This window comes from Erinaceus europaeus, chromosome 1, assembly GCF_950295315.1.
Source record: "Erinaceus europaeus chromosome 1, mEriEur2.1, whole genome shotgun sequence".
Classification (NCBI taxonomy): domain Eukaryota; kingdom Metazoa; phylum Chordata; class Mammalia; order Eulipotyphla; family Erinaceidae; genus Erinaceus; species Erinaceus europaeus.
In genome coordinates this window covers 97,748,257-97,992,049 of record NC_080162.1, presented here as the reverse complement: position 1 = coordinate 97,992,049, position 243,793 = coordinate 97,748,257, and the positions used below count along the sequence as shown (strand labels likewise).

At 39.3% G+C, this 243,793-nt stretch overlaps 3 protein-coding genes across 16 annotated transcripts; 1 reads left to right on the top strand and 2 right to left on the bottom strand.

Annotated features, from left to right (window-relative positions):
* Positions 1-2,263: 2,263 nt before the first annotated feature.
* Positions 2,264-59,987, bottom strand: ZFAND4 (zinc finger AN1-type containing 4). Of its 12 annotated transcripts, none has more exons than XM_060191630.1 (11): positions 59,875-59,982; positions 59,548-59,759; positions 54,690-54,991; positions 37,658-37,733; positions 35,643-35,710; positions 31,286-31,472; positions 26,177-26,324; positions 13,193-14,356; positions 11,933-11,987; positions 4,822-4,939; positions 2,264-3,225 (listed from the first exon to the last, which is right to left on the bottom strand). In XM_060191630.1, exons 3-11 carry the CDS (start codon positions 54,949-54,951, stop codon positions 3,090-3,092), a joined length of 2,214 nt encoding a protein of 737 aa, XP_060047613.1. In that variant the 5' UTR covers positions 54,952-54,991; positions 59,548-59,759; positions 59,875-59,982; the 3' UTR covers positions 2,264-3,089. The 12 variants fall into 12 exon arrangements, 10 of the variants coding, with proteins under 10 accessions (XP_060047613.1, XP_060047625.1, XP_060047603.1 ...); XM_060191642.1 differs by lacking the exon at positions 59,548-59,759 and adding an exon at positions 56,392-56,491 and having other exon boundaries at positions 59,875-59,972; XM_060191620.1 differs by lacking the exon at positions 59,875-59,982 and adding an exon at positions 56,392-56,491 and having other exon boundaries at positions 59,548-59,845.
* Positions 59,988-76,607: 16,620 nt separating this feature from the next.
* LOC103116592 (WASH complex subunit 2-like) lies at positions 76,608-137,831 on the bottom strand. 3 transcript variants are annotated; one of them, XM_060191592.1, is made up of 31 exons: positions 137,707-137,830; positions 137,501-137,623; positions 136,286-136,450; positions 131,191-131,253; positions 128,035-128,208; positions 125,269-125,362; positions 124,426-124,487; positions 122,432-122,479; positions 119,145-119,252; positions 117,474-117,561; positions 116,618-116,689; positions 115,442-115,560; positions 114,660-114,717; positions 113,487-113,546; positions 111,289-111,456; positions 110,799-110,926; positions 109,304-109,390; positions 105,532-105,636; positions 102,589-102,720; positions 99,117-99,283; positions 96,962-97,061; positions 93,922-94,074; positions 90,777-90,956; positions 86,824-86,952; positions 86,281-86,361; positions 85,225-85,347; positions 84,219-84,281; positions 83,640-83,852; positions 81,055-81,666; positions 79,381-79,558; positions 76,608-76,879 (listed from the first exon to the last, which is right to left on the bottom strand). In XM_060191592.1, exons 1-31 carry the CDS (start codon positions 137,707-137,709, stop codon positions 76,740-76,742), a joined length of 3,996 nt encoding a protein of 1,331 aa, XP_060047575.1. In that variant the 5' UTR covers positions 137,710-137,830; the 3' UTR covers positions 76,608-76,739. The 3 variants fall into 3 exon arrangements, with proteins under 3 accessions (XP_060047575.1, XP_060047589.1, XP_060047580.1); XM_060191606.1 differs by lacking the exon at positions 93,922-94,074 and having other exon boundaries at positions 137,707-137,831; XM_060191597.1 differs by lacking the exon at positions 84,219-84,281.
* Positions 137,832-175,348: 37,517 nt separating this feature from the next.
* MSMB (microseminoprotein beta) lies at positions 175,349-182,292 on the top strand. The gene is made up of 4 exons (XM_016189716.2): positions 175,349-175,400; positions 178,906-179,005; positions 180,410-180,515; positions 181,985-182,292. Exons 1-4 carry the CDS (start codon positions 175,389-175,391, stop codon positions 182,112-182,114), a joined length of 348 nt encoding a protein of 115 aa, XP_016045202.1. The 5' UTR covers positions 175,349-175,388; the 3' UTR covers positions 182,115-182,292.
* Positions 182,293-243,793: the final 61,501 nt, after the last annotated feature.

Here is a 243,793-nt window from a genome sequence, read left to right as displayed (position 1 = left end):
GTTTCTCTCTTATGTATTTTAATTCCATATTAACACGTTCTTTTAATTATTGCTTAAATTCTTGGAGAGTCCTCATAATGATCTCTGTCCAGTCTGTCTCTGAGTCTCTCTAATCTGTAATTCCTTGGATTTCCTGTTTCATTTCTGTCTGGCTGACACAGCATGGTTAGTTCTGTTTCTCTGCTTGCACATTTTTTGTGCTTGTTATTGATGACCAGCAGGTGGTGCTATTGTGATCTCTAGGTTTCCCATTTGTATGATCTGCTGGCAGGTGGGATGGGGTGGGGTTGGTTGCTTTGGGCCGTCTTGTGGTCACAAATGCCTTTATGTTGCGTTCTTGCCTTAAATTAAGTTAAAACCCCTGAGTTAAACACAGTTTTTTAAAAAATATTTATTCCCTTTTGTTGCCCTTGTTTTATTGTTGTAGTTATTATTGATGTCAGTTGTTGGATAGGACAGAGAGAAATGGAGAGAGGAGGGGAAGACAGGGGGAGAGAAAGAAAAGACACCTGCAGACCTGCTTCACCATGTATGAAGCAACCCTCCTGCAGATGGGCAGCCAGGGGTTCAAACTTGTATCCTTACGCTGGTCCTTGTGCTTTGTGCCACCTGCGTTAAACCCGCTGCACTACTGCCCACTCCCCACACTGAGAGGTTTTAAGCCCGTCTCTTTTCTTCTGGCACTAGGAACAATGTTACTTGCTTGCTGTGCTGACAGTGAAATCACCAAAATGGTGCAGGCTCAGCGCCCATGCCGCCCAGAGCTGATTTGACTTTGCTGTTCTTCAACCTGCATCTATGACCCTTTGCACTCAAACTGTACACAAGCACCCACCTGAGGCTGCAGAACATTCAGCTGTAGATTATGACTTCAATTGGGTCTCTTGTACTTATCTGTTGTTTTGGGAAGAGAGGTGATCTGGTCCCAGCTATTCCATGGCCACGCCTCCCGAAGTCACGTAGTTTCTTTTTTTAAAGCCCATTAAACCAATTATCAAGAAGGTTATAAACATTCATTTTTATTGATAACAGATAAACTTTAGCCTATTTTCACCAGTATATATATATATATGTATATATATATATATATATATATATATATATATAATAGAGTTCTTATATTTTAAATGTCTAAAGAATCTGTTGCCTTTATAGGGAAGGAAAACTGAACTATTTCAACATAGATGGGAATGCTGTTTGTATTTCATATAGTTAACCCCCTCCTTTAAAGTATCCTTTATCTCTAATTGTGTCATCTCACTAGTTTCTCACTTTCTGCTTTGTAGGAGGTACAGATCCCCCACCCTGGATAGAGGCCTATCACTTCTACATTGAGTCTTGAGGAGGTAGACCCCAAGGCCGACCTGGCCTAAAGGTGTGTCCCTCCACGACTCTGTAGGCTGAGATGGCACTGAGCTCAGGGGCAAGGGAGCTGCCTCCTTACACAATATACCCTAAAGGTTCCTGTTTCTTGTGTGTGAGTGATACGTGACCTCCCTTTATAAGGCCATAACTTGAGTCCTTATAGGCTGGTAACTTGCCTTTGAGCCCGAGCTGGATATGAGAAGCAGGTGTAACCTAAGAGCATGAATGAGGGCACCTGGGGGTAATAAACATGGTGTGAGTGTCACGCACTTTCCTCATTGGGTCCCATGTTCCTATCGGATGGTGATCAATATACCTAACCTTGTGTATGAACAATAAATGAGCTGTCTCTCTGAAGCACTCCCGGAGGTTCGTCCTTTCCTCCATGGCTCAGCTCATCCTCACCTCCAGTTCTTGGTTCCCCGTGTTGCTGCCACCTCTCTGCTGGCCAGAGGATGCCCAGCAACACTGCTCTTGTAAATGTATCTCACTCTTGAAGGTATCATTCATCCTTCAACTTTCTATAGTTACTTATAGGAATTAAGAGGTAGGGTATCAACTAACCCAGTTCATTCAAACTTGAGTAGAGAAAAATGAGCCTTTTGGTCATCCAACAGCTTCCATATGGGTTAGATGAAAGTCAAAGTCTACTTGGGTTGCTTGCCAGCTGGTTATTTACCAAGGTTTAGCAGCAACCTTAATTAAGTTTCCATGAAGCAACTGGCCTTCTTAAGGTTTGAGTGGTATATATCTTAGATAAGAACCTTTATCTCTAAAAAAGAATAAATTTGTACTGATGGTCATTTTTCCAATTAGAACACACTATGGATATATTTAAGTGGCATTATTTTTAGACACTTAGAAAAATATTGTAAATAATAAAAAAGCAAACTCATAATAAAATTAAATATTTATTTGAATTTCTCCTGGAAATAGCATTCAACACATAAGAAGAATAAACCAGGTGGTGAGATTTAAAAATACAGCTATTTTTCAAAAGGTAAATTAAAAAAAAAAAAGAGGATTCTGTATTTAATGGCAACAAGTGGGGCGGGTATTTTTCACTTTAAGACTACCATTTAAAAGTAGTACTCTGAGAAATAGACACTATGATTAACATGATGTGTTTTTGTAGAATGGATACATATCTGAATGCCAATCTCAATATAGAAGAAATATTTGCATTAAACCCACAGTGGGAAACCAAATGTTCTTTTAAATATATAATTGGTTTGAGATAAAAAGGAAATCGCTAATAAGATCAATAAACTTTCACACATGGGATTTTAAAAAAAATCTATACCCATCTCACCTTTACACATAGAAAAAAAAATTGGTAGATTACAGGCATTACACGATGAATGATTTCTGTACAATGTGGAAGCTAGTTACATAGTATATGTTAACTTCCTAAAGTGCATCTTTTGAAGCCTTATTTAGTAAACTAGAATGTTAAATATAAAATACTTAACACAAGACATGAAATAACAAAGTTAAATCATTATAGTGTAAAAGTTTTAAAACTATTTTAAAAACTTTTGGTTCACCAAAAGAATAAAGATGTCGAATACAGCAGCATTCTCATTCTCCAACAGTATGCATTATTTGCGTTTCTTATTTGGCAAAACTTTTGGAGTTGAACAAAAATAATGCAGTCTAAACAATATTTCTTCTGTCACTGCAGTGAGATTCCTTGAGGAGAACAGTTCCATGCAGAGCATGAGCTAGATTTTTGGAAGCTTTGGTGCATTAACCACAGGATTTGCCTCCTGTAAGTATCTTCTCCCTGCACTCTTATAGTCATAGGTGCAGCCGTGAGTTTCTGCATAGCGATGAGATGCACAGAAGTTATTTCCACATCTAATGCATAAAAAGAAACCCAAGTGATTAGTCACATTTCTATTAACAGGTTATCTCTTTGAAAGTTTAGAACTTGATTTCAGATAGTTCAACAGGAACCCTTTGATTCTCTTTAGCAGTTTCAGTATTAACACTCCCCCACACACACATATAATAGAAGCACAAAGCAGCCTCAAAAACAAGTGAACTGGCCGTGAAGAGGAGTTAATATTTAACAGAAGCACAAGGCAGCCTCAAAAACAAGTGAACTGCCTGTGAAGAGGAGTTTATAATACAGAATCCATTATGAAATGAAACAGGGTATACACCTATATTATTATAATTATAAAAGTAGGTCTGTTTCTTTGTTTCTCTCATGTATGTCTTATATGCCTCCCTTTCTCTTATATCTACTAAACCTGGGATAGTTGAATTTATGGGAAACTTACTCTAATGAAAATGAAAACTTACCTAAAATCTAACTATGCCATGTGAGAAAATTTTAAAGAAAATTCTAGTGTGGAGGGTAACACATCAACTAGTACAAAATCAGATTTGCATACCAGAGGTCACTGGTTTGCCCCCACCTCCAACACCACAATGGACCAGAGTAGTGCTATGGCTTATCACTCTCACTCTTTCTGGCTGGTATGAAATTCTCTCTCTCTCATATATAACCAAGAAATAAATCCTTTATTTCTAGCAGTTCTAAAAGACCACAGTTTTTTTCTATATCTGCTTAACCTACATAGAGAGAAACATATACATATACAGAGAGAGAAATACAGCATATTAATCAGTGATAATGAAAGGATTATGGGTTGAAACCATTTTATGACTATATTTATACATCTGCTTTAGAATAAAAATGTATCATGTAACAGCAAAAGTGTGTAGCACATTAATGTAAATGTGTTCCTTTAAAAAATGTTATTGAGTAAATGTTTTAAATTGCTTTAAAACACTGTTGTCTCAGGGATACAATTTCACATCACTACAAAATATGTGTTAGTTCACTCTATCACCAAAATACCAAGCTCCCTCTACTATAGGTTACTCAGTCCCCTCCTCCACCCTTTATAGCCCCTTCACCTCTCCCTTACAGCCACAGATACAGATAAGCCAAAGGTTGCTGTCCAAATAAAAATAGAATATTGGAGAAGGAATTCTTTCAAGCTAATTAAAACAAGTACACATTCATTACAAGGTAAAGACAGTGCACTCATGGTTCAAATCTAATTGAAAGGAGGCAGTCCAGAAGATTGTGGAGAAGGTCAAGTGTTGGACTCTGAAGCATGACATCCCAAGTGTGATCCCTAGCATTACATGTGCCAGAGTGATGATGCTCTGGTTTATGTTCTCCCCTCCTCTGCCCTCCCTCTCTAATGCTAATAAAGGGCAGACAAGGAGCTCAAGAGTTTGGAGATTCATGAGTTATCTGTTTGGTTTTTTTTTTTTACACCAGCCCATTAAAATTTCAACTGAAGGCTGATATTTGGTCATCATCTTGATGGTGTTATGAACAGTCAATTAAAAAAAAAAACACTTATAGTGTATAGTGCTCAAGCTATATCACTAGAAAGAAAGTATCTCAGCTTTTTCAGCTGGTCAACGTGCCTGCATTCATAGCTAGTAGCCAGTCCAGTTTTCTTTCCGCAAAGGAAACAATGCTTTGTTGTTTTCTTCTTTGTTTGAATTGGGGCTTTCACAGGTGGAAGGTGATGAGTACATTCCCCTATTTATAAAAAGGGCATCTGATTAGTGCATACATTATTTTTAATGAAACTGCTGGTTTAACACTGGTCAACACTATATAAATTTTGGGAAGTCATAGTCATACAGATACATGCATATCCCTCACCCCACTTACTACACCAAAGTTATAGTGTCATTCACAATAGCAGATTTCACCCTATCCTTCCTTCCTGGTAACTACCACATTTTCACCAAAAAAAGAAAAAAGAAAAGAAACTCAGTGTGGCACCAAATCAAAGTACTCTGAGGAAAGAGTGCAGGGAGAGGGAAAGGGAGGAAGGGGGGTGGGTCCTGTTGCATGATAGTGGGAAAGGACTTAAGTTGGGAGTGAGCATGTTCTGCAGACACCTACCATGGCAAGATGAAACAAATTTACCTATGTGTCAATAACTGTACTTTAAATCATTAACCTCCCCCAAAAAAATGTAAAAAAAAAAAAAAAAGGTAAACAAATGGAAATTATCTATAATCCAGCTACACCACTCTTAGGCATTTATTCAAATGATATGAAAATACTAATTTGAAAAGATATACACACCTCCATGTTGAATATAACAGTACAAAGAATTGAAGGGCATGATCTTGCAAAAGATAGAACCAACCCATTCCTTAGACCCTGAGAGAAATATAGTGGTTATTTTTGGGGCTGGAGGTAGGAAAGCACAGAACTTTGCTGGCAAGAATGGTGTAGAACTATACTCCTGTTCTCTTATAATCTAAATCACTAATAATCACCAATAAAAATAGTGAATTAAAAAAGCAGAAATATAAGATGACACTAAGAAATATAAAAATACCACTCACAGACTAGAAGAAAAAACACTGTCAAAAATGACCAGGAACTCAAAGCAGTTTATAAATCAACACAATCCCTATCAAAACCCTAATGGAACTATTCAAGGCAATAGAACAAATAATTCTAAAATTTGCACGAAGGGGCTTCAAAAAACAGTTCACCGAGTAGGGTGTCTGTCTTATCATGCGCATGTCCTAGATTGAGACCTTCGCATACCACAAAGAGCAGTCATGCCCCAGGGAAAGCTCTAGTACCGTGGTGTCTCTTCTCTGTCTTGCTATCATAAAAAAAAAAAAGAGGCCTGGAGCAATAAGATCGTACATGTGCAATAAATAAAAATGTTTATGGAACCACAAAAGGTCCCAAGTAACCAGAGAAATCTTGAAAAGAAAAACAACAGAGATAATCTGACTTCAAGCTATACTACAAAGCAACAGTAGGTAAGACACTATATTAACCCCAGCTATTTATTACTTACTTTTAAAGTCTGTATTAGTGATTTAATAATGATTAACAAGATTGTAAGATAACAGGTGTATAATTACATACAGTTCCCACCACCAGAGTTACATGCCCCATCCCTTCCAATGGAAACTTCCCTATTCTTTATCCCTTTGGGAGTATGGACCAAAACACCTGATCTCATCTCTTCTCAGAAGTTATTATTATTATTATTATTATTATTATTATTATTTTTATTTTTTTGTTGGGATAAAAAGTGTTTTATTCCTCTGTCAGTAAGACCCAGGTTAAAAAAACAAAAAGGAAAAAAAAAAAAAAACCACACCTTTTGTACCCCTTTAAACAAGATGTGCTTGTTTAAAGAATTGTCAGACTTTATAGAGGACAGTTCATGAATGTAGTGCTATTGAGAGAGCAGGGGACAAGGGCCTGAGCAAATTCTAAGTACCACTGATCATATAGTCAGCATAATAAGATCAATCACTTTCCTGGGTGCTAATGGAAACAAAAATAATAATGAATTCCTATAAATGTAGGGGATTCAGGTTTCGAAGAACTTTTAGAGTCTCTTCTTCCTACTTTCTTAACTTTCCTTCCTTTTCATTAAGTGCTTAATATGCTCCAGGAAATTGCTGGGTACAAAGTAAATTCTTCTTCTAGCGTTTGCCAGAAGTTATTATTTTTAACCAGAACACTACTCAGCTCTGGTTTATGATGGTGCCAACTACTAAACCGTGGGCCTTCAGCTCTTCAGACGTGACAGTCTTGTATAGAAACTTTAAAGCCACATACTATTAGAACAAAAATAGGACCACATCGACTAAAAAAAAAAAAAATTGTATAACAAAAACACCTATTCCACAAAAAGTAAATTTCTATGCCACAACAAATAATTTGTACCCTCCCACGCCTAAAATTATTTGTTGAATCTGTAAGTGAAGTTGCTGTACAACTGCTCTCTCTACCTGTTAAAGGTATATTAGGAAGTCAGAAGACAGCTCACACAGTGAGGATTTGCCTTGCCATCAAGAGAGCCTATATTTGAGCTTTGACTCCATATGAAAGCACCATGGTAAAGGGAAATGTTCTGGTATTAGTATTGGGGTATCTCCCCCTTAGTACTGTAAATTCAAAAGAATGAAAACAGGGCAGGAAATGGTGAAATCACCCATATACCAGGCCCCAATGACATGCACACAAACACATACACATAAAGAATGTGATGGGTAGTTTCTTTAATTACTAAATAAATATCTTGAGATCCAACAAATTCCACTCATAGGCATAATTTCAGAGACACAACAGAAGTAAAGTCCAGTGTTTGCTGGCACTCAAGCTCTAAGAAGCAAGAGTTAAAAAAGGTGAAGGAATAAGAAGAAAAATGGCAGAGTGTCAATGATACCGTTACCTACCCTCTGCTACCAAAAACAGTTATAGAGGCTGGGGTTTCATATTTATCTAGCAACTAACAGTCTTTGTAAATTCTTCAAGGGCTCTAAAAATTGGTGTTAGAATTAATTGGTGCTATGTTTTTTAGCACCACCTACATTGGGTATTAGGTATACAAGTCTCCTTTTATTGCCAAACTAAAATGCATTTCCAGATTTTGGCTTTTTTTTTTTTTTTTTTTTTTTTTTTTTTGCATTTCCAGTCTAGGGGTCTATTTAAGAGACATGAGGCATGATACTACTACATCTGTAAAAGCCATCCCCTCCCTCTGAAATTCATGTGCAAAGTGGAATTCAGCGCCATCTGCTGACCAACAACAGAAACCAAAAGAGGTAAAATCAGGAAAACACCAGTAATGGGAAATCAAGATGACAGCCAGGCAAAAGATGATGCAGATCCAGAATAGAACAAATTTAGGAAATACATTGTCAGGAAATGTAAAGAAGTACAAATCTCTCAATTTAATATAGAGAGATTAAAAACGAAATATATGACATCAAAGATTGGCTCAGTAGGAACATGGAAACGATGAAAGCAAAGCTATAGGGTGGGTGTGAAGGGTTTTAGTGTTAATGTGTAAATTTAAGGAAGTAGGTTTACCATGCAGAAGAGAGAAAATCAAGAATAGAAGACAAAATGATCACACTCTTTCACTTCAAAGTAGAATAAAAGGTTTAAGAAAATTGAATCTCTTCAGGAGGTTGAAGATTCCATTAGAAAAATAAATCTCAGGTGGTCAGGAAGGTGGCACAGTAGCTAAGGCACTAGACTCTCAAGCATGAGGTCCTGAGTTCAATCCCTGGCAGCACATGTACCAGAGTGATGTCTGGTTCTTTCTCTCTATCTCTCTCCCATCTTTCTCAATAATAAATAAATAAAATCTTTAAAAAAATCTCAGAATTTTAGGGATCTGAGAAGGATAGGAAAGAAAGAAGAGAGCAGAAACCATATTCAAAGAAATAATAGCAGAAATGTTCCCAATCTGGGATAGGATCAGGATATAGATGTTCAGGAAGCAGAACTCCTAAATTCCTAAACCCAAATAAACCTACACCAAGATGCATCGTTGTGAAACTATCAAAAATCAAGAACAAAGAAATAATTTTGCAAATTGCCAGCAAAAAGAAAAAAGTGACGTTTAAAGGTTGCATGGACAGACCTGCACCAAACTTTTCAGCAAGACCTGCAGAGGCAAGGAGAAAGTGGGATAGAATACTCAAGGTGTTAAAAGACAACTGCCAGCCATGCATACTTTATCCTGCAAGACTATTATTCAAGTATGAAGAAGCAATAAAAACAGCACCAGATATACAAAACCTAGAGGAGCTTGCCATTACCAGACCTGTCTTGCAAGAATTACTGAAAGGATTTATATATAAATTTAACTACTTTTATATATAACATTTACATGCATACAGTCCTCTATGCCTTCGTGTGTGTGTGTGTGTGTGTGTGTGTGTATATATATATTCTTTACAATAGCTTCTATGGAGAAAAACGAAAAGATAGTGGGCTTAAATGCTGTTGCTATAATTTCTCTTTAATCAATTACTTATTCATTTAAATTTATTATCTCTACTTATTTATTAGACATAGCCAGAAATCACGGGGTTAAGGGGAGACAGAGAGGGAGAGAAACAGCTGCAACACTGCTTCACCATTCTCAAAGATATCCACCTGCAGGTGGGGACTGGGGGCTTGAACTTGGGTCCTTGTGCATTGTAATATGTGCGTTCAACCAGGTGCGCCACCACCCGGCCTCTAATTTTTTATTTTTAATTAATAATGGGTTACAAAATTATAATATTAAAGGGCACAGTTCTATACTACACCCACCATGAGTTCTGTATCCCCACACTATAACCACTACAGTTCTTACACACGGCTTTCTTTAAATGATGACATTTTCTAATGACTTTTAATCTTTCCTACATATTTTTCTGTTTTTTCTTTTTCTTTTTATTATATAATACACCTTAAGTTTTTTTTTCTTTCTATTTTGTTTTAAAAGGACACAGAGAAATTGAGAGAGGAGGGGGAAATACAAAGGGAGAAAGACATAGGCACCTACAGGTGGGGAGCTGGGGCTCAAACCCAGGCCCTTGCACATGGTGATGTATGTACTTGGCCACATGTTAATGTGTACACTTGCTTGGGTGTGCCACTGCCTGGCCCCTTTTAGTTTCTTTAATTTGATGTTTTGTCATGAAATTATTTTATCCTCATTTTGTATTCCTTTACAGGATTCTATCAGTACCATTTCTTTTTTTTTTAGTGTATTTTTATTTATGTATTCCCTTTTATTGTCCTTGTTGTTTTATTATTGTAGTTATTATTGTTGTTATTGATGCCATTGTTGGATAGGACAGAGAGAAATGGAGAGAGGAGGGGAAGACAGAGAGGGAGAAAGACAGACGCCTGCAGACCTGCTTCACCACCTGTGAAGTGACTCCCCTGCAGGTGGGGAACTGGGGGCTCGAACCAGGATCCTTATGCCGTCCTTGGCTTTGCACCACCTGCACTTTTTTTTTTTCTGCGCCACCTGCACTTAACCTGCTGCACTATCAGTACTGTTTCTTATTTGTCCCCCCTTCCTTTGAACTCTGGCACTACAAGGGATCACTATTAAGAATACGTTTTTTTTTTTTAAAAAAAGAACATTTCCACAAAAGTGAGGGGAGCACTTTCTATCTACTAGAAGTAGCATTACTTGATGCCAGAACTGAGCAGTGCTCTGATCATATCTTTTTCATGGTAAATAAATTATTTTAATAAGCAAAATTCCCACTATTCAGCAATTCCACTTCTCAGATATTGGGTTGTTGGCAAAGACATGATGTATTTTTTTCTATCCAAAAAAGCATCATGACTTTTCTGACAACCAAATATAGTCAAAAGATCTGAAAGCAGAGTCTCAAGGAGTATCTGCACACTCACATTCCTAGGATCATAATCTACAACAGCTAAAATGTGGAAGTAACAAAAGACGTGAATAAGTAAAAGCTACACATAACTAATAGAATGCTATTCAGCCTTTAAAAATAGAGGAATCTGAAAATAGGAATATAGCTCAGTGGTAGAACAGAGTCTGTGCAGCCTGACTTAGTTTTCAATGCCAAGAAAGAAAGTATAGAACTTTTTATTACACATGCTACAGTATAGATGAGCCTTATGCTAAAAGAATTAAGTCAGTTACAAAAGGATAGGGTATGATCCCATTTATGTAAAGCATTTAAGAAAGTTTTATAGAGACAGAAAGTAGAACTAGAAAGTAATTGTCAGAAACTAGAAGGGGGAAATGAGTTGGTTTTTAAAAAGAAAACTACTTCAGTTTTTATTTATTTGTATTATTATTATTATTACTTACCAGAGCACTGCTCAGCTCTGGCTTACGATGGTGTGGAGGACTGAACCAGGACTTTGAAGCCTCAGGCATGAGTCTCTTTGCATAACCATTATGCTCTTTCCCCAGCCTGTTTCAGCTTTTTAAAATAATGAATTCTAGAGAGGACGGTGGTTGATTATTCCCCAACAAAGTGAATCTACTTAATCCTACGGAATTGTATGCCTGAAAACTATTAATAAACATATTTTATATTAGGTGTATTTTAACCTTAGTAGAAATATTGAAATAAGGTGAGTACTCTGGGATTTATAATGTTAGGTCTTAACATGGCAGAGGAAAATAAAGCTCAAGTATCACTTTATAAAGACACAGAACCCACAAGACATCTATAATCTCTACAAACATCTCTTAAAACCTTGGGGCTGAAAAGGAGGCACATTTTTGCTAATGACTTTCCCATCACTACTACGGGTACTAAAAAATAAAGATGGTGTCAGTCGTGGTTTCTTTGGAAATAAATACAGGAAGTGCAGGTGTTACTAGTATGTAAAGTGCTTTGTTATAGTCATTTATGGTACAGTGCCTTGTAAAAAATTAAGAATGTTTGGCTGAAGAAACACCTTTCTAGATTACTAACTCAAAATCCACCAAGCAATCAGGCATGACTCCAGAGTAAATTTTTCATTAATCTAGCTTTTTCATAGACTGTATCTCTTCCCAGACAACAGAGTCCTCAATTTATTTTTCAAATGTCTGGCAGTCAGTATGTTCTCATAATTATTTCTTAAATGGAACAACGTTAAGGTAGAATTTCTTCTGTATATATTACAGAGAAATGTTCTCACTTCTCTTTTAAAGTTCATCAGTATGCATAATAATATAATTAGTTTTAACTGTTTTCAAAATTATCTGTAGCTTACCTACTCTTTTCACTGCTGCTGTGCTATTTCCATTCATTGCAATACCATGAGCAGCCTACAATTTAAACACAAAACATATTATAGGGGTAAGTTATTGGAGAATAAAAGAAAGTATCACCAGAGATGATGATTTGCCTTTTATTATGAAAATATGCTACTAGGTTTTTACTTTGAGTTATTCAATCTCATTTTAATTAACTGGGAACATGATTCCCATATCCAGAAATAGCATATTTACTATTTATTTTTTTAAAAGTGTTTTATTTGTTGGATAGAGAAAGAGAAATTGAGAGGGAAGAGGAGATAGAGAGGGAGAGAGAAAGAGAGACACTTGAAGACCTGCTTTGCTCCTTGTGAAACATTCCCGCTGCAGGAAGGACTGAGGGTTTGAACCAGGTCTTTGTGTATTTTAACATGTATGCTCTACTGGGCATGCCACTACACAGCCCCCCCCCATTATATATCTATAAGAAATCTCAAATAAAGCTTCTATTTGGAAAAAAATCAGCATTTAAAAATAAAGATAATAGAGATAAACTGCTCACAGCAAATTATTTTCAAGTTATAATTTTCTTTTAAAATATTTTTATTTATTATTGTATAGAAACAGAAATTGAGAGGAGAGTGGGAGATAGGGAAAGAGACAGGAAGACACCTGCAATCCTGCTTCACCAATAATTAAGCATTCCCCCTGCAGGTGGGGACCAAGGGCTTGAACCCGGTCCTTGCACAGGTAATATGTGCACTTAACCAGGTGCATCACTACTTGGCCTCAAGTAAATTCTCAATTTAAGACTAAAATATTTTAAAGTTAACTATCAAGAATAAGTTATGCAAAGTAGATGAAGATTTTACAGTAAACTTATATTGAACCTTCAGTTTCATTATTTAAATAAATACCAACAAAAACCTTTAAATGTACTAAATTGGGAGTCGGGCTGTAGCGCAGCAGGTTAAGTGCAGGTGGCGCAAAGCACAAGGACCGGCATAAGAATCCCGGTTCGAACCCCGGCTCCCCACCTGCAGGGGAGACGCTTCACAGGCAGTGAAGCAGGTCTGCAGGTGTCTATCTTTCTCTCCTCCTGTCTTCCCCTCCTCTCTCCATTTCTCTCTGTCCTATCCAACAACGATGACATCAATAATAACTACAACAATAAAACAACAAGGGCAACAAAAGGGAATAAATAAATAAAAATTTTTTTAAAAGTACTAAATTACTAGAAGGATAACTGGTAAGCATACTGGAAGAAAGATACTTACTAGAAAAATATCTGTGGATTCTAATGGGGGAGAACTATTCCTAAGGCTTTCTTCCTGATAATGCTGCAGGTTTACAGATAGACCAATTCCAGAGGTCCGATGCCTGCTTGTCCCACGTGTGCTCTGCGAACTGTCTCTGCTTGCACTCCGGGCCAGTGACGCAAGAAAACCTATATTATTTACACAACCAACAGGCTCTTTGGAAGCCTTATTAGCCATTTCTGTAATATCCCGAGCCTCAACTTTAGAAATAATATCAGACTTTTTCCCGGGTGAATCAACTTTAACAGCTCTAAAGCGAGTAGTCCTAGAAAAAGAAGAATCTGTTATATTTCTAACATCCATTGACCTAAGAACATTTTGTGAAGCAGAAGACTGGCGGATCCCAGACTCTAAACATTTCGATTGTCTCTGCTGTCTCACTAAAGAATTGTGTAGTGACATTGGTGCAGAACAACGAAGAGGTGACAAGCGTCTATTCTTCTGAGGACTTTGTTCACGATGGTTTAAAGCTGCAGTCTCTACCGATTCACCACTCAGTACTTTGGCAACATGTTTGAAATGTTGTTCGGAAGTTCTCAACCCGTTATCACCATTATTAAGTAAGAACTCAGGATTAACATTCGGTGCACTTTCTAAATCACTGTTCTGTTCATCGGTGTTTTCTTCTGTAAATGAAGCAAATGAACCCACTTCAGGTAGAAGTGATTCTTCAGTTGCATACTCATTGGAACTTGGAAGTAAAAGAGTGTCATTCTTGATACTAGATGATAAATTCTCTGAACAGTGTTTTGTCTGCCTAGACAGAGATGATCCAAGCTCAGCAAGCACCTCATCATTTTCCAAATCCAAATAGGGTATCTGATATGGTAGTCTGATAACACTATTGGAATGAGACAGTGTATTACTCTTCCAGTTCTCATCTTCTTTAAGAAAATCACTAGTGATAGATGAAATGGGCTTATCACCCATGGGGAGGGTTGCTAAACTTGAAATTGCACTCCTGGATGTTTCCGATAAATACGTGCTCCCAGAAGAAGATAAATAAGACTGCCCAATATGGGGGAGAACCCTTAACAACCTGTGTCGTGCAGCTACTGTGGAGCTACTAGGTGGTCGAGGAGTGATAGGCGGACGAGGTTTGACCTTGACAGTTTTCTTAGGCTAAAAGAAAAAAAAAAGATAATTACTTTGTAGTCATTTGCTCTCAAAATTAACAAAATTATAGAAGAAAATGTTAGTGTAACATACTGGTGTTCTGACACCTAAATTCAAAATGTTTAAAAAGATTAAAATTCTCCCATTCTGTGAGGGGTCTCTTTGTTTAATAGTTTCTTTGGATGTGCAGAAGCTTTTCAATTTGATGTAGTCCCATTGGTTTGTTTCTGCTTTAGTCTTCCTTGCAATTTGGTTTGATTCATCAAAGATGTCCTTGAGGTGTAGGTGGGAAACTGTATTACCAATGTTCTCCTCTAAGTATTTGATTGTTTCTGGTCTGACAACTAGGTCTTTGATCCATTTGGAGATGATTTTTGTTTCTGGTGAGATAAAGTGGTTCAATTTCATTCTTGGGCATGTTACAAACAGAGACACCCGTCACAGAATGGGAGAAGATCTTCACATGCCATACATCAGACAAGAAACTAATCACCAAAATATATAAAAAGCTCAGCAAACTTAGCACCAAAAAAGAAAATGACCCCATCCAAAAATGGGCAGAGGATATGAACAAAACATTCATTACGAGGAGATCCAAAAGGCTAACAAACATATGAAAAACTGCTCTGGGTCACTGATTGTCAGAGAAATGCAAATTAAGACAACACTAAGATACCACCTCACTCCTGTAAGAATGGCATACATCAAAAAGGACAGCAGCAACAAATGCTGGAGAGGTTGTGGGGACAGAGGAACCCTTTTACATTGCTGGTGGGAATGTAAATTGGTACAGCCTCTGTGGAGAGCAGTCTGGAAAACTCTCACAAGGCTAGACATAGACCTTCCATATGATCCAGTAATTCCTCTCCTGGGCTTATACCCCAAGGACTCCGTAACACTCAGCCAAAAAGAGGTGTGTACTCCTATGTTCATAGCAGCACAATTCATAATAGCTAAAACCTGGAAGCAACCCAGGTGCCCAACAACAGATGAGTGGCTGAGAAAGCTGTGGTATATATACACAATGGAATACTATGCAGCTATCAAGAACAATGAACCCACCTTCTCTGACCCATCTTGGACAGAGCTAGAAGGAATTATGTTAAGTGAGCTAAGTCAGAAAGATAAAGATGAGTATGGGATGATCCCACTCATCAACAGAAGTTGAGTAAGAAGATCTGAAAGGGAAACAAAAACAGGACCTGACCAAATTGTAAGTAGGGCACCAAAGTAAAAACCCTGTGGTGAGGGGTAGACATGCAGCTTCCTAGGCCAATGGTGGGTGGGAGTGGGTGGGAGGGATGGGTCACAGTTTTTTGGTGGTGACAATGGTGTTTATGTACACTCCTAGTAAAATGTAGTCATATTAGTTAATTAATATGAGAGGGGGAAAATTAATTGTATGTCTCAAAGTTTTTCAAAACACAAACTGAATCTTTTTAATATATAGGCCATGTAATTGATATGCAGACTCTCAAAAGCCTAGACCAAGTAGATCAGAAGCAACCAATAGCACAGCTATATACAAGATACTGGGTACTGTACAGCAAACCCTAACAAAAGGACTTCTCAAAGTTAACCCAATTACCAATTAATGTGATGATAACATTAACTATCGATTGTCTTTTGGAACCCTAAGACAGCAGGAACCTCACATCTCCACGATAGAGCCTCTACTTCCCCCAGTCCTAGAACCCTTGGATAGGGCCCACTTTCCCATATGCCTCTCCCAATGCATATCAAATAATATTGCATCTGCCAATCACAACCTAACCAACGCAACGATTGCCACCTCAACATGCTTCAGCTCAAACTGTGTTCAGAGACTTCAGGTGTGGAATGACAACTCTTCAGCTTCATTACTCAGGTGAGACCTTTCCTTTCATAGTATATTCTAATTCCATCTCAGGTGGTTCACTTTCTAACAAAGTCCCAAAACCTAGATATACACCAGTTTCTGTGAGAGAGAGAGCATATGTTCACATGTATCCGTAAAGTACTGCAAAATATATACCTGAAAGCAGAAGTACACTAGAGTTTGCACATGAGTACCCCCCTAACACTTCCTCTTCACTATTCCAACCTCTGGGTCCATGATTGCTCAACAATTTGTTTGGCTTCGTATGTTAACTCTCTTTGCAATCACCAGGTTCCAGATGTCATCAGGATGCCGGCCAAGCTTCCCTGGACTGAAGACCCCACCAATGTGTCCTGGAGCTCTGCTTCCCCAGAGACCCATCCTACTAGGGAAAGAGAGAGGCAGACTGGGAGTATGGACTGACCAGTCAACGCCCATGTTCAGCGGGGAAGCAATTATAGAAGCCAGACCTTCTACCTTCTGCAACCCACAATGACCCTGGGTCCATGCTCCCAGAGGGATAGAGAATGGGAAAGCTATCAGGAGAGGGGGTGGGATATAGAGACTGGGTGGTGGGAACTGTGTGGAGTTGTACCCCTCCTACTCTATGGCTTTGTTAATTAATCCTTTCTTAAATAAAAAAAAATTTAAAAAAAGAAAGTAGAAAGAAAAAAAAAGATTAAAATTGTACACTTCAGACTGAAAAGAGTTTGCTATATCATTGAGTATACTTTCTGAGAGTTATAATAAAATATACTTTCCTCATTGGTTGACTAAGTTTGTCAATTTTGCTAAGAAAAAACTTAATATATTCTATATTCCTTATGTGGCTTGGTTTTGACTGCCAATTGTTTCTAGTGAAATGAAAAGTATGATTAGACTATTAGATAGAAGAGTTACCAAGGGAGTCAGGCTGTAGCGCAGCGGGTTAAGCACAGGTGGCGCAAAGCACAAGGACCGGCATAAGGATCCTGGTTCGAACCCCAGTTCCCCACCTGCAGGGGAGTCGCTTCACAGGCGGTGAAGCAGGTCTGCAGGTGTCTGTCTTCCCCTCCTTTCTCCATTTCTCTCTGTCCTATCCAACAACGACAACAACAATAACTACAACAATAAAACAAGGGCAACAAAGAAATAAATAAAATAAGTATTTAAATAAATAAATAAAACTTAAAAAAAAAAGAAAGAAGAAGAGTTACCAGACCTAATCAACTATTGTGTTAAGTGTCTGCTTAGAAGGGTGGCTTACTGCTAGCTTTTAGGAACTTGCATTTTGGGAGGGTCCCATTATACTGCTTAACAAGAGTAGCTAACTGTGCTTAAACTGTGCAAACGATACGGTTTATGTGAAACACTGGTTTTCCTTTCAGGAGTCTGAAAGTTTGTCATATGCATATCTGTAGATGTTTATTTAAATATCCCTCAGTAAGAACCACAAACACCAGGTCTACAATATTAGAGTTTCCCTGGAAGACAGTATTAAAAAGATGCTTACACAAGTAAATAGTATTAAGTACAGCTGGGAGAGAACTCTAAGAAGCTTGTGGCTCATTTCTTCTGAATTTCTCATATAGTTCCCTTTGTTAATTTCTATCTTTTGCTATAATGAAGTTAGCAAAAATACACTGTGTGTTAAGCTTGTGAGTCTTCCTAGCAAAACATCTAAACTAAGGGTAGTCTTATTAGTTCCTGATACAGGTTTTACTAAAATATCACAAAAGGTAGATTATTTCTAGAATATAGTTTAAAAAACAAAATAAGAAATCTGAGTTCTTTAAGATACAAGCATCAAAATGAGATGACATAACAAAAACTTCCAACTTAAAAATAGAAGAAGGGCTAGACAATTCAGTGGAAAGCAAATGAAGCAAGAATTAGAGGAGCTAAGAATCCACAAAAATATCCCTGGATTCTGGTCAAGGTGTTGGCAGACTAGCAGTTCCTGTTTTCTTTCACTGCTAACAGCAGTATAAAACCTACACTATACATGTAAAAATGAGCACAGACACAAGCATGGAGCTAAGATAAACCAACAAGAACAAAATGTTTCAGAATCCAGGTAGGAAAGACAGAGAGAAAAAAGGTAAAGATCATAAAATGATAAAGATCCATTCCCCACTTGGTTCCACACCAGCCAGCCAGACTCCCCTGACTGTAGCCATCTGCCCCACTGAGTAGCAGCATTGACACCCAGCTGGCTCAGCTAGTTGCTTCTACTTCTGCTGCTGCTGTTCACCATAGCTTGGCTTCTGCCATTGTTACTCAGTTTATCCCATGAGCCTCCACAGTAGCTGCCCAACTGGTCTGATTAAACCCCTGTGACTGCAGATAGAATTCCCACTGATACACTCCTATTAATTTGTAGTCATATAAATCACTATTTAATTAATATGAGAGGGGAAAATTGATTCTATGTCTCAAACTTTTTAAAGCACAGACTGAGTCATTTTAATACATAGGCTGAGTCTTTAAAAGCCTAGACTAGGGAGAACAGAAGCAACTGGTGACACAGCTATATACAAATAATGTCAAAAGGACATAAATTATGGTGATGTTGGGTATTATACAACAAATCCTAACAAAGGGATTTTTCAAAGTTAATCCAATTACCAAATAATGTGATTATAACAATAGCTATCTATTGTCTTCTTGAACCCTAAATCAGCAGGAACCTCACATTTCCACTACAGAGCCTATATTTTCCCAAGTCCTGGAACCTTAGGGTAGGGCACACTTTCCTGCATGCTTCTCTCAATTCATACCAAATAATATTGCATCTGCCAATCCCAACCAAATGAACATGCGTACCACCTCAGCATGCTTCACTTCAGACTGTGTCCAGAGACTTCAGGTGTGGAATGACAACCCTTCAGCTTCATTACTCGGGTGAGACCTTTCCTTTCATAGTATTCTATAATTCCATTCCAGGTGGTTCACTTCCTAACAAAGTCCCAAAACCTAGATATAGACCAGGTCCCCTGAGATAGAGCATATGTTTACACGTATTCATAAATTCATATATACCTGAAAGCAAAAGTACACAAGAGTTTGCATTGAGTACCCCCCAACACTTCATCTGCACTATTCCAGCCTTTAGATCCATAACTGCTCAACAATTTGTTTGGCTTTATATGTTAACTCTCTTTTCAGCCACCAGGTTCCAGATGCCAGCATGATGCTGAGCAGACTTCCCTGGACAGACAACCCTACCAATGTGTCCTGGAGCTCTGTTTCCCCAGAGCCCCACCCTACTAGGGAAAGAGAGAGACAGGCTGGGAGTAAGGATAGACCTGTCAATGCCCATGTTCAGTGGGGAAGCAATTACAGAAGCCAGACCTTTCACCTTCTGCATCCCACAATGACCTTGGGTCCATACTTCCAGAAGGGTTAAAGAATAGGAAAGCTATCAGGGGAGGGGATGGGATATAGAGATCTAGCGGTGGGAATTGTGTGGTTGTACCCCTCTTATCCTATGGTTTTGTTAATGTCTCCTTTTTAAAATAAATAAATAAATAATAAATAAATAAAAGAATTCCCACTGCTGCAGTCGACCCCTGAAAATTTCATGACCCAATTGCCCACCCAGGTCATCCTGCTTCTATGATAACTTTTTTTCCCCCTTTGCCTCCAGGGTTATCACTGGAACTTCATGCCTGCACTACAAATCCACTGCTCCTCACAGCCATCCCCCCCCCCCCCATTTTATTGGATAGAACAGAGAGAAATTGAGAGGGGAGGGGTAGATAGACAAGGGACAGAAAGACACCTGCAGACCTGCTTCTCCACTTGTGAAGCATGACTCCCTACTGCAGGAGGGGAGCAGAGGCTTCAACTGAGATCCCTGAATGGGCCCTTGCCCTTCAAACTATGTGCGCTTAACCTCATGTGCCACTGACTGGCAACTTCTATGATAACTTTCTGCTCACAGCTTTACAATAGCTGGGGAGAAAAGAAAAAGAGGAAACAAAAGCTTTAAAACGTGGTAACTGTAGGCAGCTGAATATGTTTTGTGGAAATCAGTTCCACCAGCATTGTAGCACTGGGTATAGCCAGAGAAAAACACCCTATAGATAAAAGACTATAGATACCTCCTGAGTCTTCCAACCAGTTTGTGAAATGTCTGTAACCTCAAATGTCTGCTTTGGAAGAGCCTTAACAATACATCCTCACCATGTACATTTGGTTGCAAATCCCTGGTCACTGCATAGATCTGCTCAAATGGACTACTTCAACCCAAGACTTCTTCATAGAGAAGCAAACGTAACAGGAAGGGAAAGGAAAACATTTACAACAATGGAACAAAACAGCAGCTTGTGAAAAACTCCAAATTTAACACAGCTTATATAGGCCTCCTGCTGAACACATTAAATGCTACAATCCTAAGGGTGCTCAATGAATTAAGACTATCTATGGAGGAGGGCTGCAACACATAATTTTCTATTGCTGCCATAAACTATAAAACTGAAAGGAACCTTCCCCATTCTCTTTAAAATCTGTATCTCTCCCAGTCCTAGAAACTCTTTGATACTGATTCTGCTGACCTCAACTAAGTCAATGCAACCAGTGTCACCAAGCCATTTGCCACTGCCTTTTGGCTTGAGACTATCCAGAGACACCAAATCTGAGATAGCAACCTTCCAACTCCAATAATCTAATGAGACTTTTCCTAACACACGAGACTACCTAGTTCTACTTCAAATGGTGCACTCTCTAAAAAGCTACAGACTCTTGACATAGGCTAGGGCCTATATACACATATGTGTAAGTTAGGGCAACTATATATCTCAAAGTAAAAGTACTTACTAGTCCCCTGTGATTAGACTTAGATATGAGCTTGATAAGAACTAGAATGGCCTAAAGAAGGTACCACAGATTGTCTAATCAAATATTTACTGCTTAGGCCTAGACATTTTCCTCTCCTACCCTTTACTTCACTCAGTCATTCTTTCAACTCAACTAACTACACGAAAGAAAGCAAAATATATCTTCTAATCTCTTCTGACAACATCAGCATGAATGTCACCTCCTGATGATCTCTAGAAGAAACAGTGACACTAGAAACTACAAGAGACTAGACAGACACAGATCTGGAAAAATAATTGATTAAAACAATACTTAATGCAAGTCTAAGACCTAGGATATTAAAACAGAGGCAAGCAGAAAATCAAAAGTAAGTGACCTCAAATAGTTCAGATGCAGACAAAATAACTTTAAATAAGATCAGGCATTTTCTTGGGCCACAGAGCTTAGGATATCTTAAGAAGGAAACACTTCTGGGATAAAAAGACCTAAGTGAAGGAAGAGGCACCAATAGAAAAACTGATAGTGCCATAATGACTCTGGGTCCATACTCCCAGAAGGTTAAAGAATAGGAAAGCTATCAACGGAGGTGAGGGGATATGGAGTTCTGGTGGTGGAAAATGGATAGAATTGTACCCCTCTTATCCTATGGTTTTGTCAGTGTTTCCATGTCATAAATAAAAATTTAAAAAATTTAAAATAAACCTTTTATTTATTAAAAAAAAACACGAAAACTTGATAGTGATGGTAAGCCATCAAGAAAGAGAAAATAAGAATCCAACTATCACAAAGATATTATCAGGATACACGCCAAATGTGCCCTTCCAATAAAATGCCATTGGCTACAATAACAGCTTCAGAAGTATAGAGGTAGCTCACTGGGTAGGGTGTCTACTTTGTCCTATTCACAGACCAGGTTCAAATACTGATAACTCATGTGAGAAAGTGACTGGGAAAAGCTTGGGTTCTATGCTATTTTTCCCCTTAGCTTCTAGCTGCATTAAAAACGCAACCCACAAAAGTGAAATATATTTCTACGAAGCCTGAGATTCACACAAAATAACAATAGTAATAATTGTATTTCATTACTAGGAAAGATGGCATATATAATAAAATTTGCCAAAGTTCACTTTTGTCTACAAGTACTTAAGTAAATTAAAATGACTAAAAAGGAACAGTACATGGTTGATCAAATTGATACAAAGGTAATATAAAAATGAGAGCCACAACATTTAAGCTCATGAAAATCCCTCATCAAAAATGAAACAAAAAAACTCCATAGCATTTCAACCTGAATTACTAATCTTAAATTAAGATGTGCAAGGTTAATTTTAAAAGCCATGTAATGTCACAACAAAAATCAAGATATAGGAGTATGAGGAAGATATGAAGCTAGCATTGACTAAACAAAATACTTGAAGAGCATATTATCTCAAATGACAACTTGCAAAACTTTCTATGGAGATGAGACTGTACTCAACATTAAAAGAAGTGAGAAAGGTGTGAAAATGAAATGAATAAAGAGGATTAAGTAGTGACAATCAACATCCTTCCCAGAGTAAGAATTGAAAAAAAAAAAAAGAAAACCAGAGTTCCATGGAAAAGTATCAAAGGGATAACCATTGTATGATAATTAATCCAGAGAAGAAGGTAGAAAAGGTCAGAATTTTTTTTTAGTGGAATAGTTTGATTCTTATTTATTTACCTATTCCCTTTTGTTGCCCTGTTGTTTTATTGTTGTAGTTATTATTGATGTCATTGTTGTTGGATAGGACAGAGAGAAATGGAGAAAGGAGGGGAAGACAGAGAGGAGGAGAGAAGTGAGATACCTGCAGACCTGCTTCACCACTTGTGAAGCAATTCCCCTGCAGGTGGGGAGCCAGGGGCTCGAACTGGGACATTTATTCTGGTTCTTGCGCTTTGCGCCACCTGCACTTAACCTGCTGTGCTACTGCCTGACTCCCAAAGGTCAGAAATTTTATCTGAAGAAAAGTAGCTGTGAACGCTACCAAACTGAAAAGAGGCAAATAAATACCCAGGTCCATGAAGCTCAGCTCAACTAATTCTAGAGAAAATACATCTAGATATATAAGGAAAAAAATCACTGCTAAAATAGTGGAAATCAAAGAAAAAGAATTCTGAAAACAGGAGGAAAGCTATAAAGTTACATACTAGGGAATGCCTCGTCTCGAAAGAAGGGGAAAACTTAACTGAAAATTGAGTCACTAATCAAGAAATATAAAAAAGATAAGTGTTGGGAGTCGGGCTGTAGCGCAGCGGGTTAAGCGCAGGTGGTGCAAAGCACAAGGACCTGCATAAGGATCCCGGTTCGAACCCTGGCTCCCCACCTGCAGGGGAGTCGCTTCACAGGCAGTGAAGCAGGTCTGCAGGTGTCTTTCTCTCCTCCTCTCTGTCTTCCCCTCCTTTCTCCATTTCTCTCTGTCCTATCCAACAACGACAACAACAATAATAACTACAACAATAAAACAACAAGGGCAACAAAAGGGAATAAATAAAATATTTAAAAAAAAAAAAGGTAAGTGTTTACAAAACTCTCCTACCTCTAAATTAAGTCCACCACAGTGTGCCAGGCCCTGAAAGCCTCTCCATTTCCATTACTCTTTATGGCTTCCTTTCTCAGAATGCTTTGCTTTGGCATTATACACTAAACCACTCCAAGTTTTACTATGTGCTTCTCCTTTCTTTCTTTCTTTTTTTTTTTAAATTCATGAGAAAGATAAGGGAAAGAGAGAGAAAGAACCAGACATCACTCTGGCACATGTGCTGCCGGGGACTGAACTAAGGACCTCATGGTTGAGAATCTAATGCTTTATCTACTGCATCGCCTCCTTTCTGTTCTTGTTCCTTAGGTTCTGCTCGTGAGTCAGATCACAGATCATCCCACATTCATTTTACTCTTTCTGGCTTATCTTATGTAACATGATTCCCCCCCCCTTTTTTGGTTTGCTTCAGACGCTTTACATTTGATTTTTTTTTTTTGTGGTACATTTTATTTTTGACATCACAGACCAATCTGACTATATGCACTGAATGCATTGCATTGACACCACATGTAACAATAATTAAAGACTGCACTTAACGTGTGCTCTTACATTTTTTAAAAGGAAACTATATCCTTATCATCTCATAAATTATTAATATATCACTAATAAAATCATTTTAAAAATGGACAGAGCTCTCATTCATTACTGGACAGAAGATGATTCTAAAATCACCTTGGAAAACTGACTGCTGAGTCAGGCTGAACAGAAGCAAACTATCAACACCAAGATAGAGATGTAGTCATAACAAAAGTTTTTATCCAACTCCATGTTCTCAAACTCAAACAAAAACTACCATAGTCGTGGGTCCCTAGAAACATGCCTTAAATGGACTTCCTAGCTTTCTTCCACCCTATGATCCTTAATCTTATCTGCTCTGTTCCTACTTTTTGGTTTCTGTTCATTAACTTTTTTGTCTCACTTTATATCCTGCCACCTCCCAGACACCAAGTTGCAGATGCTACCATGATTTCATCTGGACTTCTCTGTACAAATGATCTCACCAATGTGCCCTGGAACCTCACCTCTTCAGAGCTCTACTCCACTAGGGAAAGAACAGAAACAGGTGGGGGTAGGGATTAACCTTCCAATGTCCATGTCTAGCAGAGAAGCAGTTACAGAAGCCAGAATTCCTACCTTCTGGACCCCAAAAACAATTTTGATTCATATTCCCAGTGGGGGAGAAGTGATAGGAGGAAGAGGATATAAGAGGGCTCCGAACACCAGCTCCATTGGGACCTGGAGAGAGAGAGAGAGGAGGAAATAGGAAGGGACATTTAGATGCAATATGTGTGGCTTGGAGAGGAAGAGAGGACTAGACCCAGAAGAAAAAGGGAGCAATTATATACAAATGTAGACAGATAATTGTAGAGACAATAGTTAACCCATATTTGCAAACTTGGGAGAACTGTGGTGGCTTACAATGGAAGGATAGATTTAGAACTCTGATGGTGGGAATGGTGTAGAATTATACCCCTGTTGACATGTAATCTGAAAATCAATATTAAATCACTAATAAAAATGGATATAGGCATAATAAGTAAATATTTATAAAACATTATTTTTAGATAGAGGCAGAGAAAAAAAAAAAAGCAAGACCATAACACTGAAGCTTCTTTCAATGTGGTGGCAGCTGAGCCTGAGTCTGTGTAGTGTACATGGCAAAGCAGGGTACTAGCCAATGAACTATTTACCAGTTACAGAACATTTTCAAAAGTAATTAATGCATAACTAAGATGAGCTTATCTTTATTATCCTCTGAAGGTCTAGAACTGTTTTCTTTTAAATCCTGACTTATTTTTATTGACTTAATAATGACTGACAAGATTGTATGGTTCCATACAATTCCCAACACCAGAGTTCTATATCTCAAACCCTCTACTGGAAGCTTTCCTATTCTTTATCACTCTGGGGTTATGAACCCAGGATCATTATGAGGTGCAGAAGGTAGAAGGTCTGGCTTCTATAATTGCTTCTCCACTAGACATGGGTGTTATCAGGTCAATTCTTACTCCCAGCCTATTTCTATCTTTTCCTAGTGGGGTAGGGCTCTTGAGAGGTGAAGTTCTAGGACACACTGGTGAGGTCATCTGCCCAGGGATGTCAGGTTGGCATCATGATAGCAACTGCAACGTGCTGTCTGAAAAGCATTAATATATAAAGCAGAATAAATTTTTTAATAATCAGGAACCTAAAGGTAAGAACCGAGCAGATGGAACTAAGGGTCTTCATGTGGAAAGAAGCTAGGAAGTCCATTTTAGGTAGGATCCAGCTTTTTAGTCCTATTTCCAACCCTGACACCATCTCCCGAGACCTTTAGCTCACCTGGATGTTAGCTGTTGGGCTCAGGCAAAAATTAATAAAGTCATGGACCCTTTGGAATATATCTGAAATCCTGATTTATTATAATACAATGAAAGTACAATCACCTTAGATGTGTGCTGGCCTAAAACATCAATTCAACACTTAATATATCAGTAAATAACATGTCAGAAACATGAAATAAATAATACATTACAAATAACTTCTTTCACAATTACCAACAGATTTCAATGTTAGCCCTGCAGTAGTAAGTCAGAAAAAGGCCTGATCAAGTGCTGACAGTTTCACCTTTTTGCTGAGATTCATATTCTCCATCTTTGCCTTCAGAAGCTTCATCTTATTCATAGTTATTGAATTTTCAATTATCTGGTGCCCAGAAGGAGAAGGCTCAACTTCTTCATCCTCATCAGTGTATAAATTATACACAGAACCACCACTGCAAAAAAAAAAAAATCCTATTGAATTGTTTGAAACCTGCACACACTGAAACTACAGATGCTGCTAGAAATAGAATAAACTCCCCACCTGCAGGGGGAAAGCTTCACGTGTGGTAAAGCAGGGCTGCAGATGTCTCTCTTTTTCTCTCCCTCTCAATCTCCTCCTCCCTTCTAAATTTCTGTATCTATCTAATAAACAAATAAAATATATAAAAAAGAAATAGAACAATAAACTCATTTGCCAATTTATTTTAGAGATAAAATATTAGAATAAATATGATCTCATATTGAAAACCTAGTACATTTTGAGTGAAGGTTTTTTGATATCTGCTACATTATTTCCATATGGGATGCATTGGATCGACCTTCCCGTGGTGCATCCCGTGAGTACCCATTCATTGGGGAAACTGACGATCCTTCCTAGCCGACTGAATCCACATGGATCCCAGTCACTTTCAAAGCCATTAACTGGCTACGGAAGAAGGGCAAACGCTAGAAGAAGAAGATTTCCATATAAGCAAAATCCAGTTTCATTGAAGGTTCTTATGTGTTTTTATCAGCTACCTAAACCATAAGCTGATTAAATTTCTATGAACCAGGATAAAAATAGACAGAAAAGTCCATACGTTTATTCATTCTGTGAGACTTCTCACATAAAACAGGAATCCATATACAATATCTTAATATCTGAACAACAGCAAATAAAAAAAGGAGAGATAACTAAAGATGTTTATCTCAGTTGATTTGGAAATGTACCCATCTGAGTAGCATAGATTTTAACATGGAAGATACTATCATCAAGTAACAACACAAATTATTAAATGTGAAATAGCAACAGTTGAGCATAAACACTAAAATTTCATTCATCTTTGTCAATATTAAAAAAATAGAATGATAAAGATTTCAGGAAGCACATAGTTAGAATATCTGAAGAATGACTAAACTTAAACATAGAATAAGAAATGTTGACTGGTACAAAGCCTGATTTGCTTATGGAAAACTAAAGTATATCTTTATGCTAAGGAAGTATGAGATTTAATAAGATTTCCTATTCTCATATTGGTAAGAAGTAGCAAAATTAGTATAGCTTTAATAGGGTATGTTCAAAAACACTTTTCAAACATATACCACCACTAACAAGGGCAAAGTAGAGTGTGTAGGTCTATTCTTAAACTGTATGCTAAAACTGATGATATTTAAACTCATTTATTAATTATACAAACAGCAAGAAAAATTATTGGAAGGAAGGATAGCAAGAATTGGTTTCCATAATAAATTTCAATCCCCAGTGCTTGTCTTTTTTTTTTTTTTTTGGCCTACCAGAGTTAACTCTGGGACATTGTGACTTTTTAAATTACTTGCAGATACTCAGCATGTCAGATAACAAAATATAAAACACTGAGTACCACAATTTGAAAGTATAGTTGAGAAATATTTTTTTAAATCAACTAGATGGCAAATAATGTGATACTATGCAATGGGAACATTGCTATTCTAAAGAAAACATTATTTTTGGAGATATTAGAATAAGGACATATAATATTCTCAACCTGAGGAAAACAGTTGTAAGGAAATCTTCAAATGTTTTAAATGAAATAGCTCATATCACAGCAGGTTTTAACAAAATTTTAAAGTAAAAAAGAATATCGCAATTTGTATAAGTCCTATGTAATTTATGGACCAGTCAAGTAAGGAAATTTGTTTGCCAATAGAGAATTAAACCAAATTTGATCACAGCAGTTAAAGAGATGCATGTAGATAAAATAAAATGATTTTATTTTAAATTTTATTATCTCTATTTATTGGGTAGAGATAGCCATAAGTTGAGAGGGGAGGGGGTGATACAAAGGGAGAAAGAGAGACACTTGCAATATTGCTTCACCACTCATAAAGCTTTCCCCCTGCAGGTGAGGACTTGAATTCGGGTCCTTGCACACTGTAACATATGTGCTCAACCAGATGAACCACCACCCAGCCCCGATAAAATAAACTCAAAGACTTATTTTCTTTTTGGCTAAAACAATTTCTTGAAAAACTGTCAACTTTGGGAGCAACATTAATAGTTAAGAAACAGAAATAAAGCAAGTGAAAATCTAGTCAATCTTTTTGGTGCTTTTGGTTATTCAGAACATTAACAAAGTAGCCCCTCTTATGTACAGGGATACATTCCAAGATCTCTGTTGGATGCCTGAAAATGTGAACAGCACCAAAATTTACATAGTGAGGTTTATTTTTCTATGCATAGATACTTATGATAAAGTTTAATTGTGTACTGTTAAGACATTAACAATAACTAATAATAGAATGAACACAAAATACACTGTAGTGAAAGTGGCTTTTCAATTTCAATACTTTTATTTTTTTGATTGTTGGGATGTAGGGACCATAATCAGAGCATTGTATATTAAGCATGTAGTTCTAGTACGGAGCTACATGCCCAGTCATGTTTCAAAACAACTGGCTTACATAGAATTAGTTTAATATCACTCCACAGTTGTCCTAGGGTAACCAAAATTATGAAAGGAGAAACTGTGGGGGTGGGGGAGTATTATTACAGTATCAAGTTTGAGGTGACTGGACAACTAGACTAACTGAACAGTCTCTCTCTCTTTTTTTTTTTTTTGTTCCTCCAGGGTTATTGCTGGGCTCGGTGCCTGCACCATGAATCCACCGCTCCTGGAGGCCACTTTTCCCCCTTTTTGTTGCCCTAGTTGTTGCAGCCTTGTTGCGGTTATTATTGCCATTGTTGACGTTGCTTTGTTGTTGGATAGGACAGAAAGAAATGGAGAGAGGAGAGGAAGACAGAGAGAGAGGGGGAAAGACAGACACCTGCAGACCTGCTTCACCGCCTGTGAAGCGATTCCCCTGCAGGTGGGGAGCCGGGGGCTCGAACCGGGATCCTTACTGGTCCCTGCACTTTGCGCCACGTGCGCTTAACCCACTGCGCCACCGCCCGACCCCCACAGTCTCTCTTTTTAAAATTTATTTATTTTTTCTTTTTACCAGAGCACTGCTCAGCTCTGGCTTATGGTGGTGTGGGGGATTGAACCTGGGACTTAGGTTGAAACATGTAGTATCGACTTCTGAAAGTTAAAAACAAAGTAAGAACTCCATTCTCAGTCAGATTTGCAGCAAACATATTTTCTGTAACTCAAAAGTATATTTCCAGCAACATTTGCATTACTTGTTGCAGCTGTCAAATCCTACCCCCCCCTTACCCAGAGTCCTTTGCTTTGGTGCAATATACTAAACCAGTCCAAGTTTTACTTTCTGTTTCTTAAACTCTGCCCATGAATGAGACCATCCCATATTCATATTTCTCTTTCTGGCTTAGCTCACTTAACATGATTCCTTTGAAAAATGGTAACCATACTGATTTTTCAAGAACTATGGTGGTTGGGGTGGGGGTGGGTGGGCATGAGAGTCTCTCTGAATTTTGATGGAGGCTGTTATGACTAACACTATGTATGGGTATGGAACTATACTCCTGAAATCTTATAATTTTGTAAAGCACCTTAATCATTAACAAAAAGGGAAGAATTAATATTCAGCATCAAGAGAGAATGAGAGTGAGCAAGAGACCAAGAGTGCTGCTCAGCTCTGGCATATGATGGCATTGGGACTGAGCCTGAGACATCTAGATCCTTATGCATATAAGTCTGGTAGACTATCTCCTATGCATACAAGTCTGGTATACTATCTCCTTATGCATACAAGTCTGGTATACTATCACTAGTGAGTGTGTGCGTGTGTGTGCACATACGTACGCACATGCACCTAAGCCTTGAACATGGATGATTTCACTACTACAGGTTAACTTTTTCCAATAGAAGTACAGATATAGGCAGAGAGAGAGAGAGAGAGAGAGGTAGAGAGAGAGAGAGAGAGCGAGACCCGTTGTACTAAAGCTTCCTCTAGCACTGCAGTAGTCCCATATAGTTGTACCAGAGACTTGAACCTAGGCTGTGCACATGGCAAAGCAGGTGTCCTACCAGATGAGCTATGCCACTCATCCTGCACCAGTAACTTTTTTTCTTTAATGTGGGATTCAAGTTGGATACATGTAATACTTTTACTCCCCCCCCCCCCCCGCACACACCCCTAACAAACCGCTATTCCTCTTTAAAGTTACTTAACAGTTTGCCCCTAACGTTCCAACTCCTTTCAGGTAAAATAAAGGGTCATCCATCTTCGATTGTCTATAGAGACATAGTTATCTTTACATAATTGATATTACTAGATCCTATTTATGGAAGACTGAATACTCCATGAAGAACAATAATCTTTGTAACTCAGTGTATAGTGGAGAGACTGGTTATAAAAGAAATTGTTCAGTGATTTAAAGTGAAAGGAGATATAGCATCATAGCAAAAGTGCACAGAAATTAACAAGTTGTCTTGTTCAATTCCCCTATTGTTCTATTTTTTAGCATCTTTAGGTGACTGACCTCTGAATTTATAACTAACATAATAGTCTTTCCCCCTTGTACAGAGTAGGACAAGACCAAAGAAACTATTTACCTTTATGCAACAGAGTTAAAAATTTTATAGAAATAGTGGCTTTAGCTTCAATACTTTGTATTACATCAAGATGGTATAGTGACATACTATTGTGACCACAGTTTGGCAAGCATCTTAGAGCATTATACAGTTATAAAAATAAGTATTTGTATGGAAATAATCTTACACCACAAAGAAATTTAAGTCTTAGAAATTATTAAGTACTATTCATATGAAGGAAAATCTTGAATTACATACCTAGGATTGGGTGGTGTGTGTGTGTGTGTGTGTGTGTGTGTGTGTTTGGTGGGGGGGGTTGGGGATGCAGGGAGCATGAAATTTAGCCAGTATTGTGAATAAGATTATTTTGACCACACAAGGAAAACAGAGAGGTCCATGGAGTGTATTATACAAAAGAAGTGTTTTTCTCTTAAGTGGCATGCAAATGAAAACCTGTTTACCTTAACGATTCAGATAGTGGTGTTAAAGTGCCATCACCCCTATCTACTACACGAAAGAAATTCAATTGATCTCCTTCTCGGTATACCAAAAATGTAACTTGTTTGTTGCAGGAGGTTTTCTCCCAGACCTCATCTCGACTCGAGTCCATGTACTCAGCCATCTCCCTAAATGGATCTTCCACAGGAACTACAAATGGAAAAAACTGATTAAAAAAAAGCTCTCAATTTATACTGTTTTATGCATTTTGGTACAGTGACAGGATAGAAAGTGCAGAATTTGAAAACTGCACAAATAACATGATAGTCTTCAAATAAGTCTCTGGTCTCTTATAGGTAGAATAGTATTTCTGGCATTGCATTAATACAAAATAAATGAGATGCATTATTATGCTGTTATATACAGAGGGTTTAACCTGTGCCACAATCTCCCATGTATTTTTTTTAAATTATTATCTTTAAAGGTAGTTTCTCCTTACACCTTCTGCTTCCTGTACTTTTAGCATTGGTTCCAACAATCAATAATCAAAAATGCAATCCTATTTTAGATTAAAAAATAAGCGCAATTAGGGGACTGGATGGTAACATGGTTGAGTACACATGTTACAGTGCACAAGGATGTGGGTTCGAGTCCCTGATGCCCACCTGTAGGGGGAAAGCTTTGCAAATGGTGAAGCAGTGCTGCAAGTGTCTCTCTGTCTCTTTCCCTTTCTATCTCCCCCTACCCTCTCAATTTTTGGCTATCTCTATCCAGTAAATAAAGATAATAAAAAAATTAAAAGAAAAAATAAACATAATTGGGAGACTTATGTAAGAAAAAAAGCAATCTTTGGAATTCTTGAATCAATTCTCTTTGAATGCCTTTTCTTCTTTCTGATATTATATAGAGGTAAATTCTTCCTAGAGCTTTTTTTTTTTTTTTAACATTAAACTAGGTAATGGAAGGGGCAGGGGGAAGGGAGGGAGCTATGCACCTAGTTAAGCACACATGCTACCATGTACATAGACCCAAGTTCAAGCTCCTGGTCTCCACCTGCAGGGGAAAGCTTCATAAGTGGTGAAGCAGTGCTGCAGGTGCCTTCTTCAAAATCTATTGTCCGTTAAGATCTTACAGTACTTTCCTTTCATTCTGTTAATTTTCACTAAACTTGAATGCTTTTATAACTGTGGTCCACAGCAAGGGATTTGCATTTGAAGTCCATACTAAATATTTCCACAAAAGTCTTTAATTTAACAAAGATAATTCAATAAAGGCAAAATTAACAAAATCTGAATTTCAAATATAAAAAGATAAGTTCTAGGTGACAATTTCTCAACTTACAGATAAAGCCACAAACAACTGTGGGTGAAATAAACATGCACATGTTTGCAAGTATATCACTTGATTTACCAAAAGACAGTAGAAGATAAAAGCCATTTATTTTCATTTAAAATATTAAAAATATGTGCATATATATAGATATTACACACACACGCATGCACATTCAGCAATTAAACTTCTTTCCATAAATAAAAACTAATTATAGTCCTAGTAGGAAAGTAGACTGTTTGATTAAACAGCCTAATTTAAAGACAACATAATATATAAATAACCAACCAACTTTCAAAAAATGTAACATATGACCAAGGAATAGCTCACTGGGTAGGGTGTATGCCTTGCCATGCTTATAGCCCAGATTCAAACCCTGATGCCACATGGAAATACCATAGAACTAGGTGAAGCTCCAGGGCTACAGTGTTTCTCTCTCTTTTTTTTTTCCTGCCTGTTTCTTTGTTTCTATCTCAATGAAAAAGTCTGCAAGGAACATGAAACAGATCTCTCATCTGAGAGAAGATAGATCTAGAGAGAAAAAGGAGGAAGGGGGAAGGGAAAACAGGGGAAGAGGAGGAGGGAAGAGGGAAGACTAGGATTAGGGAAAGGAAGGAAGAAAGAAATGAAGGAAAAACTGCATGTCATTAAACACTGTTACTACTATAAAGGCTCAGTAAGCAGGGTTCTTACATTAGCCTCAGAATTGGTACTATAAATGTCATGTAGTATGTTTTTAAGTTCAGTTAATAGTCCCTGGTATTACAAGGGTTAGTTTATCAGTTCTAACTTTATTGTCCATTACTTTGGCAATCTTTCCAAAAGAGTTCAATAGGCAAAGTAACTTCTCACACAATTTTCTTAAGGTAGCTAGGACAAAAGATTAGATACTAGGCCTAAAAAAAAATCATCTCATGAAACAGGTAATTTGACTTTTGGAAGAATAAGCCACCAGTGGAATCCATACTTAACCTTTAGTTTTCCAACTAGTGAAGGATGGATTAAACACATATGAAGGTCTTCCCTAAAATGAGACATGGAGCAAGACAGCCCTGAGCAATCTAATGACACCACTAGTGGTTGGGGACTCTTGTGACCTGCCTGAGTTGCAATCGAATGTGATACTCCCAGTTTTTTCCATGCTTGGACTTCACTTACTTTTTTTCCTCATAACTTTCTTGTTAATGAAGTCTCTGTTCACCTCTTCTGAGGGCCAGTACACAGTCATTCCTTATACCCACAAACAATTTTATATTACCCTGTTATCTACACAGCATTAATTAAATTTTGACTGTCAAAGATGTCAAAACTACACATTTTGTTTTTACACGTTTCATCAGTGAAACATGGACTTTTTCTCTCATTTTCTATTTATGAAATTTAACTTCCCATTGGTTTACCATAAGATTTCAGGAGTACTGATTCACGCCTCTAAACACGTATAAATTTCATCACACTCATCATCAAAGTTTCAGTGCAACCACATTATCAAAACAACCCCACTACCTTTACCTATCCCCTTCCTCATTCCCTCTGCTAACCATTGACTATTCAACAGTGTGAGTTATATTTTGGTGTGTTCTACAAGTTAATTTGTTTTGATGATTCATTTTCCCTATGTGAATGAAAACATCCAATAATTATGTTTTACTTCCCGACTTAGCTCTTGTTCTATCAAAAGGCATACCTTCATCTTTTAATAGCTATGAAGTATTTATTTCACTGAATAGATATACCACAACTTCATCAAGGATAGTGGTTTCTGTGTTTTTCTCTGTGTTAATGGATTTAACCTTGGCTTTATACACTACACTATATAGCCTTTCAGTATGAATTTTTCTAAGAGTTATTTATTACATATGAGACGTAATTCACATGGGATGAGTAAAGCCACAGAGTCAGCAAGAAAGAGAGAAAGTCAGAGCCTCACTCTGCTGTATGCAGTGTTGGGAATCAAAATGGAAGCCTTCCTTAGTCGTGCAAAGCTAACATTCTACCAGTTGAGCTACTTCCCCTGTTCCAAATGTGCTTGTTTAATGATCTTGTTTAATGATACGAGGTTTTTACATGTACAATATAGATACATTCTAGTCATTTTAAATCTATACAAACTACTACTTCAGACTGCTGAGCATTCACATTTACTGTAATCATTGGTATGTGGAAAGATACTGCTAGGCTATCTTCTGTTTTCTGGTAATTCTGTATTTTGGGTGTTAATTTTTCCTTAAGTCTCTCTTCCTGCCTGGTACATTGGATTTATTTCCCTAGATATCCATGGTCTCATGAATGCCTAACTCCACTACTCAGGGACAAAAGTTCCATTCATATATATAGAGAAAGACAGAAACACCATAGCACTGGAGCCTGCTCCAGAGACATAGCACTCCTATCTGTTGTCAGGGCCTAAAACTGGGCCATGGACATTGCAAGGCAAATACTCTAGCTGGTTAGTTACCTCTCTAGTCTCTGGTGGAATGTTTTTTTGTGTTTTTTTTTTAATTTATTTTTATTGGGCAAGGACTTTTCCCATGTTGTGATATACTTGAAAAACTACAACATTTACTAGGTTGCTGGAAAAGTCATGACATAGTTTTCTATGTAAACAAGTGTCATGACTTTTCCAACATCCAATAGTAGACACTCAACATGTTTGTCAAATGAATAAATGGACTTACAAAGACCACTCACATTCTGGAATTTTCTATAATACTCTATAATTATCCTCAAAGATTAAGATTCAGTGAATGAAACATGCAACATCAATATAATAATAACAAAATATTTATAATTTGCCATCCCATTTCTCTTCTCTATCCTGGTGCCATTTCTCCTCCAATCTCCCTAGATTGAAAGAGGAATCCTAAGAGTTTCTAGAATATTAGTTCCTGCCCCTCTGCACTTAAGGTTTTTTGCAGGCAGTGCCTTGGGGAACAAAGCTGTTTTTCTAAGATAACAGCAGAAAAGGACCCTGACTATAACCTGAGAATATAAAGACCGGCTTGAAAACTATCAGCAAATTTCTTTAGTGTAATTTTAACATAGGCCTACCTCTTCTAGTATTTATCGGTCCTCCACGCATAGCCAATACCAGCTTCAAGGTACAACCCTCTGAAATGCTGTAGGTAATTAACACAAAAGTAGCCATAATTATCAAAATGTATTCAGCATTATATATACATGTACATATAATTAGGTGTTAGCTTAGCAGGCACAGTACCTGAACTCTAAAATATTAAAAAGATACAGTAATGCTCATAAATATATAACTTTATTAGAACACCTAATTAAACATGAAGCTCTCCTAAGTCCTTAATAACACATGAAATTCCAGAATTAAAATACTGAAAAGGACCTCTTAGGATCATGTGATTCACACTCTTCCATTCACAAATAAGTTTACTCCTAGATATTTTATTGTTTTTGTTGCTATAGTAAAAAGAATTGATTTCTGGATTTCAATTTCTTCTTAGTGTTTGCATAGAGGAATGCCACTGACTATTGAACGTTAGTTTTATAGCCTGACACCTTACTGTATTGCCTGATGATTTCCAAAAGCTTCTTGCTGTTTTAGGTTTTTCTGTGTATACTATCATGTCATCTGCGAATAAGGAGAGTTTGACTTCTTCTCTTCCAATCTGTATGCCTTTAATTCCTTGCTCCTGCCTGATTGCTATGGCAAGAACTTCCAACACTATGTTGAATAGTAATGGTGATAGTGGACAGCCCTGTCTAGTACCTGATCTGAGTGGAAATACTTCCAGTTTTTCACCACTGAGTATGATGCTGGCTGTAGGTCTGCTATATATAGACTCCACTATCTTCAGGAATTTTCCATATTCCCATTTTTTGTAGTGTTTTGATCACAAATAGGGAAAAAGAGGCCCTTAGATGAAAGAATGAAACGGCATGTCCAAGATGCGATTTGCTAGAAAGTAGTATTTATACAAAAATCTACAAGGTAACGTTCATGCCCAGTGCTCTTGTAACTATTCTTCATTGCCTCTACCACTTTGCTCTCAAGAGTGATAAACTGTGTGAAATGAGGGAGGATCAAAATTGGAAGTATCATATACTGTAGAAATGAGAGGAAAAAGTAAAAAACCAAGACTTGGTAACAGGCAGTACTCACTTCCCCAATACGCTGGTGAAAATGGAAAGAAAAAGAATGAATGTAGCCAAATGGAAATGGGTCTACATTCAAATAAATGATCAAGGCAAGACCTAAAAACAGGAAGGGACATATAGCTTGGCATGAACAATGAAAGGTAAAACAAAGAACCAGAAGACAAAGACAAAGTAGCATAGGGTACAGAGTAAATACTGTAACAATTCAAAGTTTACACTGAATCGCACGAATCAGAGAGATGGTTCATGGTTCAGCAGGTAAAGCACATGCCTTATAATCATACATAAGGTTCTGTATTTGATCCTAATGCTACATGGGAAGGTCACAGAGAACCTGAAGAAACTACATGGATGGTGGAGAAGCACTCTAGTGTCTCTTCCTTCATTTCACCTTCTTTCTCTACTTCTCCTCCCCTCTCTATTCCCTACTTTCCAGCCTCACTAAAATATAAAGATTGGGCCATAGAGGCAGCTCAGTGGAATCACACATATACAAAGACCTGAGTGCATTCCTCAGGACTGTATTGAAAAACTTGAGGGGGTAGGGAGTGAAGGTGACTGACCCAGTAGAGGACATACATCACCATGCATAAGGACCCAGGTTTCAGCCCATGGCCACCACATGGAAGCATCATGGGGAAGTTTCACAAGTGACGAGTAGAGTTGCTATGTCCCTCCTCTCCCTTTCTCTCTTTTTCTCTCTCCCTCTCTACCTGTCTCTCATCTTCTATCTAAAAGAAAAACAGCTGCTAAGAGCAGTGAGTGAGTACACTTATGCAGGACTGTGGAGCCCCAGTAATATCCCTGCTGGAAAATACATAATATTTTAAAAGAAAAATATGGAAGAAGAGATATGATCCACAAATTAAGAAAAGCACTAGTATATATAGTTGCAGTATTGAGCATCTATGAAAGAGCTAATACACAATTGCACTCACTTGTAATCATTCAAGCAATAATCATCTTCAAGTTCCATGTTATTCCAGATTAAGTGCTGCTGACAGATGGGAATACCTTGGGGAAAGGTTATTTTAAAAAGGGTTAAAATTTTAAGTCTTTAAAATAGTATAATGTAAAACTATTTTACTAAAGAACTAAAATTATTAAACACACTTCTAAACCAAATGTTAACTGCTTAGTTACAAATTACATAGTCATACATAAAACATAACTAAAAGAAATGGATCCAACCCAATCACTTAAAAGAGGAGGAGGAGGAGGAGGAAGAGGAGGCAAAGGAGGAAGAAGAGGAGGAGGAAGAAGGGCAGGAGGAAGAAGGGCAGGAGGAAAAGGAGGAGGTGGTAGTGGTGGTAGTGGTTTCAATAACTCTCTGCCTTTAAATAGATACAGTAATAGAAAATCCTCAGTTAACGATGGCCTTCTTGGTCACTGCCAGGTCACTTAGGAAATCCTTGGATTACCTCATAGATTCAATGGGCCTAGACCTCTAGTAGATCCCTCTCTCCACCATCACTGGTCATTTCCATTATAAGCCCTCTGTGGGCCTCTCCATGACTTTGCTCTCACTATACAAGTAGCAATGGTGGGAGTTAGCAGTAGTGCACCAGGTTAAACACAGGTGGTGCAAAGTGCAAGGACCGGCTTAAGGACCTGGGTTCGAGCCCCCCAGCTCCCCACATGTAGGGGAGTCACTTCACAGGAGGTGAAGCAGATCTGTGTCTTTCTCTCCCCCTCTCTGTCTTCCCCTCCTCTCTCCATTTCTCTCTGTCCTATCCAACAACAACAATAACTACAACAATAAAACAAGGGCAACAAAAGGAAATAAATATTTACCAAAAAAAAAAAAAAAGTAGCAATGGTAAGGACTGCCCCACTCTCCCAAGGGAGGCTGGGTCATCCTATTCTGCCACTGGAGGAAAACTGGTCTTGAAATGAAGGCAGCCTCGAATGTCCCCAGCTGTGACCATGGACTTCAAACTCAAACTGACAGGGACAGAGAGGTTACACAGGCTCCTGAGTTAAATATAAATAGACATAGGCCCTGTGTCAAAATAATGTGGTAAATAGTTAATTATATTTATGTATTTTCTTGAAGTTTGGGAATTACTCTCTGTTCTGATTGAGCTTCCCAGTCCTATTCTTAACTCTGACACCATCTTCCCAGACAATATTTTTAGTCCACTTGTAGGTTAGCTATCAAGCTCCAGCAAATGTTACCACAGTCAAGGGTCCCAAGTAACATACCTAAAATAGACTCCCTACCTTCTATCCACTCTAAAATCTCTATTCCTACCTTATGGTTCCTGTTCATTAAACATTCCGTCCTGATTTATATCTTACTGCATTTCAGCCACTGAGTTGCAAATGCTACTATGATTTCATCTTGAACACCTCACCAATGTGTCCTGGAACCTCGCCTCTCCAGAACTCTACACCACTAGGGAAAGAAAGGGACAGGCTGGGAGTATGGATTGACTTGCTAATGCCCATGTTCAGCAGAGAAGTAATTACAGAAGCCGGACTTTCCACCTTCTGCATCCCATAATGATTCTGGGCCCATACTCCCAGAGGGATAAAGAATTCCAGGAAAGCCTCCAGTGGAGGGGATGGGATACAGAACTCTGGTGGGGGAATGATATGGAATTGTACCCCTCTTATTTTACAATCTGGATAGTCATTATTAAATCACTAGTAAAAAAAAATCCACCAGGACCAATTAGATTCATCCTTGAGGAGCAGGGATGGTTTGACATTTGCAACACAATCAGTGTAATACATCACCACCACAACAACAAAAATCCTATGGCCTTATCAATTAACACTGGAAAAGGATGTGATAAGATCCAATACTAATTTATGATTTAACAAAACCTTTAAAAATTGGTAATCAGGGGGTTGGGTGGTGGTGCAACTGGTTAAGTGCCACCATGCACAAGGACCTGGGTTCAAGTCCCAATGCCCAACTTCAAGGAGAGAAGCATAAGCAGTTGAACAGTACTCTGTCTCTATTTCCCTATATTCTTTTTTCTTTCTTTCTTTTTTTTGCTTTAACCTTTCTTTCTTTATTGGGGGGGGATTAATGGTTTATAGTCAACAGTAAAATAAAGTAGTTTGTACATGTGTAATATTTCTTAGTTTTCCACATAACAATTCAACCCCCTCTAGGTCCTCCTCTCCTATCATGGTCTAGGACCTGAATCACACCCCCCCACCCCAGAGTCTTTTACTTTGGTGAATATCTTCTGTCTCTGTCAGAAAGAAAGAAAAAAGGTAAAAAAAAATGGCTGTCAGGAATAATGGGGTCATATTAGTACCAAGCCCCAGCAATAAGCCCGGTAGAATAAATGAATAGTGCTCTGATGCCTCATTCTCATTCTCTCTTAAAAATTAATTAATTAATCAATTAATTAAATGTATTGGCAGGAAAGACTAAAAAATAATTTCACTATAAACCAGAAACCCAGTGTGACAACAACTAGGAAGAAACTCACAAATCTCAGCTTTTTGATGAAAGAATTTGGATCACACATAGGACATCCCAACTTTTTTAAACTTTCACCTTAAAAAAATGCTCCCTCCTAAGGGTATGAATTGACTTGTCAATGTCTATGTCCAGCAGAGAAGCAATTACAGAAGCCAGACCTCCCATTTTCTGCACCCCATAGAGATCTTTGGTCCATACTCCCAGAGGGATAAAGAATAGGGAAGCTTTCAATGAAGGAAATGGGATATGGAACTCTGATGGTGGGAATTGGATGGAATTGTACCCCTCTTCTCCCACAATCTTGTTGATGATTAATAAATCACTAATAATAATTTAAAAAGTTGAAAACACAAAACAGACCTTGGACTGGGTTTGGTGTATTGCACCAAAGTAAAAGACTGGGGTAGGGAAAGGGTTCTGAAGGTTCATGTTCCTGAAGGTTCTGGAACATGGTGGCAGAGGAAGACCCAGAGGGGGCTTAATTATTATGCGGAAAACTGAGAAATGTTACACATGTACAAACTACTGTATTTTACTGTTGACTATAAACCATTAATCCTCCCCCCAATAATGAAAAAAGAAAAGAAAAATGCCTCCTCAAACCATGTAGCTGTGAAAGCCAACTGGACTTTGAAAACAAGACCTACAAGGCTATGTGGAAATAAGAGACAAAGTTCAAGCAGATTCACTGTGGCTAATCCTTGGAGCCTAGCAAAGAGGAAACAGAAATGTAAATGGGCATTTTTTTTTTTTTTGGTCAGTGTGGTGCTGGAACCACATACATGCAAGATACCACTTCTGGAAACCCAGGCTATATTTTTATGCTTTCTATTTGAAACAGAAAAATGAGAGAAAGAAACCACAGCACTGTTTCATCACCCATGGAGCTTCCCCTTGTAATGTGGTGCTCTTAGGTGGTTCCAGGACTCAAACCCAGGCCTAAAACATAGGTTAAGTTGAGTACCATATTGGATGAGCCTATCTCCCAGCACCTGTTTATCTTAGTCATTAAGGCATGACGGATTTGTTGAAACAGACCAAATTTGAGTCCCAGCATCCCATGTGAGATGCTGTGGTATTTCTGCCTTTCTACTCTGTGTCCTTGTGTCTGAATGATTAAAAAAATAAAAGTGGCCTGGAGTGGTAATTTTTTTACTTACTAAGGCCATAGGATAAGAGGGGTACAACTCCACACAATTCCCACCAACAGAGTTCCACATCCCATCCCCTCCATTGGAAGCCCTTCCACTCTCTCTCTGGGAGCATGGATGCAGGATAGGGTGCAGTAGGTGGAAGGTCTGGCCCCTACAATTGCTTCTCCACTGGACATGGGTGTTGGCAGGTTGATTCATACTCCCAGCCTGTCCCTCTGGAGAGGTGGGGTTCCAGGATACACTGGCAATATCATCTACCCAGGGATGTCAGGTTGGCATCATGGTAGTATCTGCACCTTGGTTTTACATTGATATCTTCCACCCAAGCCACATCCTTTGACTGTGTGATGCTTGTGGCACTGATGGGTTTATGTTGATGAGTATCACACAACTGAGGTAAAGTGCAAGACAGTCCCTAACCAACTACATCCCCAGTCAGCATTCTGGCATATGTGGTACCAGGGATCAAACTTCATGCTTGAAAGTCTTACACTCTTCTGCTGTGTCACCTCCAGGACCACTTAAGGCATTTCATTTGCCACTTCCTTTAGTAGGAGACTGTTGTTAGGATATTCAAGAATTATTGTTTCCTGTTGGTGTTAGATACAACTTTATTGTTGTCTTTTTATTTTTATTTTATTTTATTTATTTATTCCCTTTTGTTGCCCTTTATTGTTGTCTTTTAAAAATAAAATTCAGTCACAGCTAGAAATACATCTTGCTATACAGTATTTGACTGTTTTATAGTTTCTATTATTGTGGGTGAAAGTCAATAACCACACTTAGTTCTTAGTTTCCAGTAATCATACTCCAACAACAGAAATCAGGACTCCTTGAGAAATGGTTGGTTCTAACATAGGGCAGGACATGAGTATACTGTAGGTCAAAAAATAGGTGGGAGTGGAGACAGTAAAACAAAACATGGTAATTATAGTGCCTGAGGGACAAATATTTCTCTTATCATCATGTTTAGGAACATTTTTCCCCCTTTTCCTTCTGTCTTAGGGGTAAAGCTTAGAATCTCATACTTGACTAGTCCTACTAGATAATGAGAACAAACAACTGCTTTAATGCTGAAAGATTTGCATTTTGCTACCTCAGACTTCTTATAACTTCAATTATATTAGTACAGATTTAAACAAACATTGGAAAATATTTTAAAATGTTTACTCTGGATTTCTGTTCTGTGTGAAAGGGCTTCTATCATATTGCGAGAAAAGTTTGATTCTTCTTTTGAATAAATTATTTGATCTTGTCTCATCATTTATTTATCTCATCATTTTTTCTTTTTCCTTTATACGACACATGAATTTTTAAAGATCTCTAGGTAAACCTTACATTCAAAAGCTACTGTGTAGATGAATACAATGTTTCCATAAATATTCTACTTACATGCAATTAAATAGTAAAATGATTTTTTAATCCTTCTTAGAATGGAAGTAAAAGTATACTTCTAAATAATTCAGTTATTAAAGAAGACATTAGAAAATGAAACTAGACTCCACCAATGTGTCCTGGAGCCTCACCTCCTCAGGCCCCTGCACTACTAGGAAATAAAGAGACAGGCTTGGAGTATGGATCAATCTGCCAATGCCCATGTTCAGCGGAGAAGCAATTACAGAAGCCAGACCTTCTACCTTCTGCACCCCGTAATGACCCTGGGTCCGTACTCCCAGAGGGATAAAGTATAGGAAAGCTATGGGGGATGGGGGTAGGGGTAGGGGTAGGGGTAACGGGATACGAAGTTCTGGTGATGGGAACTGTGTGGAAAGGTACCCCTCTTATCCTATGGTCTTGTCAGTATTTCCATTTCATAAATAAAAATTATATAAAGACAAAAAGAAAATATGTGGCCAGGTGGTAGCACAGCAGTTTAAGAGCACGTGGCACAAAGTGCAAGGACCAGTGTAAGGATCTCAGTTCGAGCCCCCAGCTCCACCTGCAGGGGGAGGGGTTGCTTCACAAGTGGTGAAGCAGGTCAGCAGGTGTCTATCTTTCCCCGTCTCAGTCTTCCCCTCCTATCGATTTCTCTCTGTCCAATCCAACAACAATGATAGCAATAACAACAACAACAACAATAAACAACAAGGGCAACAAAAGGAAAAAAATAGCCTCCAGGAACAGTGGAGGCAAAGGAAATGAAATTAGAAGGCTGGAGGGACCGATCCATATGTGTGCCCAAGGTTCAAGTCTCTGAACAAATGCCACACAGAAGATGTTATGGCACCTGGGGAAGCTGTGGCATTGTGATGTCTGTCTACTTTCTCTCTATTCAAATGAAAAAGTAGCCAGGAGTCATGAAATTGTACATATATAAGGCTCTGGCTCCATACACCCTAAATATAACCCTTAAAAAAACAAAACAAAACAAAACAAAAAAAACCAACAAAAAACTACGGAAGTTCAAAAGAAAAGTAGTAAGCAGAAGGCAAGACTTAATAAAATAAAGTAACATGGAGAGACTGAATGACACTTCACCAAAGAAGATGCAAAAATATCCCATATAAATCAAAACTGCAATGAACTACCAATCAACATATATTGGGGCAGAAAAACCATGACAGATTATACTACTTACTGATGAACTGCAGATTTACTGATGCAAATGCAGACTAACTTGAACATCTGGACATTACTCACTGGAATGCAAAATGATATAGCCACTGTGAAAAAGACTAGCAGTTTCTAGGGCCAGCAAGATAGCTCACCTGGGAAAGAGACCACTTTTTCACAAGCACTATCCAGGTTCAATCTCAGCCACCACCATACTAGGGGAAATTTTGGTTCTGTGATGTGTGTGTGTGTGTGTGTGTGTGTGTGTGTGTGTGTGTGTGTGTGTGTGTGTGTCCTTCTCCTTCTACCTAAAAACTAAGCCCAGAATAGTGAAGTCCTACAACAACACTGGCGTATCCATATTAAGCTAAATCCACATTTTCCTTTTTCTTTTCTTTTCTTTTCTTTTTTTTTTTTTTATTGTATAAGACAGAGAGAAATTGAGAGAGGTGGGGGAGATAAAGAAGGAAAGAGACAGATACCCGAAGCCCTACTTCACCACTTGTGAAGCTTTCCCCCTTCAGGTGGAGACCAGGGGCTTGAACCCAGGTCCTTGCATACTGTAATGAATGTGCTTAAGCAGGTGCACCACTGCCTAGTCCCCAAAACACACATTTTCTACACAACTCACAAATCCACTAAATTGAAATGTACATTGTACATGGAAAATTATAATGGTTTTATTAATATCCACTGAAAACAACTGGAATTCCTTCAAACTAGGACTAAATGAGATAAGCATACAGTGGAGTACTGCTTGGCCATAAACAGAACGAATTATTGACATAATGAACAATTTACATTACTTTCAGATGTTGTTTTCAACACTACCAGGAAAACTTTTTCCACTGAAAATCCCATTTCATACTATGTATAAGTTTTAAATGGCATAGAATAACATTACTGGAAGATGACCAGAGGGCTTTGAACTCCATTTCCATCAAGACCTGGAGAGAAAGAAGAGGAAGCAAGGACATTGGGAAGTAGCAATAGGTGTAGCTCTGACTTACAAAGGAAGAGAAGGCAGGACCATAGAGAAAATGAGCAAACATACATAAATATAGGTATTTATAGAAATAATAGTCAACCTACATCTGTTAGCTTGGGAGAATGGTTAGATTCCAGTGGAGGGAATGGGGCACAGAACCCTGGTGGTGGGAATAGTCTGAAGTTAGACCTGTTATAATTTTGTAATATTAAATCACCAGTAAAAATAAATAATAGGGAAAAAAGAAAATAGTGTTTGTAAGAACTTGGAAGGAGTCAGGTGGTAGTGCAGTGGGCTAAGCGCATGTGGCGCAAAGCACAAGGGCCAGCTTAAGGTCCCGGTTCAAACCTCCAGCTCCCCAACTGTAGGGGAGTCGCTTCACAGGCAGTGAAGCAGGTCTGCAGGTGTCTGTCTTTCTCTCCCCCTCTCTGTATTCCCCTCCTCTCTCCATTTCTCTCTGTCCTATCCAACAACAACGACATCAATAACAATGAAAAACAACAAAAGGGCAACAAAAGGGAAAATAAATATTAAAAAAAAAATCTTAAAAAAAAAAAAAGATCTTGGGAGTCGGGCTGTAGCACAGCGGGTTAAGCGCAGGTGGCGCAAAGCACAAGGACCGGCATAAGGATCCCGGTTCGAACCCCGGCTCCCCACCTGCAGGGGAGTTGCTTCACAGGCAGTGAAGCAGGTCTGCAGGTGTCTATCTTTCTCTCCCCCTCTCTGTCTTCCCCTCCTCTCTCCATTTCTCTCTGTCCTATCCAACGACAACAACAATAATAACTACAACAATAAAAAAAAACAAGGGCAGCAAAAGGGAATAAATAAATAAAATAAAATAAAATAAAAGATCTTGGAGATAATTGAAAACATGTTCAATAATATTACTAAGAAAAGTGGGAGTATGTATAAACTACTAAAAAAAAAAAAAACTGGTTATCAAATCTGTGGCCTGGGGAAAAAAAGTGGGTTGAAAGATGTAGAAGAATGAAAATGAGCTACTATATTTCACCAAACACAAAAGTAAACTTTAACTGGATCAAGAACTTGCATGTTAGACCAGAACTGATCAAGTATTTAGAGGAAAATACTGTCATGCCTATTTTTAAATCTAAGTTTTAAAGGTGTCTTCAATGACTCAAGTCCACTCACAAGGGAAACAAAAACAAAAATAAATCAATAGGGCTAAATCAAACTGAAAGGCTTCTTTCTGTACAACAAAAGGATCCACCGCCAAAACAGACTCCTTATGAAATGCCATAAATCAGACAAAGCTTAATAACCAAAACAGATAAAAGAGCTCACCAACTCAGCAACAAAAAAACAAAACCCATGTAAAAATGGGGAGAGGAAATGGACAAAATATTCACCAATGGGCCAACAAACGTGAAAAAAAAAATGCTCAAAGTAATTTATTATCAGAGAAATGCAAATGAAGATAATGAGGTGCCACTTCATTCCTATGAGAATGCAATACCTAAGAAAGGACATAACAACAAAGTTTGGAGAGGTTGCAGGAGTAAAGGAACACTTCTACATGGCTGGTGGGAATGTGAAATGGTCCAACCCTTATGAAGAGCAGTATGAAAATTCTCAGAATTCTAGAAATGAATCTACCCCAATGATATGGCAATTCCTCTCCTGGGGATAAACCCTAAGGAAACAAACACATCAATCACAAAAGATCTAAGTACACCTATGCTCATAGCAACACAATTTGTAATAGCCAAAACTTGGAAGCAACCCAGAAACAAAGTAACCCAGGAGACCAAAAACAGATGAGAGGCTAAGAAAGCTGTGGTGCATAGGACTACCTAGTTTTCATTTCAAATGGCACACTTTCTAACAAAGTTACAGACCCTAGATATAGGCTAGAGCCTAGCGGAATGGGTTCATAATACACATATCCATAAATTAGAGACAACTATATATTTCCAAATAAAAGTGCTAACAGTCCTCTGTGATTAAACTCAGACATAATAATAAGCACAGCAAGCAAGTAGAAAGGTCTATAGAAGGCTCCATAAATTATCTGATCAAATATTTACTATTTAGCCTAGTTACTCTCATCACTTATCCCCTACTTTGTTTCCCTCAAACAAGTTTTTTAATTTTAAAATTATTTATTTTTATTTATAAAAAAGAAACTGACAAAACCATAGGATAAGAGGGGTACAACTCCACACAATTCCCACCACTAGAACTCCGTATCCTATCCTCTCCCTTGATAGCTTTCCTATTCTTTAACCCTCTGGGAGTACGGACCCAGGTCATTGTGGGATGCAGAAGGTGGAAGGTCTGGCTTCTGTAAGTGCTTCCCTGCTGAACATGGATGTTGACAGGTCCATACTCCCAGCCTGTTTCTTTCTTTTCCTAGTGGGGAAGGGCTCTGAGGAATCTTTCAAGGCACATTGGTGGGGTTGTCTGTCCAGGGAAGTCTGGTCGCATCCTGCTAGCATTTGGAAACCTGGTGGCTGAAAAGAGAGATAACATACAAAGCCAAACAAACTGTTGAACAATCATGGACCTAAAGGCTGGAATAGTGCAGATGAAGAGTTGGGGTCCCTCCATTTTGTAGATAGCTAGTAGGCATATTTTAGTTATATTTCAAAGGGTCTGTAGCTATATTAGTGTTTTTTTTTTTTTTGCCTGAGCCTGAAATCTGATATGCAGGTGGATCCTAATTATTGTCTGGGGAGATGCTGTCATGGCTGGAAAAAGGACCAGAAAGCTGGATCAGGGAAGAGAGTTGCTCCCAAACATGGGAAAGGTGTACAAATTCTGTTGACTATAACCCCCATCGAATTGATGTGATCTGGGACCCATATTTAGCTTAGGAGCCTATGTGACCCTGTATATCTGAACTCACATTCTGTGGTCATGAGTAGGAACATTCCAAGCTGCCCCACTATCAGGAACTATCTTCCTCAGGTGTACCACAGAGTACATTATCCAGCCTCCCTTCAGAGGATGGAACATTCTCTACCTTTGTTGATACAAGTTGAGGGCAAGGTCCTATGGGGGTCAAGAGGGGTCTATTGTGTTGTTCCTAGTAGAGATGACAGGTAACAATGGAGAAAGAGATCTGTTCGAGGTCTAGGCCCATCATGTCTGTTTGGGAATCTCAGGACTCCCCAAATAGGGCCCCAGCTGATGGGGTGGCCTGATAGTGACTAGAGTCATTGTTAAGGTATGCTAGTCTCTTGCCCTTATTCAGCTTTTGCAGTCCTTGCTTTGATAAGGTTAGCTTTAGATTGAGTGAGGGAAGTGTAAAAGGAAGTAGGTGAGGAGGGTATCTAAGTAGACACTATTTCATTATAAACTTTATACTGACTAACTGCAGTCTATTGTGTACTTTTGCTTTCAGGTATATATTTTGCCCTAATTTATGGATACATGTGAACATATGCTCTATCTCATGGGAGCTGGTCTATATCTAGATTTTGGGACTTTGTTAGGAAGTGAACCACCCAAAATGGAATTAGAAAATCCTATGAAAGGAAAGGTCTCACCCATGTAATGAGGCTGAAGGGTTGAAATTCCATGCCTGACGTCTCTGGACACAGTCTGAAGTGAAGCAAGCTGAAGTGGTACTTGTTGCATTGATTAGGTTGGGATCAGTACCTCAAACACTCTCAGGTACTCAACTAACTACACTAAAGAAAGATAACTCTATCTCCTAATCTCTCTGACAGCATTAGCATTATTATCAGAGAAATGCAAATGAAGACAATGAAGTACCACTTCATTCTCATAACCCCCTTCATAATCTCTAGAAGAAACACTGTATAGAACTGGCCAAGAGATACACTGGTAAAAATATATATATGTCAACTAAACGACAATTATTGTCTCTATGACAACTTTTATTAGAATCATCAAACAAGTAAATGCAGTAAAATTTAAGATTAACTTAGACCACACTAAAACCCTAAGTTTATTTCCTCCCTAACTTGAGGCCAGACCCCATAAACCTAGTACAACAAATGATAACACTTGAATAACTGAGAGAAAATCCAAGCTTGTCAGATAAAGGACTACAAAAGCTGGATAAAGGCAAGAGACTAGCTCACTTAATGATGACCTTTGTGGTCAATACTAGGCCACTCTATCATCTGGGGCCCTAGTCAGGGAATCCTTGGATTTCCCCATAGATCATATGGGCAAGACCTCTAACAGATCTCTCTCTCACTAGTCACTTCCAACAGGAACATCTTCATAAGGCTTCTTGTTGGGCCTCTCCAGGCCCATACACTCACTATAAGGTAGCAATGGTAAGGACTGCCCCACTTTCTGAAAGGACTCGGGTCATTCTACTCTGCCACTAAAGAAGACTGGATCTGAAATGATTGCAGCCTAAAATGTTCCCAGCTATAATATGGACTTCAAACTCGAACTGACAGGGACTCAGAGGTTACACAGGCTCCTGTGCTAAATGTGAATATATATATATGCCTGAGTCAGACTGATGAGGTTAATTTACATAACAAAGGGAACTAGAACATTAAATAGAGAAGTCTTTTCTATAAATGGTGTTGGGAAAAATTCAGTGGCAGCATGCAAAAGAATAAAACAGGCCACATCGCACTGTGCACAAAAGTTAACTCCAAATGAATCAAAGTCTTAGAAGTTAGTCTGTAAATAATAAGAGCCATAAGTGAATATAAGAACACTGGATGATGTTGGTTCTAAAAATGTATTTAGAGACTTAATTATAATAGCATAGAAAAAAGGGGAAAATAAACCAGTGGGATTATATCAAATTGAAAAGTTTTGACATGGCAAAAGGAAATATCACCAAAATAAAGATATCATGTTGAACAGAAAAAGTTGTACGTGCCACACATCAAAGTGCTAGTAACTAAAATCTATATAAAAAAACAACTCATGAATGAAATAATCTCAACAAACCATTAGTAAATGGGAAATAGATATGAACATTTTCTTCACCAAAGAAAATATTTAGACAACCAACAGGCACATAAAAAATGGTCAAACTTACTACCAGAGAAAAACAAAGTATAACAATAAGGAGAAGATGTCCTACACTAAAAACAACATAAGCACTAAGTGCTGGCAAGGATGCAGTGAAAAAGAAACCTTTTTCCAAAAAGGATGACAGAGGACCTAGTGGGGGTTGTATTGTTATATGGAAAACTAGGAAGTGTTATGCATGTACAAACTATTGTATTTACTGTAGAATGTAAAACATTAATTCCCCAATAAAGAAATTTTAAAAAAAGAACCCTTTTATAATGCTGGAGGGTTTAAATTGGTCTAGCTCCTGTGGAAAACAGTCTAATGAGTCCCTAAAATATTAAAAATGGAACTACCAAAAATCCAGCAATTCCTCTCCTAGGATTCTATCCAAAAAACAAAAGAACACATAACTGAAGAGATTCATGCACAGCTATGTTCATTGTGGTACTATCTGAAACAGAAAAGAAATTGGAAACAACTCAAATGTCCACTGACAGGTAAGTGGTTAGGAAGTTGTGATGTATATACACAAGAGAATACTATTCAGCTATAAGAAATGATGAAATATTCTCTTGTGCAACATCTTGGATGAAGGTGAGGTGGGATATTAAGTGAGATAAGCCAGAAGGAAAGGGATGAATACCAGACCTCAGTCACAGAGAAAGGATTAAAAAAAAAAGGGGGGATAGTTATAAAATTTTTTGATCAGTGATAGGCACTGTGGTATCCACCTCACTATCCTAAATGTGTATCTTGAATCCTTAACCCCTAATGTGATGATATTCAAATATACAGTTTTAGGAACATAATTAAGTTTAAATGAGGTATGATAGTGGGGCCTCTTCATGGTAGTATTAATTTCCTTATAACAAAAAGACACCATAGAATCCTTTACCTCCATGTTTTTTGTAGAACACAAGAAAATGGCACTATTCAAGTCAGAAGAACCTCATCAGAAATTGAACATGCAAATAACCTGTCCCTAGACTTCTAGTTCCAAAATCACAAGGAAATAAATTCCTGTTAACACACCCAGTTTATGAGGTTTTCATAAGACATTGAAAATAGATTAAGACAACAGACACCTCACACATTACCTTGCTTAATTTCACAATGAGTATATTTGTATTTTAATATGTAAGCTATAATTGAATTGCCTAATAACTACATGTCACAGCATTTATGCTTCCTACAACAAATGACAAGAAGTTTGTAGTTTGGCTATGGTAACAGCTTTGTCAGTAGCAAAATATTTCTCGTCTAAATATCTAATCACCTCTATGTCCAAATTTACTCTCCTGACATTAAGACCCCAGTAGGCTGTTCTCTAAAGTGTGTTTCCTGCACAGAGCTGATACAAAATACATTAAAGAGAGATCACTTAGAACTAAACAGTTTTGTCTTCATGCTCCTAGAAAAAGATAATCATCATATACATTTTTAAGAAGCACAGACATGATGGGGCTAGACCTCTAACAGTTCCCTCTCCACTATTTCTGATCATCTCCATCAGGTACAACATAACAGACCCCTTTGTGGGTCCCTATAGGATTTTGTCCTCAACGTGGATCAAAAAATCATAGGGGATAAGTGCAGCCTGGAAGGTTCCTAACCGTGATCACAGAATGCGAGCCCAGACCTACAGGGATGCAGAGGTTACATAGGTTTCTGTGCTGAATATGGGCCCCAGATCAAACCAATAGGGTTTACAGTTAGCAATATTTATATACTTTCTCCGTATTTGGAAGTTACTCTCTTTCCTGATTCAGCTTTCTAGTCCTTTTTCCAACTATGACACCATCTCCCCAGACAATAACCTGGGTCCAACTGAGTATTAGATGTCAGGCTCAGGCAAAAACTAGTAAAGTCATGGGCCCCTTGGAATATACCTAAAATAGAACACATTACAGTCCACAAGGACTCAGGCTCAAGCACATAGTCCCCACTTGCAGGGCAACAGGTATCTCTCTGTATCTTTATCTCCTGCTCCCCTCTTAATTACACTCAGTCTCTATCCAATAATAAATATACTGCCAGGCCTGGGACATCAACCCTCCAGCTCCAACACTCTGGTGAGATCTTTCTAGTCCGTAGGACTTCATAGTTCCATTTCCGATGGTGTACTTCCAAAAAGTTACAGAACCTAGATAACAGACCAGGGTCCATGAAACAGGGTACATATGCACATGAATCCATAAGTTGGGGGAAAATACATACCTTAAAGTAAAAATGTGCACTAAGCACAACTCGGACTGGAGTTGGTATATTGCACCAAAGTAAAAGTCTCTGGGGTAGGAGTGGTAGTGGGGGGAAAGAGTTCAGGTCCTGGAACAGGATGGCAGAAGACCTAGTGTTGTGTGGAAAACTGAGAAATGTTATGCATGTACTAACTATTGTATTTATTGTCGACTGCAAAACATTAATCCCCCAATAAAAAAAAATTAAAAGTGTGAAATAGTCTACAATGATTCAATAAGTGAAGCAAAGAGAAAGACCTAAAAAAGATACCATAAAATAATTTGTACTCAAGACCTATATACCCTCCTCACCTACTTCCTATTTCACTTCCATCAATCACTCTAAGTCTAACCCTGTCAGATAAAGTAAGGACTACAAAAGCTGAATAAGGGCTAGAGATAGGCACATATTAATCATGGCGTTTTTGGTGACTACCAGGCCACCCCATCACCTGGCGCTCCAGTCAGGGAATCCTTGGATGGGCTTAGGCCTCTAACAGATCCCTTTCTCCACCATCACTGGCCATCTCCATCAGGAACAACATCATAAACTCTCTGTGGGCCTCTACAGTGGTAGAAATTGCCCCACCTTCCGAAGAGAGGCTGGGTCAACATACTCTGTCACTCAAGGAAGACTGTTCCTGAAATGAGTGCAGCCTAAAATGACAATGTAAGTGAGCTCAGACTGTCAGGGATATAGAAGACTCCTGTGCTAAATATGAATAGACATGGGCCCTAGGTCAGGTCTATAGGGTTTACAGTTAATGATACTCATAAAACTTTCCCTATATTGATGAGCCTGTCTCTGCCCTGATCTAATTTTCTAGTCCTATCCTCAACTCTGATACCAACTTCCCAGACAATACTCCTAGTCCACCTGCATGTTAGCTGTCAGGATCAGGGAAAAATTAATGAAGACATAGGCCCATTGGAATATACCTAAAATAGACTTCCTAGCTTTTTCCAAAATGGGAGACTTCAAGTTATCATCTGTTATGCTCTTACCTTTAGGTTCTTGATTATTAAAAATTCTGTTATGCTTTAAATCTTAATGCTTTTCAGCCACCAAGTTGCAGATACTACTACCATGACAACAACCTGACATCCCTGGGCAGATGACTTCACCAAATGAGTCCTGGAACCCCACCTCCCCAAAGCCTGGGAGTATGAATCAACCATTCAACACCATGTCCAATGAAGAAGCAATTATAGAAGCCAAATCTCCCACCTTTTCTACTCCATAAATATCTTGGGCCCATACTCCCAGAGGGATAAAGGATAGGGAAACTTCCAATGGAGGGGAGGGAATATGGAACTCTGGTAATGGGAATTGTATGTACTCCTCTTATCTCATAGTCTGTCAATCATTATTAAATCATTATAAAAATAATAAAATAAAATGAAACAACGTAACTTCAGGTATCTCACAAAGAAAAAAAAAACAAGAGATATTGCACAGTATTCTATATCCATGCTATATGGATTAATCCTCAGTTATTTGTAAATATGTGCCAGAAACTCCTTTCAGAAGATTTCTACATTAAAAAAATTTTAACAAAGCAGTATATAAAAATAAGCAAAGGGGGCCAGGCAGTGGTGCACTGGATTAAGCACACATAGTATGAAGCACAAGGACCCATGCAAGTCCTCGCTTTTCCACCTGTGTGTGTGTGGGGGGGAGTTGCTTCACAAGCAATGTACCAGGTCTGCAGATGTCTATCTTTCTCCCTCTATGTTATCCTCCTCTCTAAATTTCTCTCTTATCCAATAAAATCAGAAAAAAAAAATGGCCACAGGAGTAGTGGATTAGTAGTGTTGGCCCTGAGCCCTTAGAGGAAAATAATAATAATAACAACTTAAAATTTCAAAAAAATAAGGTAAGCAAGAATGGTGGGAACTCAATTACTATGCCCCACTATCTTCTTCTTCTTCTTCTTCTAGCGTTTGCCCTTCTTCCGTAGCCAGTCAACAGCGTCAGGTGCAGCTATAACGCAGTTATAATAGGATCTGCATGTTTTGACTACCTGCTGAGAAATTATTTTAAAAAAGACTTATTTCATACTATTAACATGAATATAAAGAATTTGTTTCAAAAGAATATGATAGAAAAATAGTAGGACTAACAAGAATGAAGAATTAGAACAAGATAGTTCATGAGTTAACTACTCAAGTTGAGAAAGGGTCTTGGGAGTCAGGCGGTGGCGCAGTGGGTTAAGCGCACATGGTGCAAAGTGCAAAGACCGGCCTAAAGATCCCGTTTCGAGCTCCCAGCCCCCCACCTGCAGGGGAGTCGCTTCACAGGTGGTGAAGCAGGTCTGCAGGTGTCTATCTTTCTCTCCCCATCTCTGTCTTCCCCTCCTCTCTCCATTTCTCTCTGTCCTATCCAAAAACAACAACATCAATAACCACAACGTTAAACAACAAGGGCAACAAAAGAAAAAGTATTTAAAAAAAAAAAAAAAGGAGAAAGGGTCTAGCTTGAGACTAAGCCCTCTAATCAAATTCCAGGTATATTTCACATTTTCTCCATTAAGTAAGTTAAATATATATCCTTAAACAATTTTAATGCTTTAACCCTAAAAAGTTGGGGGTGGGCAGGGGAGAAATAAGTACCTTCCAATCTCTGAATTTTTGCTTTCACAGAAATAACAGCTTCAAAAGGTGAAACTCTCAGTTCAAAACATGTTCCAGTCAATGTTTCGATGAAGAGCTCCATGGTGTCACAGAGAGGAAATTTGTAGTACAATGGTCCCACGTTATCTTCATTGAAGAATGGAGGCTCTTTTCTGTTATCCATTACTTTGACTTTAACGATTCCTCTGGAATACGCTGTAGGCAACTGTATTTCAGTTCTAGCCAAATAAGTTTTGAACATTGGAAATATATATTGCTGTTCATTTTTTAAAATTTTATACCTAAAAAAAATAAAATAACTTTGTAAACAAGCTAGTCAATAAGTCTCATTCCTCCACACAGATTTTCTGAATAGCTCTGGTCCATAACAATATTATAGACAGTTCCAGGATTTATTGTTGTGCTTAATTATGTCTCATTCTTAACTTTCCACGTGTCTCTAAAATCAGCGTCTCAACTAAACTGTAACATGGTTACAGACAATCATATTCTGTTTTAAAAAATTAAAACTTTAATTAAAAATTAAAAAGTTTTAAAAAAATTTAATGTTTCTTTTTTATTATTGCACAGAGACAGAGAAACTGACAGGAGAGGGGGAGATAGAGAGGAAGAAAGACACCTGCAGCTTTACTTCACCAATTGTGAAGATTTCCCTCCTGCAGGTGGAGACCAGGAGCTTGAACCTGGGTCCTTCTGCACTGTACTGTATGAACCTAACCAGGTGTACTACCAACTGCTGGACCCCCTTATTCTGAATAATTTTTATGTATCTTACAGGAGTCAGGTATTTACATATAGTATTTGTAGCTAATGATATTTAAACCAACACACTCCACACGTTGGTATATATTTCCAAAATTTTAAAAAGACACTTCTCTAAAGCATATAAATTATGTATTCTATAACATACAAAAAATGACTTTACAGCCACAGTACATTTGACTCTCACTGAACAAAATAACTGCCATCCTAATAGTTTCCTTAAGAACAGGGCTCACCAGAACGTGGGACTGGAGTTGGTGTATTGCACCAAAGTAAAAGACTCTGGGGTGGGGTGGGGGATGGTATTCAGGTCCTGAAACATGATGGCATAGGACCACCTAGTGACGGTTGTATTATTATGTGGAAAACTGGGAAATGTTATACATGTACAAACTATGTATTTTACTGTCGACTGTAAACTATTAATCCCCCAATAAAGAAATAATAATAATAAAAAGGAATAGGATTCACTAATAGACATTTGGTTTCCTAGAGGTCATTTTTAACCACTTAGATGAAGCTAAAATTTGGTAATAGACATTAGACACATAACTAGACATAAAAATTTCAATAAATACATAACTTCTTATAAAAGTGAGACTTAATGTAGCCTACTGTTAATATCAAAATTAACTATAAGTATATAAATAGAAGAATAAGAAAATCTAATTCACAAATTATCATTAATCAGTGAAAACTTTGCAAACTTAATTTGGAACTTGATGAACAGATAATATCCACACCTCCCTGGAGAAGCAGCTAAATCTTTTTTATTCTTAATGTCATATCTGTTCACACACACACACGTTTCAAGAAGATAATTTATTTGAACAGTTCTATTTCTAAATAGCTAATATACCTGCACTTTAGGTGGATTATGACAGAAAAATCTTAGTTGAGGGTTACTAAGAGAGCTCACCTGTGAAAGTGCCTACTTTGCCAAACACATGACCCAGATTCAAGCTCTCAGCCACCAGTGCACAGAAGCTTTGGTATTGTGGTGTCTCTCCCCTCTGTCTCTAATTATATGAAAAAGTTAGCATAGAGCAGTGAAGCCCTAGTGCCAACAATAAAAACATTAATTGCAACTAAAGACAGTCAATGAAAATCTCATTTTCTAGAAGTCCAAAAAGGATGACAGAGGACCTAGTGGGGGTTGTACTGTTATGTGGAAAACTGAGAAATGTTATGTACAAACTATTGTGTTTACTGTTGAATGTAAAACAATCCCCCAATAAAAAAAAAAAAGAATCTCATTTTCTCTAATGTTCCTATTTACTTGAGAGGAGAGTCAAATCAACAGTCTGGGATACGTGTTGTCTGGGATCAAATCTAAAACCTAACACAGGGGGCCGGGTGGTTGAGCACCTGGTTGAACCCACATGTTACAATGCACAAGGACCCGGGTTTGAGCCTCCAGTCCCCATCTGCAGGGGGAAAGCTTTGCAAGTGGTAAAGCAGTGCTGTGTCTCTCTTTCTCTCTCCCCCTGTATCTCTCCCTTCCCTCTAGATTTCTTGCTGTCTCTATCCAATAAATAATAATTTAAAAAGAAAGAGAGAAAGAAAGAAAATAAAAACCTTAGGACCTGGAAGACAGCATAATGGTTATACAAAAAACTTTCATGCCTGAGCCTCTGAAGTCCTAGGATCAATCCCCTTGTAACCATTAATGCCAGAGTTGAGCAGCACTCTGGTATGATAAAATAATAATAATAATAATGGTAAGTAATGCCTTAGTGGCATGTTATAGGAAGTACAGTTATCTTTTCAAAATGTAGAACTGTGTTCTTTTCTTTGGGTATATGTTGTTTTTTAAGACAGTTGTTGTCTCAGGTGATACGATTTCATATCTCCCCAATACTAGGAACTTTTTATATAGTGTGAATTTTCATTAACAATAATGGCAAGTGTAACTAATTTTAAGGTCTGAATTACACTGTTCACCCAGTTAACGACCCTAAATAGATGGTATCACAAGAAGAAAAGTTGTACTGGCTTTGAGAGCTATTATATCATCATTGTCAATAACAACTAAAATAATACCTGGTAATGGTCAAACAGCTGTATTACTCAAGTTTTGTTTCTTATACTTTAGGTACATGGAAATGATTTCTTTGGGTGAGGCTTACTCCTAATACACCATTTTTTCCTTCACCGAAAGAGCTATTTTTTAATGGTTTTGTATAAAATATGAATTCTTAAAAACATACTTATCATGCCAGATCAGAAAAGAATTCACTACAGAATTATCAGTGTCTGTTCTCCAATGCTAGCTACACTTACACTATGTATACAGTAGCAGTTCTTGCAAAAGAAATTAAGAATGCTGGGAGGAAGAACCAGCTGAGGGGCAGCACGCTTGCCTACCAAAAGAAATTAAGAATGCTGAAAACAACTTCACAAAAACAAAGATAAGAGGGATGAGTGCTTGCACAAGAAGTAGGATATAAACATCATTTCCTCTGCCACAATACTCTTCCATAGCAATATCCTTGGGAAAAAAAAATAAAGATAGCTTCAGGTTAAGGAAGAAGGCCTTGCTCTATAATTAGAAAGGATAAATAATTATGGGTTAAAAGAAAAATGACCTGTATGGCACTACTTGTGCTGGAACAGCCACTGAGTCTGCCCACTAATCAAGGAATAATTTCCAGTATCCAAAAAGAAGATAACCAGATTCAAAATTGAAAATATATGCCTTTATACAATAGCTATACTTCTTGGTGGTAGAAGTCAGAGACAAGAGGATGAATCAAACCATGATTCAGTGCTCCAGGAAGTGGTGCAGTGGATAAAGCACTGGACTCTCAACCATGAGGTCCCTAGTTCAATCCTTGGCAGCATATGTATCACAGTGATGTCTGGTTCTTTCTCTCTCCTCCTCTCTCTCATGAATAAATAATTAAAAAAAATAAAATAAAATCATGATATATAATTAAGGCTGACAGGAGATCTTAAATGATGGCAGAGAAGTAAAGCGAAGTCCTAGCAGTCCCCAAACTAAGAGGTGGCTTTCTCTACCTGCAGGGCCTACAAGCAAGAAATCCTATGTTCTATCCCTTTCACTTATATATGCTAGAATAGCGCTGTCATATGAAATAAAGAAATCTTAAAAATAGATAAAATCGGGGTCCAGACAGAGCTTCTAAAAATCACCATGTCTGGTTATATGGCATATCACCAAGCCCTGTTATGTATGAAAACAAGGGGTAATGAACAAAGTCAACATGGGAAATGAGCCAAGAAGTTAAACAAAAACAAACAAACAAACAAACAAAAAAACACAGATGTATGAAAAGATAGTAGAGGTAGAGCTTTTACAAATAATTTTTAAAATATTTATTTATTTATTTTTGTTGCCCTTGTTGTTTTATTGTTGTTATTGATGTCGTCGTCGTTGGATAGGACAGAAAGAAATGGAGAGAGGAGGGGAAGACAGAGAGGGGGAGAGAAAGACACCTGCAGACCTGCTTCACCACTTATAAAGTGACTCCCCTGCAGGTGGGAAGCCAGGAACTCGAACCGGGATCCTTACGCTGGTCCTTGTGCTTTGCATACGAATAATTTTTAAAACCATAGCTATTAGCAGTGACGGCGAAAAAAAAATTCCTAAATCAATTCTTTAGATACTTCTTTCCTCTCTTCTGAAACAGTAGAAAACACACACACACACACACACACACACACACACACACACACACACACACACACGTTGGAAGGAAAGGTAAAGCAGTAACAGCAAAGTAATTTCAGCTGTTTGCAATTAACTGCAGGAAAGAGGCCTTATCCTCATTTAAAAAAAATTATTTTTTTCAACTTTTCCTCCAACACAAAATGCTCCCACGGTCTTTTGCAATCACGAAGAAAAAAAAAAAACGCTCATTTTGAAATCAGCTACTTTTACGAATCTGTGGGGGAAAAAATGCCCTGTGTTTGAAATCCAAGCTACAGACTTTACATCCACCTGCACAACCTAACCTGAAATCAGTTTTCTCTGGGGACTGGGAAATCAATTCTTAGAAACTATGGTTAGGTCTGAGTCAAGTGCCAAGAACACTAGAAAAACCAGAATCACCTGCGAAGCAGGAGCTCTTGCACAGACTCCAGCTGCGCGGATGCAGCAGCCAGATGTGGAGGGCGGAGGTCGGGGCCGGGAGGAGGAAGGGCCCCGTCGGGCGGGGCCGGGCGCCCACGTCGCGCTCGCGGAACAAGTTTCCGGCAAAGGATGCCCACCGCGCCGGTCTCCGGGCAGCGGCTAGGGACGGGTCCGCACAGCCAGCAGCAGCGCTGGAGGAGGGAACGCGAGCTGGTCTGGCTCAGCGCCCAAAGGTCCCGAGCGCCCACCCCGCCGCCCGCCCGCCCGCCCGCTCGCCCGCCCGCTCGCTCGCTAGCCCTCCCTCACCGGTTTCTCGTCCGCTCGCTCACCCGCCCACAGGCCTAGAAGGAGGCAGGACTCCGCGAGAGACGCCGCGACGGCCACGGACGAGCAACGCACCGCGGCCGCCACACCCCGCCCCCGCCGCTTTGTGACACCGCGTACCAATCGCTTGCTGGCGCTCACCTCGTCCTCCAATCAGCGAGGTCGAGGGGCGGGGCCTGACCGGAGGACTCGGGCGGTTGCTCGGGAGCCCGCGTTCCCTTGGCGTTTGGTGGTGTGTGTCGGTTAGGGAAGGCCCGTATGTTGACCTTTTATTACTAACAGTGGACAGCCAACCAAGACCCTAGTAGGCACTCTAGAGACCAACCTCCCACGTCTGCTGGGGACCTGAGGCACATTGCCAGAGGTCAATTTATGACCTTCTCAGAAATGTGCTGGGGTGAGGAGAGCCCTGGCCACACCTTGCCCAGGGCCTGGCGAGGCCTTTCCCATGTGGCTGCCAGGTGCATTCTGGGTCAGCCTGCCCTGAGTAGCCCTGCCGCCCAGTGTTTCACCATCTGCTAAGGTTTCCGGCCTAGGTTGGCTCATCTGCAATGTGGAGACATTGCTATAGTTGGTGAATACGAGAATGGAAGCAAACAACCACTTACTCCTTGGCTTTTATTTTTATTAGTGATTTAATGATTATCAAAATTGTAAGCTAACACAGGCAGTAACATATAGAGGAAGAAAGCGTGAAAGAGACCACAGCACCAAAGCTTCCTTCAGTATGGAGGAGGTGGGGTCTAACTTGGGTCAGCCTTACTAGTGAAATATGCCAGTGAGTTCTTCCACCAGCCCTTCCTTCTTCTATGTACAGAGAGCTGTTAGGCCAGGAGGCATCAGAGTGGACACCTTAGGTTGTCAGATCACAGCACTGACTAGACTTCGCTCCCTCTTTTCCCCATTTTCTTGCCCAAATCGCCAAGCTCCAGAATGCATCCAAACTTGTTTACAATATCACAGTCTTACAAACTGAGATGAGTCCTCACTGCTTCTCTTTCGGTCCCTTCCCCACATAAATCCAATTCGTTACAGATTTTGAAACCAAATTGGATTATTCTACTAAGTGGCTCATTCAACTCAATGGTCAATCTTCCTCCAACTGCAGTTTCATGCATTCTCATCTTGGGATGCAAAAAGAATCAGACCTAGAATAAATCCCCGTGGTTAATCTGCATCTCATCTTGAGAGCTCAGCCACTTATTTATTTTAAGGATTCAACAAAGTATTGAGCATTGGGTTTGTGATGAGGCACTGGATTCTTAAGTCATCTTCAGGCTCTTTGGTTCCTTAAGCTCTACACATTTAATACTAAACGGGTTGGAGCCCCTTGTGGATAGAGATAAATGGTCATTATTACCTTTGTCTACACGACCCTAAGAACAGTGTCTATGATGAAGTGAATCTTAACTACATCAAAAAATTTAGTTTTTCAACATGCCTTCCACTTGTCACAGTGCTGGACCTTGTGCTCAGGTGAGCTTAAAAAAGCTTAGGGTATCAGCACTGAAAACTCTTTCTTTGGCCAAGTCATTTTTACCATCTATAATTTTTGAAGTATCAAGCTTTTTCTATTTTCTCTCATTACAACCTTGCGAAGTTGGTACTTAAATCCCTACTTAGCAAGAACAAATAGAAAATAAGAAATCATAAACAATTTGCTTACAGTTGAACCATTCAGGATTGATAAACACATCCTGCTTTGCCTACAAGATATACCATAATCACAGATGGAATACTTGGCACCAAAATGGCATAGGAACCCATGGACTAGAATAGGAATAAATCATCTATGTGACTACTAGCTACAATGGATCACACAATTGTAGAATATTTCCAAGAATGCAACGTTCTGCAGAAGAGTAGTGCTGGGTCTAGTAGCTAATATTTCCATCCTCAGAACTTTTCTCTACTGTTCCCTGGCTCACTCTTGACTCTTTCATAAAAATAACTTCAAGGAAAGGAAGTGAATTCCTTAGAACAGTTAGCAAATTTCGCCATATGGTGGTGTACCTGGTTGAGTGCACACATTACAGTGTGCAAGGACTGGGGTTCAAACTTCTGGTCCCCACCTGCAAAGGAGAATCTTACCAGTGGTGAAACAGTTCTGTAGGCTCTTTTCTCCCTCTCTCTCTCTCTCTCTCTCCTTCAGCCCTGTCTCCTGTTTCTGTCTCAATTTTCTTCTTTAATAAATAAATCAGTAAGTAGAAGTTCTGTTATTTAGGCAAGAAAAACTCTTTGAAAAAAATGAAAATAAATAATAGCAAATGTTCTATAAAGGGGCAGATACAAAGTATCTTAAATGTGAGCTATTCTACCCAAACTACTCAATTCTGGCATAGTAGATTTGAAAAATAGCTAAATAGCTATAGAATAGATGAAAATGAACATGCTAATGACCTGAAAAAAAGTTATGCCTTAGTGAAAGTGTACAGGCAACTTGAGATTTATGTGGAATAATGGAAATTTCTCCTGTTGCTCTGTCACCTGCTCTGATTCTGACTAAGCTAGGACTTTTGTATACGAAAGATAGATTTCTACTCATGTGCCTAATATTTGCTACCTCTGGAATTCTCTAGCTACCCATGTAAGTCACAAAAGGATTTCTGTTCTAACATAACCTAAGTCATACCACAGTTCTTCCAAAACCAATTAAATGAAAAATATTAAAACAGAAGATTCCAGAAGATCACGGAATGAGAAGCTGCTAGTGGCTTGAGCTCCAACATCTACTGGAAATGGTAGGATGTTTTGCATGTAGCAGGACAATCAATAAGGGGTCCTAGTGGTGACACCAAGGAGGTGACTATAACTCAATTTGGGTTAGAAAATAGAGTAAAAAGAAAGGAAAAAAAAATTTTTAATTATTATTCCCAAAGTGCACCCCCTCCCCCCCATAACCAGTCCCTGGGGGCCAGAGATCTGCTCCTAGCAGGCGCCCCTGCTGAGCTTCTTTACCAAGATTCCTGTCCCACCATGGGGTGTCATTCTATTCCTTTCTGGAACCTTTGGCCTTTTTTCTTTCTAAATAGCCAATTCCAGATACAAATATTCCACCAAGCAGAGTCTTACTCAAACAGGGAAAGACCATCAGAGGGTTTTTTTGCTTTATTTTTTTCAACAATCAGCTGCCTCTAGTCAGGGGGCCTAAGGCAATCTGGAGGCATCCAAGCTGAAGACAGGACAGGTTTTTTTTACTCTGTTCTATTTTATTATCAATACAAGATAAACATGTATACTCATTTGTGAATTATTTTGGGGAAGAAATCTGACTCAGAGTGGACTCTCTATGTATGTATCTCTGCTCTACTTCCCTTTCTCCTCTTGCTACCCCTAGAATATATAGTGGATAGTAGAATTGCATAATTGTCTATTCTTGCTATCCCTTTTTTCCTTTCTTCTTCACTTGGACTTGGTTGCTATTTTTTCACAGACTGGAGACATTGTTTGGCTAAATGGTAGTGATTAAACTGCTACAAACTTTGCTCCAGTTGCTATTGTAATTTCTGAGGTTGGTGATAGCATTTGTCATAAAGGTATTTAGTACAGTGTTGCTTGTACTCAAAACACAACTGAGGAACAACAGAACAAAAAAATAAGAAACACATTAATCAAAAAAATGGGTAGATCAAGAACAAATAAAACTGCTACTACAATGAATGAAGACAAGAGCCCAGAAGAAATTATAAAGCAACCAGAAGTAACTATAGATAAGAAAAGTATGCAAGCAATAGTAAACTTATTAATCACAGAAATGAAAACAAGATTGGAGGAAAGGAATGGCAGTACTAGGGAAACAACATTTGAGACCCCCAAGGAAAATACTGATTAATTTGAGGCAATTAGAGAACTGAAAACCGAAATAGCTGAACTGAGGAAAGAAGCTGAGGGAAGGGAAATCAGACTAACAGAAGCAGAAAAAAGAATTACTCAGAGGATGAGTTAGAGAAAACTAAGAAAGAGGTGAAAGAGCTCAAAAAGAGACACTGAAAACAACAACAAAGATATATGGATGATCTCAAAAGCAGTAACATTCGTATAATTGGCCTGCCAGAGGAAGAGAGGAAGGGGAAGGAAACATTCTAGAGGAAATTATAGAAGAAAACTTCCCAGACCTGAATAACAGAAAGGACATTAAGATTCAAGAGGCCCAGAGAATTCCAAACAGAATCAACCAAGACCTGAAGATACCAAGACACATCACAGACACAATGAAAAGAAGTAAGGATAAAGAAAGGATCCTAAAGGCTGCAAGAAAAACAAAAAGTCACATACACGGGAAAACCCATAAGACTATCAGCAGACTTGTCCATTCAAACTCTAAAAGCCAGAAGAAAATGCCAAGATATCTATTGAGCCCTGAATGAAAAAGGGTTTCAACCAAGGATAATATATCCTGCTAGAATTTCACTCAAACTAGATGGAGGGATCAAAACCTTCTTAGACAACAGTTAAAGGAGGCAACCATCACCAAACCGGCCCTGAAAGAGGTTCTAAAAGACCTCTTATAAACAAGAACATCACTATAATACTTGCATTATATCAGAGCAAACAAAAATTTGTTGAACAATGGCACTACAATACATTAAATCCATAATATCAATAAATGTCAATGGCTTAAACTCACCCATCAAAAGGCACAGGGTGGGGGGATGGATCAGAAAAAATAACCCAACCATATGCAGCTTGCAAGAATCCCATCTAACACAACAAGATAAACACAGACTTAAAGTGAAAGGATGGAAAACTATCATACAGTCTAACAAAACACAAAAAAAGGGCAGGAACAGCCATTCTCATTTCAGACACAATAGATTTTAAATTAAAAAAAGTAATGAAAGATAGGTAAGGCCATTACATAATGATAAGAGGATCAATTAGCCAAGAAGACTTAACGATTATTAACATCTATGAACCCAATGAGGGACCATCTAAATACATCAAGTACCTACCAAAAGAACTTCAAAAATACATCAATAGTAATACAATAATAGTGGGAGACTTCAATACCCCACTCTCACACTTAGATCAACAAAGCAGAGAATCAAAAAGATACAAGAGAATTAAATGAAGAGATGGACAAACTAGACCTCTTGGATATTTTCAGAGACCTTCACCCCAAAAAACTGTAATACACATTCTTCTCAAATCGACATAACACATACTCAAGGATAGCCATGTTAGGCCACAAAGACAGCATCAATAAATTCAAGAGCATTGAAATCATCCCAAGTATCGTCTCAAACCACAGTGGAGTAAAACTAACATTTAACAACACACAGAAAATTATTAAAAGTCACAGAATTTGGAAACTAAACAGCATACTCTTTAACAACCACTGGGTCAGAGATTCACTCACGAAGGAAATTCAAATGTTCCTGGAAACAAATGAAAATGAAGACACAACCTATCAAAATATTTGGGACACAGCTAAAGCAGTATTGAGAGGGAAACTTATAGCCATACAATCACATATTAAACAACAAGAAAAAGCTCAAACAAACGACCTTAGTGCACACCTCAAGGACTTAGAGGAAGAGGATCAAAGGAACCCTAAAGCAACCAGAAGGACAGAAATCACTAAAATTAGAGCAGAAATACACAACATCAAAAATAAGAGAACGATACAAAAGATCAATGAAGCCAAATGTTGGTTCTTTGAAAGATTAAACAAAATTGACAAACCCCTAGCCAGACTCACCAAACAAAAAAGACAGAAGACTCAAATTAATAGAATTGTAAACGATGGAGGAGATATCACAACTGACACCACAGAAATCCAGAGAATCCTGTGAAACTTCTATGAAGTACTATATGCCACCAAGCTAGAGAATCTGGAAGAAATGGAACAATTCCTAGAAACATATGCCCTTCCAAAACTGAATCAAGAACTACAAAACCTAAATGTACCAATCACAGACAAAGAAATTGAAACCATTATTAAGAATCTCCCCAACAACAAAAGTCCTGGACCATATGGCTTCACAAATGAATTCTACAAAACTTTCAGGAAACAGTTAGTACCCATACTTCTTAAGCTTTTCCATAAGATTGAAGAAACAGGAATACTCCCTTCCACCTTTTATGAAGCCAACATCACCCTGATACCAAAAGAAGATAGGGACACAACAAAAAAGGAAAACTACAGACCAATATCTCTGATGAACATAGATGCCAAAATATTAAACAAGATCTTGGCCAACCGGATACAACAGCACATCAAAAAGATTGTTCATCACGACCAAGTGGGATTCATCCCAGAAATGCAAGGTTGGCTCAACATCCGTAAGTCAATCAATGTCATTCACCACATCAATAAAAGCAAAGCCAAAAACCACATGATTATCTCAACAGATGCAGAGAAAGCCTTTGACAAAATCCAACACCCATTCATGCACAAAACCCTACAAAAAATGGGAATAGATGGGAAATTTCTCAAGACAGTGGAATTCATATATATCAAACCTACAGCCAACATCATACTCAATGGACAAAAGCTGAAAGCATTCCCCCTCAGATCGGGGACTAGACAGGGCTGTCCACTGTCACCATTACTCTTCAACATAGTATTGGAAGTTCTTACCATAGCAATCAGGCAAGAGAAAGAAATCAAAGGAGTACATATTGGAAGGGAAGAAGTCAAGCTCTCACTATTTGTAGATGATATGATAGTATAAATGCAAAAACCTAAAAAATCCAGCAGAAAAGTACTGGAAGTTATTAGGCAATAGAGCAAGGTGTCAGGCTACAAAATCAATGTACAAAAATCAGTGGCATTTCTTTATGCAAACACTAAATCTGAAGAAGACAACCAGAAATCACTCCCATTTGCTGTTTCAGCAAAATCAATAAAATACCTAGGAATAGAGTTGACCAAAGAAGTGAAAGACTTGTATACTGAAAACTATGAGTCGCTACTCAAGGAAATAGAAACTGATACCAAGAAATGGAAAGACATCCCATGCCCATGGATTGAAGAATAAATATCATCAAAATGAATATTCTCCCCAGAGACATAAACAAATTTAATGCAATAGCCATCAAAGTTCCACCAAGCTTCTTTAAGAGATAGAACAAACACTACCATCATTTATCTGGAACCAGAAAACACCTCGAATTGCCAAAACCATCTTGAGGAAAAGAAACAGAAAGGGAGGCATCACAGTCCCAGGTCTCAAACTATATTATAAAGCCATCATCATCAAAATAACATGGTACTGGAACAAAAATAGCCACACAGACCAGTGGAACAGAATTGAAAGCCCAGAAATAAATCCACACACCTATGGACATCTAATCTTTGATAAAGGGGCCCAAAGCAGTAAATGGAAGAAGGAGGCTCTCTTCAATAAATGGTGCTGGGAAAACTGGGTTGTAACATGCAGAAGAATGAAGTTGATAGTATGTTGGATAGTATGCCAGCTCCCCCTGGCTTCTGCTTAACACTATTCTATTTACATAACCACTGCATTCTATTTACATAACCACTGTTAACAAGCACCACCCTCCTCCAGGGCATTGGTGGTTCAGTGATAGGATTCTCGCCTGCTCCGCCCCCTCCTTGTCACACTCTGATTTTCACCAGTCACTTTTCTCTCCACCCTCTCTATATCACATCCTGTTTCCACCCTACTTGGAGAGTATAAAAACAGCTGCTCTTCTGATTAAAGACACTTGGAAATTGCTTTCCGGCTCCGAGAGTTCCAGAGTGTTTCTCCTGTGATGTTAGTGTGGCACGAGTTCGGATCCCTCTCCCACACAGCAGCCTAGATCGGCTCCAGTTGAGTTCTCTCCAACCCAGAGAGCACTAGCTCGGGAAGAAGTACCCTCAGGCTATCCCGGCATCTGGCGCCCAGAACAGGGACATGTAAGCAGCAGATTTACAAGAAGACATCCTAGATAAGTACACACCTTTTGGGTATCTGCAATATTGTGTTAAGGCGCTGTGATTTTTTTTCTTTCTTATTGTTTTCCTGAGATGTCTCCACCATGGAAAATCTTTTCCAAATTCTGCATTTTTTTTTCCAGTATACAATTTTTATATATCTGGGGCATTTTTCTCGGGGCTACACCTTATATCCTGTTGATCATCATAGCAGCTTTTAAGGGATATATAGGGCAACCTCTCAAAAGGCTTAAGGACCTGGAGGCTGAGGTCCAAGAGATAAAGGAAGTGGTCATAGAACTTAACCAGCACCTTAAAAACAAGAAGAAGCAAAGGCCTGTCATGATCCTGACCCACCCTAATTCCTCTGCATCTTGCCCTGAGGCCCCTATTTTGGCATCTTGCCCTGAGGCCCCTATTTTGGCAGACACGTGTCCGAATTCCCCTTTGGACTCCACAGCCACTTCTTCGGCCACCCCTATTGTGGCAGACACATGTCCGGAACCTCCTGCCTCCACGGCTGCTTCTTCGCCCACCCCCCGTTTTGACAGACACATGTCCAAATTCTCCTGTAGGCTCCAAAACCACTTCTTCGGCCGCTTGTCCAGAAGCTTCAACTTCGGTGACTCCTCCTACCGCTACACACTTATCAGAGCAAGTCCACACATTTCCGGTCAATGTTGCCACCCAATAGACAAAAACCTCAGGCCTGGTATCCATATTCTGCCACAGACCTGAAGGAACTACGCCAGGCTATCAAGGATGACGGTATTCATGCCCCATGGACCAGGTCCATTTTATAAGGCCTGCTTCAGAACCTTAATACCCCCAAGATTGGAGGGATGTAACTCGTGCTATGCTCCCAGGCCCCCTCTTCCTGCAATGGGAGGCATTCTTTCGCGATGAATGTTTACGATTGTGGAAAAATATTCAAAATCAGCCAGAGGGGAATTTTGATGCATTGTTTGGAACAGGCCAATTAGAAACAGGGATTTAACAGGCGGAAGCCAAGTTTCCACTGGGGTATTTTGATCAGGTACGCCTGTGTGCATTAAAAGCATGGGAGTGATTAACACCACCCATGGGAGCAGCCTCAGCCCCCATTCTCTCCCTTCAACAAGAATCTGATGAATCCCTCGCTAAATTCATTGCCAGGGTCGAGTTTGGAAAGGAAGATTTATAATCCTGATGCTCATTTTCTCCTCCTGTGATCCATACTCTGGGATGGAATGCTTCCACATTTTCGACAGGCCTGTATCACTCTTAAAAACGAACACCCAGATACTTGGATTATAGCTACACAGGATCTCAGATCAAGCTCTTTTCAAGGACATATGTTACAGGCCTATGCAGCTACCTTACATAAGCAAAAAGGGGCTTGCTTTCAGTGCGGTCGCCAAGGGCATTGGCATAACCAATGTCCAGAAAATAGACTGACTCCAGTCAGGGCAACCCCGCCTCCAGACAGGGAATCAGAGACCACGAATGCCTTGTCCCAGATGAAAGGATTTCACTGGAGGAGAGATTGTTGGTCAAGGTTCCATAGGAACGGCATGCCTCTGCCAAATATAAACAGGGATTTAAACTAGGTGTGGGGCTTCCCTTAGCCCCGCCCCCAAGAGGGAAGGAAGCAAGTCACCCACTTGGTGCTGTGCCCTTCTTCCACAAACAGAAGCCCAGCTTGGGACCCAATCCGTCGCTACACCCACCACGCCAAATAACAATAACAGAGGGTGAGCAGAAGGAGGAACCCGCGGTATGTGGGAACTTCCAGCATAGAAATAACCGGCTGGAGCAAGAGAACAGCTCGAATTCGGAGCCTGAGATTTTATGGACCACCCGTTTTAGAAAGGGGTCACCCAACTATGACAGTAAAGATTGGTAATATTCCTTTTAAGTGTTTGATTGACACGGGAGCAGATAAGACAATATTAAGACTAGCAGAGGTTCCCCAGAGTTGGGAACTCCTCCCAGGCCCACGCTTACGTGGTGTCAGAGGATTGACTCAGGCATTCCGCACATGAGATTCCCTTGTGTGGGAAGATCCAGAAAGGACTACCGGACGCTTTCAGCCTTTAATAGCTGATATAAGCACCAATTTATTGGGAAGAGACTTGCTGGAATCTTTAGATGTAGTGATATCCTCAGACACCTCTGGAGGACACCACACTCACTCCTGTGAGACTGCTAGACCCAACCAGCACCCCCAATAGTAACTGCCACTGTTCGTAACAGAACTCCCCGCTTAGATTGGCTTTCTAATGAGCCTGTCTGGGTGGAACAGTGGCCTTTGCCTAGGGAGAAGCTAGAAATTTTAAAAGAACTCGTCCAAGAGCAGTTATCTTTGGGACACATTCGTCATTCTCGGAGCCCATGGAATACTCCAGTCTTTGTGATTAAAAAGCGCTCAGGAAAATGGTGGCTCCTCCAAGATCTTCGTGCAGTTAATAAAACCATGCAGGTTTGGGGCTCCCCCCAAAGGGGTTTGCCTCTTGCTTCCGCAATTCCCACAGGAATTCCAATCATAGCTACTGATATACAGGATTGTTTTTTCTCTATTCCCTTACACCCACAAGATTGTAAACGTTTTGCTTTCTCTGTTCCTTCTATTAATAATGCCAGCCCTGCCGATAGATTTGAATAGGTGGTACTGCCCCAGGGCATGGCTAATAGTCCTACTATTTGTCAAGAGGCTGTTAAATCTGCCCTTTTCCCATATATTCATAAGGGCCTTAAGGTTTTTCATTATATGGATGACGTGTTAATATGGGGAGAATTAGATACAGATCTCTCCGCCCTACGTGATTTTCTAATCCCTGCCTTAAAGAGAAGTGGACTTAATGTAGCTCCTGAGAAAATACAGCTAATTCCTCCAATATCTTTCTTAGGCTCAGAGATTTCCCTAACGCAGATTCATCCTTTAAAACCTTGTGTTACTTTTCCTTCTAATCTCACTCTTGCTTCTTTACAAAGTTTTCTTGGAAATTTGAATTGGCTTAGGCAGTATCTTTATCTGCCTACGAGCTGTCTGCAACCACTGTTCGATCTGTTAAAAGGAAACAGACAGCCCACCTCAAAGCAGATGTTAACCCCTGAAGCCTCCTTGGCACTGGAAAAAGTTAACCAGGCTCTCCAGGACATGCACCTCGTTTGGTTCTCCCCCTCCTCTCCAGTAAATCTTCTAATCTTTAACTCCACCCCCATGGTAGTGGGGGCATTGTGGCAGAAACATGGAGTTCTCGAATGGCTTCATACGCCAGTAGGCGGAGCTCCAAGACTCCTTACCGAGATTGATGCCTTAGCATTTATGGTTCGCCAAGGAAGAAACAGATCAGTTCAGGTCTTAGGAAGGGAACCAGATTCAATCATTCTTCCCTTTTCTCTCACAGATACAGAATGGCTCATACGCCACCATTCTCGTTTTGCCATAAGTTTAATGGGTTTTCCAGGACAATTAGATAACCATTTTCCCTCTAATAATTTGATAGCTTCTTTACCTCTGTTGCCTCTACTAGTACCTAAACTTTTCTCTCAAGATCCCATCCCCTCTGCTCCTACAGTGTTCACTGATGGTGGAAAAAAGGGAGCTGCTGCCCTTATAAAAGGGGAAATGTACCCCCCCAATATCCAGCTGGCAAAAGCCTTAACTACATTAAATCTCTTTAATATTTACAAAAACTCAGACCAACCTCCTATTATTCTTCATTGGCAAACACCACCCACCCTCCCAGCTATTAAAGTCAAATGGAAAGACCCACTTGATAAAATTTGGAAAGGACCTGACCCCCTGTTGACTATGGGGAGGGGTTTCGCATGCATTTTTCCACAAAATTACTCCAAGCCTGTTTGGGTTCCTGCCCGCCATGTCCAGCAATACCCATATGATGGCGCTGATATCCCTGAAGAACAAGAAACACTGCAAGAAGACTGGCTGCAAGAAAACTGGCTGCAGGATGCACCCCAGGATCCATAATACAGCATGCAAGAATAAAAAAAAAAAAAAGATTCAGAGAACTCTTCCCCCCCTCCCCCGAATGTCTTATGCTATGACTGGCCAGTTGTGTTTTGTGAATGAGTGAGTGAAAAAAAAAATTGAGTGAGTTGAGTGACCAAAATTTTTGTACGACCCATTTTGCTCAGAGTACTCTGAAAGTTAACTGACTTTATATAAAACGGCTGGACGCAACCATGGTTTCTGGAGACGTCCAGAAACAGTCCAAAAATTGTTCATTCCTCTTTTTGATTTCTTTTTTAAGTCCTGATATAAATATGAAATGTTTAGTCTTAAACTGTGTGAGTAAAGATGGTTCAACTATGACAGTAGATCTAAATTCGCATTTGAAATGATATGTCTTATTTACAAGTTTTTCTCCTGTGTGTTATAAACTATATGTTTAATATGCGTGTTTCAAGTTTGGTAAACATTAACTTAACGGTTAAATTGTAACTTCAAAGCTACATTCTTAAGAGAAGAGGTAAAATCAATTCATTAAAGTAACTGAGTGTTTAAGGTAAAACTCTAAATATTCAAGGTGACAATTCATCATCTCCTAAGTTAAAATACAAATCCTCTATACAGGACATTTTTGGAGGGCCCCCCAAAATGTACTGTAAGCTATCTTGTGGAAATTAATCCACAAAAAATTTGGCATCAATCTGATATTGTAAATGTACCAAAAAAAAAATTATCACTAAAATGTGTTAACTCTAGTAACCTGAGTTTGCTTAAAAACCCAATGTAAAAATAGTTAAGAATCAATATATGTGACTTAAATTCGGTATGAAAATTTTGCTATATAGAGACTGCTACATGAGGTCACATAAGATGACCTTTACACGAAATTATAAAGATACCTAAACCAATTATAATCATTGAGTTATCAATTGTAGTAAACTTCTAATTTGTTACAAAGTTTTTTCATAAGTAATTGACTACAGCTATGACAAGCCTTCGCATAAAGAAGCATCTGCTCATATAGAATCCCCAGAAATCCATCTTGGACCCCTGACCTCTGACATCACCCACAATTACAGCCATCCCCCGAAACCCATGATGTGACCTGACACAATCTGGAGAACCTGATTCACAGACTCCAAAGGACAAGACTTTCCTACTGCCTTTCTCTCAATCATCGGTGTCTGCTCTTCCTGCTTCTGTTTCGCCCATCATGTTTTGGTGGTTCCAGGTCACTCTCTACAGAGAAGAAAAGTTCCAGTGGCTGTCCTCATCCATAAAGATAGACATGTGGCATTTATTTCCTGGCCGTTGACATTGGACATCGGTTCCAGGTCACTCTCTACAGAGAAGAAAAGTTCCAGTGGCTGTCCTCCTCCATCAAGATAGACATGTGGCATTTATTTCCTGGCCGTTGACATTGGACTGATGCTTCTATAGAACTTACTGGACACTCCCTTTATACTGCTGGACTTCTTGAAGAATGACTGTAGCAGTTCATAGAACTTTCCGCCAGCTGACTCGGGATTTTGCAATGCCAGATCACCCCTCTAGCCCCTTGGCTTATCAGGCCCCCACTCCTCCACCCATCAGGTTCACTCTGTCTCTTGCTACTCTTACTTATCCCTCCCTGTCTTGTGCTAGTTCTTTTTGAAGACACTTACACTTTATCATTCTGCTTTCTTCCCAACAGGTTTCTGTTCACCCCTACACTGCTATTCCCCTGACAGAGATGAAGCCTTTTACAGACATTGACCCAGTTATATATGGCCATTAAGTAAGAGGGAGATGTTGGGGAATTGTGAGGATATGGTTGAGCTTGGAAGGGCTTGAGTCTGAGGGGTGTGTCAATCCTGTTAGTCTCTCTACGGAGAGGTTGGGCAAGGAGGGACAGTAGAACCCCAAAAAGTGTGCCTCTTATCAGTCTCCATGCCTCACAAAGTGCCCCACTCTCCTGATACTAAGGCAAATAGTTAAAAAGAAAGGGGGAGATGTTGGATAGTATGCCAGCTCCCCCTGGCTTCTGCTTAACACTATTCTATTTACATAACCACTGCATTCTATTTACATAACCACTGTTAACAAGCACCACCCTCCCTCCAGGGCATTGGTGGTTCAGTGATAGGATTCTCACCTGCTCCACCCCCTCCTTGTCACACTCTGATTTTCACCAGTCACTTTTCTCTCCACCCTCTCTATATCACATCCTGTTTCCACCCTACTTGGAGAGTATAAAAACAGCTGCTCTTCTGATTAAAGACACTTGGAAATTGCTTTCCGGCTCCGAGAGTTCCAGATTGTATCTCCTGCGAAGTTAGTGCAGCACAAGTTCCTGATCCCTCTCCCATGCAGCAGCCTAGATCGGCTCCAGTTGAGTTCTCTCCAACCCAGAGAGCACTAGCTCGGGAAGAAGTACCCTCAGTCTATCCCGGCACTGAACCACTTTATCTCACCAGAAACAAAAATCAACTCCAAATGGATCAAAGACTTGGATGTTAGACCAGAAACAATCAAATACTTAGAGGAAAACATTGGTAAAACACTTTCCCACCTACACCTCAAGGACATCTTTGATGAAATAAACCCAATTGTAAGAAAGACTAAAGCAGAAACAAACCAATGGGACTACATCAAATTGAAAAGTTTCTACACATCCAAAGAAACTATCACACAAACAAAGAGACCCCTCACAGAATAGGAGAAGATCTTCACATGCCATATATCAGACAAGAAACTAATCACCAAAATATATAAAGAGCTCAGCAAACTTAGCACCAAAAAAGAAAATGACCCCATCCAAAAATGGGCAGAGGATATGAACAAAACATTCACCTCAGAGAAGATCCAAAAGGCTAACAAACATATGAAAAACTGCTCCAGGTCACTGACTGTCAGAGAAATGCAAATTAACACAGCATTGAGATACCACCTCACCCCTGTAAGAATGGCATACATCAAAAAGGACAGCAGCAACAAATGCTGGAGAGGATGTGGGGACAGTGGAACCCTTTTGCATTGCTGGTGGGAATGTAAATTAGTCCAGCCTCTGTGGAGAGCAGTCTGGAGAACTCTCAGAAGGCTAGACATGGACCTTCCATATGATCCAGTAATTCCTCTCCTGAGGTTATACCCCAAAGACTCCATAACACCCAACCAAAAAGATGTGTGTACTCCTATGTTCGTAGCAGCACAATTCATAATAGCTAAAACCTGGAAGCAACCCAGGTGCCCAACAACAGATGAGTGGCTGAGAAAGCTGTGGTATATATACACAATGGAATACTATGCAGCTATCAAGAACAATGAACCCACCTTCTCTGACCCATCTTGGATAGAGCTAGAAGGAATTATGTTAAGTCAGCTAAGTCAGAAAGATAAAGATGAGTATAGAATGATCCCACTCATCAACAGAAGTTGAGAAAGAAGATCTGAAAGGGAAACTAAAAGCAGGATCTGACTAAATTGAAAGTAGGGCACCAAAGTAAAACCCTGTGGTGAGGGGTAGACATGCGGCTTCCTGGGCTGGTGGGGCGTGGGGGTGGGTTGGTGGGTTGGGACACAGTCTTTTGGTGGTGGGAACGGTGTTTATGTACACTCCTAGTAAAGTGTAGTCATATAAATCACTAGTTAATTAATATGAGAGGGGGAAAATTAATTGTATGTCTCGAAGTTTTTAGAACACAGACTGATTCTTCTTAATTTATAGGATGTATTTTTGATATGCAGACTCTCTCAAAAGCCTAGACCAAGTAGATCAGAGGCAACCAGTCGCACAGCTATTTACAAGATACTGGGTACTATACCGCAAACCCTAACAAAAGGACTTTTCAAAGTTAATCCAATTACCAAATAATGTGATGATAACATTAACTATCTATTGTTTTTTTGAACCCTAAGACAGCAGGAACCTCACATCTCCACTAAAGAGCCTACATTTCCCCCAGTCCTGGAACCTTACGATAGGGCCCACTTTCCCGCATGCCTTTCCCAATCCATATCAAATAATATTGCATCTGCGGATTGCAACCTAATCAACGCAACGATTGCCACCTCAACATGCTTCAGCTCAGACTGTGTTCAGAGACTTCAGGTGTAGAATGACAACCCTTCAGCTTCATTACTCGGGTGAGACCTTTCCTTTCATAGTATACTCTAATTCCATCCCAGGTGTATCACTTTCTAACAAAGTCCCAAAACCTAGATATATACCAGGTTCTGTGAGAGAAAGCATATGTTCACAAGTATCCATAAATAAGTGCAAAATATATACCTGAAAGCAGAAGTATACTAGAGTTTGCAGTGAGCACCCCCCCAACACTTCCTCTCCACTATTCCCACCTTTGGGTCCATGATTACTCAACAATTTGTTTGGCTTCGTATGTTAACTCTCTTTTCAGCCACCAGCTTCCAGATGCCATCAGGATGCCACCCAGGATTCCCTGGACTGAAGACCCCACCTATGTGTCCTGGAGCTCCACTTCTCCAGAGACCCAACCATCTAGGGAAAGAGAGAGGCAGACTGGGAGTATGGATCGACCAGTCAACGCCCATGTTCAGCGGGGAAGCAATTACAGAAGCCAGACCTTTCACCTTCTGCAACCCATAACTACCCTGGTTCCATGCTCCCAGAGGTATAGAGAATGGGAAAGCTATCAGGGGAGGGGATGGGATATGGAGATTGGGTGGCGGGAATTGTGTGAGTTGTACCCCTCCTACCCTATGGTTTTGTTAATTTATCCTTTCTTAAATAAAAAAATTAATTAAAAAAATTAAAACAGACATATAAAAGGAAAAAAAACACTCAAACTTTTTTTTTCTGTTTTGCAGTGTTAAACATGATTAAAACCAGTGCAAAAAAAAATACTAAGTATTGGATAAGATGTGAGCTAGAAGCTCCATTATGTATTTATTTTATTGTCTTCATGATTCAATTAAGACAAAAAGCATATAAACAACATTAACTCAAGGATATAACCTGGAAGTTGAAAAGTGATGACTGTATATGCTCTACTGGCCTCCAAAGGCATTTAAGGGATCATCAAATATGTTGGAAACCTTCTGTTCAGATCTTGGTTCAGGTGCTGCCTGCGAGGACCTACTTTTTGCTTTGGTTGTCTTAGGCTGGACACCAGAGGAAAATATATCATCTTTAGAAAAAAAAAAGGAAAAGTGATTGAATAAACAAGAAAATAGGTGTTTTAAAACGTATTTAACACAAACCACTAAGACTAAAGTCTGTTAACTAGTATGAAGAATCAAAAACAGTAAGAGCTAAACCTCTTTCTGGTCCTGGCTCTGTTACTAATCAAGATTTGCAATCACATAGAAGTTACAGATTCTTTGTGAACACAGTTTCTCAGCAATAAATGTTCAGGAGAGGTTTCTAATCCAGCCCCTCTCATAACTGTGACATTATACATATTTCTACATTCCCTTCCCCACTGGATTTTAAAAGGAGTCAACCTCTTTCAGGAAAAAAAAAAAGCATCTTTTTGAAGTATTGCAATGTTTATAATGACATAAGTCTTCATGTTCATAATTGTAATGTTTCATTGACCCTAGGGCTTCCTGATTCATCTTATCTAGTATGTTACATATGCAGTAATGCTGCTCTTAGAGTTCTAGCCTAATAAAGACTTTAGTCTCCTATCCAAGTACTAACCAGTCCCGACCCTACTTAGCTTCCAAGATCCGAAAAGATCGGGTGTGTTCAGGGCGGTATGGCCATAGACTAATAAAGACTTTAGCACATACATGAAAAGACCATGTATACACAAACATTAAACATTGCAATATTAACTGTAGCATAGAAAAATTTAGGGACAAGCTACATCACTCTCAACAGGTTTGTGGCAAAGACAAAGTAATACAACCACTAAAAATAAAGAGTAGACATATCTCTGTATGTACTAAGATGAGCAGAGATTAAGTTACTAAAATGAACAGCAGAACAAAATATTAGTATTTTCTAAATAATGAATATATACAAAGCAAACCATTATTAATATCACTATGTCTGCATGGACACACAACAAATTCTATGGGTCCTTTTTTACTTTTTAAAATATTTATTTATTGACCAGAGACAGACTGAAGTTGAGAGGAAAGGGGGAGACAGGGAGAGAGAAAGATACCTGTAGCCCAGCGTTACTGCTTGTTAGTCCCCCACCTACCTACTCCTGCAGAAAACTGGAGGTTGAACCTAGGTCCTTGTGCATGGTAACAAGTGAGCTCAACTGGGTGTGCCACACTACCTAGCTCTTTTTTTAGTTTTTATGTCTTTCAGACAGTATGGATTTATTATAGCAGACATGTCACCTCATGCCATGCCATTGCATTGTAAGAAACAGTCCCTTCTGTGTCTCATTTGGAGAGAAACAGGTAGAAAAGAGAGGTAGGGCTTGCTCTGGGAAAAGATCCAGTGTGCCCCGGCAGTATCTCATTTTCCCAGTTAATTGCAAGGTGTAATTGGGGGAGAAAGGAAAAGAAAAAGGAAGTATTTGGCTTTAGTCCCAGTCCTATCTACCAACATAGGATGCGTCACCACAAACTGCACTTGTGATTTGACAGGGCCATTAATCAAGCAGATGTTGTATGATGAAGTGTATAATATCTTTACACTCGAATTATTTGGTAAGATGCAAAGTTTGAGGAGACAGGCAGTTGTGCACTGGGTTAAGTACACATATTACAGTGCACAAGGACCCAGGGTCAAGCTCCTGTTTCCCACCTGCCGGGGGGAAGCTTCATGAGTGGTGAAGCAGGGTTGCATGTGTCTGTCTCTATCCGATAATAAATAAAACTTTTTTAAAAAATGCAAAGTTTGAGTCATATAATTATCTTCTCCGACACTACCACTCCACTCTCTGAACCACTGAAAATCATGTTCCAGTGAGAACTCTGATTCAACCAACTGTATCATACCCCATCCTGCAGCACACAACTCTGAAATTACTTCAGCCTGCTTTAGCTTGGCAGGTAGTTTCTGATCCTCCTTCCATAATCTCAGAGTGTTGTTCCTACTTGTCACAGGTAATGGGCAGGGGGAATATTAAGATAAACTTAAATTACATTTAAGGGCAAAATTCTGGTCTTCAAGTTCCCTGGATGTCCATCATATCAGTAAGTTTTTTTATTTTTTAATTTGCCTCCAGGGCTGCACTACGAATGCACTGCTTTTGGAGGCCATTTTTCCCATTTTGTTGCCCTTGTTACTGTTACTGTTGTTATAGCTGCTGTTATTGTTGGATAGGACTGAGAGAAATCAAGAGAGGAGGGGAAGACAGAGAGGGGGTGAGAAAAATAGACACCTGCAGACCTGCTTCACTGCCCATGAAATAACCCCCCTGCAGGTGGGAAGCCAGGGGCTCAAACTGGGATCTTTAAGCCATTCCTTGTGCTTTGCACCATGTGTGTAACCTAGTGCACTACTGCCTGGCCCCCATCAGTAAGTTTCTTTAGTTGAAGTGATTAGCCTGTTTAATTATACATCTTCAGATTAACTCAAAAATAACTAGCTGAAGGAAATACATGTTTTCCAGGAAAGGGAGCAGGAGAAACATCAAGACATTAAAGACAATGATTTCATGTCATGCATAAAATGTATATATTCATAATAAAAATAAAGGGAAGAAAAAGCCAAACTTACCCATATCATCAGTGAATATAGACTTAGTTTCTACTTTCTTTTTGGGTTTTTCTTTTGGTTTTATGTTTAGGTCAGCAAAGATATCAATGTTATCATCAAATAAGTTGGGTTCAAATGTTCTTTCCTTCTCTTTTGCTTTTTGTGAGGGCTTGACTGCTTCTATAGCAAATATATCATCCTTGGTAAGCCAAAAACAAGCAAAATAATTTTGAATTTAGTAACTGTCATAGAAAAAAAAACATTTCAACTTGTAGAAATCCAATTACCAGTGTTAAAAGTCTCTGCCTGGAATGTTATTATTCCAGAGGTCAGCCTGGCAAGGTCCTTATCCACATAGTCCATCCAGTTCAAATGCCACCTATTTAGGTAGGCCATTGCTAAAGCAGGCCTCCTGCCCCATCCACTACTCAAAGCTGTTTCCTTAAAACACTTGAAAACTGAGCTGGGGCTGGTGAAATAGCTCATTTGGATATGTCCTGCTTTGCCATGTGCGCAACCCAGGTTGAACGCAGCACCTACTGCACTGAAGAAAGCTTTGGTGCTGAGGTCTCATTCTCTTTCTCTCTGCCTCATTGTTTCTCTTTCCCTATCCAAAAAAAGAAAGGAAAAGGAATAATAATAAGAAGATATGAGAACATGTTTCTCTGTCTATATCAGATTCCCCCTTCCTAAGCACTCTGAGGAGCAGAGCCTAGGTTCTAGTTCACTTTATACTCATTTCACTACCCAGATAAACATCTGCCCTGCAAGTGCCGCTGAATGACACTGCCAGAGCTAAATCAGCTCCAGTGGGGACTTGGTTCCCCCAGTAACCAAAGGCTACATATACAAGTTGTACTGACACTGCTTTCTACATGTCAAGCAGGTGACTATAGAAATACTCTTATAAAGTTTAAAAATTAAAAACTGTATTCAGACTTATGGCCATCCAGGAACTACTAACCTACATGAAAGAAAATTAAAAAAGAACTTTCATGGGCCCTTTAAAATATAACTAAAATAGGCCTACTAACTATCTACAAAACGGAACCCCTCCCCCCCCGCCCCAACTCTTCATCTGAACTATTCCAGCTTTTAGGTTCATGATTAGGCAACAATTTGTTTGGCTTTATATGTTAAGTCTTCTTTCAGCCACCAAGTTCCAGATGCTAACATGATGCCAACTGAACTTCTCTGGGCAGACGATCCCACCAATATGTCCTGGAGCCCCACTTCCCCAGAGCCGAGCCCCACTTCCCCAGAGCCCCGCCCCACTAGGGAAAGAGAAGAGGCAGGCTGGTAGTATAGATTGACCTGTCAATGCCCATGTTCAGTGGGGAAGCAATTACAGAAGCCAGACCTTCCACCTTCTGTACCCCATAATGACCCTGGGTCCATACTCTAGAGGGATAAAGAATAAAAAAGCTATCAGGGGATGGGATGGGAATGAGTTCTGGTGGTGGGAATTGTGTGGAGTTGTATCTCTCTTATCCTTTGGTTTTTGTCAGTGTTTCCATTTTATAAATAAAAAAAAAACTTTCAATTTTCAGAATTACTAGCAATCAGAATCTAGTTCTACTTACTAAGCAAGAAGATATGGGTTAGCAATATAATAAGTGAAATGAAATCTATGGCTCAGAGTCAGTTGGGTATCATCCTTAATGCAGAAAAATACATGCAGTTTTGACCTATTACCTCAAAAATATCTTGTGCTTTTGAGATGACATCCTGTTGGCTGCTGGATTTTGACTCAGTCTTCTTGCTTTTTGGATGTACAAAGAGATCATCCTCATCTTCCAGGAGAGGGAAGGGATTTGTCTTCGATGGTTTTGGCGTCACAGACTGAAAAAGATCTTCATCACTACCTGTCTCACCTCGAGCAGAAAACATGGGGCTCTTTTCTTTACTTTCTCCTGGTGGGTTGGTTGGGTTCTCTGTTGCTTTTGTCTTGGCTTTTGTTCTCCCCGTAGGCTGAGATTTTATACTGTTAGAAAAGATATCTTCAGAATCAAAAAGGTCATCCTCAAGAGGTTGACCGTGAGACTTCCCAAAGGGGCTTCTGTCCACTCCAGCTATGGGATCACCTAACCAAGTTGGAGTGGCAGCTGCTAAGGCCTCCTGAGAATGTTCTTCACCAGGTGTTCTTGGCAGTGGCTGAAAGCCATCTGGTGAAATGGCACCTTGTGGAGATTGTGCAGCAGATCTTCTGGGGACACTCATGTCCTCAGCCTCACTGGACTCTTGGGCAGCCAACCGCCGAGCTGCACGAGTCTGTGGTCTGCGCTTTCCTCTCACTTTCACTCGGCCCTGCCATGGTTGAAAAAATAAAAAGGCCACATCAAGCTGATGATTTTAAAAAGTATTGGAGTTAACATATCAAAGATAAAGTAACTAGAAATACTTCACCATGTTTTGGTTACCCTAGTCAATAAATTATGTAAGACACAGAAGAGGTTATTTCTTATAATTTTCCAAAGTAGAACTGGGAATTAGTTCAAAATAATGAAAACAAACAAACCAACAAAAACAACAAGAGCAACAAAAACTTGGCACAGAAGCAACAGAATCATGTATGTACGAGAGTCCACATACATATATACTAAAAAAAAAAATTCCGAAGAAGCACCTTTTTTTTTTTTAATGATTTAATAATGATCTACATTGTGGGATATGAGGGGTACAATTTCAGATAGTTCCCACCTGCACTGCAATGTGTGTGCTTAACCAGGTGCACCACCACCTGGCTCCTAAATTTAGGTCTCTTTCAAAAATAGAAAAGAATCGGGGGCTGGGTGGTGGTGCACCTGGTTGATCACACACATTACAGTGAACAAGGACCTGGGTTCAAACCCTCAGTCCCCACCTGCAAGGGGAAAAGCCTCACGAGTGGTGAAGCAGTGTTGCAGGTGTCTCTCTGTCTCTCTCCCTCTCTATCACCCCTTTCCCTCTCAATTTCTGGTTATCTCTGTCCAATAAATAAATATAATAAAAATGTTTAAAAAAAACAGAAAAGAATCAAGAGACATTTCATGCCATTAGCCTTCTTAGGGAGCTATTCTAAAATCAGGCTAAAGGAGCATGAAGATACACGATAGTAAAGAGAAGAATAACCTACAATATCAATGTCAACAACATTAAATTCAAATATTAAATCTTTCACACAAAAATATGTCTTGGGGGCTGTGATGTAGCTTAGTGCTAGAGCACAAACTTTGCATGTATGAAGCCCTGATCTTGATCCCTGGCACAAAATCAAAACAAATGAGCAAAAAAGCTTTAAAATCAGAAACTTTAATATTCTCAAAATGTGAATCATTTATTATCAATGATATAAAGTCTGTGATATTTTCTAAAATATCAAATCAAGTTGTTTTGAAATGATACATGCTATTTCTGGTAAAGTACTTGACTCTGCCTATTTCAATGAAGTTTCACAAATAATTTTAAGTAAGTGCCAAATTAAACAAAATCAAATATATATAAAGGAAGGCTTTATTATTTTTATAAGGAATACAGGTTTGAGAACACATAAAATGAACATATTTGCCTGAGTTATTCTAGGCTAAGTTGCTTACTCAGAACCAGTAAAAGAAAACTGCATAGAAACAAGACAGCCAACTAACATGAAAGCGAATGTAAGGTGTTTATAATCCATAAAGCCACAGTTCTAAGGAAAACTATGATGTGACAATGCTAGTACAAGAGTAACTGCCATGGGAGTATCTCAGAGGAAAGAACCTAGAAGCAAGGGAAGAGAAAGTGAAACATCACAGAAACCGTGAAATCTGAGCAGTGCTGGCTGTCACCGAGGCATAGCATTCTTGACAGAGGAAGCAGCATGTGCTAATGACAGCAGTGAGTAAGTGTGTTCAGGGAAAGATGCCTGATGGGATGAAGATTAGGCAGAGACTAAATGGTGACTGATGTGGGAGCTGGAAGCTTTAGTTAACATGGTTTGTAAGAGAAGCTCAAATGGCCCTCCTTAGACAGTGAGGAGACACTTTGTGTTTAAAAGACTCCTAGGTGGCAATTAAAGAAAGCCTGGAGGTAGTGGGACTTTACTATGGCTACTGAGTAAACTATAAATATAACAGATGCATGCAGTAGAAAAGTGTATGCTGGATGAGCAAAACAGAAGGAGGGTGGAGACACTGAAGGAAGGATGGGGTTCCTTCTTCCATTGGTGAGGTGGAGTCAAGTCTACTGTGTGTAACTGATGGACTTGGAAGAAACATGTAGGTTGCTCTAGTTAAGCAAGCAAGAAAAAGTACTTTAATTACCTTGTTTGCACTGTGTAAGGTGTCTGCCTGAGCTGGAAGATCAAAACTCACACCGAGCTCCCCATCTCCAGGAACAGTGGACAGTCTATCCAGACTGTGGATCCTTCCAGATTCAGATGATGGAATAGCCAATTCTGGCAAAGCAGGCTTTGCTCCAGAGATCTGGGGAGCTGCTGCAGGCAGCAAGGCTGCTGGATTAATTGATAAATTTGCCTAAGGTAAAAAAAAGAGAGAAAAGAAACTTATGCTTTTTAATGCAGTAATTTATTGCTATTACTGTGATACAAGAAAAGACACTCAGTGTACATAATGTGTAACACAAGAGGAGAAAAGAGCAATGCAGGAAAGTCTCCCACTTTAGTCTCAGAATTCAAACAGAAGGTTATACACCTGTGTCCATCACTGAAATCAAAGAACAGATGTTACAGATGCAGCACACAGAAGCAACTAGAGGGTGAGGAAGAGATGAGAAAACACCTGGTAGTAGCTGACAAAAGTAAAAAATAAAAGAAAAAAACCCAAAAAAGTTTACAGATGCCACAAGGCAGGCAATGAAGATTCCAGACATATTATAATTACTTGTATTTTCCAGATCCGAGGGGATGGCTCTTTGGTTTTAAATGGAGCTGAACCTGGCGAGTCCTGTGTGAAATTACAATTAGTTAATTATTGGGAGTTGGGGGGAGAGATAAGAACAGTATCTGTAGGATTATTCTTATGCCTGTAAAGAAATTTGTGATGGTATCTAATTCTATAATAGTGACAGCGTTTAAATCTTTCCTGAAGTCTCAAAACATTTCACTGATACTATTTCATTAATGTCTCCTTACTTGGTGTACAAGTAGGTTGTCAGAACATAAGTGGAGTAAAAGGAGTAAGATAGCAAATAAGATTCACAGTGTATCAGAGCAGTAAAACCTACCAATTGGTAAGTTACCGTGTTGGTTATTCCATAGAGTAAATATTACAGAGCACACCGAAGTTAGCCCACAGCCTAATGTACTGGCTCAAGAAGCAGAAGCTAAGACTTGGTATAAAAAAGACAGCTTGCCAGTCCTAGTGTTTGGTTCTTACAGCTCAGGACACAAAGACCTCTTATATGAAGGGACAGCTGCAATCAGAAAAAGAATTCCTTCTCCAGCTCTGGTCTGTTTTCTGGAGCATCACAGGAGACTTGCAAGGACAGAGGCTTAACAACAATGATGGTAGAAAAGGTAAAAAAGAGAGAACAAGAAATCAAATGAAATTTATTTTTAATTTTAAGATAATTCTACCCCAGGTAGCCCAATGGGAGAAATGATAGTTCATGTTGGAAGATGATTATTTATCCTCCCACACATAATTCTGTTGGAATCCATTTAGAGGACCTCCAAAAATAGTAACAGTAAGTACAAATTCAGGAGGATGGAGCTGAGAGAAAAGAGGTGAATGGGGCTTAGAAAATTTTATAAAGCAAAATAGGAGACTCTGGATGCTATTCCCTTAATTAAGAGAACTCTGAATAACTCTTGAGTGTGCACAATGGAGTTAAACTGTACTAGCATGTAAGTAAGAACGGAAAACCCTGTAACAGGTAAATGCTAACCTGGTGGGGTTCTGGTTTCCATAAGTTTTTTTCTTTGATATCTTGAGTGGTTTCAGGAGGTTTCTGGTTCTTGAAAGCAGAAACAAAGTGTTCTTTTTTCACTATCTTCTTCTTTTCTGATACCTTCAAAAGAATATGAAAGTCTATAGGTATCTTAGAGATTTTAAGAAAAAATAACAATAACCTAAGTTTTATAAAATCACTGCTCAGATAAACACTGAGGCAACTTAATGGCAGCATCTCAGAAAGAATATTCTAAAGACTGTGGCTTTCTTTTTTTGCTTCCAGGGTTACTGCTGGGGTTCGATGTCTGCTCTACGAATCCACTGCTCCAGGTGTTCATTTTGTCCATTTTTTCCCTTTTGGATAGGACAGAGAGAAATTGAGAAAAGAGGGGGAGGGAGAGTAGGGGAAGAAAAAGATAGACACGTGTAGACCTTCTTCACTACTTGTGAAGCGACTGCCCTACAGGTGGGGAGTTGGGGGCTCGAACCCAGATCCTTTTGCAGGTCTTCTCACTTTGTACTATGTGTGCTTAACCTGGTGTGCCATGGCCCAACCCCAAGACTGTGGCTTTATCAAGAGGCCTCTCTATGACAAAAAGAAAACAGAGAAGAGTTACAATATCTATAGAGACCAGGTGAAAAAAAAACTGGCACATAGGCTAACACCCAAATTTAAGTTCTGCACTTGAAAGGCTTGGATTAAATCACAAATTGTGCTATGAACATAGGTACATACAAATCTTTTTGGATGTGTGTGTTGGTCTTTAGGCTATATCCCCAGGAGAGTGGACTGGCTTTTTAGTAAAAAATAAAAAAAACTAAAAATCAAACAAATATATAGTGCAATGAGAAGGCCTGGCTTAGTCAATGTTTTAATGTTAGTGCATATAAGATGGAAATACAAATGTCCTAATCAGGACACTACTTACATTTTTTTCTAGTAAGTGAAAGTCCCTATGTACTTTCTATAATCAGATAACTGTACATTAATGTCCCTTCCCAGAAGCCTTCCCCTAGCACTCCAATACTGAGAACAAAAGGCTAGTGGTACCAAAGGCTGGGTTTTGGTTGAGCTGAAAAGGTCATCATCTTCATCATCGCCAAACAGGCTCCCAACATTTGGCTCTAAAAACTAGAACAGATAAAACCTAAATTCAATATGCAAACCAACAACAATATAAGAGTTACATAAACTTGTTTTGTTTTCTTTCTTTCTTTTGCCTCCAGGGTTATTGCTGGGGCTCGGTGCCAGCACTACGAATCCACTGCTCCTCCTGGAGGCTCCTTTTCCATTTTGTAGCCCTTGTTGTTGTCCTTGACGTGGCTGTTATTGTTATTGTTGGAAAGGGCAGAGAGAAATTGAGGGGGGGGAGACAGAAAGGAGGAGAGAAAGACAGACACCTGCAGACCTGCTCGAAGCGACCCCCTGCAGATGGGGAGCTGGGGGCTCGAACCAGGATCCTTATGCTGGTCCTTCACTTTATATCATGTGTGCCTAACCCGCTGTGCAACCGCCCAGCCTCCTAGATAAACTTCTTAGATAACATCTAGCAAAACAACAAAGTTATAGTGTGGACAACCATATGGAACTGACCCTGGTTTTCCTGGTGCCAGCGAAAAGGTCAACATCAGGGTCATTGTCCTTTTGGAGTTTGTGACTAAAAAGAAGCTCTTCATCCTGAAAGACACCGGTGCTCTTGGGACGGGTATCAGGAACTGGACTCTGGAGAAATAAGAAAAGTCTATATGCACTTAAACTTTGTTAAAATAATTTTTATTAGTGATTTAATAATTAATAACAAGATTGTAAGGTAACAGGGGGACACTTCAAATTCTAAGGATTTATCAGAAGGGAATTACAGTGGTGCACCAGGTTAAGTGCTCACATTACAGTGCAAAGGACCTAGGTTCAAGCCCCTGGTCCCCACCTGCAAGGGAAAAGCCTCATAAGTGGTGAAGCAATGCTGCACTTCTCTCTCTCTCTCTCTCTCTCTCTCTCTTCCTGTCGCCTCTCAAATTCTGTCTCTGTCCAATAATAAGTAAATAAATATATAAGAAATTACACAGCCTTTAAAAGAACAAGGAAGTTTCCTGTAAAAGTTTATAACAGGAACTTCTGGGAAGCATGGCCATGGAGTAACAGGGATCAAATTATCTCTCCTCCCAAAACATTAAATAAATACAACAAGAGACCCGACTGAAGTCATAATCTATAGCTGAGGGTTTTGTAGCCTCAGGTGGGTGCTCATGTGCAGCTGGGACAAAAAGGGGCGTGGGTTGAGGAACAGAGAAGTCAGGCCACTGCTCTGGGTGGCACATATCTGAGCTGCAACATTTTGGCAATTTCACTTTACATGCAGCAAGCAATGAAGGTTGTTCTGAATGTCGGAAGAAAAGAGAAAGGGGCTTAAAACCTCTCAATCAATCTTTTACTCAGGGGGTATTTAGTCTTCTGGATTTAATGCAAGGACACAACATAAAACAGAGCATTTGTGACCACAAGACAGCCCAAAGCAACCATCCCATCCATCAACCGCAGATCATACAAACAAGACAAGCCCAGAGATCACAATAGGATCACCTGCTGGCCATCAATAACCATCACAGAGCAGCAGTAGCTGTGTCTTTCTACTCTATCTGGTCAGATACAAGTCAATCCAGGCAAGTGTTATTAGTGGATTGAATGGTACTGAGAGAAGGACCTTGTAACATACCATGTACAATGGTTAAACCAAGAAGAAACATTGGAGAAATAAACCAGGACAAAAGTCCAGATACCCCCCCAAAGATTTAGAGAAAATCCAAACACTAATTGAACTATTTTCACAAGAGTGAGGAAAGAGTTTGAAAATAATATAATCAGAAATGGGGAAACAGCAAATGAGACTCCAAAAGAAAACACTATTTGGAGGTAATTGGAGACCTGAAAGCCGAAATAGCTGAGCTAAGAGCACAACTAGCTGAATAAGCTAATACAGTATCAGAACAGGCTAGCAAAATAGCTGAGCTACAGAAAACAACAGAGGGGGGAGAGAATAGAATAAGTGAGGCAGAAAACAGCATTAGCAAGATTGGGGATGAATTAGAGAAAACTAAGAAAGAAGTAAGAGATCTCAAAAAAAGATTAAGAGATATTGAAAACAACAACAAAGACATATGGGATGACTTCAAAAGAAGTAATAAACACATTATTGGCTTATCAGAGGAAGAAAGAAAGGGAGGAGAAGAAAGCATTCTATAGAACATAATAGATGAGAACTTCAATAGTCTAGACAACATAAAAGACATAAAGCTTCAAGAAGCTCAGAGGGTCCCAAACAGATATACCCAGACTTAAAGACACCATGACACCTCATATTAATAATCAAAAGGAATAAGGATAAAGAAAGGATCCTGAAGGCTGCAAGAGAAAAACATAAGAGTCACCTACAGAAGAAAACTTGTAAGATTAGCAGCAGATTTCTCCACACAAACACTAAAGGCCAGAAGACAATGGCAAGATATCTATTGAGTGCTCAATGAGAAAGGATTTCAACCAAGACTACTGTATCCTGCTAGACTGTCATTCAGACTAGATAGAGGCATAAAAACCTTCTCAGACAAGCAATAGTTGAAGGAATCAACTATCACCAAGCCTGCCCTGCAAGAAGTTCTGAAAGTTCTCTTATAAATAATCACATCATCAATAACATGCCACATGTCAGAACACTCTAAAAGCTACAATAATGGTGTTAAAATATCTTCAATGTATGATATCAATAAGTGTCAATGCCCTGAATTCATCTATTCAAAGGCACAAAGTAGGAAGATGGATCAGAAAACACCACCCAACCACACGTTGTCCTCAGGAATCCCACCTAACTCAACAAGACAAACACAGACACAAAGTGAAAGGATGGAAAACCATTATACAAGCTGATGGACCACAAAAAAGGACTGGAGGTTTAACATTATTAACATCTATGCACCCAATGAGAAGCCATCTAAATACTTCAAACATCTACTGAAAGGGCTACAGCAATATATTAACAGCAGCACAGTAATAGTAGGGGATTTCAACACCCCTTAGATGTTAGACCAGAAACTATCAAATACTTAGAGGAAAATATTGGCAGAACTCTTTTCCACATAAATTTTAAAGGCACCTTCAATGAAACGAATCCAATTACAAAGAAAAAAAAAAGTTGAACAATAAACACAAAGCAGAACTTGGACTGGGTCTGGTGTACTGCACCAAAGTAAAGGACTTTGGGATAGTGGGGGAGATTTCAGGTCCTGGAACATGATGGCAGAGGAAGACCTAGAGGGGCACTGAATTGTTATATGGAAAATTGAGAAATGTGAACAGGGGTAGATGACATAATGGTTATGCAAAAAGACTCTTATTCCTGAGGCTCCAAAGTCTCAGGTTCTGGTGAATTTACCTTCTTTACCCCATTTTGGATGAAGCTTGAAGATGTCATGTTAATTGAGATAAATCAGAAACAAAAGGATGGAAATGGGATGATCTCACTCACAGACAAAAGTTGAAAAATAAGATTAGAAGGGAAAAGTCTAAGCAGAACTTGGACTGGAGTTGGTGTATTGCACCAAGTAAAAGACTCTGATTAGGGGAAGAGTTCAGGTCATCCTAAAACATGATGGCAGAGGAGGGCCTAGTGGGGGTTGTATTGTTATGTGGAAATGTTATGCATGTACAAACTACTGTGTTTTACTGTTGACTGTAAACAATTAATCCCCCAATAAAGAATTTTTTTAAAAAAAGTTTAGAATAGAAAAAGTATGGACAGAACTGGTGTCAATCAGAAACAGAATGACACATTATATAAGGGAGAACTAGGGATCCATTAAAATTTGTGGAGGACAGATTTATAGATACAGGCAGCATATACATAGTCTGAACATAACATCTTTTACCCTTTGTGTAGTATCTGAAGGCCTTTTTTTTTTTGTAATTTTTATTTATAAAATGGAAACACTGACAAAAACCATAGGATAAGAAGGGTACAACACCACAGAATTCCCACTACCAGAACTCCATATCCCTTCCCCTCTCCTGAAAGCTTTCCTATTTTTTTATCCCTCTGGGAGTATGGACCCAGGGTCAATATAGGGTGCAGAAGGTGGATGGTCCGGCTTTTATAATTGCGAAGGCCTTATTTAAAAAAATTCATTAGTACCAAAATGAGAAACGTTTGGAAGATAACAGCACAAAAAAGTTCTTTCTACCTCATTTCCAAAGGGAAGAAATAAACAAACTAAACAGAAATATATAAATAAATAAAACAGCTATCATAATACCATAGATTACAAAGAGATCAAGTATGTATCACTAATTTTGTCAGCATGATAAAAACTGGCACAGGTGTGAGCACCCCATCTTCTCTTATTCCCTTCCATCATCTATTCCACTATCTCCAGAGTTGAAATTATTATTTTTTTAATGTGGTGCAGGTAAATAAACCGAGAGCTTCAAACACGTACATCGTCACTGAGACCTCTTTTTGGCCCACTGTTTAAAATTTTATATTACTGGTTTCTGCTCACCTTTCCTATGTCTTTCTTTGGAGCCTGGATGCCGTTTTGATCTTCTGTTTTATCCTCTTCCTCATCAAATAAGCTAAGCACCGTCTTAGTTCTATTTTTAGTTCCTTTATCCAGTGGGGATGATGAAAATAAGTCAGAATGTTTGACTGCTTCCTGAGTAGGTAAAGTCAAAGGTCCTTCCTAAAAAATAGGAGTAAGGAAATGATTAAGTGAGCACATGGAAATATAAAGTACATCATGAGGCCTCTCAACCCTTCACTGACTCAATACATGAAGTATTTGCATATTGTAAGACATGTAGCTAGTAATATCTACTCTCAAGTGAAAAAAACACTGAAATCAATTCTAGAATTGCTATTCAAATGAAGAATTGTATACAAATAATCCAATAGCCAAACAATTTTCCAAACAGTTTAATGTCAGTTCCCTGCTTCCTACCAGAGGAATGTTATATCTATATCGCATAATATATTTTAGTATTAATATATAGTAAGTCAACATTAAATATTAAGATTAATACATAAGGTATGTTACACACACACACACACACACACAAACACACACACACACAAACACACCCCTCTATTCCAGATCCACACTGGTTATTTATAAGCTATAACTAACTGCTAAGCCACAGAGATAACACAAATGTCAATCACTGGGAACAGATCATATATTTTTCTAGTATTTAACTTACATTAATAGGTAAGTTTCAAGTATAATAAAATGGACAAAATCAGACACAAATTGTAAAAGGCTTGCTTACATTTTAATGTGAAATTATAAGAATCTCCACAATAATTCTAAAATGCAACATTCATCCATCCATTCGGTAATTAACGTATTTTAGGTAACATCATTAGTTATAAAACCTATTTAACTATATAAACAGCCAAGAAAGAAAGAAAGAAAAAAAAAACAAGTAATCTACTGATTATAAATGTGACCTAACTTCAGAGTGCTTAAAACTATGAAAAATGTCTGCATCTTTGTGGCTGGCAAAATAGTGAAACCGGATGTGTGCCTGCTTTCCTATGCATGCAACATGGCCTTGTGCACTGGAGGAATCTTTAGTGCCATGGTGTATTTCCTCTCTCATTCTGTCTCTGCTCTCTGCTCTGAAAAAGTGGGGCATACCGTCCCACTAGGGAAAGAGAGAGGCAGGCTGGGAGTACGGATCGGCCTGTCAACACCCATTTCCAGCGGGGAAGCAATTACAGAAGCCAGACCTTCCACCTTCTGCACCCCATAATGACCCTGGGCTCATATTCCCAGAGGGATAAAAAATAGGAAAGCTATCAGGGGAGGGGATGAGATACAGAGTTCTGGTGGTGGGAAGTGTGTGGAGTTGTACCCTTCTTATCCTATGGCTTTTGTCAGTGTTTCCTTTTTATAATAAAAATTTAAAAAAAAAAAGTGAGGCACAGAACTTTGATGTTGGGTGTGGTGTGGAACTATTATATACCCTTGTAATCTTATAATCTTGCAAACTATTAAACCACTGAACTGAAAAGAAAAAAAAAGTGAGCTAGCCTGGAGCAGTATAGGCCTAGCAAAAGGAGCAACAAAAAAGTATGGTTCTTTGAAGGTGTATGCAATTTTTTTAAGTAGCTACCATGTGCATGGTAATGGTCCAAGTACTACAGATATAATGGCAAGCAAAACAGGTCTGACTCCAACCCTCAAGGAACTTAGACTTAAGCAAAAAAGGGGGCTTGGGGGGAGTGTTGTACAGTACAGTTATGATTCAAGTGCAGAGATAACAGACTTTCATGCTCAAGGCCCAGAGGTCCCTGGTTTAATCCCTGGCAACACCACAAATCAGAGCTGAGTAGTGCTCTAGTAAAATGTAATGTACATAAATAAATAAATAGTGTCTTAAGTGTGGAATGGGCTATGGCTGGGGTAGTTCAAGGACTTGCAAAAAAAAAAATTACACATGCAACTATAAGAAGAGAATGTCACACAATGATTTATGTACAAATAAAATGCTAATACAGTACAGTTTCAAAGTGCCTTAATAGGAAAAGCACATGGGACATTTTTCACAGAATGAGGCCTTGAGAGAGATATTTACATCTGAGTAGTAACAGGAGTATAATAATAAAGAAAAAAATGGGGGGAAGGGATGCAATTCAAAGACTAATGACAACTGTTGACTCACAAATGCAGTCAGAAATCCTATTCACTTTTATCTACTCTTGCTTTCTGTGAGAGATGGCAGACTACCAGAAGGAGAAAACTAATTTTTTTTAAAAGACAAATTCACCTTACTGCCCAACTTATGTCAATTACTGTAAAACAATGGCAAGCAAAAATCTTCAAAAAGAAAGAAAGAAAGAAAGAAAGAAAGAAAGAAAGAAAGAAAGAAAGAACGCACGCACGCACGCACGCTCTGGAGAAAGTGCAAAATGTACACGTACATACAGTGACAACAATAGTGTAAAACAGGAAGTGTATTTATCACTGTGAATGTACATGCTCAAAAGACAGACTGAAACACAAGATCTGGGTAGGTTTCCTTGAATAGTGGAGTCCTTCCTTCCTTCCTTCCTTCCTTCCTTCCTTCCTTCCTTCCTTCCTTCCTTTCTGTCTTGTTTTCTTTTCCTTTTAAGGTGTTGCTGAAAATCAAACCCAAGACTTCATATATATGCTCTATCACTAAGCCACTTCAATTTTCTATTTTATATTCTTATGATTAAGAAAGAGAGATATCAAAGTACTGTTCCACCATACATGGAGTTTCACTTGTCTCTGTCCTTGGTGCTCTCATGTGGTACCAAGAATCAAACCGATGGCTTCCACTATCCAGGTAAGCACTTTACCAGTTAAGTCAGTACCTCCCAAGCCCCTCGTGGACTTTTTTTTTTTTTTTTTGTCTTTATACTCAGTGCATTCATCATGTTCAACAACTGAGTCATTTTTCTCCTATGGCAGAAAAATATTAAGAGTTGTGCCTGGGTGTGCACAGCTGTGTTTTATAACAACATATGAAAGGCAAATGTGCTAAGGCACCAAAGGTTCTAGGTTCAGTCCCTAGCATCACTAGAAGCCAAAGTCCTACAAAAGGGGAAAAAACTCTGGTAAACAAACAAACAAACAAACAATAAAGACAATGATATCAATACATAAGAAAAAAGTTCACCTTTTCTGACTCATTAGTCACATGAGTATTCCCAAATCCTGATGATTCTTTGGTATTCTGAACCTTCCTATCCACGGGTTTTCCTCCCAGTTGTGGCTCCTTTTCTTCTTCACCAAACAATAAAGGTGAAACCTCAGGAGCAGTCTCTTTTTTCTGCCAAAACAAACAAATAAACAAAAATTAATAATAAATGATAATTTAGTTTAAAAAAATTTAGCTTTAAAAATATTTAGCTTGAACAAGGTACAGAAATCAAAATCACAGTCTCCTTTAGTAGGAGCTAAGATGGCATAATGAAGGGGCAAAATATCAAGAAGCAATAAATACAACTGACTACTTTAGAATTTATGTACATCATGTTTTCTGCCACCAGAGTATCTGTATCTGTCTCCTTGTGCCTGCTGCCTACACAGATACTGCCCTCTAATAGATCCTTACTGCTGTTACCCACGCTAGTTTTCTCTGTCTCCCTTCCTTATATTTAAGTTATATTACATCATTCAGAGCTGTCATGCTAAAATAAAACAACTACTACGTGACTTCATCTCCTACCCCAAACCTACAGTTTGCATTACATAAATGACAAACATGACCATCACCTGACACTCCGTTACATCTCTACTCATCTGTACCTCATCATTCTTCACTAGTTCTTTTTTAAAAAATTTATTATCTTTATTTATTAGATAGAGACATTCAGAAATCGAGAGGTAGAGCAAGGGAGAGAGACAGAGAGACACACCACCCTGCCCCTCTTCACTAGTTCTTAAACTTATTGTAACCTTTCACTCTTCTGTGTCTTTCTCTTCACTGTCTGTGGTAATAAGTCCTCATCTTTTAAACAAAGCTGAGCAGTAGCAGTTACCCATAGAGGTTTTTCTGTTCTTTTCAGAAAATGTGAGTTGCTTTGTTGATATTAGTACTATTTATTACATGTGTGTGTATTTCTTTCTTTTTTTTTTTTTTACCATTGCACTACTCAGCTCTGGCTTATAGTGGTACAGGGCATTGAACCTGGGACCTCGGAGGCACAGGGTTGTCTTTATGCATAACCATTATGCTATCTTGCCGTCTATGAGTACTATTTATATTGCTTTCTAGCCCTTACTACTTTACTTTCTTCTAAACTTACACTAGTAGCCATCACATAAGTATGTGTTCATTTGCTGAGATAATATATTTCTAGTTAGTCATTGTGTTCAGTTCTACACCAACTAGATGTTCAGCACAAGAATGACATCACTATGATAGGAAAAATACAAATAAAGTAAGGAAAATGGGTTGAGAAGGATTTTTAGGTATTGCTAAGGAGAAGTCTTTAAAATGCATAGATAGTGGAAAACAAAATAAAAGGCTGGAGATACATAATATAGTTTCTGAAGAGATAAGACAGTGAAAGTGCCAAAAAAAAAAAAAAAAAAAAGCAAAGAAAGGTGAAATGTGATAGACTCACTGAAAACTAGAGACCTATACCTGACAAATGGTTCCTTGACATGGAAAAAGCATTTTCTTCAGGCTTTAAGAATGTGCTTTATCAGGAGTCGGGTGGTAGCACAGTGGGTTAAACGCACATGGCGCAAGGACTGGTGTAAGGATCCCGGTTGGAGTCCCTGGCTCCCCACCTTCAGGGGGGTCACTTCACAGGCGGTGAAGCAGATCTGCAGGTTTCTATCTTTCTCTCCCCATCTCTGTCTTCCCATCTTCTCCCCATTTCTCTCTGTCCTAACCAAGAACAGCGACATCAATAACAACAATAATTACAACAATAAAACAAGGGCAACAAAAGGGAATAAATAAATAAATTAAAAAAGAATGTGCTTTATCATCGATGGGGTTTACAGTCAACAATATTTATATAACTTTCCCATCTTTGGGAACTACTCTCTTCCCTGATCCAGATTTCTGGTCCTTTTACCAGCCGTGACATCATCTTCCCAGAGAATAACTTGGATCCACCTGCATATCAGAGTTCAGGCTCAGGGAAAAAAAAAAAAAAAAAAAAACTAGTAAAGTACTCATAGGCTCTTTGGAATACAACTAAAATAGGACTACTAACTATAAAATGGAGACACCACCCCCCCCCCCTTCATCTGAACTATTCTAGCCTTTAGGTTCATGATTAGGCAACAACTTTTTTTGGCTCTATAGGTTAACTCTTTTCTCAGTCATCAGGTTCCAGATGCTACCATGATGCCAACCTGACTTCCCTGGGCAGACGACCCCACCAATGTGTCCTGGAGCCCCACTTCCCCAGTGTCCTGCCCCACTAGGGAAAGAGAGAGACAAGCTGGGAGTATGGATCAACCTGCCAATGCCCATGTTCAGCAGAGAAGCAATTACAGAAGACAGACCTTTCACCTTCTGCACCCCATAATGACCCTGGGTCCATGTTCTCAGAGGGTTAAAGAATAGGAAAGCCATCAGGGGAGGGAATGGGATATGGAGTTCTGGTGGTGGGAATTGTATGGAATTGGACCCCTCTTATCCTGTGGTCTTGTCAGTGTTCCCATTTAATAAATAAATTTTTTTAAAAAAGAATATATATGCTTTATCAGTAAAATACTATTAATCAGAATATATCATTTTTCTTTCTCTTTCTTCCTTTCTCTCTTTCTTTCTTTGCTTTTTCTTTTGCTATCATATTTCTCACTGGGGCTCAGTGCCTGCGCAACTCTAGCACTCTTGGTAGCTTTTTTTTTCTTTCTGCTTTTTGATAGAACAGAAAAGACAGAGAGAGAAAGAGAGACAAACAGAAAGCAGGACAGGCCTGCGGCACTGCTCCACTGCTCATGAAGCTTTCCCCCTGCAAGTGGGGACCATAGGCTTAAACTCAAATTGTCATGTTTGGTAACATGTGCACTAGAGTGCGTATATCACTATCCTGCCCCAAGATCTCTTGCTAAAGTTAGATATATGACTTTCTCTACAAAATTCAATCTCTACAGTCAAGTTCTGCAAGTTCTAGGAGCTGACTCAGGGAAATATCACTATTCATGCAATATCACTTCAAGACATCCTGAGTATAACTGGCTAAGAATACCGTTGAAGGGAGAACAGAGGTGGGAGGAGAGCCAAACAGAGAACTTCCACTATCAGCATCATCTTCAAACAGGAGTGATGCTCTTTGGGTCTTCTTTTGGCTATAAAAACAAACAAAAGATCAAATTAACACCAAAAATAATTATATAAAAAGTACAATGGTCTTTCTTGGCCACATATATGTCACAAAACACCCAAATTATATGTATATCTCATAAATATTGAAACATACATGAATGGAGCTGGGTGGTGCGGCACCTGGTTGAGCCATGTGTTACAAAGCGCAAAGACCCAGGTTCAAGCCCCCAGTCCCCACCTGCAGGGGGAATGCTCCGCAAGTAGGGCTGTCTTTCTGTTTCCCTTTCTCCCCCTTCCTCACAATTTCTGGCTGTCTCTATCCAGTAGACAAAGATAACTGAAAATTTTTTTTAAAAAAGAGAAAACTTTGAAGTAGGTATAATTTGTGTATCACACATCACCAGCCTCTGCTCTTCACTGTGATGTAGAAAAACGTAGGGATTTCCTCACTGTTTCTTCTCAGTTACATCTGGTTCAGTCTAGGTACCCTGGCTGTTAACTCTGATAAGACATGCAATATTCTTTGCAGTTCAGAGAGACAGCATTCTCTCTCCTCACTTCCTTTGGCAGAGGAGAAACCAGAACATACAGGTACCTATATCCAAAATGTTCAGGAAGGCAGCTTTCAAGGTAATGACCATGCCCACTTTGAGTTGTGACCTATAACCTGATACCTCCCTTAGTAGCTTAGGCCTGTCTTTACAAACACTTTTCTTTTGTTCCTGTACCCTCTCTTCAAACTATAAACACATCCCAATCTAGCCCTTCAGCCAGTCTCCATAAGCCATGGGAAAATAGTTCTTGCACCTATGTTCATCACAGCACAATTCATAATAGTCTAAACTTGGAAGCAACCCAGATGCCTGACTAATGAGTGGCTAAGAAAACTGTGTATATTTATGTACAGAATGGAATAGTATTCAGATGCTGAAAATGAATGAAGTCAACTCCTTTGCCTCATCTTGGATGGAACTTGAAGGAATTATGTTAAGTAAAAAAAAGATAAATGCTTGCTGGAGAGACTGTGAGGTCAAAGCAACCCTCCTGCACTGCTGGTGGGAATATACATTGGTTCAACCTCTATGGAGAGCAGTCTGGAGAACTCTCAGAAGGTTAGAAATGGACCTACACTATGATCCTGCAATTCCTCTCCGGGGGATATACCCTAAGAAACCCAACACACCCATCCAAAAAGATCTGTGTACACATATGTTCTTAGCAGCACAATTTGTAATAGCCAAAACCTGGAAGCAACCCAGGTGTCCAACAACAGATGAATGGCTGAGCAATTTGTGGTATATATACATAATGGAATACTACTCAGCTATTAAAAATAGTGATTTCACCTTTTTCAGCCCATCTTGGATGGAGCTTAAAGAAATCACGTTAAGTAGGGAGTCGGGTGGTAGCGCAGTGGGTTACGCACACGTGGCACAAAGTGCAAGGACCAGCATAAGGATCCCGGTTTGAGCCCCTGGCTCCCCACCTGCAGGGGAGTCACTTCATAAGCGGTGAAGCCAATCTGCAGGTGTCTATTTTTTCTCCCCCTCTCTGTATTCTCCTCCTCTATCCATTTCTCTCTGTCCTATCCAAAAACCTATCCAACAATGACGATATCAATAACAACAGCAATAATAACTACAACAATAAAACAAGGGCAGCAAAAGGGAATAAATATTTATTAAAAAAAGAAATCATGTTAAGTGAAAGAAGTCAGAAACAGAAGGATGAATATGGGATGATCTCACTCTCAGCAAAAGTTGAAAAAACAAGATCAGAAGAGAAAACACAAGTGGAACCTGAACTGGAGTTGGTGTATTGCACCAACATAAGACTCTGTGATGGGTGGGTGGGGGGAGAGTACAGGTCCAAAAATGATGACAGAAGACCTAGTGGGGGTTGTATTGTTATATGGAAAACTGAGAAATGTTATGCATGTACCAACTATTGTATTTACTGTGGAGTGTAAAACATTAATCCCCCAATAAAGAAATTAAAAAAAAAAAAGATAAATGCTAAATACCTGTACCTGTTATCAAGAAACAGTGCTCAAGTAATTTTTCCAATGAGTATCTCACCTGTCTTTAGCAATAGCAAACAGATCATCTTCATCATCTTCCTCAAAGAGGCTTGTCTTTTTCACCACCTTGACCTCCTGGTCCTGGATGATCCCAGAATCCCTTACTTCCCCTTTAGACTGGTCAGATGCTGAATTGGTCTGTGAATCAGGAATAGTCCACTGGTCCTAAAATAATGAGGTGTTAAAACCCAACAGCAATTCAGGGTAAGGAATGTGGGAAAATAAAATGTACTTTAGTTAACCTTAAGTTATATCTAAGTTAGTTATTAAACAATATGGTCATAGTTGGAGAAAGCTTATATTCAATCCTTTGTTGAACTCAAATCTAGACAATTGGGTTTTCTAACCTGACTGAACTTCTCATGCTTTTGTCATAGTCTAAGATACTGATTCTCCAGGCTCTGGTCTGGTTTTGTGTTAGGAAAAGGGAACCAGATTTCCTTAGAGGATCAAAATTAATAATTCCGAAGGGGAATGAGAAGAAAGAGGATTATCATTTTTTTAATTCCAGGAATTTGAGAAGAAATTGTATTTCAATTTTACAATCCAAAGTAGGGTGCAGGAGATGGCTCACACAGTGAAATCATGCTTTATTATGCACAAGGCCGTGGGTACAAGTCCTAAACCAAATGGATCATCAAAGATGGCACTGGGGGAAATCTCTGGATAATGGAGCAGTGCTGTGATATCTCCTCACTTTTTCTGTCTCTTTGTCTCTACTCACTCTCCCTAAAGCAAAGAAAATTCTGGCCCAGAAGTGGTTGTGTACATGCATGAGATTCCACAGCCACATTAAAAGTAGTAATAGTAATAAATAATAATAAATATTCCAAAGTATTTTGAGAAAAGTATAAAAAGTTCATGCAATGCTCATGCAAATAGAAAACAATGAAAATTATTTAAAACCTTTTACCACAAAGGCCTTTAGAAAGTATTCAATGAACCCCACCTGGTTATGCTCGTCCCTTTATATAAAGCAGCCCCTGCTTATTTATTTACTTTTACTTTTTAATCTTCTCTCTCTCTTTTTTTTTTAAACACTAGAACACTGCTTAGCTCTGGCTTATGTTAGGGAAAGGGATTAAACCTGGGACTTTGGAGCCTCAGGCATAAGAGTCTCTTTGTATAAACCCTACATGATCTCTCCTGCCCTTTTTAAAACTTTATTATGGGAGTTGGGCGGTAGCGCAGTGCACACATGGCGCAAAGCGCAAGGACCGGCATAAGGATCCCGGTTCGAGCCCCCAGCTCCCCACCTGCAGGAGAGTCACTTCACAAGTGGTGAAGCAGGTCTGCAGGTGTCTATCTTTCTCTCCCCCTCATTCTTCCTCTCCTCTCCTCATTTCTCTCTGTCCTACCCAACAACGATGATATCAATAATAACTACAATAAAACATCAAGGACAACAAAAGGGAATAAATATAAAAAATTAAAAAAACACTTTATTATCTTTATTTACTGGATAGAGACAGCCAGAAATTGAGGGATAGGAGATCGAGAGAAAAAGAGAGACACTGCAGTCCTTCTTCACCACTTATAAAGTTTTCCCAATGCAGGAGGAGACCAGGGGCTCAAACACAGGTCTTTGCACATTGTGCCACCATCACCACTCCCATACCACCACCCAGCACCCCTACTTTTGCTTTTGTCATTGTCAGGGGCTTCATCACTCCAGCCTGATATTTTCAGAAAGAAATACAGATACAAAGATAGAGAGGAAGACATCACAGCACTGAGGGTTCCTACAAAGTAGTAATGGCTGGGCTCAAACCTGAGCTGCAAACACGGCAAAGCAGGTGCATTATCCAAGTAAGCTATTTTGCTAGCCCTAGAAAACACATTTCATTGGTCCTCTCATCTCTACAGTCTAGAGCTTTGCAAATCAAAGTTTTCAGAAGTCAACAGCAATTATTGGGTTATTAGAAAAATCATACACATTTTCTACCACAATCCAATATTATTAAGAACTGCAGGTTTTACCCCAGGCTTTCTGCATCAAAATCTGCATCTGTAAGTGTTGGATAGTTTGCCAGCTCCCCCTGGCTTCTGCTTAACCATATGCCTATATAGGGATAGATTTAATCCCATTCAAAGCTTTGGTCTATTTACATAAATCACTTTTACATTTACATAAAGTACTCCCTCCAGGGCATTGGTGGTTCAGTGATAGGATTCTCGCCTGCTCCACCCCCTCCTTGTCACACTCTGATTTTCACCAGTCACTTTTCTCTCCACCCTCTCTATGTCACATCCTGTTTCCACCCTACTTGGCAAGTATATATAAAGACAGCATTGTGAGTTTTACAGTACTTGAGTTTAGCTTAGCTCGTCTTAGATTGTGCTGCGTCCTGCATGAATAAAGAGATACTGCCTACAGCTCAACCATGAGTCCCTGGTCGTCTGTTACCCGCCCGTGAAGCCAGCCCGGCGAAAACAACCGAGCCCGGCGAAAACAACATGTAAGAGGATAGTAGGCGATTTGTTCACACATTATGGTTTAAGAAGTGCTCTACCAGGCAAGTGATATTCAACAGAACCTAAAGACTAGACTCCTCAAGGGTCAGAGAGACAGCCTAGAGGTTGATTATACAAAAGACTTCCACATTTGAGAATCCGAGATCCTAGGTTCATTCTCTGACAAGACCAGAGTGAAGATTTTTCTGGTTAAAAAAAAAAAAATCTCTGAGTCTTAGAAAATTCCAGTAATAATAGATCATAACCTAAACCCAGTTAATTCAGAATCTCCAGTGTTAGGATCCACTACAGTACTCTGGAATGCTTGGGTGATTTCAGTAAGTAGCCAAGGTTGAATATCACCAAAAACTTGGCAAAGGAGGAGGACAGTGGATAAAGTGTTAGATCCCTGGCAGTACATGTGCCTGAGCAATGCTCTGGTTCTCTCTCCCTCTCTTTACTTATAATAAATAAATAAGTCATGAAGAAAAAGGAACTGGCCAGATGGTGGTGCATCTGGTCAAATGCACATGTTATAATGCCCAAAGACCAAGGTTCAAGCCCCTAGTCTTCACCTATGGGGGAAAGCTTCACAAGTGGTGAAGCAGGGCTGCAAGTGTCTCTTTCTTTTTACCTCTCTGTCTCCCCTCCCCTCTCAATTTCTCTCTGTCTCTGTCCAATAGTGAATAAGTAAAATATTAAAAAATCAACACCTGGTTTTAGTTTTACTCTGTGATACTGTCTGTACTGTTATCTCAAGATTTTGATTTTTATAAATCATTATTAATACAATGGTATAGAAAACTCCAATGGTTGCCCACTCTTACAAAGACATGTTAAATAAATGCTTTAAGTTTCAAAGTGCTTTAAAATTGATATATGACACCAAATATCTTTAAGGAAAAATATATGCTAATTCTAGGAGATACAAAATAGGTAGAGAAAGAAATTATTTAGGATACCTGTAACTCTTAACTCCCATTAAGTAATCTTTTTAAGAAAAACATTCAACCCACCTCCTCATCACTGCTGAACAATAAGGAAGATGCTTTCTTTTCAGGTGGTTCAGAGGGTTTTGCTTTCTTTTGGCTCTGAGTTGGTAGAGAAGATACCTGCTTCTTAGCAGATGTAGCCCCAAAAAGATTATCCTAAAAAAATCAAATGGCAGAAGACTATGACAATTTCCATAAACAGAAAACAAAACATAAGACATTTTTTTTTTTTTTTTAGAATATTGACACAATTTTTAAATTTTTTATTTCTAAAAAGGAAACGCTGATAAAAACCATAGGATGAAAGGGGTACAACTCCACACAATTCCCACCAGAACTCCATACCCCATCCCCTCCCCTAATAGCTTTCCTATTCTTTTTTTTTCTTTTATTTATTTATTTATTTATTTATTTATTTATTTATTAAGAAAGGATTAATTAACAAAACCATAGGGTAGGAGGGGTACAACTCCACACAATTCCCACCGCCCAATCTCCATATCCCACCCCCTCCCCAGTAGCTTTCCCATTTTCTATCTCTCTGCGAGCATGGACCCAGGGTCATTGAGGGTTGCAGAAGGTAGAAGGTCTGGCTTCTGTAATTGCTTCCTCGCTGAACATGGGCGTTGACTGGTCGGTCCATACTCCCAGTCTGCCTCTCTCTTTCCCTAGTAGGGTGTGTCTCTGGGGAAGCTGAGCTCCAGGACACATTGGTGGGGTCTTCAATCCAGGGAAGACATTCTTTTATATCAGATTGTTAAGAGAGTAAGTCTCTTAACAATACAAGTCAGGGACAAAATATATGTGATATCTCCGAAGAAAAACACCCACAAAAAGCTAGTACAGCTCATTTCTCCCTTAAATATAACACTATAATTACAATTTAAAATCTTATCTAACTGCATTATTTTCTATCTGCAGAATGATGAATTTTAAAGAGGCAATACAAAAATCAGAAATTATTTAAAATAAAGTTAGTAGTCTACTAAGAATTGGCACTTATTTGGTTCTGCTTATGGAAATTATATAATCAAGCACTCAAAAAGAATCTAAAGAAGGGAAAATACTAAGCAGAACTTGGACTGGAGTAGGTGTATTGTACCAAAGTAAAAAACTCTGGGGTCAGGGAAGGTTCAGGTCCTGGAACATGATGGCAGAGGACCTAGTGGGGTTGTATTATATGGAAACTGGGAAATGTTATGCATGTACAAAATATTATATTTACTGTTGACTATAAAAAATTAATCCCACAATAAAGAAATAATAATAATAACAACAAGACTCTGGGATTGGGGCGTTGGGGGGGGGGGTAGGTCCGGGTCTTGTATTATGATGGCAGAGGATGACTTAGTGGGGGTTGAATTGTTATGTGGAAAACAGGGAAATATTATGCATGTACAAACTACTGTATTTTACTGTCAAGTGTAAATCATTAATCCTCCAATAAAGAGATTTTAAAAACAGGCAAATATATACAAATATAGACAGATAATTGTACAAAGAAAAAAAGAATCTAAAAACGTAAGAAGACTTTCTTAAGGCAATGGAAACAAAATCTGAGTGTCTGAACCTAAGTTGTACACAATTTACTACAAAAAAGAAACAGCTTTGTAAAACTGTTTGATAAGGGAAGACTTTAAGGAATATGTGAAAAGATAGGAAAAGTCATGAGAATAATGACCAGGTATACAACAGAGATACTAATGACAAGAGCTAACACTTACTATTTACTATGTGCCAAGGATTGTATGTAGTTGTTTTTTATCTGTGAATGAATATATTTACTATTAGGCCAAATTATTCAGATATGTTATTTGTCCAAGGCCCTAGTTTGCAAGCAGAAGGACTATGATATGAACACAGGGTTCTGAGGCAAAATCCTAGGAGCTTGGCCAATGCACAATTCTGTATGAGTTAAAATATACTTTGTCTTCTCTCTTATTTTTTAATTTGTTTTTTTTATTAGGGGAGATTAGTGATTGACAGTAAATACAGTCTTTAATACATTTGTAAAATTTCTCAATTCTCTGCAAAACACTCTCAACCTCAGCCTAAGGCCTCCTCTACCAACATACACCAGGACCTGAAAGTCCTCCTACTCCAGAGTTCTTTACTTTGATGCAATACAGCAGACCCAGTTCAAGTTCTCCTTTGTGTTTCCCCTTTCTGTTCTTATTTCTCAACTTCTGTCCATGAGTGAAGTCATTCCATATTCATCCTTCTCTTTCTGGCTTCTCTCACTTAACACAATTCCTTCAAGCTCCTTAAAGAAGGCAAATTCATCATTCTAAATAGCTGAGTAATATTCCAGTTTATATACACCACAATTTTCTTAACCACTTATCTGTTGTTGGACACCTAGGTTGCTTCCCTTTTAATTCTCTCCCTCTCCTTGTTCTCTCTATCCAGGGTTGTAAAGAAAGGTAGGGTGAAAACATGGCCTTCTTTTCTTGATTCCCACTTTATCTAAAATATTCTTAAAGATCATTCAATATACAAAGATCTACTCTCTGAAAAGTATTTTGAAGGCATATTTTACAAATGAAATTTAAAAAAAAAGGATTCCTTTTACATCACAAGAAAGTCATCCACTCTACAAAACTACCCTAAGAACTGGGTTAAAAATCTAATATCCTAATGTATAGTTAAGAACAGTTTTTTTTTTTTTTTTTTTTTTTTTAAGACTGAGACATACAGCAAAAGAGACTACAGTACTGAAGCTTTCTTCAGTTCAGTAGGGGATGGTCTAGAACCTGGGGCACATAGTTAAACAGCACACCATTTAAATGAGCTATTTTGCCAGCCCAGCTAACAGCATTTAAGAAAGGGATTACTGAAATATTTTGTTATATATACCTCAGGTAGCCTGATTGCTAACAAACATGTTCCACTGTATGAGTCTCTGGCTATGAAAAGCTACATTTACCATTATTATCTCATAATTAAAATACTGTTAATAATGTTTACCTCTTCATCTTCGTCATCAAAAAGCGAAGAAACTGACTTGGGAAGTTTGGTAGGCAGGACAGATAAATTTTTTGGCTTACTCAGATTTTGAGAAGAAAATAAATCCTGTTGGATGAAGATAATCCTGGTTACAAACACACATTGGTTTCAAAGTGTTAATTCAAAATGAAACACTAAAGACATGATGGCTGCAGGATGCCTACAGTAGCTCTGTAAGCATTCTCACAGAACATGCATCAGTTTGTCCTAGCTGTGTGCAGTACAGAAATGTATTCTTGAGAAAGAAGATACCCACTTGGAACTCTAGGAGGCCACAATGAAACCTAGAAGTTTCTATACTACCATTTGAATTGCATAAAGTAACGGGAAATTTTCTGATCAATCTCCTAACATGCCCAAAATGTGTTTCCTTTTCTGTTCAAGGAAGAAGTGTAATTAAATAAAGTCAGTATTAGAAAGAGGCTAGGTTCCTGAATTACATATACTCCTGAATCTATAACTCCCTAATTTATTTAATGACAACTCCCTCTTTTCTAAAAGAATATTTCTTCTAAAAATGGTTCTTTCTTAGGTACATCTATTTTCATTTTCCTTTTTTTATAGCAACTTTTAAAAAAGATTTTATTTATTTATTTATTTATTTATTTATTTATTTATTTATGAGAAAGATAGGGGAGAGAGAGAGAAAGAACCAGATATCACTCTGGTACATATGCTGCTGGGGACTGAACTCAGGACCTCATGCTTGAGAGTCCAGTGCCTTAGCGACTGTGCCACCTCCTGGACCACCTATTTTCATTTTCTATATTTTCACAAATACAAATTCAAGTTTTATTTGAAAAGATCTGGTATAGCTGGGTCCCTAATCGTGGAGTCCTGAGTTTCCCAAACAGACTTGATGGGCCTAAACCTCGAATAAATCCCTCTCTCCATTGTTTCCGGCCATCTCTATCAGGAACAACAAAATAGACCCCTTTGTGGGCCCCCATAGGACCCTGCCCTCAACCTGGATCAACAATGGTAGAGAATGTTCCATCCTCCAAAGGGAGGAGGACAACATACTCTATGCTACACCTGAGGAAGATGGGTCGATACTGGGGCTGCATGGAATGTTCCTACTCATGACCACAGAATGTGAGCTCAGATCTAGAGGGATGTAGAGGTCACAGAGGCTCCTAAGCTAATTATAGGCCCCAGATCACATCAAATTGATGGGGTTTACAGTAATATTTGTACCCCTTTCCCATCTTAGGGAGTTACTATCTTCCCTGATCCAGCTTTCTGGTCCTTTTCCAGCCATGACATCATCTCCCCAGACAATAATTAGGGTTCACCTGTATATCAGATTTCAGGCTCAGGCAAAAAACAAAACAAACAAACAAACAAATAAACAAACACTAGTATAGCTATAGGCCCTTTGAAATATAACTAAAATATGCCCACTATCTACAAAATGGAGGACCCCCCCCCAACACTTCACCTGCACTATTCCAGCCTTTAGGTCCATAATTGTCCAACAGTTTGTTTGGCTTTGTATATAAAGTCTCTTTTCAGCCACCAGGTTCCAGATGCTAGCAGGATGCGACCAGACTTCCCTGCCAATGTGCCTTGGAGCTCCACCTCCCCAGAGTCCTTCCCCACTAGGGAAAGAGAGAGACAGGCTGGGAGTATGGATCGACCTGTCAATGCCCATGTTCAGTGGGGAAGCAATTACAGAAGCCAGACCTTCAACCTTCTGCATCCCACAATGATGTTGAGTCGTTACTCCCAGAGGGTTAAAGAGTAGGAAAGCTATCAGAGGAGAGGCTGGTATATGGAGGTCTGGTGGTGGAAACTGTGCGAAGCTATACTCCTCTTATCCTGTGGTTTTGTCAATGTTTCCTTTTTATAAATAAAAAATTAAAAAAAAAAGATCCAGTATTTCATTTGAACTATAGCTTAGGAGATGCAGTGGACTAGAAAATGTTTAAAATGCTACAGTACATGAATTAGAAGCATAAACTAGAACATCTAGTCTTTAGGGAAAGAAGCTTCAATACATAAGTCAGACAAAAAAGACAAGAACATAGTTCCTAAGGCCTCTTTGGATAAATTTTATTATGGATTCAATGTCTATTCCTCAAATATAGGCATAATAAATTAACTGAACTTTCAAATTCAACTTTCTCTCAAGCTGTTTACATGGAAGAGGTCACATAAGGAGGCTGGGTCCTCTGATGACCCCACTGCATTATTTTATTTTATTTTATTTTGCCAAACCAGAAAAAGAGAGTCTCAGAAGATTCCTATCTTCTCAGAGGCATTTTATTTATTTCATTCCCCCCCCCCCCCACCGCGGTGGAACCAGGGCCTCACACATGTATGATTTCACCACTTGGGGTCACTTTTTCATTTGGAGAACGAGACATAAAAGAGAGATAAAAGGAGAAATCCCATAGCCTCAAAGATTCTTCCATTGCCAAAGCACCTCCCTCCCATGTGTTGCCAGAGCTTTAATCTGTATCACAAGCATTGCAATGCCCAACATAGTAATCTATTAATCTGTTGCCCAACTGCATTTTACACATTGGCAAGATTCACTTATGGAGAGTTAGTGAGATTACAGAAAAAGGAAGCAGTATGCCAACTTCCACTAAAGTACATTACTGACAAACTAATATTTGAATATCCTTCAGAGAAAAAAAGTTTCTACCCAGGATTCAAAACCAACAGTGAAAATACCATACATGTATTGTTTTCTGTTCTCAAGAGATTCTTTCCTCTTTTTTAACTGTCACCAGGGTTATCACGGGGGCTTGGTGGCTACATGAAGAATCCACTGCTCCTGGAAGCCATTTTTCCTTTTTTGTTTGTTTCTTTTTCCTCTTTTTTTTTTTTATTTTTAAAATTAGATCAACCAATTGAGAGGGGGAGAAGGAGTTAGAGAGGAGGAGAAAGAGATACATCTTCAGGGTAAAGCTTCTTTCCTGCATGTAATGAGTGGGAACTTGAACTCAGGTTTTTGCACATGATAATATGTGTGCTCAACAGGGTGTGCTACTGCAAGGCCCCCTCAAGAGATTATTTTCAAAGAAAGAAAGAGTACTTTATAAAAATCTTTTTTTTTGGTGTCATTTATTTATTTTTTTTATTTAAGAAAGGATTAATTAACAAAACCATAGGGTAGGAGGGGTACAACTCCACACAATTCCCACCGCCATCTTCCGGGAACCTCCTTAAAAATCTTACACTTCTTTTTTTAAAATTTATTTATTCCCTTTTGTTGCCCTTTTTTCTTACTGTTGTAGTTAATATTGTTGTTGGATAGGACAGAGAGAAATGGAGAGTGGGGGGAAATACAGAGAGGGGGAGAGAAAGATAGATACCTGCAGACCTTTCCTTCTCTGTCTCCCCTCTCGATATCTCTCTGTCCTATCCAACAACATCAATGGCAACAATAACAACAAGGGCAACAAAAAGGGAAAAAATAGCCTCCAGGAGCAGTGGATTCGTAGTGCAGGCACTGAGCCCCAGCAATAATTCTGGAGGCAAAAAGAAAGAAAGAAAGAAAGAAAGAAAGAAAGAAAGAAAGAAAGAAAGAAAGAAAGAAAGAAAGAAAGAAAGAAAGAGAGAGGCAGGGAAGGAGGGAGGGAGGGAGGGTGGGAGGAAGGAAGGAAGGAAGGAAGGAAGTCCACCAGTCTACCAGGAGCAGTGGATTCAGAGTGCCAGCACTGAGACCCAGTGATAACCACAAAGGCAAAAAATAGAAAAAGAAAAAGAAAGAATTCCTTACCTCAGAGTCCTCCTCATCTGAAAACAAACCTTTTTGAGTCTTGGTTTCTGACATGAGCTTGACATTTTTACTGGATGGTGCAGTAACCTTTGATGGTGGGGGAGAGGGGAGGAATTCCGAATTAAAATAAGATGCATGAAGTAAGGGTTTCTTCAATCACTCATTCAGAAAACATACTGAGTTTGCTATGGCAAAATACCTAACCATGTGCCGGAGGGAGTAACGGTGCTTACTTACAGACCTTAAATAGTTCCTACAAAGGATCTGAGAAAAAGGGGAATTATCAGGAGATAGAATCAAAAAATGGTATATGTTAGAGAAGAGGGAAGAATGAAATTCCTGATAAAGTAAATTTCTCTTGCTAGAAAAGACCTGTACATGGAAATGGGTGAAGACAAGGACTTTCCATGTAGAGGGAACCATGTGGAAAACAAAAGGTAAAGCAGAAGAAACCTCTGGCTGACCAGCCAGTAGGACACAATGCCTGTTCCATACAAAGTACAAATGGCAGATGTATAGTTGAAGTCAGGATGGAATGGCAGGCTTCCTTGGGTCTCATAGCAATGTCACAAACACAAGGTAAGCTTTAAAAAAGAAGATAAATGAAAATATGCGGAATAGCAAGAAAAAGGACAGCAGGGGTGGGGGGAAACTATACAGGTCAATGTGAGCATAAAAAAATGATGCTAGTGGGTTATAATATGCTGAATAGAGAACGTATGAATCTCTGGTAGCATTGAAAAGGAAGAAAGGAAAGAAGGAAGGAAGGTAGGAAGGAAGGAAGCTTTTTTTATTCAGAAAAATGTGAGCTAACAAAGGTAGAGGAAATGAATACTTTAGAAAAACATTCCTACACATAATCCCAAAATAACTGGTTATTTATTTTTTTTTAAAGTTTATTCTGCCACCAAGTTGTAGAATACAACACCAACCTGACTTCCCTGGGCAGACCACCTCACCAATGTGTCCTGGAACCCCACCTGCCTGGAGGCCAGCCCCACTAAGAAAAGACAGACACAAGCTGGGAGTATGGATTGACCTGCCAATGCCCATGTCCAGAGGAGAAGCAATTATGGAAGAATTACCATCCACCTTCTGTACCCCATAATGATCCTGGGTCCATGCTCCCAGAGGGATAAATAATAGGAAAGCTTCCAATGGAGGGGAAGGGATATGGAACTCTGGAGGGGGAACTGTGTTGAATTGTACTGCTCTTATCCTATGGTATTGTCAATCATTATCAAATAAAAATAAATAAACAAATAACTAAGTTCTTCAATGAATTTTAAAATCACTGAACAAGGCAAAATCCTAACAACTGCTGAATTTAAGTGGTAGTTTACTTGGGTGTTCATTGTACTCTTCTTCCAACTTTTTCATGTTTCAAGTCCTCCACTATATACTAGAAAAGAAAGTATCCCCCCTTTGGAGTCCAGATAGATTAAGAAGACACACCCAACCAACACTCTCATGTTTAGACTCCCCTTTAGCTCACCTTTTTTTCTGGTCTTCCTTTATTTTCGTCTGTCTGATTCAACGTAGCTTCTGGCAAAGTTGCTGCCTTTTCTTGGAAAAGATCTCCTTCTTCATCATCAAAAATATTGGCAGTGGGTTTTATTTTATCTTTAGAAAGAAATCAAGGTATAACGTTACACTAAGGTAAAGAAAATTCCAACACACACACACACACACACACAAAGTCATTAATTAAAAACCCTTCCTTCCCAAAAATAAATTAAAAAAGTACATGATCTCTTGTTTGGTGATGAAGTAATACAAAGAGAACTAGATTGGTATCGTTCAGGGAAGGTAACATCAGCTTAAATGAAATACTTAGAGAAAGATTAGATAAATTACTGATGCCAGAAATGCTTAATAAGGGATTCTGAGACTGTAGGAGATACAGGACTAGAAAAGTTTTATGCCCTTTTTAGTCCAACATTTTTATTTTCCTAGATAAATTCCCAACAAATTGAAATAGGTACCTGTCTTTGGGGGTTTGCTATAAGAAGTCGAAAAAAAGTCATCATCATCGTCATCATCATCATCAAAGAGGACAACAGAAGCTGGGGTTTTCCCTGCAGTGGGCTGCCTGTGTTTCTGAGGCTCCTTCACTGATGGAGCAGAGGAAGCACCAAACACATCAGTGTCCCCTGTAAGTGGAAAGATACGATAGCTACCACCATGAGCCAATGTGGATGGGCTTCTTCATTTTTATAGAAAGTTTATATAAGTATTTACCAAGAATTTTTAATTAAAGTTCCTTCACAAAACATATTATCAGGACTCAATAATCTTCATCCATCATTGCTATAGAGTGTGCCACAATGTGTTTGATGGATCTTCTGATCCATCAAACACAAAAATTCCCAACATTATAGGGTTCTTTGATTTCTAAGGACGCATTAGGTAATACCAGTAAATGAGCTCTTTTATCTCTCTCCGCCCACCCACAACAGGGTTACTGCTGAGATCAGTCCCTGCACCATAAATACCCCACTTCTGGGGGTCATTTTTTTACATTTTCTTTCATTTGGTAGAACAGAGAGATATTGGTGGAGGGGGGAGAGAGTTAGATAGGAAGAGGGAAGAGAGTGAGAGGCCAGGTCGTGGAGCTCTTAGCTGAATGCACACATTATCATGTACAGGGACCCAGGTTCAAGTCCCTAGTCCCCACCTGTCAGGGGTAAGCTTCATGAATGATGATGCATTGCTGCAGGTGTCTCTCTCTCTCTCCTTCTATATCCCCCAGCTGTTCACTCTCAATTTTTCTGTCATATCACAGAAGAAAGAAAGAAAGAAAGAAAAGAAAAGAAAAGAAAAAAGGAAAAAATTGGACACTGAAAGTGGTGGATTCTGTATAGGCATGGAGCCCCAATGATAACCCTGATAACAAAAATAAATAAATAAATAAAAAAGAGGGGGGAGGGAAGGGAGGAGAAGAGGGGAAAGGGAGAGAGATGGACAGAGGCGGAGAGACACCTGCAGCCCTGCTCTACGACTCGTGAACCTTCCCCCTGCATGTGGGGACCAAGAGCTTGACCCTGGGTCCTTGTACACAGTAATGTGTGCATTCAACTGGCTATGCCACTGCCTGGCCTCAAATGAACTCTTTTTATATGTAGTTAGATGTCCTCAGAAGATTCTCTTAAGACAATTAAACAAATGTACAGTGTTTCTGTTTTTGAAGATTCCCTTTTTTCATGAAAAGAAAGAAACCATAGCACCCTTCTATTCTGGCATATGCACACTGAGGATCAAAGCCAGGGTATCATGCAGCCAAGCAAGCACTGTGTTTACATTCTGAGTTATCTCCCTGGCTGTCACGTATATACCTTGACTTTTTGTTAATCTGGTTTTTTACTAGTGATGTTTTAGTGGTTTACCAGATTATAAGATTAGAAGGGTATAGCTCCATACTGCACCCACCACCATAATTTCTACGGTCTGAGGCTATTTAAATACTCCTTTATTTTTCTAGCAAGTTCCTGTGTTCTAATTACCTACATTACTAGGAAAATAAAAATTAAAATCACACTGAAATTGCACCTCACATTTGTGAGAATGGTCTACATCAACAGAACAAAAGGTGACAAATGCTGTTGGGGTATGGAGAAAAAGGAACTCTGTTAACACCACCAGGGAGAATTCAAATTGGTACAAAAACTGCAAGGAGAATGCATAAATAACTAGAGAGATACCTCACTGAGAGTGTGGGGGTACAGAATTTTGATGGTAGATCAAGGACAGAAATATACATGTAAATCTTATGATCTTCTAAACCACTATTAAATCACTAATTTAAAAAAATGGAAATATCTTCTGATCCTGCAATGCTACTCTTGGGAATATACCCAAAAACCATAAAAACACTACTTTGAAGGGAAATAAATCAGCACCCCTCTGTTCATAAACTAAATCACAATAACAAAAAATAAAGAAAAAAAAAAAGGAAGAAAGAAAGCAATCTAAATGCCCATTGACAGTCAGCTGGATAAAGAAATTATGGGACAGATATTCAGTAGAATACTATTTATAATTCTAAAAGGTGGTATTTAATCCCTTGCGACAAAATGGATGGAACTAAAGGTGCTTATGTTCAGTGAAGAAAGAAAGTGAAAGAAAACTATGATTTCACTCATTACATAGCTTAAAAAAGGAAATAAACCCAAATTTATAATACCTAAAAATACAGAGACAGCTCCAGCTGGGATTTTCTTTCCAGTTCTAGAGGATGAAGACACTAAAATTAAAAAGAGAGAACCATTGTTAAAAAAAAAAAAAGTTTTCCATAATCAACACATTTTCCTGATATATGTGCAACACAGATGACAATAGAGATGTTTTTTTTTTCCCTAAAAAGCCACTTAAAAATTCCTTAACATTGTTTCTCTAGCAATCACATGGCTCCCCCCCTTCCACCCCCTTTTGACTCTGGGTGTTGGCTCAGGCATTCAAGGAAGGCATTCAGCACAGATGGGGGTGGCAAGAGCAGAGCAAGTAGTCTAACTCTACTAGATCACACATTTATCAGTTGATTAAAACAAGCAAGTCAAAAATAACTTCAGAGTTTAAGATAACAGTGGAAATGAAAACTTTATAACAGCAAAGAGGGGAAGGCAACCAGGTCACTTTTAGCAAACAGTGGAAATCAGAAAATGTAGGATAGCCAAGTCAGTCAACATCAGAGTAAGTTCAAAATCTGATAACTGGGGAGATCAAGTCACTTAAAACAAAAATTTCCCAAGATCAACTACAGAATAATAAAGTTAAATTTGTAGGTTCTTTGCTTTTTCAGTGTGACTGTGTGTGTGTGTGTGTGTGTGTGTTTAATCTCAACAGACGATTCTAATAGACATTGCATTAAGGAATTATTTTAAAAATGGGTTTGAACTAAACATAATTAGAATTAGAATAGCCTTAGCACTGCTATAGAGTGCTTTTCCTATATGACTTTTCATGAATATTCTCCTAAGAGGCAGGGGCCAGTGAAATAGGTCATGTGGATAGTGTGCTACTTTGCCATGTGTGTGACCCAGGCCTCACATCACTAAAGGAAGCTTTGATGCTGCGGTGTGTCTGCCTCTGTCTCTCTCCCATCCTCTCTGCCTTTATTGAAGGAAGAAGAGAAACAGGCAAAACTATGATATATATTTACAGATGGTACTTTTGAATTTTTTAATTTCAGATATGAACTAGTAAAAATGAGCTACTGTTAAGTGAAACAAGAAAAACATATTATCTCCCATCAATGAAAACAGTTGAGAGCAAGAGAAACTTCATGAGGTTAATCTTTGATGGGAAGACAGATTTTGGAAATCCAAGCACAGATAAAGCAGCCTCAGCGCAAGCTTACCTTCATTAGCAGGGGTTCGAACTTCCTGATCCTGAGGGGCTTCCTTGAAGAGGTCACTCTGATTTTAACAAGCACACAACAGGATATTAAAAACCAGAGAAAAATAGAACTGTGTCTGGGGATTTCTTTCTTTTCTTTAATTTTTTAAAAATTATCTTTATTTATTATTTATTGGATAGACAGCCAGAAATTGAGAGGGAAGGGGGAGTGAGAAAGAGATACCTGCAGCCCTGCTTCACCACACATGAAGCTTTTCCCATGTAGGTGGGGACCAGGGGCTCGAACCTGAGTCCTTGTGCACTGTAACATGTGTGCTCAACCAGGTGCGCCACCACCTGGCCCCTGGGGATTTCTAAAGAAAGGTACCTTAGACAATTTAAAGCTGTGCATTTATTGTTCTACAATAAAATCAGCTCTGAAGTAAGCCTATGGCAAAACCAAACCTTTAAATAGTATCGAGCTGTCCAAGAAATAAGTATAAATATGGGAGAAAATAAATATATTTCTAAAAATAAATATAAATTTGGGAGAAAGGTAAAAAACATTTAATTAAATAAATTATTAACTAACACTCTCACACACACTGTCCACCTAACAAACCTACTAAGATACAGTATTTTTTTCTCTGTGATTCCTAGTTCATAATCTTCTAAAAATATGGAGGCAAAAGTAACTTCCAATTAGGAAGCTACTTCTCCCATTAAAGAATGGGAAAAAATGTCTTTCTTCCTTCTGAGCCCTTGACACGTCATGTAGAGTACTGTGGATAACCACTAACTCACCTCCTCATCTTCATCATCAAAGAGTCCCTTCCCTCCACTGAACAAACCACCTCTAGAACCAAATGGCGAGAAATCTTCATCAGTCAGCTTAGGGGGTGCAAATAAGTTATCTTCTTCATCTAGTAGACAAAAAGGGGGGGCATTTTTCCATAAAAAAATTAACGATAAGTCTAGATCTAAGAATCTGGGGCTAGCCTTTATAATATCTCCAAAGTTGGCATGGAATTTTTCCAATCATACATAACAAAGAGTAGTTGAGGATTTATCTTTTTTCATCATTTTATTGGTCAATAAGGGAAAACAAGAGCGAAGCTTGAAGAAATTTTAACTAAAACTAATTCAGTGTCCATTAATCCTTTAAAACAAATTCCTCAAAAGTTTACTCGGGGGGCAGGAGGGCACATCTGATTGAGTGCACACATCACCATATGAAAAGGACCCAGGTTCTAGCCTCAGCTTTCCAGCTGCTGGGGAGACACTTCAATAGTAGTGAGGAAGGTCTGCAGGTATCTACCGTTCTTTCTCCCTCTTTATCTCCTCCTTCCCAGTCAATTTCTCTGTTTTATTCAATAAAATAGAAAGAAAAAAGGGGGGGGGGGGAATGGCTGCTGGTAGTGGTGGATTCATAGTGTCAGCACCAAGCCCCAGTGAAAACCCTGGTAGTGATTAAAAAAAAAAATTTCCGTATTCCCACACTCAAATGTGTAAATATCTGAAAGAAAGGTGAATTCTACAAGTGATGCCCCTTTTCTAGTTTTAGAATTTTTGAAGCAAATATGTGACATCTACTTAATACTTTTCTTTCTTTGTGGGGATGGGGGGTAAGGCAGGCTGAGCAAATAGATATGCAGCAGACCGACAAGTTCACAAATGGGAATATAAGTAGATATTATTCTGAAATATTACTGAAAGGCCAGTCATATTCTATATTGAAACAAAAACTAGAGAACTGAAATCTAGACACTTGCGATCACTACAAAAACCTAGTAATTGAACTCTTCACAGCTTTTTCTCTCCACTCTCTTCTTCCTGAGCACCTGGAAAGCATGCTTTGAAATGCTTTGAAAATATGCATGAAGGCATCACATCTGTTAGCATTTAAAGTGACACTGTGAATTATGTAAGTGATATTTTTGAGTAACAAGCCTCCTAAAGCAACAAAATTAAGAGGCCTACCATCTGAAGGAGTTCTCCTTTCTTTCTTCTCTTTCAGTATCTTCTGGTGTTTTGCTTCCCCTGGAGATGAGCCTTCAAGAACATTTCAGAGTTTTAACAGTGCTCTTAGTGTTTACTACCTAATACCATTATTTCTACTCCAATTCTAGTATCTATCCACTGATTGCTTACACATTCCTTACACATCATTCTCAGGACTCTTGATACTAAGAAGACACTTAACTTCGTATAAGCTCCTCATAAGCACTACCCTCGATGTCTTACCTTACAAGACTTTCTGCAGGGCCTCTAAGGCAAAAGCTGCAGTTGATATATTACTATAGAATTATGTGTATACCAGAACTCCATTTGTCTAAAGATGTGTTCTGGTATCTTTCTATTTGGCATACACTATGTGCTATCAAATTACAGGAGCAAATACTCCTATAGTTTAAATCAGGGATTCCTATGTGGGGTTCATGCTTCTCTGGAATATCCATTAATCCTCTGAAACTGCACATAAAATATTATGTGCACAGTGGATAAAGCACTGGACTTTCAAGCATAAGGTCCCAAGTTCAATACCCAGTAGCACATGCACCAGAGTGATGTCTGGTTCTCTCTCTCACTTTCATTCTCTCTCTCCCCTCCTATCCTCAACAAAATCTTGGAAAAAAAATTATATAAATGTGAATTTTTTTTCCCTTGGGACAGTCTGCAGTGTTCAGTTATCAAGGAGCCTCTAAGTAAAAAACAGAGTAAGAGCTACAATGTAAGCTTGGATGTCTGAGTAAACAAGGGAATAACCCCTACTGAAACCCATCAGTAAAGCCCAGCACTTCTCCTCCACCCTGTTAACTCATCTGAGTGGGCATACTTGGTTGTTCCTCTTCTACCCGGTTTGCAGTTTCCCCTTTGATACGAGCTGCCAACTCATCAGCAAATGATGTAGGTCTATTTCTTTTCTACAGGCAGAAAAGTGAGAATCAGTTTTGTAACATATGTACTGGCACAGTTTATATTTGGATACCTTTAAAATAGTAAATAAAGAAAAGGAAAACACACGGTACAATTTAAAGTAGCTGTAGTTCCCTAGAACAGAGCAAAAGACTCTAAAGGAAGAAGTGGGACTTGTGGACACAGTGAAAGATAGTGGAGGAAGAACTTAGTTGGTGGAGGAGGTGGCGCACAGACAGCTACCATGGGGAGGTAAGAAACTGTACTCATGTGAAAAAAACTGTCTTGGGGGGAGTCAGGCAGTGGTGCACCTGGTTATGCACACAGATTACCCAGGACCCAAGTTCAAGTCCCTAGTCTCTACAGGGACTCTCTGTGAGGAGGAAACCTTCACAAGTGGTGAAGCAGGGGTGTAGGTGTCTCTTTGTCTCTTTCCCTCTCTAGCTCTCCCTCCTCTCTCAATCTCTCTCAGTATCTATCCAATAAAAATACTGAAAATAATTCTTATAAATCATTACTTTCCCAATACAGTGATGTGGGAAAGAAAAAAAAAAAAAAGGTAAACAATAGCAAAAAAAAAAATGCAACTGATGAGAGTAAGATTTTAACTAAATGAATTTAAACTTATTGGCCCCTAAAGATCACTTAAGAAACAGGGCACCGTTCCATTCAAAGGGAGATCCTTTGTATTTCCCAACTTCTTTTTTAATAGCTGATTTTAATACTCAGATCTGGATAAGAATATAATCATTACAGGTGTCTTAGGGGTGGAGGATAGAGGAGTCTTAAGAGTCTTAAAAGTCTGCTGAATGAACTGATTTATAGAATGATAACTTTGTTGAGGGAGGAGGGTATATTGCTCATCACAACAGAGCATAGGCCTTACACCATGTGTGAGGTCCAGGGTTCAAGGCCTGGTACCATATGGGAGTGTTGCTGTGCTATCTCTACCTTTCTGTCATTCCAATTTTCCTCTCTGTCTCTCTCTCTCCTTCGAAAATAAAGAATGAAAAAAATCAACTTGGGGAGGCCCTCAGTAGTGATGCCACAAATGCACATGATCCTGGGCATGGCAAAAATAAATTTAATTCACAACACTAAAGAAAGGGATACTTGAGAGTCTGGCAGTAGCGCAGCTGGTTAAGCGCAGGTGGCGCAAAGCGCAAGGACCAGCGTTAAGGATCCTGGTTCGAGCCCCCGGCTCCTCACCTGCAGAGGAGTCGCTTCATAGGTGGTGAAGCAGGTCTGTAGGTGTCTATCTTTCTCTCCTCATCTCTGTCTTTCCCTCCTCTCTCCATTTCTCTCTGTCCTATCCAACAACGACGACATCAATAACAACAGCAATAATAACTACAACAATAAAACAACAAGGTAAACAAAAGAGAATAAATAAACAAATATTTAAAAAAATAAAAAAAGAAAGGGATACTTATACATTAAATTAGGATGCTTAAACATGTTCAAAAGTATAAATGAAGTTACAAAGGCACTGCAAAATAAGATGGTAACAGACATAAGTGACAATGAAAGAAATGAGTTCCAGATACCATTACTAAAATAGTGTCAAGAAATAGCAACTATAATTTCTTACAGGTTTAGTGCTTTCTTCAATATTTTCAATATCATCTTCTTCCTTCTCAGAGTCAGCAAAAATGTCACAACCATCATCATCTTCTTCATCGCTCATTTGTGCAGTGTGCTAAGAGGATACAATGACAGGTTAGAATTATTGTCATCAGGATGAAAAAGACATAGTTTCCTAGCCTCTTAAGTTTCTCTTTCAAAAATATAATGGCTTTTTAAAAGCAATTTTGATGATAAGGCAGCAAAATTTATATGATTTAATACTGAAATACAAAAATGTTAATCGCTAGAAAAATTATGTGCTATTCTTTTTTGTAATATTTATTTTCTATAGAGGAAAAAAAAAACTGATGGGAAGGGAGAGAGACACTTGCAGGACTGCTCTAGCAGAATGAAGCTTATCCCCACAGGTGAGGGCTGGGAATTAAACCTGGGTCCTCATGCACTGCAGTGCATGCACTTAACTGGGCACAGTACCACCCAGTCCCAGTATCAAATATTCTTATCTCTTAATACCATTTATCTCTGGAGAGTGTGCGAAGGTGAGGACTAGAAGGCTCAAAGTCCCACTTGCTAATTTCTAATTTTTGCAAAAAAAAAAAAATCACTGCTATAACTTGCATAATTAAATTTTTATGCTTAAATAAATTTTTGCCAATTTGTAGCATGCAAGCAAGTTTATACTCAACAAAACAAATAATGAAACTAATGCTTTGTATCACAGTTTTGCATTATTTAAAAAAGCTGTCTGATTTTATGGGGTTAATGGTGAATTTCAAAGAAATAAGTATCATCTAGATCATACAAAGAAGATCCACTATAGGGAGCCAGGAAATAGCTCCTCCAGTAGCAAGCAAGCCATACCATATGTGAGGTTCCACATTCAAACACTGGCACCACATAGGAATACCATGGATGGCATCATAGCTGGCAGTGTCTCTCTTCTCTCTATATATATATCTAAGAATTAAAAAAAAAAAGAGAGAGGGCAGAACGCCCTCAATAGCACTGTGCCTGCACAATGCCCAGAGCTCATTTCCTGATACCATATTAAGGAAAAACTAGAAAACAAATCACAAAGACTGTTTAAAATGGTAAAAAAAAAAAAAAAAAAAAAAAAAAAAAAAAAAAGGCAGGACGGATAGTTCACTGGCTAGGGCTCCTGCCTTACCATGCCCATTGCTCATGTTCACGCAGATAGGCATATGCCACAGCACTGGTGGCAAATCTGGTGCTGTAGTGCCTCTACCTATCTCTCTGTGAATGAAAAAGCAGATGGGGAATCATGAAATTACACATGTGCAAAGCCCCAACTCATAGAAGAAGAAAAAAATACAAGGAAATCCTTCTGTTTTTTTTTTAAGACTTCATATATTTTACCAGAGCACTGATTAGCTCTGGTTTATGGTGGGGCAGGGGGATAGAACCTGGGACTTCAGAGCCTAAGTAAGAAAATCCTTTTAATATGTTGATATAGTTAGCATAAAATAAGCTACAATCATTCCACCTGAGCCAGAGGGAACTCTTCCAAGATCCCCAGTGGATGCCTGAAACGGGATAATACTAAACCCTGTCTGTACTAAATCCTGTCTTGGGGAAATATGTAACTGTACCCCTGTGACAATAATTCTGTGAATACCCATTTCATCAATAAAGCAATCTTTAAAAATTAATATGTTCTTAGAAGGACTTATAAAAAGTAATATAACTTTGTTGAGATAAAAGATAGCCATCCTTTGATTGTTCCTTAATATTGCTATTAAAACATCTTAAATTTTTAAAGTGGTAGAGGATTCACAGGAAGTAGCTTGGTTTAGCAAATTAATCTTTACAGTCTCCTTCCAACCATTTTTTCTTTTTTTAACTTTACTGCAGTATAAGAAAAATTAAGGTAAAATATAAAGCAAGTAAGTTGAGGAGACAGCATAATAGTTAAACAAAAAGACGTTAATACTTGAAGGTTCAATGTCCCAAGTTTAATTCCCAGCACCACCATAAACCAGAGCTTAGCAACACTCTGGTGGAAAAAAAATAATGAAATAAATATATATAAAACACAGACATATATATGTACATATATACATACATATGGTTACATATATGGGCGTACATGAAATGTATGGTTACACATACGGGGGTACATGAAATGTATGTATATATAAAACACAGACATATATATGTACATATATACATACATATGGTTACATATACGGGGTTACATGAAATGTATGAAGGTAAAGTAGCTATAAACATGAACATCTCCTTATTTTGTTATAAGCCATTCAAAAGTGTTTTGGGAGAACAGAATGGTGGCTCAGCAGTAGAGCATCTCCTTCACATTCCTGAGGAACTAATTCAATCCTTGGCACCACATGAAAACAAGGAGAGCTCCCTGCTTTAAAAAATATGTAGGCCAATGAGGTGGCTCAGTAGTGGAGTACATGCAAGAGACCCTGTGTTTGATCACAGGCACCATATTTTTTAAAAGTAGTCTTAGTTTTTTTTTTTTTTTTTTTCCCACCCCGAACCTGAAATCTGATATGCAGGTGGATCCAAGCTATTGTCTGGGGAGATGATGTCATGGCTAGAAAAAGAACCAGAAAGCTAAATCAGGGGAGACAGTAGCTCCCAAATATGGGAAAGGTATATAAATATTGTAAGCTGTAAACGCCATTGATGTGATGTGATCTGGGGCCCATATTCAACTTAGGAGCCTATGTGACCTCTGCATCCCTGTAGATCTGAGCTCACATTCTTTGGTCATAAGTAGGACCGTTCCAAGCTGCCCCAATATCAGGACCTATCTTCCTCAGGTGTAGCATAGAGTATGTTGTCCAGCCTCCCTTCAGAGGATGGAACATTCTCTACTGTTGTTGATCCAAGTTGAGGGCAAGGACCTATAGGGATCCACAAAGGGGTCTGTTTTGTTGCCCCACTAGGGAAAGAGAGAGACAGGCTGGGAGTATGGATCAATCTGTCAACGCCTACGTTCAGTGGGGAAGCAATTATAGAAGCCAGACCTTCCACCTTCTGCATCCCACAATGACCTTGGGTCCATACTCCCAGAAGGTTAAAGAATAGGAAAGCTATCAAGGGAGGCGATGGGATATGGAGTTCTGGTGGTGGGAATTGTGTGGAGTTGTACCCCTCTTATCCTATGGTTTTGTCAGTGTTTCCTTTTTATAAATACAATAAAAAAAGTAATCTTAGTATATATTTACCATATATACTCTGTTGCAATTAAAATTTAAATTAAAATCTAAAAGTAAAGTCACTTCAGTACATGTGTCTTACCCGGTTTTGATCATTATCACTTTGATTGGCAAAATCTTCATCTGACTCCTTTGGCGGGGGGGGGGGGGGGAACGACAAATATTGATGACACAGGTTTTATTCAGAAGTACAGATATTACTTCAGGTCTAATTCTTTGAGACATGTTGATAGTCTTTGCACATGTTGATCCCTTTGCACTGATTAATGATCATGGAAAATAGGTACAGGTGCAGATAAGGTACATAGCTGGCAATATCACTAAGAGTTCTAGTTAACATGTACTTTTGTGATTCATTTCAACATCTCTAATAATTAATTCACATGTATCTACACTATCCTTTCTCATATTTGGATTGAAAGTAAAAGTTACAGATTTATTAAATTATTAGGTAGGTTTGTGTTCTTTATATTCTGGCCTCCACTCAATATATATATATTCCCACTAAGTATGGTAACTACTACAACAGGTCCAAGATGGGGACATCAGAATCTGCTCCCCGAGATTTGATAAAAAGTTCTATTGATGATAGTTAAAAACAAATGATTCAGCTAATGACCATAAGTTTCAGTGAGATCATTTAAGAAAAATTTACATCCTACTGCATGGTATTTGTATAAAGGGATAAACAAAAGAAGATAGGACGACTGTGGAAATAAGAAGGAAGAGAAAGATCATATTAAGCATAAATTCTTTTTGTCTCTGCCCATGGCATAATGAATATACCAACCCTGTGACTTTAGAGCAAGTAGTGAGACCATGTTCTATTATGTAAAAGTGTTAGATATTTTAAGTATTTTTCTGGCTTAAAAGACTTCATAGTACAAGAAGTTTATTTTATTTTATTTTATTTTTTATTCCCTTTTGTTGCCCTTGTTGTTTTATTGTTGTAGTTATTATTGTTGTCATTGTTGGCTAGGACAGAGAGAAATGGAGAGAGGAGGGGAAGACAGAGAGGGGGAGAGAAAGACAGACACCTGCAGACCTACTTCACCACCTGTGAAGCAACTCTCTTGCAGATAGGGAGCCAGGGGCTCCAATTGGGATCCTTATGCCAGTCTTGCGCTTTGCGCCACCTGTGCCTAACCCGCTGCGCTACCACCTAACTCCCAGTACAAGAAGTTTTAAGGATGGATACTTTCCCACAGAATTATTCAAACACAGAACTTGCTCAAAGAGAGTATCTCAGAGATTCAACCAAAATATCTTAAACTTACTCTCACAAAATATCAGTATGTTCACAAGGAGATTCTTACTAGTGATTTGATATTGATTTACAAAATTATGAAATAGCAGGCATATAATTCCACACCGAACACCAGAGTTCTGTGTCCCCCATTCCTTCCACTGGAAACTGCAGTAGTTCTCCCAAGGTCACAGAAGTGGTTGACTATTATTTCTATAGCTACTTATATTTATATTTATATATTTGTCCACTTATTCTATGGTCCTGTCTTCTCTTCCTTTCTAAGTCACACCTACACTTACAGCTACTTCTGAATGTCTTTCCTTTTTTTCCTCTTCTCTGTCTGGGTCTTGATGGAATTGGAGTTCAGAGCTCTCTGGTCATCTTCTCCTAAAATTTCTCCCTCTGGAGAGTGTGGACCAAAATTCCATAGGGAGATTTACAGGTATGGTGGGAGGGAGGGCTATGATAAAAGGGATTCTGTAGTTTTTCTTAGTTCTGTATATGTTGCAAAAAAAACCCCAAAAAACTAAATCCAAGGAATCAACTTCAGGATACAGATCACAGTTAAATGACTTATAAAAACAGACTTTCTTTTTCTTTTTTTTTCCATTTTATTTATTATTAAAATTCCCACCACCAAAAGACTGTGTCCCATCCCCACCACCCACCCCCGCACCCCCACCCCCCGCCATAGGGTGGCCATTGGGCTTCCCGGCACGGCAGGGAAAACAGACTTTTAATTCATAAATAATCTTACTTATTTAGCTTGCTAACCACAATCTAACTTTCCTGCCCACCATGACCTGGACACATTAAACAGTCCTTACCTCTTTTTCATTCTCTTCTTCACTGTCCACAATACTACCACGATCACTGCCTACTGAACCTTCTGTTTAAAAATTATAATGATAAAGGTAAGGGTTATTACCAATTTCCTATGGAAAATGTCCTTAGTTTCTTTTCAAAATGACAAATGACCACACAACAGCATCACAAAGGTTTTGATAACTCTTCTGTATCCACTGATTAGAATTAAAAGTCTCTTTATTATAGTGAAGCCACAAAGCTATCTCCTATAGGGGCCAGGCGGTGGTGCACCTAGTTGAGCGCACGTGTTAAGATATCTCCTATAATACACTAATTATTAAACAAAATGGTTAACTACAAAGAAAAAAAACTGGCCTGTACTATTCAAAAATATCAAATTTGTAAAAAAAAAAAAAAAAAAAAAAAAAAAAAAAGTGAAGCTGAAAAACAGACTACAAAAAGTCCATAGAGATTGAACAATTTGACTCAATCCTGTATTAGATCCTAGACCAGAAGACAAAATGAGACTGTGAAGGACATTATTGCGACAACTTGAAAAATATAAATATGACAATAATATTTTGCTCAGTAAATTACCTGACTTTGGTAATTAAAATTGTTATAAGAGAATATCTTCAAAAACACATATAGAAGTATTTAGGAATAACAAGGCAAGAAGTCTGTCAAATACGTTCAGAATAAAAACTTAGTAGAAAAGTTACAAAAAAAAGTGAAATGTTAACTAGTGAATCAGAGTGTATATTGGAGTTCTTTGAACTAGCCTTACATTAGTATAACACCTAAAATTATTTGAAAATGGAAAAAAAAAGATGTGCTAAAACTATCAAAAGAAAATTGAGTACCTTCACTAGACAGCTCTCCAAGACCTACATCTTCTTGTTCCATGAACAGTTTTGACCCAATTAAATATGGCAAAGGGCGATCAATGTATAGGTCCTGTGGATAATGAAAGAAAATATTATAAATAAAATATGAAATAGTACATCCTCATATAACTTTTCAACATAATTTTATTTGTTGATGGAGACAGAAATCAAGAGGAAGGAAGGGAAAGAGAGAGAGAGAGAGAGAGAAGAGGGAGACACCAGCAGAACTGCTTCACCAATCTTGAAGTTTTCTCACTTCAGGGGTGGACCCAGGGCTTGAACCTAGGACCTTGCACAGTGTAACATATGCTCAACCTGCTTTGCCACTGCCAGGCTTCCTCCCATATAACTTCTAACTTCAGGTTTCCTTTGTTTTTTTGTAAATTGAGACAACATTTGTGGACTGAAAGATTTCATACACACACATACAACCACAACCACAATAATTAACATTTTCTTCATTTCTAAAAATGCTGTCAAAGCATTGATAATAATTGCTTACAGCCTTAGAGTTTTTCAAAGCATGAGTGTTGACATGTTTCATAAGAACCTCTGATCTCATATGATCAGAGAGGGACTGCCCATCCTGTATGCACTGCCCGATCTCCCCCACTACCAGTGCCCCAAGTATCCTCTTTCTGATGCCATCTACCAAGGTCTGGAATTCCTTCCAGCTAGGTCCTTGACCCTGAGTTCATTTCCTCCCCACAGCATCTTGCTCACCAGTTTCAAGGGAACCCCCAGAGCTCTGCCCAGTGATCTCAAAGCTGACATCTTTGAAGTCGTTTTAAAATGGAGTTGGGGCACCATTACAGAGACATTACATTACCTGTTTTGTTTAATTTGGGCCAAAAACTTGAACTGGTTCAAAAGCAATTGATTTAAAAAGGCATTAAACACAAATTGGTTTGAAACGGAAAAAAAAAAAAAAAAGAAAGAAAATATTCATCAAATATTCAGACTGGAAAAAGAGTTCCATTTGATATCTTTATCTTCCATATAGCTACCCAAAACAAGTTATAAGTTATAGAAATATTTAAAGTATAGAAAAATAAAAAAGTACAATGATTTAAAGGCCTCACTAGCTAATCTACAGAGTCATATCTTAGGTAAAGAGAAAAAAATAAAGATGAATCACACCAAATCTCCCTTCTGAAGTGCCTAGTAATATTACTAAAAATGATAAAGACAGGCAAAACGTTTCCCAGCAGAATCCCAAAGCTAAGAGTTACAACTTCACAGAGTGCTCCTAAGAAAGAGAACCAAAGGAAGAAACCAAAGATTCTAGCAAACTTTGCTGAGACCTAATTTAATCTTCCTCTTCTAAAAGGAGCACTGGTGAACGAAAATCAAATCAGCTAAAGAATGGCAGAGGGTACATCACACAAAAGAAAGTTTGGGGAAAGGCTGCTATAAAAGTTAAAAGATGAAGTTCTGGTGGTGGGAATTGTGTGAAGTTGTTCCCCTCTGATCCTATGGTTTTTGTCAGTGTTTCCTTTTTATAAATAAAATTTTTTTTAAAAGTTAAAAGATTTATCAGCAATCAATGTGTGAAAAGAAGTGTGTTACTTGGGCTTATTTTGTCTAGCAAAGCATTCCTAACTCTCCTGCACAAGAGAAAAAGGTGAACAACTTGGGGGTGGGGGGAGACACGGAACCCAGCCAATACATTTCTTGCAGTCCACTGCTGACTTCTAAACTCTAATAGTGAAAAAGCAAGTTAGTAGTGCACTAGTGTTAAAGGATCAGCCCTGACTTGGTATAGCCATATACACTCAAAGGAGAAGAGAAATGCATAGCTAAATGAACTATTAGAAGAGTTTGACTGTGTGGCATGTTTCAATTCATAAAATACTTAGGTATCATAAGGACTTTCTCAAAATCATACAGTCACTGTATGTGTTTTGGACTGTGTGGCTTTGTGGTACCCCACTGTTTGTGAATCTGAGAGAAAGTAATAGTGAAGCAATAAACACCTGCTAGACTAATAGTCTGTTTCATAAAAATTCACAGCAGCTTTATTCATAAAAGATAAAACCTGAAAACAGGCTCACACCTATGAGAAAGACTTATATCTACAAAACAGGCAATGACAGATATTGGAGAGGTTGTGGAGGAAAATGGGACACTGATACACTGTTGGTTGGAATGCAAACTGGTGCATTCCCTTTGGAAGACTTTATGGAGAGTCCTCAGCCAAATAAAATAGAATTACCTTATTAACTAGCAATATTACTCTTTGTGGGCAATTATCCAAAGGATGAACAAACAGTAATTAGAAGGGATATATGTACCCCTATGTTTATAGGTGCATTATTCATAACAGCTAAAGGGTGGAAGCAGTGTAAATGCCCACTGACAGATATTTGGCTAATGACATTATGGGATATATTCCATGGAATATTACTATGCAATGAAAAAGATGATATTGTATTCTTTGGGACAAAATGGGGAGGATGCTTAGCAAAATTAGTAAAAAGGTGAAAGACAACTACTAGATAGTTTCACTCGTGTGAAATCTAGAGTACTGAAACACATGAACTTGCAAAAAAAAAAGTTAACAGACTGTCTCTTACTTAGTAAGTGGCTAATTAATAATGTTGATGTTAGCCATGTTTTTGTGTCAATATGAGACTGCTACGTGATAAGCTCTGATTTCCTATAAGTTTTACTAATCTTATGCTGAGAAAAGTATGCCAAAATCGAGAGATATTTACTAATATTTGAATTAAAAGTTTTTACTTTTGGTTCAAGGATAAGTTCCACTCGTTCATTAGCATCATCTTCTTCAGAGTCAGAGTTCCCTGCTTTTATATCCAGCTGCTCAAATGCACTGTCCAATACTTGCAAACCATAGTTCACAGCCTCCTGGACTTTAGGAATCAGATCTACTTCTTTTTGTTCCCTGGTCTTTTCCTAGGAAAAAAAAGTATTATTCAATATGGATCTCCAGTTTACCAATGCTACCCTTCAACTAAAGCAATTAATGTTCTCTAAAGCTCAGATTATATGAATACCTTGCCATAGACATGGAGTAAGACTTTGGATTGAGTTTTCATTCCCTAACGTATTGCTTTCCGAGCATGTAGCAAACTATGTAAGGTCCCAGAGCTTCAGGTTCATCATCTACAAATATACAACCAATGGATTTTAGTCCGGTTACATAACTTATGTAAAAGAATCCTAACTGGGGCTAGATGGTAACTAACCCAGCAAAGCAAACATGTTGCCATGCATGAAGACCTGGGTTCAGTCCCCTGTCCCACCTGCAAGGGGAAAAGTTTCACAAGTGGTGGAACAGTCCTGCAGGTACCCCTTCTGTCTCTATCTCCCTATCTTTCTCTGTCTCTCATTTCTATTAAAAAAAAAAAAAAAAGAGGGAGTCCAGCAGTAGCGCAGCGGGTTAAGCGCACATGGCACGAAGTGCAAGGACCGGCATAAGGATCCCGGTTCGAACCCCTAGCTCCCCATCTGCAGGGGAATCACTTCACAAGCTATGAAGCAGGTCTGCAGGTATCTCTCTTTCTCTTCCCCTCTCTGTCTTTCCCTCCTCTTTCCATTCCTCTTGGTCCTATCCAACAAGAATGACATCAATAATAACTACAACAATAAACCAAGAGTAACAAAAGGGAATAAATAAATAAATAAATAAATATTTTTTAAAAAGGCCTCTGGGAACAGTAGAACAGTGGAGTCATGCAGATATTGAGTCCCAGCAACAATGCTGGTGACAGGAAGAAAAAAAAATAAAGTACTCCAGAAATGAAGGGCACATCATGAGCCTCAATATGGTACCTCACTTCCTGATAGAGGAATGAAAAAGGTCCAGACTTTTAGCTTCACCATTACTATATGCCACTAACATTGGCTAACAGTTCTTTGGACAATTGTAATAATTCAGTTAGAAGAAAATACCTCAAGAGGGGAGTCAGGTGGTATCGTAGCGGGTTAAGCGCAGGTGGCGCAAAGCACAATGACCGGGGTAAGCATCCCGGTTCGAGGCCCTGGCCCCCTACCTGCAGGGGAGTCACTTCACAAGAAGTGAAGCAGGTCTGCAGGTATCTATCTTTCTCTCCCCCTCTGTCTTTCCCTCCTCTCTCCATTTCTCTGTCCTATCCAACAATGACAATATCAACAACAACAATAAGTACAATAATAAAAACAAGGATAATAAAAGTGAATAAATTAATAAATAAATTTACAAAAAAGAAAAAAATACTAAAGAAAGAAAGTACCTCAAGAGATACTAATTTTCAATTACATTAAAAAAAACTGCACAATATGGCCATTACAAGCCAAGATATGGTCAATTTCTTCTCTAATGTACCCAACATCTCACCTTAGAATGATACCCACCCCACTCCCAACACACACACACACACACACACACTCACTCACTCACTCATTCACTCACTCACGCACTCACTCAGTCACTCACACCTTTATGCATCACCATCCTGCTGAAAATATCACACAAATCTCTATTTCTTACAATGGCAACTCTCAATGATAGCTACCTTACATACTGTGTTAGTAGTTGTGAGAAATACTGAAATGACATGTAGTTTTAGTTCTGTCTGTACATCTGCACATTCTAGAAGATGAAACATAGTAATAGAAAGAAACAAACCACATAAAAATTTTTTTTAAAAAAAGAAACACACCACATAATGATATTAGGAGGGCCCAATGGGAAAATCGTGAGTATTTTACATGTTTACTTCCAGTATTCAATTCTTTCTAGTTCAGCTTTTTTATTCTGCCTGCCTTCCCCCCACCCTCTAACTCTGGTATGGTTGGTTCTGAGTATAGCAAACATCATACTAAGTCTGTAGGATCTATGTTTATGAAACGAAAATATAGTGGCCTTTCAAATATAGTCCACTAAACACCTGTCACTTTACAATTGAACCCTGACTTGGTGTAACTATAATACTTTGCACTGAAATGATTGGTAAATCTTTGAATACTATTAAAAGTAATGTAATTTTTATTTTTAAAAAGGTGGCAGGTAGGTTTCTACTACCCCCTTCAAGTCTAATAATGTCACATGTTACAGTAATAGTAGCCAATAAAGTACTAACTTGTTCAGGTTAATTTATACTTTGTAAATAAATCAGAGCTGATCCCAAGGTTAGCCTCATCATAAACTTACATTTTGCCATCCTTTCCTTAATGGGAAGAAAAGTGTAATTCTTACCAAACAGTCAGAAAGTCAAGAACCTATTTATACCTTAGCCTGTCCTGTGAAAACACACAGGAAGAATGTGTATGCTCATGCATATATTAACATGTGAATTCACACAAAAAGGAATAAAAGTAGAAACTGATGCCCCTCTAGTTAAGGTGGTTTGTAACCCTTCCAGAATCCATCCTTCCTTCTTTTTTCCCTTTTTCTGACACCTCCTATATCTCCCACTAATATAGTACACAAAATACCAGGCACATATTCTAACCCTGAACCTTTTCTTTTTTTTAATTTTATTTATTGATTCATGAGAAATGATAGGAGAGAGAGAAAGAACCATGTATCACTCTGGTACATGTGCTGTTGCGGACTGAACTCAGGACCTCATGCTTGAGAGTCTAATGCCTTACCCACTGCGCCACCTCCCGGACCACACCCTGAACCTTTTCAAGTGAGCCATACATACACCATACATATTCTTCCTTATTCTTTTTCATACATTTCTTAATATATTGAATTTCAGAAACTGAAGAATTCAAATGAAAAAACAAAAACAAAAAACACAAGAATTCAGATGCTGAGTTGTCAGGTTCTTTTTTCCCCCCAATATCCATCCCCATGCCCCATATCTAATCCCCTACTGGTCACATTACAAATCTACAATTCCCTCTTAGTCAGGGACTCAGTGGAAGTCATTTAAGGCAAATTACCTGTTCCATTTTTTCTGTCTCAACCTTGAGTACCGGCTCTTCCACTTCTTCATCATAAACACGCTAAATATGAAAGAAATTCCTTTTTAAATGTGTAAAACATCATTTGTAATATACCATACAGTACGAATTTAATATACAGTAATTTTTCAAAAGGAAAATGTACAGAAAACTTAAGAAACATGAAAAAGTTCTACCTCAACCAGGAAGTCACAAAAACAGTAAGGTATATATTTTCACAATTTTTTAATTTAACTTAATGCCTAACATCAGCCAAACTGTGAATGTGTATGGCTACTGAGTATGTCAATTCATAGAACTTGTCAACTAGGGAACAAGTGTTCCAACATATTCAGAAATAAAAATGGTAACTGTTGCTAATTAAAAAGGTTGGAACTCTGGTGGTGGGAAAGGTATACAATTACATCCCTGTTATCTTATAATTATATAAATCAATATTAAATCACTATAAAATTTACTACCTTGAAAATTGTTTCAATAATAAAAAATGTGTCCAATGGCAAAAAAATGGTTGACAAAAAAAATCATTCTTCCATGTTTATGGTAGCAGAAAGGTCAAGTCTAACAATGATTTGCCAGGAAGCCAGGCATTTCACTGACCCATGCAACCTGAGGCTTCTTTTCTGAAACAGAGGTACTACCCTGGAAACTCAACAGATAATCTTTGTTATTTTTCAGCTGTTTCTTGCTTTTAAAACTTCCAGAGTAAAACAATAGGGCAGTAAATATGCTCTGGACAATGTTAATTATAAAAATTTAGAATTATAATAAAAATCCACTGAAGTGGACAATTCCTTAAAGGGGTGAATTTTCTGGTGTGTGAATAATTTCTTAATTAAAGTTAATCAGAGCCCTTCCCCACTAGGGAAAGAGAGAGGCAGGCTGGGAGTATGGATCGACCTGTCAACGCCCATATTCAGTGGGGAAGCAATTACAGAAGCCAGACCTTCCACCTTCTGCATTCCACAATGACCTTGGGTCCATACTTCCAGAGGGTTAAAGAAAAGGAAAGCTATCAGGGGAGGTGATGGGATACAGAGTTCTGGTGGTGGGAATTGTGTGAAGTTGTACCCCTCTTATCCTATGGTTTAGTCAGTGTTTCCTATATATAAATAAATTTTTTTTTTAAAGTCAATGTAAAAGTTTTATGTAAAACAGATGTATTTAGAAAGAGTTCCCAGGGCTGGGCAGTGGTGTATCCAGACGAAAGAAAAAAAAAAGTGTGTACGTGTGGGAGGGCAATAGTCTGCAGTGACTCTGTAAGTGCAGCAAGAAAGTAGATTAAGACCTAAAAAAAAGGACACCATAAGTACTCAATCAAATAGTTTCTACTTAAACCTATATACCCTTATCTACTTCCTATCTCAATTCCCTTAATCACTCTAAGTCTAAACTTGTCAGATAAAGTAAGTACTACAAAAGCTGGATAAGGGCAAGAGACCAACACACTCTAATAATGGCCCTTTTGGTCACTACCAGGCCACCCCACCAACTGGGGCCCTAGTCAGGGAATCCTGAGATTCCCACACAGATATAATAGGCCTAAATCTCTAACAGATCCCTCTCTCCACCATCACTGGTCACTTCCATCAGGAAAAACATCATAAACCTTCTTGTGGACTTCTACAGGACCTTGCCCTCGATGTGGAAAACAATAGTAGAAACTGCCCCCCTTTTCCAAAAGAAGGCTGGGTCAACATACTCTGCTACTCAAGGAAGACTGCTCCTGAAATGAGTGCAGCCTAGAATGTTCCTAGTTGTGACCATGGACTGTGAGCTCAGACTGACAGGGATGCAGAGGTTAGTCTTCTTTGCTAAATATGAATAGACATAAGCCCTAGGTCAGACTGATGGGGTTTACAGTTAATGGTATTTATATACTTTTCCCAAATTTGGGAGCTATTCTCTGCCCTGGTCCAGCTTTCTAGTGCTATTCCCAACTCTGACACCATCTTCCCAGACAATACTCATAGCCCACCACTGCATGTTAGCTGTGAGGCTCTGGCAAAAATTAGTAGTCATGGGCCCCTTGGAATATACCTAAAATATTGACTTCCTAGATTCTTCCAACATGAATATCCCAAATTTCATCTGCTATATTCTTACCTTTTGGTTCCTGATTATTAAACAATTTGCTCTACTTTGCATTTTAAATGCTCTTTGGCCATGAAGTTGCAAATGCTACTATGATTCCATCCTGACTTCCCTGCCAGACCACCTCACCAATGTGTCCTGGACCTTACCTCCCCAGAGCCCTACCCCACTAGGGAAAGATAGAAATAGGCTGGGGGTATGGAATGACCTGTCAACATCCATGTCCAGTGGAGAAGGAATTACAGAAGCCAGACCTTCCACTTTTTGCACCCCATAAAAATCTTTGGTCCATATTCCTAGAGGGATAAAGAATAGGAAAGCTTCCAATGGTGGGGGTAGGTTATGGAACTCTGGTGGTGAGAACTGTGGGAAACTGTAACCCTCTTATCCCACAATCTTGTCAATAATTATTAAATAACTAATAAAAAAGATGGTCACCAGAAGTAGTGGATTCACCATGCAGGTGGCAGAAAAATAATAAAAATAAAATTCCCACTGTCAGGTATTACACTGAGTTGTTGTTAGTTTTTTTTTACACTGTAGTAATTTTTACTATGCTAACTTTTCCTACAATAAATGAACATTCATAACGTTTATTTTTATTTTATTATTATTTTGTTGTTGTCACTAGGATTATTGCTGGGGCTAGGTGCTTGCACCAAATCTATCGCTCCCAATGGCCATTTTTCCTTTTAATTTTTTTTTTTTTATTATTATTAGATGGGACAGAGAGACCTTGAGAAGGGAGGGACAGACAGAGAAGCAGAGAGAAAAAGAGACACCTCCAGACCTATTTCGCTGTTCGTGATGCTTCCTCCTTGTAGGTGGGAAGTGGGGGCTCAAAACCCAAATTTTTGTGTATGGTAACGTGTGTCCTACTGCCCAGCCCTCTTCATTACTTTTATATGAAAAGGACAAACTGAAAAAATGAATCTTCATATGGAGAATGGAAAACATATACCATAATAGTGAGAGGCTCCCTTATAGCTGATAATATTTCAGATATAAAAAAGCAAACAAAAAAAAAACTAGAGAATCCAGCAAGAAACTCCTGGAAATTATCAAGCAATGGGGTAAGGTATCAGGCTACAAAATTAACATATAAAAGTTGGTGGCATTCCTTTATGCAAACACAAAGTCAGGAGAAAAAGAAATCAGTTTCATTCACTATAGCAAGAAAAACAATAAAATATGTAGAAATAAACCTAACAAAAGAAGGGAAAGACTTATATATTGAAAACTATGAGTCGCTTCTCAAAGAAATAGAAAGATATCCCATGTTCATGGATTGGAAGAATTAATCTCAAAATGACAATTCTACCCAGAGCCATATACAAATTTAATGCAATCCCCAACAAGTTCCCACCAAAAAAATTTTTTTAAGAGAATAGAACAAAATCTACAAATGTTTATCTGGAACCAGAAAATACCTAGAATTACCAAAGCAATCTTGAGAACAAATAAAAGAACTGGAGACATCATGCTTCCGGATCTCAAATTATATTGTAGGGGCCACTGTAATAAAAAATACCTGGTAATGGAACAAAAATAGACATAGTGGACAATAGAATAGAATAAAAAGCCCATAAATAAGCTCCCACACCTACAGACATCTAACTGTTGACAAGGCAGCTCAAAAATATTCAGTGGAGTAAGGAAAGTCTCTTCAACAAATAGTGTTGGAAAAATTGGGTTGAAACGTGCAGAAGAATGAAACTGGACCATTATATTTCATCAAACACAAAAGTAAACTCCAAATTGATCAAGGACTTGAATGTTAAACTAGAAACTATGAAATATTTAGAGGATAATATTGGCTCCATTAAGTTTTATAGGCATCTTCAATGACACAAGTCCGTTGGCAAGGAAGTCAAAAACCAAAAATAAACCAATGAGACCAACAAATTGAAAAGCTTCTGCACATCAAAAGAAACCACCACCCAAACAAAGAGACTCCTATCAGAACGTAAAGTCATTAAATGCCAGACATCAGAAAAAAGACTAGTAATCAAACTATACAAAGAGCTCACCAAACTCAGCAACAAAAAAACAAATGACCCATCTAAAAGTGGTCAGAGGAACTGAACAGAATATTCACCAAAGGCCAATAGACATTTTAAAAAATGCAAATAAAGACAACAATGACATACCATTTCACCCCTGTAAGATACCATTTTACCCATGATGCTGTATATTAGAAAGGATAATAACAACAAATTCTGGAGAGGTTGTGGGGACAAAGGAAGCCTCCTGCGCTGCTGGTGGGAATATAAACGTGTCCAACCCCTGTGGAAAGCAGTCTGGAGAACTCTCCAAAGGCTAGAAGTGGACCTACCCTACCACTCAGAAATTCCTCTCCTGTGGTTAGAGGATATATTCTGACAAACTAAACACACTAATCCAAAAAAAATTATATATACCTATGTTCATAGCAGCACAATTTGTAATAGCCAAAATCTGGAAGCAACCCAGGTGTCCAACAACAAGTGGCTGAGTAAGCTGTGGTATATATATTGGAATACAACTCAACTATTAAAAATGGTGAATTCACCTTCTTCACATCATCATGGATGGAGCCTGAAGTGATCAAGTTAAGTGAGATAAGCTAGAAATAGAAGGTTGAATATGGGATGATCACACTCATAGGCAGAAGTTGAGAATCAAGAACAGAAGGGGAAACATAAAGCAGAACTTGGACTGAAATTGTTGTATTGCATCAAAGTAAAGGATTCTGTGGTTGGAGGTGGGGGTTTTCAGGTCCTAGCACACAGTGGTGGAGGAGGACCTAGGCTGGAGGTGAGAATGTTTTGCAGAAAACTGAGAATTTTTACACATGTACCAACAACGGCAATTACTGTAAACCATCAACCCCTCCCCCAATAAGAATAGAAAGAAAAAAAAAACTTCAGTTACCATAAAAAATTCAAATAACCTAAAAATCACTTAATGCAACAAGTCTGATATAATGTAAGTAACTCACATTCTCAATGAATTGGGTATTAGACAGCATAAGGAAGTCATTGAAGACATTATGGAGCCGACAATCTGTAGCTTTAGTTTCCCGAATTAGACCATCCACTTGTTTCTTGATTTCATGGGTCCTGGAGATAGTCTGTTGTGAGAACTCCTGTAGAAACTGTAACAGCTATTACAAAAAAAAAAAAAAAAAAAAAAAGACATACAGCAACATCAATATATTACACAAATCTATTATGTATCTTAAAAAAATAACACCCTTTTCACTTTTTTGTAAACTAAAATGTAAAAGGTATGTTGCCATTAGCAGTACTAAATAAGACTGAAAACATTAAGAAATAAATGTTTATTTTAAATATCATCAAATAAAACAGACTCTCGCTATTTAGTTTCTGAAAGAATTTTAAAATTCTGTTAGTCATGTACAAGGATAACACACGAAAACCAAAATACCAAACCAACACTAATTTAAAAAGAAATACTGTACAGTTGTAAATATGTTATTCCTCCTAAATTAGTTTATGGGCTTAAAATAGTTTCAGTCAAAAGTGCAATGGACTCTGTCTTCGTATTTTAAGTTTTTAAGTTAAAAAACAAAAAAACAAACACCTATTCACATAGGACTTTTGAAACACAGTTCTGTGCATCCTTGCTTCCTGGCCTTAGGAAATCCATTCAAGAAAGCCCACGGGTCCGCTGTCCCTGGCTCTCCATGCATCTTCTAACAAAGGCATCCACACTTCATTTGTACCCAGTCAACCACGCTGCTCAGTTCTACACCAGTCCAACTCCCTCAGGATGGAGTTGAGTGCAAAAACCACACAATCTGTGGTGTCTGGACTGCAGTACCAGTGAAGCACTCTGAGAGTCATGACCTTTGTATATGCGGGTTGGAGGCTGGATGGTGGTGCACCCAATAAGTGAGCAAAGATCCGGGTTCAAGCCCCTGGATCCCCATCTTCAGGGGGAACTCTTCAGGAGTAGAGAAGCAGGTCTGCAGGTGTATATCTTTCACCCTATCTCCCTCTCAATTTCTCTCTATCCTGCAAAACAAACATTCAAAGTGTCATCAGGTTGCTAATCTGTGGTTTTCCTTAAGTGCTAGAGGGGAATGTGTATTATTAAGAAATGGAGAGATAGCAAGAAGGCCCGGGTAGAAAGGCAATCGGGGCTCCAGTGCTTCCCAACCCTTCCCGCTCCTTCGAGGCCCGCTTCTTACGCCCGCGTCGGCTGCCAGGGACCAGCTCTGACTGCTCCCGCGTATCTCCTCCACGGACCAGGGCCGCTCCCACACGGGCTCGGTCTCTGGGGTCCGTTCCGGGTCGGAGGTGGTCCGGTTCATCTGCAGCAGGAAGGACAAAAAGTGAGGCTGAGCCTCCGGGGCGGCAGCCCCACCCCACCCCGCATCCGAGCAGCCAGTCTCACCATTTCCGCCGCGCAGCTCCAGCGGCTCTAAGCTAAGAACCAGCGCAGCGGCGGAGAACCACAGGCCTCAGGAAGCTCAGCTCCCAGGCACGCGTCCCACGTGACAAGTTCTCACGTGACCCAGCTTGCACGTGACCGGACTTCCGCATCGCGGATGGAAGCTGAGGTTGTGGGAAAGTAGTGAGGAGGCGAGGGGCAGACAGAGGCTGTTGTAGGGCTTAAGGAATGAGCAGGAAGAGGGCGCTCTAGCCTTGGGGTCAGCTGCAAAGTGCAGATGGCGACTTGGAATCAACCGCCAGAGGTCGCTGCCAGCCCATCATATCCAGAAAGTAAAGCTGGAGCAGGAATAGATAACATAGTGGTTATGCAAGAGACTTCATGCCTGAGGCTCCAAAATCCAAGGTACAGCTTCCCACACCACCAAAAGTCAGAGCTGAGTAGTGGTCTGGTAAAAAAAAAAAAAAAGAGAGAGAGAGAGAGAAAGAAATAAAAGAAGAAGAAAGAGAGAGAGAGGGAGAGAGAAGTAAAGAAAAAGAAAAGTTAAGAAAAGAACTTGAAGCCAGACAGGAACTTAAGGAGAAACTGGCTTCTGTGCTGTAGATGTGGGGCAATGTGAAGAGAGGAGAAAAGCAACGCTTCCTTCCAGTGCTGGTTTCCTCCATGCATCTCAGCCACCAGTTGCAGTCTTCGAGGTGCAGATCCATTCAGGGATAATTACTGAGTGGGTGAAATAGACATGGCCAGGCCTTCCTTGCTCAAATCATCAGGCTTTCTTACATAGGAAAACAGGAGTCTGGTAGGTAACCAGGCAGTAAACATGTTCTGTGGCCTTGGAGTCTCTCAGCAAGAGGCAAAGGAGCAGAGAGAACTGGGAGAAACTAGGAGGACTTTGGGGACTTGAAAGGTCATAGAACAATTTTGGGCACATTGGGAGAGATGCTACTGCAGCTGAGCTGTGGGGTTACTAACCCAGGAAGCAGTTGCTGCTACTACCTCAAGAGCTGACCAGCATTGCTAACCTAGAGAGCAACTATCAAGAGAAACTTCTTTTAAAGAGAGCCACCACTAGCTTTAAATTCTGTCATGTAAGTCTTTCTCTACCCTTACTCTCTCTCTCCTGGGACCACCATGTGACCATCTAGTCTATAGGTGGGGCAGGTCCCCTTCTTTCTCTTTTTTCTCTACCTCTCTCTCTCTTTTTCCCTAGTATGTTTTGTTTTCAATACAAGTTTAATTGAATAATCATGCTTTCTTATCAATTCATTGTTAAGATAAGACTTGGAAAACTCTCAGAATGGGGACAGTGGCTGTCCCTCCCTTATCCATTTAACACTATGGCTCGACACATGCTGTATAACCTGGAAGCTATCTCCAGGCCCCCATCATGGTTTTGATGATGGGCTTAGTTTCAACTTGCTGTGTAAGATCAAACTAAAATTATAAAATAAAGCCTGGACTAGCTTGGTATATTGCATCAAAGCAAAAGACTCTGGAGAAGGAAAACATTGTGGTGAGGATGGAGCTTTCAAGTCTTGGTTCACAATGATGAACCTAAATTTGAGATGAGAGTGTTTTGCAGACACCTGTCTTGATGAGATGAGAAATTGTACCCATGTGCCAACAACTGTATTATAAACCATCAACCTCACAATAAAAATGTAAGAAAAAGTACTGTCTGTTCAATATATTTCTCGGGTAACTTGACACTCAGATAACTTCAAGAAACCCAAAAACTAATTGTGAAGATGCCAGAATTTACATGTTACCATTACTATCCTGTCTTGTATAGCTACTGGATAGTAGTAATTTGTTCATGGGAAAAGCTAGTGTAAACTACTTTGAATGTGTCTGATTGTTTCAGCCAACCCAGTCTGTTCTTTGAATTCCTTAAATGTCAATTTCTGACTCCAAGATACATTAAGATTTGAAATCTCAAAAGGTGTTGTTGACTTTCAAGGTGTGTGTGTGTGTGTGTGTGTGTGTGTGTGTGTTAAAAAGATTTATCCAATGTCAACAACTAGATGGACTTAAGTTCTGATTCTTCCAGTAACTCAGTGATCTTCCTTAATTATTTAATAAGTTTGAATCTGCTTATGTTTCTTTTAAGGTTATTATGAGGACTAGAGATTTTTGCCTATAAAACACTAGGACAGTGCCTGGTCCATGACAAGCACTTGAAAAATATTACTTTTGTTAATGAACTTTTGACATGGCAAAAAGAGATTTATCTAATTGAAAGTTAACTTACTTTTAATTTTTTTATTATCTTTATTTATTGGATAGAGATAACCAGGAATCGAGAGGGAAGGGGGAGATAAAGAGGAAGAGAGACAGACACCTGAAGCCCTGCTTCACCACTCACAAAGATTTCCCCCTGCAGGTGGGGACCAGGGGCTCAAGCCCAGGACCTTACATATATATATATATATATATATATATATATATATATATATATATATATATATATCATGTACACTTTACCAGATGTGCCACCACCTGGCCTCCATGAAAGTTAACTTATTCTAATTACATTGGTATAGAAGTTGCTAGCCTGTAAAGAAACTGTCACTGGCACAAAAGGACTCAAGGATGAATAGAAAGGACATGGCACTGCATCACAGTACCAATAGCATCACTACAACTGTATTAAAGAAAAATTGTTGGCCCAGTGAATGTTTTGTGAATCTTGCAGAAAACTAGAGATGTATAGTAGCCATGTAATTATGCTTCCCTGTACATCATCCACACACACTCCCCTTCTGTCATGCCTCAAGTTAGACTGGGACATTGTCATGGATCAGGTGGTGATGCACTTGGTTAAGTGAACATTAACCATGTCTAAGGACCCTGGGTTCAAGCCCTCAGTCCCCACCTGCAGGGAGTAAGCTTCATAGATGATGAAGCAGTGCTGCAGGTATCTGTTTCTCTATCTTCCCCTTCCATCTCAACTTCTCTCTGTCTCTTTCCAAAAAATAAAAATGTATATATTTTTATTTATTTATTTAAGAAAGGAGACATTAACAAAACCATAGGATAGGAGGGGTACAACTCCACACAATTACCGCCACCCAATCTCCATAACCCATCCCCTCCCCAATAGATTTCCCATTCTCTGTCCCTCTAGGAGCATGGACCCAAGGTCGTTGTGGGTTGCAGAAGGTGGAAGCTCTGGCTTCTGTAATTGCTTCCCCGCTGAACATGGGTGTTGACTGGTCGATCCATACTCCCAGTCTGCTTCTCTCTTTCCCTAGTAGGGTGGGTCTCTGGGGAAGCGGAGCTCCAGGATGCGTTGGTGGGGTCTTCAGTCCAGGGAAGCCTAACAAAGGGACTTTTCAAAGTTAACCCAATTACCAAATAATGTGATGATAACAATAACTATCCATTGTCTTCTTGAACCCTAAGACAGCAGGAACTTCACATTTCTACTATAGAGCCTATATTTTCCCCCAGTCCTGGAACCTTAGGGTAGGGCCCACTTTCCAGCATGCTTCTCCCAATTCATATCAAATAATATTGCATCTGCCGATTGCAACCTAATCAATGCAATGAGTGCCACCTCAGCATGCTTCACTTCAGACTGTGTCCAGAGACTTCAGGTGTGGAATGACAACCTTCAGATTCATTACTCGGGTGAGACCTTTCATTTCATAGTATTCTCTAATTCCATTCCAGGTGGTTCACTTCCTAACAAAATCCCAAAACTTAGATATAGACCAGCTTCCATGAGATAGAGCATATGTATCCATAAACTACTGCAAAATATATACCTGAAAGCAGAAGTACACTAGAATTTGCAGTGAGTACCCCCCAACACTTCATTTCCACTAAAATGTATATATATATTTTTTTAATTTTTTATTTAAGAAAGGATTAGTGAACAAAAGCATAAGGTAGGAGGGGTACAACTCCACACAATTCCCAACACCCAATCCCCATAACCCACCCCCTCCCATGGTAGCTTTCCCATTCTCTATCCCTCTGGGAGCATGGACCCAGGGTCGTTGAGGGTTGCAGAAGGTAGAAGGTCTGGCTTCTGTAATTGCTTCCCCGCTGAACATGGGCGTTGACTGGTCGGTCCATACCCCCAGTCTGCCTCTAAAATGTATATTTTTAAAAGAAGCTTTAATAACTAGAGATTATACAATTTAGTATGTCATTGAAACCTTATCTAATTTTTTTATCTTCTTTTGGAAAGGAAAACTTTGCAGCAGTACATGTGCATGCGCGTGCGTGCACACACACACACCTATAAATATAGCTTCACTTAGTAGAGTCTTAGGAATGCTTATTCAGGAGTGAGTACATAGTCTTTAGTCCATCAGTCATATGATTAATCCCTTTCTTCCATTAAGATTCTGGCATCTGATGAGTACTGTGACATAGAAAGTAGGAGAAGGGGTCATAAATCCTACTATGCCAGGGTGTTAAACTATTTGTACTTACACAGCCAATCCCTGAACATCTAACCATGTGCAAATGTGCCATCTGTGCAAAGGAAGGTGCTTTAAAGTTTGATTATTTTCTCCCTTTTATTGATTTATTGGGGTGGGGTGGCTAACATTTACAGTACTGTTGTTGATACAAGGATACTAGTTCTGATATCCACACAATAAGTGTTCTTAATCAGATTCATTCAACAAATGTTCTTGAAAATAAAATCACACTTTTCAAATTCAACTGAATTCATGAGTCTTCTTGACCCCAAAAACTCACCCCCAAGTCACACACTAAGTTCTTGTCTCATCTCATTTCCTGGGAAGTGGTATTCATTATAAGCTTGACATTTAACCTTTCAGAGATTTCCTAGGTGTTTTCTAATTATAGCTACAGAATGGTATATTTTATGTACTGTATGGCAGGCAATTATAAGCAGAGATGTAGGTTACTCATGATGGCTAGAGAGTCTTATAAGCTAAGTTTACTGAGCTCAACTACATGTGTGCAGGTCCTCTGGTGAGAGGGAACTATGATAGTGCAAGACTGTGAGTTTACAGGAAAGCAGGGAGATGGGAGAGCAGAAACAGAGAGATAAATGCAGCAGGCTATATATGTTCTGTCTCCTGGGATAGCCAGCATGGCCAGTCCGAGGAGAAGGAGAGTGCAGGAAAAGAGAGATCCAGGAACAGGACAGGATTCTGATGGCCTGACAGTTATATACCTTCAAGAGTTTATATATCGATAAATATATTAAGCTGAGCTCCAAGTTAACTGCACAATTATACATTCACAATAGGCAAACAAGAGTGTGGCTGTCCAACTTTCTTGTTAGCATGAGTTATTCTCAAATTAAAAACACTGACAAATTGCACATCTAGAAATGGGACTGCTAAACCAAAATTTTCTATGATTAATATTTGAGGACCTATTATTCTACTTCCTATAGTAACAGAAAAATTTTACACACCAGCAAACTAAGAACAAGAATGGTGGGTAATGTCAACAGTGGAGTTAGGAGAGGGGAAGCATCACAGGGAAGGGAAAGTTACTTTGTTTTATTTGGAAAAAGTCTGTATGTACTGACTACTTTAGATTTAGATTTCTTTGGTAAGTACACAATTATGCAAGGATATACAAACAAAGCAATTAAATGTATCTCAGTGACTATAATAAGAAAATGGAACAAAGAAAATTCAATCCCTCCAACAGAAATCAGACACGAAGACAAATAACATGAGAGCATGTTAAACAGAAAACACAAAATAGCAAGGTCAAGAGCAAAGATAAGTGTTAATAATAAACATACTATAGTAAAAAAAGATTAAACAAATATAAAACAGACAAGTCATGTGAAAATGTCATTTAGATATAAAGCACAGCAAATAGTTTAATAATCAGGAAACTAAAGGTTCATTAAATTAAATACTAATAACATTAAGTTAAATATTATTAAATCAATAAAAGGTATTAAAAAGAATCTAGCAGATGAGATTGGGGTCTCCATTTTGGGAAAAGCTAGAAAGTCTATTTTGGGCATATTCCAAGGGGACCGTTACTTTACTAACTTTTACCTGAGCCTGACAGCTAATATGCAGGTGGGCTAAAGGTATTATCTGGGGAGATGGTGTCAGATATTGAAATAGGGATAGAAAGCTAGATCAGGGAAGAGAGTAGCTAAATAGTAAGTAAATACTATTTACTATAAATCCAATTCATTTGATCTGGGACCCATATTCAGCACATAAGCCTGTGTAACCTCTGCATCCCTGTAGGTCTGAACTCACATTCTGTGATCATAGCTGGAAACATTCTAGGCTGCACTCATTTCAGGACCCATCCACTTCAAGTGTTAGAATATGTTGACCAAGCCTCCTTTCAGAGAGTGGGGCCGTCTGTACCATTCTTGTTCTACATTGATGGCAAGGTCCTGCAGAGGCCCAACGAGAGGGTCCACTATGTGGTTCCTGATGTAGATGACCAGAGACAGTTCAGAGATGGATCTTTAGGTCCATAATCTATGTGGGAATCCTAGGATTCCCTGACTAGGACCCCATATGGTGGGGTGGCCTGGTAGTGACCAAAAGAGCCATCTTTAAAGTATGCTGGTTTCTTGTTCTTATCCATCTTTTGTATTCCTTACTTTATATGACAAGTTTAGCCTTCGAGTAATTGAGGGAAATGAAATAGGAAGTAGGTAAGGAGGGTATCTAGGTCTAAGTGTAAACTATTTGATTAAGTACTTTATGATTTTTCAGGTCTTTCTAAAAAGTGCTTGCTGCATTTATTGACTCACTGCAAACAATTATGCACATTTGCTTTAAGATATATATATATATAATATATATATATAATATATATATATATTATATATATATTTCCCCTAACTTATGGATGCATGTGCTCTATATCATGGGCCCTGGTCTATATCTAGGTTCTGTGGCTTTGTTACGAAGTATCTGTCACCTGTGGGTTGCATTGATTGGGTTGAGCTCAGCAGATATAGTATCAAATGGTATAGATCCAGAGAAGCATGTAGAAAAACGAGCCACACCACTGAGATTTCAGGACTGGGAAAATATGAGTTTTATAGAGAATAGGGAAGGTTCCTGCTGTCTTAGAGTTTAAGAAGGCAATAAATAGTTACTGTTATAGCCAACTTATTTGGGAGTTAGGTTTACTTTGAAAAATCCCGTGGTGAGGATTTGCTGTATCATAGAAGACCACATCATGATTTATGTCATTTAATTCTATTTGCATGTAGCTGTAACTTCTTTTTTCTTAATTTTTATTTATAGAAAGGAAACAGTGACAAAAACCATAGGGTAAGAGGGGTACAAATCCACACAATTCCCACCACCAGAACTCTGTATCCCATCCCCTCCCCCTGATACCTTTCCTATTCTTTATCCTTCTGGGAGCATGGACCAAGGGACATTATGGGGTGCAGAAGGTGGGTGGTCTGACTTCTGTAATTGCTTCCCTGCTGAACATGGGCATTGACAGGTCGATCCGTAATCCCAGTCTGTCTCTCTCTTTCCCTGGTGAGGCAGGTCTCTGAGGAAGCAGGGCTCTAGGACACATTGGTGGGGTCATCTGCCCAGAGAAGTCCAGTTGCCATCATGGTATCATCTGCAACCTGGTGACTGAAAAGAAAGATCACATATAAAGCCAAACAAATTGTTGACTAATAATGAACCTAAAGGCTTGTATAGTGAAGATGAATATTTAGGGGTATTTGTTTTATAGATAGTTAGCAGGTCTACTTTAGTTATATTCCAAAGGACCCATGACTATACTAATGTTTTTTTTTTTTTCTGAGCCTGACATCTGATATGCAGGTGGATCCAAATTATTGTCTGGGGAGATGATGTCATGGGTGGATAAAGGACCAGAAAGCTGGATCAGGGAAGAGAGTAACTCTCAAATATGGGAAAGGTATATAAGTATTATTAACTGTAAACCCCATTGATTTGATCTGATCTGGGGCCCATATTCAGCTTAGAAGACGATGTGACCTCTACATCCCTGTAGGTATGAGCTCACAATCTGTGGTCATTTTAGGAACACTCCAAGCTGCCCCAAATTCAGAGTCTTCTATACTGACAAGACCAGTTGCTTCTGGTCTCCATGGTCTACGATTATAAGTGATTTAATGTTTCAGAGAAAAAAGTCATTATTAGAAATATATTAATGATTTAAGCCCACAGTTAAAATTCAATCAGGTTACCAATTTGAAACCTTAAGTGCTTAGATTGAAGGAAAATACACTGAGAACTGAGGTCTATGCATCAAAAAGTTGAGACATTCAAACTACTTCTCCCTTCTCATATTTGTTAAATAGTGATTTATAAGACTATAAGGTAACAGGAGTGTATATTAACACCGTTTCTACCACCAAAGTTCTGTGTCCCTACCTCCACCACCCTGTAGTGGAGCTGAACATCTATCCTCCTCATTTTATGTCTTAGTGCTTTTCAGTCACCAAATTGCAAATGCTACTATGACTCTGACCTGACTTCCCTGGGAAGACCACCTCACCAATATACACCATCTCTCCAGAGCCCTGCCTCAATAGTGAGTCAATTAGTGAGTCTGGCTAGGGGTTTGTCAATTTTGTTTAATTTTTCAAAGAACTAACATTTGGCTTTATTGATATTTTGTATGGTTCTCTTATTTTCGATGTTGTTTATTTCTGCTCTGATTTTAGTGATTTCTGTCCTTCTGGTTGCTTTAGGGTTCCTTTGTTCCTCTTCCTCTAAATCCTTAAGGTAAGGTCATTTATTTGAACTTTTTCTTGTTGTTTAATATGTGATTGTATGGCTATGAGTTTCCCTCTCAGTACTGCTTTAGCTGTGTCTCAAATATTTTGGTAGCTTGTGTCTTCATTTTCATTTGTTTCCAGGAACATTTGAATTTCTTGCTTGAGTGTCGCTCTGACCCAGTGGTTCTTAAGCAGTATGTTGTTTACTTTCCAAATTCTGTGTCTTTTAATAATTTTATGTTTGTTGTTAAATGTTAGTTTTACTCCACTGTGGTTTGAGAAGATACTTGGGATGATTTCTATGCTCTTGAATTTGTTAATGCTGTCTTTGTGGCCTAACATGTGGTCTATCCTTGAGTATGTGTTGTATGGATTTAAGAAGAATGTGTATTCCAGTTTTTTGCGGTAAAGAACTCTGAAAATGTCCAGGAGGTCTAGTCTGTCCATCTGTTTATTTAATTCTCTTGTTTCTTTTCTGATTCTGTGCTTTGTTGATCTGTCTAAGTGTGAGAGTGGGGTGTTAAAGTCTCCCACTATTATTGTATTACTATTGATGTACTTTTGTAGTTCTTTCAGTAGGTGCTTGATGTATTTAGATGGTCCCTCATTGGGTGCATAGATGTTAATAATCGTTAAGTTTTCTTGGCTGATTGATCCTCTAATCATTATGTAATGTCTTTGCCTATCTTTTATTACTTTAGTTAATTTAAAATCTACTTTGTCAGAGATGAGAATGGCTGTTCCTGCCCTTTTTTTGGTCCATTAGCCTGTATGATAGTTTTCCATCCTTTCACTTTAAGTCTGTGTTTATCTTGTTGGGTCAGATGGGACTCTTGTAAGCAGCATATGGTTGGGTTATGTTTTCTGATCCATCCCCACACTCTGTTCCTTTTTATGGGTGAGTTTAAGCCATTGACATTTATTGATATTATGGATTTAATGTAGTGTGGTGCCATTATTCAACAATTTTTTATTTCTTCTGATATGTTGCAAGTATTATAGTGATGTTCTTGTTTATAAGAAGTCTTTTAGAACCTCTTTCAGGGCAGGCTTGGTGATGGCTGCCTCCTTTAACTGTTGTCTGTCTAAGAAGGTTTTGATCCCTCCATCTAATTTGAATGAAAGTCTAGCAGGATATATTATCCTTGGTTGAAACGCTTTTTCATTCAGGGCTCAATAGATATCTTGCCATTCTCTTCTGGCTTTTAGAATTTGAGTGGAGAAGTATGCTGATAGTCTTATGGGTTTTCCCCTGTATGTGATTTTTTTTTGTTTTTTTCTTGCAGCCTTTAGGATACTTTCTTTATCTTTACTTCTTTTCACTGTAACTATGATGTGTCTTGGTGTCTTCACATCTGGGTTGATTCTGTTTGGAACTCTCTGGGCCTCTTGAATCTTAATGTCCTTTCTGTTGTTCAGGTCTGTGAAGTTTTCTTCTATAATTTCCTCTAGAATGTTTCCTTCCCCTTCCTCTCTTTCTTCCTCTGGCAGGCCAATTATATGAATGTTACTTCTTTTGAGATCATCCCATATGTCTCTTGATGTTTTCACTGTCTCTCAATCTCTTTTTGAGCTCCTTTACCTCTTTCTTAGTTTTCTCTAGCTCATCCTCTGTCTGGCTAATTCTTTTTTCTGCTTCTGTTAGTCTGCTTTCCCTTCCCTCAGCTTCTTTCTTAAGTTCATCTATTTCGGCTTTCAGTTCTCTACCTCAAGATAGCTAGTACTTTCCTTGAGGGTCTTATCTGTTGTTTCCCTAATTCTGATAGCCCTTTCCTCAATAGTTGTCTTCGCTTATGTGATTATTAAGTTTACTATTGTGCTGGTCTAGCTTCACTGGCAGGAGAGAAACAACCAGGGACTCATGGCTGAGCTGGGACGCAGTTCAGTCTTTATTGATGAGGAATGCAGTTCAAGCTAGCTGTCTCTAATCACAATCCTGTCCTATATATATTTCTCCTGAGGCGGAAGTGTCAGATCAGAAGAGGATGTACATAGGATAGGGCATGGGGAGAAGGAAAAAAGCTCACGAACCAGTGAGACTAAACCAGTGCCCTGCAGGCAGGGCAGTTCTTAGGTAACAGTGGTTATGTAAATAGACTGAAACATCAAGCAATGCAACAGAAGGGGTCTTAGAAACAGAATTTAGAAGCAGACCAACACTATTGCTTGCATAATTTTCTTATCTATGGTTACTTCTGACTGATATGTAGTTTCTTCTGGACTCTTGTCTTCATTCATTGTAGTAGAAGTTTTATTTGCTCTTGGTTTAATCATTTTTTATTGATGTGTTTTTTATTTTTATGTTCTGTTGTTCCTCAATTGTTGTGTTTTGAGTACAAGCCACACTATACTAAATACCTTTATGACAAATGCAATCACCAGCCTTGTAAATTGCAATAACTGAAGCAATGATTGAAGCAGTTTAACCAATACCAGTTAGCCAAACAATGTCTCCAGTCCAAGAAAAAATAGCTACCAAATCCAAATGAAGAAGAAAGAGAAAGGAAAAAAGGGATAGCCAGAATATATAATTATGCAAATCTACTGTCCACTGTAAATTCTAGGGGTAACATGAGGAGAAAGGGAAGTAGAGAAGAGGCACACACAAAGAGAATCCACTTGAGTCAGATTTCTTCCCTAAAATAATTCACAAACAAGTATCAGTGAATTCAGAAAGCAGAAGAAGGAGAAAGGAAGAAAAGAAGACAAGAAAAAAGAAAAACAACAAAAAAGAGAAGGAAAAAAAGTGCATGAAGCCCAGCCAGTCTATCTTGGCATTACTCTCGATCGCACTCTGTCATTTCATAAACATCTCATAAAAACTGCAGCAAAGGTGGGCACGAGGAATAACATCATTGCAAGACTGGCCAGCTCCTCATGGGGTGCGAGCGCTTCCACACTACGATCATCATCTCTGGCATTATGCTATTCCACTGCAGAATACTGTGCCCCAGTATGGTTCCGTAGCCCCCATGTCCACTTGGTCGATTCCAAATTATATGAGGCTCTCATTAGTCAGATATTTGTCACTCCAATTGGGCTTGAGCCACTTAGAAGGAAAAAAAAAAAAGAGCAAAGGGAATCAGAAAGAAAAAGAGTTGAAATGACACCCCTGGTGAGCCAGGAATTTTGGTAAAGAAAAAGGCTCAGCGGGGAGTCTGCTAGTAGCAGCTCTCCAGCCCCCAGGGTCTGGTTCTGGGGTGAGGAAGAGGGGTGCGTTTCAGAAATAATAAAAAAATTTCCTTTCATTTTTCTCTGTTTTCTAATCCAAATTGAGCTATAGTCACCTCCTTGGTGTCACACTTAGGACCCCTTATTCACCATTCTGCTGATGGCCAGGTTTCCTACCCTTTCCAGCAGTTGTTGTCGGAGCTCATGCCAGCAGCTGCCTCCAAGTCCATCTTGGCTCCACCTCCATATATTTTATTTTTAACATTTTTTACTTTATAGGGAGATTAATGTTTTACAATAAACAGTAAATAAAGCAGTTTGTACTTGCAGAGATAATTTATCTACCTCTTCTACTGTTATTTGAAGTTTATAGGTTTTAATTCTCTAGATTTTTATCATCTTTACTTCCTGAGAAATTGAACAGTTGCTCCACTGTTCCCAAAAAGTGATCAATAGATAGGATATAGGTTTTCCTATAAGTGTAACCCATTTTATTTCTCCCATAAGAATGAGCAAGTGATGGGAAATTCACTTTGTTTTTAGTAATTATTTTTATTGAAAAACAATGTCCACAGATATGTTCCTTCACTTACTATCTCCTCACAAGATAAAAGATGATGCAATATTGAAAAAATATTTTTAATTATTTGTATTCATGTATTAGATAGAAACAGAGATAAATCAAGAGGAAAGAGAGGGAGAAAGAGAGGGGGCCAGGTGGTGGTTCACCTGGTTAAGCACACAAGGTACATCCTGGAGTTGGGCAATGGTGCATCCAGTAGAGCAAACATGATACAATGCACAAGGACCTGGGTTCAAACTTCTGGCCCACACCTGCAGGTTGGAAAGCTCATTAATTAATTATTTTTTTCATTGCTGTTGACTATGTCATCAAAGACATTTCTGAAGCAAACATTGAAGAATGTTTTGTCAATGCTTTCTTCTGTATATTTTATGGTTTCTGGTTTAATACTATGTATTTGATCCATTTGAAGTTGACTATTATGTATGTTGATATCACTTCTATCTGCACTACAAAATATTTTGCTTTTATGGGGAAGGGGATACCCTGCCATTCCATTTCCAGAAGGAATTTTGATTTTTGCCTTGTGTATTTGTAATTCATTTCTTTTTTTATTTCAAGATTTGGAGGGAGGTATTACTGCTATTTAAAATATAATGTTTTCTTCCATTATATTATAAATATAATGGTTTTGTTTTATTTGATCTCCCTGTACTATTTTTTTAAATAAAATAATTGGGTCTGATGATGAGTTTAGATGTCTAACAGACCCCTCTCACCAATGACACTGGTCATCTCCATCAAGAACAACATAGTGGACCCCTTTGTGGGCCCCTATAGGACTTTGCCCTCCATATGAATCAATTGTGGTAGAGAATGTTCCATTCTCTGAAGGGAGGTTGGATAGCATACTCTGCCTATCACCCGAGGATGATGGGTCCTGAAATTGGCACAGCCTGGAATATTCCTAGCCATGACCATGGAATGTGAACTCAGACCTACAGGGATGCAGAGGTTACAGAGGTTCCTGTGCTGAATACGGGCTCCATATCAGATCGATGGGTTTACAGTTAACAATATTTATATACTTTTTCCATATGTGGGAGATACTACCTTTCCTAATCCAAATTTCTGGTCCTTCTACTAACTGTGACACCACCACCTCCCCCAGAAAATAACTTGGGTCCACCTGCATATTAGATGTCAGGTGCAGGCAAAATATAGTTGGGTCATGGGCCCCTTGGAATATACTGGAATTAGAACTACTAGCTGTCTCCAAAATGGAGACCCCAAATCTACATCTGCAATATTATTGCCTTTAGGTTCATGACTAGTCAACAATTTGCTCTTCTTTCTATCTTAACTCTTTTTCAGCTACCAGGTTCCAGATGCTAGCATGATGTCAACAGGACTTTCCAAGGCAGACAACCCCACCAATATGTCCTGGAGCCCCACTTCCCCAGAGCCCTGCTGCACTAGGGACGGAGAGAGACAGACTGGGAGTATGGCTCGACCTGTCAATGCCCATGTTCAGTGGGGAAGCAGTTACAGAAGCCAGAACTTCCACCTTCTGCACCCCATAATGACTCTGGGTCCATACTCCCATGGGGTTAAAGAACAGGAAAGCTACCAGGGAAGAGGATGGGATATGGAGCTTTGGTGGTGGGAATTGTACCCCTCTTATCCTATAGTCTTGCCAGTATTTTCATTTTATAAATAAAAACTTTAAAAAAACTTGTCTGATTGCTTTATTGCTCATAACAGTTTCATTCTCTTGTACTAAAATGAAGAAATTTCCTATGAATAATCATACTTTTACTTTTTGTACTACTCCTCTTCCTTACTAAAATGTAACTGCCAGCATCTATAGAGCCATGTTAATATTAGTGAAAATGAGTATCCTTGTATTAGTTCCTTCCTAATTGGACCTTCTTTTATTATGCCCATTATTCTTGGTTCTGCCTGTTAAAAAATATTTATAGCTTATGAATACATGCATATGGCCTCTGACCTCTGCCTAGTAGTTTGTCATCATGGCTTCATATCAAAGCAAATATAGCATAGTTCTTCCTTATACAGAATTTCTTTTTATCACAGTGCTCTTTATTAGCAGCCATTTGGAGTGAAGCCATCAGAATTTCATGCTCTAGAGAAATTACCAAAGAAATAAAACATAAATATTAACATCCATAATTAAATATCAGAAGGTAACTTTTGAGAACAGTAGAACAACTATCTTAATGTTTGAAGCATGGAAGCACAGGGGGTTGAAGGACAGAAGAGACCTTGTCAAGAGTTCCTGCTATATAGGCCTACACCAAGTCCTGAGTCACTATTCAGTTCAATTCAATTGCTGCCATCTGAGTCCTCATCCAAAGAGTACACGTTCATCCAAGTCGTTATTCAAGTCTTTAACCAAAGAACCCTCACCCAAAGAGTCCTCATTCAAACTTATCTTCCAACCAGTGCCCATCTATGTCCTCATCTGAAGAATCCTCATCCAAGCAGTCCTCATCCAAGGAGTTCACAACTGTCTAATCTCATTTACCTCCTCATCCGTCCAGTCTCCAGCCTGTCATCTTCAAATTCCCCATCAACATTGTCTCCATATAGGAATATTTTCTGGTTTTTGGCTGATGGTGAACAATGTCCAGGAGGGAGGCCTGAGGATCAGATAAGCGAGTATTTGCTCAGTCCTGGTCACAACAGAGGATGGCAGAAAAGTTACAATGGTGATAGCAACAGGATGTTAGTGAGACAATAGAAGAGAGACAACCTGAATCCTTCCACAAATAAGCCCAAGTTGTCTTTCTTTATTTAAAGTTATGCTGTAAGTTGAAACTGGTGAAATACAGTGTCACCTCCATATGATCTCTCTTTGTATAAACTTGCCAACACAAAGAAGCACACTTTGTTTACTTGGGTGTTTCTTCTTGCTTTTCTTTTTCTTTTTTAAATCTAATATTAAATATTCCCCAGCTGTTAGTCTACACAACTTCCCATTTGGTGGAACCAATTAGACATATCCCTAAGAGATACTCTTGCTACTGAGAATATTTGGATCAAGGTAAATACAAGAGAAAAGACACTAATGCAGTGATAGTTATGCAACATAATGAGTAACACTTTAATTTACCATCTTGTTCATAACAACATCCCTGAAGAATAAATACACCAATTTTTACAAAAGTGTAGAGTTTAAGACCCCAGGTGGTAACATAACTTGTAAGGCACACTTTTTTATCATGATCCAAAACCTAGGTTTGAGCTCCCAATCCCCACCTGCAAGAAGGGAAATTCATGAGTGATGAAGCAGTGCTGCATGTATCTTTATTTCTTGCTCTGTATCTTTTCCTTCCTTCTCATTTTCCCACTGCCACTGTCCAGTAAATACAATAATTTTTAAAAACTTAATGTCTAAGTCTGAGATCGTATAAGGCCAAGTCAAGATTTGAACCCAGTTTAACCTTATGTTCTTGGACTGATTTCATTATACTTTTGAATGCTGATTATAACTACATATCTAGTTTTAAGCATGTTACACTTCTCTCCAAAACTAACTACTTCTCAGTTAATAAGTACCTCCTGTACTAATGACAGAGCTGATCTTTGAAGACTTTTACTTACCGAATGGCTGCTTATGCAGTTTGGGTTTTGCAACCCAGACTTTAGCTCCATTATCTGTTCAATATTTGTCTTTTTTAATCATTGAGAGAAAACAGATAAGAGGAAAACAGTAGATACATATCTTTCCTTCATGCCTTTCTACCTGAAAACTTCCAGGAGTCATTACAGCCTCTTCACAGATATCCCACAATACAAAAAATAAAAACATTTGATTGACCATTTTTTTTTTAGCCATGACATCATCTCCACAGACAATAACGTGGATACACCCACATATCAGGTTTCAAGCTCAGGGGAAAAAAAAACTAGTACACTCACAGACCCTTTGGAATATAATTAAAATATGCCTACCAACTATCTACAAAACAGAGAGCCCCTCAACTCTTCATCTGCACTATTCCAGCCTTCAGGTTCATGATTAGGCAACAATTTGATTTTATATGTTAAATTTTTTTTTTCAGTCACCAAGTTCTAGATGCTACCATGATGACAAAGAGACTTCCCTGGACAGACAATCCCACCAATGTGTCCTGGAACCCTGCTTCCGTATATCCCTGCCCCACTAGGGAAAGAGAAAGACAGGCTGGGAGTATGGATCAACCTGTCAACACCCATGTTCATCAGGGAAGCAATTACAGAAGCCAGACCTTCCACCTTCTGCATCCCATAATGACCTCAGGTCCATACTCCCAAAGGGATAAAGAATACTCCCAAAGGGATAAAGAATAGGAAAGCTATCAAGGGAGGGGATAGGCTACAGAGTTCTGGTGGTGGGAAATGTGTGGACTTGTACCCCTCTTATCCTATGGTTTTTGTCAGTGTTTCCTCTTATAAATAAAAAAAAAGATGGTGTGTACATAAACATCATTCACACCACCAAAAGACTGTGACCCATCCCTCCCATCCACTCCCACCCCCCCCCCACTGGCCCAGGAAGCTGTATGTCTACCCCTCACCACAGGGTTTTACTTTGGTGCCCTACTTTCAATTTAGTCAGGTCCTGATTTTAGTTTCCCTTTCAGATCTTCTTACTCAACTTCTGTTGATGTGTGGAATCATCCCATACTCATCTTTATCTTTCTGACTTAGCTCACTTAACATAATTCCTTCTAGCGTTGTCCAAGATGAGTCAGAGAGGGTGGGTTCATTGTTCTTGATGGCTGCATAGTATTACATTGTGTATATATACCACTGCTTTCTCAGCCACTCATCTGTTGTTGGGTACCTGGGTTGCTTCCAGGTTTTAGTTATTATGAATTGTGCTGCTATGAACATAGGAGTACACACCTATTTTTGGTTGGGTGTTATGGAGTCCTTGGGGTATAAGCCTAGAAGAGGAATTACTGGATCATATGGAAGGTCCATGTCTAGCCTTGTGAGTAAAGTGTAGTCATATAAATCACTAGTTAATTAATATGAGAGGGGGAAAATTAATTGTATGTCTCGAAGTTTTTAAAACACAGACTGAGTCTTTTTAATATATAGGCTGTGTATTTGATATGCGGACTCTCTCAAAAGCCTAGACCAAGTAGATAAGAAGCAACCAATAGCACAGCTATATACAGGATACTGGGTACTGTACAGCAAACCCTAACAAAAGGACTTTTCAAAGTTAACCCAATTACCAAATAATGTGATAATAACGTTAACTATCCATTGTCTTTTTGAATCCTAAGACAGCAGGAACCTCACATCTCCACTATAGAGCCTCTACTTCCCCCAGTCCTGGAACCTTTGGATAGTGCCCACTTTCCCGTATGCCTCTCCCAATCCATACCAAATAATATTGCATCTGCCGATCGCAACCTAATCAACACAACGATTGCCACCTCAACATGCTTTACTTCAGACTGTGTCCAGAGACTTCAGGTGTGGAATGACAACCCTTCAGCTTCATTACTCAGGTGAAACCTTTCCTTTCATAGTATTCTCTAATTCCATCCCAGGTGGTTCACTTTCTAACAAAGTCCCATAACCTAGATATACACCAGTTTCTGTGAGAGAGAGAGCATATGTTCACACGTATCCATAAACTACTACAAAATATATACCTGAAAGCAGAAGTACACTAGAGTTTGCAGTGAGTACCTCCCTAACACTTCCTCTCCACTATTTCAAGCTTTGGGTCCATGATTGCTCAACAATTTGTTTGGCTTTGTATGTTAACTCTCTTTTCAATCACCAGGTTCCAGATGCCATCAAGATGCCTGCCAGGCTTCCCTGGACTGAAGACCCCACCAATATGTCCTGGAGCTCCGCTTCTCCAGAGACACACCCTACTGGGGAAAGAGAGAGGCAGACTGGGAGTATGGACCAACCAGTCAACGCCCATGTTCAGCGGGGAAGCAATTACAGAAGCCAGACCTTCCACCTTCTGCAACCCACGACCTGGGTCCATGCTCCCAGAGGGATAGAGAATGGGAAAGCTATCAGGGGAGGTGGTGAGATGTGGAGATTGGGTGGTGGAAATTGTGTGGAGCTGTACCCCTCCTACCCTATGGATTTGTTAAATTATCCTTTCTTAAATAAACAAATAATAATAATAAAAAGAAAAAGAAAAACAAACAAAAAAAGATGGTATTGTGTCATTTGTGACAAAATGGATGGAAATTGTGGTGATTATGCTTAGTGAAGTAAATAAGGAAAAGAAGGACCTTGCCTTCAATTTGGATCAGCAATGATAAAGAATGTTCCATCCTCTGAAGGGAGGCTGGATAACATACTCTATGTACCACCCGAGGAAGATAGGTCCTGAAAATTGAGGCAGCTTGGAACATTCTTACTCATGACCATAGAATGAGAGCTCAAACCTACAGGGTGGCAGATGTTACATAGGCTCCTATGCTAAATATGGACCTCAGGTCAAATCAGTGGGGTTTAAAGTCAACAATGTTGATACACCTTTATCATATTTCTGAGCTACTCTCTTTCCTGATCCATCTTTCTGGTCATTTTTCCACCCATGACATCATCTCCCTGAGACAATCACTTGGACCCACCTGCATATCAGATTTCATGTGTAGGCAAAAAACAGTAAAGTGGGCCCTTTGGAATATGTTGTTGCGGCGGTTTGGTGTCGGGCTGCACCGCAGAGAAGAGAACGGACGTCCAGAGCAAAGGGGTACACAAATCTTTATAATAGGATGGGGGGGGAGGTTTGGTTCAGACCACGTGGAGCCAGCTGGCAATGGCCGACCACGGGGGAGAGCAGGGAGCGAGACCTCAGAGAGAGAGAGCGTGGAGAGCCGGGAGCGAGACCTCAGAGAGAGAGAGCCGAGAGCCCAGAGAGAGAGAGGGGAGGGGTGAGGGGGCTTTTTTTTTTTTTTTTTTAATTTTTTTTTTCCTTCCTCCAGGGTTATTGCTGGGCTCGGTGCCAGCACCATGAATCCACCGCTCCTGGAGGCCATTTTTTTCCCCCTTTTGTTGCCCTTGTTGTAGCTTCGTTGTGGTTATTATTATTGCCCTTGTTGACGCAATTCGTTGTTAGATAGGACAGAGAGAAATGGAGAGAAGAGGGGAAGACAGAGAAGGGGAGAGAAAGATAGACACCTGCAGACCTGCTTCACCGCCTGTGAAGCGACTCCCCTGCAGGTGGGGAGCCGGGGGCTCGAACCGGGATCCTTACGCTGGTCCCTGCGCTTTGCGCCACATGCGCTTAACCCACTGCGCCACCGCCCGACCCCCTTGAGGGGGCTTTTTTATTGGGTGACAACCAGGGGTGACGTGTAGGGCCAGGATTGGTTGAAAGGGGGCACTCTAGGATTTAGCGGGGCATAGAAAAACCTGGGGGCAGAGCCAGGATTGGTTGAAAGGGGGCACTCTAGGATTTAGCGGGGCATAGAAAAACCTGGGGGCGGAGACTGCATCAGAATAACTTCTCAGCAACAGGAATATACCTAAAAATAGACCTTCTAGCCTTTTCCAAAACGTAAACCCCAAATCTTCATCTGCAATATTCCGGTCTTATGTTCATGACTAGTCAACAATTTGTTCAGCTTTATATGTTAACCCTTTTTTTTTTCCAGCCACCAGGTTCCAGATACTACCATGATTCAACTGGACTTCCTTGGACAGATGACTTCACCATGTGTCCTGGAGCCCCACTTCCCCAGAGCCCTGCCCCACTAGGGAAAGAGAGAGACAGGCTGGGAGTATGGGTCGACCTGTCAATGCCCATGTTCAGTGGGGAATCAATTATAGAAGCCAGACCACCCACCTTCTGCACCCCATAATGACCCTGGGTCCATACTCCCAGAAGGATAAAGAATAGGAAAGCTATCAGGGGAGATGATGGGATACGAAGTTCTGGTGGTGGGAATTGTGTGGAGTTGTACCCCTCTTATCCTGTTGTTTTGTCAGTGTTTACTTTTTATAAATAATTTTAAAAAAATTAAAAAGGACTTGCTGATTTCATTCATATGTGGACTATAGAAAATTAAAACACATTCACTTCAAAAGAAGAAGAAGGAGAAGAAGAAGAAGGAGGAGGAAGAGAAGGAGAAGGGGAAGGGGAAGGGGAAGGAGAAGGAGAAGGAGAAGGAGAAGAAGAAGGAGGAGGAGGAGGAGGAGGAGGAGGAGGAGGAGGAGGAGGAGGAGAATCAACCCATATCTAGGAATTTGGGAGAAATGTGATGGCAGGGGGGCTATAGAACTTTGGTGGTATCTTTATTTACCTTATAATTTTGTAAGTTGATTAGCTACTATAAATAAAAAATCTAGGAGTCAGGCGGTAGCGCAGTGGGTTAAGCACAGGTGACGCAAAGTGTAAGGACCAGCGCAAGGATCCCAGTTCCAGCCCCCAGCTCTGGCTTCCCACCTGCAGGGGTTTCCTTCACAGGCATTGAAGCAGGTCTGCAGGTGTCTTTCTCTTCTCCTATCTGTCTTCTCCATCTCTCTCCATTTCTCTCTGTCCTATCAAACAATGACGACATCAATAATAACAACAATAATAACTACAACAATAAAACAACAAGAGCAACAAAAAGGAATAAATAAATAAATATTAAAAAAATAAAAAATTCAATCTTAATTGGAAAATATATAACCAGTACACTCTTGAATAACAAGTAGTCAATTTCCTCTTTGCTTTCCTCTGTCCCAAAGCAGATAATTTCTTTATACTGTTTTCTTGTCTCTTCTCATGTAGATTTTTCTTTTACTTGAAAATTATTTATTTATTTATTTATAAGATAAAGACAGAGATAAATCAAGTGGGAAAGGGAAAAGAATGGGGTCTTGAGGGTATCATTTCTCCAGGCATTCTAAATCATGATCCCTCCTTATAAAAGGTCTTAAACTGTGTTGTTTACTCTTGGAGGCAAATTTCTTTTTTTATTTTTATTTTTTTATTTAAGTTTTTATTTATAAAAAGGAAACATTGACTAAACCATAGGATATGAGGGGTACAACTTTGCACAGTTCCCACCACCAGAACTCTGTATCCCATCCCTTCCCCTGATAGCCTTCCTATTCTTTAATCCTCTGGGAGTATGGACCCAAGGTTACTGTGGGATGCAGAAGGTGGAAGGTGTGGCTTCTGTAATTGCTTCCTCTCTGAACATGGGCATTGGCAGGTCAATCCATACTCCCAGCCACTCTCTCTCTTTCTCTAGTGGGGGAAGGCTCTGGGGAATCAGAGCTCCAGGACACATTGGTGGGGTTGTCTGTCCAGGGAAGTCAGGTTGGTATCATGGTAGCATCTGGAGCCTGGTGGCTGAAAAGAGAGTTAACATACAAAACCAAACAAATTGTTCAACAACCATGAACCTAAAGGCTGGAATAGTGAAGATGAAGATTTGGGGTTCCCTCCATTTTGTAGATAGCTAGCTAGTAGGCATATTTTAGTTATATTCCAAAGCATCTGTGGCTATACTAGTGTTTTTTCTTTTGTTTTGTTTTTGCCTGAGCCTGAAATCTGATATGCAGGTGTGTTGTTAAAGTTTCCTGAACCTTAACAACATAGGTGGATCTTAATTATTGTCTGGGGAGGTGATATCATAGCTGGTAGAAGAACCAGAAAGCTGGGTCAAGGAAGTGAGTAGCTCCCACATATGGGAAAGGTACATAAATACTGTTGACTGTAAACCCAATCAATTTGATTTGGCCTGGGGCCCATGTTCGGCTTAGGAGCCTATGTGACCTCTGAATCCCTGTAGATCTGAGCTCACATTCTGTTGTCATAAGTAGGAACGTTCCAAGCTGCCCTAATATCAGGAGCCATCTTCTTCAGGTGTGGCATAGAGTATATTGTCCATCCTCCCTTGGGATGATGGGACATTCTCTACCATTGTTGAAAAAAGTTGAGGGCAAGGTCCTATGGGAGCCCACAAAGGGGTTTCTTGTTTTGTTCCTGATAGAGATGACCAGTAACAACGGAGAGAGGAATTTATTCAAAGTCTAGGCCCATCATGTCTGTTTGGGAATCTCAGGACTCCTCTAATAGGGCCCCAGCTAATGGGGTGTCCTGATAGTGACTAAAGAGTCATCATTAAAGTATTCCAGTCTCTTGCCCTTATTTAGCTTTAAAGGCAAATTTCAAGCAGGAACAATGAGAACTGTGTGACTTTTTGTCGATATGTTTTCTTCATAACTTAAGGATTTACATATTTACTACTCCAGTAATTTTTTCTCTTTCTCTCTGTCTCTTCCTCCTTCTCTCTTTCTTCCTTTTTTCCTTTCTTTTCTATCCTTTTCCCCTTTTTGTGGTTTCAATGTTTTATTACTAAACTGCTCTTAGTTTCCAACAAGACTGTGCTTCACTGTATAAAAGTCACACCAGCAAACACAGAACCATGAAAAGTTAAGATAGTACAACTAACTTTTCCATTGCTAGTTATTTCCTATGGAAATAGCATGAAATATTTTGTCTCTGGACAGATGTAAGGAAATTATAGCATTGTATAAGACATAAGATAACAATGTTATCTTTGAATGACATAATTTTTATAACTAGTTTTAAACCATAGATACTTTTATAAATTCTGTCTATTATAAGTGAAGTTTGGCCTGGAAATAATATGGTTGTTGCAGGAGAGTTATGGTGCTTATGGCCCCTCCTAAAGACCCAAATGTGTCTATCATAATATTTGCTTCATCTGGTTAGTTTTCCAAGAAGTATCCAGGATTCATGATTTCAGGAAATGCAAACTTTATTTAGAAAAGAAGACACTGTTCTTCTGTCCAATGCCTGTGGAAAATAATCTGAATACTGTTAGACATCAGACTTCTAGATGTGGCCCTATACTATGACCTGACCATTCCTCTCCTAGGGATATATCCAAAGGAAATAGAGGCTCTTATCTGAAAGATTTATAACAGGTGATCTTTGCCAATTATTCAGGCCAACAAGGGGTCTAATTTATGTTTTCAAAATGCATACTGAAGACATATTTGGCATTCTTCTGGATGGTGATGTGTAGTGAATTAAGGGGAAAATAAAAGGCAGCAGAAGCTACAGAAAGTTTATTGGAATAAACAATTTAAGACATAGTCACCAAGGGAAGAGAAGAATAAACAGTAAAAAGGATCCATCTGTTTCATGAGTGATACAGAAGGGGGCATGCCAGCAAAGAGCTAGAACCAACTGCCTTCTGCTAGGCAGGAGTGCACTGGTTATATTCCTACAACAGAAAATGAATTTTGTAGGACATGGGGTGAAGAAGTTGTATAGCTAGCCACCCTGGCTTCAGGGCAGATTTCTGTATCATTCAATTACCTCCTATTCAATTGCCAGATATGGAAGCCTTTTCTTTTGATATTCACAATGACTAGAAGCTGACTGCTAATTTTTCACCTGTAAATGTCATAAGCCTGGGGGTTTTCACTGCCCTTACTCTTAACTGTTGTTATTCTGTCAGTCTGACAAAGGCCTTACTTATAATTTATTATTTTAATTAATTAATTAATTAATTTTTATTTAAGAAAGGATTAATTAAGAAAACCATAGGGTAGGAGGGGTACAACTCCACACAATTCCCACCAACCAATCTCCATAACACACCCCCTCCCCTGATAGCTTTCCCATTCTCTATCCCTCTGGGAGCATGGACCCAGGGTCATTGAGGGTTGCAGAAGGTAGAAGGTCTGGCTTCTGTAATTGCTTCCCCGCTGAACATGGGCGTTGACTGGTCGGTCCATACTCCCAGTCTGCCTCTCTCTTTCCCTAGTAGGGTGTGTCTCTGGGGAAGCTGAGCTCCAGGACATATTGGTAGGGTCTTCAATCCAGGGAAGCCTGGCCAGCATCCTGGTGGCATCTGGAACTTGGTGATTGAAAAGAGAGTTAACATATGAAGCCAAACAAATTGTTGAGCAATCATGGACCCAAAGCTTGGAATAGTGGAGAGGAAGTGTTAGGGAGGTACTCACTGCAAACTCTAGTGTACTTCTGCTTTCAGGTATATATTTTGTAGTAGTTTATGGATACGTGTGAACATGAGCTCTCTCTCACAGAAACTGGTGTATGTCTAGGTTATGGGACTTTGTTAGAAAGTGAACCACCTGAGATGAAATTAGAGTGTACTATGAAAGGAAAGGTCTCACCTGAGTAATGAAGCTGAAGGGTTGTCATTCCACACCTGAAGTCTCTGTACACACTCTGAGGTAAAGCATGTTGAGGTGGCAATTGTTGCGTTGGTTAGGTTGTGATCGGCGGATGCAATATTATTTGGTATGGATTGGGAGAGGCATACGGGAAAGTGGGCCCTATCCAAAGGTTCCAGGACTGGGGGAAGTAGAGGCTCTATAGTGGAGATGTGAGGTTCCTGCTGTCTTAGGGTTCAAAAAGACAATCGATAGTTAATGTTATCATCACATTATTTGGTAATTGGGTTAACTTTGAAAAGTCCTTTTGTTATGGTTTGCTGTACAGTATCCAGTATCTTGTATATAGCTGTGCTATTGGTTGCTTCTGATATACTTGGTCTAGGCTTTTGAGAGAGTCTGCATTTCAAATATACAGCCTATATATTAAAAAGATTCAGTTTGTGTTTTGAAAAACTTTGAGACATACAATTGATTTTCCCCTCATATTAATTAACTACTGATTTATATGTCTACATTTTGCTAGGAGTGTACATAAACACCATTCCCACCACCAAAAGACTGTGAGCCATCCCTCCCACCCACTTCCACCACCCACTGGCCCAGGAAGCTGCATGTCTACCCCTCAACACAGGGTTTTTACTTTGGTGCCCTACTTACAATTTGGTCAAGTCCTGCTTTTAGTTTCCCTTTCAGATCTTCTTAGTTAACTTCTGTTGATGAGTGGGATCATCCCATACTCATCTTTATTTTTCTGACTTAGCTCACTTAACATAATTCCTTCTAGCTCTGTCCAAGGTGGGTCAGAGAAGGTGGGTTCATTGTTCTTGATAGCTGCATAGTATTCCATTGTGTATATATACCACAGCTTTCTCAGCCACTCATCTGTTGTTGGGCACCTGGATTGCTTCCAGGTTTTAGCTATTATGAATTGTGCTGCTATGAACATAGGAGTACACACCTCTTTTTGGTTGGGTGTTATGGAGTCCTTGGGGTATAACCCCAGGAGAGGAATTACTGGATCATATGGAAGGTCCATGTCTAGCCTTTTGAGAGTTTTCCAGACTGCTCTCCACAGAGGCTGTACCAATTTACATTCCCACCAGCAATGTAAAAGGGTTCCTCTGTCCCCACATCCTCTCCAGCATTTGTTTCTGCTGTCCTTTTTGATGTATGCCATTCTTACAGGAGTGAGGTGGTATCTTAGTGTTGTCTTAATTTGCATTTCTCTGACAATCAGTGACCTAGAGCAGTTTTTCATATGTTTGTTAGCCTTTTGGATCTCCTCTGAGGTGAATGTTTTGTTCATATCCTCTGCCCATTTTTGGTTGCGGTCATTTTCTTTTTTGAAAAGCTCTTATATATTTTTGGTGATTAGTTTCTTGTCTGATGTATGGCATGTGAAGATCTTCTCCCATTCTGTGAGGGGTCTCTCTGTTTGTTTAATAGTTTCTTTGGATGTGCAGAAGCTTTTCACTTTGATGTAGTCCCATTGGTTTGTTTCTGCTTTAGTCTTCCTTGCAATTGGGTTTGATTCATCAAAGATGTCCTTGAGGTGTAGGTGGGAAAGTGCTTTACCAATGTTTTCCTCTAAGTATTTGATTATTTCTGGTCTGACATCTAGGTCTTTGATCCATTTGGAGTTGATTTTTGTTTCTGGTGAGATAAAGTGGTTCAATTTCATTCTTCTGCGTGTTACAACCCAGTTTTCCCAGCACCATTTATTGAAGAGAGACTCCTTTTTCCATTTAATCCTTTGGGCCCCCTTATCAAAGATTAGATGTCCATAGGTGTGGGGATTTATTTCTGGGCTTTCAATTCTGTTCCACTGGTCTGTGTGCCTCTTTTTGTTCCAGTACCATGGTGTTTTTTATAATATAGTTTAAGGTCTGGGAGTGTGATGCCTCCATTTCTGTTTCTTTTCCTTAAGATGGTTTTGGCAATTCTAGGTGTTTTCAGGTTCCAGATAAATGATTGTAGTGTTTGTTCTATTCTCTTAAAGAAGCTTGGTGGAACTTTGATGGGTATTGCATTAAATTTGTATATGGCTCTAGGGAGAATATTCATTTTGATGATATTTATTCTTTCAATCCATGAGCATGGGATATCTTTCCATTTCTTGGTATCAGTTTCTATCTCCTTGAGTAGCGACTCATAGTTTTCAGTATACAAGTCTTTCACTTCTTTGGTCAACTTTATTCCTAGGTATTTGATTGATTTTGCTGAAACAGTAAATGGGAGTGATTTCTGGATGTCTTCTTCTTCAGATTTAGTGTTTGCATTGAGAAATGCCACTGATTTTTGTACATTGATTTTGTAGCCTGATACCTTGCTATATTGCCTAATAACTTCCAGTAATTTTCTACTGGATTCTTTAGGTCTTTCTATGTATACTATCATATCATCTGCAAATAGTGAGAGCTTGACTTCTTCCCTTCCAATCTGTATCCCTTTGATTTCTTTCTCTTGCCTGATTGCTATGGCAAGAACTTCCAATACTATGTCGAAGAGTAACGGTGACAGTGGACAGCCCTGTCTAGTCCCCGATCTGAGGGGGAATGCTTTCAGCTTCTGTCCATTGAGTATCATGTTGGCTGTAGGTTTGCTATATATAGACTCCACTCTCTTGAGGAATTGTCCATCTATTCCCATTTTTTGTAGAGTTTTGAGCATGAATGGGTGTTGGATCTTGTTAAAGGCTTTCTCTGCATCTATTAATATAATCATGTGGTTTTTGGCTTTGCTTTTATTTATGTGGTGAATGATATTGATTGACATATGGATGTTGAACCGGCCTTGCATTTCTGGGATGAATCCCACTTGGTCATGATGAACAATCTTTTTGATATGTTGCTGTATCCGGTTGACCAAGATCTTGTTTAATATTTTGGCATCTGTGTTCATCAGAGATATATGTCTGTAATTTTCCTTTTTTGTTCTGTCCCTATCAGCTTTTGGTATCAGGGTGATGTTGGCTTCATAGAAGGTGGAAGGGGGCATTCCTCTTTCTTCAATCTTATGGAAAAGCTTAAGAAGTATGGGTACTAACTGTTTCCTGAAAGTTTTGTAGAATTCGTTTGTGAAGTCATCTGGTCCAGGACTTCTGTTGCTGGGGACATTCTTAATAACGGTTTCAATTTCTCTGTCTGTGATTGGTGCATTTAGATTTTCTAGTTCTTCTTGGTTCAGTTTTGGAAGGTCATATGCTTCTAGGAATTGTTCCATTTCTTCCAGATTATCTATCTTGGTGGCGTATAGTTCTTTATAGAAGTTTCTCATGATTCTCTGGATTTCTGTTGTGTCAGTTGTGATATCTCCTCCATTGTTTACAATTCTATTAATTTGAGTCTTCTCTCTTTTTTGTTTGGTGAGTCTGGCTAGGGGTTTGACAATTTTGATTAGTCTTTCAAAGAACCAACATTTGGCTTCACTGATCTTTTGTATGGTTCTTTTATTTTCGATGTTGTTTATTTCTCCTCTAACTTTAGTGATTTCTGTCCTTCTGGTTGCTTTAGGGTTCCTTTGTTCCTCTTCCTCTAAGTCCTTGAGGTGTGCAGTAAGGTCGTTCATTTGAGCTTCTTCTTGGTGTTTAATATGTGATTTTGTGGCTATAAGTTTCCCTCTCAGTACTGCTTTAGCTGTGTCCCAAATATTTTGATAGGTTGTGGCTTCATTTTCATTAGTTTCCAGGAACATTTGAATTTCCTGGTTGAGTGAGTCTCTGACCCAGTGGTTCTTAAGGAGCATGTTGTTTAGTTTCCAAATTCTGTGACTTTTAATAATTTTCCGTTTGTTGTTCAATGTTAGTTTTACTCCACTGTGGTCTGAGAAGATACTTGGGATGATTTCAATGCTCTTGAATTTATTGATGCTGTCTTTGTGGCATATCATGTGGTCTATCCTTGAGTATGTGTTATGTGGATTTGAAAAGAAGGTGTATTCCAGTTTTTTGGGGTGGAGGAGTCTGAAAATGTCCAAGAGGTCTAGTCTGTCGATCTCTTCATTCAATTCTCTTGTATCTTTATTGGTTCTCTGCTTTGTTGATCTGTCTAAGTGTGAGAGTGGGCTATTGAAGTCTCCCACTATTATTGTATTACTATTGATGTATTTTTGAAATTCTTTCAGTAGGCGCTTAATGTATTTAGATGGTCCCTCATTGGGTGCATAGATGTTAATAATTGTTAAGTATTCTTGGCTGATTGATCCTCTAATCATTATGTAATGTCCTTGCCTATCTTTTATTACTTTATTTAATTTAAAATCTATCGTGTCTGAGATGAGAATGGCTGTTCCTGCCCTTTTTTGTGGTCCGTTAGCCTGTATGATAGTTTTCCATCCTTTCACTTTAAGTCTGTGTTTATCTTGTTGTGACAGATGGGATTCTTGCAAGCAGCATATGGTTGAGTTACGTTTTCTGATTCATCCCCCCACCCTGTGCCTTTTGATGGGTGAGTTTAAGCCATTGATGTTTATTGATATTATGGATTTAATGTATTGTAGTGCCATTGTTCAAAAAAATTTTGTTTGTTCTGATATATTGCCAGTATTATAGTGATGTTCTTGTTTATAAGAGATCTTTTAGAACCTCTTTCAGGGCCGGTTTGGTGATGGTTGCCTCCTTTAGCTGTTGTTTATCTAAGAAGGTTTTGATCCCTCCATCTAGTTTGAATGAAAGTCTAGCAGGATATATTATCCTTGGTTGAAACCCTTTTTCATTCAGGGCTTGATAGATATCTTGCTATTCCCTTCTGGCTTTTAGAGTTTGAGTGGATAAGTCTGCAGATAATCTTATGGGTTTTCCCTTGTATGTGACTTTTTGTTTCTCTCTTGCAGCCTTTAGGATCCTTTATTTATCCTTACTACTTCTCATTGTGACTATGATGTGTCTTGGTGTCTTCAGGTCTGGGTTGATTTTGTTTGGAACTCTCTGGGCTGCTTGAATCTTGATGTCCTTTCTGTTATTCAGGTCTGGGAAGTTTTCTTGTATTATTTCCTCTAGAATGTTTGCTTCCCCTTCCTCTCTTTCTTCCTCTGGCAGCCCAGTTACGTGAATGTTACTTCTTTTGAGATCATCCCATATGTCTCTGTTGTTGTTTTCAGTGTCTCTCAATCTCTTTTTAAGCTCTTTCACATCTTTCTTAGTTTTCTCTAACTCATCCTCTGTCTGACTATCTCTGTTTTCTGCTTCTGTTAGTCTGCTTTACCTTGCCTCAGATTCTTTCTTCATTACAGCTATTTCAGCTTTCAGTTCTCTAATTGCCTCAAGATAATCAGTATTTTCCTTGGGGTTCTCAACTGTTGTTTCCCTAATACTGCCATTCCTTTCCTCCAATGTTGTTTTCATTTCTGTGATTAATAAGTTTATTATTGCTTGCATACTTTTCTTATCTATGGTTACTTCTGGCTGATTTGTAGTTTCTTCTGGGCTCTTGTCTTCATTCATTGGAGTAGCAGTTTTATTTGTTTTTCATCCACCCATTTTTTTTATTTTTGTGTTTCTTTTTTTATGCTCTGTTGTTCCTCAGTTGTTGTATCTTGAGTACAAGTGACACTGTACTAAATATCTTTATGACAATTGCACTCACCAACCTCAGGAATTACAGTAGCAACTGAAGCAAGTATTGAAGTAGTTTGATCATTACCAGTTAGCCAAACAATTTTTCCAGTCCGTGAAAAAATAGTAACCAAATCCCAGTGAAGAAAGAAAAAAGAAAGAAAGGATAGCAAGAATAGACAGTTATGCAAATCTACTATCCACTGTATATTCTAGGGGTAACAAGAGGGCAAAGGGAACTAGAGCAGAGATACACACATAGAGAGTCTACTGTGAGTCAGATTTCTTCCCCAAAATAATTCATAAATTCAGAAAGGCAAAGAAGAAGGAAGAAGTGTATGACAAGATTAAAAAAAAAGAGAGAGAGAGAGACAAGAGAGAGAAAAGGGAAAAGATAAGATAAAGAGGTGTAATTAAAGATCAGTGAAAGGAAATTCCCAAATGTGTATCAGTAAATTCAAAAAAGCACACTGTTTGTTGGTGTGGGGGCTGGGGGCTGTGACTTTGGAAGTTGTAGGATTAAGGAAGAAGGGATGACAAGAATCAGAAAAAGAAAAAAAAAGAGAGAGAGAAAAAAAAAGAAAAAGATAAGAAAAAGAACAGTCATAAAAGGGCAGTGAAAGGAAAGGGTTTTTTTTTAATGTATTTATTTTTAATTATTTAATTAGCTATGCGGGGTGAGGTGGGGTGTTGGCTACTTAGAAAGAAAAAAGGCCAGAGGTTTCAGAAGGGTATAGACTTAGAATTAATGATGCTCCCTGGTGGGACAGGAATTTGGTAAAGAAAAGGACTGGTTATGGGGGGGGGCGGGAAGGAGGTATGCTTGAAAATTAAAAGGAAGAAAAAAAATTTTTTTCCTTTTTTTTTCCCCCTTTTTTCTCTACTCTAATTCTTAACCCAAATTAAGTTATAGTCACCTCCTTGGTGTCGCTGCTAAGACCCCTCATTGGCTGGCCTGCTAAAGGCCGAAAATCCTACCGTTTCCAGGAGATGTGGTCAGAGCTCAGCCACTAGCAGCTTCTCAGTCCGCCATCTTCCGGGAACCCCCCCCCCCCCCGAAGCTTTTTTAAGGGATTTCTCAAAGATGAAAACTAGCTCAAAGTCTTTTTGATCCAATGAGAGCTGTACTCAAGGATGTCCTTGGATCCGCCCTCAGGGTCGCAGTGGTCCCCGGAGACTCCCAAGAGAAAACCCTCGAGCTACAGTGCTCCCTCCCGGTCCTCTGCCGGCCTCCCAGCAGCGCTCTGCAACCGGTGGAGGAGCCACCTTCCCGGGCCAAGGACAATGCCAGGCACACCCGCCTTGCCTGCTGCAGCCTGGGAAGTCTGGAGCAGCCCGCCCGCTAGTCCGCACCACCTCTACTCTAATTCTTAACCCAAATTAAGTTATAGTCACCTCCTTGGTGTCACCGCTAGGACCCCTTATTGACTGGCCTGCTAAAGGCAGAAAATCCTACGATTTCCAGAAGATGCGATCAGAGCTCAAGCCATTAGCAGCTTCTCAGTCCTCCATCTTCCGGGAACCCCCCCTTATAATTTATTTAATTAGTGATTTAATAATGATTTAAAAGATTGTGAGATAACAAGGATAGAATTCCCACCACAAACTACCGTATCCCCTCATTTGGAGGCTTTTTTATTCTTTATACATCTGGGAATACAGACAAAAATTCTTCTTGGGGTGCAGAAGGTGGGAGGTCTGGCTTCTGTAATTGCTTCTTTGCTGGACATGGGTGTGATAAGTCTATCCATACCCCTAGCCTGAGTCTATCTTTCCCTACCAAAGTTGGGCTCTGGGTAGGTGGGGTTCCAGGACACACTGGTAGAGTTGTTTGCTGAGGGAAGTCATATTGCCATCATGGAAGCATCTAAAACTTGGTGGCTGAAAAGTATTAAGAAGCAAAGCAGAAAATGTTTAATAATCTGGGGGAAAAGGTAAGAATATAGCAGATATAATTTGGAGTCTTCGTGTTGGAAGAAGCTAGCAAGTCTATTTTAGGCATATTCCAAGGGGCCCATTACTTTAATAATTTTTGCCTGAACCCCACAGCAAACATGTAGGTGAGGTAAAAGTATTGTCTGGGAAGATGGTGTCAGGACTAGAAAGCTGGATCAGAGCTAAAAGTAGCTACTAAATATGAGAAAAAATATTAATACCATTAACTATAAACCCCATAGTTCTGACCTAGGGCCCATGCCTATTCATATTTATTACAGGAACCTGTGTAACCTCTACATCCCTGTCAGTCTGTCGCAGTTCATGGTCACAGCTAGATACATTTTAATTCAGGATCAGTCTTCCTCAAGTGGAAGAGAGTGGGGCAATCCCTACCAATGCTGTTCTACATAGAGGTCTTGGTCAAAATGGAGAGCATACATGCTACATAACAGGTATTTATATTATCAAACTGGTGGAACAGGGTACCGAGCATAACCTTTGATACTTTGTGCTCCTTTATTCTGAGACAAAAATGAATTCTGTTGATATTCAGTTACCAAATTCTCTAGTGGATAAATAGATTCTCAACAATAGTTCTGTAATATGAACTCTCACCCTCTATTTGCACAGGACTCTGACACCATCTCCATAGACAATAACCTGGATCCACCTGCATATTAGATGTCAGGCTCAGGCAAAAACTAGTAAAGTCATGGGCCCTCTGGAATATACCTAAAATAGAACTACTAGCTCTTTCCAAAGTGGGGACCCCAAATCTTCATCTGCAATATTCTTGTCTTTAGGTTCATGATCAGTCAACAATTTGTTCTGCTTTATATCTTAACTCTTTTTCAACCACCAAGTTCCAGATGCTACCATGATGCCAACCTGACTTTCCTGGGCAGACGAATCCACCATGTGTCTTGGAGCCCCGCCTCCCCAGATCCCTGCCACACTAGGGAAAGAGAAAGACAGACTGTGAGTATGGATTGACCTGTCAATGCCCATGTTCAGTGGGGAAGCAATTACAGAAGCCAGACCTTCCACCTTCTGTACCCCACATTGATTCTGGGTCCTTACTCCCAGAAGGATAAATAATAGGGGCGTTATCAATGGAGGGGACTGGATATGGAGCTCTGGGGGTGGGCACTGCATGGAAATGTACCCCTCTTATCTTATAGTCTTGTCAATATTTCCATTTTATAAATAAAAAAGAACTACTATATATTCATATATAAAATGTATATATGTGCATATATATATAAGTGGAAATCTCATTATTGTCTTGGAAAATATATTCTTTGTTATAAGTTCATATAGTAACAATAATAGACCATAGTAATTAGTGTCTGCGTTACAGGAGCTGATCTTCTGAGTTATTCTTATCCCTTACTGAAGCCCACCTTACCACTTATGTTACAAGCATCCCTGTGTCTCTTTGCATGTGAAATCTAACATGGCATCAATCATAGGGCTAACTATCTATTGGCATGGGCTGACAGCTCAAGGAAGAGTCCTCTGCTATTTTACAACAGCAAGTGCAGGTTAGAAAGTGCAGATCATAAAAATAAACATACCAGTAGGTGGAGACTTAATTTCTGAAGAACTCATGGGGCTGGGCAGTGGTAAACACAGTTGAGTGCACAAGGTAACATGCTTAAGAACCTAGGTTTGTATTCCCCACCTGCAGGGGAACGCTTCACAAGCGGTACTGCAGGTGTTTCTTTCTCCTCTATCTCCCCATGCATTCATTTTCCCCTCTACCCTATCTAAAAAAAGAAAGGAGTCCACTGGGAGATATGGATGGCATACAGGCATCAAGCCCCAGTGAAAATTTTGGTGGCAAATGAATAAATAACAAAGAACTCATAAAGTATAGGAAAGTATAACATCCTGTTAATTATCAACTCTCAGTAAACACTGAATGTGTTATAGCATCTTAGCTTTGCTAATGACACCAAATGACTGGCCACATTCTGGATTATACCCCTGACACCCCACAATTTTGTAAATCAATATTAAATCACTAATAAAAAATTTAAGTAAGGAAAGTATCTCTGTCAATGTGCCTCTCTTTCTGTGAATTATGTAACCTGCTTTGTGCACTTTTTCTTCCTGGAAGCCAAGAACATCCTGCCCAAGTTTGCTAGCACTTATTATTTCACTTATGATTTCATTTGTCTCCTTTTATCTTGATTTGCTATTTATATTTGTTAATTCAATGTGTAACCCTTGTTAAAAATTTGTTGAGAATCTACTTTGAAAAGACATTAATTTTATTGTACATGCCCCTTAGCTTAACATAGTTTTTTATTTTACAGCTTTGGTCTATCATCTCCAGGTTAGTGTTAAAAAAGACAAAATTGTATAGACTCCAAATGAGCCTGATCATGTACCAGGATATTGTGTCCTAGAGTAGAATTGCATTTCTATACAAAGAAAACACATTCTATTCTTAATATGAACTTCATCTACAATGATCTAATGATTAAAGAGGAAACTAGTATGTTCATGCCATGACTTAATTCTAAAGTATAAACACTCAGTGTATATAAAGAACTTCCTTGTTCTATGTAAATTATGCTTGCTTAATGTATTTTGCAGGTAGCTTGTAACTCAGATTAGAAATTCCAGGAAGCCCCAAATCTAATATTGTAAATAACAAGATTGGGAAGATGCCAGAATTTCCATGTCACAGTCACCATCCATTCTTGGATGTCAACAGACATTTGTTCCTGTGAGAAGCAAGTGTAGATTATTTTCTTTTTTAATTTTTAATGGATTATCGACAAGACTATAGGGTAAGAGAGGTACAATTCTATATAGTTCCTACCACCAGAGTTCCATATCTTTTCCCCTCCATTGGAAGTTTCCCTATTCTTTATCCCTCTGGGAATATGGACCAAAGATCTTTATGGGGTGCAAAAAGTGGAAGCTCTGACTTCTGTGACTGCTTCTCCACTAGACATGGGTGTTGACAGGTTAATTCCCATACCCCCAGCCTGTTTCTATGTTTCCCTAGTGGGGTAGGTCTCTGGAAGGGTAGGGTTTCAGGACACATTTGGTGAGTTGGTCTGCCCAGAAAAGTCAGGTTGGCATCATGGTAGTGTCTGCAACTTGGTGGCTGAAAAGCATTAAGATATAAAGCAGAACAAGTTGTTTAATAATCAGGAACCTAATGGTAAAGATGAAATTTGGGGTCTTCATGTAGGAAGGAGCTAGGAAGTCTGTTTTTGGTATAGTCCAAGAGGCCCATGACTTTAATAATTCTAGAAGTTGATAACCTGTGAGGAAACTGGCACAATTACAAATTGATGCAAGTGTGAATAGAAGGACATGATCCAAACATCAATAGCATCAGCTACCAATGTATTAGAAAAACTGTTGATCCAAGAAATGGTCTGGGAGCTTGCAAGAAACTAAGTAGAGACCTATACTAGTCATGTAACTATGGTGCCCTTTACATCCTCCACATATACCCATTCTCTTCTGTCACATCCCAAAGTACAAAGAAAACTTGTCAGGCCAAAGTGCAGTTTAATTTCTTCCATTATCCCATCTTCCTTCATTACCTTCCTTTCATCTGTATTAATGCTAATCAATAACATACACCTCAAATTCTATCAAAGCAGCTGCTTATGGAGAACTGTACCCTTGACAAGGCCCTCCCCCTCTCACCCTATGGTCTTGTCAGTATTTCCATTTTATAAATAAAAATAATTTTAAAAAAGAGAAAGTCCACAAGTTGTCATCTGGTTACCTAGATCATAACGGGTTTTCTTCCTTGTCGCTATATATCCAACTATTTGAAGAAGATATTATCATCATCTTTAACAAAAGAATTAAATAAAGGCTTGTGGTGTTAAGAAATTTGCTCAAGGTCACACAGTTATTGGATGAATTTCATTAGGAGATCATGGTCAATAGGACAATAAGATCCTAAGGAATCTGTGATCCAGAAGTCAAGAGTCCTTAATAAAGTTACAGAACCTAGATATAAACAAGGTCCCATGAGATAGGATACATGTGCGCATGTTAGGGGAAAATATACACCTTAAAGTAAAAGTGCAAAGTAGTCTATAGTGACTCATTAAGCACAGGAAACAAATGGAAAAACCTAAAAAAAAACCACCATAACGTACTTAGTCAAATAATTTCTATTTAGACCTAGATAATCTCTTCACCCAGTTGTTATTTCACTTCCCTCAATAACTCTTAAGACTAACACTGTTAGATAAAGTAAGGACTACAAAAGCTAGATAAGGGCAAGAGATTAACACACTTCAATGATGGCTCTTTTGGTCACTACTAGGACATCCTATAATCCAGGGCCCTAATCATGGAGTCCTGGGATTCCCATATAGATATGGTGGACTTAGACCTCTAAAAGATTCCTCTCTTCATCATCACAGGTCATTGCTATCAGAAACGACATCATAAACCCTCTTGTGGGCCTCTACAGGACTTTGATCTCTATGTAGAATAACAGTGGTAGTGCCCCATTCTTGGAAGAAAGGCTGGGTCAACATACTCTGCTACTCGAGGTTGATGGGTTTTGAAATGAGTGAGACCTAGAATGTTCCTAGCTATGACTATGAAATGTGAATTCAGACCAGTAGGGATGCAGAGGTTACACAGGCTCATGTGATAAATATTAATAGACATGGGTCCTAGACTAGATCAATGTGCTTTACAGTTAATGGTACTTATATACTCTCCCCATATTTGGGAGCTACTCTCTGCCCTGATCCATCTCTCTAGACCTATTTCCAACTCTGACATCTTTGTGGATACCTTTTTTCTATTTTTTTAAATTTATTTATAGAAGAAAAAATATGGACAGGACTATAGGATAAGAGGGGTATGCAAAGACTTGAGCAAAAAAAACTAGTGACCACAAAGCCATGAGTATAAGAACCAGTGTCTTTTAAAAAATTTTTTTTCTTTTATTTATTTTCCCTTTTGTTGCCCTTGCTGGTTTTCATTGTTGTTGTAGTTATTATTGCTGTTGTTATTGATGTCATCATTATTAGATAGGACAGAGAGAAATGGAGAGAGGAGGGGAAGACAGAAAGGAGGAGGAAAGATAGACACCTGCAGACCTGCTTCACCGCCTGTGAAGCGACTCCCCTGCAGGTGGGAAGCCAAGGGCTCAAAACAGGATCCTTATGCCTGTCCTTGCACTTTGCTCCATGTGCACTTGACCTGCTGCTTAACTCCCACCAGTGTCTTTATAGTTATTCTCATGCCTTCCTGAAGTCCACCATAGCACTTTTGTCACAGACATCTCTGTGACTCATTGCATGTGAAACCAAACAAGGAAGAACGTCATCAACATGAGCTGAAAGCTATCAGAAGAGGAACTCTCTGCTATTTCACAGCAATAACAAATGCATATGAGAGGGTTGAGATCACAAGGGTAAACAGTGTTAGGGTGGATATTTGATTTCTAAGGAACTCATAAATCATAAGAAGCTAATCCCAACAAAACATCCTGTTACTAATCAACTCTTGGCAAACACTGAATGTGTTCTTGCACCTTATCTTTCTTAGTGATGACAGGTGATTGGCTGTGCCCTCCTATATAAGTTTTATGTGACTTTTCTTGGAGCACATACCTGTCAAGATTCCAGATGGTCACAATGGTATGTAGCTGGTTTCATACGTGATGGTCAGGAAGAAATTTGCATGTATGTTCTCTATATTTATGTTGTTATATGTGTTTACATTAGATACTGTTTAAGGGTAAATGTACCTTAGCTATGAATCTTTTATATATGATTATTAGAGTTTGATATATTTTTCAATAGATTATTTAGAAACCATTGAGGAGAAGTTGAAAGTATGAGCTATGAGGAAATGTTAATGTATTTTCCTACTTTAAAATAATAGTTATTTCCTCCACTAATTATGCCTTAAGCAAGGTCTCACTCAAAAGTACCTTGTGTCTTAAACCTACAATGTATCAGGGGCTTACATTTGCTGCATGCAGAAACTCAAGAAAAGAAGGGAGACAGAGGAGACTGAGAAAAGCATGTAGGCAGGGAAAAGATGGAGTTAGGATTGTCTTTCCTGATTTGGCAACCTCTGAAAGTTTGCAGTAAATCCTACCAAAGAAGAACCAAAAGTTTACTTACAAGATTTCCGAGGGCATCCTCTACACATCAATACATAACTGGGTTTTGATGATTGTCTTTCTATTCAAGGGTTTAATAAAGATGTAGAGTACATGTTCATTCTTTGTTCATTTAGCCTAAGATTGATGTGTTCCTTATCCATTCTCAGGCTGTTCTGGTACCTTGAAATTGCAAGAAACCTTTTTTTTTAAATTTATTTATAAAAAGTAAATATTGACAAGAGTAAGAGGGTTATAATTCCACACAATTACCACCACCAGAACTTTGTATCCCATTCCCTCCCTTGAAAGTTTTCCTATTCTTTATCGCTCTGAGAGCATGAGGCCCAGGATCATTGTGGGGTGCAGAAGGTGGAAAGTCTGGCTTCTATAATTGCTTCTCTGTTGAGCATGGGTATTGACAGGTCAGTACATATTCCCAGCCTGTCTCTCTTTCCCTATTGGAGCAGGGCTCTGGAGAGGTGGGGTTCCAGGACACATTGTTAAGGTCATCTGCCCAGGGAAGTCAGGCTGGCATCATGGTAGCATCTGCAACTTGGTGGCTGAAAAGCATTATGATATAAAGCAGAACAAATTATTAAATAATCAGGAATCTAATAAACCTTTTAAGACAAACTTTTCTTTTACACTTAGTATTAAATCAACATTTCTCAGTATTTTCTTTGTGTTCATATTATAAACATTTAACTCTAGAAACCTTCTAGTATTTTATTTTTGTGGGAAACTAAAGTAGAAACATATGTTTGTTTATTTTGCAGATAGTCCACAACTTTTTCTAGCTCACTTATAAGGTACATGACATATTCAGTCTGTGTTGTTTTATTTTTATTGATTTAGTAATGATCCATAAGACCATAGGATAAGAGGGGTACCATTCCACACAATTCCCACTACCATAATTCCTTATCCTATCCCCTCCATTGGAAGCTTTCATATTCTTTATCCCTCTGGAAACATGGACCCAGGATCATTATGGGGTACGGAAGGTGGAAGGCCTGTCTTCTGTAATTGCTTCTGCACTGGACATGGGTGTTGGCAGGTTGATCCATACTCTCAGCCTATTTCTAAATTTCCCTTGTTGAGCAGTGTTCCAAGGTACATTTGTGCAGTCATCTACCCAGGGAAGTCAGGCTGGTGTCATCTGCAACATGGTCTCTGAAGACCATTAAGATATAAAGCAGAGCAACAATAAAACAAGGACAACAAAAGGGAAAATAAGGCAGTCGGGCAGTAGCACAGCAGATTAAGTGCCCATGGCATGAAGGGCAAGGACCAGCGTAAGAATCCGAATGGAGAGAGGAGGGGAAGACAGAGGGGGAGAGAAAGATAGACACCTGCAGACCTGCTTCACTGCCTGTGAAGGGAATGCCCTGTAGGTGGGGAGCCGAGGGCTTGAACTGGGATTCTTATGCAGGTCTTTGTGCTTTGTGTCACCTGTGCTTAACCTGCTGTGCTACTGCCTGACTCCCATCTCTCTCTCTCTCTTTAAAAAATAATGAATTGGGGAGTCGGGCTGTAGCGCAGTGGGTTAAGCGCAGGTGGCGCAAAGCACAAGGACCGGCATAAGGATCCCGGTTCGAACCCCGGCTCCCCACCTGCAGGGGAGTCGCTTCACAGGCGGTGAAGCAGGTCTGCAGGTGTCTATCTTTCTCTCCTCCTCTCTGTCTTCCCCTCCTCTCTCCATTTCTCTCTGTCCTATCCAACAACGACAACAACAATAATAACTACAACAATAAAACAACAAGGGCAACAAAAGGGAATAAATAAATAAAAATAAAATATTTTTTAAAAATTTAAAAAAATAATAATGAATTAACTAGTGAATTAATTAATTAATTTATGGAGGACAGAGAGAGAGAGAAAGAACCAGACATCACTCTGGTATATGTGCTGCCAGAGATTGAACTCAGGACCTTGTGCTTGAGAGTCTAATGCTTTATCCACTGTGCTACCTCCTGGACCACCTCAGTTTCCCTCTGTCTCCAATAATAAATGAATAAGTTATAAAAAAAGATATAAAGCAGAACAAATTATCTAATAACCAGGAACCTAAAGGTAAGAATATAGCATATGATATTTGAGGGTCTCCATTTTGGTAAAAGCTAGTAGGCCTATTTTAAGTATATTCCAAGGGGCTCATGACTTTACCAATTTTTGCTTGAGCCCTACAACTAATACGCTTAAGGTATTGTCTGGGGAGATGGTGTCAGATATAGAAATAGGGCTAGGAATCTGGATCAGGGAAGAGAGCAGCTCCAAAATATGGGGAAAGTATATAAATATTGTTAACTGTAAACTCCATCCATCTGATCTGGGACCCATATTCAGCACAGAAGCCTATGCAGCCTCTGTGTCCCTATAGGTTTGAGATTGCATTCAATGGTCATAGCTAGGAACATTCTAGGCTGCACTCATTTCAGGACCAATCTTCCTTGAGTGTTAGAGTATATTGACCCAGCATCCCTTCAGAGAATGGGCAGTCCGTACCATTCTTGTTCCACACTGATGGCAAGGTCCTACAGAGGCCCTGGTGAGGATCCACGACGCTGTTCCTGACGGAGTTGACCAGCGATGGTGGAGAGAAGGATCTGTTAAAGGTCTCGGCCCATCACATCTATGTGGGAATCCCAAGATTCCCTGACTAGGGCCCCAGATGATTGGGTGATCTGGTATTGACCAAAAGAGTCATCATTAAAGTATGCTAGTCTCTTGCCCTTATCCAGCTTTTATAGTCCTTGCTTTGTCTGATTAGAAAAGTACTTAATCAAATAGTTTTTATTTAGACCTAGATACCCTCCTCACCTATGCTCTATTTCATTTACCTCATTCAGTCTGTTTTGACAGTTGTTCCTCAAGTTTACTTATGTGACTTGTATACTATGCATTTTTGTATACTGGGCTACTGAGAATAGAAGCTCCCACCTTAGATGTACAACTGCAATAATCTACAGGAAACCTAAGCAATCCCCCATATGAATTCATTCTCCCCTCTTCCATTCTTGTTTATGTTACAGAATGTTCTCCTGGGAAGACTCTTGGTTTTGGCCACCTTGATAGTTTTATGCAATTCTTCCTGTTATTTAATCCTAAAAAAATCAAATGAATCACCTAATGGTAAGTCTTATTTTTCAGCATTTGTGGTCTGATTCAACCAATGCAAGATGAAGGCCTTTGAATCTATGAAATAAAAATATAACAGAGATGTGGTAAAATGAAAGAATTCAATTCATTATTTTATTTTATTTTTATCTTTATTTATCAGATAGAGACATCGAGAAATTGAGAGGAAGGGTGAAAGAGAAAGAGAGAGAGACTTGCAGCCCAGCTTCACCATTTTTGAAGCTTCTCCTTACAGGTGGAGACTGGGGGATTGAACTCTGGTCTTTGAGTATTGTAATGTGTATGCTTAACTGGGTCCCATTCAATTCATTATTAGTACAGTACAGGATTCTCAGCCTGTATGCATTTGCTGTATGGATATTGCTGCACTAAAACTTTCGCAGTGGGATTAGTGAAAGACTTGCTTGCACATGTGCATGCTTATGGACTAACAAGTGTAAAAAATGAGAAATTATTTAAAATCAAAAGGAGAATATCCTGGAGAGATTGTGAATTTGAAAAATACATGATTACCATCCACAGTAAATTTTTCAGGAATCTGGGACAGGTCCTATTCATTTTGAAGCTCTTGATAGACTCCTACATTACTCAGGATTGAACATCAGTGAGTACTTGGCTAAGCAGTACTTAGCAAGCTTCTTTTGTGCCTGAAGGCCCTTTGGCAAGGTATTAAAATAAAGTCTGACTCAATGGACCTGGAAGACAGAGTCTGCTTGTGTAACCAAGCAGATGTGGTACTGATGCAAGTCCTTTAAGCACTCTGGGACCAGAATGGGCCTAGAACAGCAGCGTTTACTCTTAGTTTAACATTATAATCAATTGGTCAACTTTTGGCAAATATGAGATACAGCCACATATCCATGACTCTGACTTTACAGGTTGGGCCTTCAGCATAGACTGGTATTTTCATATCTTTTTATGATTCCAAACTGTATTCTGGGTTGAGAATATCTGATGGATAATAATGAGAAATGCAGAAACAAGACATTTCTACAGAGGCAGTTTAATAAAACCAAGCAAAATTAAGAAATATAAAAACCATTTTGAACCAAATACTGCTTGGGTTATAATAGCTGTCAATGAAAAGGACAGCCTTCCTTTTTCTGTCTGTTCTAAAATAAAGTCTGAAAGAATTTAAGGTCTGCACTTTAAAACATGATTCATGCATGAAGTAAACTGTACTAGTGTTGTAAATTAACATAATTTACAACATACTAGAAATTAATTGAAGTGGAAAAAGAAGAACATTTTCTAGATAGTGTGAAATTCAAGGATATTCCTGTTCTCTTGGGTGCAACATACAGTTGGCAGGACAAGAATGAGTCTCCTAAAAAGCAAGTTCTAGTTCTAGTTGCATGATTTTGGGCCCCACTAATAATGCCACATGTATTGTTCTAGAATGCACCGATGATGAAGGAAACTCTCACCAGCTGAATTCATCATGGAAGACCAAGAATTGCATGCAGTGTGATTGTGGCAAAACAGAAATTTCTTGTTGCAGCATGTAAGTCTCAATCTCAGAGTCCACCTGAGCATAGGTGAATATTACCACTGTTAGGCTTCTCTCTGAAGAATAGCTACTCCCTCTTTCAAGTTCATCTTTATATTTGAATCATATTCAAATATAAAGTATTATTTTGTGTAAATGTAAATGTAGATAGCAGCATTTTTCCGTTTACCTATTTAAGAAAAATTTTCAGTGCTTTTAAGTCACCAATTTTAGGTGCAATCTTCTCAAGTATCAGCTTCTAGAAACCTTTCTTTTTTCAAAACTGAAACTTTTTATCTATCTACCAACTGTTCCTGGAAAACACCATTTGGTATTCTGGCTCTATGAATTTGACTACACTGTCTTGCCCATAAACTTCAACTTGAATAATATTTGTCTTTATGTGACTGTCTGATTTCATTATAAGGACCTAGTTTTATTTAGATTTTAACATCTCTATTTTATTCATTTTATTTTATTTTTTCTTTTTATTTATTTATGGATAGAGACAGCCAGAAATTGAGAGGTATGTGGGTTATAGACAGAGAGAGAAACAGGCAGACACCTGCAGCCCTGCTTCACCACTTTCGATGCTTTCCCTTTGCAGATGGGGACCTGGGGCTTGAACCAGGGTCCTTACGCATTATAACATGTGCACTCAACCAGGTGTGCCATAACCCAGTGGCCCCTTTATTTTATTCATTTTGAAGACTAAATCATGTTTGTGACTGTGGCTGTGGTTGTATTGCCCTCTAATTTTCTCCTGTTTTTTTTTTAATTTGATAAGCACATATTAAATACCTACATGCAGATAGCTGGATGAAGATATAAAGGCAAACTCAATGTTTTATTGCTATTCTAGAACTCATTTGGATTTTCTTCATCTTTGGTATGTGACAATTTGCAAGAACAGGCAGAGGGAATATGTAAGCTGTAGTTGATGTTTTTTAAAGTGGGTCCTAAAGTTGTTTTCACTCTAGAGTGTATAGGCTGATTTTTCCAGGGAGATATTTTGGTTTCCATCACCTTCTGCATGTGAGTCCTTGTCTCACCCTAGAATGAGGCTTCATTCCTGGGATAGCCATGTTCTTCAAACTGGCCTCCATGTCAGTGTTGTACATCTCTCTCATGAAGCAATCAGGCAGCAGTACAGCTGACCACTCCTGAGCAGGAAGAGCTAGAAGAGTCAGGCTGAAACAAGCTGCTTGGCCCTGCAGAGGGTTGTCAGCCTTTCCTGCTGTTCTCTATCCATGTTGGATGGAGTTGGAGAATGATATCAGTGTGTTCACAGAGCACTTTCTGTGTGTTTGGGTCCTGGTCCCTGAAGGTGACACTTTGGGGTTATCAGTCAAAGAGGAATGAGAAATTGGTGGGGGCTGGTTGGCATTTCAGACAACTGTGATGTGGCTACTCTGGGAAGAAAGTATACTGCATGTTCTCTGTCCTGAGTATTCTGGCAAACCTTGTTCTTGTATCAATAACAGCGCTGCAATACCAATGGGTTATAATGAGCAGAAGTGTGAAGCCATCCTGGATGACAAGACATGCAAGTATAAAGTGGTGGAACGCAAAAACCCAAAAAAGACCTGTAAATTTACAAGTTCAATTTTGTAATAAACGGTGGGATAATTGCTTCTGACTCTAGGAGGCCAAGGATCTATAGGACAATGTCTATTTCTTCCTGACCTTTAATATCTGATTGTGTAACTGCTTATCACACACAAAAAACTTTCTTATGCTCTTGTAAAGCATTGATAAATCACTAACAGAATAATAAACACTTCTAAGTAAATTTATGAGTAAGTGTATATTTTGAAATAATGCACTTTGTTGATTTCTCACTGGCTTATGCTATTATAATATCAGTGCAACCCCTATTAAAATTCCAATGACATATTTCAAGGAAAATGAAAATTTATCCAGACTCATGTGAAACCATTAAAAAAAAACTTGAACAGCAAAATAATTCCTGAGAGAAAAGAAAAAAAATGGTGGATACATAATTCTCAATTTCAGTTTATACTACAAATCAATAGTAGTTAAAACAGTGTGGTACTGTATCAAAAAATGGACATATGAACCAATGGAACCGGACATACAGTATGGAGATAACCCCACACATGAATAGACATTTTATATACAATAAAGGGGACAAAACTACATAACAGGGAATAGAAGGGTCTTTAACAAATAGTGCTGGGAGAACTGGACAGTCACATGTAGAAAAATGAAACTAAATGATAATTATCACCATGAACCAAAATTAGCTCAAAATGGACCAAAGATCTGTATATTAGACCTTGAACTATAAAATACATAAACAAGAGACTAATAACCAAAATATAAACAGAGCTCAGCAAACTTAACAACAAAAAAGCAAATGACCCCATCAAAAAATGGGCAGAGGGTATGAACAGAGGAGATCCAAAAGGCTAACAAACACATGAAAAATTGTTCCAGGTCACTGATTGCCAGAGAAATGCAAATAAAGACAACATTGAGATACCACCTCACTCCTGTGAGAATGGCATACATCAAAATGGACAGCAGCAACAAATGTTGGAAAGGCTGTGGGGACAAAGGAACCCTTCTTCACTGCTGGTGGGAATGTAAACTGGTCCAGCCTCTGTGGAGAGCAGTCTGGAGTACTCTCACAAGGCTAGACATGGACCTTCCATATGACCCAGTAATTCCCCTCCTAGGGATATACTCCAAAGACTCCATAACACCCAACCAAAAAGATATGTGTACACCTAAGTTCATAGCAGTACAATTCATAATAGCTAAAACCTGGAATCAACCCAGATGTCCAACAACAGATGAATGGCTGGGAAAGCTGTGGTATATATACACAATGGAATACTATGCAGCTATTAAGGATAATGAACTCACCTTCTCTGACCCATCTTGGACAGAGCTAAAAGGAATTATGTTAAGTGAGCTAAGTCAGAAAGATAAAAATGAGTATGGGATGATCCCACTCATTAACAGAAGTTGAGAAAGAACAGAAAGGGAAACTCAAAGCACAATTTAACTGAATATGGAGTAGGGCACCAAAGAAAAATTCTGTGGGTTGAGGGTGAGGGTGGCTGTTCAGCTTCACTGGGGGAGAAGGAAGTAGGAGGGAGGAGGCTAGGATGGGATACAGTCTTTTGGTGGTTGAAATGGTGTTTCTGTACAGTCCTATTAACTTGTAGTCAGATAAATCATTATTTAATTAATATGAGAGGGGAAAAATTGATTGAATGTCTCAAACTTTTTAATGCACAGACCATAGGCTGAGTCTTTGAAATGTTGACTCTCTTAAAAGCTTAGACCAGGTAGAACAGAAAAGCCAGTGGCATTACTCTATAAGATACAGCTATATACAAATAATGTCAGAGAACATAAATTATGGTGATGTTGTGTATGATACAGCTAATTCTAACAAAGGGATTTTCAAAGTTAACCCAATTTCAAATCATTTGATTATAGCAATAACCACCTATTGCCTTCTTAAACCCTAGGCAGCAGGAACCTCCCGCTTCCTCATAGAACCTGTATTTCCCCCAGTCATGGAACCTCTAGGGTGGGGCTCACTTACCTGCATGTTTCTTTCAATTCATACCAAATGATATCGCATCTGCTGATCCCAACCTAATGAACGCAACAGTACCATATTGGCATGCTTCACTTCAGAATGTGTCCAAAGATGTCAGGCGTGGATTGTCAACACTTCAGCCTCATTACTCGGATGAGACATTTCCTTTCATAGTGTTCTCTAATTCCATTTCAGGTGGTTCACTTCCCATGAGATAGGGTATATGTTCACATGTGTCTATAAATTGGGGCAAAATATAAAATATATAGCTGAAAGCAAAAGTGAACAATAGTCTGTAGTAAGTCAATTTATGCAGCAAGCAAGTAGTAAGACCTAAAAAGACACCATAAAGTTCTTAATGAAATAGTGTCTACTTAGACTTAGATACCCTCCTCACCTTCTTCCTATTACACTACCTCACTCACTCCAAGCTAACCTTATCAAAGTAAGGACTGAAAAAGTTGAATAAAGGCAAGAGACTGGCATACTTTAACGATGACTCTTCAGTCATTATCAGGCCATCCCATCAGGTGGGGCACTAATCAGGGAGTCCTGAGATTTTCAAGCAGACATGATGGGCTTAGACCTTGAATAAATCCCTCTCTCCATTGTTACTGTTTATCTCTATCAGTAACAACACAATAGACCCTTTTGTGAGCCCCTATAGGACCTTGTCCTCAATTTAGATCAACAATGGTAGAGAATGTTCCATCCTCTGAAGGGAGACTGGATAACATACTCTATGTTCCACCTGAGGAAGATGGGTTCTGAAACTGGGGCAGCTTGGAACATTCCTACTCATGACCACAGAATGTGAGCTCAGATCTACAGGGATGCAGAGGTCACATAGGGTCCTAAGCTGAATATGGGCCCCAGATCAGATCAAATCAGTGGGGTTTACAGTCAACAATATTTATATACCTTTCCTGTATTGGGGACCTACTCTCTTCCCTGATCCAGATTTCTGATGCTTTTTCTAGCCATGACATCATCTCCTCAGATAATAACCTGGGTCCACCTGCATATCAGATCTCAGGCTCAGGGAAAAAACAAACAAACAAAAAAAACCACTAGTGTAGTCATGGGCCCTTTGGAATATAACTAAAATAAGCCTATTAACTATCTACAAAATGGAGACCCACAACTCTTCACCTGCAGTATTCTGGCCTTTAGGTTCATGATTAGTCAACAGTTTGTTTGCCTTTATATGTTAACTCTTTTTTCAGCCACCAGGTTCCAAATGCTGCCATGATGCCAACCTGACTTCTCTGATCAGATGACCCCCACCAATGTATCCTGGAGCCCCACTTCCCCAGAGCCCTTCCCCACTAGGGAAAGAGAGAGACAGGCTGGGAGTATGGATCGACCTGTCAAGGCCCATGTTCAGCAGGGAAGCAGTTACAGAAGCCAGACCTTCCACCTTCTGCACCCTATAATGACTCTGGGTCCATACTCCCAGAGCAATAAAGAATAATAAAGCTATCAAGGATGGTTCAGGATGCAGAGTTCTGGTGGTGGGAATTGTGTAGAATTGTACCCCTATTATCCTATTTTTTTGTCAGTGTTTCCTTTTTATAAATAAAAATTTTAAAAGATGAGTGCCATCTACAGTCAGTTTTTCAGGATTCTGAAATAGCCACTACTAATTTTGAAGCCTTCCTAAAGTCTAAGACAGCAGGAACTCTTCCCTTTCTTTATAAAGAATTGATGAAGACCTAGAATGCATAGTCATTCTTTGTTCAATTAGCCTGGGATTGATGTGTTCCGTCTTCATTCTCAGGACATTCTGGTGCCTTGAAAGTATAAGAAATCTTTATACAAACTTTACTTTTATGTTTAGTATAAAATAAACACTTATCATTGTTTTCTTTAAGTATGCTCATATTATAATTATTTAATTCAGGAATACATATAGAATTTTATTTTCAGTGGTCCGGAAAGTGGTGCAGTGATAAAACTTTGGACTTTCAAGCATGAGGTCCCGAGTTCGATCACCGGCAGCACATGTGCCAGAGTGATATCTGGTTATTTCTCTCCTATTTTTCTCATAAACAAATAAAATCTTTAAAAAAAGAATTTTATTTTCAGGGGGAAATTAAAGTAGAAACATATCATCACTTATTTGGCAAATACTCCATCACTTTTTCTAGCTCACTTATAAGGTTCACAATGTACTCAGTCTGTTTTAACAGTTCTTTCTCAAGTTCATTTATGTGACTTATATACTATGTATTTTCTTGTACTGAGTTACTGAGAATAGTAGGTCTGCTTTTGGATGCTTAACTGTAGCTATCTACAGGACACTGAAACAATCCCCCTATCTTAACTCATTATCCCCATGTTCATTTTTGTTCATGTTACAGAATGCTCTCCTGGGCAGACTCTTGTTTTGGCCAACTTCATAGATTTATGCAATGCTTCTTGCTATTTTTTTTTTTTTTTACCAAAAAGACAAACAAACAAACTAATAGTAAGTTCTATTTTATTGACTGATTTAACCAATGCAAGATGAAGGACTCTGAATCTATGAAGATATTATAGAGATGTAGTAAAATAAAGGAATTCGGTTCATTAGTAATACAAATTCTCAGCATTTGCTGTATGGATATTGCTGGTCTGAAACTTTAGTAGCGGGTTTAGTGAAATCTGTACAAACTCACATGCACATGTGAATAATCAAGAGCTAATAAGTGTACAACAGTGGGAAATATATTTAAAATCAAAAGGAGAATATCCTGGAGAGATTGTGAATCTGAAAAATATATGAGTACCATCCATGGTCAGTTTTTCAGGAATCTGGGAGAGGTACTATTCATTTTGATTCTTCTAGATTTTATATTTATTAGCCTTTTGGATCACTTCTATGGAGAATGTTCTTTTCATATCCCCTCCCCATTTTTAGATGGGATTTGTTTGTTTTCTTATTGCTGAGTTTGGTGAGATCTTTATATATTTTGATTATTAGCATGCAATACCTTTCTATGTCAATTCCATTTCTCCCATGTCTGGTGCAATTACTGATATTCAGTCTGGAGTCAGAATATTCCTCTCTGCTGACAACATGATTATATTGACTGCATGAATATTTATTCATTCTGTTCAGAGTTATCTTACTATAATTACTAAATGTGAATATTTTATGCAACTCTTTTTTATTTTTCTTGAAACCCAGCTACAAGTCTTAAACAAATATCCTTTTAGAGTTATTAGATAACTTTCATTCTCTTAGAGTAGTATCTATATTGTTTGTTAGTTTTGTTTCAATATAAGACTATAATGTTTTGGAGTAGGGCACCAAAGTAAAACACCCTGGGTTGAGGGTGAGGGTGGATATTCAGCTTCACAGGGTAGGGAGGGGGGAAGGGGAGTGGGATGGGACACAGTTTTGGTGGTGAGAATGGTGTTTATGTACACTCCTATCAATTTGTAGTCATATAAATCACTATTTAATTAATATGAGAGGGGTAATTTGATTGAATGTCTCAAACTTTTTAAATCACAGAGTCTTTTTAATACATAGGCTGAGTCTTTGATATGTTGACTCTCTTAAAAACTTAGACCAGGGAAAACAGAAGCAACCGGTGGCACAGCTACATGCAAATAATTTCAAAGGACATAAATGATGGTGATGTTGTGTATGATACAGCAAATCCTAACAAAGGCATATTTCAAAGTTAATCCAATTGCCAAATAATGTGAGTATAGCAATAACTATCTATTGTCTTCTTAAACCCTAAGACAGCAGGAAGCTCCCGCTTCCTCTTTAGAGCCTATATTTCCCCCTAGAACCTTAGGGTGGGGCTCACTTTCCTGCATGCAGTTCATACCAACTGATATTGCCTCCGCCGATCCCAACCTAATCAGCACAACGAGTACCACCTCAGCATGCTTCACTTCAGACTGTGTCCAGAGACATCAGGCATGGGATGTCAACCCGTCATCCTCATTACTCTAGTGACACCTTTCTGGCTTCTGTAATTGCTTCTCTGCTGAACATGGTGTTGACAGGTGGACCCATAATCCCAGCCTGTCTCTCTCTTTTCCTAGTGGGGCAGGGCTCTGGGCACACAGGGCTCCAAGACATATGATGGGGTCCTAGTATCTAGATCTTAAGCCACACAGTGATAATGGAAACTGAATTTGATAGACTGGGCCACTCTTGTTAGGCCATTCCACTGGTAAGGCCTTTTACAGTGGTAACTTAAAAAGTCCTACTTTTGCCAGTGCTCTGTTTTTGTCACATGAACTTTTGGAGAAAACATTGATAAGTCCTTATCTATTAAAAATTTAAAGTATCCTGTGGAAGACATTATCACACAAAACAAACATATGCTTTTGCTGATTTTTTTTTGTTTACTTTTGGAATAGGCAGTATCAATCAGGGGTTTATAGATAGGTTTGAAGAAGTCTTGTATGCTTTACATTGGGTTGTTCTAGATCTCCCCCGCCAAGAGAATTGGATCAGTCCTGCTAATTTCGCGGGCCGCTTGGCCCCACCCCAAGGAACCCCGACAGAGTTCCAGAGTTCCAGAGTTGCAGAGTTAGAGAGAGTGCTTGCGCCGCCGCAAAGAGACAGCAGAGTTCTGTTTGGTGATTAGTTTGGTTTAGTTTATGAATCGTTGTTCCTAAATAAAGAAATACAGCTTCCCTGCCCAGCCGTATGTCTCTGGTCGTCTCTGTTACCCGCCCGTGAAGCTAGCCTGGCCAGCTGGAGCCTACGAATTTTAATAACAAAGAAGACAGTGGGTCCTAAAGTTGTTTTCACTCTAGAGTGTATAGGCTGATTTTTCCAGGGAAATGTTCTGGTTTCCATCAGCTTCTGCATGTGAGTCCTTGTCTCACCCTAGAATGAGGCTTCATTCCTGGGATAGCCATGTTCTTCAAACTGGCCTCCATGTCAGTGTTGTACATCTCTCTCATGAAGCAATCAGGCAGCAGTACAGCTGACCACTCCTGAGCAGGAAGAGCTAGAAGAGTCAGGCTGAAACAAGCTGCTTGGCCCTGCAGAGGGTTGTCAGCCTTTCCTGCTGTTCTCTATCCATGTTGGATGGAGTTGGAGAATGATATCAGTGTGTTCTAAGAGCAGGTCTGTGTGTTTGGGTCCTGGTCCCTGAAGGTGACACTTTGGGGTTATCAGTCAAAGAGGAATGAGAAATTGGTGGGGGCTGGTTGGCATTCCAGAGAGCTGGGATGTGGCTACTTAGGGAAGAAAGGTATTCCTATGGTGGCTCTGTATCTTGAGTGTTCTGACAAACCTCGCTCTTGTCTCAATCACACCACTGCAATAACAATGGCTTATAACCATCAGAAGTGTATGGTCATCCTGGATGATATGACATGCAAGCATAAAGTGATGGAACACAAAAACCCAGAAAAACCCTGTTAATTTATAAGATCAATTCTGTAACAAGCAGTGGGCTAATTGCTCTGCCTCTAAGAGGCCAAGGATCCCTCATACAATGTCTCTTTCTCCCTTGCCCTTTAGTAGCTAGTTGGATAACTGCTTATCATAAAAAAACTTTCTTATGTAAACCACTGTTAAATCACTAAAAGAATAATAAATGCTTCTAAACAAATTTATGAGTAAGTGTATATTTTGAAAAAATCTACTTCACTGATTTCTCATTGGCTTATATTACTGTAGTATCAGTGGAAGTCCTATAGAAATCTCAATGACATGCAGGTCATTGTCTGGGGAGATGATGTCATGGCTGGGAAAAGCATCAGAAAGCTGGATCAGAAAAGAAAATAGCTCCCTAATATGGGAAAGGGGTATAAATATTGTTGACTGTAAACCCCATCAATTTGATGTGATCTGGGGTCCATAATTAGCTTAGGAGCCTGTGTGACCTCTGTATCCCTGTAGATCTGAGCTCACATTCTGTGGTCATGAGTAGGAGCATTCCATGCTGCCCCAATATCAACCCATCTTCCTCAGGTGTAGCATAGAGTATGTTGTCCATTCTCCCTTTGGAGGATGGAACATTCTCTACTATTGTTGATCCATGTTGAGGGCAAGGTCCTATAGTGGCCCACAAAGGGGTATATTTTGTTGTTCCTGATAGAAATGACTGGTAGCATTGGAGAGAGGGATTTATTCGACGTCTAGGCCCATCATGTCTGTTTGGGAATCTCAGGATTCCCGATTAAGGCCCCATCTGGTGGAATGGCCTGATATTGACTGAAGAGTCATCATTAAAGTATGCCAGTCTCCTGCCCTTATTCAACTTTTGCAGTCCTTGCTTTGCTAAGGTTAGCTTTGGAGTGAGTGAGAGATCTGTACTAGGAAGTAGGTGGGTAGGGTATCTAAGTCTAAGCAGACACTATTTCATTATGAACTTTATACTAACTCACTACATACTATTGTGTATTTTTGCTTTCAGGTATATATTTTGCCCTAATTTATGGATATATATGAATATATGCTCTATCTCATGGGACCTGGTCTATATCTAGGTTTTGGGACTTTGTTAGGAGACAATAATTAGGATCCATCTGCATATCAGATTTCAGGATCAGGCAAAAAAAACCAAAAAACACTAGTATAGCTACTACAGCCCTTTGAAATGTAACTAAAATATGCCTACTAGCTATCTATGAAATGGAGGACTCCCTTAACACTTCATCTGCACTATTCCAGCCTTTAGGCCCATGATTGGTCAACAATTTGTTTGGCTCTGTATGTTAACTCTCTTTTCAACCACCAGGCTCCAGATGCTAGCATGATGCCAACCAGATTTCCCTGGACAGACAACCCCACCAATATGTCCTGGAGCTCTGCTTCCCCAGAGCCCTTCCCCACTAGGGAAAGAGAGAGACAGGCTGGGAGTATGGATCAACCTGTCAATGTCCATGTTCAGCAGGGAACCAGTTACAGAAGCCAGATATTCAACCTTCCGCATCCCACAATGATGTTGAGTCATTACTCCCAGAGGGTTAAAGAATAGGAAACCTATCAGGGGATGGGATGGGATATGGAAGTCTAGTGGTGGGAATTGTGTGGAGTTGTACCCCTCTTATTCTATGGTTTTGTCAACGTTTCTTTTTTATAAATAATTTTTTTTAAATCCCAATGCACATTTCAAGGAAATTGAAAATTTGTTCAAAGACTCATGTAAAGCAATAAAAAAACTTGAACAGCAAAAGCACCCCTGATAGAAAAGAAGAAAAATGGAGGCTTCACGGTTCCCAACTTCGGGCTGGGAAGGTACATAATGGTTATGCAAATAGACTCTCTTGCCTGAGGCCCTGATGTCCTAGGTTCTATCACATGCACACAGAGCTGAGCAGTACTCCCATGGAAAAAATTTCCTGACTTCAGTTTATACTACAAAGCAAAAGTAGCTAAATCAGTGTGATACTGGAAATAAATGAACATATGCTCCATTGGTACTGGACAGAAAGCCCAGAGCTAACCCCACACATGTATAGATGTCTTATATACAACAAAAGGGTCAATACTGCATAATAGGAATAGGTTTCTTAACAAATAGTGCTGGGAGAACTGGACAGTTACACATAGAAAAATGAAAGAAACTAGACCACAATTATCACCATGCATCAAAATTAACTCAAAATGGATCAAAGACCAAATCAAATTGATGGGGTTTGTAGTCAACAATATTTAAATCCCTTTCTCATATTAGGGAGCTACTCTCTTCCCTGATCTAGGTATCTGGTTCTCTTTCTTCCAGCCATGATCATCTCCCCAGACAATAACCTGGATCCACTGTTGTTGTTGCCAGGTGTCGGGTTGCACCGCAGAGAAGAGAGAGAAGAAGTCTGGAGCAAGTGGGATACACGAATCTTTATTATAGGATGGGGGGGTGGATCAGGCCACGTGGAGTCAGCCGACAATGGCTATCCCCACTACCTCACCACACAGAAAGAGAGAGAGCGCGTGCGACCCAAAGGAGCCCAGAGAGAGAGAGCGAGGGGGGGAGGTGAGTGACCTTTTACTGGCCGACAACCAGGGGTGATGTGTGGGGGCAGGACTGGTTGAAGGGGGCACTGCTAGGATAACGCAGGGTGTGGTAAAACCTGGGGGCAGAGACTGCATCAGAATAATTCCTCAGCATCATCTCCTCCTTTCCCTTTATATCTAAAGGACACAGTAAAGAAAAATGGAATGGAGCAGGCTTAAATGTTATTAAGGAGTGCCGTGCTCAGGTGGGAACATGTAGAACTTTCTGTGGAGGAGGGAAGGCTTAAATGGCTGCCAACCTTTTGAGATTTATGTGTCCCCCTGTGCTCAACCCCTCTTTAGAGAGAGAGACTTACCTGGAGGGACTCATCTCATAAGTTTAAGCACAGCCTGCTCAACCATCTCTTCACAATATCTCTACATCTTTCCTATCTTTCTACCTAGTAATAGCATAAGATGGTTCAAAGTCTGTAAAAGACTATCATGGAACAGAAACCTTTTGGGCATAAACCTAAATGATATAACAAAACAGGAAGGGACAAGTAGGGGAGTATTAAAAACCAGTGTGATGTGAAGGGAAGGGTTGGTGTGAAAAGGAATGTTCCCTGCTTGGGGGGGGGAAGGGGCAAAGGTACATAATGAGGGGTAGGTAGGGGGGCATGACCCACCAAACAGAGGGGCTATTTGGCATTGTATAGTCCTCAAGGCAACAGTCTATAAAAGTCTATGAATTACTCAGGGTCAGTCTATGAAAAACCAGCAGCGTGAAGGGAAATAAGCTGCCTTAAAATTGTGTAAAGTGTCTATAGAGTATGCCAGCAAGTCCGATACAAGTCTCAGTCCAAAGTCGACGGCTAGGGGAAGAATTTGCAGGGGATGAGACACTGCATGAGGGAGGTCAGCTGCTGGAATTCTGCTTTTCTGTAGATAGCCAGCTGGAACTGCCAACACATGACAGGCAAATCAGAAGCAGGAACGGCAAGCAGGTATTAAGAAAGTTTTGTCCTTGGAGTCTGTGTATCAGGTTCTTCAGATCGCGTTGAGTGACATCTAGGGTTTCGGGGGTGTGTCACTCTAGTTGTGCCGTCTAGTGGGTGACATCAGGGTGTGCAGGGGTTCAGATGTTTTTTCCGGGATTCCTGTGAAAGAAACACAAACAATCTGCTTCTTGTGGTTAATTTAAACTTGTAACAAGTTAGAGGTTTTATTATAGTTGATACCTCGATGATTATAATTGGGTTAAATATCTTTATGATTTTATTTAAAGGTCATCTAATGTGACCTCCTGTAGCAGTCTCTGCAGCAGGATCTTGAGACCAATTTTAGTTAAAATATATATTTTAAACAGGCTCAAATTGCTTAGAGAGTTAACACATTTTCGTGACAATGATTTTAACATTTACGATGCCAGATCTGTTGTGGATTAATTTCCACAAGATAGTTTACAGGGCACTTTTGGGGGCCCTCCAAAGGTGTCCTTTGTAGAGAATTTATATTTTAGTTTTGGGAATGTATAGTCACGTTAAGCATTTAGACTTTTACTTTAAATAGTTAGTTACCTTAGCAAATTAATTTTTACCTTATCTGGTAATAAAGTAGCTGTAGGGTTACACTTTTGAGTGTTACCAAACTTGAGACATACCCATAAACATTTAGTTATAACACACTGGAGGAAAAAGAACTTTTGTTATAAAAACATGTCATTTTAAAAACAAATTTATATCTGTCATTAGTCACACAGTTTAAGACTAAACACTTACATATATACCAAAAACTATATATAAAAATCAAAAGAGGGAGAAAAACAAAAATTTTGGAATGTTTCTGGAAGTCTCCAGAAACTTTGGCTGCATCCAGCATTTTTATATAAAGCCAATTACCTTTTAGAGTACTCCAAGAAGATGGGTCATGCAAAAAAAATTTTTGTCATTCAACATACTCACTCACAAAACACAACTGGCCAGTTATAACATAAGACATTCAGGGAAAAGGTAGGAGAGAGGTCTCTGTGAGCCAGATTTTGTAGGTTCTGCCATGTCGTATTACGGGTCCTGGGATGTATCCTGCATCTGGTCCTCTTGTAGTATTTCTTGTTCTTCAGGGATAACAGCGCCATCCTGTGGGTATTGTCAGACACTGCGGGCAGGAACCCAGACAGGTTTAGAGAAATTTTGAGGGAAAACGCATGTGAAACCCCTACCCATGGTCAATAGGGTGTCAAGCCCTTTCCAAATTTTATCAAGTGAGTCTTTGCATTTGACCTTAATGGATGGGAGGGTAGATGGTGTTTGCCAGTGAAGAATGATAGGAGGTAGGTCCGAATTATTGTAAATATTAAAGAGATTTAATGTAGTTAAGGCTTTTGCTAGCTGGATATTGGGGGAATATGTTCCTCCTTTATCTTTATTTAATTGAGCCTTCAGAGTTTGATGGGCCCTCTCGACAATGCCTTGTCCCTGTGGATTATAGGGAATGCCTGTGGTATGAGTAATATTCCAGAGGAAACAAAAATCTTTAAATTGTTTGCTTGTAAATGTATCTGCATTGTCTGTTTTCAGTTGAAGAGGTAAGCCCATCACAGCAAAACAGGAGAGCATATGGCTTATAAGCTTTTTAGAGCTTTCTCCTGTCTGAGCTGTAGCCCACATAAATTTAGAAAAGGTATCAATTGAGACAAACACATTTTTTTGTTTCCCAAAGTTTGGTATGTGGGTGACATCAATTTGCCAAATAGCATTAGCTTTTAAACCTCGGGGGTTAACCCCAAGGGTCTGGATAGCAGGTGTCTTTATGAGACTTGCACAAGAAGAGCATGTAGCAAGAATATGTTTTAACTGTGGTAAAGGAACATTAAGAAATCGAGCTCGAAGGCCTTTAAGATTAACATGGGTTAGAGAATGAAAACTAGCAGGATCAGAGACAGAGACTGGGAAGTTCCTGTGGAGGCAAGGTGGTCAACTGCAGCATTCCCTTTGGACAGGGAACCAGGAAAAGGGCTGTGGGAATGAAGGTGTTGAATATACAGCAGTTGGGTTGGAGAACAGAGAGCATAGAGGCAATTTGAATCAAGAGAGGGGAAAGTGGGTTGTCATCAATTTTCACATAAGAACGAGCAAGCCATGGAAGTAAGTTAACAGTATACACACTGTCAGAAAAAAGGTTGAAGGATTCTGGTACAGCTTTTAATGCAAGGAAAACAGCATAAAGTTCTTTGTACTGAGGGGAATTCTCAGGAAGCTCAGTAAAGAGAGGTTTAGGAGATTGTTTGTCTGGGTAATATATAAGGGCAGCAGCTCCCCTTTTTCTGCCATCAGTAAAGACTGTAGGAGCAGAGGGAATGGGATCCTGAGAGAAAACTTTAGGTGCTAGTAGAGGCAAAAGAGGTAAAGAAGCTATCAATTTATTAGAAGGAAAATGGTTATCTATTTGTCCTGGAAACCCCACGAAGCTTATGGCAAAGCGGGAATGATGGCGTATAAGCCACTCTGTATCTGTGAGAGAAAAGGGCAGAATGATTAAATCCGGTTCTTTCCCTAAGACCTGCACAGACCTATTTCTCCCTTGGCGAACCATGAATGCTAATGCGTCTATCTCAGTGAGGAGTCTTGGAGCTCCTCCTACTGCCGTGTGAAGCCACTTGAGAACCCCATGGTCTTGCCACAATGCCCCTACTACTGTGGGGGTGTAGTTAAAGATTAGAAGGTTTACCTGAGAGGAGGGGGATAATCGAACAAGGTGCATGTCCTGGAGGGCCTGATTAACCCTTTCCAGTGTCAAGGAGGCAACTTACGTTTTGAGGAGGGCTGTTTGTTCCCTTTCAACAGGTCAAACAGTGGTTGGAGGCAGCTTGTAGGCAGGTAGAGATACTGCCTAAGCCAATTTAAATTTCCTAGAAAACTTTGTAAAGAAGCAAGAGTAAGGTTAGAAGGAAAGGTGACAACAAAAGGTGGGTTTAGAGAAACGGAAACCAGAACTGGGCCGGCAGGATCAGCTGAGGGCGGGGTCAAAGGAGGAGCCTCCGAACACGTGTGCGTGTAGGTGGGAACAGAAGCTTTGGGTCTAGCTGCTGATCGCTTAGGGCGTCTAAGTCTTAAGCACATATGCTTTAACTCTTGTATCTCAGCCTCAAGGTCGCGTATCCTCAAGGCAGACCACGTTGTACATATCTTGTAAGTCACTATTATAGCTATGAGAACCCATGGTGTAGCGAAAATTAAAGCATCTCTGAGAGCATGAATCTGTCCCAGGAGAGAAGGAGATAATGTCCGGGACAACTCCTCATAAAATTCCCATGGTGGAGGGAAACGCGGGGCCACAGAGGCAGGTGGATGCCACTAACCTGTGTCTGGGCGGCTTTTGGGGACCTCAGGCCGGGCCACCCAGCGGGGCGTGGGTGAGGGACACGATGGGCGCCAGATGTTGTTGTTGTCAGGTGTTGGGCTGCACCGCAGAGAAGAGAGAGAGAGGAGGTCTGGAGCAAGTGGGATACAGGAATCTTTATTATAGGATGGAGGGGTGGCTCAGGCCACGTGGAGTCAGCCGACAATGGCCATCCCCACTACCTCACCACGCAGAAAGAGAGAGAGAGCGCGCGACCTGAAGGAGCCCAGAAAGGGGGGGGGGTGAGTGACCTTTAATTGGCCGACAACCAGGGGTGACCTGTGGGGGCAGGATTGGTTGAAGGGGGCACTGCTAGGATAACGCGGGGCGTGGTAAAACCTGGGGGTGGAGACTGCATCAGAATATTTCCTCAGCATCATAGAGATTCCTGTAACATAAGTAGTAAAGTGTGCTTCAGATAGGCATAAGAATAAGTCAGAAGGCCAGCTAATTAGAGCAGACATAATTCTTATGCTCATGGTTTTGTTGCCACCACTCAGAATATAGTCTGGCACAATATAGAATATATATAATATACATATATCATTGAATGAATCCTCATTTCTCAGGTGAGACCTTTCCTTTCTCATAGGACTCCTTAAGTCCATTTTTGGTGGTTCACTTTCTAACAAAACCACCAAACCTAGGTATAGACCAGGTCCCATGAGATAGGGCATATGTACACATGTATCCATAAATTAAGTCAAAATATATACCTGAAAGTAAAAGTACACAATAGTCTGCAGTGAGTCAATAAATGAAGCAAGCAAGTAGAAAGACCTAAAATGACACCAAAAATGCCTAATCAAATAGTTTCTACCTAGACCTAGATACCCTCCTCACCTAATGCCTATTACACTTCCCTTCATCACTCTAAAGCTAACCTTAGTAAGGACTACAAAAGCTGAATAAGGGCAAGAGACTGGCATACTTTAATCATGACTCTTTAGTCTATACCAGATCACCCTATCCTATAAGGCCCTAGACAGGAGTCCTGGGATTCCCACATAGACATGATGGGACTAGACCTTGAAAAGATCCCTCTCTCCATTGTCACTGGTTATCTCCATCAGGAACAACATAATGGACCCCTTTGTGGGTCCCTAAAGAACCTTGCCCTCAATGTGGAACAACAATGCTAGAAATCGTTCCATCTTCTGAAGAGTGGCTGGATATCATACTCTACCTTCCATTGAAGGAAGATGAGTCCTGAACTTGTTACAAGTTGGAATATTCCTACTCATGACCACAGACTGTGAGCTTGGACCTATAGGGATGCAGAGGTCACATAGGCTCCTAAGCTGAGTATGAGCCTCAGATCAGATCAAATCGATGGGGTTTACAGTCAACAGTATTTATACACCTTTCCCATGTTTGGGACCTACACTCTTCCCTGATCCAGGTATCTGGTCCTTTTTCTTCCAGCCATGATCATCTCCCCAGACAACAACTTGAATCCACCTACATGTCAGATTTCAGGCTCGGTGAAAAAAAAGAACTAATATAGCCACAGGCCCTTTGAAATATGACTAAAATATGCCTACTACATATCTACTAAAAAGAGATCCCTTATCTCCATCTGCACTATTCCAGCCTTTAGGTTCATGATTGGTCAACAATTTGTTTGGCTTTGTATGTTAACTCTCTTTTCAGCCACCAGGTTCCAGATGCTACCATGACACCAACCAAACTTCCCTGGGCAGACAATCCCACCAATGTGCCCTGGAGCTCCAATTTCCCCAGAACCCCGCCCCACTAAGGAAAGAGAGAGGCAAACTGGGAGTATGGATCAACGTGTCAATGCTGATGTTCAGCAGGAAAGAATTACAGAAGCCAGAACTTCCACCTTCTGCATTTTACAATGACCTTGGGTCCATACTCCTAGAGGGTTAAAGAATAGGAAAGCTATCAAGGGAGGGGTTGGGATATGAAGTTCTGGTGGTGGGAATTGTGTGGAGTTGTACCCCTCTTTTCCTATGGTTTTGTCAGTGTTTCCTTTTTATAAGTTAAATAAAATAAAATAATAGGGAATTTATCAGGGGAGGGGATGGGATATGGACTTTTGCTGGTGAGAATTGTGTGGAATTAAACCCCTCTTATCTTATGGTCTTGTCAGTGTTTCCATTGTATAAATAAAAATTTAAAAAATTAACTATGTAAGAAGTGTACTTGCTTAGTGCGCACTAAAAAGATATTTTTCTTGCTCCTATTTTGGCCATTTTCATGGTTTCACCACAACCTGCAACTGGCAATTTCCCAAAAGCCCCTTTCCACTTTTGGGAGCACCCCAGTGTGTTCCTTACTACTGCTTTTAGCAAATGGGATGTTTAGAAAGATCAAGTATGAATTAATGGCAGAAAGAAGACGTAAATACTTTAACAGCTTTTATTGAACCAGATGTTCATTTGCTACTATTACTTTGTTTTTTTTTACTTATTAATGAGAATATGTACAAAACATAGAACCACAGCATCACTCTGGCATTTGTTGTACCAGGAACTGAATACAGGAACTCATGAAAGAAAGTCTAAGCTCCCACTATGCCACCTCCCAGTCATTGTTACCATTTACAATAGAGCACATTTCCAGACTTATGTATTGTGCTAAGTATTTTTAATTATTTGTTCTTTCATTCAATGATATATATATATTATATATATTCTATATTGTGCCAGACTATATTCTGAGTGGTGGCAACAAAACCATGAGCATAAGAATTATGTCTGCTCTAATTAGCTGGCCTTCTGACTTATTCTTATGCCTATCTGAAGCACACTTTACTACTTATGTTACAGGAATCTCTATGACTGTCTTTGAAATGGAACACTGGAAACAATCAAATACTTAGAGGAAAACATTGGAGGAACACTTTCCTACCTAAACCTCAAGGGCATCTTTGGTGAAACAAACCCAATTGCAAGGAAGACTAAAGCAGAAACAAACCAATGGGACTAAATAAAATTGAAAAGCTTCTGCACAGCCAAAGAAACTATCACAAAAAGATACCCCTCAGTGAAATGGAACTAGAACATTCTATCTTCTTTGATTCTACATAGAAAGCATTCCACCGATGGTCTTGGTGAATAGCTGTCAGGAAATGATCCTAGAATTATGTCCTCTGGGTAATCTCCTGTTTCAACAGAAAGAGTGTTTTCAAGGGCCTAAAGCCATGCAGGTACATTTCCACTATTGCAGCTTCTGAGGATATTGCTAAGAAAGAAGGAGGAATCTGAGTGGGTAGAAAGGTTCCTACCTCACTGACTGACTATCATACCAATGTAGAATATAGTCGGAATTTGCTGAAAGCAATCAGAAGAGGAACTGTCTTCTCACTATTTTAAAGAGGCAGAAAATGTATATGAGAGAGAAACATGGTGTGATGGTGCAAATTTGATTTCTACAGGACTCATAAAGTATAAGAAGCTAATCCCAACAAGAGATCCTGTTAATAATCAACTCTTGGTAAATACTGAATGTGTTCTGGCACATCTTAATGATGATGGGTGATTGGCTGTCCTCCTCAATATAAGTTTTTTGTGACTGATCTTGATTCACATGCCTCTGAGGATCTCAGGTGGTCACAATGGTATGTAACTGGTTTCATACATGATGGTCAGGAAGAACAATGCAGTTATGTTCATTTTTATGTTGTTATGTGTGTTTACACTAGATACTATTTAAAGGTAAATGTACCTAAGCTATGGATCTTTTACACAGGATTAGTAGAACTTTATATATTTTTCAGTAGATTATTTAGAAATCATGAAGAAAAAATAAAAAGAAAGAAATCATTGTGGGGTCCAAGCAGTGGTGAACCTAGTTAAGCACACATATGACAGTGCTCAAGGACATAGGTTCATGCCCCTTGTCCCCACCTACATGTGGAAAATTTCACAAATGTTGAATCAGGGCTTCAGGTGTCTCTCTCTCTCTCTCCCTCACTATTTCCCCATCCTCTCTCAATTTCTCCCTGTCCTTATCAAATAAATAAATTAATAAATTAAAAAAGAAATCATTATGGAGCAGTCAAAGTGTCTGAGATATGGGAAAATGCTAATGGATTTTACTATTTTAAGGTTGTAGTTCCAATTTATTCCATTAATCGTGGGATTCTATTACAATTTAAATTTGACTCCAGTTCTTGGGAGCTGAGAGACTGGATTGTTAAAGCAAATATAATTGAAAACTACAGTAGTGTATCATTTTACTGACTAGGATTTTGGATCTAAAAGGCAATGATGCTCGCATAAAGACCTCAGATCAGTCTGAGGAAAAGTTTTCATCTCTCTTGGTCTATATATTATAAACTCGTTTAGAAAACAGAACCAGCTAGAGATTTTTGAAAATGACTGAAATTTTATTCCCACCCCAGCTCTTGATTCAGTTTTTCTGTTAGAAGGCAGGAAGTGGGAGTTTTTAATACCTCCTAATATAATTTTCATGTTTAGGAGACTTGGGGAATAGACTTTAGTCCATTTTCATATGATGTATTGAGATAGAATTTTACATGAACTTTATAAGGCAGCATCCATACCCTCTTTCTGTCTTCAATTCATACTTCGGTTTTCTTAAATTAGAATTATTTATTTATTTTTTGTCTTTTTATATATTTTAATTTTTTTTTATATCTTTACATTACAGAATTACATGTTGACAGGGGTTTGAATCCACACCATTCACCATTCCCACCACCAGAGTTCTAAATCATCCCTCTCCCCAATGCAATCGGCCACAGTTCCTCTAAAGTTTGAGACATGGGCCAACCATCATCTCTACAACTATGTGTCCAAATTTATACATAGTTGCCCCTTCTTTTTCTGATTCAATCCTCTCTTTCCCTCTAAGCCATTCATGACATCATAACTACCTCCATAAGTCCCTGCTCTTTTTCTTTTTTTTTCCTCTGGGTGCTGATGGAGCTACAATGCAGAGTCCTCTTATCTTCATTCTATCACTTCCCCCCCCCCCCCCGGGAGTATGGCTCAAGGTTGTTTATGAGGAGCAGAAGGTAGGAGTTCTGGCTTCTGTAGATGCTTCTCCACTGAACATGGGAATTGACAGTTCGATCCACACTCACAGCCTGCTAAATTAGCATTTGTTGGAAGCAACAACATAGAAAATACTGGGGTCTCTAAAGCACATGAGGAGAAAAGGAGGGAAAGGGCAAATAATGGAAGGAGACAAGTGTGGCTGGAGAAGGTCCTGAAAATGGAGCCTAGACCTGTCTATCTAATACCATGTCTCACAAACTGTCTTGATATATTGCTTGCATGGTAGAACAACCATGAGGCCCACTCAGATTCCTCCTTCCTTCTCAGCAATATCCTCAGAAGCTGCAACACTGGAAATGCATCTGCATTGCTTTAGACCCTTGAAAATGTTCTATTTCTGTTGGAACAGGAGATTACCCAGAGAATACAATTCTAGCATGATTTCCTGATAATTATGCCCCAAGAACACTGGTAGAATGCTTTCTAGCTAGAAAACCTTAACCAAGCTCTCAACTCCAAATTGCATTGTCTCCTATACCTACAATTTAACAGGGGATTACATTTGCTGCATGCACAAACTCAAGAAAGGAAGGGAGACAGAGGAGATAGAGAAAAGGATATAGGGAAAAGAGAGGAGTTAGGAGACTCTTTTCTGGAGACTCTTCTCCTTTCTCTGACAGCTTGCTGCAAATGCACACTCTCAAATCCTACCAAAGAAGAACCAAAACTATACTTAAAAGCTCTCCAAGGGCATTATCCACAAATCAATACGTAACTAGGTTCTGATTATTTTCCTTCTCACCAAGGGACTTGCTAAAGATGTAGAGTACATGTTCATTCTTTGTTCAATTAGCCTGGGATTGATGTGTTCCATCTTCATACTCAGGACATTCTGGTACCTTGAAATTACAAGAAACCTTTAAGGACAAATTTTTCTTCCATGTTTAGTATAAACTCAATATAGAGATCTCTGGTGGTAGAAACTGTATGGAATTGTACCCTTTTATCCCATAATCTTGTAGATCATTATTAAATCACTAATATACATCAACATTATTCACCATTTTCTCTAAGTATTCTTATATTATAGATAAGCAGTTCAAGAACCCCTCTAGAATTTTATTTTTGGTAGGATACTAAAATAGAAACATATTCACTTATTTTTCAAATGGTCCACCACTATTTCTAGCTCATTAATCAAGGAGCACAACCTTTTTAGATTGTTCCAACAGTTCTTCCTCAAGTTTACTTATGTGACTTGTATAGTATTTTTCTGTACTGGATTAGTGAGAGAAGCTCCACCTTTTGATGTATCACTATTACTATCTACAGGACACCTAACCAATCCCATCACCATCTGAATTCATTCTCCCATCGTCCATTCTTGTTTATGTTACAGAATACTCTCCTGGGAAGACTCTTTGTTTTGGCAACCTTCATAGTTTTATGCAATGCTTCCTGCTCTATTACACCAAAAAAGGCAAATGAATCACATAATAGTAAGTCCTATTTTGTGACTGATTTATCTCATGCAAGATGAAGTTCTCTGAATCTATGAAATGAAGATATTATAGATGTGGTAATATTAAGTAATTCAATTCATTAGTAATATAACACAGACTTCTCAGCACTTGCTGTATGGCTGGACTGAAACTTTAGAGGTGGGTTTAGTGAAATCTATACAAAGACTTCTATGCACACGTGCATGCTCAGGTGCTAACAAGTATATAACAATGAATGATAAGTATATTAAAGTCTAAATCAGACTAACCTGGTAAGACAGTGAATTTGACAAACACACAAGTGCCATCCACAGGCAGTTTGTGAGGCATCTAGGATAGCTACTATTCATTTAGAAGCTTCCAGAAAGACTCCTACATTACTTAGGATTGAGCACCAGAGAGTATTTCACAAAGCAGTCCTTGACCAACTTCTTCTGTGCTTGCAGGCCCTTTGGCAATGTACTATAATATAGGTCTGACTCAATAGGCCTGCAATGAGAGGGAGACCCTGCTTGTATATCCCAGCACAGTGGTGCTGATCCCAGTCTTTTAAGTACTCTGGGACCAAAATGGACCTAGAACAGCAGGGTTTACTCTTAGTTGATCAGTATACTCAGTTGGCCAACTTTTGATAAATATGAGAGTCAGCCTCATACTCATGACTAACTTCATTGAATAGGATGGGTCCTCAGTATAAACTGGTGTTTTCATATCTGTTTATGATCCCAAACTGTATTCTGGGTTGAGAACCTCTGATGGAGAACAATGAGAAGTGTAGAAGCAATACATTTATACAGAGACAGTTTAGTAAAACAAAACAAAACAAAAAACCATCTTGAATCAAATATTACTTGGGTAATAATAGCTTCTTATAAAAAGGAAAGCCTTCCTTATCTCTGTCTTTTCTAAAATGAAGCCTGAAAGAATTTATGGTCTGCATTAAAAGAAAAAAACATGCTCAAGATTCATGCAACTGTATCAGAAATTAATTGTAGTGGAATAGAAGAACATTTCTTGGTAGTGTGAAATTCAAAGACTGTTCTTTTGGAACAATTTCTTTAAAGGCTTGTTCCAGTTGCATGACTTTGGGTTCCATGTATTGTTCTAGCATGCCAAGATGTTGAAGGAAACTCTCACAGCCTGAATTCAATGTGGATAACCAAGAATTGTCTGCAGTGTCATTGTGGCAAAGCAAGAATTACTTGCTGCAACATGTAAGTCTTGATCACAGAAGGTCACAGGGGAATGGGTACATAGCTGCTGACAGGCTTCTCTCTGAAGAACAGCTGTTCCTTCATTCAAACTATCATTCTCAGAAAGTGAGCCATACATTGGAGTGTTGTTACTTTCTCTCCAGTAAATGCACATAGCAACATATGCCATTTACCCATTTTAAGAACAATATTCTTTTTATTCTTTTTCTGTTATTTTATTGCATTTATAAAAAGGAAAAAAATGCGTAAATGGCATATGTTGCAATGTTCATTTACACGAAAGAAACAACTATATTCATTGGCTTCAAGTACACCATTTTGTGTGCAATCTTCTAACCCATCTGCTTGCAGTAAACTTTGTCTTTTCAAAACTGAAACTTCATTCATCCAACAAATGCTGCTGGAAAACATCATTTTGTATTCTGGCTCTATGAATTTTACTACACTGTCTTGCTCATAGACTTTAAATTGAACAATATTTGTTCTATGTCACTGTTTAATTTTATTTTAATGTCCTAGTTTTATCTGGATTTTAGCACCTCTGTTTTCTTTGTTTTGAAGAATTAATCAATTTTGTGAGTGTGCGATTTTGCCCATTTGCTCATCTGATGACATATATTTTGGCTGTATACCCCTCTAATTTTCTTTTATTGTGTGTTATTTTCTTTTTTGAAATTTTATTTTAATTTTTTTATATTTATTTATTTATTTTCCCTTTTTTTGCCCTTACTGTTTTATTGTTGTAGCTATTATTGTTGTTATTATTGACGTCATTCTTGTTGGATAGGACAGAGAGATAGAGAGGAGGAAGGGAAGATAGAGAGGGGGAGAGAGAGATAGACACATGCAGACCTGTTTAACCACTTGTGAAGTGACTCTTCTGCAGGTGGGGAGCTAGGGGGCTCGAACTGGGATCCTTACACCGGTCCTTGTACTTTATGCCACATGCGTTTAACTCCCTGCTCTACCGCCTGACTCACTTTTTTGAATTTTTATAAGCATATTTATTGTTAAATACCTACATGCAGTTAACTGGATGAAGGTATAAATGCAGACCCAACATTTTACTGCTATTATAGAAGTCAGTTGGATTTTCTTTATCCTTGGTCCTGTCAATTTGCAAGAACAGGCATGACTCTGAGAACAGGCAGAGGGAATATATGTGTTGGACTTGATGCTTTGCCAAATGTCTTGTAGTGTAAATCTTATCTTACTCTACTGCTCAAGTTCTACTTAACATAGGCAAAAGTAATTCAGACATTTTCCTGGGTTGCAGTAGAACCAAAAAGTCTAGTCTGGAGAGCAACAAAACTTAAGAGTGTGACCTATTTTTTTTTGTGTGTCCATTGTTAATAGTTTCTTCTCTACTACATTCTCTACCTACCCTAGTCCATCAGATGTCTTCAAATTAACCTGGACCTAAAAGTTATTCAAGAACTAGATTGGGTTTGCTATTGAAACACTGGAGTAAAGCATGCTTTCCAAGCTTGCTTGCTATCATGGAGACTCTTCTGGGAACTTGATGAAAGTAGATTTGTGGCTTTTACCAGAACTTACTGAATTAGAATTGGGAAGCTAAGGAGTGTAAGTATAATCAGTCACATTAAAGACTAAGGAGCCAGAGTCTCCATGAAGGCAGTCAAAGCATCCATGTTCCCAGAATTCAGTCCCCTTACCATTACTGCATCCCCTCACTTGCATGTCAATATGACCCTCCTCTGGATTTCCTGGGCAGAAAGGAGCAGAGTGGGAATATACTTGAAGCTAGAGTCAGAGCAAAAGACAAATCTCCATTCTTTTGCACAAATCATGGTGTGACCCTGGATATCATACTTAACCTCTCTATAACCTCACTTTCCTCGCTATGAATAGGATGATTATGTGTGTAATATTCAAATGAACTTGTGTCTGTTAATTCAATAGTTAAACAAACATGTAATAAAGTTATAGGCCAGTTCCACATCCCCTGACACCAGTGCACTCAACGGATATTCAGTTTAGAGGTAATGGTCTTCCTCTCTGCTGCTAACATGCTTTAGTCATTTACTGAAGGTGTATTTATTCATTTCCCATAACTCTACTTTATCTGTTTGCTGTGATAGAAAGCAACCACTCTTTTTAAATTAATGGCTTAATACTGATTTACAAAATTATGAGATAAGAAGGGTATAATTCTGCACCATTCTCACCATCATGGTTCTGTGTCCCCATTCCCTCCACTGGAAACTGTAGTCATTCTCCCAAACTCAAAGATATGGGCTGATGATTATTTCTATAATGACACATATTTTTATATATTTGCCCAGTGTTTTCTATGGCCCAGCCTCCTCTTCCTTTGTAAGATACCTACATCTATTACTATTTTCTGAATGTTCTTCCCTCTCACTTCTTCTCTCTCCAGGTCTTGGGGTCTTGATGGAAGTGGTGTTCAGAGCCCTCTGGTCATCTTCCCCTAACATTTATCCCTCTCTGGGGGTAGAGATCAAAACTCTTATGTGGTGCAGAAGGGGGAGATCTGGTTTCTGTTATTGCTTCTCTAATGATTATGGCAAGAAAGCTACAACTACTAAGAAAATGTTCTTTGAGGGATTTCAATCAGTTTCACTCTCTAGGGGTAAAGATCTTAAAGTACTGGTGAATTAAGCTGAGGCTGCTGGACTTGGCCACACTTGAGAGGTCCCTCCACTGTTCACACCAGATAAAGTCCTTCTCTATTCAGATATTAAGGTATCCTGTGGAAGGCACTGTCACACAAAATCTTTGACTTTGTTGCTTTTTTGTATACCTTTGGAAGAGGCAGTTTCAATCTGGGGATATGGATAAGTTTCACGAAGACTACAGTTTATAAAATTATTTGCACCCAAGAATGTGTAGGCAGATTTTTCCAGGATTGGGTTTTTCCAGGTTGTTGGTTTCCCTCAGCTTCTCCCTGTGAGTATATCTCAGCCTGGAATGAGGCTTTATCCCTGATGGCTAGGCATGCTCTTCTTCTAACTAGCCTCCAGTTCAGACTTGGACATCTCTGTCCTCCAAATCTGGCAGCAGTTCAGCTGACTACTCCTGAGCAGGAAAAACTGGAAGTGTCAGGCTGCAACAGGCTGCCTGGCTCTAGTGTAGGTTGTCAGCCTTTCCTGCTTTTCTCTGTCCATGTGGATGTAGTTGGAGAATGATGTCATGGTGGCTTATATACACAGAAAGTGTTTGGGTCCAGTTCCCTGAACGTGACACTTTGGGGTTGCCAATCAAAGAGGGATGAGATCTTGTTGGGGGCTGGGTGGCATTCCAGACTGCTGGGATGTGGCTACTTTGGACAGAAAGGTATCTGTGCAGTGGTTCTGTATCTTGAGTGTTCTGACAAACCTTGCTCTTGTCTCAATGACAGCCTTGCAAAACCTGCAGGTTTTGACCAGAAGAAGTGTATACTCTTACTGGATGCCAAGTCATGCAGGTATCATGCGGTGAACCAAAACAACCCAAAAAGGATATGTAGGTTTACAACTTGGATTTTGTAATGTACAGTCAGTGGACTAATTGCTTCTGACAAAGTCTTTCTCCCTGGCCTTGAATAGCTGATTGAGTAACTGTTTATCATTTACAAAAATGTTTCTTATGGTTTTGCAAATTATTACTATCAGAGAAATTACTATGAATAGAGAAATAAAGACTTCTAAGCAAACTTATGAGTAAGTGTATATTTGTGAAATATGTATTTTGTTGGACTCTCAGCACTAAACATACACACACATTTCCTCTAGCTCTCTCTCTCACTCTCTCTCTCTCTCTCTTTCTCTCTCCCTTTCTCTCTCTCTCATACACAAACAAATATACCTTAAAAAATTGAACAGAATGTCAGGTTCTGTTTATTCAAGGTCAGTACAGATCTTAGTCCTCAGTCACGGGAAAAATCCCATCTTTCGTTAAGATTCTGGCATCTGAGGGTTAAAGAATAGGAAAATTATAGGGGATGGGATGGGATAGAGTTTTGGTGGTGGGAATTAGTGCAGTTGTACCCCTTTTATCTTATGTTTTTGTCAGTGTTTCCTTTTTATAAATAATAGTTTTTTAAAAAATTATTCTGGTATCTGGTGACTGGCTAAAGAATTTATGCTATATATATAGTCATGGAATGCTACTCTGCAATCAACAAAGCTGATAATGATAATTTGGGACACAATGGATGGAACTGTAGGTGATTATGCTTAGTGAAATAAGTCATCATAAGTCCTTTTGTGGGCCTCATCAGGTCTTTACCTACACTATAAAGTATACTAATGAAAAAAAAAAAGACTTGAGACTTACAGAAGACATGGCCATGAAGTAACAGGGAACAAAAATGATCCCTCACCAAATAATAATAAATAAATAAACAAATATATACAACTATAGAGCTTACCAAATACACAAACTACAGCTGAGACATCTGCTTCCTCAGGTGGGTGCTCTCACATGTGTGACTGGGGAGAGAAGGGATGTGCAGTATGAAGACAAACATGAAAATTTTCTGCTCAATGTGGCACAGCACAACACCATTTTGGTTCTACATGCAACAAGACAGCAGTGAGAGAAAGAATCTTAAGACCTTGTAAGCCTTAAGTCAAGGGATTTAGCCTTCTGAATTTCAGGAATGGACACACCAAAAAGTAGTAAGCATTCATGACCATAAGAAGTTCAGTCTGTTGACCGAACAAAAAGATAATTTGCAGTAGCTGGCAGCAACAAACCTCCAAACTGCTAAATGGCAGTTTTTCCTGCTTTTATAACACAGATAAAGCCTAGCAGCAATCTCCTGAGGAATAATTACAGATCAAAATCATGCAGATAACTGTATACAAAATAAGCAAAAATAAGACAGAAGATCAAAAAAAAAAAAAGCCCATTCCCAGTCCCCAGTTCCCTGTCCCCAGATGCCCAACATATAAACAAAGAGAAGACTAGAGATTACAACAATAGCCCCACTTTCTGTCCAGCAATAACCAGCATAATAAATGTGTAAACTGAGAAATAGTAGGAACAAACAACCAAGCATGCCATATCAGCCAGATGTAGTCAGATGTACTAAACCAGGAGAAACTTCTTTTTTGCATGCAGGCCCTTTGACTTATATTATAATATAAGTCTGGCTCAATGGGCCTGGAAGGAGAGAGAAAGAGAGTCTGCTTGTGTGACCCTGCCGAGGTGGTGCAGACAACAATCTTTTCATCACTCTGGGACTAGAATGAGCCTAGAACAACAGTGTTAACTCTTTCTTTGACATCATAATCAATGGCCAACTTTTGATAAATGTGAGAGTCAGCCACATATCCATAACTCTGGCTTCATTGGCATAGGCTGGGCCTTCAGCATAGACTGATATTTTCATATCTCTTTATGATTCCAAGATGTATTCTGACGTGAGATCCTCTGATGAAAAACAACAAGAAGTATGGAAACAAAACATTTATACAGAGACAGTTTACTCAAACAAACAAACAGAAACCATTTTGAACCAAATACTGCTTGGGTTATAATAGCCATCTGATTGAAAAAAAAAAAAAGACATACTTCCTTTTGCTGTCTGTTCTAAAATAAAGCTTGAAAGAATTTAATTTCTGCATTAAAATGTGTGAGCTGAACTGTACTAGAAATTAGATGAAGTGGGGTAAAAAGAATATTTCTTACACAATGTGAAATTCAAAGACATTCTTGTTCTCGTGAGTGAAGCATACAGACAGCAGGACCAGGACCAGTTTCCTAAAATGCTTGTTCAAGTTGCATGTCTTTGGGCCTCACTGACAATGCATGTGTGTTTTTCCAGAATGCACAGATGATGAAGGAAACTCTCATGAGCTGAATTCACTGTGGATAACCAAGAATTGTATGGAGTATCATTGTGGCAAACAGAAATTTCTTGTTGCAGCAAGCAAGTTTCAATCCCAGAAGGCCACAGGGGCATGGGGAACATTGCTGCTGATAGGCTTCTCTCTGAAGAACAATTGCCCCCTCTTTCAAATACTGATTCTCCACAACGTTCATCTTTACATCTGAGTCTTACTACTTTCTTTTGTATATAAGCACATATCAACAATTAGCAGTTTTCCCATTTTAAGGATAATATTCAGTGTTTTAAGGACAACATTCAGTGGCTTTAAGTACACCACATTTCTTTTTTTTTTCTTTTTTTTTATTTAAGAAAGGATTAATTAACAAAACCATAGGGTAGGAGGGGAACAACTCCACACAATTCCCACCACCCAATCTCCATATCCCACCCGCTCCCCTGATAGCTTTCCCATTCTCTATCCCTCTGGAAGCATGGACCCAGGGTCACTGAGGGTTGCAGAAGGTAGAAGGTCTGGCTTCTGTAATTGCTTCCCTGCTGAACATTGGTGTTGACTGGTCAGTCCATACTCCCATTCTGCCTCTCTCTTTCCCTAGTAGGGTGTGTCTCTGGGGAAACTGAGCTCCAGGACACATTGGTGGGGTCTTCAATCCAGGGAAGCCTGGCTGGCATCCTGATGGCATCTGGAACCTGGTGATTGAAAAGAGTGTTAACATACAAAGCCAAACAAATTTTTGAGCAATCATGGACCCAAATCTTGGAATAGAGGAGAGGAAGTGTTAGGGAGGTACTCACTGCAAACTCGAGTGTACTTCTGCTTTCAGGTATATATTTTGCAGTAGTTTATGGATATGTGTGAACATAAGCTCTCTCTCACAGAAACTGGTGTATATCTAGGTTTTGGGACTTTGTTAGAAAGTGAACCACCTGAGATGAAATTAGAGTGTACTATAAAAGGAAAGGTCTCACCCGAGTAATGAAGCTGAAGGGTTGTCATTCCACATGTGAAGTCTCTGGACACAGTCTGAAGTGAAGCATGTTGAGGTGGCAATCGTTGTGTTGGTTAGGTTGTGATCGGCAGATGCAATAATATTTGATATGGATTGGGAGAGGCATATGGGAAAGTGGGCCCTATCCAAGGGTTGCAGGACTGGGGGAAGTAGGGGCTCTATAGTGGAGATGTGAGGTTCCTGTTGTCTTAGGGTTCAAAAAGACTATCTATAGTTAATAATATCATCATATTATTTGGTAATTGGGTTAACTTTGAAAAGTCCTTTTGTTATGGTTTGCTGTACAGTATCCAGTATCTTGTATATAGCTGTGCTATTGGATGCTTCTAATCTAGTTGGTCTAGGCTTTTGAGAGATTCTGCATTTCAAATACACAGCCTATATATTAAAAAGATTCAGTTTGTGTTTTGAAAAACTTTGAGACATACAGTTGATTTTCCCCCTCTCATATTAATTAACTATTGATTTATATGTCTACATTTTGCTAGGAGTGTACGTAAAAACCATTCCCACCACCAAAAGACTGTGACCCCATCCCTCCCACCCACTCCCACCCCCCACTGACCCAGGAATCTACATGTCTACCCCTCACCACAGGGTTTTTACTTTGGTGCCCTACTTAAATTTGATCAGGTCCTGCTTTTAGTTTCCCTTTCAGATCTTCTTAGTCAACTTCTGTTGATGAGTGGGATCATCCCATACTCATATTTATCTTTCTGACTTAGCTCACATAACATAATTCCTTCTAGCTCTGTCCAAGATGGGTCAGAGAAGGTGGGTTCATTGTTCTTGATAGCTGCATAGTATTGCATTGTGTATATATACCACAGCTTTCTCAGCCACTCATCTGTTGTTGGGCACCTGGGTTGCTTCCAGGTTTTAGCTATTATGAATTGTGCTGCTATGAACATAGGAGTATACACTTCTTTTTGGTTGGGTGTTATGGAGTCCTTGGGGTATAAGCCTAGGAGAGGAATTACTGGATCATATGGAAGGTCCATGTCTAGCCTTCTGAGAGTTTTCCAGACAGCTCTCCACAGAGGCTGTACCAATTTACATTCCCAGCAGCAATGTAAAAGGGTTCCTCTATCCCCACATCCTCTCCAGCATTTGTTGCTGCTGTCCTTTTTGATGTATGTCATTCTTACAGGAGTGAGGTGGTATCTTAGTGTTGTCTTAATTGGCATTTCTCTGACAATCAGTGACCTAGAGCAGTTTTTCATATGCTTGTTAGCCTTTTGGATCTGCTCTGTAGTGAATGTCTTGTTCATATTCTCTGCCCATTTTTGGATGGGGTCATTTGCTTTTTTTGGTGCTAAGTTTGCTGAGCTCTTTATATATTTTGGTGATTAGTTCTTGTCTGATGTCTGGCATGTGAAGATCTTCTCCCATTCAGTGAGGGGTCTCTCTGTTTGTTTAATAGTTTCTTTGGATGTGCAGATGCTTTTCACTTTGATGTAGTCCCATTGGTTTGTTTCTGCTTTAGTCTTCCTTGCAATTGGGTTTGATTCATCAAAGATGCCCTTGAGGTGTAGGTGGGAAAGTGTTTTACCAATGTTTTCCTCTAAGTATTTGATTGTTTCTGGTCTGACATCTAGGTCTTTGATCCATTTGGAGTTGATTTTTGTTTCTGGTGAGATAAAGTGGTTCAATTTCATTCTTCTGCATGTTACAACCCAGTTTTCCCAGCACCATTTATTGAAGAGAGCCTCCTTTTTCCATTTAGTCCTTTGGGCCCCCTTATCAAAGATTAGATGTCCATAGGTGTAGGGATTTATTTCTGGGCTTTCAATTCTGTTCCACTGGTCTGTGTGCCTATTTTTGTTCCAGTACCATGCTGTTTTGATGATGATGGCTTTATAATATAGTTTAAGGTCTGGGAGTGGGATGCCTCCATTTCTGTTTCTTTTCCTTAAGATGGTTTTGGCAATTCTAGGTGTTTTCAGGTTCCAGATAAATGATTGTAGTGTTTGTTCTATTCTCTTAAAGAAGCTTGTGGAACTTTGATGGGTATTGCATTAAATTTGTATATGGCTCTGGGGAGAATATTCATTTTGATGATATTTATTCTTCCAATCCAGGAGCATGGGATATCTTTCATTTATTGGTATCAGTTTCTATTTCCTTGAGTAGTGACTCATAGTTTTCAGCATACAAGTCTTTCAATTCTTTGGTCAACTTTATTCCTAGGTATTTGATTGATTTTGCTGAAACAGTAAATGGGAGTGATTTCTGCATGTCTTCTTCTTCAGATTTAGTTTTTGCATAAAGAAATGCCACTGATTTTGTACATTGATTTTGTAGCCTGATACCTTGCTATATTGCCTAATAACTTCCAGTAATTTTCTGCTGGATTCTTTAGGTCTTTCTATCTATACTATTATATCATCTGCAAATAGTGAGAGCTTGACTTCTTCCCTTCCAATCTGTATTCCTTTGATTTTTTTCTCTTGCATGATTGCTATGGCAAGAACTTCCAATACTATGTTGAAGAGTAACGGTGACAGTGGACAGCCCTGTCTAGTCCCCGATCTGAGGGGGAATGCTTTCAGCTTCTGTCCATTGAGTATGATGTTGGCTGTAAGTTTGCTATATATAGACTCCACTATCTTGAGGAATTTCCCATCTATTCCCATTTTTTGTAGAGTTTTGAGCATGAATGGGTGTTGGATCTTGTCAAAGGCTTTCTCTGCATCTATTGAGATAATCATGTGGTTTTTGGCTTTGCTTTTATTGATGTGGTGAATGACATTGATTGACATACAGATGTTGAACCTGCCTTGCATTCCTGGGATGAATCCCACTTGGTCGTGATGAACAATCTTTTTGATATGTTGCTGTATCCAGTTGGCCAAGATCTTGTTTAATATTTTGGCATCTATGTTCATCAGAGATATTGGCCTGTAGTTTTCCTTTTTTTTCTGTCCCTATCAGCTTTTGGTACCAGGGTGATGTTGGCTTCATAGAAGGTGGAAGGGAGAATTCCTGTTTCTTCAATCTTATGGAATAGCTTAAGAAGTATGGGTATTAACTGTTTCCTGAAAGTTTTGTAGAATTTGTTTGTACACCACATTTCTGAGTAAACTTCTCAGCCATAAGATTCTCAAAACCTTTCTCTTTTAAAAACTGAAACTTTATACCACTCACCAACTGTTGCTACAAAACACCATTTTCTATTCTGGCTCTATGAATTTGACTATACTGTCTTGCTCATAGATTTAAAATAGAACAATATTTTTCCCTACATGACTGTCTGACTCCATTAGAAAGTCCTAGTTTTATCTTGATTTTAGCATCTCTGTTGTCTTCATCTTAATTAAAGAATAAATTATATTTGTGTGTGCAAGTGTCTTTTTGCCTATTGGTTCATCTGATGACAAATATTTTGGTTGTATCCCACTTAGACTTTCTTCTCAGCTTTTTTAAATGTGTTAAGCATCTTTTATTTTTAATTTCTTTATTGAAAAATTAATACTTTACATTTAACAATAAATACAATAGTTTGTACATAACATTTCTCAGCTTTCCACAAAAAAATAGAACCCTCACTAGGTCCTCTGCCATCATTTTTGGACATGAACTCTCCGCCACCCCACCCACTGCAAGAGTCTTTTACTTTGGTGCAATACACCAACTCCAGTTCAGCTTTTATTTGTATTTTCTCCTCTGATCTTGTTTTTAAACTTCTGCCTGAGAGTGAGATCATCCCATAGCCATCCTTCTGTTTCTGACTTATTTCACATAGCATGATTTCTTCAAGTTCCATTCAAGATGAGCTGAAAATGGTGAAGTCACCATTTTTAATAGCTGGGTAATATTCCATTGTGTATATAGACTACAACTTGCTCAGCTGCTCATCTATTGCTTTGCACCTGGGTTGCTCTCGAGTTTTTGCTATTCCATTCTGTGCTGCTCTGAACATAGTGATACACAGATCTTTTAGGATGGGTGTGTTGGGTTCCTTAGGATATATCCCCAGGAGAGGTATTCCAATATCATAGGGCAGTTCCATTTCTAGGTTCTGAGAGTTCTCCAGACTGCTCTCCACAGAGGTTGGACTGATTGATATTCCCACCAACACTGCAAGAGGGTTCCTTTGACCCCACAAACTCTCCAGAATTTGTTGCTGCTACCTTTTCTGGTCTATGAAATTCTTCACAGGAGTGAAGTGTTATCTCCCTGTTGTCTTCATTTGCATTTCTCTGACAATCAAAAACTTGGAGTGTTTTTCATGTGTTTCTCAGCCTTTTGGATCTCTTCTGTGGTGAATATTCTGTCCATGTCCTCTCCCCATTTTTGGATGGGTTTATTTATTTTCCTCTTCTTGAGTTTTGTAAGCTCTTTATATATTTTGGTTATTAAACTCTTGTCCAATGTATGACATGTGAAGGTCTTCTCCTATTGCATAGGGGTCTCTTGGTTTGTGTAGTGGTTTCTTTTGCTCTGCACATACTTTTAATTTGATGTAATCCCATAGGTTTATACTTGCCTAAATCTTCTTTGTAATTGAATTCATTACATTGAAGATGTGTTAAAATTTATGTGGAAGAGAGTTCTGCCAATATTTTACTCAATGTATCTGATAGTCTCTGGTCTAACATCCAAGTCCTAGATCCACTTAGAATTTACTTTTGTATTTGGTGAAATATTGTTGGTATGCTTCTAGTTCTGCTTCTGGGATCTAGTTCTGTTTCTGTGACATTGCTTGACTTTGTGGTCTATTTACATGATCTTTCTGTTACATTGGTTTGGTCTCACTTACCCCTGCCTCCGGGAGTTTTGGTTTAGGCCTTGCTAGTTTCGGGCTTCTCCCTTCTCCCTGCCCCCTACCCTAAGTACTTCCTGAGTTCCTCTCTGCCACTGGAGGAGAAAGATGGAGGAGCACATTGCCCGCTCGTGAATAAAGATTAAACTGCATTCTCAGCTCAGCCGTGTGTTTCTGGTCATCTGTTACCCACCCGTGAAGCCAGCCCCAGAGAAAACAACATATGGTGCCTACAACGTGGGGCCTGACCTGTGCAGCTCTCAGATAAGTGAAGACAATTTGGCTACCTATCCACTATGGCCTTCTTTTCTGCTTGTGTAGAGGTTTCCAAAAGCCTCTACCCTTTCTTCATGAGACAGTCTCTGTCTCTGGAACATTTTGCTCCAGGCCACACTTTGGTTTCCGCCCAATGCCTGCCTGCAGGAGCCGGCTTGCTGCCGCGTTGCACGGGGCATTGGGCATGGGCTCCCTCCATGCTGCTCAGCCGCTGGGAGCAGAGCAGCAGACATGGCAGACAGGAGTGCAACCCATCCTGGCTGCCACCGTGGGGCACCTCGGCCCACGCCTTCTGCACGGCTGGCCGCCTGCCCTCCTGCTATGAAGTCTGGGCAGATCCTGGACCACCCAGAGACCACAGGCTCCCTGCCAGGACTTAGCCCCCTGGCTGAGATCCCCAGCTTGGCTCTGAAAGCAGAGGAGCTAGAATACGCAGAGATCCCTGCAAGATTGCAACCTATAATTCCTAGAAGTGGAGCTGCGTGGGATGGTACCCTCCCCAATGGTTAAGACAGTACAGATCTAAACTTGTGTTTAAAATGACATGTCTTCGTAACAAAAGTTTTTCTCCTTGTGTATTGAAGACCATGTTTGTATGTGTGTTTAAAGCTTGGTAAACGTTAACTTTAAGGTTAAAAATGTAACTTTAAGGCTACATTCTTACCAGACAGAGTTAAATGAAAAAGGTTTTCAATGTAATTCTCATAAAGGTAAAATTAACTTACATTTAAAGTCTGAGGTAAAAATTAGTTAAAAATCAATATATTTTAACTAAGTTGGTCTAAAAAAAAAACCTGCACACACCTAGGGTGTGTCTCCCTCTTCAATGGGTGTAACAAAAGGTTAAATAAGACTTGTTGATATATAAAACTCTCAAATAACTTCTCAATTAGAAATGGTAGATTGCACAATGGTTATGCTAATGATTCTCATGCCTGAGGATTTTTTTTCCATGGTTTTTTTGTTTACCTTTCCACATTTTATTGTTTAAATTTTAAACAACCTTAAAATCATACTAAAAAAAGACTTCCAATTGTAATAGAGTTATCAATTGTGGTAAACTTCTAACCTGCTACAAGTTTTGTTTCATAAGTAAGTGAATTGCAGCTGTCAAGTTCTCTACAGAAAAGCGAAATTCCAGCAGCTGACCTTCCTCATACAATGTTCCACCCCCTGGCATTCTTCCGTGGACAACAGCTTTGGACTGACACTTCTATCGGACTCACTGGTACACCTCTTGGACACTTTGCACAAAACTACCAGCTTCCCTTTATGCTGCTGGGTTTCTCTAGACTGACTGCAGCCAGTTGCCATGGGACTCTATAGGCCATACCTGACCCATGCTAGGTAATGCCCATAGAGGTAGGAAAGGCCCGTCGAGGCAAAAAAAAAAAAAAAAAAAAAAAAAAGCCCACAGAGGCAGGAAAGTTCCTTTAGCTTGATAAAGCCTTGCCCACAGAAGCAAGAAACGCCCCCCTCAGGCCTTCCCTTTGCATCACACTGGTTCTTGTTGCTCGCTTACTTGTTCCTCCATGTTTGTGCCAGTTTTTTAAAAATGCCTGTATGATACAGGTTTCTGTTCACCTCACACTCCTGATACTATGGTCAATTAGTTAAAAAGAATATGGGGAATTGATGGTATGCTTCTAGTTCTGCTTCTGGGATCTAATTCTGCTTCTGTTACATTGCTTGACTTTGTGGTCTATTTACATGATCTTTCTGTTACATTGGTTTGGTCTCACTTCCCCCCACCTCTGGGAGATTTGGTTTAGGCCTTGCTAGTTTCGTACTTCTCTCTTCTCCCCACCCCCTACCCTACGTACTTCCTGAGTTCCTCTCTGCCGCCGGAGGAGAAATATGGAGGAGCACATTGCCCGCTCATGAATAAAGATTAAACTGCGTTCTCAGCTCAGCCATGTTTCTGGTCATCTGTTACCCGCCCATGAAGCCAGCCCCGGATAAAACAACAAAATATAGTGGTTCAGTTTCATTCTTCTGCATGTTTCAACCCATTGTTTCCAAAACCATTTGGTGAAGAGACTCTGCTTTCCCCATTTAATAGTTTGGGCACCTTTGTCAAAGATTAGATGTCTATAGGTGTGGGGGCTTACTTCTGGGTTCTCAATTCTATTCCACTAGTCAGTGTATCTATTTATGTTCCAGTATGAAGCAGTTTTAATGGCAATGGCCTTAAAATACAATTTGAGATCAGGGAGTGTGATGCCTCCAGGTCTGTTCTTTCTTCTCAAGATTGTTTTGGCAATTCTAGGTCTTCTCTGGTTCAAGATAAACCTTTGTAGCATTTGTTCTATTCTACTAAAAATGTGGCTGGGATCTTGATGTGGAGGGCACTAAATTTGTAGATAGGTCTGTGTAGGATATTCATTTTGATGATGTTAATTCTTCCAACCCATGAACATGGAATATCTTTCCACTTCTTTGTGTCTTTTTCAGTTTCCTTGAGTAGTGACTCATAATTTTCAGTATACAAATCTTTCACTTCTTTGGTTAGGTTTATTCCTAGATATTTTATTGTTTTTGTTTCTATAGTAAAAGGAATTGATTTCTGGATTTCATCTTCTTCTAACTTAGTGTTTGCATAGAGGAATGCCACTGACTTTTGAATGTTAATTTTGTAGCCTGACACCTTACTGTATTGCCTGATAATTTCCAAAAGCTTCTTCCTGAATTCCTTAGGTTTTTCTATGTATAGTACTATGTCATCTGCAAATAGGGTGAATTTGACTTCTTCTCTTCCAATCCATATGCCTTTAAATCTTCGCTCCTGCCTGATTGCTGTGGCAAGAACTTCCAACACTATGTTGAATAGTAATGATGATAGTGGGCAGCCCTGTCTGGTACCTGATCTGAGGTGAAATGCTTACAATTTTCACCACTGAGTATGATGTTGGCTGTATGTTTGCTATATATAGACTCCATTATCTTCAGGAATTTTCCATCTATTCCCATTTTGTGTAGTGTTTTGATCATAAAGGGATGTTGTATTTTGTCAAAGGCTTTCTCTGCATCTATTGATATAGCAAGACCATGTGGTTTTTGGTCTTGCTTTTATTGATGTGGTGGATCATTTTGATTGATTTATGTATATTAGAAAAACTTTGCATCCCTGGGTTAAACCCCGTTTCATCATGATGAACAATCTTTTTAATATACTGCTGTATCCAGTTGGCTAGAACTTTGTTCAAGATTTTAGCATCTATGTTCATCAGAGATATTGGTCTGTAGTTTTCTTTTTTGGTTGTGTCCCTGTCTGCTTTCGGTAACAGAGTGAGGTTGGCTTCATAGAAGCTGGAAGGATGTATTCCTGCATCTTCATTCTTCTGGAAGACTTTGAAAAGTAGAGGTATTAACTCTTCCTTGAAGGTTTTGTAGAACTCATTTGTAAAACCATCTGGTCCAGGACTTTTATTCTTGGGAAGTTTTGTGGTAACTGTTTCAGTTTCGTTGGCTGTGATGGGCCTGTTCATATTATCTAGTTCCTCTTTATTTAATTGTGGAAGTCAGTAGGTATCTAGGAAATAGTTCATTTCTTCCATGTTCTCTAGCTTGGTGGCATACAGTTGTTCATAGAAGCCTCACATGATATGTTGAACTTCTGCGGTGTCTCTTGTGATATCTCCTCTTTACTTTTACAATGCGATTTATTGGAGTCTTCTCCCTTTTTTGTTTTGTGAGTCTGGCTAAAGATTTGTAGATTCACTCTTTGAAAGAACCAACATTAACTTTCATTCATCTTTTGTATGGTTTTCTTATTTTCAATATTATTTATTTCTGCCCTCACTTTAGTTATTTCTGTCCTTCCGGTCTCTTTAGGGTTCCTTTGTTTTCCTTCTTCTAGTTATTTAAGATGTGCAATAAGGCACTTCATTTGTGCTTTTCTTGCTTCCTAATGTGTGCTTGTGTGGCTAGGAACTTCCCTCTCAGTATAGCCTTAGCTTTATCCCAAATATTTTGATAACTTGTGTCTTCATTTTCATTGAACTTTTGAAACACTTTGATTTTTTCTTTTGTTTTTTAAATTTTATTTATAAAAATAAAACACTGAAAAGAACATAGAATAAGAGTGGTAGAACTCCACACAATTCCCAACACCAGAACTCCATATTCCATCCCCTTCCTTGATAGTTTTCCTATTCTTTAGCCCTCTGGGAGTGTGGACACAAGACCATTGTAGGATACAGAAGGTGGATGATCTGGTTTCTGTAGTTACTTCCCTGCTGAACTCTGGTGTTGACAGGTCAATCCATACTCACAGCCAGCATCTTTCTTGCCCTAGTGGGATGGGTTTTTGGGAATGAGGGCTCCAGGGCACATTTGTGAGGTTGTCTGTCTAGGGAAGTCCTGTTGGCATCATGGAACCTGGTGGCTGAAATGAGAACCTGGAACCTGGTGGCTGAAATGAGAGTTATCATAAAAGCCAAACAGATTGTTGGCCAGTCATGAACCTAGAGGCTGGGCTAGGCATGTTCTTCATACTGGCCTCCATGTCAGTGTTCTACATCTCTCAAATCAGCAATCAGGTAGCAGTACAGCTGACCACTCCTGAGCAGGAAAAACTAGAAGAGTCAGGCTGCAACAAGCTGCTTGGCCCTGCAGAAGGTTGTCAGCCTTTCCTGTGGTTCTCTATCCATGTTGGATTGAGTTGTAGAATGACATCAGGGTGTTCATAGAGCAGGGTCTGTGTGTTTGAACCTAGGTCCCTGAAGGTGACACTTTGGGGTTGCCAGTCAAAGAGGAATAAGAAATTGATGGAGGCTAGTTGGCATTCCAGAGAGCTTGGATGTGGCTAATCTGGGAAAGAAAGGTATCATGGGGGTACTCAGTATCCTGAGTGTTCTGACAAACATTGCTCTTATCTCAATCACAGCACTGCAATGTCAATGGCATATAACTGTCAGAAGTGTATGACCATCCTGGAGGACAAGAAATGCAAGTATAAAGTGGTGGAACTCAAAAATCTAGAAAAACCCTGTTAATTTATAAGATTCATCCTGTTACAAGCAATGGGCTAATTGCTTCTGCCTTTAAGAGGCCAAGGATCACTAAGACAATGTCTCTTTCTCCATTGACCTTTAGTAGCTGGTTGGATAACTGCTTATCATAAAAAAAAACTTTCTTATGCTCTTGTAAACCACTATTAAATCACTGATAGAATAATAAAAGCTTCTAAACAAATTTATGAGTAAGTGTATATTTTGAAAAAATGTGCTTCATTGATTTCTAATTGGCTTATATTACTGTAGTATCAGTGGAGCGCCTATAAAAATCCCAATTACACATTTCGAGGAAATTGAAAATTTATCCAAAGACTCATGCAAAACAAGCAAACAAAAAAACTTGCACAGTGAAAGCACTCCTGAGAGAAAGGAAGAAAAATGGAGGCTTCACAGTTCCCAAATTCATGCTGGGAAGATACATAATGGTTATGAAAATGGACTCTCTTGCCTGAGGTCCTGAGGTCCTAAGGTCCTAGAGTCTATCACTTGCACCCAGAGCTGAGCAGTGCTCTGATGAAAAAAAAAAAAAAAAAAGAAGAAGAAGAAAAAGAACAACTGACTTTACAACTTTAGTTTATACTACAAAGCCATATTAGCTAAAGCAGCGTGGTACTGGAAATAAATGAACATATGATCCAATGGTACTGGACAGAAAACCCAGAGCTAAGCCCACACATGAATAGATTTTGTATATATATATATAAAATGGAAACATTGAGGGACTGGGTGGTGGCACATCTGGTTGAACACACATGTTACAGTGCAAAAAGACCATGGTTCAAGCCCCTGGTCCCCACCTGCAGAAGGAAAGCTTTGCTGAGGTAAGGCTACAGGTCTCTCTCTCTCTCTCTCTCTCTCTCTCTCTCTCTCTCTCTCTCTTCTCTATCCCTTTCTATCTCCCCTACCCTCTCGATTTCTGACTGTCTTTATCTAATAAATAAAGATATTCTGAGTGGTGGCAACAAAACCATGAGCATAAGAATCAGTGTCTGCCCTAATCAGCTGGCCTTCTGACTTATTCTTATGCCTTTCTGAAGCACACTTTACCACTTGAAAACAAGGGCCTAAAGCCATGCAGGTACATTTCCACTATTGCAGCTTCTGAGGATATTGCTAAGAAAGAAGGAGGAATCTGAGTGGGCAGAAAGGTTCCTACCTCACTGACTAACTACCATACCACTGTAGAATGTCATCAGAATGAGCTGAAAGCTATCAGAAGAGGAACTCTTCTCTCCCATATTTTACAGAGGCAGCAAATGTATATGAGAGAAACATGGTGTGATGGTGCAAATTTGATTTCTACAGGACTCATAAAGTATAAGAAGCTAATCCCAACAAGAGATCCTGTTAATAATCAACTCTTGGTAAATACTGAATGTGTTCTGGCACATCTTAATGATGACGGGTGATTGGCTGTCCTCCTCAATATAAGTTTTTTGTGACTGTTCTTGATTCACATGCCTCTGAGGATCTCAGGTGGTCACAATGGTATGTAACTGGTTTCATACATGATGGTCAGGAAGAACAATGCAGTTATGTTCATTTTTATGTTGTTATGTGTGTTTACACTAGATACTATTAATCTTTTACACAGCATCAGGAAAACTTTATACCCTTTTCAATAGATTAATTAGAAATCATTGTGAATCAGATGAGATATGAGGAAATCTTAATGGATTTTACTACTTTAAGATCATAGTTCCAATTTCTTCCACTAATCGTAGGAGTCTATTACAATTTAAATTTGACTCCAATTCTTGGGTTCTGAGAGACTGGATTGTTAAAGCAAATATAATTGCAAACTACAATACTGTATTATTTTACTGAATAGGATTTTGCATCCTGAAAGGCAATGATGCTTGCATGAAGATCTCAGATCAGTCTGAAGAATAGTTTTCAACTCTCTTGGTCTATATTATATAAACTTGTTTAGAAAACAGAATCAACTAGAGATTGTTAAAAATAAATGAAAGCTTATTCCCCCCCCCCCAGCTCTTGGTTTATTTTTTCTGTTAGGAAGCAGAAAGTAGGAGTATTTATACCTGCTCATATAATTTACAAGTTTAGGAGACTTCGGGAATAGACTGTAGTCCATTTTCACATGATGTATTGAGATAGAATTTTACATAAACTTTATAAGGCAGAATCCAGATCCTCTTTCTGTCTTCAATTCATACTAGGGGTTACTTAATCTAGAATTTTTCATTTATTTTGCCTTTTTATATATTTTTAATTTTTATAGTTTTATATTACAGAATTACATGTTGACAGGGGTTTGAATCCACACCATTCACCATTCCCACCACCAGAGTTCTGAATCTTCACTCTCCCCACTGCAATCCACCACAGTGCCCCTAAAGTTTGAGACCTGGGCCAACCATCTTCTCTACAAATATGTGTCCACATTTATACATAGTTGCCCCTTCTTTTTCTGATTCAATCCTCTCTTCCCCTCTAAGCTATTCATGACATTATAACTACCTCCAAAGTTCCTCCCCTTTTTATTTTATTTTATTTTATTTAAGAAAGGAGACATTAACAAAATCATAGGATGGGGGGTACAACTCCACCAATTCCCGCCAACCAATCTCCATATCCCATCCTGTCCCCAATAGCTTTCCCATTCTCTATCCCTCTGGGAGCATGGACCCAGGGTCATTGTGGGTTGCAAAAGGTGGAAAGTATGGCTTCTGTAATTGCTTCCCCGCTGAACATGGGCTTTGACTCATCGATCCATACTCCCAGTCTGCCTCTCTCTTTCCCTAGTAGGGTGGGGGTCCGGGGAAGTGGAGCTCCAGGACACATTGGTGGGGTCTTCAGTCCAGGGAAGCCAGGCCGGCATCCTATGGAATCTGGAACCTGGTGGCTGAAAAGAGAGTTAACATGCAAAGCCAAACAAATTGTTGAAGAATCATGGACCCAAAGGTTGGAATAGTGGAGATGAAGTGTTGGGGGGTACTCACTGCAAACTCTAGTGTACTACTGCTCTCAGGTATATATTTTGCACTAGTTTATGGATACATGTGAACATATGCTCTGCTTCTTGAACCCTAAGACAGCAGGAACCTCAAATTTATAATATAGAGCCTAAACTTCCCCCAGTCCTGGGACCCTAGGGTAGGGCTCACTTTCTCACATGCTTGTCACTCCCCTTTTGCTTCCTTCTCTCTGAGTGCTGATGGAGCTGCAATGCAGAGTCCTCTTATCTTCATTCTATCACTTCTCCCCCTCTGGGAGTATGGCTCAAGGTTGTTTATGAGGAGCAGAAGGTAGGAGTTCTGGCTTCTGTAGATGCTTCTCCACTGAGCATGGGTATTGACAGGTTGATCCACACTCACAGCCTGTTAAATTAGCATTAGTAGGAAGCAACAACATGGAAAATACTGGGGTCTCTAAAGCACATGAGGAGAAAAGGAGGGAAAGGGCAAATAATGGAAGGAGACAAGTGTGGCTGGAGAAGGTCCTGAAAATGGAGCCTAGACCTGTCTATCTAATACCATGTCTCACAAACTGTCTTGATATATTGCTTGCATGGTAGAACAACCATGAGGTCCACTCAGATTCCTCCTTCTTTCTCAGCAATATCCTCAGAAACTGCAACACTGGAAATGTACCTGCATTGCTTTAGACCCTTGAAATGTTCTATTTCTGTTGGAACAGGAGACTACCCAGAGAATACAATTCTAGGATGATTTCCTGATAATTATGCCCCAAGAACACTGGTAGAATGCTTTCTAGCTAGAAAACCTTAACCAAGTTCTCAACTCGATATTGCATTGTCTCCTATACCTACAATTTAACAGGGGCTTACATTTGCTGCATGCACAAACTCGAGAAAGGAAGGGAGACAGAGGAGATAGAGAAAAGGATATAGGGAAAAGAGAGGAGTTAGGAGACTCTTTTCTGGAGACTCTTCTCTTTCTCTAACAGCTTGCTGCAAATGCACACTCAAATCCTACCAAAGAAGAACCAAAACTATACTTAAAAGCTCTCCAAGGGCATTATCCACAAATCAATACGTAACTAGGTTCTGATTATTTTCCTTCTCACCAAGGGACTTGCTAAAGATGTAGAGTACATGTTCATTCTTTGTTCAATTAGCCTGGGATTGATGTGTTCCATCTTCATACTCAGGACATTCTGGTACCTTGAAATTACAAGAAACCTTTAAGGACAAATTTTTCTTCCATGTTTAGTATAAACTCAATATACAGATCTCTGGTGGTAGAAACTGTATGGAATTGTACCCTTTCATCCCATAATCTTGTAGATCATTTTTAAATCACTAATATAAATCAACATTAATCACCACTTTCTTTAAGTATTCTTATATTATAGATATGCAGTTCAAGAATCTCTAGCATTTCATTTTTAGTGGAATACTGAAATTGACACATATATCCATTTACTTTTCTTTTTTTAATTTATTTCTTTATTGGGGAATTAATGTTTTATATTCAACAGTAAATACAATAGTTTGTACATGCATAGCATTCCCCAGTTTCCCATTTAACAATAAAACCCCCACTATGTCATTTATCATCCTTCATGGACCTGTATTCTCCCCACCCACCCACCTCAGAGTCTTTTACTTTGGTGCGATATGCCAATTACATTTCAGGTTCTACTTGTGTTTTCCTTTCTGATCTTGTTTTTCAACTTCTGCCTGAGAGTGAGATCATCCCATATTCATCCTTCTGTTTCTGACTTATTTCACATAACATGAATTTTTCAAGGTCCATCCAAGATCAGTTCAAAACGGTGAAGTCACCATTGTTTTTTACAGCTGTGTAGTATTCCATTGTGTATATATACCACAACTTGCTCAGCCACTCATCTGTTTTTGGACACCTGGGTTGCTTCCAGGTTTTGGCTATTACAAATTGTGCTGCCAAGAACATATGTGTACACAGATCTTTTTGGAAGGATGTGTTGGGTTCCTTAGGATATATCCCCAGGAGAGGAATTGCAGGGTCATTGGGTAGGTCCATTTCTAGCCTTCGAAGAGTTCTCCAGACTGTTCTCCACAGAGGTTGAACCAATTGACATTCCCACCAGCAGTGTAGGAGGGTTCCTTTGACCCCACACCCTCTCCAGCATTTGCTGCTGTTACCTTTTCTGATGTATGACATTCTCACAGGAGTGAAGTGGCAAACGCTAGAAGAAGGAATGAAGTGATATCTCATTGTTGTCTTTATTTGCATTTCTCTGACAACCAGAGACTTGGAGCATTTTTTCATGTGTTTCTCAGCCTTTTGGCTCTCTTCTTTGGTGAATATTCTGTCCAAGTCCACCCCCCATTTTTGGATGGGGTTATTTGTTGTCTTGTTGTTGAGTCTGGCAAGCTCTTTATATATGTCGGTTATTAAACGCTTATCTGATGTATAGCATGTGAAGATCTTCTCCCATTCTGTGAGGGATCTCTTGGTTTGGGTAGTAGTTTATTTTGCTGTGAAAAAGCTTTTTAATTTGATGTAGTCCCATAGGTTTATACCTGCCTTAGTCTTCTTTGTAATTGAATTCGTTTCATTGAAAATGAACTCATTCTTAACTTGGGCCCATGGCAAAGAAGTGGCTCACTTCATTCCTGTCCCACATCTTGGAATCTGAATCTATGCCCAAAATTTGGCGTCGTGCAAAGATAATTGCAGTTTTGAAACCAAAGAAAGACCCAACACTGGCCGCCAGCTATAGACCAATTTCTCTCCTCTCCGTGTGTTACAAACTCCTTGAGAGGCTACTTCTGTCATGTATTTCTCCTCTTACAGAGAAATTCCTATCACCTGCCCAAGCTGGTTTCCACCCAGGAAGATCTACCTGCGAACAAGTCCTGGCCCTCTCAACTTACATTGAAAATGGATTCCAGAAGAATTTAAAGACGGGTGCTGTCTTTGTCGATCTCACAGCAGCCTATGACACGGTCTGGCACCGCGGTCTCCTAGTCAAGATCTCAAGATGCCTGCCTCCATGGGTGGCCAACACTATATCATTTCTTCTCCAAAACAGAAGATTCTGGGTGCATTTGGGTGACAAGTCTAGCAGATGGAGACTTGTCTCAAGTGGCCTCCCCAAGGGCTCTGTTCTGGCTTGTTGTTGAGGTGGTCTGGTGTCGGGCTGCACCGCGGAGAAGAGAGCGGACGTCCAGAGCAAAGGGGTACACAGATCTTTATTATAGGATGGGGGGGAGGTTTGGTTCAGACCACGTGGAGCCAGCCAGCAATGGCCGACCACGGGGGGAGAGCAGGGAGGGAGACCTCAGAGAGGGAGAGCCGAGAGCCCAGAGAGAGAGAAGGGAGGGGTGAGGGGGCTTTTTATTGGGCGACAACCAGGGGTGACGTGTAGGGCCAGGATTGGTTGAAAGGGGGCACTCTAGGATTTAGCGGAGCATAGAAAAACCTGGGGGCGGAGACTGCATCAGAATAAGTCCTCAGCAACATCTCCTCCTATCCCTTTATATCTAAATGGACACAGTAAAGAAAAATGGAGCAGGCTTAAATGTTTTAGAGGAATGCCATGCTCAGGTGGGAAGATGTAGGACTTTCTGTGGAGAAGGGAAGGCTTAAATGGCTGCCAACCTTGTGAGATTTATGCGTCCTCCTGTGCTCAACCCCTCTTTAGAGAGAGAGACTTACCTGGAGAGACTCATCTCATAGGTTTAAGCGCAGCCTGCTCAACCATCTCTTCACAATATCTCTACATCTTTTCTATCTTTCTACCTAGTAATAGCATAAGATGTACAAAGTCTATAAAAGACTATCACGGGGCAGAAACCTTTTGGGCATAAGCCTACATGACATAACAAAATAGGAAGGGACACGAAGGGGAGAAGTAAAAGCCAGTGTGGTGTGAAGGGAAGGATTGGAAGAACTTTGAAGAGAGAGTTCAAGAGGGCGTGAAACCGTTAAGAGGTAAACGGGTGGGGTCCGCGCAGTCTGCCCGGAGGATTCAACCCGGCGGCGACGCGACCTCAGATCAGACGTGGCGACCCGCTGAATTTAAGCATATTAGTCAGCGGAGGAAAAGAAACTAACCAGGATTCCCTCAGTAATGGCGAGTGAACAGGGAAGAGCCCAGCGCCGAATCCCCGCCCCGCGGTGGGGCGCGGGAAATGTGGCGTACGGAAGACCCACTCCCCGGCGCCGCTCGTGGGGGGCCCAAGTCCTTCTGATCGAGGCCCAGCCCGTGGACGGTGTGAGGCCGGTAGCGGCCCCCGGCGCGCCGGGCCCGGGTCTTCCCGGAGTCGGGTTGCTTGGGAATGCAGCCCAAAGCGGGTGGTAAACTCCATCTAAGGCTAAATACCAGCAAGTCCGATAGAAGTCTCAGTCCAAAGTAGGCGACTAGGGGGAGAAATGGCAGGGGATGAAATGCTGCATGAGGAAGGTCAGCCTCTGGAATTCTGCTTTTCTGTAGATTTTGAGCTGGAACCGCCAAAACGTGACAGGTCAAAGCAAAAGCAGGAAAGGCAGACAAGCAGTAAAAGGGTTCTGTCCTTGGAGTCTGCGAATCAGATTCTTCAGATCGCGTTGAGTGACATCTAGGGTTTCGGGGGGGGGGGGTGTGCCACGGTAGTCGTGCCATCTAGTGAGTGACGTCAGGGTGTGCAGGGGTTCAGATGGTTTTTCCGGGATTCCTGTAAAGAAACACAAACAATCTGCTTCTCGTGGTTAGCAGGGCATCTGATTTGAATGCTTTATAGAAGAAGAGGTTTGGTGCCTTGACCAACTGAGTATTGGGGGATGTATCTTTCCTATTCATTTATGATTACATTTTATATTATTTGTCATGGTAGTCAGCCGTTTATCTGGAAGGTCCTGGGTGATTCATGGGGAAAAAGACCTTATCTTTTAACAAAGACTCTAAGGTGTAGGGAGGCGGGAACTATCTTATCCCTTTTTTTTTTTTTTTTTGTATCTTGTATCTTGCCTTTGTTGCCCTAGTTGTTCTTGTTGTAATTATATTGTTGTTATTGCTGATATTGTGGTTGTTGGATAGAACAGAGAGAAATGGAGAGAGGAGGGAAAGACAGAGGGAGATAAAGATACCTGTAGACCTGCTTCACCGCCTGTGAAGTGATTCCCCTGCAGGTGAGGAGCCGGGGGCTCAAACTGGGATCCTCAAGCCAGTTCTTGCTAAACTCGCTGCGCCACCACCCGATTCCCAGGAACTATCTTTTAACATAAACTCTATGGCCATGCCAATAGCAACCTTGAGGGCACATGTGGCTCCCCACACTGGCTCCTACGCTATTTAATATTTACATCAATGACCTCTCAGAAACTTCTTCAAGGAAGTTCATCTATGCCAATGACATCTGCTGTGCAACTCAGGCATCGAAGTTCGACATCCTCGAGGAAACACTCACGAAAGACATGTCTCTGATATCTGATTACTGTAAAAAATGGCGACTAATCCCTAGCACTGCAAAAATGGTATCATCTGTTTTCCATCTACACCATGCCTCGGCCTCGCGTGAGCTTAATGTGCAGCTTGGTGATACGAGAATCCGGCATGAAGCCCAGCCAGTCTATCTTGGCGTTACTTTCGATCGCACTCTGTCATTTCACAAACATCTCATAAAAACTGCAGCAAAGGTGGGCACAAAGAATAACATCATTGCAAGACTGGCCAGATCCTCATGGGGTGTGAGCACTTCCACACTAAGATCATCATCTCTGGCATTATGCTATTCCACTGCAGAATACTGTGCCCCAGTATGGTTCCGTAGCCCCCATGTCCACTTGGTCAATTCCAAATTATATTCCTCCATGAGGATAATTTCTGGAACCATCCGTTCCACCCTGGTTCCATGGCTGCCAGTTCTTAGCAACATCGCCCCGCCAGATATTCATCAGGATGCAGCATCATCTAAGTTCATTTCCCACGTCTATGCTCGACCGGACCTGCCAATATACGTGGATATCTTCGCCCACCCTGTCCAACGCTTGACGTCTTGTCACCCAATCTGGTCCCCTATGCCTACACTGAACTTCTCTGTTCCAGACTCTTGGAAACAGAGTTGGCAGTCAGCTGAGGTAAAGAACAAACATCTCATCACAGACCCCTGCAAGCGTCAACCTGGCTTTGACCTAGCACGTTATGATTGGGCCCTCCTCAATCGCTATCAAACAGGCCATGGCCGGTGCGCCGCTATGTTCCATCGCTGGGGATCCAGAGACGACCCAAACTGCCCCTGCGGCTACAGACAGACTATGACCCACATAGTCAACGACTGTCACCTCTCCAGATTCAAAGGAGGTCTCGAAACTTTACATCAGGCTCAACCTGACGCTGTTGACTGGCTATGAAAGAAGGGCAAACGCTAGAAGAAGAAGATTGAAAATGTCTTTAAAATTTATGCAGAAAAGAGTTCTGCCAATATTTTCCTCTAGGTATCTGATAGTTTCTGGTCTAACATCCAAGTCCTTGATCCACTTGGAATTTACTTTTGTATTTGGTGAAATACAGTGATTCAGTTTCATTCTTCTGCATGTTTCAACCCATTGTTTACAACACCATTTGTTGAAGAGACTCTGCTTTCCCCATTTAATAGTCTGGGCACCTTTGTCAAAGATTAGATGTCCATAGGTGTGGGGCCTCATTTCTGGGCTCCCAATTCTATTCCACTGGTCAGTGTGTCTATTCATGTTCCAGTACCAAGCAGTTTTGATGACAGTTTGAAATCTGGGAGTGTGATGCCTCCAGTTCTGTTCTTTTTTCTCAAGATTGTTTTGGCAATTCTAGGTCTTTTCTGGTTTCAGATAAACATTTGTAGCATTTTTTCTATTTTCCTAAAAAATGTGCTTGGGATCTTGATGGGGATAGCATTAAATCTGTAGATGGCTCTGGGTAATATATTCATTTTGATGTTGCTAATTCTTCCAACCCATGAACAGGGAATATCTTTCCACTTCTTTGTGTCTTTTTCAATTTCTTTGAGTAGTGACTCATTATTTTCAGTATACAAGTCTTTCACTTCTTTGGTTATATTTACTCCTAGATATTTTATTGTTTTTGCTGCTATAGTAAAAGGAATTGATTTCTGGATTTCAATTTCTTCTAACAGTGTTTGCATAGAGGAATGCCACTGACTTTTGAATGTTAATTTTATAGCCTGACACCTTACTGTATTGCCTGATGATTTCCAAAAGCTTCTTGCTGGATTCCTTAGGTTTTTCCATGTATACTATCATGTCATCTGCAAATAAGGAGAGTTTGACTTCTTCTCTTCCAATCTGTATCCCTTTAATTCCTTGCTCCTGCCTGATTGCTATGGCAAGAACTTCCAACACTATGTTGAATAGTAATGGTGATAGTAGGCATCCCTGTATAGTACCTGATCTGAGTGGAAATGCTTTCAGTTTTTCACCATTGAGTATGATGTTGGCTGTAGGTTTGCTATATATAGACTCTAATATCTTCAGGAATTTTCCATCTATTCCCATTTTGTGTAGTGTTTTGATCATAAACGGATGTTGTATTTTGTCAAAGGCTTTCACTGCATCTATTGATATGATCATGTGGTTTTGGGTATTGCTTTTGTTGATGTTGTGGATCACATTGATTGATTTATGTAATTTAAACCAAGCTTGCATGCCTGGGATAAACACCACTTGGTCATGATGAACAATCTTTTTAATATACTGCTGTATCCAGTTGGCTAGAATTTTGTTCAAGATTTCAGCATCTATGTTCATCAGAGATATTGGTCTGTAGTTTTCTTTTTTGGTCGTGTCCCTGTCTGATTTTGGTATCAGAGTGATGTTGGCTTCATAGAAGCTAGCAGGGAGTATTCCAGTGTCTTCAATCTTCTGGAAGACTTTTAAAAGTAGACGTGTTAGTTCTTCTTTGAAGGTTTTGTAAAATTAATTTGTATAACCATCTGGTCCAGGACTTTTATTTTTGGGGAGATTTTTGATAACTGTTTCAATTTCATTAGCTGTGATGGGCCTGTTCATGTTATCCACTTCACTTTACTTAGTTTTGGAAGTTGGTAGGTATCTAGGTAATCGTCCATTTCTTCCATGTTCTCTAGCTTGGTGGCATACAGTTGTTCATAGAAGCATGATACGTTGAATTTCTGAGGTGTCTGTTGTGATATCTCCTCTTTCATTTACTATCCGATTTATTTGAGTCTTCTCCCTTTTTTTAAAAAAATTTTTATTTAAGAAAAGATTAATGAACAAAAACATAAGGTAGGAGGGGTACAACTACACACAATTCCCACCACTCAATCTCCATAACCCACCCCCTCCCATGATAGCTTTCCCATTCTCTAGCCCTCTGGGAGCATGGATCCAGGGTCATTGAGGGTTGCAGAAGGTAGGAGGTCTGGCTTCTGGAATTGCTTCCCCACTGAACATGGGCGTTGACTGGTTGGTCCATACTCCCAGTCTGCCTCTCTATTTCCCTAGTAAGGTGTATCTCTGGGGAAGCAGAGCTCCAGGACACATTGGTGGGGTCTTCAATCCAGGGAAGCCTGGCCAGCATCCTGGTGGCATCTGGAACCTGGTGATTGAAAAGAGAGTTAACATACGAAGCCAAACAAATTGTTGAGCAATCATGGTTCCTAAGCTTGGAATAGTGGAGAGGAAGTGTTAGGGAGGTACTCACTGCAAACTCTAGTGTACTTCTGCTTTCGGGTATATATTTTGCAGTAGTTTACGGATACGTGTGAACATAAGCTCTCTCTCACAGAAACTGGTGTATATCTAGGTTATGGGACCTTGTTAGAAAGTGAACTACATGAGATGAAATTAGAGTGTACTATAAAAGGAAAGGTCTCACCAGAGTAATGAAGCTGAAGGGTTGTCATTCCACATGTGAAGTCTCTGGACGCAGTCTGAGGTGAAGCATTTTGAGGTGGCAATCGTTGTGTTGGTTAGGTTGTGATCGGCTGATGCAATATTATTTGGTTTGGATTGGGAGAGGCATACGGGAAAGTGGGCCTTGTCCAAGGGTTCCAGGACTGGGGGAAGTAGGGGCTCTATAGTGGAGATGTGAGGTTCCTGCTGTCTTAGGGTTCAAAAAGACAATCGATAGTTAATGTTATCATCACATTATTTGGTAATTGGGTTAACTTTGAAAAGTCCTTTTGTTATGGTTTGCTGTACAGTATCCAGTATCTTGTATATAGCTGTGCTATTGGATGTTTCTAATCTACTTGGTCTAGGCTTTTGAGAGAGTCCGTATATCAAATACACAGCCTATATATTAAAAAGATTCAGTTTGTGTTTTGAGAAACTTTGAGACACACAACTGATTTTCCCCCTCATATTAATTAACTACTGATTTATATGTCTACATTTTACTAGGAGTGTACATAAACACCATTCCCACCACCAAAAGACTGTGACCCATCCCTCCCACCCGCTCCCACCCCACACTGGCCCAGGAAGATGCATGTCTACCCCTCACCACAGGGTTTTTACTTTGGTGCCCTACTTACAATTTGATCAGGTCCTGCTTTTAGTTTCTCTTTCAGATATTCTTACTCAACTTCTGTTGATGAGTGGGATCATCCCATACTCAACTTTATTTTTCTGACTTAGCTCACTTAACAAAATTCCTTCTAGCTCTGTCCAAGATGGGTCAGAGAAGGTGGGTTCATTGTTCTTGATAGCTGCATAGTATTCCATTGTGTATATATACCACAGCTTTCTCAGCCACTCATCTGTTGTTGGGCACCTGGGTTGCTTCCAGGTTTTAGCTATTATGAATTGTGCTGTTATGAACATAGGAGTACACACCTCTTTTTGGTTGGGTGTTATGGAGTCCTTGGGGTATAAGCCTAGGAGAGGAATTACTGGATCATATGGAAGGTCCATGTCTAGCCTTCTGAGAGTTTTCCAGACGGCTCTCCACAGAGGCTGTACCAATTTACATTCCCACCAGCAATGTAAAAGGGTTCTGTCCCCACATCCTCTCCAGCATTTGTTGCTGCTGTCCTTTTTGATGTATGCCATTCTTACAGGAGTGAGGTGGTATCTTAGTGTTGTCTTAATTTGCATTTCTCTGACAATCAGTGACCTAGAGCAGTTTTTCATATGTTTGTTAGCCTTTTGGATCTCCTCTGAGGTGAATGTTTTGTTCATATCCTCTGCCTATTTTTGGATGGGGTCATTTGCTTTTTTTGGTGCTAAGTTTCCTGAGCTCTTTATATATTTTGGTGATTAGTTTCTTGTCTGATGTCTGGCATGTGAAGATCTTCTCCCATTCAGTGAGGGGTCTCTCTGTTTGTTTAATAGTTTCTTTGGATGTGCAGACGCTTTTCAATTTTATGTAGTCCCATTGGTTTGTTTCTGCTTTAGTCTTCCTTGCGATTGGGTTTGATTCATCAAAGATGTCCTTGAGGTGTAGGTGGGAAACCGTTTTACCAATGTTTTCCTCTAGGTATTTGATTGTTTCTGGTCTGACGTCTAGGTCTTTGATACATTTGGAGTTGATTTTTGTTTCTGGTGAGATAAAGTGATTCAATTTCATTTTTCTGCATGTTTCAACCCAGTTTTCCCAGCACCATTTATTGAAGAGAGGCTCCTTCTTCCATTTAATCCTTTGGGCCCCCTTATCAAAGATTAGATGCCCATAGGTGTTGGGATTTACTTCTGGGATTTCTATTATGTTCCACTGGTCTGTATGTCTATTTTTGTTCTAGTACCATGCTGTTTTGATGATGATGGCTTTATAATATAGTTTAAGGTCTGGGAGTGGGATGCCTCCATTTCTGTTTCTTTTCCTCAAGATGGTTTTGCCAATTCTAGGTGTTTTCAGGTTCCAGATAAATGATTGTAGTGTTTGTTCTATTCTCTTAAAGAAGCTTGGTGGAATTTTGGTGGGTATTGCATTAACTTTGTATATGGCTCTGGGGAGAATATTCATTTTGATGATGTTTATTCTTCCAATCCATGAGCATGGGATATCTTTCCATTTCTTGGTATCAGTTTCTATTACCTTGAGTAGCGACTCATAGTTTTCAGCATACAAGTCTTTCACTTCTTTGGTCAACTTTATTCCTAGGTATTTGCTTGATTTTGCTGAAACAGTAAATGGGAGTGATTTCTGGATGTCTTCTTCTTTTTTCTGTTTGTCTTCTTTTTTCTGTTTGCATAAATAAATGCCACTGATTTTGTACATTGATTTTGTAGCCTGATACCTTGCTGTATTGCCTAATAACTGGCAGTAATTTTCTACTGGATTCTTTGGGTCTTTCTATGTATACTATCATATCATCTGCAAATAGTGAGAGCTTGACTTCTTCCTTTCCAATCTGTATTCCTTTGATTTCTTTCTCTTGCCTGATTGCTATGGCAAGAACTTCCAATACTATGTTGAAGAGTAACGGTGACAGTGGACAGCCCTGTCTAGTCCCCGATCTGAGGGGGAATGCTTTCAGCTTCTGTCCATTGAGTATGATGTTGGCTGTAGGTTTGCTATATATAGACTCCACTATCTTCAGGAATTTCCCATCTATTCCCATTTTTGTAGAGTTTTGAGCATGAATGGGTATTGGATTTTGTCAAATGCTTTCTCTGCATCTATTGAGATAATCATGTGGTTTTTGGCTTTGCTTTATTGATGAGATGAATGACATTGATTGACTTACAGATGTTGAACCAGCCTTGCATTCCTGGGATGAATCCCACTTGGTCGTGATGAACAATCTTTTTGATATGTTGCTGTATCCGATTGGCCAAGATCTTGTTTAATATTTTGGCATCTATGTTCATCAGAGATATTGGTCTGTAGTTTTCCTTTTTTGTTCTGTCCCTACCAGCTTTTGGTATCAGGGTGATGTTGGCATCATAGAAGGTGGAAGGGAGTATTTCTGATTCTTCAATCTTATGGAATAGCTTAAGAAGTATTGGTATTAACTGTTTCCTGAAAGTTTTGTAGAATTCATTTGTGAAGCCATCTGGTCCAGGACTTTTGTTGTTGGAGAGATTCTTAGTAACGGTTTCAATTTCTTTGTCTGTGATTGGTGCATTTAGATTTTGTAGTTCTTCTTGGTTCAGTTTTGGAAGTGCATAGGTTTCTAGGAATTGTTCCATTTCTTACAGATTCTCTAGCTTGGTGGCATATAGTTCTTTATAGAAGTTTCTCAGCATTCTCTGGATTTCTGTGGTGTCAGTTGTGATATCTCCTCCATTGTTTACAATTCTATTGCTTTGAGTCTTCTGTCTTTTTCGTTTGGTGAGTCTGGCTAGGGGTTTGTCAATTTTGTTTAATCTTTCAAAGAACCAACATTTGGCTTCATTGATCTTTTGTATGGTTCTCTTATTTTCGATGTTGTTTATTTCTGCTCTAACTTTAGTGATTTCTGTCCTTCTGGTTGCTTTAGGGTTCCTTTGTTCCTCTTCCTCTAAGTCCTTGAGGTGTGCAGTAAGGTCGTTCATTTGAGCTTCTTCTTGGTGTTTAATATGTGATTGTATGGCTATAAGTTTCCCTCTCAGTACTGCTTTAGCTTGTCCCAAATATTTTGATAGCTTGTGTCTTCATTTTCTTTTGTTTCCAGGAACATTTGAATTTCCTGGTTGAGTGAGTCTCTGACCCAGTGATTCTTAAGGAGCATGTTGTTTAGTTTCCAAATTCTGTGACTTTTAATAATTTTCTGTTTGTTGTTAAATGTTAGTTTTACTCCACTGTGGTCTGAGAAGATACTTGGGATGATTTCAATGCTCTTGAATTTATTGATGCTGTCTTTGTGGCCTAACATGTGGTCTATCCTTGAGTATGTTATGTGGATTTGAAAAGAAGGTGTATTCCAGTTTTTTGGGGTGGAGGAGTCTGAAAATATCCAAGAGGTCTAGTCTGTTGATCTCTTCATTCAATTCTCTTGTATCTTTATTGGTTCTCTGCTTTATTGATCTGCCTAATTGTGAGAGTGGCGTATTGAAGTCTCCCACTATTATTGTATTACTATTGATGTATTTTTGAAATTCTTTCAGTAGATGCTTAATGTATTTAGATGGTCCCTCATTGGGTGCATAGATGTTAATAGTTGTTAAGTCTTCTTGGCTGATTGATCCTCTAATCATTATGTAATGTCCTTGCCTATCTTTTATTATTTTATTTAATTTAAAATCTATCGTGTCTGAGATGAGAATGGCTGTTCCTGCCCTTTTTTGTGGTCCGTTAGCCTGTATGATAGTTTTCCATAATTTCACTTTAAGTCTGTGTTTATCTTGATGTGACAGATGGGATTCTTGCAAGCAGCATATGGTTGGGTTATGTTTTCTGATCCATACCCCCACCCTGTGCCTTTTGATGGGTGAGTTTAAGCCATTGACATTTATTGATATTATGCATTTAATGTATTGTAGTGCCATTGTTCTAAAAAAAATTTGTTTCCTCTGATACATTGCAAGTATTATAGTGATGTTCTTGTTTATAAGAAGTCTTTTAGTACCTCTTTCAGGGCCGGCTTGGTGATGGTTGCCTCCTTTAATTGTTGTTTATCTAAGAAGGTTTTGATCCCTCCATCTAGTTTGAGTGAAAGTCTAGCAGGATATATTATCCTTGGTTGGAACCCTTTTTCATTCAGGGCTCGATAGATATCTTGCCACTCTCTTCTGGCTTTTAGAGTTTGAGTGGAGAAGTCTGCAGATCATCTTATGGGTTTTCCTTTGTATGTGACTTTTTGTTTCTCTCTTGCAGCCTTTAGGATCCTTTCTTTATCCTTACTTCTTCTCATTGTGACTATGATGTGTCTTGGTGTCTTCATGTCTGGGTTGATTCTATTTGGTACTCTCTGGGCCTCTTGAATCTTGATATCCTTTCTGTTATTCAGGTCTGGGAAGTTTTCTTCTATTATTTCCTCTAGAATGTTTGCTTCCCCTTCCTCTCTTTCTTCCTCTGGCAGGCCAATTATGCAAATGTTACTTCTTTTGAGATCATCCCATATGTCTCTGTTGTTGTTTTCAGTGTCTTTCAATCTCTTTTTAAGCTCTTTCACCTCTTTCTTTGTTTTCTCTAACTCATCCTCTGTCTGACTAATTCTGTTTTCTGCTTCTGTTCGTCTGCTTTCCCTTGCCTCAGCTTCTTTCTTCATTACAGCTATTTCATCTTTCAGTTCTCTGATTGCCTCAAGATAATCAGTATTTTCCTTGGGGGTCTCAACTGTTGTTTCCCTAATACTGCCATTCCTTTCCTCCAATGTTGTTTTCATTTCTGTGATTAATAAGTTTATTATTGCTTGCATACTTTTCTTATCTATGTTACTTATGGCTGATTTGTAATTTCTTCTGGGCTCTTGTCTTCATTCATTGGAGTAGCAGTTTTATTTGTTTTTGATCTACCCATTTTTTTTATTTATGTGTTTCTTTTTTTATGCTCTGTTGTTCCTCAGTTGTTGTGTCTTGAGTACAAGTAACACTGCACTAAATACCTTTATGACAATTGCACTCACCAACCTCAGGAATTACAGTAGCAACTGAAGTAAGTATTGAAGTAGTTTAATCGTTACCAGTTAGCCATACAATTTCTCCAGTCCGTGAAATAATAGTAACCAAATCCCAGTGAAGAAAGAGAAAAGAAAGAGAGGATAGCAAGGATAGACAGTTATGCAAATCTACTATCCACTGTATATTCTAGGGGTAACAAGAGGGGAAAGGGAACTAGAGCAGAGATACACACATAGAGAGTCCACTCTGAGTCAGATTTCTTCCCCAAAATAATTCACAAATTCAGAAAGGCGAAGAAGAAGGAAGAAGTGTATGACAAGATTTAAAAAAAAAAAGATAGAGAGACAAGAGAGAGAAAAGGGAGAATATAAGTAAAAGAGTTGTAATTAAAGAGCAGTGAAAGGAAATTCCCAAATGTGTATCAGTGAATTCAAAAAAGCACCCTGTTTGGTGGTGTGGGGTATCCTGCTAGGAGCTGGTCCCCAAGGACTGTTTATGGGGGGGGCGGGAAGGAGGTATGCTTGAAAATTAAAAGGAAGAAAAAAGAATTTTTCCCCTTTTTTCCCTACTCTAATTCTTAACCCAAATTAATTTATAGTCCCCTCCTTGGTGTCTAAGGACCCCTTACTGGCTGGCCTGCTAAAGGCAGAAAATCCTATTGTTTCCAGGAGATGTGTTCGGAGCTCAGCGGCTAGCGGCTTCTCAGTCCGTCATCTTCCGGTAAACCCCCCCCCCAGACTTTTTTAAAAGGATTTCTCGAAAATGAAAACTAGCTCCAAGTCCTTTGATCCAATGAGAGCTATACTCAAGAAGTCTTTGGATCCGCCCTCAGGGTTGCGGTGGTCCCTGCAGACTCCCAAGAGAAAGCCCCCGAGCTATAGTGCTCCCTCCGGGTCCTCTGCTGGCCGCCCAGCAGCGCTATGCAACCGGCGGAGGAGCCGCCTTCCTGGGCGGAGGACAATGCCCGACCCACCCACCTTGCCCAGAGCCGCCTGGGAAGTCTCTAGCAGCCGCTAGTTCGTGCCACCTTTACTATAATTCTTAACCCAAATTAAGTTATAGTCACCTCCTTGGTGTCACCAATAGGGCCCCTTATTGACTGGCCTGCTAAAGGCAGAAAATCCTACCGTTTCCAGAAGATGTGATCAGAGCTCACACCACTAGCGGCTTCTCAGTCCACCATATTCCGGGAAACCCCCCCCCCCCCGGTCTTCTCCCTTTTTTGTTTTGTGAGTCTGGCTAAAGGTTTGTCGATTTTGTTCACTCTTTTGAAGAACCAACATTTACATTCGTTGATCTATTGTATGGTTTTCTTATTCTCGATGTTATTTCTGCCCTAACTTTAGTGATTTCTGTCCTTCTGGTTGCTTTAGGGTTCCTTTGTTCCCCTTCTTCTTCTTCTTCTTCTTCTTCTTCTTCTTCTTCTTCTTCTTCTTTAAGATGTGCAATCAGGCTGTATTTGTGCTTTTTCTTGTTTCCTAATGTGTGCTTGTATAGCTATGAACTTCCCTCTTAGTACTGCTTTAACTGTGTCCCAAATATTTTGATAGCTTGTGTCTTCATTTTCATTGAAGTCTCGAAACATTTTGATTTCTTCCTTTATTTCCTCTTTGACCCAGAAGTTGTTAAGAAGCATACAGCTGAGCTTCCACATTTTGGGACTGTTGCTAACCTTTTGTTGATTGTTAAGTGTTAGTTTAATTCCACTGTGGTCTGAGAAAATGCTTGGGATGATTTCAATGCTCTTGAATTGGCTGATGCTGTCTTTGCGGCCTGATATATGGTCTATCCTTGAGAATGACCCATGTGGATTTGAGTAAAATGTGTATTCCAGTTTTTTGGCATGAATGACTCTGAAAATGTCCAGTAGTTCTAGTTTATCTATCTCTTCATTTAGCTCCCTTATGTCTTTATTTATTTTCTGCCTGGATGATCTGTCAAGTTGAGAGAGTGGGGTGTTGAAGTCCCCTACTATGATTGTGTTGCTGTTAATATATTGCTGTAGCTCTTTCAGTAGAAGTTTGATGTATTTAGATGGCTTCTCATTGGGTACATAAATGTTAATAATTGTTAAGTCCTCTTGATTGACTGATCCTCTGAGCATTAAGTAGTGTCCATTCCTATCTTTTTAAATCTTATCTATTTTAAAGTCTATCATGTCAGATATGAGAATAGCTGTTCCTTTCCTTTTTTGTGGGCCATTGACTTGTATGATAGTTTTCCATCCTTTCACTTTAAGTCTGTGTTTGTCTTGTTGAGTTAGGTGGGTTTCCGGTAGACAGCATATTGTTGGGTTGTGTTTTCTGATCCATCTTCCTACTCTGTGTCTTTTAATAGGTGAATTCAGGCCATTGACATTTATTGATATCAAAGATTGAAGATATTTTAACGTCATTCTTGTAGAGTTTTAGAGTGTTGTGATATATGTCCTATTTTTGGTGGTCTGATTGTTTATAGGAGATCTTTCAGAACTTCTTTCAGGGCAGGCTTGGTGATAGTTGATTCCTTCAACTGTTGCTTGTCTGAGAAGGTTTTGATGCCTCCATCTAGTCTGAATGACAGTCTAGCAGGATATAGTATTCTTGATTTAAGCCTTTCTCATTGAGCACTCAATAGATATCTTGCCATTCTCTTCTGGCCTTTAGTGTTTGTATGGAGATGTCTGCTGCTAATCTTATGGGTTTTCCTTTGTAGATGACTTTGTTTTTCTCTTGCAGCCTTCAGGATCCTTTCTTTATCCTTATTCTGTTCCATTCTAAGTATGATATGTCTTGGTGTCTTTAGGTCTGGGTTAATTCTGTTTGGGACTCTCTGGGCTTCTTAAATCTTTATGTCTTTGATGTTGTCTAGACTAGAGAAGTTTTCAGATATTATGGCCTGGAAAATTCTATCTTCCTCTCCCTCTCTTTCTTCCTCTGGTATGCCAATAATGCATATATTGTTTCTTTGAAGTCATCCCATAGTACTCTGTTGTTGTTTTCAGCATCTATAAATCTCTTTTTGAGAGCTCTTACTTCTTTTTTAGTTGTCTCTAATTCATCCTCAATCTTGCTAATTCTGTCTTCAGCCTCATTGACTCTATTCTCTCTGCCCTCTACTGTTTTCTGGAGTTCATTTTGTTGCCCTGTTCTGATACTGTTTTAGCTTGTTCAACTAGTTGCATTCTTAGCTCAGCAATTTCAGCTTTCATCTCTCTAATAACCATGAGATAATTAGTATTTTCTTCCATAGTCTCATTTGTTGTTCCTGTATTTCTGATTACAATTTTTTCAAATTCTTTACTCACTCCTGTTATTATTTCCTTAGCTAATGTTTGGATGTTGAACTCTTTATTTTGTGCTTCACCCTCTGGAGGACTTTTAGCTGGACTCTTGTCCTGGCTCAATTCTCCAATATTTATTCTTGTTGTTTTAACCATTTTATATATTATGTTATGAGTTCCCTTTATCAGTACTTTTCAAATTACTGATCACTATTGCCTGGATTGACTTGTGTCTAAGTAAGTTAATTAAAGGGTTCACAGTGGTGGAAGTTAACAGTTGTTTCAATAGTACTTTAATCCCTGAGTTGGAGCTCAGTGGTTTAAATGCCTCTTTTTTTTCTTCCCTGCAGGCTATAGGAGCCTGAGGGCTTTTAAACTATCAATAGGTTTCTTAGCTTAATCACTGACTCCTGACTAAGAGATAAAGCAGGGTGTGGCAGAGATAAGCCAGTGGTTATGCAAAGAGACTTTCACAGCCCCTCAGCTATGCCACCGAGGTATAGGTCTTCTCCTGAGTTTCCCGGTTAGATTTCTGTCTCCTGGTCTCCCTCCCTGTCGCTGCTCCAGATTCTGAGGGCAGTAGCAATGGAGACTCAGAGTTGCACTTGGTGAGTCTGTGGGGGGTCCTCTCCTCCCCTCAGCTGTCCCCTTGTTGGTGGAGCAGACTGGAGGTGGTGTCTCAACTGATAAACTGCTGGACTGTTAGCAGTCACTTAATCTCTCCTTACGCTCCTCTCTCCTTTCTGTCACCAGCCACATGTGTTTGTACTCACCAGTGATTTAGTGGGTTCCTGTGGTCATTCTAGTCCTGTCTTGTTTCAGTCCCAGGTGGTCTCCTTTGGTATTCCTAGTTGATCCGGGAGAGGAGAGGAGAAGAGAGGAGAGGAGAGTAGTCCTCCATTTACTTTTCTAATGATCCACCACTAATTCTAGCTCATTAATCAAGGAACACAACCTTTTAAAATTGTTTCAACAGTTCTTCCTCAAGTTTACTTATGTGACTTGTATAGTATTTTTCTGTACTGGATTAGTGAGAGGAGAAGCTCCCCCTTTTGATGCATCACTGTAACTATCTACAGGACACCTAAGCAATCCCAACACTATTTGAATTCATTCTCCTATCGTCCATACTTGTTTATGTTACAGAATACTCTCCTGGGAAGACTCTTGGTTTTCGCAACCTTCATAGCTTTATGCAATTCTTCCTGCTATACTACACGAAAAAGGACAAATGAATCACCTAACAGTAAGTCTTGTTTTGTTGACTGATTTAGCTAATGCAAGATGAAGTTCTCTGAATCTATGAAATGAAGATATTATAGATGTGGTAATATTAAGTAATTCAATTCATTAGTAATACAACACAGACTTCTCAGCACTTGCTGTATGGCTGGACTGAAACTTTAGTGAGTGGTGGGTTTAATGAAATCTATACAAAGACATGTATGCACATGTGCATGCTCAGTTGCTAACAAGTATAAAACAATGAATGGTAAGTATATTAAAGTCTAAATCAGACTAACCTGGGAAGATAGTGAATTTGACAAACACACAAGTGCCATCACAGTCAGTTTGTGAGGCATCTAGGATAGCTACTATTCATTTAGAAGCTTCTAGAAAGACTCCTACATTACTCAGGATTGAGCATCAGAGAGTATTTCACAAAGCAGTACTTGGCCAACTTCTTGTGTGCTTGCAAGCCCTTTGGCAACGTACTATAATATAGGTCTGACTCAATGGGCCTGCAATGAGAGGGGAGACCCTGCTTGTGTAACCCAGCACAGTGGTGCTGATGCCAGTCTTTTAAGTACTTTGGGACCAAAATGGACCTAGAATAGCAGTGTTTACTCTTAGTTGATCAGTATACTCAGTTGGCCAACTTTTGATAAATATGAGAGTCAGCCTCATACTCATGACTAACTTCATTGAATAGGATGTGTCCTCAGCATGAACTGGTTTTTCATCTCTGTTTATGATCCCAAGCTGTATTCTTGGTTGAGAACCTCTGATAGAGAACAATGAGATGAACTGGTTTTTCATCTCTGTTTATGATCCCAAGCTGTATTCTTGGTTGAGAACCTCTGATAGAGAACAATGAGAAGTGTAGAAGCAATACATTTATACAGAGACAGTTTGTAAAACAAAACAAAATAAAAC

Coding starts and splice junctions, on each gene's coding strand:
- ZFAND4 (XM_007526492.3), bottom strand. CDS start 54,951: ATGTTCAAAACTTATTTGGCTAGAACTGAAATACAGTTGCCTACAGCG. Junction 37,734..54,689: donor AAAAATTCAGAGATTGGAAG/GTACTTATTTCT, acceptor CCTTTCCCCAAG/GTATTCCCATCTGTCAGCAG. Junction 4,940..11,932: donor AGCAGCAGTGAAAAGAGTAG/GTAAGCTACAGA, acceptor TTTTATAAATAG/GGGAATGTACTCATCACCTT.
- LOC103116592 (XM_060191592.1), bottom strand. Junction 111,457..113,486: donor AGCTGTCTCTGTATTTTTAG/GTATTATAAATT, acceptor TTCCACTTACAG/GGGACACTGATGTGTTTGGT. Junction 79,559..81,054: donor AAGCACAAGATATTTTTGAG/GTAATAGGTCAA, acceptor TGGCTTACCAAG/GATGATATATTTGCTATAGA.
- MSMB (XM_016189716.2), top strand. Junction 179,006..180,409: donor ATCAAATGAATCACCTAATG/GTAAGTCTTATT, acceptor GTATTGTTCTAG/AATGCACCGATGATGAAGGA. Junction 180,516..181,984: donor GAAATTTCTTGTTGCAGCAT/GTAAGTCTCAAT, acceptor TATCAATAACAG/CGCTGCAATACCAATGGGTT.